The sequence below is a fragment of the Microtus oregoni genome, unplaced genomic scaffold, assembly GCF_018167655.1.
Source record: "Microtus oregoni isolate MIOR12 unplaced genomic scaffold, Mior012 000038F_ref0000394, whole genome shotgun sequence".
NCBI lineage: Eukaryota > Metazoa > Chordata > Mammalia > Rodentia > Cricetidae > Microtus > Microtus oregoni.
Window position 1 is genome coordinate 10,837,648 of NW_024543097.1, and position 259,853 is coordinate 11,097,500.

The window sequence follows — 259,853 nt, forward strand, 5'->3', positions numbered from 1 at the left end:
TTTGTTTGACTATGTTCATAGCAGCATTATTTGTAACAGCCAGAACATGGAAACAACCTCAACCAATGAATGACATCTTGAAACTTGCGTGCAAAAGGATGGAACTAGAAAACACCATCCTGAGTGAGGTAACCCAGACCCAAACAGATGAATATGGTATGTACTCACTATGTATGTATGTAAATAAGTGGATACTAGCTATACACAAAGGATATTGAGCCTATATTTCATAATCCTAGTGAAGTTAAGTAACAAGGTGAACCCTAAGAAAAACATATATAGATCCACCTGGGAAGGGGAAATAGACAAGATCACCTGACAAAATTGGGAACATCGGGGAAGAGGGGAGAATGGAAGAAGGAAAGGGAAGAGGAAAGTAGAAGGGGAGGGGTGAGGAGAACTTGAGGGAATAGGATAGTCTAGATGGAGGAAGGTCAGAGATGAGAGCAAGGAAAGAGATATTTTGATTGAGGGAGCCATTATGGGACTAGTATAAAACCTTGGCTCTAGAGAAATTCCCAGGAATTCAAAAGGATGACCTTAGCTAAGACTCTAAGCAACAGAGGAGAGGGTGCCCAAACTGGCCTTGCCCTGTAGACAAACTGATGAATATTTTAAATATCACCATAGAATCTTTATCCAGCAATTGATGGAAATAGAGGCAATCACCTGTATCAGAGCACTGAACTGAGCTTCCAAAGTCCAGTTAAAGAATGGGAGGAGTAAGAATATGAGCAAAGAGATCAAGACCATGATGGGGATACCCACTGAAACAGTCTACCTGAGCTAATGGGAGCTCACCAACTCCAGCCATACTGGGAAGGAACAAGAAGCTAAATAAGAAGGTGAACCCAATGACAAACATATAGTTATCCTCCTGGATATTGGGAGTAGACAAGATTGCCGGGCAAAAAATTGGGATCTTGGGGGTGGGGTGGGATAGGGGTAAGGGGAGATGGGGAGAGAAAAGTAAGAAGGGGAGGATGGGGGGTACTTGGGGGAATGGGATGGTTGGTATACAGGAAGGGTGGATATGGGAGCAGGGAAGTATATATCTTAATTATGGCTCCCTTAGGGTTGGCAAGAGTCTTGAACCTAGAGGGGCTCCCAAGTGCCCAGGGAAATGTCCCCCAGTTAGTTCTTTGGGCAGCTAAGTATAGGGAACCTGAAATGGCCCTATCCTATAGCCATACTGATGAATATCTTGCATATCACCATAGAACCTTCATCTGGCAATGGATGGAGATAGAGACAGAGACCCACATTGGAGCACTGGAATGAGCTCCCAAGGTCCCAATGAAGAGCAGAAGGAGGGAGAACATGAGCAAGGAAGTCAGGACCACGAGGGGTGCACCCACCCACTGAGACAGTGGGGCTGATCTCTTGGGAGCTCACCAAGCCCAGCTGGACTGGGGCTGAAAAGGCATGGGATAAAACCGGACTCTCTGAACATGGCGGACAATGAGGGCTGATGAAAAGCCAAGGACAATGGCACTGGGTTTTGATCCTATTGCATGTACAGGCTTTGTGGGAGCCTAGCCAGTTTGGACGCTCACATTCCTAGACCTGGATGGAGGGGGGAGGACCTTGGACTTTCCACAAGGCAGGGATCCCTGACTGCTCTTAGGACTGGAGAGGGAGGAGGAGAGGAGTGGGGGAAGGGGGAGAGGAGGGGCAGGAGGAGGGGAAGGGAAAAAAAAAAGAATAGGACCAAACTAGTCCCTCTGAATGTCCTTGATAGTTGCATGGCTGGGGCAGACTGAGGGACCACTGACAGTAGCACCAGAATTTATCCCTACTGCTTATGCTCGCTTTTTGGGAACCCATTCTCTTTGGATGGATACCTTGCTCAGCCTGGATACTGTACAGAGGTCCTTTGACCTTCCACAAAGCAATGTGCTTTACCCTCTCTGAGGAGTGGATGGGGATGGGGTGGGAGGGTGTGTGGAGGGATTGGGAGGAGGGGAGGAAGTGAGAACTTGTCTTTGAGACAAACGTAAACTAGATCCTAATGCCTGGTGGGAACTGAGAGACCAAAGTAAAATGACCATTCTGTTGTGATCCATCTTTCCAGTTCTCTTGCTCATGTTCTCCATCAGACCTCACCTCCTTGATGTGGAGTCCCCTCTGTGTGCTGTGATTACCATTAATGAAAAAAGAAACTGCCTTGGCCTGTTGATAGGACAGAACTTAGGTCAGCGGGGAGGACTGGACTGAATGCTGGGAGAAAGAAGGGCAGAGTCAAAAGATGCCAGGATCTACTGCAGGAGATAGATATGCTGAAACTTTACTGGTAAGCCACCACCTCATGGTGATATAAATATGAAGAGAAATGGGTTAAATTAGTATGTAATAATTAGCCAATAAGAAGTCAGAGCTAATGGGCCAAGTATAGATTTAATTAGAACTGTTTCTATGTGATTATTTCAGGGCTAAGCAAGCTGGGCGGCCGGGAACAAACAAGAGGCCTTTTCCTACACTACTTTGTCCTGAAGGAATGGACTACGGCCCTTCATTGTTTCATCAATGGTGGAACCACCATTCAGCTGCTTGTTGTCTTACATCATGACCAAAAGCAACTAAGGGAGGAAAGGGTTTACTTAGCTTGTGAATCCCAACCAAAACCTACCACTGAGGAAAGTCATGGTAAGAACTCAAGTAGGAGAAGAGGCAATCACCTTGGGGGAAAATAACGGACATGTTCTCCATGGCTTGCTCAGCTTACATTGTCATATGACTCAGGACCACTGACGAGAGCTGGCACTGCCCAGGGTGGGCTGCAAGGGCCTCATCAACGATGAAGAAAGCGGCCCATGGACATGCCCACAAGACAAAGAGACGAAGGTAATTTCTTAGTTGAGTTTCCTCTTCCCTGTGACTCATTTGTGTCAAGTTGACAGAAACCAACGAGTACTCCTGCCCTCTCTCAGTCTACTTCCTTCCTGTTCTGCAGACGGAGAAGTGACAGTGGATCTAAGAAGTTGGTGGCTCCAGCATCAAGTTGTACTTATTATCCAGTGTCTCTCTCAGCAACATCTTCCCTGGTGGGACCGGACTCAATTCCTCTGGAGTTTTTCCAAATCTACTTTTTGTGCCCTCCCCTACCCTCTGTAAGCCCTCCTATGTCTTAACCTAAAGTGATTTTTCTGTCCTTTATTTCTTCTCTTTAAGTGCACCTTGGATTCCCAGACCTGAACCTGCTTCTGGGCACTATGGCAGGCTCTAGGTTTGCTTAAGAGGCAGATAGCTGGGCACGCTCTGAGGGTCTTTCTGGAAGAGGTGTCCCTGAGTTAGTAAGACCCATCCTGGGGGTGATGTGTGAGATGATTCAAAGCATTGCCAGCTTTGAAACTGAGAAAACAACGGGGGGGGGGGGGGCATCAACATTCAGTCCGGGATTCCTGACTGTGGACACAACGCTACCAGTTGCTCCCACTCCTTGGCCCTGCTTTCCCTACCATGAACTACTGTGCTGTTCTGATCCAGCTGCCCTCACTCCCCCTGACTGACAGAGGAACTTCCTTGTGGTCTGTAATTGACAAGGATGTTTTTGTTCTTTCTGGCCGGTGGGTCTCCACAGAAGCAGTAGAGGGTATAAAAGGTTTTGGCTGAGGCAAAATAAAGGTTGCTGTTCTTCCACCTGCAAAGAAGTTTCCATGTCTCAATCCCAGCACTCCCTGCCAGTCTCGGCAAGGGCACTGTGCCATCAACGTCTGAGCCAGAATATACTTAGATGAGAATATACTTCTCATCTAAGTGAGAAGAAAAGTGAGTTCCAGAAGTCCCCACCAAAGCTGAAGTCGTTACTCTCGCCCTTCTTCCTTTCCCTTTTCCAGGTCACAAAGGGATCCCCAGTGCCTCTCCGACTGTGTGAAGAATCTCACCCTTTGAGACCACTCAGTTTTCCACTGACTTCCCTCCCTCCCCATCTTTTACTGTGTGAAGAATCTCACCCTTTGAGACCACTCAGTTTTCCACTGACTTCCCTCCCTCCTCCTCTCTTCACTGTCCCTGAGGCAAGTCTGCTGAATACCCTGACTTAGTTCCACATTTGAGGTGGATAAAGGAAGGTGTTCACATCTTGAGCTGAATTCCCTCCTGGACTGCAGTGTCCGTGTGATTGCCTGCACGCATGCTTGAGTGTCTCCCAGGCACTAATGCCCTAGAGAGGGAGGCAGCTGGCCCACTAGAGAACTGGACAGCTGGTTAGTGCTTTCCTCTTTCTGCCCTCAAATGTCTAATATTCAGGTATGAAGTGTGGAATAGGATCATTTTAGAAACGGGGAAGACCCAAGGCTAGGCAGGCAGCAAGACTCAACAGCAAAGCGTCCCTCTTCAATGAGCTATTTACTCCAGCCACGGATGCAGTGCTGAGAAGTCATGACCCTCTGATGTCACAGGAGCCCTGAGAAGCCCATTAGTCCCACCTGTGCACTCTTGGCCACAGCCCTCGGAGGGGCTGCAGAGCTCAGCAGAGGTGGAAGGATGGGCTGGAGATCCAGCTCAGTCAGTGAGGACAATGGCAGTGTCCGCTGTTTGTGTCCCGGGGAAGCATCAGGATGAGGACTAGTAGACAGAGGCTGGTTTCTCCAAGACATTGCAGATCATGATAAAAGGTTTGGGGGTGTGTGTGTGTGTGTGTGTGTGTATGTATATGCATGAGTGTTTCTTAGCCTATGTCCACTCAGTGGGGCCCAGGCATCTGTGAACATGGTAGATGTACAAAGAGGCTGAGAGCATCCTAGAGTCCTCCCTCTGGCTCCTTGCAATAAAGACAACTGCGGGGGGGCAGCCCAAGCAATTGACATGAGGCAATGAATAGGCAAGGTAAGAATTTAGTAAGGTCATTGGAGGTCAGGAGACTCTCGAAGACTGACTGGCTGAAAGTCAGGGTGCTTCTTTATTTATACAGAACTTTATTTCTATAGAACTCAGCAGTTCCAAAATAACAGATCATATCATTTCTGTCCCAGGACATATGTTTAACTTTGTCTTGTGTAGCATGATTAAAAACCCTGAGACAGATAATGGGGTTCAACCTGAAGACCAGAAAAGCAAAAACAGTCAGACACTGGCCCTTACCTCTATACCTCAGTGGGAAATGGTGGTCCTGCCTTCCTGGAATCATCAGAATGAGACTGTGTGAGAGGCGTCTCCTCCCATCTTAGATTTCTCTCTAGGGCTGGGATAAAGGCGTGCACCACTACCACCCAATTTCTATGACAAACTAGCATGGCTACTGGGATTAATGGTGTCATCGCTGCCTGGTCTGTAAGGCTGACCAGTGTGGTTGTTTTACTCTCTGATCTTCAGGCAAGCTTTATTTATTAAAATGCAAATGAAATGTCACCACGGTCCTGCATGTCTGAGGTCATATGATTAGTCATCGTTAATAAACTGTGAAGAACAGAGGTACCGTTTACAGTCACTTTCCCTCACCAACCCTGTAACGCAGCTTCTAGGCCATTCTTGCTGTTTCAAGGTTGCTAGACACAAAGAAAGTCTCCAGCAGCCCTGCAGATTGTCATGTCCCAAGCAGTGCATTATTAACCCTGAATGGTCAGAGTGACAGTTGTCTATAGGCCCAAGAAAAATCCTCAGGCCAAAGGTGCTGAAGAAATTACTCAATTTCTGACATAATACAGTGTTTACATTTTTATGATTATAGAACTTATCTATATGTCTAATCCTGATATTCTTCTGTTTCTACAAGCCAATCCCAGATTTCTTAGGAAAGAAACCAGGAAATCCAATCCTACTCACAATTTGTACAGAGGGAAAGCTACAAATAAGTCTAACCATGGAGAGGAAAACAGCATAGATAAAGAATTGTAGAACCTGAAGAACACTCTGGAAAGACCTCTTGAGCATGTGACTCTAGTGCTGGAAGTGATCAGCTGATAAAACTCAATCTGCACTCCGACTCCAGCCACGTTCTTCACAGACCGAGGGAGAAAATCTTCTTACATATGGAAAGAACCGGAGTAGTCCTAAAGCAGAAAACCGTCCTGCCATGTAGGGATATCTTACTTGTCTTTTAATAAATGAAGTTTGCCTGAAGATCAGAAAAGCAAAGCAGCCAAGCCACTAGAGACCTATTACCTCTATCAAGACTCAGACAAACAAAAGGTGATACAGTCCTCAGAGTGACTGTAGACTGAAGTGCTCCTGTCTCCTCCTGCCTTATAGACCTATCTCCACCCAGCCACGTCACTCTTGGCTCCACCTCCCTAGTGCTGGGATTAAAGGCTCTGAGTTCTATTTCCCTTTTTAGACAGATTCAATCTTGTGTAGCCCAGGGGTGGCCTTGAGTCCTGGGATTAAAGATGTGTGCCACCACTCCTTGGCCTCTAGTGACTTAGCTCTGCACTCAGATCTTGAGGAAAGCTTTATTTATTAAAACACAAAGTATCACTATACTGTCAGGAGTGTTGGCACAGGCCATTCATCCCAGTACTTGGGAGGCAGAGCAGGTGGCGCATCCTTGAATTTGAGGACAGCCTGGTCTACGGAATGAGTTTCATGACAATCAGAGCTTTACATTGACACCCTGCATCAAATTAGAGAGAGAGAGAGAGAGAGAGAGAGAGAGAGAAAGAGGAGCAGAGGAAGAGGTGAAGAATGAAGGAAGAAGGAAGAGGAAGAGGACTAGGAGGAGGAAAAGGAAGAAATAGAGGAGAAGGAGCAGGTAGCAGGAGTCACCTAAATCTATATAAAGTTGGTGGTGTGAATCTGTGGGAAAGGAACAGCTTGGTCAACAAATGGAGATCAGCATGGAGGAGACTGAAAGCCGTCTCACCCCACACAGGATCATTCCAGATAAAGCCACAAGGATGCGAGCTGAAGTGCTACAGAGTCAGAGCACACTGTACCACACAATGTAGGAAATAACCCCAGGGATTCACAAGCAGGTTTATGGGAAACTAAAAGCTTCCGTACAACAAGGGGAAAGTGACCACACTAAAGGGTCACCTGTTGAACAGGCAAAACACAAATCCAGAAAGTTGTCAGCTCTGGAGCTGGTTGACACTCCCAATGTATGGAAAGCTGGAAATGGCACAGCAGAGACCACTTCATCTAACCCATGAAGAGAGCAGTGAACTGAGGAGATGGTCCTCAGAGGAAGAGACACAAACCTAAACAAGTGTTCGCCATACTCCCCATCCGTGATAGGGAATAAAGAGTGTTTGCAAGTCACCTCTCACCCCGGTCACAATGGCTAGTACCGAGGAAACCGAGGCCGACAGGTGCTGGGCAAGGTGTGGAGAATCATGGATGCTTACACACTGCTAGTGGGAACTGAACCTGGGGCAGCCTCTGTGACTGCCAGCAGGAAGTTCCTCATAACAACTAAAATAGGACGCCGTCTAACCCAGCAATATACGGCAGGGACGTTTACACAGCCAGGTTTATTGTTGAACTATTCACAATAGCTGTTCCCAATGGCTCAGAAAAGGAACCAGCCAGGATGTCGGATGTCTACCAACACATGAATGGGGACAAGAAATCAGGAACATAACACATCGGTACCTGCAGAGGACAATGAGATACGCAGGAAGAGATCATTATGTTAAAGTGAACTAAATAAACCAGACTCAGAGACAAATATCAGGTTTTCTCCAATAAGCAGAAGCTAGATGTGGTTTATGTATACTGTGCACTTTTCTATGTGAGTGTCGTGTGTGTGTGTGTGTGTATGCGTGTGCGTGTGTGTGTATGTGTGTGTATGTGTGTGTGTGTGCGCGTGAGTGTGCGTGAGTGTGTGTGTGTGTGCGTGTGTGTGTGTATGTGTGTGTCTATCCTTAGGACAAGAAAACAAGAGTGGGCCAGTGTAGGAGAGGAAGAAAAGAAGAGATGTTTTGGAAAAGAAGCAGGAGGCACAGTATTAATAAATAAGACATAAACGAGTAAATACTTGGGGATGGAAGGAAACCCACACAGACAGGTCAGGAACAGTGTACGGAACAGGCAGAAGAGGGCAGAAAGAGCGAACGTAATGGTGCCTGCGAAGGTATACACACATGCACAGACACTACTTTAATGAAGCATTTTTTTTAAAATTGGCTTGAAAAAAAGAACCTAAACTGTAATACTCTATTTAAAAATATCTTTATGGTTAAAAAGAGAACAAGGATATAAACAGGATGGTCGCCCAAGCCTGAGTGCATATTTTACATCCCAAGATTTTTTTTTTTACAACCCGAGATCCCAACTAGAAAATATTTGGGGGGGGGGGGTCACATGTGTGATCCCTATAGTAGAGTGAGCGTGCGAGATGCAACGGCCTGCAAGCTCGCAGGCCAGACAGACTGAGATACGCAGCCCCAAAAGAATCAATAGACTTGGCTCAACAAGGAAGGGGAGAACTTACTTCCAAATGTTTCCTCTGACCACCACATGTGTGCCTTGGGATATGTCCAGAGTGTCACGTCCCTCACAGCTTGGATCCTGTGCTGGTGAGGGGATGGACAGACACACAGACACATAAACAGGAAGCTGGGATCAGTCGGGTTGTCTAACGAGGCCTCTGAATACTGCGATCCTCAGGCTGTTTGTTAGGTGCAGCACACAGGGAGGCCAGCTAGACTGGGTCGGAGCGCTCTGTGCACGAGCAGACTCAGGCTGTCACACCCCAGATGAGGACACTACAGTCACTAGACTGCACACACTGGTCAAGCTCTCATAAACAATCATGCTTGACTTCTGAGAGAAGATTAGCCATTCCTCTTGAGCTTGGCACATATGGATGATGGCTTTGCCCGTTTATGATGAGACAGTTGGTCTCTGAGTCCTAAAAGGCCCATGACCGTGTCAAAATACACAAATCCTCAGGCCTTGACTCATTCAAGGCTTCCTTGCTCCTTACATAAAAGCAGGATGGGGACCATCTCACTAACAGAAGGGAGTAGCAGTCAGGGTCGGTCTCGGCCTCCAGCCATCTCTAACAGGCAGGTCACTGTTGTCAACTTCTCTCTGACCTGTGCCAGACAGAGCACAGTCTCCACACAGTCCACCGCTGAGCCCCAGCCGGCACCCCTCCAGGTCCTCAGTTCTGCTGCAGATAGGTCAGGCCAGCTCCCCAGCAGCTGCCAGCTGCTTCCTGACACTTAGGCATTCTACCTGGACACTTCTGGGGTCCCTTCCCCTGGATCTAGCATTGATCCTTCTGTTTCTGTGGTGCTGTATGTGACAGTCACTTGTCAACTTTACACAGCGGGAGGCATCTGAAAAGAGAGGATCTCAACTGAGAGAGCGCCTCCATCAGATTGCCTGTGGGGAAGTGTGGGGGCATTTTCTTTATTAATGAATGAGAAGAGAGCGCCTCCATCAGATTGCCTGTGGGCAAGTGTGGGGGCATTTTCTTTATTAATGAATGAGATACAAGGATGGTAGCATAGGGTAAAGGGGCCAAGGAAAGAACACCCTGACCCTGAATTGACTCCAAGTCCCAGACTTGAATCAAGAGGGAAAAAAAGACAAACAAAAATCACCAACCCTGAGCACAAAATCCCTGAACTTCAAGATCAGGCCACAGAAACACTCCAATCCCAGGTCACCCTGGAAAACCCTGCTCTCACCCCCAGGAAAACCTGCATTGATGCTGCCTTCTCTTTAGTTTTCTGCTTCTTCTCCCCACAGCAGGGGCAGCCTCCCTCCTGGCTTTTTCCCTCCCAATAGTCAATCGGTAGTGTGTGACATAGGTGATTTCTTGGCTCCTGAGCCAGGATAGCTTTCCACCTGAGCTGTAACAGTTACAGGTAGCCCTCTGCGGGTTGTGACAGCAGTGGGCAGGATGCCCTGGGCAGTATAGAGCTGGCTCAGAAGGCCTGTGAAAACAAGACTGTCAGGAACTCTCCTCTACAGCCTCCATGTCATTTCCTGCCTCCAGGTTCCCGCCCTGCTTGAGCTCCTGCCTTGACTTCTCTTCCTGATGGTAAAGTGTAGCAATATTTTGTATCTGTTTTTAACAAATGAAGCTTCCTGAAGATCAGAGTAGAAAGCTAATCCACTAGAGACCAAGTGGTGGTGGCTCACACCTTTAATCTCAGTACTTGGGAGACCCACGCCTTTAATCCCAGCACTACAGAGGCAGAGACAGGAAGGGATATGGCTGGACAGAGAGAGCTATATATAAGGAGTGGGGAGATGAGAGCGCACAGCAGTCTGAGGTTTGGTGGAGACAGATGCAGTCTAAGGACAGGATCACCCCACCTTCTGAGCATAAGGACTCTCTAGTGGTTGGCCGCTTTGCTTCCCTGATCCTCAGCATTAATCCCTGTATCTGGCTCTGGGTTTTTATTATTAAGGCCTATTAGAATTCGTGTTACAGTAAATGATTAGGATGTGTGAAACCTTCTCCATCCCAAGTTGCTTTTGGTGGTGATGTGTGTCACATCGATACAAAGTAACCTAGGACAGACGTGTACTTTGTCCATTGGTCCTGCTCAGGAGCAGGCAATGCTTTGGTGTCAGAGAATGAGGATGAAACAGAGGCTGAGAGACACGCCCCTTTTGAGAAAGGTGGTTGGTAGCTAGAACTTTGGGGGATGGGAAGGCCCTAACTGCCACAAACTGGGGTTTAACTTACATTACGTAGCTGGCTTCTGGAGATGTAGTCCTCAGATAGGGGGCCTGTATCATCTGCTCACCACGTTTTATTTTGTTTTTTTTTTAGACGAGGTCTCAAGTCAAGGTTTCTCTGTGTATCCCTGGATGTCCTAGAACTTGCTCTGTACACCGGGACTCCAATTTAGAGATACACCTGTCTCTGCCTCTGAAGTGCTGGGATTCAAGGTGTATACAAACATCACCAGGCTTCCTCATGGGGTTTCTACGAGCTCAAAACACAAACCAACTGTCTCCAGCCATCAGGGGCACATGAGAAACAGCCGAAGGGAAGCAGGCTCTGTGTTCAAAGGAAACACTGTTTCAGATGGGCAGGAGTAAAACATTCAGACATTCTGCACAGCAGGGTGGTGGTCTCCTCAAACAGGCTCTCCTAAGATGTTCAGAGCAGCTGCCTGTGGGCTTCATGTGGCCCTGGCATCTTAAGAAGACGGCATGGTGACTCAACACTGTGGTTCTGAGGGAGTTGAGTAGGGACACAGGCAAGTTTGGACTCTTCCAGCTGTAGGTGGAGTCGAGGCAGAAAGAAGAGTCGGTGCCCCAGGCCTCAGCCTATTTCTCTCCCTAGCTGGACAGTCAAGAGGCAGGAAGGACAGAGGCTGCAGTTGACCTGCCCATTGTTCATTTCACCATAGTGGTTGAAAGTCACCGGTGATGCCCTTGGGGAGGGTTAAGAAGGTGATCTGTAGAAACAGATCTGGGAGTCATCTGTCCTCTTCCATAAGGCTGTCTGCAAAGCTGAATCAGGAGGCTAGAGACATGCCTGTCCCATATTGTTATTTAAAATGGAACTGCTGTTCTCCTCAAAGCACATGGATCCTCAAAGCCAAAATGTTCTTAAAGTAGAGGCTGCCATCCAGACACTAAAGAAGATCATACCACAGAGTGATATGTGGAGGGCAGGATGGGCACCATGCCCGCATTAATCTCAGCCTGGGCCACATCTCCATGGGGTAGGACCCCAGCCTTGCCTTTTTATCTACTGTTACCACATCCCACAATGTCCTCGGGAATGACGCACACAGATACCGAGACATAGACACCCTGTGGTCTCCTCCATGTCCCTCTACACTATGCTCGACCGCAAGGCTCTGCTCACTGAAGGGGGTAGCTCAACTCATCCAGACACCTCAGAGCCCTCCTGATAGCTCCTGCTTTCCCCAGATCTAAGCCCTCCCAACCATCCCCTGGCCACATCTGGCATTGCTCTTCTGAAAATGGAATTCACTGCTCCCCAGCTTCTCTATCTCACTCCATCTTCTCCAGGAATCCCCTAATAGCTTCCAGCCACATGCAGTGTCCCCAGGGAACGGCTCCCGCCATCACTTCTGCCTGGGTGTGCACCAATGGTGACTACTTACAAGGAAGTCCCTGTCACACTCTGCGCGCTCATCCCTCTTTGTCTCTCCTCAGAAGGCTGAAAATAACAGCACACCATACTTGACAAACGCCTGAGAGCAGGACCCCACCATGGCGTCGATGGGGCTCAGGGAATCCTAGCTCCCGTAGTGCAGCTGATTGAAGAAGGAACAGCTAAAACTGTCCTGGAGAGGGAGCCTGGCTCTCCAAATCATGACTCTTCTACTATCCAGTAGATGGAGTCAGCCTCTCCTACAACCTCTAGTTTTTTTTTTGTATTTTTTTTTTTTGGTTTTTTTTTTTTTTTGAAAAGTGGTCCCTTTAAATAGAGGCCATTGCGCCTGAAGCAAGAAGGCAACAAGAAAGCAATGAGCTGGGATGGCCAACTTGGGTTCATCGTATGTTCAAAACCACAAATTTCTCTCTCTCGCTTTCTCCCTCTCCCTCTCTCTCCTAGAAGGATAATGTACCTAGAATGTCCCCAACTTCTCTTGGTCACAAGCCTAGTCTCCAGAGTCACACATTTCATTTTTCCTTTATCCTGTAGGAGAATGTTGTTTGCCTTTATGTCTCTAGAGATCAATGCTCGGTTTCATGCCTAGGCACGTACTTCGCCAGACCACCGCCTCCAATAGTACACAGCAAAGGGACACTCTGCTAAGCTCTTCTTCGCTTTCCGGATTCTTTACCTTCGTGGGATCACACTCCCTTTCTTCAACTGAGCTTTGCTTCTCTTTATCTACTGGGACATCCCAGTGACGATGTTGGAGTGATGTAGTCCTTTTGTTAAATCCTTGGGGGTCCAACTGCTCTGGAAAGACCCTTGAGGAATTCTGAAGTTAGTCTTCATATATAACTGGGAACCTAAGATTTGGAAAAAAAAAAAAGTTATCAAGGCCTGTCCTTCAGAATGGCCTCTCTAGAGCTGTGGAGTGTCAAGCTGTCCAGCATGGGCAGGCTAATAGGACTGTCATAGGCACCCACAGGGATAATACCCAGGTCAAGCTGTCCAGCATGGGTAGGCTGGTAGGACCGCTATGGGAACCCACAGGGATGATACCCAGGTCAAGCTGTCCAGCATGGGTAGGCTGGTAGGACTGCTATAGGAACCCACAGGGATGATACCCAGGTCAAGGGTTATTGTATAGTTGAGGACATGAGCACAGTGAGATGCGTTCCTGGGGACTCTTTAAGACTGGGTTCAGGCTGAGCCCCCAGTTGTGCAAGGGAGAGAACATGCAGGAAACTGGGGTCACACTCTGAAGATAAGGACAGGGACCCCTGCCCTGAAATGCTGTCGGTCAGCTCTGGAGGGACAGGTGGGGGGGATGGACAACATGGAGTAAATGGGCTCAGTCTGGGGGTGCTGAGCGCTTGGACCTCTGTGTTGTAATACAGACACAGGTATTCGGACATACCACATAGGCTTTTATATTAAAGAGTAATATATAATTATTTATCTGGCATCCTCCACCTGCAGCCTTCAAGAGGAGGCAGAGCAAGCATTCTGACCAGGAACTTACATATTAAGGAGTTGAGGTTCCATGAAGTGACTTGACAGAGATCACGTAAAAAATGAGGTTTCTGGGTCTCTTTGTTCCTCAGAAGACTGGCCCCTTTGATCAGCTGCATCAATTACTCTCCATTTGCATTTTCCTAGGACCCTGGTAGTGTACACCCGGCTCTACACTTTGTCTCCAGACAACTATCTATGACCCTGGTGTTCTGGAGTGCATCTAACAGGATGCTCAGATTCTGTAAGGAAATCAAGGCGTTCGGCCGTAGTTTCCATCAGCTATGACAAGTGGATGACAATCCTACAACTTAAGCTTGGGAACAGGCTTCAATATCTGTAATTTTCTCTTTCAAGAGTCCGATTTTTTGAGACAGGGATGACTAGAGATGGCTTGAGAAGCAGGCGAGAGGCTGCAACCCCACTATAGCTGCTGTTTTGAGAGTCCCTGTTCATTGGTCATAAGGCCAATCAGCACCCAGGATAAGAAAGGAGAAATCCAGATCTCCTATATGTAAGGATCAAATCTACACAGTGGTTTCCCTGAACTCCATGAAGTGAATATGTATGGCAAAAGCCTAAAGTTCCTCCCTCCAACCATCACTGCCTCCCCTGGAGGAGAGTAACTCCATGCCCAAGAGAACCCAGGTCACCTCCTCTCACTTTCTGAGCATTCACGCTTAAAGTGCCCTTTAATTCACCCTGGAAGCAAGCCCTTAGACCACATATTTGACAGGTTCAGGCTAGAGAGTGGCCAAAAGTTCCCCATGCTATGTATCTTTCTGCCATTGTTCTCCCTGGTCCCAAGAATGAAAGATTGTAAACGCGGCTTTGATAAAATCCCCTAATGACTTTGTCTCTTTGTAGGACACATGATCAAAATGTACCTCAACCTCAAAAGGTCAGAAATGTTTTGGGAGACTCAGGATCCAGCTATAAAGGCCACTAAACACTGTTCTAGCTGTAATTTCTAAATGTAATTTCTAAATCTGTCTGTCTCTTTGATTCTATGAAGCAGAAGCTAGCGGACACTAGTACTTTCATAAGAAGGGGGACAGGTCTCTGTAGGCTATAGCCCACTGTGATTGGTCCATTTCCTGCTCTGACCTCACAAACTGCCACTGTGATGGGAGAAAGCATGTCCTGTATATAAGGAGGAGAAAGCATGTCCTGTATATAAGGCTGTAGGGCAGACTGCATTTCCGTCTCTAGAGACCGGAGAGGTGATCTCAATGCCTGTGGGACTCCTTACTAGCTACCTACTCGAATAGCTGTTGGTTTGAGGCTTCCCCACAGCCTATGTGCAGAGAAGCACAGTGTCCCTGTAGCCTTATGTCCCTCCTCCTCCAAAAGAAGAATCTTAAGAGTCAATAAAAGGTTTTTTATAATATTGGTTGAGGTGCATTTGGTTCTGTAAAACTGGCCTATCAGGAGGATAACTTTATGTTTTTCTTTGGGATCACCTTCTTATTTAGCTTCTCTAGGATCTCATATTATAGGCTCAATGTCCTTTATGGCTAGAATCCACTTATGAGTGAGTACATACCATTTCATCTTTTTTGGTCTGGGTTACCTCACTCAGGCTACTGTTTTCTATTTCCATCCATTTGCATGCAAAATTCAAGATGTCATTGTTTTTTACCGCTGAGTAATACTCTAATGTGTATATGTTCCACACTTTCTTTATCCATTCTTCCGTTGAGGGGCATCTAGGTTGTTTCCGGGTTCTGGCTATTACAAATAATGCTGCTATGAACAGAATTGAACAAATACTTTTGTTGTATAATACGGCCTCTCTTGGGTATATTCCCAAGAGTGGTATTGCTGGGTCCTGGGGTAGGTTGATCCCGAATTTCCTGAGAAACCGCCACACTGATTTCCAAAGTGGTTGCACAAGTTTGCATTCCCACCAGCAATGGATGAGTGTACCCCTTACTCCACATCCTCTCCAGCAAAGGCTATCATTGGTGTTTTTGATTTTAGCCATTCTGACAGGTGTAAGATGGTATCTCAAAGTTGTTTTGATTTGCATTTCCCTGATCACTAAGGAGGTTGAGCATGACCTTAAGTGTCTTTTGGCCATTTGAACTTCTTCTGTTGAAAATTCTCTGTTCAGATCAGTGCCCCATTTTTTAATTGGGTTAATTAGCATTTTACAGTCTAGTTTCTTGAGTTCTTTATATATTTTGGAAATCAAACCTTTATCTGTTGTGGGGTTGGTGAAGATCTTCTCCCAGTCAGTAGGTTGCCTTTTTGTATTGGAAGGAGACAAGATTGCCAGGCAGAAACTGGAAACTTGGGGATGGGGATGGGGTGGGCATAAGGGGAAATGGGGAGAAAAAAGTGAGAAGGGGAGGATGGGGAGAGCTTGGGGGAATGGGATGGTTGGGAGGGAGGCAGGGTGGATATGGGAGTAGGGAAATATATATATCTTAATTCAGGGAGCCATTTTAGGGTCGGAGAGACTTGACTCTAGATGTGTTCCCAGGTGTCCATGGAGATGTCCCCAGCTAGATCCTTGGGCAGCTGAGGAGAGAGAGCCTGAAATGGCCCTATCCTATAGCCAAACTGATGAATATCTTGCATATCACCATAGAAACTTCATCTGGCGATGGATGAAGCTAGAGACAGAGACCCACATTGGAACACTGGACTGAGCTCCTAAGGTCCAAATGAGGAGCAGAAGAAGGGAGAACATGAGCAAGGAAGTTAGGACCGCGAGGGGTGCGCCCACCCACTGAGACGGTGGGGCTGATCTAATGGGAGGTCACCAAAGCCAGCTGGATGATGGAGCATGTGATCAAACCGGACTCCCTGAACGTGGCTGACAAGGAGGGCTGACTGACAGTGCCAAGGACAATGGCACTGGGTTTTGATCCTACTGCATGTACTGGCTTTGTGTGAGCCTAGTCTGTTTGGATGCTCACCTTCCTAGACCTGGATGGAGGGGGGAGGACCTTGGACTTCCCACAAGGCAGGGAACCCTGATAGCTCTTTGGGCTGATGACCAGAAAACTTAACCAGTCTGGGCTTTGCTTTCCATCCCCCAGTTGATCTCTACAGCTTAGAGATGGGCAGAGGAGGTGAACAGAGGTGAAAGGCCTGTTCCAAGACAAGAAGGAAGGGCAGGGAAGTCCACTACCTGGGCTCCAGGGGTGTATTCCCAGCCAGGGATGTGGGAGTGGGAGCCCAGACGCAGGCTCTGTGCCAGGCCCCCAGCATTCTTATTTAATTACAGAACTTGTCCATCAAGGTTACCTGTTCCAACTGATAATTGAAGATGGCAGGCTGCAGGAGGAAAAGGCACAAAAATCACTTGGACAGAGTGTGTCAGTCATCAAGCACTGCCAAGAATGACCTTGACATTGTTGCTCCAAACCTGAGGTCCCAAAACAGCCTGCTAGATACAGAGGGCAATGTGCAGCTCATAGCCTCCAGGTGTAGAGCTGGCACTATGTTGCAGTGTACTGTGTGACCAAGACCTTCAATGTCCCGGAAAATATTAGAGTACCCCAGGTCCAGTACTAACAACAGACTGGAGAAGTTATTGTACCCAAATCTAGCTAATTCAATCAGTAGGTTTACGGGGGCTCCTTGCAGAAGTATGGGTGTAGAATCACATACAGAAGAGGTGACTCATGGGTAGCTGCATCTCTCGATGCCTGTCCCAACACTGTGACCACCTAGCTCAATGACCTCCATCCCAAAAAATTAGCCTGAAAAGCCAGTACAAAGGTCCTATTAACCACTGGCCAAGGTGCATTGGGCTCTGTGAAACTGGCCTATCATCGCCTCACAGGCAGCACGCACGGTGGCCATAGAAGTTGAAGACAACAGAGAAAAGCACCTTCAGACAGCGACACTCAAAATACTAGAGCATCCTAACATCATTTGCCTTCTCAAGGTTCTAGTAAAATAAATACATTCTCATTTTATAACATAATATGCCCAGGGAAGAAACTAGGTCCAAGTTTTAATGAAGGATGGACAGGCTAAAGGAAGAAAGGTCGCAGAAAATATCCGGGCAGCAAAAGTGTCAGCCATCAAGTACTGCCATGACCATGACGTCATCCGTCGAGACCTGAAGCCCCAAAACATCCTACTAGATGCAGATGGCAATGTGAAGCTGGTAGACTTTGGTCTTGCCACCAGGTGTAGAGCTGGCACTGCGCTGCAAGGGTGCTGTGGGACCAAGAGTTACAGCCCCAGAACTGGTACTGAGAGAAGGCTACTATGGGAAGAAGGCAGCTGTGCGGAGTCTGGGAGGTTGTTCTATTTTATCACCACCGGGCACTACCCCTTCAGAGGAAGCACCCTGAACGAGTCCAAGAGGAATATCATCATCAGTGGGACCTATGACATCCCTGCTCACGTCTTGGGGCAACCTGAAAACCTAATTCACCAAATGCTCACAGTTGCCTCAGACAGGAGGCCCTCCATTGAAGACCTTCAGCAACATCTATGGGACATGAAATATGAAGAAAACATCCCAAGTGACACCAACCCAGATTCTAGCCTTCTGGACATCCTCTCTGGCCTTGGGTTTAATGCAAATGCCATCTTGGGATCCCTGTAAAAGAGAAAATATGATGAAATGGTGGGGACATACCTTATCATCAAAAAGCAGATTTTCAAGAGACTAGATGTTGGCTCTACCACCTCAGCCAAGCCTGTGCACCTTGACCATATGTCCCCATCTCCACTACATCCTATATCTCTGGTCTTCCCCAAAAAACAAAGAACCAGCGAGCCCACCTTTGGCCTGATTCACACCCAGCCCTCACAACAGCACCTGCCTGATGTCCTGACACTATCAGGACAGAAGATGGTGAGAAGTTCCTCCAAGCCTCTAGGTTGTCCCCAGAAGAAGAGCCCCACTTATAGCTATACCCCCCCCATCCAGAGCTGTGGCTGCCCCATGTGTCTGCAATAGCATGGTAGAAGAGGAATTTCTCTGTCAGCAAACTGGGAGCTCGGGTAACTTCTTCCCTATAGAGATAAGGAGAAGGAGAGACAGATATGCAGTGATAGGAGAAACAGCCTGGAGAAATCCCCTACAAAGGTCGGGGAATCAGTGTGAGGAGTTTGATAGCCTGTAGGTACAGTGTTGTCTGTCTGTCTGTCATGGAAACCTGCTTTGCACCCAAGTGAGGAGCAGTGGAGGCAGCTGAGCTCCCTGCAGCAGGGTCTGGGGAGTTTTAGAGCAAAATTTAACCCTTTAGCTTCCAGGAGTCATAGTAAAGAAAGCCTTTTGGAGATTGTGGCAGAAACATCATTGGTCCTTGCTACATTCTCAGGGGGTCTTGTTAAATGATTCGTTAGAAGTAACAAGGAAGGCAAATTAGGCTTGTAGTGTTTCACTGCCTCTCTGTTAGACCCCAAGTAAAAGAGCAGCAGCCTCTTTTGTCTCTGTTTGACTTTCAGTTATATCCTCAAGGTAAAGTTTTCTATGCCTAATGTATCAGTATCATCTATGGAACTGCTAATCTGAACAATTGCCCATTGCATTGTAGCTTTGTTTGACCTCTAGTAAGAGAGAAAATTACATAAAGTGAACATTTTAGGAGGGTTAAGGGGGGAAATCATTCATCCTTAACAGAGCATTTATGTCCTTCAAACCAGTAGCTTTCTACTGGTGAGGACTCTGAAAAGTTGCCCATACTGGAAGTGTCCCTGGGATGCTTCCAGAAGAGACCTCTCTAGGGTACTCTCTGAGGGGGTTTATTCAATCCTACTCACCAGTTCAACGAGGGGGTCAGTGTCCTCGGGGTATGAAGGACCCTTGGTGAGATCTTAATTGTAAGGCTGATGCTTTAGGGTCTCCTGATCATCCCTCAAAGGAGGTCTCCTGTTCCTTCAGCGAGATTTCCTGATTGGTACCTCTGGGAAGCTTCGTCTTTTGGGACAGTTCCAAACGAGTGACACCTCTTTCTCCGGGGGTGTTTTTATGCCTGCTTCTTTTGAATCCTGACTACCGAGTTCAAGGCGACAGGTAATGGGGTCCCTAAAAGTTCAGCTTCTAGAGACCCCTCTTAGGATTTTTTTTAAAGATTTATTTATTATACAGTGTTCTGCCTGTATGTATGCCTGCGACCAGAAGAAGACACCAGATGTCATTATAATGGTTGTGAGCCACCATGTTGTTGCTAGGAATTGAACTGGACCTCTGGAAGAGCAGCCAGTGCTCTTAACCTCTGAGCCATCTCTCCAGGAACCCCCTCAGGATTTAAAAGAAGGTCTCTACAATAAGTGAAAGGGAACTAGAGCGGGAGCCTTAAAGTTCTAGCCTGTAAGGCTTCCGTTCAGGGTTCAATTAAAGGTCCCAGAACTGAGGTCTTTAATCCATTTGGACTTGAGTTTTGTGCATGGGGGTAGATATGGATCTATTTGTATTCTTCTACATGTTGACATCCAGTTATGCCAGCACCATTTTTTGAAGATGCTTTCTTTTTTCCATTGTATAATTTTAGCTTCTTTGTCAAAAATGAGAAGTGTTCGTAGGTGTGTGGACTGATAGCCACTTCTTTGATTCGATTACATTGGTAAACTTGTCTGTTTTTAATGACAATACCAGGCTGTTTTCATTACTGGAGCTCTATAATAGAGCTTGATGTCAGGGATGGTGATGCCTACAGAAGTTCCTTTATTGTACAGGAATGTTATGGCTACCCTGGGTTTTTGTTTTTCCATGTGAAGTTGATTATTGTTCTTTCAAGGTCTGTGAAGAATTGTGTTGGGATTTGTAGAAGGAGTGGTGGGCTGCGTTCCTGCCACCCCAGCTACCGGCCGCCTGGCTAGCTTATGCCCCGAAATAATTACACACAAATTGTATTCTTTTAAACACTACTTGGCCCATTAGCTCTAGTCTCTTACTGGCTAACTCTCACATCTTGCTTAACCCATATTTAGTAATCTGTGTAGCACCACAAAGTGGTGTCTTACCAGATAGATTCTAGTGTACGTCCATCTTGGGCTGGAGCTTCATCATGTCTGCCCTGGAAAGGAGAAGCATGGCGTCTGCCTAACTTCCCTTCTTCCCAACATTCTGTTCTGTCTACTCCACCCACCTAATTTTCTGACCTATCAGACCAAGCAGTTTTCTTTATTGATTAATCAATGAAACAACAGATTGACAAATGACCTTCCCACATCAGGGATTTTTATGGGTATTGCATTGAATCTATAGATTGCTTTTGGTAGGACTGCCATTTTTACTATGTTGATCCTATCTATCCAGGAGCATGGGAGATCTTTCCATTTTTCTGCTATATTCTTCAATTTCTTTCTTCAAAGACTTAGAAGTTCTTGTTAAATAGATCTTTCATTTCTTTGGATAGTGTTACCCAGAGATATATTATGTTATCTGTGGCTACTGTGAAAGGTGATGTTTCTCTGATTTCCCTCTCAGCTTCTTTATCATTTGTATATAGGAGGGCTACTGATTTTTTTTAGTTGATTTTGTATCCTGCCACATTACTGAAGGTATTTATCATCTGTAGAAATTCCCTGGTAGAGTTTTTGGGGTCATTTATGTATACTATCAAATCATCTGCAAATAGCGCAAGTTTGACTTCTTCCTTTCCAATTTGGATCCCCTTGATCTCCTTTTGCTGTCTTATTGCTCTAGCCAGAACTTCAAGAACTATGTTGAATACATATGGAAAGTTAGGACAGCCTTGTCTTTCCTGTTCCTGACTTTAGTGGAATCACTTTGAGTTTCTCTCCATTTAATTTGATGTTGGCTGTTGGCTTACTGTGTATCGCCTTTAATATGTTTAGATACGTTCCTTGTATCCCTGCTGTCTCCATATGCATTTCCCTAGGACCTTGGTAGTGTACACCCGGCTCTACACTTTGTCTCCAGACAACTATCTATGACCTTGGTGTTCTGGAGTGCATCTAACAGGATGCTCAGATTCTGTAATGAAATCAAGGTGTTCAGCCGTTGTTTCCATCAGCTATGACAAGTGGATGACTGTTGCGGGAGGTCCTTCTGCTCCTCCAGCCTATAGCTGCTGAGATACCAGCCCATTGGGGCGTGGTCTCTCTCCCTTTAAAAACAGTGGCTACTTCCCTTCTCACTCCTTTTCGCTTCCTGCTCTGTTTCCGGTGACTAGACTGCTTCCTGATTGCACAGAGGGCTGTTGTCTGGGACGGTTATCTGTAAATTTTTTCCCCTTTAAATAAATATCACCCTATTAATCATAATTCCAAACTGCTGTGGCATTGTTTGCGATTTACGCCTTCAGATGACAATCCTACAACTTAAGCTTGGGAACAGGTCACTTCAAAATCTGTAATTTTCTCTTTAAATCTGTAATTTTCTCTTTTGGGAGTCTGACGTCTTTGGCCAGAGGATTCCTTGCGAGGACATGGCGAGCTGGCTTTGAAGAGTCAGACACTGCATTCTTCCCTCTGTCAGGCTTCTTCTGAGGATCGATGGGCTTTGTGCCCGGCCCGTTTCCCTTCCTTGATGTGTCCTGGGCTTCAGTTCCTCAGCTATTGCTCAGGGACTAGAGGAAAATGCATTTGCAGTGAGTACTCATCAGATAATAGAGAGTGGGGTCCTAGTGAGGCCTCTTCCAGCTCTGCAGGGGCTGTTGCTTTCTGGGTCCTCCTATGATGGGGACTTCTTTCTAGCTGCACTTAAGTGCATGCTGAAAGCCTGTCCTTGTGACAAAATCTGCCCCTGCCTCCCTACAGAAGGCCTGTCTCCAAACACCATCAAACAGGGGGGAAGGCCTTGCCATCAATCTGGGAAGATACCAGTGTGCATTTATTTTGAGCTGCAGGCAACAAAAGAATCATGGAAGGCATGCCTTCATCCCCCTCCCTGCCTCTTCTGGGCTCCTTTCAGTGTGGAAGCAGTTTGCAAAATCAGGGTGCTGCCCCAGGTGGCAAGGGCATTGCTTCTGAGAGTTTGCTGAATCTCATGCAAAGGAAAGGCACAGCTGAACATGGGGGGAACTGGGCACTACCGGTGGAGGTGGATGGCTCTAGGTCTTGGGACAATAGAAGAAGACAAAAAGCATGGAGACACTTCTCTCCCCTGTGACCTGTCCTCAAACAGGTGCTTACCTGAGAGCAGATGCCCTAAAGGCCAAGGGCAGGATACTGACTCTTGGTTTCTGTAGAAAAGTAGAAGGGGTGGAAGGTATATGCCCAGGGTCCTGATCTTTACAGAGGTATTTCAGACAAGCCCAAGGTACTGGACACCCTTTCAGGGTGAGAAATATCCCCATGTTTTTTTTTTCTCAGAATCTCTCTTCTGCACTGAGGCACAGATCATATTCATGTCATGTCCAAGGGCAGAGAGCACAGCGCTAAGTTGCTGTGGCCTGAGCAAATCTCACTTGGAATAGTCTGTGGACTTTGCTCACATTTAGTGAACCATAGGAGTTTCTGAGTATCTTGTAGTGGGTGACCTCTGTGGTACAACTGCCAAAAGTTGATGCATGAGGGGTTTTAGCTGCCCAGAGGCATGACCTGGAATTTTGTATGTCCCTATTAGGATGCATTGCAGTCTGTGAATGCTGTTCCTTAAGCAGGGGTGGTGTTAAGTGCTCAAAACTCAGAAAGCATCCTGCTCAAATTCTACCCATTATTTTCATCATACCTTTTCTGAGAAAGGGTTTGGGAGCATTGAAGAGCTCAGTCCATGTCCAACTCTACCCTTAGAATTGAGACCAATGGCAATGACCTTGACATTGCTGTCTGCGTCCAAGTGGGTGGTTTCAACTTTGTTTTCTTGCAGCATTTGATCGCTGTTATGATCTGTTCAGATTGTTTCTTGGCCTCTTCTTCCAGCAGAAATCATGATTCCTCCCCAGCACATTCAGTTATTAATTAAAAACAGATGTCTTCATGATATGGAGCAAGCAGGTTGCATTCAAATGTTGTGACCTTTGGAAAACGGGCGTTTCTGACAAAAACAAAAACAAAAACAAAAAACATAGCACAGAAACTTCTCTGTGCTTTCTAAGATAAGATTTGTGTGCCTGCTGGGTCCCTTGCGAGGCCAGAAGAGGCTAATTTTACAGGGTCAAGCCCACACAACCTTAGTAAGAAGCAACAACTACTTTCTCCTGAAGCTCTTTTTCTGAAGGGGCTGGCCTAGAAGTGAGGCAGAGCTCCTGCCTTGTTCCTCTCCTGACAGGTCCTGGGAAAATCTCAATCCAACAACTGGAAATGAAACCAACATAGGTACACATGAGTTCCTTAGGTTGCAAAAAAAAATAAAAACAGCTTCTTAGAGTATGGGGACAAAACTCAAACCCAGAGCACAGACTTATATACATGCTCACAACTGCTCCCTGTGAACAAGAAACAGTTCCCACACTGCTCACCTTAACCCACAGTGACTGTCACCTCTTTTGCCCTCAATAATTTTTTCTGTTCTTGTGGTAATGCTAAGGATGTCTGAAGTGATTGAAGGAGAACAGTTCCCATAGTCTCCTGTGTCATTACTTGGTCCTCAGTTCATGGAACTCTTTGGGAAGGATTAGGAGGTGTGGCCTTGTTTGAGCAGGTGTGTCACTAGGAGTGAGTTTGGCAGTTTCAAAAGCCCATACATTTCCCAGTGATTGCCTCTCTGCCTCCTACTTGTGGGTCAAAGTGCGCTCTTAGCTGTTCCTACCATCATGGACACTAATTCCATAAACTATAAAACTTAATTAAACTCTCTCCTTTACAAGTTTCTTGCCTTCTCATGGTCTCTTATTACAGCAAGAGAAAAGTAATGAGGGCACCATAGTAGCTTCTGCCTCAATGAATCAAAGAGGCCGACATTTCCTTATTCATGAATCTAAGCCAGTATGATGCTTCAGTGGCCTTTGCACTTGAGGATTGTTGTATCCAGCTGCTCTCACTCCCCCTGACTGACAGCAGAACTTCCTTGTGGTCTGTAATTGACAAGGATGTTTATGTTCTTTCTGGCCGGTGGGTCTCCACAGAAAGAGACGAGGTATAAAAGGTTGTTGCTGGGCAAAATAAAGGTTGCTGTTCTTCCACCTGAAAAGAAGCCTCCGTGTCTCAATCCCGGCACCCCCTGCCAATCTCAGCTATCCAGGTTGCACTGGCTGCAGCAAGGATCTCAGATCATTTCAGGCTTTTAGGACGGAGGCTCTCAGAGGGAGGAGCCATAAATCGTCCTACCGAGCTAGGATGCCTATGACCCACAACAACGGCCAGTAGGTCAGAGAGCTCCAGAAATGCAACTTTTCTGAGCTAAAGCCAGTGCTGGGACAGGCATCGTGATGCAGCTGCCATGAGTCACCCCTTCTTGTAAGTCACTCCACACCCACACTTCTGCAAGGAGCTCCAATTGTCTGAATGAGCTGGACTTGGGTAGAATCATTTCTTCAGTCTGCTGTTAATACCGGATCTGGGTACACTGATATTTTTCATGTATCTCCAAGGAAGGCATCTGAACGCACATTTAAGTAAGGCAGGGGGCATCAGTCCTGCCTCATGGTTTCTCCCATTGGCCACTGCCTGACTGCGTCATTGGCAGATGACTTCACTTAGTAAGCACTCAAATTTTTACTCTAATTTATTTATTTATTTATTTATTTTGGTTTTTCGAGACAGGGTTTCTCTGTGGTTTTGGAGCCTGTCCTGGAACTAGCTCTTGTAGACCAGGCTGGTCTTGAACTCACAGAGATCCGCCTGCCTCTGCCTCCCAAATGCTGGGATTAAAGGCATGCGCCACCACCGCCCGGCTTTACTCTAATTTAAAATGACCCATGAGGGCTGGAGAGATGGCCCAGCGGTTAAGAGCACTGACTGTTCTTCCAGAGGTCCTGAGTTCAATTCCCAGCAACCACATTGTGGCTCAAAACCATCTGTAATGAGATCTGGCGCCCTCTTCTGGCCTGCAGGCATACAGGGAGGCAGACTGTTGTATACATAATAAATAAAATAAAAACTCTGGTGAGTTTTCTTCCCAGGCCCCTGGGGAACAAGCCTGAACAAACTCTGTTTAGGAGAGAGGCTGTGCCCTCAGATTCCCCATCCCAAGGCTCCTCCTACTTTTTCACTTATGCCATGTGTTCAGGTTGGTATTGGGGCCAATTCTGACAGAGTTCCACACCCAGGACTTCTTCAACCCTGATCAGAAAGGTAGGAGAGGGGAAGTTATCTATCCCACCATCCACCTCTCCAGGGATGGCTGTCCAGGCTGTCACTAGTGTGGTTGAGCTCAGTGGCCAGCATCCCCCAATGTGTCACTTCACGTTCCTACGAGTGGACTGGCCTGGGGCAGACTCTCAGAGCACAGCTACTAGTCACCATTGGACCAATCAGGGTTGAACACATCCTGAAGGGTAGCACCAGGCCTTGCTGCTAGAAGATGGCCCCATGCCTTTGTCTACCCCATGGCGCTCTCACGCTCTGTGAACCTGCCGACCTGTTGAGCAGCACCAGAAAGGGGCCTGAGGATTAAGAAAGAGATAAAAGACGGAAGATAGAAATTGTGGTTGGAATGTAAAATAAATAAATTTAATAAAAAAAATAAATGTTTCTGCTTTGATTGCTTTAGGGATGTATCTCTTCTTCGGGGATAAGCTGTAGATAAGACACTGTCCCCACCTCTTTTATGCAGGAAAACACAGGCTTACTGATGAGAACTTTAGATCTCACACTTGGCCATCTTCCTGTGTTATGCCCATGTCACAAGACCCCAAATGAGACCAGCAAGGACTTGGTTTCCAATGTAAACACAAGGGTCTTTATTGACAAGCTCGAGCCTGATCTGCAGCCCAACACTCCAACACAGCAGATGGAAAGAATATGGCCCCAAATTCAGGGAAGGGTAAGTTTTTAAGGGGGAACAACCACAGCAGGGAGTTCCAAGTCTTGGGCATTTCAGGATTGGGTCAGGGGGTATGGGGCCAGGTGATTTTTAAAATCATTGGTCAGGCTATTGCCCGAAACCACAAACACCGACAGGATGTCTGCAAGAACATCCAGACCTTGTAAAGCTGATTGCCCTGTCTTCTGATTGGCTGTGTCTAGGGGGTCGGTGCTTAATTTTTGCTGCCACTGCACATTTCATGGTTTTTTTCTGGAACTGAATTCAACCCCTGGTTACCAGCTCTCTAAAGATGGAGGCCCTTTTTCAAAATGGAGTCTGTGAGGCCAAGTCAGTTTTCTTAGGTCCCCACACCTCTACCCATTCTGCCTCAGATCTGATTACGAGTGAGGAATGAAAGCACAGAGATGGGGAGGACAAGGCGAGGATGCTGATTAGGGGCAGCTCTGTATTCACAGCAGGTCAGGCAAGCGGTCTCTAGAATGGAATCTGCCTCACAGGTGGAGTTAGGGCACTTTAGTAGTCAGTGAACAACAGAGGCATGATTAGGCTTGGTTGTCATAAACACCACAAGTGGGGCAGGGGGAGGGAAAGAATAGGTGGTTTTGTCAGGATCATTCTGAAGTTGAGGGACCTGGTGTTTCCCCTCATATTGAGTAGGAGAGATATGAGCATCAAACAGCAAGCCCTAGAGCTAAGGAATTTGGAGGAGTGGAGCTTTAGACGAGGGAGGTAGGAAGAGGCAGTGGAGGGAGAGTCTAAGCTGTGATCAGCTCACAGATGTCTCTACCAAGAGCAGCAATGAAATCCCTACAGAAGGATTTCCCAAAATAAAAGGATTCTTCTCCATTTTGAAAGCTAAGTTCCCTCATGGCCTCACTGTCCTGTGGTTCCTAAATGTGCCTCTCACAAAAAAATAGAGTTAAAAGTTTAGGAGCGGGGGCTGGAGAGATGGCTCAGAGGTTAAGAGCACTGCCTGATCTTCCAAAGGTCCTGAGTTGGGGGCTGGAGAGATGGCTCAGTGGTTAAGAGCATTGCTTGCTCTTCCAAAGGTCCTGAGTTCAATTCCCAGCAACCACATGGTGGCTCACAACCATCTGGAATGAGGTCTGGTGCCCTCTTCTGGCCTGCAGACATGCACACAGACAGAATATTGTAAACATAATAAATAAATATTTAAAATAAATTAAAACCAAAGGTCCTGAGTTCAATTCCCAGCACCCACATGGCCAGCACCCACATGGTGGCTCACAACCATCTATAATGAGATCTGGTGCCCTCTTATGGCCTGCAGTCATACATGCAGGCAGAACACTGTATACACAATAAATAATTTAAAAAAAAAAAAGTTGGGAGTGGAGAGGAAAGGAGAGGGAATGAAGGGAAAGAAAGAGAAGGAAGAGGGAAAGGAGGGAAACTGGAGATAGAGATGAGGTGGGTTAGAGTTCGTTTCTTGCATTCAACCCTCTTTACTTATTCCTATCTGTAACTGATAACTGATAACAATTTTACGGAAAACAGTGGTTGTGATGTATGAAAATAGTCGTTAGCATTACAGAACTGACCCCTTTAACCCATTTCTGAAGAGAAGCCTCCATCTCCGGCCCTGACATCTAACGCTGGAATTTCTACGTGCACTGAAGCTCCCCACAGCAGCATCTCGGGATAGGTGAGTTCTTTCTCTCGGACAGCTCATATCTAAGCAGAGAGTGCTGAAGGTTCAGGACTGCTAGAAACTGTGGAGACACTAAAGAAAGGAGCAGTTTTGGTTCTCTCCAGCCTCAAGCAGGGGACAGCGACTAGTGATCTTTCTTAAACAGAGAGGCAATATTAATCAGGTTTTTACTTGAGATTTAGAACTGAGGAACTTGAGGAATTTTCCTTGGCAGTGGGAACTGAAACTAAAAGGAAGCAAGTTGGTGAAGAGGCCATTCAAGTTTAAGATTTGGGTAAACAACAACAAAAGAAACGTGCAGCAAAGTGAAGATGGTGGCTCCGTGTGTCATCTGAGCAGAATTCCTGGGTCCAGTTCTCAGCAGCCCGTGTGCCTGGTTTTCCCAGATTGCAGCGTTCTTCACCTCCAGCTGCTTCATTCCACAGAGCTGCCGTTTTGGTATTGCTAGTTCTCTTGTACCTAGGTGAGCTTGATTAAAGGAGAGCTCTATGGACCTGGGCTAAACTGTGGTGGCCCACAAATGACTCGGTTTCCATCTGGAGTCTATTCTGACTTCTAAGTCAATTGAGTTCAAGCTTGCTTGTTTCAGTCTCCTTGAGAGCTGTGAGGAAGCTCCGATTAAGCCCATGAGAAAGAACACAAAATCTACTAAGACACTGGCTGATGAATGCCAGCTGAAGGCACATCCAGGTAGGAAAAAAAAACAAAACTGCTAGCTGCTAGCAGGACTCACGTGGTAGACAGTGAGCCTGTTTGCACTTTCTTCTCGGGACAGTACAGAGAGGTGCCGGTCTTTTGTTCTGCCTTCTGCCCTTAAGCAAGTTCAGAAATAACTCTGGCCCTTTGGTATTGGTGGACAGACCTCCCATATCTATTCTGTTTTTTATCTGCCATTTTCTTAGCCTTGCACCCCCCCCCCCCCCCCACACACACACACCTCCAGGCACCCAGGATGATTCATTGGATGTTGCGGGAGGTCCTTCCACTCCTCCAGCCAATAGCCGCTGAGATACCAGCCCATTGGGGCATGGTCTCTCTCTTTAAAAAAGCGCCACTTCCCTCCACGCTCTCTCTTACTTCCTGCTCCGCTTCCTGCGACTAGACTCCCTTCCTGATTGTGCAGAGGGCTGTAAGTTTTTTCCCCTTTAAATAAATAACCATTCTATTAATCATAATTCCAAACTCTGTGGGATTGTTTGTGATTTACGCCTTCGCCTTCAATTGGAGCAGGCTCCGACATTAAATCCATGGTTTTCTTCTTGGAGTAACTAATGTTTCCACTCCTTACCACCCCCAATGGCTTAAAACCCCCAATGGCTTTCTGTCGGAGATCAAGCTCAGGGAGCTGTGTCCCCAGCCAGCAGTTATTTAACTTCTGTAGCATCAGTGTCCAATACCTAATGCTAAGGCAGTTTTAGTGACAGATTAATTAAAAAAGACAATAAAAACAACTCATATTGTCTTTTGCTTAGCTTGTTTCTAGCCAGCTTTTCTAACTAAAATTATCCTGTTTCTCTTTGCTTCTGGACTTTTTATCTTTCTTTATTCTATATATCTTCTTTTCTTTCTTACTCTATGGTTGGCTGTGCGGCTGGCCTCTGGAATACTCTTATTCTTGTCTTTTTCTCGTTCCTCCTTCTCTTGAGCCTAGATTTCTCCTCCTATTTTTTCTCTCTGCATGCCAGTCCTGCCTATCCTTTCTCCTGCCTAGCTTTTGGCCATTCAGCTTTTTATTAGACATCAGGTGTTTTAGGCAAGCAAAGTAACCCAGTTTTACAGAGCTACACGAATGCAACATAAAAGAATGCAACACATCTTTGCATCACTGAACTCCATAGCATAAATAAATGTAACACATCTTTAATATTCCACAGCACTGTAAAATGTTTAATGCATGGCAATATTCACAGTTTATTGGTTGCTTCCCACCCCTTCTTTTTATTTTAATGTTTTTCAATTACCCATCTCCTCACCATTAAACTTCCCTAGTTTGCTATGTAGGAATTAGAGAACTTAAAGATTCCGGGGAATACCTAATCTCTGCACACAGGTATCGCTAAAATCCAATCTGACACTCCCTTATCCTCCCATCCTAAAGAAATGGGAAAAAGTTCTACTGCTAAGTACTTAGACAGAAGGTTCCCTCTTTTACAGCACCCAGTCCTAATCAGAATACTTCTTAAGAGATGTTGAGTCTGAGATGTGGGCCCCCAGAGAAGCTGTGTTCCAGTTGGGCTTTTTGTACAGGAAGAAAGGTAAAAAGTTGGTGAGAGATGCCCTGTGTACAGGGAGGAGGGAGATGGTGAGAGATGCCCTGTGCACAGGGAGGAGGGAGATGGTGAGAGATGCCCTGTGTACAGGGAGGGAGGGAGATAATGAGAGATGCCCTGTGCACAGGGAGGGAGGAGGGAAATGGTGAGAGATGCCCTGTGTATAGGGAGAGAGGGAGATGGGGAGAAATGCCCTGTGTACAGGGAGGGAGGAGGGAGATAGTGAGAGATGCCCTGTGTACAGGGAGGAGGGAGATGGTGAGAGATGCCCTGTGTACAGGGAGGAGGGAGATGGTGAGAGATGCCCTGTGTACAGGGAGGAGGGAGATGGTGAGGTGCCCTGTGTACAGGGAGGAGGGAGATGGTGAGAGGTGCCCTTTGTTCAAATGCTCTTCTCTGAGATAATCTAGACCTTACCCCAAAGTGCAGACTAGAAAATTGGTTTCCAGCTATGACTGGCTCAGCAATGGAGGGATCCACCAAGGACTGGGAAGAAATCCCTAAGTAAAGAATCCCCCATATTAAGAGTTTTCCCAATTTTGATAGCTAAGATTCTTAAATGAGCACCCCCAAAACGACCATCCTCCTGGAAACCTTGGCTACTTCACAAAGAATGTTTTTCCTCAGATTGACACCGGGGTCCCAGATACAGGTTCAATTTTTCCTGTCTCTCACTTCACGCAAAGCCAAATGGATTTAGGAAGCATCACTGACAGCCATGACCAGTTAGGGCCAAACATTTAAATCTATGACCCAATTGTATATTCTGACCAACAAAGACATGATGTTAACTGCGGACAAGCAACCCCTAGGCAGGACAGGGCCCTCCTTATTCACTCCAGCACAAACAGCCCTGAGAGGCTCCTGAGCAAGTGGACCACTAAGCTCCAGTAGTCTGTAGAGGGCCGAGTGGCTGAACAACTGTCCCTCATCTTGCCTCACCCCTTTCCACGGTCAGGGGTTGTGTGTACCATGTGCCAGGTCCATTGTCTACCTGCGCCGCCCCTAGGGTACTTTGCTTGCTTTTGTTAGGACTGAGAAAACGGCGACTCACAATAATAAAGAATAGTAACTACCCAGGTGAAGAGTGCCCTTTATTTAGTAAGGGAAGGGTGGCCTTGCCAGATGCAGATGGCTCAGCAGACCGTGAGCTGTCCTCCTGACCCGGTTGTCTCGGCAATGAGAAAGAATGTCTGAGGGAGTAGAACATTTTTTTCTGGATTCAAAAAAGAGGTGAGTTGGGGTAACTACTACAGAGCGAGGGATGGTGTTTATATTTCTCCACAGCCAAAAATGCTCTGGTGACGGAGGGGCTCGAAACGTAGTCACAGCAAGAGTCTAGTGGTCCTAGCGTTGCTCCTGAGGCCATGGTAGGTGTGGAATTGGTGGCTGAAGAGAAGAGGTCTCCTTGGCTTGAGGAAGGAGCAGCAGCTAAGCAAGAGAGATCCACCTCCTCCCGGAGCCACAGTCAACACAGCCTGAATGTGGAAGCCCTGCAGACAGCAGGGCCCGGAATAGGGACGTCTGTGGCTGAAACTGGAGCCAAACGCCAAGAACAACTCACTGTCCCTAAAAAGGATGAAGGCAGGGTGGCCCTCGCCTCATAAAAGGGCAGAGAGCAGCTGCTTGCACAGCCTCCTGAAGCCAGACAAAAAACTGAAGCTGAGTCAGGCGCCATGGGAAGAACCAGTCTCAGGGAATGTGGCGCCTGACAATGAGGTTCTGGGCCATGTTCCTTCAGGGTGAATTTGATTTGTCCTGGTGGCTTTTCTGTGTAAGTCACAACACTGGAATCCACTGCCTCTGAAAGGTTGGTGTGGACTTCACAGGTTGCGTCTGCTTTTGACCATCTCGGGTGAAACACAAAGGTCAGGTCAGGTCAAGGAGGGAGAATAGAAGAGGAGCCTATACCAGTCGGAGAAGTGATTTCTCCCGATGAAACTGCAGGGAGAAAAAGACCATGAGAAGCTCATTTCAGGCTGGGAGGTCTGGGGCACAGGGAACAAAGCTAACCTTCCGCATAGCAGCAAAGGCAGGGCCAAAGGTGGCTTTGACCTCCACACGGTCTCGTATCCAGGCTGGCAGCTTCGCCAGGACAGAAGGGCGGGCATACCGGTGATCCAGGAGCACAATACTGGCGAAGTCTCTCTGGTGCCTAATGGCCCTGCCTGGGTAGACACAAAGATTAGGACTCTCTTGTTTTTCAAGACAGGATTTCTCTGTGTAACAGCTCTGGCTGCCTGGAACTCGCTTCGTAGTCCAGGCTGGCCTCGAACTCACAGAGATCCATCCACCTGCCTCTGCTTCATGAGTGCTGGGATTAGAGGCATGTGCCACCACTGCCCAGCCAGGTTGGGGCTCCTGAGTTAACTTGCCTACCAATACTGCATGTCCATTGGGATCGCCTCCCTCATTTGCTCCTCAAATGGACACTAAGCAGTAGAATCCCTCCTTCCTTGACCCATCCATCTGCCCTAGCAGCAGCCCCAGACTTACCTATGGACTGGTTTACAGCCTTCATACACAGATTCTCCACCAGCACCTTCCCTGGGGGTGCCTGACCTTGTGTCCTAGGCTAAGAAGAAAAAAAGAAAAAGAAAATGGAAGATCAGAATCATCTACTTTTGCCTGCCTGGTACACAGGCTTTGGAGCAAGGCCAGGTTTCAAAGGTCTTAGCCAACAACTTGTGCCGCAGGATATTTATAGAGAAGATGGGGGGGCCAGAGGTGTACTCCAAAGCCTCTAAGGAGGAACAAAACATCTACACCATGCGCTGTCACAATGCAGGTCCTTGCCATCCAGTCCTCGGGGTTTCTACGCCACTTCCTCCTTGCCCCTTCCTTTCACCGTCTGAAACACGGCGGATACTCACAATGATCTGATCCAAGTAGGCCATCTTCTCTTGCAGCTCTGCAGACTTAATGTTGGGGTATGGCATCCCCACCATCACCACACACCTGTAGTGGGTGACATGGCCCATGGCGTAAGTGACAAACAATCATGGATGGGGACACCACATGAGATCAGCTAACTGCTATTTTGAACCAATTGTGTTCAAAGTCATGGCTGCCCACTTCTCTGTTCTACTAAGCCAGATGGAGAGGGCTTTCACACACCCACAGCCTGCACACCCCAAGCAGGCCACACGGGTACCGACCCTACGGTGTGACTCGGCGGGAAGGGCCCAGGGCCCTCAGCCCCAGCAGACAAGAGGACAGCACACCTACCGGCCCAGGTCATCAGAGAAGTTGATCCCTTCACTCATCTTCCCTCCAACCACAGAGAGGAGCAAAGCTCCTGTCAGATGGCCTCCTTCCTGACTGCAGCACTGTGAGGGGAGAGCCACACCAGTGCTGCTGAGCCAGACCTGGGAGCCTCCCTCACATCTGTCCCCAGCTGTCAGGCACAGAGGGCTTCTGGATCCAGCCCCACTTCCTCTCACCGAGATGCACTTGGAATACGCCATCAGCACCTGCTCCACCTGGCTTGCTTTCTTGGGCTCTTGGAAAATCTAAAGGAAGAAGGCCACACAGCAAAAGGCTTCAAAAGACTGAAGCTTGAGCCTCAGTCTGGGTTTTGAAGCCTGAGGATGGAATATGTAATCAAGTTTTGGGGAATCCCCATGGCCATTGTCCCAGGTCTAGACTTGGTAGATTTTAGAAGCTATGAGAATCTGGACCATGCCAAGTCCACAAGATTAAGGAATCCTAGGAAGAGCGACGGGTAGCAATGTCCTCATAAACAGGCTACGGGGCACTCACCTTTTTCTTGACAGACAAACGTGCCAGCAGGCCAGTCTTGTCCCAGTGAGCATGCACCTGGCGCAGGTACTCATAGGAAGGGAAGAAGCATACCACTCCTCCAGGGACCACGTTGCACAAGTTACAGAGGATGCGGCCCGTCTCCTCCATCTGCAGAAGGCAGACAAAGAGCTGGCTAGGAACAGGTGCCATGGGCACACCCAAGCAGCTCCCCTTCTACAGTGTGGAATGCCCTACTTACTCTTACCAGACCATGCCCAGCTGGGGATTCTGGTGACTGCGTGCCGTTATGACACATCCCATCGCTGGCACCCCAGGATTGAACTAGACTTTTGGTATGCCACTGTGCTCTCCCTAAGTTCCAGTGCCATGAGGGCACTGTCCAGAACGAATTAACATTGAGATGCTACAGGAACTGTGCCCAAGAAAAGCATCCTTCCCGCTGTAAAGGCAAGGAGCAAGAACCCCCCAAAATGGTCAGCCTTCTTCCATCCTACATTAATGGGATGCTGGGAGCTCTTTAGAAAACATTTAGTAGTCTAAGGAGAGGAAGGCAACCAAGGTCTTCCTTGATAAATATCTAAAACAATGAATCTGCTCGTGCCATATATGACCATCTGCCCCAATGCCAGCGCTGAAGAATTCTCTCCTTGATCACACACACCAGAGAGGATGGGACCGTGGGCTGGCACTAACCATCTGAGGCAGCTCTCTTCTCTGGTAGGTGAATTCCAGCTGTTGGTTAGAGGGCCCACTGCATATAATAAGGGGCAAGATGTTGTCTGGAGGGATCACGTGACCTGGCGATACCAAAAGAGGGCTGAAAACCAGTGTCCAGGTAGGGCAGTTTCTCAGATCACTTCCCCTACTAGAAACAGAAATCTGAAATGCACGCGGCTTCTCTCTGCGCTGACATACCCAACGCCAGCGACGTGCTGAGGAGAGTACGCTGGTGAGCAAACCCACTAAGGGTAACTAAATCAAGACCTCAGAGTTTCTTGGCCAGTTCTACCCTCCCCACGGTTCCTCACCACAGGAGAACTCCACCACCCGGTCAGCTTCCACTCCAGAACATGCCAGCAGCTGCTCCCGAAAGTCAGACACCTGCAACCAAAACATCAGGGCCTTGTGACCTCAGAGCTTGGGGGGCCATGTAAGGGAAGTCTGGGATAGGTGGTAACAAGTAGAGGAAGCTCAAAGAAAGGCCGATGGCCTTCAGCTGAAACAACCAGTAACGGCATCCACTGTTGACAGAAAACTCAAAAAGAACAGCAAAGGAAGTTGGCACATTTGACTCCAGGCCCTTTCTATGCATCAAAATCAACAGTGTACAATACTAACTATAATATACAAAGAAATCAAAAAAAAAAAATGAAACAAGAAATCAAACAACCCGGTCAGGAAATGGACCGATAAAATGAAGAGCTCTCAAAACCGGAAAAAGGAATGGCCAAAAATGTATGAATAACATGTCTAAACTTACTAGCTACCAGAGAAATAAAAACCAAAACGGCATTAAGATTCCTACCTTATCCTAACCGAGTGACAGTCAAGAAAACAGAACACTCAAGACTTAGGGATCCTCAGGAAAAAGTGAAAGGGAAGAATGACCATTCCCAGAGGTGGGAGACAGCATCAGGAAAACTGCTTCAGGACACAACAGGACAGGTTAAATATGTCACCGTGATTGTGACAGATTGAGACCGGGGCAAGCCCAAGCCAGGCAGAATCACAGCATGGAGATGGGGATGTAGGGACAAAATCCTACCACTAACTGAGGAACGACTGGCCTTTGACAGATGCCGGGAGAGGGAAGGTCAGGTCTCTTTAGTGATGTGACTCCCTAGTCCGCCAACCACACACCAAGGCAGGACTTACTACCAAGACTAACTGCTAGTGCAAAATGGACTTGATGGAACCGAATAGAAGCCCCGGATATCAATCCACACATCTTCTTTGATAAAGAAGCAAAAAAAATCAAATGGAAAAAAAAGAAAGCATACTTAACAAATGGTGCTGGTGTAACTGGATATCAACATGTAGAAGAATGAAAATAGACCCCTATCTATCACCATGCACAAAACTCAAGTCCAAATGGATCAAAGACCTCAACATAAAGCCAGCCACACTGAACCTTACAGAAGAGAAGGTGGGAAGTACACTTGAACGCATTGGCACAGGGAACAACTTCCTAAATAGAACCCCAGCAGCACAGACACTGAGAGAAACAATTAATAAATGGGACCTCCTAAAACTGAAAAGCTTCTGTAAAGAACACGGTAAACAAGACAAAATGACAGTCTACAGAATGAGAAAAGATCTTCACCAACCCCACATCAGACAGAGGACTGATCTCCAAAATATACAAAGAACTCAAGAAATTGGACACCAAATGCAAATCAAAACAACTCTGAGATTCCATCTTACACCTGTAAGAATGGCCAAAATAAAAAACACTGATGACAACTTATGCTGGAGAGTTTGTGGGGAATGGGAACACTTCTGCATTGCTGGTGGGAATGCAAACTAGTACAACCCCTTTGGATGTCAATGTGGTGATTTCTCAGAAAATTAGGAAACAACCTTCCTCAAGACCCAGCAATACCACTTTTGGGTATATATCCAAAGGATATTCAATTGTGCCACAAGGACATGTGCTCAACTTGTTCATAGCAGCTTTGTTTGTCATAGCCTGAACCTGGAAACAACCTAAATGCCCCTCAACCTAAGAATGGATAAGGAAAATGTGGTACATTTACATAATGGAGTACTATACAGCAGAAAAAAATAACATCTTGAATTTTGCAGGCAAATGGATGGAGCTAGAAAACGTCATTTTGAGTGAGATAATCCAGACCCAGAAAAACAAATTTCATATGTACTCATTCATAGGGGCTTTTAAACATAAAGCAAAGAAAGCAGCCTACAAATCACAATCTCAGAGAACCTAGACAACAATGAGGACCCTAAGAGAGACATACGTGGATCTAATCTACATAGGAAGTAGAAAAAGACAAGATCTCCTGAGTAAACTGGGATCATGGGGACCTTGAGAGAGGGCTGAAGGGGAGTGGGGAGGAAAAGAGGAGAGTGGAGAAAAATATATAGCTCAATAAAATCAATAAAAAAATTAAAAATCGGGGGGGGGGAAGATATGTGATTAAGAGCCCTCAATGCTCTTGCACAGGACCTGGGTTTGGCTCCAGTACCCACTTGGTGACTAACAACAGTCTGTCACTCTAGTCAAGATAATTCTTTAAGACTACACAGTATGAGTTGGGCATGGTGGTGCATGCCTTTAATCTCAGATCTTGAGAAGCAGAAATATGTGAATTTCTGTGAATTTGAGGCCAGTCTAATCTACAATATAAATGCAAAATGTAGAGACCCTGTCCCAAAACAAACAAACACAAAGACTACATTTCTCTCTCCCTCCCTCTCTCTCTCTCTCTCTCACACACACACAATAGAACAACAATGACCATGTATCACATTAATACAAATGTACAAATCTGTACACACACCGCAAACCAAAAACAAAACAAACGCCTATGTGGGCTTGGAATGTGCCTTGACTGATGGTTCTGAGGTCCATCAGCAGGAATACAGGGAAAACAAAACAGAAAGGCCATTCGAGTAGGCAGCCAAGGCAGGGACCTGTGCTTAGGAGTCCAGCGGTCTAAACCCCGAATGTGCACAGGATGAAAGATACAAACGATCCTTAGATTCGCTGTCTGCACGGATCACAGAACTGTGAAAACCAGGCACAACGGGAAAATGGTCTAAGTAAATCAAAGCAGGCGTTGTGTTAGAAGAATATGGTGAAATGTGAAATTTCCTATGTGGTGTGAGCAGAATACAGTGAAATGTGGCATTATCTACGTGGTTAGAATATGGTGAAATGTGGCATTATCTACGTGGTTAGAATATGGTGAAATGTGGCATTATCTACGTGGTTAGAATATGGTGAAATGTGGCATTATCTATGTGGTTAGATTGAGACAGGATAGAAGATGCTAGAACAAATATTTGCTAACAAGGATGATATTAACATTTTATTGCAGAGAGAAAAAGTAAATTATACCACTAATGTAGAAATGTGGTTTTAAAAAAACATACGTACATATGCAAAATGTATGTATGTACATACATATGCTCCATATACTAGCATGAATCTTTCATTGGTAGAATTCTGACATCTACAGCTTGTCTTTAATTTCTGTAATAGAACTATGTAACTTATCTAAAAACATACATGCAGCGACTTTCTAAGAGGTGCTGGTACAGGAGGGGAAAGAGAGGGAGGTACCTAAGCGAGAGTCTGGGACCACAGGGGGCTTGTTCTCAGAGAAGCCTGCTTCTGGGGCTGCAGACGGCCAAGAGCCAGAGTGCTACTGCCCCACCAGGCCAGGGCAGCGGCACTAGTGGGCACTGCTGGGTCTCTTTAGAGCTCCAGGGGACAGAAGAGAGCTGACAAGTGTCTGGGTGCCTTACCGGTTGCATGGTGCCGCCTGCAATGACCACTGCTCGGCATTCCTTCACCACCTGGGCAAAGTGCACAGCTGGATTCAAGAGCAAGAATTTGAGGCTGCTTTGACCAACATTGCCTGAAAGACAGACAGACAAAAAGAAAAGAGAGGAGTGAATCAGGCATAGGAAACCCCAGCTGATCCACGGAGGCCAGTGAGTTAGCACTTTCCTTTAAGAAACAACTCATTTGTCTTGCCATCAGTACTAGGCCCCTTTGCCACAAGCAGTCGATTACCTTGCCGGTTCAGGATAACCCTGCCATCCTGGTTGGCAGTGGTGAGAGCTGCCAGAAAGGCCTCAATGTGCATCAGAGGGGAGGCAGGCCGAGGGGCTGTGGCCTGGTCCTCCTCCAGGGAGTCTGCAGACAAGGGAAGGATAGGGGGAAAAGGCCTTCCTTAGGTCAAGTCTATGTTGTTTCCAAGGGCCTGTGCCTGGCTCTTCTCTCTCACCCTCCTAACTCACCCTCGGTAGGCCCTGACTGCAGGCTCTTCAGGAAGTGCTGGAAGCCATCCAGACTGCGGTTCTCCTGAGAGGCTGAGACAGATGGAAGAACAACCCCAAAGCGTTCTGTGAAGCCAAACAGCTACGTGTGGAGAGAGCAGGAGGACACACAGAATGAGAAGCAGCCCTGGATGAGACACCAAGCCAGTCTGCAGTCCACTTCCTCCCAAGCCAGAAATCACTCCACACTATGGGCAGTAGAATCAGAGGCCTTGAGTTCCCAGGACAGCAGAGTAAGGCAGGCAGGGGTACTCGGGCTCCTTGCCAGGACAACGGGAAAGGTACCTTCCTGCTGATCATGCTCTTCTCCAAATACCGCTGCACCTGCAAAACCAGCACGAGCCCGTGAGAAGGAAGCAAACTGTGGTCTGAACTTTGAAGACATGGCCACGCCACACCACTAAGGGAAGGTGGCTCACTGGCACCTCAGAGGAGCCAAAACACCACAAGAAATCTTACTGGTCTGCTTCCTGAGGTCACTGTTCTACTTCCCATAAAAACTCAGGGTTCCTCCCAACCCTAGCCTCCTCACAATATCTCCACTGCTCTCGTGGCTCTAAGGGTATTCAGAATAAAATCTGAAGGGTGGGAAGGTTGGCTCAGCCAGTAGGAGCACTGGTTGCTCTTCCAGAAGACCTGGAACCTACATGATGGCTCATAGCCATCTGTATTATCAGTTATGGTGGATCTGATGCCTTCTCATGACCTCCTTGGGCACCATGGAGGCACACATGTGGTACACAGACATACATGCAGGCAAAACACCCACACGTATAAAATAAAAAATAAACAACTTCAAAAAGAAGACAACAACTGTATGCTGTTTCCTTCTTCCAAATGCAGAGTGGGCCTTAAAGAAACAAGAGGTAATTTAAAAACAATCCTAAGGGCTGTGAAGATGGCTCACAAGCTTGCCGCATAACCATGAAACCCTAAGCTGGAAGACTCAGAGAACACATAAAAGCCAGAGACAACAAAGTGAGTGTCTATAATCTCAGTGTTCTTACGGAGAAATGGGACACAAAGACAAAAGACACCCCAGAAGTCTGTGAGTCAGCTTGCCTGGCATCCCCAGTGGAAAAACAATCAAGAGACATGCCTCAAACAGGGTAGAGAGCAAGGACCAACAAGGGAAATTGTTCTCTAATATCCCTCCCCGTCCCCTCACACACACACACACGGTGGCACATGCACACCTAAATTCAAAACATGAGTGTGTGCATATACACATGGCACACACATAAAAAGGCAAATCTTTAAAAAAAAAAATCCAATCCTTTGTACAAAAGCAAGAAGGAGAGATCTGGGCCCGTCCCAGGGAAAGCCAAGATGTAGTTTCCCTGCTCTGTTCAGTTTGTAGATGTTGATGTCTCAGCTCAGGTCACAGTGGGAATTAGAAAAATTGCTACAGAGACCAGCATCTGGTTAGACTGCTTCTGTCAGCCTCCAAAGGGAAAAGGGAAAGGCCTGAGGCAAGCTGGAGAAAGAAGCCTGCAGCAAGGGTCATAGCTGTGGAAGCTGCAATAACTCAAGAACAGGGGCAAATCAACTGTTGAGATTTGAACACAAAGGAGAAAGGTACCAAAGACGATTGACAGGATCACAGTAGTGACAATGACCAAGGCGTTAGTCTAAGGACAGATGATGTGAAAATGGAAGGCAGCCGGGAGGTGGTGGTGCGCCTTCAATCCCAGGCAGAAGCACGCAGATCTCTGAGTCAGTTTGAGTTTCAGGACAGTCAAGGCTACAGAGAGAAACCCTGTCTTGAAGAAAAACAAACAAACAAACAAACAAACAGACAGACAAACTGTCTTTGAGGGCTGGAGAGAGGGCTCAGAGGTTAAAAGTACTGGCTGCTGTTCCAGAGGTCCTGACTTCCAATTTCCAGCAACCACATGGTGTAGTAAGATCTGGTGCCCTCTTCTGGCATGCAGGTAGACATGCAGGCAGAACACTATATACATAATAAATACACCTTAAAAAATAAAAGAAAGAAAAAGAAAATGAAAGACAAGCAGGGAGAGAATCGGATCTAGGATGGGTCAAGCTGGATTTGAACATTGGCCCCCATCCATCCATTCTTGGTTCACTGGTGTGTAGCTTGGGCCAGCCATCCTCCAGAGCAACTATTCTAAGCCAGGTTCTTAAATGGCCATAGTATGTCCAGGCATTATGCTCAGAACAAGAAGACAGCATCCACTGGGTGTGGGTGGCCACAGCCTTTAATCCCAGCACTAGGGAGGCAGAGGAGGCGGTTCTCTGTGAGTTCGAGGCCAGCCTGGTCTACAAGAGCTAGGTCCAGGATGGGCTTCAAAGCTACACAGAAACTCTTCTGTATCAAAAAAGCCAACAAACAAACAAACAAAAACAGTCTCATCCCTGGAGGCAGTAGTACTTAATTTAGACACACAAGGTTACGGTCTAGTGACACAGCTACCTAACACCCGAGGGAACACCAGATAGCAAATGCAACAGAAGCAAAGGTCTGGGACTGCCACCCAGCCAAGGTTCCAGCAGGAAAACAGTGGTCAGGCAGGCCCAGCCATGTTCTCACCCTGCCCACCTCAAACATTATACCACGGACTATATTCTGAAAACAATTCCCTGGAGAAAACTAGCAGAACAGAGGTGGAAAGGGACGAACAGTACCTGGAGGCTGGGTTTGTGCCTAGGAGTGCAAAGAATAGCAACAACCTCGCATGCCAAATTCTACAACTCCCAACCCAAGTGAAGCCCATTTGACTGTTGCTGTCCAGCTTGAAGACCTGGTAACTGCCTATTCCTGATTTTGGTCCTTGGACGATAGACTATTCAATGACAATGATTTGCATTTTATTTCTTCCATGTTTATTTTTGATTATGTGCTAGAGTGAGAACACAAGGCCTTATCATTACAGGCAAGTGCTCATCAGCTGTGCTCCACCCCTACCTCTCCAACAGCTGTGCTCCACCCCTACCTCACCTTCCCAGCCTTAAGTAAACCAGAAGGTGCTTAAATCAGAATAGACCTTTACCTTGAACAGGTTGATGTTGTCTATCTGGCTCTGAAAGAGAAAGTCGTTGATGCTCTTCAGCTCAGAGCCTGCAAGCAAACAAAGGACCCTGGTTTTGCACCTTTCCGAGTCCCTGGCTCAGACCCAGAGGTCTGAGTGGTTCAGATCACCCCCCCCCCCCACTCGGCAGCAAACTCCTCACCTGTCTGGGGCAGGCTCTGTGTACTAGGATTTTGTTTAATGTTACCTAAAAAGAGGGAATTCCAATCAGTCACGGTAGTAGTTCTCTGCTTAACTACAAGGAACATTCACGTTTCAAGAGACGTTTGTTTGGGACGTTGACAGCAGACAAAGAACACACTATGAGGACAGGCAGTTCCAGGAGCCTTGCAGATGGGACTCACACACTTTCAAATGGAACCCAAGGCCAGGCAGGGGACAGGATCAAAGCAGTCTCCCCACTGTCACTCTGAGCAGGGCAAGGAAAAAAAAAAAAAAACAAAACGGGCTCTTCCAGAAGACAGGGAGCGGTGACACAGGCAGAGAAGGAAGCAGACAGTACTAACACAGGACAAGATCTCTCCAGAAAAGTCTCCATGGCTTTCTGACCCTACAGAAGCCTTTAAAAGCATTGCCCTATAATGAAACAGTCCCAGCCCAGAACAGCCCAAGAATCCTGGATACCACAGTCAGCAGCCCTCCAGTCTCATGAGCCACAGGCAAGTACCGCCCTGAGCTTTAGTTCTTCCTCTGTGACAGAGGCTTAAAGTTCCTAGGATTCTATCCACACAGGGGCAAACAGGACTGCCTGTGTGCCAGCGCTGGTATACCATGTGGCTGAAACTATGCCACACAATACGTTTTGCTTTACACTGTATGATCAGCATAACCATACAATCAGAATTCTTAAAGTAAAACGTGGAGAAATAAATAAACTGGGGCCTAAAGTGATAACAATGAAAACGCTAGTGAGGTCAAACATCTCAGTGAAGCTAGAGAGGACATCCCAAACCAAAGATGAGACAGAGCTTAAGACACCCAAGGGTCTTGACTGGCAGTCAAGAAACAAGACCAGCACAACCTGGAGATGGGGGTGAGCCAGGGATGACAGTCCTACCTCCCAAAACAGCCACAAACTTCTCCAGCAAGTACAGAATCTGTTTGATGTACATTAGGTTCTTGGCCTTCAAACGCTTCCTGAGGAAGTAACGACAGCGTTAGCACAGGATTCTGCAGCAGCGTCTTTCCGCCAAATGCCATGGGGCCTTTCTGCCTAGGCCTGACACACTGGGCTGGGAGCTACAAACCCTCCAGCAGATAAAAAGGCTAAGACCAAGGCTTTCAGAGCCTGCTGCTCTGTCCCCAAAAGCCTAGGATGTGGACATACACCAGGACAGATCAATTCAACCTACTCCTCTAAGATCTGGGCACTACAGTAGCCTCCATTTGGGTTCTGGAGACCAGAGACTGAGCATGGCCACATCTCCTTCCTCGGGCTAGTGTCTTACCTGTATCTTTCCATGTACTGGAGCAACTGGGAATGGGCCTGGCAGAGCTGGGGAGAAAACAGAATAGCATGAAGGCATCCCAGGATATGGTTAGGAAGATCTCTGTAGAGAGACATTAGTCTGTGACTAGGAAATGCCAGCCAGGACACCATCAAGGTGATGAGCAACTGGACAGAAACAGACAAGGGCAAAGCATGGAGACACTATGGGCTGATGACCACTGAGAGGGCAAGGGAAGAGGCCAAAGCCTAAGGTCCTAAATATCACATATCACAGGGGAACTGGGTTGGGGGATGACTTCACTCCATGAAGAGGGAAATTCAAACAGGTGGCGGGTATCACATAGGTTTCATGATCAAATCCTGCCTCACCTCAGTTTGTGCAGTGGGTACAACACATGATTTTGCCCTCTATGAGTCCCAAGGTTCCAAAGCTAAAACGGGGAGCTACTACCCCAAAAGAAAAATGTGAGGCACACAGAACCCTTTTCGATGCTTGCCACATAACAAATGACAATAAATAGGGGCCTGCAGAGACCCTGGGCATCCCTCCAATAAAGACCCCCAAAGCAGTATCAAAATGATAAGATGCAATCCTGTGAGGCTTGTGGGGCTCCTGGTCCCTGCCACCACCATCCTACTGACAGAGAACTAGTTAGCAGTATCCTGGAAGAAGGGCAGCTGAAGATAAAAGATGCCACTCTGTTCAAGCTAGGTACCAAGAGCCTCACACTTGCCAATGAACAAGAAAAGACAGGGTTTCGGTTTTGCCAAGCCCCACATCCAGAGGAATTCCTGGCCCAGGCGTTTAAAGGAATGACCTATGTCACTGCCCAGGATGGAAAAGGCTAGCCCACCTGGGAACCATTGACCTCTGTGCTGTAGATGCTGGTGATGGTGTCGATCAGGTTGTGTGCCTCGTCAATGATGACCACTTGGCCTTGCAGTTTGATTCCTGCAGCCTGTCGGGTGGCTGCATGCAACAGCATTGGGTAGGGTAGCACCACTAGCTGTAGGGAAAGATTACTGTCAGACACTAAAACAACTCACCTGTCTTGCACATGGCAGAAGGCTAATCCTGCAGTAAATGATCCAGGTCACTGAAGTCCTAATTCTTACTTGATGTGGGATTTCCCTCTGTATGCTGTGAATATGTTTTATTATTACTGGTTACTAAAGAAGCTACTTTGGCCTATGGCAGGGCAGAATATAGCCAGGTGGGGAATCTAAACAGAGATATAGAGAGTAGGCAGAGTCAGAGACATGCCATGAAGCTACCAAAGGAGAAAGGTGCCAGAACTTTATCCGGTAGACTACAGCCTCATGGCGATACACAGATTAATAGAAATAGGTTAATTTAAGATATAAGAGCCAGATAGGAACACACCTAAGTCGTTTGCCAAGCAGTGTTGTAATTATTACAGCTTCTGTGTGATTATTCGGATCTGGGAGGCCCGGAAACAAATGAGCAGTCTCCGCTTACACTTAGTCCAACCTTGCACGGGGTATACAAGCCAGAAAGCACAGCTCGGTGTTCTGCCTGCTCCTACAGACCTTCCTGCAGATGTTCTATGTGGAACGTCAGCTGTGAGGAACTAAACTTGGAGCTGATCATCTGGAAGGGTGAGGGGTGGAGTCCTTGGGGGTGAACCTCACCTAAGACCCCAAGAGAGCCCTCAGACTCCAAACTTCTTCAACATACTGAGCACCAGAATGCAACATTAGCCTATGGTCCTGGGGCTGCTACTTCCCAGCTCTGTGACCCTGGCAAAGTCTAATTGATGTGACCCTTGGTTTTTCATCAGCTAAGTGAATCTGACAACTGCCAGTTAAAGGTGAATATAAAATCAAATCTGTGGATCTATGTTGCTGGGAAGGTTCTTCCACTTAAAAGACAACAAATAAGCGAGGGAGACTGCTCAGTTGGTAAAGTCTTCTCCTTGAAGCCACAAACCCATGGGGAAAAGCCAGGGGTGGTGGTGCCACTTGAGATCCCAGCAGCAGGGAGGCAAGGACAGCCTCACTTACCCACTAGCCTTGCCATACCCAACGTTGCTCTCTGGCCTGCACACAGGCATGTGTACATACACATGCACCCACCAAACACACACACAAAGATACTGATAATATGGAAACTCAGAAAACTGGGAACACAAGGCCCAGGTGCCAATATGGGTACCATACTTAACGCAGACAAGAGAAAAACCATCTTTCTGTGCCCGTATTCTCATGGAGAGAACAGGGCTATTCCACTGGGCTGTTACACAGGAAAAGAAGGTGAAAACTGCTTACACATGTCAAGAACACAACAATTTCATGTCTTCATACTTAATGGTGGCAGCACTCACTCACTGAGACATCTGTAGACACCAGTTTGTCTATGAGTACCCACACAGAGTAGGGACATCCATGAGTGAGCACTGCACTGGGTATGAGCATCCACACAGAACAGGGCTGTCTGCACTGGGTGTGAGCACCCACACAGAGCAGGGATGTCTGTACTGGGTGTGAGTACCCACAAAGAGCAGGGATGTTCGCAGAGGGTTTGAGCACCCACACAGAACAGGGCTGTCTGTACTGGGTGTGAGCACCCACACAGAACAGGGGTATCTGTACTGGATGTGAGCATCCACACACAATAGGGCTGTCTGTACTGGGTGTGAGTACCCACACAGAGCAGGGATGTCTGTACTGGGTGTGAGCATCCACACAGAACAGGGCTGTCTGTACTGAGTGTGAGCACCCACATAGAGCAGGGATGTCTGTACTGGGTGTGAGCACCCACACAGAACAGGGGTATCTGTACTGGATGTGAGCATCCACACACAATAGGGCTGTCTGTACTGGGTGTGAGTACCCACACAGAGCAGGGATGTCTGTACTGAGTGTGAGCATCCACACAGAACAGGGCTGTCTGTACTGGGTGTGAGTACCCACACAGAACAGGGATGTCTGTACTGGGTGTGAGCACCCGCATAGAGCAGGAACGTCCATGAGTGAGCACTTTGCTGTAAACGTGATCACTGAGAACTGCTCTCTTCTGAAATCCACTTAAGTCTCCCAGATGACACAGATCTCCCTATGAGTGACACATTTCAGGGAAGGAGGGAGAGCATCAAATAGCGAACCGCAGGAAACTATCAGGAAATAAATAAATAAGTAAACAGTTCTTCCTCTGTGTATAAAGGTAAGGCAGGTCTAATCAGGACAGTATTGCCATATGCAGACAGATGGGTATGTCTGCAGTCCACCTGCAAAGCCATTTGGTGAGGTTCACGTCCTGCCCTCCTAGCTGCTGAGAGCTCAGTAACACCAACTGGTCTCTAGCCCAAGCTACCAAGGATTCCTGGCCTCTTCAGACTCTACGCTCTGGGTAAGATAATGTTGTGTCGTGAGTGTGCGATGCTGCACGGTTGTCAGCTAACCTATGTAGGGACATCCTCACCTACAAAAGAGGAATGAGAAGCTGGGCGATGGTGGTGCACACCTTCTATCCCAGCATTCAGGAAGCAGAGGCAGGGAGTTCGAGATCAGCCTGGTCTACAAGAGCTAGTTCCAAGACAACTATGGTTGTTAAAAAGAGAAACCATGTCTTGAAAAACAAAACAAAAAATCCCTTGTTTTGTAAGCCCCAGTTAGTACAAGGAGTACTTCCCATTTCTCCGGCACACTCACCTGGGCTGCAGGGATGGCCAAGCGGCTTCCGTAATAGGGGCAGGCCCGTGCCTCCTTCCCAAGGGCCACAAGCTGCTCCATGTCCTTCACCTCCAGAAGAATCTCGTCCCGGAGAAGCTGCATCTGCTCATGGTTGTGGAAGGGGCAAGAGGTATGAATTTTCCGTCTCTTTCTCTTTGGCTTGTCTTCCACAGCTCCATTCTTCTCTGTGGTGGGATAGTTGAAAGGAAGCAAGGACAGGAAGGAACTCTGGGTCAGAATTGGTGCAGTGACATTCGAACATGTTCCCTTGCTGCTGACTGTGGACTCAGCAGAACACTCTGGAATTTGTCTTTTTATTGGCCATAAAGAGATGACACAAACATCTCTGAGCCAGGTCCCTGACCCTGACCCAGAAGGCATAAACACTCTTGCCCAAGGAAGGGGCCTGAGGAAGGAACTAGGGCCTGCTTGGCCATTATTTCTGGGTAACACAGGCTTCATCACCATGGCCCTGTTACAATCCCACCACATTGCTGCCACTTCCACTCTGCCCCACGCAGCCCACGCTCCCGTGCGCACCGTGTTTGCTTCTCTGCATGTCCACACAGCGGTCATTCATAAGTTGCACAGAACCCAGGCTTTTCACATCTTCATTCACACAAAGATTCTACAAGGCAGGGGAGAAGAGAGAAAACGACGGCCTTCAGGCACACTGGGCTAAACCTCGGCCACCAAGCACCCCTCAGTCAACCCTAGATATTGTCTCATCTTGACCTGCTTCCCCTCCTTTACAGAATGGACCATTAATACACATGTGACCACTGAATTGCTCTCCCACCTTCCTGGATGAAAGAAACTTGCTTGTGCCCAAGGTATAGCAACATAAAACTCGCCACCTTTTGAGACTGGAGCTGCCTTCAAACGTGCCACCCAACTGTGCTCTGTACCGTCAGTGCTGACTTATTTACTCTTAGTTTGGGGGGCGGGGGGTGCTTTGCCTGCATGTATGTCTGTGCACCATGTGCGTGTCTGATCCCCAAGGAGGCTAGAAGAGAGTATACGATCCCCTGGAACTAGAGTTACAGATGGTTGTTAGCTGCCATAGAGATGCTAGAAATTGAGCCTGGGTCCTCTGGAAGCGCAACAGGGCTCTTACCCACTGACCCCTCTCTTATATTTGCTTTTTGAAGCTTGCTTCTTTGCAGTTAGAGTCCTGGCCCCAGTTAGATTAGAGAGGTTGGAGGGAGGGGCTATTTGGTTGGTTGGTTTTGAGTTTTGGTTTTTCTTTTTTTGTTTTCTTGAGACAGGGTTTCACTGTGTAGCCCTGGCTGTCCTGGAACTCACTCTGTAGACCAGGCTGGCCTCAAACTCATAGCAATCCGCCTGCCTCTACCTCCTAAGTGCTGGGAGTAAAGGCATATGTCACCACCACCCAGCTTTTTTGTTTTTTTGAGACAGGGTCTCACTATGTAGCTCTGGCTGTCCTAGAATTCACTATGTAGATCAGGCTGGCCTCAAACTCAGATATTTGCCTGCTTCTGCCTCCCCATGTGCTGGGATTAAAGGCGTGTGCCACCACCGTGCCTGAATTTTTTTAATGTACTGATTTTCTGTTTCTTTCCCATTCAAAGGGTGAGGTTTCTGTGGAGTTTTTCAGGAAACAGTTTATTGAATAAAATATACTGTCCTTTGTTGTGGTCTCTGGACCTGGATGCGAGAAACATGACCAACAGTACGTTTTTTAATTTCTATTTTTTGAGATTATAATTACATTGTTTCTCCCCTTTCCTTTCCTCCCTGCAAACACTCCTTGATCTCTTCCAAATTCATGGCCTCTTTTTTCGTTAACTGATATTACACCCATATATGTATATGTACAGGCAAATATATTCTTAAATATGGCCTTCTCAGTCCATAATTATGTTTTAGGGCTGACCATTTGATCTTGGATAACCAATGGTGTGCTCTTTCCTGGGAAAGACTGTTTCTCCGCTCTCAGCGTTCCTTAGTTCAGCTCGACATCTTTGATACTGACTACGGATGGGTGTCCTTTAATGAGCAGAAATGGTGCTGACTAAAAGATTCAGGAAGGACCCAGGTGGCTTCTCCTGCGCCTTCTAAAGAATAAGGCCAGCAAGGGAGCAGAGTTCCCATGCCCACCTTGCCTTCACTCCACCAGTTTCCTATGCCTAGGCCCAGAGACAAGGCAGAAGAAGGAATCTGCCTGGGCTGGCCCTGCCCACTTTGCTTACCTGCCGAGAGCCAAGAGAGACTAGCCGGGTTTCCTTGCCAAAAGGGCTCTTCCGTACTTCCTGTATAAACTGGGCCAGCTGTGAGTGTGTCCGACTGCAGTAATAAATCTGATAAAGAGGAAAGCAAGGGGATTCAAAGGTGGGGTGGGTTATAGGTCACAGTGGCCTGAGATCCTACGGGAAGATGTGCAGTGGTTACACGTGCACTCTTCCGGGCTGACGGCATGCACTCCAGTTCAGGTCAGGCACCGCCTGAGGAGGGCCTGTCAGTGCTCTAGGGGTCCAAGCAGCTCCTAGGACTCAACTCTCTCAACATACACTTGACCTCGAGTCCTACCACAAAATAGGAGCTGAGGACCCTAGGAGAGTGGGTTTGGATCCTCACCCCTGTGGAGAACAGGGGTGCACATTCTGGCTGCTCGAGGATTCAGCCGCGTGAGAGAGAAGTGCAGGGAAGGACACCAACTTTCAACAGAAGAAACACAGCTTAGATGGAACCATGTCTTTTAAAACGGAGAGGTGTCATGCCACACATAGCTCATGACACCCCACGAATGTGAAACACAAGCAGGAAGAGAAACACGCCACCAGAGTCCAAGAATAAGGAGGGCACACTTGCTTGCTCCTCCCTTGCCCTCACCACTGCCCACTGCAGAAGGGAACTCTGTGAGTCCCTGGCCCACAGTGGCCGCTCCTTCCAAGGCTTCCCCTCAGAGCCTAGCTAGTCAAGGGAGCAACAAGAAGCAACGATCTACATTTGGGAAGCACACACCTCAGAGCCGAAACTGCTAGAACCAAGAGTCCAGGACCTAGAAACTCCCCTTTCCCCGCTCTAGAAGCATCCAAGGAGTCGGCAGCTTAGCTCACCTTGGTTATATGTTCTTCCTCCAAGTCATCCTCATCCTCGTCCACTCTAAGAGAGAGACAAATATGGAGATCAGTTTTCATGGTACACTCGGGACAGCTAGATACCTAAACGCACTGTAATGTGCTCTGGGCGCTCACTGACAAGCAGGAGGGTGGTGGCCCTTTACTCAGACGTCAGCAGAGCTGAGGGGCAAGCCCTGAAGACAACACAGACGCGTCCCAGGGAACTGCCGAGACCTGCTCTCAGGACACCCCACACAAGCACGGCCGCCACTGCTGCTCAGGTCTGTGAAACCTAGAAAATACAGGTGAACGGAGGCCGGGACCTGGAGGCTCCCTCTGTACCCAGAGGCCACTCCTCTGTCACCTCAGGGCCTTTAACTATTACCTCTCTCCAGCATAAACACTGAAGCCTCTTCCCTGTCCTCCTGAGTGTAGCTGGGGCTTTGCCGTGCCCCACCACCGATTATAGCGACACCCCATCTTTTTGTTTGTTTGTTTGTTTGTTTTGTTTTTCGAGACAGGGTTTCGCTATGTAGCTCTGGCTATCTTGTAGACCAGGCTGGCCTTGAACTCACAGAGATCCACTGGTCTCTGCCTCCCAAGTGCTGGGATTGAAGCCATGCACCACCACCGCCCGGTCTGACACCCCATCTCAAAGTGATTTTCTCCTACTATGCCTCCTGTCATGTACACAAGCCAAGAACCACTATCAGGCCCTCTCATTGGGTGCTTCAGATTATCTCCGGCCTGACACTCTGGTCTGAGGGCAGAGCTGCCCAGCAGGGCTGGAGACGGACATGCAGCAGTGGTCTCACCTGCTGGCTCTTCTCTCCTCATCACTCTCGTATTCTGCCAGAACCAGCTCCTCCTCCCCACACTCCAGCTGCTCCAGCTGTTCCGGTCCTGTCCCTATGGTGGCCAACATCTCCCTGCTGAGGCGCAGGAGAGTCTCGGTCTCCTCCTCTTCCTGTTTCTGGGGAAGAGCGGATACAGAAAGAAGCCTCAGTCCTGGAGCTCCCAGCTGACTCCCTAAAAGGGCTGGCCATGGGCACTGCTGTCACCAAGGGCAGAGCGCCCACATCCATCTCATAGCATGAGCCTCCCTACCTAACTCAAGAATTCCTCTCCCCGACTTGGATACTCCACCACTTAAGATCCCTAGCTGTTGGCTGAGGAAAAGGGGCCAACGGAGCAAGGAGTGTAGTCCGCCACTCGGGTCTCTCACTTCAGTCCCAGGCAGCGTCCAGCTGTCTCACGCGCCACAGGCCTCCAGATGCTCACCATGCGCTTGGCTGCAAATCTGAGCCGTCCATCCTGACAGACCTGCTGCAGACGCTCTTCCCGTTTCCTCCTCTTTGCCTGCTCCTCCTAAAGGACAAGGACACAGCAGAAAGACTACTGCAGGAGGGGCACCCCAGGCCTTTCTTGGCAAGGAGTCTACTGAGGGGCTTCCTGCCCTTGCCACACACCCTGCCTCCATCTCTGCAGGTCTGGTCCCGCGGCTCAGTGCAAAGGGGCTGCATCCTCTCCTTCTCTAGGGCGATAGCCATGCCGGTTCACAGAAGGGCTGAGAGGCCCCAACACAAAGAATATGGCATTCCTCAATCTTGAAGTAAGTTGAAAATAATCAATGGCGCTTGTTTCCCTGATCACGTCCCTTTCTCAGCCCCCTCAAATCTCACCTTCAGCCTCTCCACCAGGTCCCTTTCTTCTTTCTTCTGAACAAATTCGGTGATCCAATCGGGTTCTCCAGCAGGCCTTGGGGTGCCAGAGGACTCTTGGCAAGATGAGGAAGACATGAGCGAGTTCTTCCCATCACACGTGGGGCCAGACCCAGGTGCAAGGAGACGAGCCTCTGCTTGTAATCTCTTCTCTTCAAAGTCACGGAGCCAGGAGAGGGCCCCACAAATGAGACTTAAGGACTTGCCCTGCAAGAAGAAGAATGACCTTAAACAAGGCCAGACACAAAGCTCCCCAGACGGACAGCCTTCCCCATGTAATAATAAGAAGCTGCAGTTCTAAGCATGAGGATGCTCTAAGACCATCTAGCAAGGAAGGCAGTTAGTAACACAGTCCACAGAAACAGGAAAGGGGGTGTAAAGCCTGGCCCATGAAGCAAGAATGAGACAGGGGGTTGGTGGCTCATGCCTTTAATCCCAGTACTCGGGAGGCAGAGGCAGAAGGATCTCTGGGAGTTCGAGGCAAGCCTGGTCTACAAGAGCTAGTTCCGGGACAGGCACCAAAGCTACAGAGAAACCCTGTCTCAAAAAAAAAAAAGAAGAAGCAAGAATGAGCAGCTTTTAAACCACATCGCTCTACCTTCCAAAAGAATTCTAGTGTTTTCTCCACTTACAAATACTGCAAGTTAATATAACTAAACAATGGTGGGAAAAATACATTACTAGCCAAGAAATACAAAGCATGAAATCCCAAATTCTTGCCAAGAGGACATCTGACTCTATGCTTTAAAGGCGACTGAAGTCCAGACACAACATAATCAGTCACATGAGTTCCTGCTGTTGAGACAACTGCTGTCCAAAACACTCTTCTTGACGATGCTCACAGTTTCCATGGTCCCTTTCACAGGCTGGCATGCACACCCTGTGCTTAATTCCTAACTCTGGTGTCTCAGGATGTGAACTTACCTGGAAACATCACAGTGGGTCCAATTAGTGGACATGAGGCTCTTACGTAGGTCCTAATTCTTACAAGGACTGGGAACCTTATGAAAAAGGGACATTTATCATGATTGGGAAACCCACAGAAACAGCTGACTCGAACTAGTGGGGAGCTCACTGACTCCAGACTGAGAGCTGGGAACCTACATAAGACCAAACTAGGCCCTCTGAATGTGGGTGACAGTTGTGTGGCTTGGGCAGTTTGTGGGGCTACTAGCAGTGGAACCAGTATTTATTCTAAGAGTATGAACTGGCCTTTTGGAGCCCATTCCCTAATGGGGGATACCTTGCTCAGCCTAGATACAGGGGGAAGAGTCTTGCTCCTGTGACAGACTTTGTTGACTCCCCATGGGAGACCTCACCCTCTCTGAGGAGTAGATGGGAGCTAGGGTTAGGGGAGGAAGGGGGAGCAAGAGAACAGGAGGGAGAGAGAACTGGGATTGGTATTAAAATAAGATTGTTTTACCTAGACCTGGAAGGAGCGGGGAGGACCTTGGACTGCCCACAGGGCAGAGAACCCTGACTGCTCTTTGGACTGGAGAGGGAGGGGGGAAGGGAGGGGGGCATAGGGAGTGAGGGGAGGAGGAGGGAAAAGGGAGGTGGGGAGGAGGCGGAAATTTTTAATTAAAAAAATTTTAATAAAAAAAAAAGAGACATTTAGTTGGACACATACATAGAAGAAAAACACCACGAAGAAACACAGGAAGAAGATGGCACCACACGTCAAGGAGTGGGCCTGGTTATCCTTCCCACATAGCCTTCAGAATGAGCCAAAGTAGCTAATATGTTGACTCCAGACTCTGAAACTCGAGCATGTAAGATACTGGATTTCTGCCATGCACCCAATCTGCAGTGCTCTAGACTATGAGTCCCCAGGAAAAGGACACAGTTCTAGAAAGGAAACCCCGGACTGCTGCTCCTAAGATCCATGTGAATCTTTAGAGCTAACCTCCTGTCTACTGAATCCTCTGCCTGCCTAGTCCAGGGCGGCTCAGAGTCTCCAGACCAGGGTTCTAAACCTACCTGCCCTGGGAGGTACCATAAGTTAAGACACAGACTCCTCGCCTGCAATCCTGGATTAGACCATGATCATGTTACTAGTTCTGGGACTCTGAGCTGACTCTCAAAGCTCATTTCCATATATATGCAAAAAACGGGACAGATAAGAGTAAGACCCACTCACGGAGCCCATACAAGCCTTAGGCTAATTCGCAGGAGCCAAAAAAAAAAAAAAACCTGGCGGTAAAGTAAGAAATTGGGTACGTGCTACTGTCAAGTCATGATGGAATATCATTATCTGAGTTTGCAATTTTTATGGTCTTATTACAATAGCTAACCCTGTGGGACTTTAGTTGCCTTTGGCGTTTGTGTTAGAGTGCTTGCTATTAATGTTAAACGATAACTTGAGGCATACCCTTAGAAGCTGCTGTTTAGTGGAGGCTGTGCAGGGGCTCCGTCCCTGGGCCACTGTTGCAGGCTGCTCCCACTCACCCTATAGAGCAGCGGTTCTCAACCTCCCTAATGCTGCGACCCTTTAATACAGTTCCTCATGTGTAGTGACCCCCCCACACACCATAAATTATTTTTGTTGCTACTTCAAAACTGTAATTTGGCTATTGTTATGAACCATAATGTAAATATCTGATATGTGGGATAGCAGGTAGGTTACCCCTGTGAAAGGATCATTCTTACTCCCCAAAGGGATCGCAAGCCACAGGCTGGGAACCACTGGTATCCCAGGAGACATACTTTCTCTCCCAGAATCCTGGGTGTCAGTTTCTGGAGATGCAATTTTCCTCATATAGGGGCAGGGATCATTCACTGTCTTTTACTTGTTCATTCAGGAAATCCCTATGAAGAGCCTCCTGGAGGTCAACCTTGCCAGGCTCCACTGATGGCAGGCATGCAGTGAACAAGGACCAGAGGTTCCTATATCTGGGAGGCTGAAGCTTAGAGTCTGAGAGTCTTCAGACCAAAATACACCGCTCACTATCCCATAGTCCTCACTATGCAAGGTAATACACCAAAGTACTGGAAAGAAGCTGGGGACCACAGCCCTATTCAGTCTCAACAGCCCACCTCAGATACATCCCTCACGCAATCTGGGTCAGGAAGGAAAACACAGGGCTCCTTGGTTGCCTCCCAACGACACTCAGTAACCTATATTCTACACTCTAAAACAGCATGCTGAACCTGGGGGAAAGTCACACCCGTGTTTATGTCCCTCAACATCCAGGCTGCAGTGTGCCAGAGAAATCTCAAAAGCACTGATGCTACGGCTTGCATTGCAATTTTAAAGTCTCGGCTGCCGTTAGCCTGGTTTTTCTCAGCCCGTGGTGCTGTGCTCAATGGTTTAATAGAGGAAGTGACCGTTATGCGTTAAGATAAACTGACGACACCTGTGCCCAGTTTCTTCTCAAGGAAGGCAATGTCTGCACAGGAGAAATGTCAAGGTAAGTAAGGCGACCTCCACGTTGTCTTAGTGACACTCCCTCATCCCTCACACTCACCGTGCCAGTTGGACTCTCAAATATCCCAATCTTGCCAGCCTCCAAAACCTTGTAGAGCTCCGCCATGAAGTCCTTCTGGATAGGATAGGGAGGGAAGGGAAAGGGGAAATGGACGCCACCCACATCCTGGTTTTCATCAGCCATCGCCCTAGAGTTAAAAAAATAAAATATGAGAAATCTACAGCTTTCTATAGACCCATAAAGCAGCTTGAAATCTACAAAGCCCAAAGCACAGTTTTCCCACTTGTCACAGAATTTCCTTCTTGGGTTCTATATTTTCTGGCAAGTAGAGACCACATTCTGTCCATTTATACACATACATGATCTACCAGGACCATACACTCCATCTGGTGACGCTGGTCAAAATTACTATTGGAAGGTCCAGTCCAGGAAAGCTCTAAGATGAGCCTCTGGCACTGCTGCCGGAGGCCCTTCCAAAACCTTCACAAAAGCAGAACATTTCCGCACCAAGGTGAAGGTCGTTGGGGTCGCAGGTGGCCCTTGTGATTCCTTCACCAAGGCCTCTACACCAGGCGCTCGATGCCGCAGGGGCCTCACCTGCTCCTGGGATGAAGGCCCATAAACCTACGGATTTCCCACAGGATGACCAGGCTTCTTCAGACACAGTACTAGTTCACACCCACAGCCTCCTGCATCTGACAGTGCAGGGCTGCTTGTCCTCCTCCTACCCTACTGCCACACAAGCAGCGCTATCCACTGGTCATCTTTTTCAGGCCTCAAGACCTAAGAGCTTCCTGGGACTCCGCGGTAGAAAGCTTCCTAGCAGTTAATGGGAGCCTCAGGGAGATGATCCAGACCTAACTCCCCTAAAAAAAACAGCTGTTTGGTTCCAGTCCGGAAGAACGCTTTTCACAGTCACTAGTCTCTGACCAGAATGGCTCCCCAATACCAAGGCCCTAGCATTCCTCTTCCCCTGCCAGGCCAAGGGCTCTCAGTTCCATCTCCTCTTCTGAAACTGTTCTTCTCAACCATCTCTTTGCCATCCGGAGGTCACACTCATCCACACCCCTCTTCTTGAGAGTTAACTGAACAGGTCCATCCTTTCTAAGTCCAAACAGTAATAACCCCAAGACCCAGTTTATTATTAATAAATTGAAAACCTTTCTTTTTCTAGACTGTCCTAAATGGCAGTGATGGTGCCAATCCACTTACGAGGAAAAAGTAGTTGCCAATGTGTTCTTCCAGTTATAGTTAGGGGTAGAAAAATGACTACCCAAGTGGAGAAATGTCCAGAACAAAACAACAAAAACTAAAATCCAAATAACAAAGATAATTCAATAATAAAAAGAGCTATGTAACTGAAAAACCATTAAAAGCATGAAGGGAGGGAGAAAAAAGTAATCAACAGGGGCTGGAGAGATGGCTCAGAAGTTAAAAGAGCTTGCTGCTCTTCCAGAGGACCCAGGTTCAATCAATTCCCAGCACTCACATAGCAGCTCACACCTGACTCTGAACTCCAGTTCCAGGGCTCCAGATGTACACGCAGGCACAATAGCCATACACATAAAATGATAAAAATAAAAAGGTTTTAAAAAGGCCTTTAATCCCAGCACTTGGGAGGCAGAGTCAGGCGGATCTCTGTGAGTTCGAGACCAGCCTGATCTACAAGAGCTAGTTCCAGGACAGGCTCCAAAACCACAGAGAAACCCTGCCTCGGAAAAAAAAAAAAAAAAGTAACAAAAAAATAATATAAAAAGGTAACCAACAAACTTTGAGCATTTGGCATGTGTTAAACACTCTGCAGCCCCCCCCCCCTTTTCTTATTATCTCTGTCTATCACTAACATCATAACAGAACATGGCTGCTGGATGTTGATGTTAAATAACTGCTGGCTGGGAGCACAGCTCACTAGCAGCCCTGAGCTTGATCTTCAACAGAAAGCTGTTGGGAGTGTTAAGGAGGGAAATTATTAGTTACTCCAAGAAGAAAATCATGGGTTTAACCCAGGTCCAAAGAGCTCTGCTTCGGTCAAGATCACCTAGGTACAAGATAACCAGCAAGACTAAATAAAAAGGCGATTCCCTGGAATGAAGTAGCCGGAGGTGAAGAACGCTATCTGGGAAAACCAGGCACACGGGCCGCTTGCTGGCAGACAGGAACTCCCTGCATACGAAAACTGCAAACTAGCCAGGATTTCAGGACAGGGCAGAAACCATGACCTTAGTATTTACTCCCACGTTTATGCTACTTCCATTACCAATGTGGTAGATTTACATCCCATCTTCCTTCCTGAATCCTAAAGCCCGGCAGTACAGCATAGCACGTAACAACTGCCAAACTGAATCTCAGGTTAACAATTATCAATAAGCCTGTGTCTTCATGTTTAACAGGGGCAGTAATGGTGCACCCCTAACGTTCACTAGATAAAATAATTCCCTAGGAAATCGCTTAATACAGCTTTCCTAAATTTTAGCACTCAACACGCTACGCACATTCAACTGAAGGCGCCGGCCGGGCTGCCCTCGCATTGGTTCTTTGCCTGTCAATCACGCTCTGTCTCCACCCCCCCCCAAACTTCCGGCCGCTCCGCGCGCTCCGTGCATTCCACCCCCTAGCTCTCTCGGGCAGCCTCCTCGGTTTGCGTCTCCGCTCTAGCCTCCCTTCTCGCTTCGCTTCCTACGCAGCCAAACTCACCCTCTACCGCAGAACGGTCTCGCTGAAGCGAGCAAGCAACGCTTGTCTTGCTGCGGGGGTTGAATCGCTGCTCCACCGGGGCGTCCGCCCGCAGGAAAACCGGCCACGCCCCTGCGCCAACTGCGCCAATGCGCCTGCGCACTTCAGAACACCGGCGGGCTGGGAGCTTCTAAATCGCCTCAATTTGGAGTGCAGTGAGTGTAAGTGCGAGTCTTGATTGAGCCTTGATCTGGCCTTGGAAGTTAGGTTTTTGGTTTTACAGATTATCGTTTTTAAATAAGACTTTTCTGGAACAATATTAAACGTTAAAAACATTATCAAATAACAGATGTACACCAAGTTTTAACTAAGAGGCTTTTTTGGTCTAGTCCTTCATGCATAGATTTATGAATTCTTCCTCCTTAACGTAGATATTGAATCTGTTATACAGTAATGGAGGTGCAAATTTGTACTTCGGTGAATTAATTAAAGGTGAGGAATGCAGAATAAAAAATTGGCAGGCCCTGAGGAGCAGTCAGTCTGTCGAGATTTGGTTTTCTGACACTAGTTACAAAAGCACAGGAGGCATAGCAATCAGTCCTTACTGACCTCTCTGTTTATTGCATAAAGGACACTGGGCATGACCCATTTTCAGAGGCTGCAGCAAGAAATCCTAACCACAACCTCAAGCTTGGGGCCCTTCTCCCTCTCATTCCCAGGAAACACAAGGATGATTCGTTTTCTGCCCTTTAGTGGCCGTTGTTATAAGGAGCTGGGCAATTGCTGGACTTAATCCTTGGTGGGGTCTGCTAGCCTTTAAAAAACTTTGCTGGTTTTGTTATCACCTAAACACAGGCATCCAAGGCTCAAGACAAACTGTGCAGTAGCTGACCTTTGTGGGGGCCAGCCATGATAAGTTAAGTATGGACGAGTCAACCAAAGGAAGTTCATTATTTCCTATCATTGTCACCTGCCAGAGTAGAACTCGGCCCTCCATAAATTTAATGAAAGGCCCGAGTCCCAGTAGTTTACCCTGAAGCAATACCTGGTAGCAGAAAAAAACCACATACTGAGATGACCCGACCACCGCCCAGGGACGCCATTCAAAGGAAATGCCTGACATTCCAACCGCTGTAGATAGATAGGATCACCTGCCCGAGTACCTCACCAGGACACCCCTCGACAAATGTCAGTCAATCAGGGGTCCTGAACCTCAGAGACCCTCTCACCCCCACCTTTACTACTATAAAAACCCAGTTCTAAGCCGGGCTCTGTGAGTTCGAGACCAGCCTGGTCTAGGAGAGCTAGTTCCAGGACAGGCTCCAAAATCACAGAGAAACCCTGTCTCGAAAAACCAAAAAAAAAAAAAAACCAGTTCTAATTGAGCTTGGGGCTCTCCGGTTATTCCAATATGTTGGACATGCGGCAAGACCGAGTTTGCAAACTTGATTAAGATAAAGGCTCTTTGTTTTTTTTTTGGTTTTTCGAGACAGGGTTTCTCTGTGATTTTGGAGCCAGGCTGGTCTCGAACTCACAGAGATCCGCCTGCCTCTGCCTCCCGAGTGCTGGGATTAAAGGCGTGCGCCACCACCGCCCGGCTAAGGCTCTTTGTTTTTACAGCCGGACTCGGTTTCCTTGTTGGCTTTTGCGGGGACTTCGCGGATTTGGTCATAACACCTTCATGGATGGACTGCAGACTTTCTTGGTGACCTCATATCCATCTCCTTGCCTGTGGGATGGGCTGGGGAGAGTGCAAGGCTTTTTAGAAGTTGTTCTCACAGTTTAGTCTGTTAGAAACAGCTGCGTTAGGATCAAGAATGTGTAAACAGGTGTCAATGTCTTTCTTAGGGAAAGGGAGGTTTCATAGGAATGAGAACCGGACAGGCTTACGCCGGCTTTGTCTTCTCAGACCTCAGTCCTTCCTCTGCTCTAACTGTCCCGTGTCTGAAACCCCTCTAGTGTTCAGGACCTTGCTGTCCTTTTCAACCCTAAAATCTGTTCACACTGCATCCACAGGCTTCGCCGTCGTTCATTTTACACACGCGTCTGGCAGCTAGGATTGGTGACTAAACACAATAATCCAGCTGTCAGGAGGGGATGGTGGGAGAGTTGTCACACCTTCTTGGCTATGATTTAGATGGATAGTATCCCCCAAGGCCTGATGTGGTGAGGAACATATGGCAAGGACTATGAGGAGGCTTCACAATGCATGCTCTTGGGGGAAATGGCACCCACAGGCCCCCTACTCTCTGCAGCCTGGCTCTCTGTTTACTTCTGAGCCCATCAAGAACCTCTCTCACTCAGTCTTCTGAAGGTACAGCTGCTTGCCCAAAACCCTCAGCCTGGGAAGGTATGAATGGTAGATAAGCCACCATCTTTACCTTGCAGCAAAGCCACGAGGCTGTTGCCAGTTATGACTCTCCTAGCCTTGACCTGTTGCCTTGACCCCTCTTCACTGTCGCAGATGAAACTCCAGCCTAGAAGGGCTGCTGGGGTTGTCAAGCCTAAGACCTTGCAGCCCGGAGCTGGGACACTGATGCTCTCATCCACAGCTTTCCTTTCTAAACCCAGGAGTTCTCAGGCCATTCAGTCCCATCACTAGGGGGTCCTTTTCTCCACAGAATGCTTAGTGTGCCGGCAGCTGCGTGGACCGAGCCAGCTGTAGGCTAAAGGGACACAGGAGCTAGATGATAAAAGCATAAATCCCATTTCTCCACCTAGGTTCTCTGCAGCATCCTTGTAGTGAAAGCTCTGCCCTCAAGAGGGCTTCCTTGCCCATCCTTTTTCTGACTTCTGAGACCTGAAGGAGATTCTCTCCAGATTTGTCAGAGGGTAGCCATGTGACCACAGTCCCTGAATTTCCTTTGGATTTTGTTCCAGGTGTAGGATGTTTGACAGAGCGGGACTCACAATTCTAGTCATGCAACCTGTTCCTCACTTTCTGGTCTGTGCCTGCTCTAGGCCTCCTGTAGCATCTTGGTAGCAATTCTTCCCTTCATGGGCCCGACTCCAGTCTTACCTACAAGGAGTAAGAGTGAAGATTGTGCCGGGCGGTGGTGGCGCACGCCTTTAATCCCAGCACTCGGGAGGCAGAGGCAGGCGGATCTCTGTGAGTTCGAGACCAGCCTGGTCTACAAGAGCTAGTTCCAGGACAGGCTCCAAAGCCACAGAGAAACCCTGTCTCAAAAAAAAAAAACCAAAAAAAAAAAAAAAAGAGTGAAGATTGTGTCTGACCCCAGCTTCTGGCTGCCTTTGTGCAATGGCGTGAGCTGTTCTTTTTTTTTTTTTTTTTAATTATTTATTTATTTATTATGTACACAGTGTTCTGCCAGCATGTATCCCTGCAGCCCAGAAGAGGGCACCAGATCTCCTTACGGATGGGTGTGAGCCACCATGTGGTTGCTGGGAATTGAACTCAGGACCTCTGGAAGAGCAGCCAGTGCTCTTAACCTCTGGGCCATCTCTCCAGCCCCTGCGTGAGCTGTTCTTTTGTCAGTTGACATTCAATAAACACAGTGATGAGCCAGGCCCTCAGTCGGTGCTGGATCCCAGGATAGTTAGGCTGATGGTCAAGCTGCCCCCCAAGGAGCTGGAACGCTGGCAGAGTCCAGGATAATCTGGAAGACAAAGGTGGCGAGTTAGGTCCACATGAAAACAGTTAAGCAGAGTAATGGACCTGAGAGGATGCAAGGTAGTAATACAGGGAGTGAGAGGAGGCTGTCTTGTGTGAGGGTCACAGCTGGGCAGAGCCTGGGGGAAAAGAAGGGATGAGACAGAGGGCCTTGAGGGCAGCCACGTGACTCGCTGCCAGCATGAATGACCTGGACATGCCTTCTGGTAATAATACATTGTTTAATACATTGTTTTGTTTTTTTTTTGGTTTTTTTTTTTGAAGAGGTTTTTTTTCTTTTTTTTATTAATTTTTTTTTATTGAGAAAAGGAAAAAAAAAGTATCCGCCTCCTCCCAACCTCCCATTTCCCTCCCCCTCCTCCCACCCTTCTCCCCCTCCCCCCAAACTCCTCTCCCCCTCCCTCTCCAGTCCAAAGAGCAGTCAGGGTTCCCTGCCTGTGGAAAGTCCTAGGTCCGCCCCCCTCTGTCCATGTCTAGGAAGGTGAACATCCAAACTGGCTAGGCTCCCACAAAGCCAGTACATGAAGTAGGATCAAAACCCCGTGCCAATGTCCCTGGTTTCTCATCAGTCCTCATTGTTCGCCATGTTCAGAGAGTCCGGTTTTATCCCATGCTTTTTCAGTCACAGTCCAGCTGGCCTTGGTGAGCTCCCATTAGATCATCCCCATTGTCTCAGTGGGTGGGTGCACCCCTCGTGGTCCTGACTTCCTTGCTCATCTTCTCCCTCCTTCCGCTCCTCATTGGGACCTTGGGAGCTCAGTCCAGTGCTCCAATGTGGGTCTCTGTCTCTATCTCCATCCATCACCAGATGAAGGTTCTATGGTGATATGCAAGATATTCATCAGTATTGTTATAGGATAGGGTCATTTCAGGTTCCCTATCCTCAGCTGCCCAAGGGACTATCTGGGGGCATCACCCTGGGCTCCTGGGAGCCACTCTATGGTCAAGTCTCTTGCCAACCCTAAGGTGGATCCCTTAACTAAGAATTGTATTTCCATGCTCCCCTGTCCACCTTCCTTTATCCCAATCCTCCTGTTTCCCCAAGTTCCCCCCTCCTTCCCTTCTCACTTTTCTCTCCCCATCTCCCCTTACCCTCATCCCACCCCACCCCCAAGATCCCAATTTTCTCCCCGGCTATTTTGTCTACTTCCCATAGCCAAGAGAATAACTATATGTTTTTCCTTGGGTTCACCTTCTTATTTAGCTTCTTTAGGTTCACCAATTGTAGTCATGGGCACCAGTGGAAATTGCATGCAGTTCTCACTTCCCATTAAGTAGTATTCTGATAACTTCCTTAGCTTCCAGGCCCTAGGGCAGTGGTGGCAGGCTGATCCTGGCTGACCTGCTGCAGTGCCCCAACCCTGTGCTCTGGTGATGGAGGGAGAGACAGCAGCCAGAGATCATCCAGGCTGGAGCACAGCGGCTCAGCCCCGGGAATCAGAAGTCATGCTTCATTTGTGGGGTTCTAATGTCCTTGATGTGTGCTTCTAGGAATTTCAGAGCCTGCGTGATTCCAGGAAGCAGCTGTCACTTGTGCCACCCTTTGGGAGCTAAGCTGTGCCTCATCCAGCATCTGAAGTCGCTGCCGCTCCCACCGGGACACTCTGTCACCTTAAGAAACCCCTGTCGCTGTCTCGGATCTTTCTTTCCCTCTCAGAATAAGAACTGATTGGGCAGGTGGGATGTGCACCCCTATTCCTCTCAGCTATGACCTGCTGTCACTGGTGTTCTTGGTAGATGTTTCCAGTTGGGATTCTGGCCCTCAGAATCGTGACAAGTAACAAGGACACTGGGTTTTGATCCTACTGCACGTACTGGCTTTGTAGGAGCCTAGGCAGTTTGGATGCTCACCTGGAAGGAGGTGGGAGGTCCTTGGACTTCCCACAAGGCAGGGAACCCGGACTGCTCTTCGGGCTGATGAGGGAGGGGGACTTGATTGGGGGAGGGGGAGGGATATGGGAGGCGGTGGAGGGGAGGAGGCAGAAATCTGAAAGAAAGAAAGAAAGAAAGAAAGAAAGAAAAATTTAAAAGAAAAAAAAAGAATCGTGACAAGTGACTGAGAGAGGCTTCCAGGACGGAGCTGGAGCCACAGTCACACCGTTGTGCATCACGGTCCTTCCTTCTTCACGGCTGCTGAGGACACCTGTGCTGGCTAATTTTCTGTGTCAACCTGACACAGGCTAGCGTCATCAGAGGAAGGAGGAAATGCCTCCATGAGATCCAGCCGTAAGGCATTTTCTCAATTAGTGGTCCATGGTGGGAAGAATCCAGCCTGTGTGGGTAGTGCCTTCCCTGGACTGCTGGTCCTGTGAAAGCAGACTGAATAAGCCAAGGGAAGCAAGCCAGTAAGCAGCACCCCTCCGTGACCTCCGCATCATGGATCCTGCATCCTGCCTCCAGGATTCTGCCCTATTTGAGTTCCTGTCCTGACTTCCTCCAATGATGAACAGTGACACAGAAGTTTAAGTCAAATAAACCCTTTCCTCCACAGCGCACTTTTGGTCATGGTGTTTTGTTGCAGCAATAGAAACCTAGACAACCCCCTAGGCAGGTTGCTGTGTCTGTGAGGGCCCACACAATGTGTGTAACCACTCCGTGTTGTCGTTGTCACTGCTACTGCTGCCCACACAGAAAATCTTATACCAAGTGTTTGAAATTCTGGAGCTCTCCCACCCGTTTCTGTATTTTGGATCTCAGAGAGAAAAGTGTCTAGAGGCCGCATGGGAGGGCAGGTGAGGGAGATGGTAAGGTCGTGTGGGTCCACCCACCATTTGCTTAGCTCTCCCTCCTTCCCTCTCTCTCCCTCCCCTCTTTCCCAGCTGAAGTAGGCAGTGGCTCTGGGAAAGAATAGAGACTCCAGCTGTGCTGATAGAGACTGAGGGATCCCTCTGCGGCTTGTCCATGCAGAGACCTTTCAGATCCCTCTGAGGGGATCCTTTTCCTCTTCATTTGTAGGGCTCGGGTCTACTCTTGTTCCTGGGGTTCATCTTGAGGACAGTTTCTGGTCAGCTAACTAAAGCATTCTGTTTGTTCCTGTGCTCACCCTGTCCCGCCTGGTGATTAGCTGTAGGGCATTGACTCCATCGTTGGTATGGTAATTTCCCACCTGCCTGGGCAGAAATCCTTGTGCAGCAGCTAGGTATATAAGGATTTCCCCAAGGTTGAATAAACGGCATTCAGCTGATCTCCTTACAAATGACCCAGGTCTCTTTGTGTGTTCTTTCAATCCCCAGGCCCTTGCCCAACTCGCTTACAGTACAGTGGCGCACGAACTGTACCAAGGGTGTAACACAAAATCGGGTGTAACATTCATTCTTTGAATGTTAGTGGTTGGAAAAACTCTCTCCCCTGCCCACTCCATCACTCATATTTCAGTTAGCGCCACTACTTATCAATGAATTCATTTGCCTCCCCTTTGTTTAGGTTCTGGGTTTCTTCATTGTTTTCTTTAGCCGTAGAGGATGTTTACCAAGCTACACTGTGACCCCAAGAACGAACTGTATGTACAGAGTAGCTGGACTTCCCTGAAGCCTAGAGCTAGCACGACACAAGACACAATCTGCTCTGCTCCTCTCACCACCCTTGGCCACACAGTTCTCGTGCACTTGATGGGTTTCTTTTTAAGCATTTATTTGCTTATTTTTATGCATATGAAAGCCTGCTTACAATTCAGAGGTTCAGTCCGTTATCATTGTGGGACATGGCAGTGTGCAGGCAGACATAGTGCAGGAAAGGGAGCTAAGAGTTCTATATCTTGCACAGGCAACAGGAAGTGGTCTGTCTCCCTGGGTGTGGCTTGAGCATATTTGAGACTTCAGAGCCCACCTCCACAGGGACACACTTCCTCCAATAAGGCCATACCTACTCCAGCAAAGCCACACCTCCTAATAGTGTCATTCACTTTGGGGACCATTTTCTTTCAAACCACCACACAGATAAAATCTTTGCCTGCTGTATTAGACTATTAAAACTATGGCTAACAGTTTACTTTAGTACCAATCTTCGTTGTGAACTTCTTACATCAGATGACAACAGATGCAAGAGTGCTTTACCAAGGAAACCGCACTACTCATTATGGGATGGTGGTTCTGGACTTTTGGTGGTGGTGTCCTGCCATCCTCTGTTAAAAAAAAAAAAAAAGGTTGAGATAGATAGATAGATAGATAGAAAGAATGTTAACTCTTATGTGTTTTAGATAGCCCATTTAAGAGATATGCAAGTACACCTAAAGGAGTGAAAATAAAAATAACTAGTTCACAGCCAGGCATGGTGGCCTATGCCTTTAATCCCAGCACTTGGGAGATGAGGCAGGCAGATCTGTTAATTTGAGGCCAGCAAGGTTTACACAGTGAGACCCTGTCCTAAAAACCACACAACACAACCAACAACAGAGGAGGACTGCTGGTGGGCCTGGCCATCAGGGAGCCGTGAGTAGCCCTGCAGCCAGACCCTGCTTTGAGAACAGTGCCATCCGGAGTGCCTCCTAGGACTCCTCGAGCTTGTCAACTGGGATGCTTTAGCTTCTGACTCCTTCACCCACTTCCAGGCCCCGTGAACTGCGTTACTGTCTCCCTAAAGTTTGATTGTGTCAAGTTCCAACCACAGGCTTCAAAACCTGGGTACCCCACCCCTTCAAGACAGGGTTTCTCTGTCTGTCATGAAACTCAAGAGCTGTCCGCCTCTGCCTCCCGAGAGCTGGGATTAAAGGTGTGTGCCACCACTGCCTGGTGAAAACCCAGCCTCTTAAGCACTCCCAAGACACAGTCTCCTGAGATGTCCTCTTTTTGGGAAGCATTGCCTTGTCCCTACAGATATTCTCAAGACAAACCACTCTCCCTGGAGGTCTCGTTGGGATTCTGCACTCTCACCGATGCAGCCCCTGTGTGTTTTGTTTTCCCATTTCTCAGTCTTGCCAGCTCTCTGGACTTTCACAGTATCAAGAAAACAAAAGAGGGGGAGCAGGTGATGATGAGAAAATCCGAATAGAGGGGTGGAAATAAGAATGCCTTCAGAGGCCATGGAAGCCAGGCAGCGTACAGTGCCGGGCTTGCCCAGATGGACAGCTCCCCTCCAGTGCTGCAGTCTGGCTGGAGGCCATCCAAGAAGCCACGTGGCTAACACAGACCAGAATAATGGGCTAATATAAGATGTAAGAAAGAGTTAATAAGAAGCCTGAGCTAAGAGGCCAATCAGTTTATGATTAAGGTAGACCTCTGTGTGTTTATTTGGGAATAAATGGCTTTGGGACCTGGTTGGACTGAAAACTCGGTCAACAGGACCTGCTCCTCTCTGTGCTCTGAGGGAAGATGGCCAAAGGGATTAAGGTCTGATGACTTGGGCCTGGTAGACAGTGCCCTCTTTGCTGGGGCTGAGGACCCATACAGCAGAGAAGTGGGCAGCCATGACTTGCTGAGGATTTGGTTCCATGACACGGACTGGGTCTCTGAGCTGAAGAACACCCTTTTCAGGTGGTAGGAGCAGGACGGTGAGAGGGAAAGAGCCAGAGGGTCTATAAAACGTGGCAGGGAACACCAGCTGATGATGCCATGAAGGCCTGACTACATGTGCCATTGGATCCTGTGTCCCTCCACAAGTATGTGCTGACACCGGACCTAAGAGAAGATACTTTACTACTCAGACCCTTTGAAGTACCTCCAGCATTTCTGAGAACAGGGGAGAGGAGCCGGGGACCATCCTCACAAGAATGAAGATATTCTCAGAACCTATGCGCCCTCCCTTTGGCTATCAGACTGTTGAGCTGACGTACCTCCAGGAAGTGGAATTTCCCTTAGGATCTCATATGAGGAGAAGGGAAAGGCTGAGGCTCCAGTGCTAGGCAGAAGGGAGCCTGGCTCCCTACTGCTGACTTGTCATGATGGGCTGGACCACATCTGACCGTACCTCTTACCTTTTGTTTAAACCAAAACCTAGCGTTAGGACTCCAAAGATGGCCTTGGCAGCAGCAGAGGGTACAGTCAGACCTCTTCGTTCTTCCCAGTGGAGTCACACTGAACAAATCCTCCTTTTCTACTTTGCATTATGGTTTCTTTAACAACCCTATTCAAGGAAGGCGGCTAGGGCCTTGTCTATTAATGACCCTTGCAACAAGCTGTTGTCACCTGTAGGCCAGAGTGTCACCCACGGGCCAGGAGTGGCAAGGCCCTGCTTTGACCGTAACTAGTCCCTGGCCTCCATCCACTCGCTCTTCTCTATGACTTCATCTCTAACACATGCCACTGGGCTGGGTCCATGAAATCTGTACAGATTTCATGACCAAGATACCAGGACAGGCAAGAACAGACCAGCCATCTTGTGTGTCCTCCCTAGACTAGAACTCCAGGTCAGGCCCCCATCAGGGAAGGCACTGGTGGAGAATCTGAGTATCAAGGTTGTCGTCAAGCTAGAGGCCAGCTGGGGGCTGACAGACAGCTCGAGGATGAGGGTGGTACCTGCCATATTTCCCACGCGAGGACAGAGGAGGGGAAATTACCTGCTGGCCACCACTGTGAGGTCGATGTAGCTCAGCCCCACCTTCAGTGATGACCCCAGTAGGACTAGCAGGCACCAGAGAGGCCGTGGGCATGTGTCTACCCTCCTGTCCTGCCAGAGCTCCCATCTGGTTTCCACACCCAGTGGAAGTGAAAACCACCTTTGGTCTCGTCTTCACTGCTGTGTAGAAGGTTCAGTCTGTCTTCCCCTCCCACAAAGCCTCCTTCGTAACTTTCCTACGTGTTTGGTTTCATCCAGAGAGCTCCAGCTCTTCTGACCGCATGTGGCATACCTGAGTAGTCCCCTCATGGCCTGTACACCAAAGAGCTACCAGGAGCAAATGTCAATCAGCTTGAGAACTGTAAGCCCTGCCTGCCTAGCCCAAGGCAGCTCAGCCTCCAAGACCTGTTTGTCCCACTTCTGCTGGCCTTGACGGGGGCATCTGTGGAATAAGGGGCCTCTGCCTTCGGACGTGAGGCTACCCTGTCTACCCAGCTTCTATCCTGAGTGATGTGAGGCGTCCTTGATCTTCGATTCTCTCATCTGCACCACAGGAATCAACATTTTCAGGGCACTTGTGTCCACACAAACCTCATACCAGTTTCTTTTTTTTTTTTTTAGATTTTCAAGACAGGGTTTCTCGGTAGCTTTTGGTTCCTGTCCTGAAACTAGCTCTTATAGACCAGGCTGACCTCGAACTCACAGAGCTCCGCCTGCCTCTGCCTCCCAAGTGCTGGGATTAAAGGCATGCGCCCCACTGCCCGGCTCTCACACCCGTTTCTAACTATAGCCCTATCCCTCCCGTGCTCTCCGTCCTTCACAGGACTCTCTGGTTTGCCTCTAAGTTCTCCCTATGGCCTGTAGCACCTCCTGTCCCCAGTCTCCTCAGCAAACACCAAGTCACTTTTCCAGTAGAAAAATATCCCCCTGCAATAGCTGCTCTAATCTCCATTTGCCATGATCCCAGAGGAAGAGCTCAGTTCTCCCAGCCATCCTGCACTGTGCCTCAGAACATCTGGGAAGGACAGGTCACACTCCAAGAAGCTGTCGGCAGCCAGCATGGCTACCTTTCATTTATTTATTAAAAGGGCACTGTTGGCTTGGGTTCAGGTCTAGTTACTTTCTTTATTCCACCACGTTGCTGTGGCACTCTTCAGTGGAGGATCAAGCAAAGGAGGGAAGCAGCAGACGGCTCACAGAGCCCCTACTCCATGAAGAGAAATTGGGCACCAACCCAGAACACTTGTATAATCCGCTGGACCTCCTCGGGCAACAAGACCTGAGAAGCCCCAGCTGGCCAAGGAGTCCCTCCTGGCTGTTCCTGCTGAATGTGCAAGAAGGCTCAAAGCGCTCTTAGGACTCCCAGTCATCATCATCCTCGTCTCCTGCGGGCTGCTGGGGGGGTGGCATCGGTGGGATGGAGTCTGACATCCGGGTGAAGGCTCCCCCAGGCCCCTCACTGGTTCCGGTGCCAGGTCCTTTTCCAGAAATACCTGGGAAGGAGAAGTGATATGTGAGAGAAAGAGAGAGAGAGAGAGAGAGAGAGAGAGAGAGAGAGAGAGAGACAGACAGACAGTGGGGGACCACTTCACCGCCTCCGAAGAGAGAGAGAGAGAGAGAGAGAGAGAGAGAGAGAGAGAGACAGACAGACAGTGGGGGACCACTTCACCGCCTCCGAAGATAAAGACACACAAGATGACTACCTTTGCGCCTCATGACGAGCTTGTTAAAGAGGTCTGACATCAAGTCCCCACCTTGACTCGTGGCTCTCACTGCAATGGGAGAGCAGCAGGTGAGGGAAGAAGAGACCAAGTACAATACTGCCAGGGACATTCACATGATGGCTTCACTTGGCCCCTGAAGCACTCCTACACCCGCTCTCCTGCCATATGCTAGTCACACATGATGTGCCCATGGCCCAGTCCTGCCTTAATGTTTCAATTCTCAGTACCACTGTGTAGGTAAGGACATGGGCTCAGAGAGGCCAGGCTATTGGCACACAGTTCTCTGTACCCTTGTATGGGTAGGAAATGGGCTCAGAGAGGCCAGCTATTGGCATACAGTTCTCTGTACCCCTGTATGGGTAGGAAATGGGCTCAGAGAGGCCAGCTATTGGCATACAGTTCTCTGTACCCCTGTATGGGTAGGAAATGGGCTCAGAGAGGCCAGCTATTGGCATACAGTTCTCTGTACCCCTGTATGGGTAGGAAATGGGCTCAGAGAGGCCAGCTATTGGCATACAGTTCTCTGTACCCCTGTATGGGTAAGGACACGGACTCAGAGAGGCCAGGCTATTGGCATACAGTTCTCTGTACCCCTGCATGGGTAAGAAATGGGCTCAGAGAGGCCAGGCTATTGGCATACAGTTCTCTGTACTCCTGCATGGGTAGGAAATGGGCTCAGAGAGGCCAGCTATTGGCACACAGTTCTCTGTACCCCTGTATGGGTAGGAAATGGGCTCAGAGAGGCCAGCTATTGGCACACAGTTCTCTGTACCCCTGTATGGGTAGGAAATGGGCTCAGAGAGGCCAGCTATTGGCACACAGTTCTCTGTACCCCTGTATGGGTAGGAAATGGGCTCAGAGAGGCCAGCTATTGGCACACAGTTCTCTGTACCCCTGTATGGGTAGGAAATGGGCTCAGAGAGGCCAGCTATTGGCATACAGTTCTCTGTACCCCTGTATGGGTAAGGACACGGACTCAGAGAGGCCAGGCTATTGGCACACAGTTCTCTGTACCCCTGTATGGGTAGGAAATGGGCTCAGAGAGGCCAGCTATTGGCACACAGTTCTCTGTACCCCTGTATGGGTAGGAAATGGGCTCAGAGAGGCCAGCTATTGGCACACAGTTCTCTGTACCCCTGTATGGGTAGGAAATGGGCTCAGAGAGGCCAGCTATTGGCACACAGTTCTCTGTACCCCTGTATGGGTAGGAAATGGGCTCAGAGAGGCCAGCTATTGGCACACAGTTCTCTGTACTCCTGCATGGGTAGGAAATGGGCTCAGAGAGGCCAGCTATTGGCACACAGTTCTCTGTACCCCTGTATGGGTAGGAAATGGGCTCAGAGAGGCCAGCTATTGGCACACAGTTCTCTGTACCCCTGTATGGGTAGGAAATGGGCTCAGAGAGGCCAGCTATTGGCACACAGTTCTCTGTACCCCTGTATGGGTAGGAAATGGGCTCAGAGAGGCCAGCTATTGGCATACAGTTCTCTGTACCCCTGTATGGGTAGGAAATGGGCTCAGAGAGGCCAGCTATTGGCACACAGTTCTCTGTACTCCTACATGGGTAGGAAATGGGCTCAGAGAGGCCAGCTATTGGCACACAGTTCTCTGTACCCCTGTATGGGTAGGAAATGGGCTCAGAGAGGCCAGCTATTGGCACACAGTTCTCTGTACCCCTGTATGGGTAGGAAATGGGCTCAGAGAGGCCAGCTATTGGCACACAGTTCTCTGTACCCCTGTATGGGTAGGAAATGGGCTCAGAGAGGCCAGCTATTGGCACACAGTTCTCTGTACCCCTGTATGGGTAGGAAATGGGCTCAGAGAGGCCAGCTATTGGCACACAGTTCTCTGTACTCCTGCATGGGTAGGAAATGGGCTCAGAGAGGCCAGCTATTGGCACACAGTTCTCTGTACCCCTGTATGGGTAGGAAATGGGCTCAGAGAGGCCAGCTATTGGCACACAGTTCTCTGTACCCCTGTATGGGTAGGAAATGGGCTCAGAGAGGCCAGCTATTGGCACACAGTTCTCTGTACCCCTGTATGGGTAAGGACACGGACTCAGAGAGGCCAGGCTATTGGCACACAGTTCTCTGTACCCCTGTATGGGTAGGAAATGGGCTCAGAGAGGCCAGCTATTGGCACACAGTTCTCTGTACCCCTGTATGGGTAGGAAATGGGCTCAGAGAGGCCAGCTATTGGCACACAGTTCTCTGTACCCCTGTATGGGTAAGGACACGGACTCAGAGAGGCCAGGCTATTGGCATATAGTCACAAAGCAGGTCAGAAGAAGATCCATGATGCAAACCCAGGACTCCTGACACTTTCCACACAGGTTAACAAGGATGCCACTAGCAAGAATTCTTGGCAGACATAAGCCTTGTCCTCAGGATGGAAAGGATGAGTCCTGTCTCATCTCAGAGGACTCCAAGCTGCTGCATGTTTCCTTGGACAAAGCCTGTCAAAGGTTCCACTTTCTCATGGTGTCAGCTGGGAGAGCCCAAGACAGGAAAGCTTCCGCCAGGGGACCCATGGCCCAGTCCAGAGGGTAGCAGGGTCGCCACAAGGGACTTTCTGCTGGCTGACAGGGAGCCTAGCTGCTGCAACAGATCCTTGGTCCCCTCACCTTGCTCCTGTTCCTTCTGTTTCTTCTTCTCCAGTTTGCGTTCCTTGACACTGCGCAGCTTGGCCTTGCCAATGCCCCCAGCTTGGCGGATGGACTCAAGCAGAGTGGCCCGGCCACTGGAGGGATCAACCACCTCCTTAGGGGCTCCTTGAACAGAGGCTGTAAGGAGAAGGGTGAAGGGTTGCTCAGCATTGCAGGATGGGGAAAGCTGCCCAGCCTGAGGCAGGAGATGATCTCAGGATCCTAGCAAATGCAGGGGCCTGTCACCCACAGGGAAGCCAGCTGTAAGGCTGTGGCTTCTGGGATGATGCACAGTGTGGTCTTGAATTTCTGCAGATAAGGAGCTGAGGGGCCTCGTGTCTAGGCATCTCCTCCCTCTCCACCCCCTATTTTGATGACACCCTGCAGTAACAGACCCTTTGGATCTGGTGTGCTGAGCACCACACGCCAAAAAAAGGATTTCCTACCCCCTGAGGTGGTTGGAGACACAATGGAAAGCTCAAATCTGGAAAGTTCAAGTTTGTTAATAGATCCTTTCCCTCTGGCTTAACTAGAAACAGGGCTCAACACCTTCCCAAGGCTTCCTCTGCCCTGAAAGTCAGAACTCCACAGCTCTGTAGAGCACAAAAACCACTACATCAGCCTTGGGAGACTAGGTATCCATATGAGGATGCTCTACAGATCACAGCACTAGGGACACGTGACCTACAGAGAAGTCTTCGGGGATCCCGGCATGAAAACCTATTAATGAGGGCTGGCCACATGGGCCCCATCGGCACTGCCCCTACCTGAGTGGCCCACGCTGCTGCTAGTGTCTTCTTCCCTGGCAACCTGGCCAGGTGCAGTTGCCACTTCAGGGAACACTGGCGGCTGGGGGGTACTGACCACCACTGAGGGAGCTGGGGGAGGTGGCGGTGGCGGTGGCGGCGGCGGCGGTGCTGCCAGCAGCACCCCATTCTCCAGTTCTGTAAGGAAAGTGAAAATGCATGAAGTTCCTGACCTGTGGGAAGTCCAAGGACCACCCACCTCCATCCAGGTCTAGTAAGGTGAGCATCCAAACTGCCTAGGCTCCCCCAAGGCCAGTATGTGCAGTAGGATCAAAAACCCATTGCCATTGTTCTTGAGTTCTCAGTAGTCCTCATTGTCCGCTATGTTCAGCAAGTCCGGTTTTATCCCATGCTTGAGGGAGGGGGACTTGATGGGGGAGGGGGAGGGAAATGGGAGGCGGTGGCGGGGAGGAGGCAGAAATCTTTAATAAATAAATAAATTAAATAATTAAAAAAAATGCATGAAGACCTGGGCAAGGAGCCAGCATGGCCTTTATGGTTCCATTCCATCCCAGGGCCCAGCTCACCTGGCTGGAAAGGTTCAGCTACCTCCGTGTGGAAGGTGGGCAGTTCTGGAATGGCACCAGGAGCAGAGGGGGCAATGCCAGGGCCCAAGTCCGCACTGTACATGAGGTCATCTGCGATGCCAGGCAAGTCGGGTAGGTAGGACGGCACATCGATCTCAGGAACTTGGCCCAGGTCTGGCACATAGAAGTAGTTTTCCGGAGCCTGCAGGGTCAGGTGGTACGGGAGAGTGATAGCTCTGCCAGAGCACACGGCCCACACTGTAAGCGCGGGATGGGCAGCACAGGTGGACCCAGCCTCCCTGACCCGCGCTGGCAGGGCTTGCCTGCCCAAGCACTCCACCCCACCTGCTGCTCCAGCTGCTCTCTCTTGCTGATAGACAGAGGGGCATCAAACAACTTCTCCTCTTCTGTGCCCAGCATCGTGTGTGTTTTTGTTACTGCGCCAGCCAGAGGGTCCAGGAAAACATACTTCTTATACCTGTGGAGTGGGCTAGGGTCAGGAGGCCATCACCTTACCTGGGACCAGGAAGGTCCCTGACCATCCTTCCCCACTGCGTTTATCCCTTTGGATCCCCAAGTCTTAGGAGCGAAATCAACCTCATCATTCCTGAGAACTGTACCAGACTCAGGCCCCTGGAGCTACCTAAGCAGTCTCCCTTTCTCCCTCCCGTCTTCCCGCTGGCTATATCCCGCCTTACAGGTTTTCTGTGGTGTTGAAAAGCAGCAGAGAGCTGATAGAACTGATGTTGCTGGGAAGACCCCCAAGTCCCTCCTCAGCTTCATCCTCAGGCTCCGACTTGGTGTTCACACACACAGGAAAGTATTTCAGCTTCTCCTGGGGCAGGATCAGAGTAGATGGAATTTCAGTATCAGGTGTGTGGACCCAGCACCATCCCAACCAGAATCCTTCTAGGAGACTGAAATCTGTGGTCAACCTTCAGGCCCTGCCTCCCAGCAGCCATGGGTGACATGCCGGTATGTGGCATACAGACCTGCAGGGCCCGCTCATCCAGTGGGCGGTGCTTGCTCTGGATCCTGTAACGGGGTCTTCTCTGCAGATCAGGGTCAAGGGCACCGGTAAAGATGGAGTCATATTCCTGCAGCCGCTCTGGCGCTGGGTACTTGGCACTAGAGAAAACCTGCAGATACAGGGACTACTCTGGGGCCCAGATATTCGAGATAGCCCAGTAATCATAAGCAGGCACTAAGAATGGGTTGACCCACGGACAGGAGGAAAGTGAGGTGTGGCTAAACAGCAGGGGTACCAGAGGATCAAGGTACCAGCAACAGAACACAGGAGTCATGGCTTGCCTACCTTGATGGCCTTCTTGCTGCCCTTGATCTTCTCTATCTTAGCCTGGGCCAGGGAGACCCTCTCCCTAATGGTCTGCAGTTGGCGGCGACTCAGTTCTACTCGCTGGGAGATCCTGCCAAAGAAGGAAAATATAGAGATTGGTGGCTACTTCAAGTAGTGTAGCCTCTGTCCACCTGTGCCAGCAGCAGAGATGAGTCTTGCCAAGTCCTGGGCTTAAGCGCTCAACATAGTACAACCTGCCTGTTGGGGTGGTCTTGGTGCTATTCACCTGACCTCTGTGTGCCCCTATTATTCAGCCCAAGGGGTTGGGCACCAGGCATGCTCACAGTGCATCACATGTAACACAAGGTGTGGACAAGCAGGTAGGAGTCAAAGTTCATCTCAGATCACTAATGACCAAAGACAGGACCTGGGTATTCAACAAAACCTAGGGCCTTTGCAAGGAATTGATAATTACTGCCCACTGTATTCTTTAAATAAACCCTGGATGAAGATTCACTGTTGCCCAAGACTGTTCTAGATCAGTGCGGAGACTCATACAACCCGTTGTCTCTCCAGCTTTGCTGGGGCTTGGCTGTGTCCCTCCAAAGACCCAGGATGAAGGCTTGCCGGCCTCCTGTGGGTTCAGTTCTAGAGACATGACTCATTGGTTAAGAGCACTGGCTGTTCTTCCAGACGGCCTGAGCTCAATTCCTGGAACCCACATGGTGGCTCACAACCATCTGTAACTGGAGTCCCACGGGATCTGATGCCCTCTTCTGGAGCCAAGTAAGAATGTCCTCGAAGGAAATATGAGAATCCCAGCCTCTGCCTGCTTTTTCACTTTCTGGACTCCGTGGCATCAGTGACCCCCTTACCTCACACTGCCACCAGGAGGCACAGTAATACCAATAAGTGGTCTGGCCAACAACCCAACTGAAACCCCCAGCTATGAGCCCCAATAAGCCTGATCCCCTTCAAGCTGATAGTCTCGGGCACTTCGTCACGGTGACAGGAAACTGACAAACACAAATTCAATACCGCCGAAGACTGCGAAGGCCCTGTTCACATTCTAGCTTCTCCTTGCTCCTGTTACAGAAGACTCCTTCCCAGCCCGTCCCTTAGGGTTGCCACTCACTCTTTCCTTAGGGAATGTCAATCCTCTCTCTGGCCGATCTGTTTGCCTCTCAGGCTCTACTATAAAATGTTACTTCTCACACATTCTCACACACCTGATGGGGGAGAGTCTTCTGTCTTGTGTTAATTTCATTGGTTAAATAAAGAGACTGCCTTGGCCCTTTAATAGGACATAAAATTAGGTAGGCGGAGTAAACAGAACAGAATGCTGGGAGAAAGAAGCTGAGTCAAGGAGTCGCCATGATTCTCCCATTCCAGACAGACGTAGGTTAAGATCTTCCCTGGTAAGCCACCTCGTGGGCTACATAGATTATTAGAAATGGATTAGATTAATATGTAAGAGCTAGCCAATAAGAGGCTGGAACTAATGGGCCAGGCAGTGTTTAAAAGAATACAGTTTCTGTGTAATTATTTCGGGGCATAAGCTAGCCATGTGGGCGGCTGGGTGCCGGGGACGCAGCCCCGCTGCTCCTATTACAACACACACCCCTTCCCAATCCCTCTAGAGAGAACCTCATTCTACCCCCAGAGATAGACACTCCCCCCATCTGCAGCACACTTCCTGGGTTAACCCTGTCTTTGTCATCTGTAGAAGTCTCTTTGGCTTTAAAAACAATAATAATAATAAAAAATTTGTGTTCTCTCTCTCTCTGTGTGTGTGTGTGTGTGTGTGTGTGTGTGTGTGTGTGGTCTGCACGCACGGGGGATGGCATAGCATGTTCCCTGGGGTGTGTGTAGGGGTCAGATGACGACCTTTGGGAATCAGTTCTCGCCTTCTCCCATGTGGGTCCCAAGGATGAGGCGCTGATCACCAGGCTTGGTGCAAGTGCCTTAACCCACTTACTACCTTGTCCTCCCCACTCCCCGGAGCCTCCTATCTGAGAGAGAGAGGTAACCAGGCTTGATGACACACACCTCTAATCCCAACACAGGGAAGCTGAAAACAGAAGGATCAGACGCTTAAGGTCATCCTCCAGTACAGAGCAAGTTCAGGGACCGACTGGGTCAAAGACACCCTATCCCTGCCCCCACCCTCCCCTAAAAAGGAGGAAGGATAGCATGACCTCCTCATAGAATATCCCCAGGGTTAAAGGAATTCATGCAGCTAGAGCGATGACGGGTACCCATAAGCAGGGATGCTTAGCACAACCGTAGTGAGCTACCCACGCAATCGCTTTCATGCGGCACAAGTGTTTCAGCCAATGAAGGACCACAGACGTGAAGGTGTGCCCAGAACATCACAATAGGGCAGAAAACCTCCCCTCCCACAACTTACTGAGGGGAACGCTGTCATGATGCAACACATTAATCTGGGGTTTGAGGACATGCTGGTGAGAACAAACCTTGTTTGGCCAGCAGCACAGAGCACAGCATATACGGTTACACACGATATAACAGACTTGGTGATGATGATAAATGAGATACACTGGCTTATGTCTTTACTGTAGTATAATTGTTATTGCTACTTTAGAGTGTATTGATCTACTTAAAGAAGTCTGCTGCTACTGGCTCCTGCTCGCAGCAGGTCCACCATCTCAATTTTGCTGTGTTCATTGATAACATCAAGAGACCACCTGCAGTGGATGACCAAGCCATCTGCATCCGTGTAGCAAACTATCTTGTCCGTACCATGGCAAACCATCTAGTGACCCACTCCGCAGTACATAGCTGGAGTTAAGGCAGGCCTAACAGCGTTTAGGTTTGTCATCCCAGAGTTCATGCTCTAGAGGGGACACTGACATACTCAGTGCCACAGCTAGACCTAAGTACAGGCTCCTATGCACCCAAACACTGAGTCAGTGCAGGCTGACCGCAGGAGTCAGTGAAGGAAGAGGTCTGGTGGGAAGAACACTGAGGCCCCGTAACAGCCCATGGAGCCACGGGAAAACTAAGGGGCTACATTAGACACCAAACAGGTGGTGAGGTCTTAGGGACTCGTAAGGTTTCCAAGCTGGACGTGTCCCTCTCTCCCTTTCTACACTGGGAATTACTTGGATCACTGAAGAGGTTGTCTGCAGAAGGCACATTCCTAGGGCTGCAGAGAATCATGCTTAGGAAAGAGGAGAGCCTCTATTGGTCAGCTGGGCAGCAGGTCCCACCTGCTGAAGATGTCTCCAGAGATGTTCTGTAACTGTTGCAGGGCATCCGCCACTTGCTGGATCGCCTCCTCTCTTCGCAGGTCTGGCTGGATCAGGGGCACTGCATACGGCTGACCCGCCAAGGAGTGCTGAGTCTTCACGGGGGTCATGGCGCCTGTGGGTAGGAACCAACACATCAACAGCATAGCCCGACAGTCACACTGTCTACCAGCCACAAGACAGGGTGGTCGTGTCATATGCTGTAATCCTAGCACGTGGGAGGCAGAGGCAGGAACTGCTGTTCAAGGCCATCTTCTGACACATAGAAAGTTCAAGACTAGCCTGGGCTACATGAGACACTATTGGGGGGGGGGCGGGTATCACGCAAAGGAGCCGATTTCTGCACAGCTTTACTGTGTGTGAGTATCATGGGAGGCAGAGCAAGAACCCTGCAGGCCTACATAAGGAGACTGAAGGCAATGGCAGGAATTCAAAACCGGCAGAGACTAAAAGTGGAACGTACTGTGCCCTTACTCCCAGGGTACTCAGTACCCTGCTAAGCGCCCTATTTAACACAGCAGCCATTCAATTTAACCCCCCAAGCTTAGAACACCACAACCCTGGCTGCAGAGCACAAAAGAGGCAGGAAACAAAGGATGGATGGGGGCACCCAAATGACTGCGGAGTCGTCTCCAGACCAAAAAAAATGCAGAGAACGGAACACTTGGATGGTGTGGCCCGCGTGGCGACTACCCCTGCTTGACAAAACTCCAGCATTCCGACAAAGCGGATCAAGCTCTCCACCACTTTGATTTCCGGTTGTAATGATTTTCACTATGTGTAATAGGGGCTTCTTTACGCCTTTTCCTTTGAGAATTTTATGTGAGCTTTGGTGAGGATGAGAATATGTACAATGGAAGCTTCTTTAAACAAAACAATTCTTGGGTAAAATCCTGCCTTCGTGGAACCACAGAGCATGATAACTCTGCTTATTCCCCACACAGGACTCCTCATTGTGCTGTTCCCCCACCCCCGACACCCGTCCCATTACACCGTGAAGAGAGAAGTTAAAGACTTACTACCTAGGCATACCCGGTCCCATGGATGAAAACCACACAGTCTAGAGAAACAGTGGATCCAGAGCCACAGTCTGAGGCCATTTAGGGCAAGAGTTCAATTAATGAGTACAGACTGGTGCCCACAATTAGTGGCTTACTGGATGAATGGCAAGATCTGGTACGCCACATGGGAGCAGCAGATTCCAGTCAAGAAGTTAGACTGACTGGATCCCCCTCTGCCATATACGGGAACATACACGGAAGGACTCAGAATGCTATGGTATAATGGAAAAGGAGTAAGATGTCAGGACCTTCTCCTTTGGGACCTTATGAGGGGGACAAGCCATATTATAAGACTAAGGCACAAAGGAATACAATTAGGAAACAGTTCAATGCTTGTGCTAACACGGTACAAACACTGCATCACGCCCCTTGAAGAGTGAAAATTGCTCTTACGGGTTTGTTTCTCAGGACTGAAACTGTGCAGTGAGACTGTACCTGGTGGGATTATTGACCTTGGAAGACAACAGGCATTTAGATTCTTGCTAAACTTACTACTTTTTGTTTGTTTGGTTGGCTTTGGGTTTTGGTTGTTTTTCGTTTTTGTTTTTTTGTTTTTTTGTTTTTGTTTTTGTTTGTTTTCGAGACAAAGTTTCTCTGTAGCTTTGGAGCCTATCCTGGAACTAGCTCTTGTAGACCAGACTGGCTTCAAACTCACAGATCCACCTGCCTCTGCCTCCCATGTACTGGGATTAAAAGCGTGCGCCACCACCAGGATAAAGTTATTGTTTTTTGCTTCAAGAAAGATGCTATAAAGAGGCTGATGACAACTTTCATCCTGGAATCATTAAGTCTGCTTTCAACATTGCTTGTAGTTAAACTATCATGCAATTATAGAGTATAAAAGGTGTAGACTATTTTCAATAAATAGGCAGCCATTTTGATTCACCCTCAGATCATGTCAGTCCCCTTCCCTTGCCTATGCTACACCACCTCTTTCGGACTTGAACCCCGCTGGAGCTGGACTCCCCAACATGGGTATCTGAGGAACTCAGGTGTCCCTGAGACAGATCTGGCAGTGCCTAATGCCTCTGAGAAGAGGGATATCCAGGCTTTGCTCATCCAGGCCAGAACCAGGGGGTGCAAGACATGCAAATGCAGGAAAATAAACCTCCAAACCACAGGACCAGAACGCTCTATTTATAGGGCTAAATTAACGCTGCTCCCTAGTGCCACTAAAGCAGCAATTGCACTATAAACAGCACTGATCTGATGGGCAAGAGATGTACCATACAGAATTGATATTAAGGCACCAGGCTCTTATAATTAAGGGCTTCAAACCCAGATTTCCCTAGGCACCACCCTGGAGTCCTTTGGGTTAAGTATGACAGGAAGGACCAAAGTCTTTATTGGGACCTTAAAAGAGCTGTGGGACCACTTATAAAATGTTTGTCATTCTTAATATGATCCTTTGCATTCTTAAACTAAGAACTGGCCCTGCTCTCAATTGCTAGTCCCGGTAATAAAAATCTAGGGATGACCCCCTACTATATCCTAGCAACGTCTCCACCAAGCTAATACCTACCTATTCTTGGTTCCTTCCGCTGACTTCCTGAGCTCTCGCTTCCATGCTGCTGGCTCTCTCCTTCCTCCTTTGGGTCAAGACTTGTCCAGATCTGAGACGGTCCTTCCACTCTTTAGCTTTTTCTTGGCATGGGTTCCTCTCTCCTATTCCAGTGACCAGGACAGTCTCAGCTTCCCGCATGGAAGCCTTGAGCCACTAACCAAGCCAGTGTGGCCCCTCATTCTGCACATGTGCTTACCATGTCACTAAGACGGAGACATCCGCTCCACAACCATCCAGGGACCTAACCCTGTGAGTCTAGACTCTTTCGAAGGTGTCTCCTCACCTCTTCCACTGTTCCTGAAACAAACTTGCTAGCCATGCTGACCTAAATCAAACCTGAGCGCTTCCACTGTAAAATCAGGAGGGAAAAAGAGTAAGTTCTTCCTGTCATTTTTTTTTCCTTTTTTTCCCCACAGAGATCCGCCTACCTCTGCCTCCCAATTGCTGGGATTAAAGGCATTCACCACCACCACCCAGCTTCCTGTCATTTCTTAAGCCGAACTCCTCTGCAACTGGATGTGTGAGTGTCTGTGTATACGTCCTCAAGGGTAGGACAAACACAAATCCTCTAAATAAGGAAGCAGCAGGTCTACTAGAGAGCTATGATAGTGAACATGGTGGTTTACTCTCAAGATCTTGTCTGTATATGCTGGTTAGCTACTAAGTGGAGTGCCCGATCACAACACAGATGGGTAAGATACAAAATCAGACTGGCACACAGACAGACAGACACAAGAACAACCGAATCCCCTGCGTTGAGAGTGTTGTGGCCTTCTACTCCACTAGGAAAGAGCCAAGACTAACTTCAAATTTAGATGAAGTGAATTTACTCTGATTGAAGGAAGGGCAGCCTTAGAGCCAAATAACATGCCGTGCCCAAGGAAGGGTTTACAAAGGCAGACGTCAATGGTGGATATTACGATAGCTTATAGAATCCATGGCTGGCATAAAAATTGTTCCGTTCCCCCCAGTTGCGTTTCTTTCTCCCTGTACAGTTATAAAAAGATCACTCCATCCCGGTCCCACAGTGATAAGCAGAAGCAAGGGGTTAAATAGCAAGTTTACATAAGCAGAAAGAAAGCGGTTAAATACCTCAAGGCAGGAACACCATTATCTTATCCTTACATCACCTACAGGCCGTGAGGGTCTCACAGGCATCCCAGGGCAAAGGTCAATGGCCCTTATGGGATGCCTGGTATCATATTAAGTTTCTTTAGCCATCACAGGGGAGTTGTGTGTAAATGATTACAGAGATCTGGGCCCTCTGCGGGAAGTGTCCTTAACTGACTGGGATAGAGCAGGCAATACCACTGCCATCGAGTTAGGGCTGGCTGTCACGACCCCACAAGAGGTCTAATCTGGGCTGTGCATGCGGCTTTCTGAGGAACACTGTGGGTTAAGGATGCCCGAAAACTTCCTCCATGCTACCTGCGGCTCTCCGTGAAGCGTAAAGAACAGCTGGAGTTGGAGCAAAGACGAGCAGCAGGATGGTAAATGGGGTCTCGTGGTTTCCCTGTAAGAATCCTTGGAGGAGCAGCAAGAAAAAGAACAATAAACAGAAGCAAGTGTGGAAGAACACTGAGTTCTGAAGGGAGGAGTTTAGACTCCAGCCAGGCATGAACCCGAGACCTGCGCTGTCCAGTGAGGTGACAGAGGGAGCACGCAGATGGGGAACGCCACACAACCAAAGGCTTAAGAGTAAAGTGTCGCATTCATATCTTATATTGGTTATATGCTGAAACTGTCTCATTTTAGATCGAGTGGGTTAAATTAAAATATACTGTTAACTTCGCACAATCATTTCCACTGTCAAAATCACGTATGCAGTTGGCAGAACCTAGTTTCCTTCCTTATCCTTTTCCTCCATGTCCTATGCTTCTAAAGAATTAATTCTCCGGCTGGCAAGACAGCTCAGCAGACAAGGGCAGTTGTTGCCACCTGCTAGTCTGAGCTGGGTCCCTGGGACCTACAAGGCAGATGGAGAGAAGCCACTCCCAAAAGTCACCCTCTGACCTTCATATACTCAACAAGACACACGTATCCATAAAACAAACACATTCGTACATACATGATAATTAAAGAAACTTTTTGTTTTTGTGAGACAGGGTTTCTGTATAGCTTTGGAGCCTGTCCTGGAACTTGTTCTGTAGATCAGGCTGGCCTCGAACTCACAGAGATCTACCTGTCTCTGCCTCCTGAGTGCTGAGATTAAAGGTGTGCGCCACCACGGCCTGGCCAAATTTTTTTTTTTTTTAGTTTTTCGAGACAGGGTTTCTCTGTAGCTTTGGAGCCTGTCCTGGCACTAGCTCTTGTAGACCAGGCTGGCCTAGAACTCACAGAGATCCGCCTGCCTCTGCCTCCCGAGTGCTGGGATTAAAGGCGTGCACCACCACCGCCCGGCAAAAATATTTTTATAAAAAGTCTCTGTTACTCTTTTTAGGAAAGGCATATCCTAGAATGGGGCTCTGGTATAAGAAACAAAATAACCATATTGTCATTTAATTGTTCTCTCTTGTGGCTCTTTATTCAACTTCTCTCAGGAGTAAATATGCCGCGTCACCACTAACACTAACTACTACTTGTAACTATCCTCATCACTAGCTAAGACCTACATACCTTAAAGCTATTCTGCCAGCCGACCTCACTTCAACAATGGCCTTCTATCACTCTTCATGTCTGTGAATTTATCAGGACTCACAATTTTAATTTGATTTTCAACAATAAAATGCTTAGCTTGTGCTCAAGCCAGATATGAATCAATTATCCCATTCAGTATGTTCTGTCACTTTTATACATGCAATTGAAAACTCTTTTAAGAGTTCACATTTATTTTAGTCCCAATTGTCAGACAGCTTATCCTGAAACCCTGCGCTACGCCCCCTTAGTGGTCCTGATGTTAAGGGAAAAATGAGATTCCGCTCTGAGCCCCAGTGGTCAGTCATCGTTGCAACTGTTGATCTTCACTCTGGAATTAAATATTGCTATCTATTTTTACAAAGAGGTTGGGAAAGTCTGGGGTGTCGTGTGTACAGAACACTATCCTCCAAGCCCCAAAGCCGTCATCTTCACCGGGGGCAACTGTTGTTACTTCCAAAGTGAAGTTCAAGATAGGCCTGTCGACTTTTGTCATTCTCATGGGGGTGGAGGATAAGGTGTTCTGCCCTTCCCTCCTGCATCTCCTGGCCCGATATATACAATTCTTTCCGAATGACACACCATCTAGTAGTCTCAGTGTACACACTGGGAAGCTAACTGAGGGGCTTATCCTCCATGCAGAATGACGTTCTGGTGATTCCGCTGCGCTGGGGTCCTCACGTTCTGTAAATAAACCTAACCAACTCGATAGTTCCCAAAGTGGGCTTCTTGGATGGAGCTGTACTTTGGTTGGTCCCTGGGGCCCTGTAAGGAGGAGACAGATGTCTGTTTGCGCCCCCACCCACAAGGGGAAGTTTCTAAATCATCATCTAGAATGGATTGAAGGCCACCTTCTTAGTGGGGAAAAATAATTAATAGCTGAAAAGATAGCGATGTCGCTGAAATATAAAAGCAATTTACCAGAAGTCGTCTTTACGTGAGTTTTTTTCTGAGACATAGAAATTCCTCCCTCCCCGCAAGTGGCTGCTGCAGTTCTGTCTTGGGCTCCAAAAATTCCAGCTTACTCATTTTCACTTTTTATGCATCCCATGAACACATAAACAACCCACAATGATGGTGTTTCTTTTGCACCTAGCCATGCTGATTAACAGTTGTTTTATATTAAATTGACAAGAGACCGCACCCCACCCACCCCCACCCCACCCCTTTTTTTTTAAAGCATGAATGGCCTGTTTCTAATGGCCGGCGCTTGGCGTCCGGTAAATAAACACTGGACTGACCCAGAAACACCAACACCCACCATGCACGTGTCTCCCGTGCAATTCGTAATTTCGGAAGTGCCCAGCACCCTGGTGCACATCGTCCTCCCCCACCCTGTGACCTGGAAACTCCAGGCAGTCACGGGACCTCTTCCCTGCAGCCCCAGCTTCCCCCGGAAGCCCTCACCCGACTCCCAGGGTCCCCCGCAAGGTTGCTGTCCGCACCTGCCCGGCTCACACGCCCGACCCAAGGCAGCGTCTTCACCTGCGCGCCACCGCCGGGGCTGCCCCGCAAACCCGCACCGCTGGTTTCCGTGCCCCCTTCCGCGCCGTCCGCATCCCCGGGTCCTAGCGCCCGCCTGCACAGCTCTCGGACTTCCGGCTCTCTGGAATGCGGTCTGCCCGGGCCCAGACCAGAAAGCCGCCCTACTCTGTGTCTTGGCCCAGATCTTTGAGCCCCGGATCTCTTCTGTTTCCAACTCTAAGAAGCCGACTCCCTACATGTGCCCTATCACCGGACATCAAGAGGAAGTCCCTCAAACGTCCCCTCTTCTCTAGTCATCTCTGCTTAATAAATCTTTTAGAAGATCCTGCTTTTCTTATGTTTACCTCTGGTAAAGGCCCTTAGTTCCCAACTCTCTTTTTAAAATTCCATATAGAACGAACACATATGGTATGATCTGACATGGAGTAGTCAAATTCTTCATGGAAACAGACTGTAGTGACTCACAGCCACACTCCTGTGGCGGGGGGGGGGGGGGGGGGGGCGGGGAAGAAGTCTCTTAACTGGATAGAACTGGACGCCACCTGCTTTGGAGATGCAAATTGAGAAGGGTGTGGTATGCCTTTGTGGGGGGACAGCTAAAAATCTGGGCGTTAAAACTGTAAAGGCGAACTCTCCCTTTAGGCCTGTGCTCCTCTTCTCCAGCAGGAGGCGCTCCTTCCCCTGTAAGGAACAGCTGGTTCCCCTGTGGAGGAAGAACTAGTCCTCACATTACAATCCCAGACCTGCAATACAAACTCATCAAAACCTACCCCAGCATAAGTGACCGCCCGCAAACGCTGGGAACCCTGACACATCGCACAGCCTGCCCGCAGCTCAACAGGCAGGAAGTATCTAAATGACTCGGTTGCTCTAAACTGAGTCCGGGCAGCTCAGCCGGTTTGTTTCTTCCAGGCAGCTGGTCTAGACTCGTACTATTCTTTGCAGCTCAGACTGTGGTAATGCAGCTGTCCATGAGTCATTTCCACCCCTGTAAGTAGCCCTCACCCCCTTCTCGTGTTAGTAACCCCAATAAAACTCATTGGTTCACCAAGTTGGACTTTGATGGTATTCCTACTTTGGTCGGTCGTGGGCTCCCTCTCTGGGGTGAGTAGGCTTGGCTTGTGTTGCGTCTCCCCAGGAAAAGTCTTGTCACACAACAGCAACTTGTCCCCCTGCGGAGACCTGAACCCCCTGTGCCATGGTGACATCACACCTTGGAGCATTGGGGTCCCAAGGGCAGAAAGAGGCAGGAACACCACCAGGTTAGGAATAAGCAAGAAGACCTAGACAGAGGATTACAGTTAGATAAAAAGATCTTTCTAGATATGGGATGCTTCCAGCAGGGCATGGGTTTGATGAAACGTAGAGAACAAAGACGCCTCTTTGGGGTCCAGCTCAGACTAAAGCAGGGAAGGTAGTCATGGGAACATGTGGCTGGGAATCGAGGCTCACATCAGCCCATCGCAGAGCAGGTGTGTGGGGACTAGAGGCCTGAGCCATAGACCTAGCTGGAGTGAGGGTCGGCAGGCTGGGACATGTACCAGACCCTCTTAGCATCTTTAATCCTCTCTTACTGGGACACTGGCTAAGATTTAGTCTGGGACAGCCGTTTCTTATCGGGGCGGGGGGCACGGGGACCTAACTACTGTTTCTGCTTTGCACCTAAACCTTCTTGAGTTTCTAGAGAAATGATTCTCAACCTGCGAGTTGCATATCAAAATAATCTGCATATCAGATATTTACCTTATGAATCGTAATAGTGGCAAAGTTATGATTATTAAGTAACAAAAATAATTTTAAAGTTAGGGTCATCGCAACAGAGGAACTGTACTTAAGGGTCGCAGCATTAGGAAGGTTGAGAACCACTGCCCTAGGGTGAAGGCTGCCTGAGCCTTGACTGACTGTTTCCCTGTCGTATACTTCGGGTGGGTTTCTCTTGTCTTGGCTGTTTGTCTTTCTGTGTTTCTTGGCTGCATTCCGCTCATGTGTGCCTGGCTATTCCCCCTGCCAGCTTAGGATTCTGTACCCTTGCATTCTTTCCGGGGCACAGGTCTCAGGTTTGTGATCTTTAGATCAGGGTCAGCAGAGATTCAGACCCAGGCTTTAGCCTCTTGCTGCACAGGTGTGAGGAAGAGTGACAGGGGTGGCTGGGGACGAGTAAGTTCTGATTCTGGGGAAAAGTCACCTCCCTTGGTTCAGGATCTTGGCTGGTCTCCAGTTCCTCGCCCCTTACCACGCACTGGACCAGGTGGAGTATCTGTGCCAGGTCTCTGCATGACAGTTTCGGAATTGGGGCTCGTGGTGTCTGGGAGGGACAGCCGCAGGAGCTGCTGTGCTGGACCGGGCTAGCAAACAGGCATTGGCAGAACAGCGCCCTTTTATGTGTTGGCAGACTGGGTGCCCGGGAGGTGGGCAAGCAGCATGGTTGAGGTGCTTGTCAGTCGACAGTGCCCTTACTGGAATTTTCCTTGCTGTGGGCAAGACCTCGGCACAGTTCAGGGGAGCAATTAGGGGCCCAGAGGCTACACAGCAGTCAGCTCACAGGGCAAGCTGCAGGCTCAGGGAGCAGTCTTCAGGATGCTGGAGACCTCTCCCTGCAGGCAGACAGCTCCTGGCTGGGCTCTTCAGCTAATGCCAGATGGAGGGGACATCACTCAGTGCCGTGCTTGCATTATCTCATCTGCCAGTTACTGAGGCTGGAGAGGGGCCAATGGGGAGGGGTCTCCGGGCCCTCGTCTGCTTCGTTGCCACAGTTCCTTGCCTCTAAGCCTGCTTGCCTGCCAGTCATGCTCAAATATTCAAGCATACCTTCACATCTCAAACTGAAGGTTTGAACGCGGTTATACCAGTAGTTTTCCTAACCTGGAAAAAGATTCCCAGAGTCCAGGTTAGAGACAGGCTTAACACGAGGTCTCTTCTTCCTCTTTAAAAACAAAAACAAAGGGATTTTTAAAAAGAAAATAATTTTTAATTTTACGTATGTGGGTATTATACCTAAATGTATGTTTATATATTACCTGCATGCCTGGTGCCTGGAGAGGCCAGGAGAGGGAACCAGATTCCTGGAACTGGAGTTAAGGATAGCTGTGAGCTCTCCTGTGGGTGCAGAGAATGCAACTGTTGTCCTCTAGTATTAGAAGCTGGTCCACAGTTACAATGGCAAGCATGGGGGAAGGAAGAGGTTAGGGATATAGGAGAGAGAACTAGGGCTAGAAGTACCACTGTTTCCCAAGATCAGTTGCTAGGTGAAGGTCCATACGCTGAGGAACAAATGCAGGTTGACTATGATGATACCACCTTGGCACTGTGTGGTAGAGCAGCTTTAAGTACTTGGGACAAGGTAAAAGAAACAGGAAAAAGGTCTGAACTGCGTACTGACATTTTACAAGGCTCAAGAGATTAGCTTCAGCTATAAGTAGAGTATCAGATCCAGAAGTCAGACGAATATTAATAGACTCTTTGGCTTTTGAAATGTGGATTGGAATGCAAAGGGGATGATTAAGCCTTTAAAGGCAAGATCGGCATCCATGGAGGAATAGATTAGAAACATGGCTGATATTGGAACTCACAATAGAAGAAATATCTAAAACTTTTAAGAAATCAAAATGTCAGATGTTTTGTATTAAGCAGGGGGATTCCTTTGAAAGGGGATTGTAGGTAAGGCATTCCTAGGAACAATGTTTTTTCTACAGATAATCCAAACAGAAGCCCCCAACCTTCTCGAGAATGCAGAAGGTGTGGCAAAGGCCAGCATTGGACTAATGAATGCAGATCAACTAGGGACAAACAAGGTAACCCCTTGTTGGGAAATGCCATAGAGGAGCTTCTTGCAGGCTCTGACATCAAATTCAGGTCAGCAGAGAAACTCATCTGCAGTACAATTAAGCAGCACTGCTCTGGAAACAGCCATTAATAACAAGATATTAAAATCAGAGCAGTTTTAGTAGATAAAACAGAAAAAGTATATGCACCATAGCATTGATACATATTCAGGATTTCAATGGGCAACTGCTTTAAGTTCTGAACGCTGATTCTATAATTACACTTTTATTAGAAGTTATGGCTATATTGGGAATACCTTTACAAATTAAAACTGACAATACTCTAGAATATGTCTCTGGTAAAATGAAACAGTTTTTACATACTACAACATAATCCTACCACAGAATCCTACAGGACAAGCAGTTATAGAAAGATCCAATTGTACTTTAAAAGATATGCTCAATAAACAGAAAAAGGCAATAAAGACCACTAGAGATAATACATAATGCTTTATTAACTCTTTTTTGTTTGTTTGTTTTGGTCTTTTGAGACAGGGTTTCTCTGTGAAACAGTCCTGGCTGTCCTGAAAGTTATGCTGTAGACCAGGCTGGCTTCAAACTCACAGAGATGCACCTGTCAATGCCTCCCAAGTGCTGGGATTAAAGGCATGTGCCTCCAGCACCTGGTTAATTTTTTTAAAATGTTGATGAGCAAAAAACAACAACTGCCAAGAGGCATTGGATTGTAGGGGTAAAACTGCTGAATTAAAGCATCCTGTATATTTTAAGGATGTCTTATCTTCAGAATGGAAGTCAGAAAATGTGTTGTATTGGGGGAGAGGATATGCCTTTGTCTCCACAGGAAAAGAAAAGTTATGGATTCCTTCAAAATTAATGAAGATCAGATCTGACTGGGGAGACCTCCTGAAAATCTGTACTACAGACATGAAGGAAGAAACAAAGAAAAAACTGCAAGACAGGTGACATATATGCTGATCGCTCTACATGGGAGCAACCCTGAGATTGGATGAGACACGATAAATCTTGTTGGCTACAGAGTCCTCATGACAGTTTGGTCATATAGTCCAAACGGGCATATAAAGTTGACAGGTACCTCTTATCTGCTCAAACATAGAACAGAAAATAATCTGTAGCTGTTTGTGCACACTTCACATTCCATACGTGTGTCAATGAAGATATGTATACTACCTTTGAAAGTTTGTTGTTTTCAGAACAAAAGGATAAGACATCAATAAGACAAGTAGTCCAGGTGATCCAGCCTCACAGAATGCTTCCTTTGCTGTTTCCTCAAAAATTTGCATCCAGGACAACCTCAAAATGGCTAGCTGAGATGGTCTAGCCTCAGACTACTCCAGCCATCACTTCAGCTAAGCCTTGCAATTTCCCATCACACCAAGACTGAACAACATCTAACTCTCCCAGGACTTGACCATCATCCCAATTTTCTCAGGGTCCCTTATAGATGGCATTGCCCCCAGACAATAGGAAGCAATTTTCAGAACACAAATCCCACATTCCGAAGAGGTGGGGTGAGTAGTTTTTGGTCATTCAATGGGTTATGTATGTATGCTGTCATTTGGGAGGGTTGGTTGCAAGTTGTTATTGGTCATTGTCAGGGAGAAGACTAAACAAAGGAAATTAGATTAAGGGATTTCTTTCTTTTTCTTTCCACTATCCTTTTTTCCTCTCCTATCTAGTGTTGTAAAAGAAGGGATGGGGACGGGGCTGGAGAGATGGCTCAGAGGTTAAGAGCACTGCCTGCTCTTCCAAAAGTCCTGAGTTCAATTCCCAGCAACCACATGGTGGCTCACAACCATCTGTAATGGGGTCTGGTGCCCTCTTCTGGCCTGCAGGCATACACACAGACAGAATATTGTATACATAATAAATAAATAAATATTAAAAAAAAGAAGGGATGGGGACGAAAAGAGAAGTGGATAAAGGAATGATAGGAAAAAAGAAGATTATTGAATCTACTTTTAAACTAAAAAGCAACTACTAGTCTCAAATATTTTACATTGGGATAGATTTTTGTATATTGATACAAATTTAAGGTTATTTTTATTACGATATACTGTATATATTTTTCTGTTCTTGTTTAAGGTATTGTACCAATGCAACTTTATCCCCAGGGAAAGGTGAGTGTGCTATCTGCACATTCCCATAGCCCATGACACAGGATGCTCATTAGGCAGCCCCACAATGCAGGACTATCAGACGCAATAGGGAGTCGAGTCAAACACGAACTGTAACATTAGGTTGGGTGCCATTCTGTAACATGAGGGCCTGCTTGTTGGGGTTTCTATCCTGCCTGGTTCTCGCAGCCCTTCAGCCCCAAAGAAATAACACAATAAATAACTTATAAAGTGATTGGCCCATTAGCTCTGGCTTCTTGTTAACTCTTGCTTGTAACTTATATTAACCCATTGTTCTTATCTATGTTAGCCACATGGCTCAGTACCTTTTTCAGTGAGACAGATCATATTCTGCTTCTTCGGAGATCTGGGCAGGACTTGGAAAAGAGCTTCCTTCTTCCCAGAATTCTCCTGTTCTCATTGCTCCGCCTCTAATTCCTGTCTGGTTGACCTGCCTATACTTCCTGCCTGGCCAATCAGTGTGTATTTAAAACATGATTGGCAGAATACAGACAATTCTACTACCCCAACAAACTCAGTTAATTACTGTGAGCATCAGCTTATATAGCTTAAGTGACATAGTGTGATGTGGGGTATCTCCATCCAATGAGAGACAGCCAAACCCTCCCTCTGAATGGAGGGGCATCTACCTAATTTCTGCTGTTTCATCCTCACTCAAACTTGAGCCAGGCTTTTTTCTGTCCTATAGGCCTTGAGGTACAGGCCTTGAGGTAATTTTGGCCCAACACAACTCATTTAAAAATGTAAAGTTATAGTCCTTGAAAGCTACTATTAGAAACTGTTTAGGATAATTAAGATACCAATCAAACTTATAAGGGTATAGATGTAGACAGAAATAAGCTTTACTTAGCCTCATGTATGTTTGCAAGGTTAAACATATATTTTTGATAGATGGTCTTCAAACATGCCAGAGATCTATATAATATGGCATTTATGATGTTTTAATAACTTTAGGCTTATCATGACAGTGAGATGTATCTACTCCTAGCAGCACCAAAGATGGAAGCATCTACTTTAAAGAAAATAAGTCATTGAAGAACCTCCATATAGAGTTTGTGTTAAATGTGGCAGACCTAGCCATTGGGCAAGAAACTGCCTTTGCCTCAGCTGCTGACAGTATGCTGTCCAAATTGGACAAGCAGGATACAAAAGAAGTCAACTGCCAAACTTTACCAAGACAAGGTAGATTGGTCCTTCAACCAAGACAGAGGTCTGTTGGATAATCTGGTCCTGTAGGCTGAAGATGGAAGGTCTAATGTTGCAGAGGAACCTTGGGTGGTTATCCAGGCAGCCAGCTGTCTCTGTCATTTCTATAGTTTCGGAAGCTGCTTGCTCTGCACTTCCTGTTTACTGAGGTACTATTTTATCTTTTCAGGTATCTGATGGGGTTGAAGATTGGTATAGTCTTACAATTTTCTTTGCTACCAAATTCAGAAAAGAAACTCACAAAACAGATGTAAAGTTTGTAAAGGTTGAGAGACAAAAGCTTAAGATGTTTATCTAGGAAAATATTTTAAGGTCTAAAAAGGTATTTTTAGGTTGAAAACACAAGTTATGAAAGAAAATCACTAAGGTACAAAGCTTTGGACTCACCAACATAGGATAGATAATAGAATATTTTCTCTGAAATTGCCAAATACAAATGGACTGGACATTGTGGAATAATTCTTACCTGATAATTGTTCTCATTGTATATAGTTTATTGGTGTTAGAGAAAGAGCCTTTTATTGGATTAAAAGGGGCTTTAATCTATGTGAAGATGTGATATAGAGATGAATACTTTGCATTGGTATGGATCTGGGTCTACTGATACAAATTTAAGGTCAATTTTGTTATATGTGTATTTCTGTTCTTAAGGTATTGTGTTTACACAGCTCATTTAAAAATGTAATGTAGGGGCTGGAGAGATGGCTCAGTGGTTAAGAGCATTGCCTGCTCTTCCAAAGGTCCTGAGTTCAATTCCCAGCAACCACATGGTGGCTCACAACCATCCGTAATGGGGTCTGGTGCCCTCTTCTGGCCTGCAGGCACACACACAGACAGAACACTCTATACATAATAAATAAATAAAATATTTTTAAAAATGTAATGTATAATTAAGAAATACTGGTTAATAGTCATTTATAATAGTCAAGCTTATAGTCATGTTAATTAGGTTTTCAAGATGTACAGAGATATTTCAGTTGGATAGCTAATCTTCAAACCTTTCAAAGACCTATGGAATATGGCATTTAAAATGTTTAAGAACTTAGGACTTTTCATGACAGTGAGACACATCTGCTCCTGGCAGCATCAATTACTTCAAGAGAAAGATGGGCATCAAAGAGGTTCCTTATGGAGTTTGTTAGCCATTTGGGCAAGAAACTGTTCTTGCCCCAACTGCTTGATGAACTGGACATACAGGACCCACAGAGAAATGACTGCTGAACTTGCCTAAAGATGAGACGGTCCTTCGGGGTTCCTGCTTCATGAAAAGAGTCCTCCAAGCCGGGCGATGGTGGCGCACGCCTTTAATCCCAGCACTCGGGAGGCAGAGGTAGGCGGATCTCTGTGAGTTCGAGACCAGCCTGGTCTACAGAGCTAGTTCCAGGACAGGCTCCAAAGCCACAGAGAAACCCTGTCTCGAAAAACCAAAAAAAAAAAAAAAAAAAAGAGTCCTCCAGACATTCTGCAGAATACAGAAAAAAGTGACTGATAAACTGCCAATATAGGTGGAACTGTCTTTGAAATTACCTGCTTCATGGAAAAGTCTGCTGGATACTATGAGCCTGTAGGCTGAAGATGGACAGCCCAACAGTACAAAACTTTGGGTGACTGTCTAGGCAGTGAAAAGTCTCTGTAAATTCTGGAGTTTTGGAATTTGTTTACAATGCACTTCCTGTTTACTTAGGTAATATTACATCCTTCTAGAGTCTTTGATGGAGTTGAAGAATATGTAGTTATAATAGTTTTCCTTAGTTATGATAAAAGATAAAGTAGATATAAATATTGTAAGTGTAATTCTTGCTTGATACCTGTTTTGTTATATGTAATTTTATTATGTTAAAGTTAAAACCTTTTTTATTTAAACAGAAAAGGGGATGTGATATGGGATTGTACTCTGTATGCTGTGAATACCATTGGTTAATATAGAAACTGCCTTAGGACTGTGCAGGGCAGAATAGAGGGAGGTAGGCAAGGAAAACTAAACTGAATGCTGGGAGAAAGAAGGTGAAGTCGAGAGAAGCCATGGAGCGTCTGCCATAGAGAAACATGCCGAAACTTTGCCGGTAAACCACAGCCATGTGGCAATACACAGATTAATGGAGATGGGTTAAGTTAAGATATGAGTTAACCAGAAATACGCTTAAGCTATTGGCCAAACAACATTGCAAATAATATAGTTTCTGTGTGGTTATTTCAGGTCTGAACAGCCAGGAACAAACAAGAGGCCTCCTACAACAAAGATGTGTCTTTGTTCTTCCTCACCTGCCTAAGGCACTTTCTGATTGGTTTAATAAAGAGCTAAACAGCCAATAGCTAAGCAGGAGAGGTTAGGCGGGGCTTTTGGGGAGAGTGATTGAGAGAGAGAGAGAGAAGAGAGAAACTGGGGGGCGGGGTCAAAGGTGGAGGGATTTGGAGCCAGATGTGGAGGAAGTAAGACTTATGGTGCTGCAGAGAGGTGATGAGCCATGTGGCAGAATGTGATTTAATATAAACGGGTTAATTTAGGTTTTAAGAGGTAGTTGGGAATAAGCCTAAGCTAAGGCCAAGCTTTTTATAATTAATAAAAAGTCTCCATGTCTTTATTTAGAAGTTGGCAGTCCAGGGTACTGGAGAGATGGCTCAGTGGTTAAGAGCACTGGCTGCTCTTCCAAAGGTCTTGAGTTCAATTCCCAGCAACCACATAGTGGCTCACAATCATTTATAATGAGGTCTGGTGCCCTCTTTAGGCCTGTAGGCATTCATGCAGGCAGAATACTGTATAAATAAATAAATCTTAAAAAAAGAAAAGAAGTTGGCAGTCCAAAGAAAGATTGCCTATAAAAATGACAATATTTGCCGGGCGATGGTGGCGCACGCCTTTAATCCCAGCACTCGGGAGGCAGAGGTAGGCGGATCTCTGTGAGTTCGAGACCAGCCTGGTCTACAGAGCTAGTTCCAGGACAGGCTCCAAAGCCACAGAGAAACCCTGTCTCGAAAAACAAAAAAAAAAAAAAAAAAAAAAAATGACAATATTTAAGACAAAGGGTTTCTTCACAGTGAACTAGGACATTAAGGGCTTTGGCTCCTGAACCTTTACTTTAGAGTATAAAATGATAGCCTAGCTGGGATTGACTTTGGAATGCTAAGAAGTGGGAGTTAGATTGATGACTATTGATGTTGCATGGTAAATCTTTCTGAACAAGTATTCTTTGTGCTTTTGTGTTCCTTAGACATTTTCCATAATGAAACAGGTGGAGGGCAAATCACTGCCTTCTTGATGTTTGTTTTCTCATCTCTGAAAATTCTTGTATTGATCTCTTCAGTAGCAGCTATGATAAACACCATGCTATTTCAGCTGTAGATATTTTAGATAGGGTCTGTGTGATCCTCAACCTTCAGAGTGCTCCGCTAACAAGTGCCCACCACCTTGGGCTTTTAGCTTATCCTTGACTCTTCCCTTCACTGTTTTCTTGTGTGTCTCATGTGCTCATCCCTGTCCTGCTATAATAAAATTGTGAACAGTTTTTGGAATTTTGACTACAGTATGAAGATTATGAAAGGTTAACCCTCATGAGTTAAAAAAAAAAAATAACATCCACTGCAACCTGTGGGAATCACAATCTACAAATTATTTCATTCAGCATTCCCAACTAATGATACCAAAAGCCTTGGTTCCCATTACATTATCTTCAGTATTTGCTATTTCCAAATTTGCTTTGGTACCTTTTGTTTGTTTTTCGAGACAGAGTTTCACTGTGTACCCCTGGCTATACTGGAACTCACTGTGTAGACCAGGTTGGCCTTGAACTCAGAGATCCACCTGCCTCTGACTCCCTGAGTGCTGGGATTAAAGGCGTGTGCCACCACTGCCTGGCTTGCTTCAATGCCTCTCTCTAAAAGAAAAATATAATCTGGCTCCCAGTGTTGATTTATCGTGTGTGTGTGTGTGTGTGTGTGTGTGCGCGCGCACACGTGCAAATCACAAACATCCAAAATTGTCATCATTATTAGTAGTAGTTTGGTCTTTTCAGAGTCTCATGTAACTCACATTGGTCTCAAATTCACTGTAGCTAAATTTGATCTTCATGACCTTCATGCCACCACCTCCCAAGTACCATTCACCACCAAACATACTTTACCTAACACTTACTCATACGTAATTCTTTTTTATTTATTTTATATCCCAACTAGTTTCCCCTCCTCTCTTCTCCTCTCCTCTCCCTCCCACTCCTTCACACTCCTCCATCCACTCCTGTTTCCATTCAGGCCTCCCATGGGCCAACAAAGCATGACCTATCAAGTTGTGGTAAGAATGAGGAATGGATTCTCATGCCAGCCAAAGCATTAGAGACAGCCCCTGCTCCCACTGTTAGGAGTCTCACAAGTAGACCAAGCTACACAACTGTCATATATATGTAGAATGCCTAGGTTGGACCCCATAGGATAATTCTTACTACAAATAAAATCAGATCATGTTAAAAATTCAAAGAAACATACCAAATTGATAATATTAAGGCTGCATGGATTTTTGAAATACAGTCTCATTATAGTTTATTAGGGGTTCCCTGACCTCCTAGTCCAGATTGGTCATTGAGGTACCTCAACAATATGCCTGCCTCCACTTTTCCTGCATTTGTCACCGGATTACAACCTCCATGAGTAAAGAATTTCCCATTCTCTTTGAGTTAGCCTCTTGTACTATATTTAGCATACGAAAGGCAATCAATAAATCTTTTAGCTGAATAAAAATCTTTTGTGTAGTGGAAATAGCTTGCCTACCCAGTCTCTGGCTGGAAGATGATGATTATATGTCTATCAGTGAAAGTGTTTTTTGTTTCGAGTAACAGGAGACTTCACTAAAGTAGATTAAGCAATGTCAGGTTGACTGTCTCACATGAAAACCACTTGAGTTCCAGAGGTTCTGATGCCCTCTTCTGATCCAGTCATGCACATGGCACACAGGAAGAACACTCATACACATAAATCTCTCTCTCTCTTTTTTTTTTTTTTTTTGATTTTTCGAGACAGGGTTTCTCCGTAGCTTTTGGTTCCTGTCCTGGAACTAGCTCTTGTAGACCAGGCTGGCCTCGAACTCACAGAGATCCACCTGCCTCTGCCTCCTGAGTGCTGGGATTAAAGGCGTGCGCCACCACCGCCCAGCTCATAAATCTCTTTTTTAATTTTTTTTTTATTTTTCAAAATAGGATTTGTGTGTGTGTGTGTGTGTAACAGCTCTGGTTGTCCTGGAACTCAATCTATCTTTGAATTCAAAAGAGATCTGCCTGCCACTGTCTCCTGAGTGCTGGGATTAAAAGTGGGCACCACTACCGTCCGGCTAATCTAAATTTTTTAAAGGCATTTCTGGCAAGGTGGCTGAGCAGGTAAGGATACCTGAACCAAACACCTTTTGTATTTTTCTTTTTCCTGTATTTCTAATTTTTTTTTTTGAGAAGGCACAGAAAACCACGATGGCTATTAAGAATTAAATATGAAACCGAGCGGTGGTGGCACACGACCTTAGTACCAGCACTAGGGAGGCAGAGGCAGGTGGATCTTTGTGAGTTCGAGGACAGCAGAGTGAGTTCCAGGACAGCCAGGGATACACTGGGAAATCCCGTCTCGAGAAAAACTTAAAACAAGGAATTAAATATGAAATACCAGAATGATAGTAATCATACTCGGTATCAAGCCAATCTCAGTTAAGTAATTTATCCTTTCATTTTCTGTTCCTATTTTAAACCATTTAATCCAGCACTATATAGGTTCCAAATACCCTGTGTTATGGTATCTCCCAATCTTATGTGCTTGCTCTTTTTGTATTACTTTACTCTCTCCTTAAAGACGCCACTTTATTATTTTCAAACTACTTTTTTCGTGACTGTCTATACCCGTTTCCTTTCTTTCTTCAGCACCTAAGCACAGTTTCAAGAATACTCAGACCCGTTCAGAGGTTTTCTCCGTCTCGACCTGGCTTTCTGCGCGCCTGCAGCGGTTCTTTGACCGGGTTCTCCAAGCCTTAAAGGGTCAGGCACTCGCCGCGTCCGACCCCAGAGGAAGGGGCAGCCGTGGGCAAGGGGCACTCCGAAACCTGCCAGAGAGAATGGAGTTGTTAGTCCGGAACTTTTTCCAGCTTTCTCAGGCCCTAGGCTTGGATTTACACACTATATCGGTCAACGTCCTCCCCTACACGCAGCTGCTCCACTTCCCCGGCCTTTTAGAGGTTGGACTTCCGGGTCTGCCCACCGGTCCCAGAAGTCTCCGCGCGCCCATACTTCCGGAGTCGGGCACTGTTCCGGACACCCGGGTCGCGAGGCCCGGGTGCGTGAGCGCGCGCGCCGTGCGTCCTTGGCCCGGGAGCGCGCGCGCCGGGCCGCCAGTCCCGTTCGTCGGCAATCAGCCGGGATTGGAGAACTTTGTGGCCCGCCATGTTCTCCTTGGCGCTGCGGGCCAGGGCGGCTGGCCTCACCGCTCTGTGGGTAAGGGGCTCGGGGTGAACCCGGACACTGTCTCCACCGTGGCCCGCTCTTCATGCTTCCCTTAGCTTTGGTCCCGGGAGACCCCAGGGCGCTGGACGGGCCAGCTGGCGGCGGCAGGGTCGCCGCGGCCTTCGTCCTCGGAGCGGCTGGGATGCTCAGCTGCTGTGGCTGCGGCGGTTTTGGGCCGTCCCTATGGGGCAGGGGAATTGATCCCTAACTTAGTCAAGGTCAGGAAGGCGGTTGTCATTTGAAGCTGGCCCTGCGTGGATCCCAGCAGCGAAGAAAGGGGCTGCTTATCTATCAGGCTTAGTGGCTACTCTGCAACAGAATTAAAAAAGCATGCTGGAGAAAATGCTGATGTGCTTGGTGAAGGCTTGCTGAGTTCCTTCAGGCCTAGATAAAGATGACCAGTGTTCCATTTACTGCAGTTTTTCATTCATTATAGGACGTACTCCGTAGAAAATCGTAGTAATTAACCGTGGAAGAATAGTACTGTGAACAACGGCACTGACTAAAAAGTTGCAGTTTTATGGTCATTTGAATTTCAGGTACATCTTATATAGGCAAAGGAATTGAATTGCCAAGTTTGGAACACTGAAGTAAACCGAAAAATGCAGATTCCGGAGCCTGTGAGATAGCTCAGCGTGAAAGGAGCTTGCCTCCAGGCTTGAGAACTCAAGTTCAGTGCCTTGTACCCGTTTACGGGGAGAAGAGAACCACTCCGACAAGTAGTACTTTTGACCTTCACAGGCAGGACTCGGGCACACAGTCAATAAACGTGGATGGCTTCTGTCAATAACTACAGGACAATCAGAGGAAAGAAAGAGGTTTATTTGGTTGGGTTTTATTTTTCAAGGCAGTCAAATAAAAATTAAGTCAGTTCTCAACAAAAGGTTAGTATATGTTTGTATAGAATCCATTCTGAGCTTTAGAATTAGACGTGCGTTGTGGAGGGTAGCATCACCCATGACCTTTTGTAGTTATGTGACCTAGAGCAGTTAATCTTTGCTTCTGAAGCTCTGAACTGGGGCTATCCCACTGAGTCTGTCAGTAATCATTTGAACTCTTCTGTGGGTAATGTAGTGCTAGTTTCAGGTAACAGTGTGGATTGGATTATAGTGCTGTTGTTTTTTCCTGTCGCTATTTGTGACAGGGTTTCTCTGTCCTGGAACTTGCTCTGGAGACCAGGCTGGCCTGGAACTCAGAGATCTACTTGCCTCTGCCTCTGGAGTGCTAGGATTAAAGGCATGAGTCACCCCATGGGGCTGGATTATAATATACCCTTCCCCCCCTTTTAAAGTGAGACCCTTTTAGGTCTCACCATGCTGCCCTGGCTGGCCTGGAGCCTGCTAAGTGTGCCCTACTGGCTTTGAACTTTTGGTGGTCCTCCTGCCTTACCTTCTGAGTGCTGAGATTACAAATGTGAGCTCATGCCCTGCTGATGTATATATAATAATGATAGGTGATGTTTGGTGGCTCTTTTCCTGGGTGTTAAATAGCTGCATTTTACATCTTATTTTTGAGGGTGGTGCACTGTTTTCAGCAGTGCAAATTAGAAACAGAATTCCTGTTCTTGGGTTATTTCATGTAAGAACATCAATGAGTACATATGAGTGTGGTTGGTCACTACTGAAATTTCAGCGCTCAGAGGCAGGAGGATCAGAATCTAGGTTATGTTCAGTTACATAGTAAGTTCAAGGTTAGCCTGAGCTATATAAATTCTTGTCTATAAAATATGCCCAACTCAGATCCAAACCCCCTAAAAATAGCGAAAGGTAAACAAGGTAATATAGTATAGTATAGTCAGTGAAAGGTTTTGCAGTAGAGGCTAAGGCTCTGCTCTGTGGAGATGACTGTATAGGAATGACTGTAGAATAGGTCTGATTGAAGTCAGAAGCTGGAACTTCGCATAGGTAAGAGAGTCTCTTGCTGCAAACCCAGATGAAAGATGATGAGAGGGAGACTGTCTACCAAGAAGGGCAAGAAAAGTTCCATGGATAGCTTTTGTTTATCTTATCTATACAAGGTAACAGGAGGTATAAGTTTCTCCAGCCCTGGCTGGCCAGCCTCAAACTTACAAGATCCACCCAGGTCTGCCTCCCAGGTGCTGAGATTAAAAGTGGCCTAGCACAACACCTGACCTGAAAAGAAGTTAAATAGGAAAAAAAAGGGGGAAACCGTAATTTAAAGTAATATGTTTTTGTAATTAAAAAAATAGTACAGTTTCAGTGAGTTCAATTTATTATGTGGTCAATATAAAAATAATGGGATATTGGGTACAGAAAATAATCTTGAAATATGAATTACCTATATTATCATTTTCATATCCGTATCTTCAGACCAGGTGTACACACATAAACTGTGTGTGTGATAGAGAGAGTGAGTGTGAGTGTGTGAGGGGCACATTGTATGTAGGAATAGGAGAGCCCATGCTCGCACATTCCAGAGGAAGATGTCAGTTGTCTAATGCTGTTTCTCTTTGTTTTATTGCCTTGAGACCAGGCCTCTCGGTGAACCTGAGGCTCTTGGCCATGTTGTCGGACTGTAGAACTCTTGGGGTTCTTTGTCTCTTGCCCAGCAAAGCTAGGTTTGCAAGCATGTGTACTCGTGCCCATTTTTATGTGAGTTCTGGGGAATTTAACTCAGGTTAAATTTTTGCACAGGAAATAGTTTTACCCATCTCTCCAGCCCAAACTTTAATATATTTTAACAAAATGTAGAAGGAATTAATCATGGTTTTGTAATTTTCCCCCATAATTTCCATATATATATTTTTGGATGGGGTTGAGGACAGGGTCTCATGTAACCCAGGTAACCCTTAAGCTTTCTCTACAGCCAGTGATGGCTTTGAACTCTTCATTCTCTTGCCTCCTTCACCTTCCGAGTGCTGGGATTACAGGTCTGTGCTACCATTCTTTTTTTTTTTTTTGGTTTTTCGAGACAGGGTTTGGAGCCTGTCCTGGAACTAGCTCTGTAGACCAGGCTGGTCTCGAACTCACAGAGATCCACCTGCCTCTGCCTCCCGAGTGCTGGGAGTGCTACCATTCTTATTTTCTGTTTGCCTTTTTTTTTTTTAAGATAAAAATCTTTTCATTGCCAGGCAGTGGTGGTACATGCTTTTAATCCCAGCACTTGGGAGGGAGAGGCAGGTGAATCTCTGTGAGTTCAAGGACAGTCTGGTCTACAGAGTGAGTTCCAGTACAGCTAGTGCTGTTATACAGAGAAACCTTGTCTTTAAAAGAAAAACCAAGCAAACAAACAAAAAAACTTTTAATTGTGTGTGTGTGTGAGTTTGAGTTTGTACATGCACTGTTGTCCTTGGAGCTGAAGCCACAAGTGGTTGTCAGCCATCTGACATAAGATATTCAGGTCCTCTTTAAGAGCACTAAGTCCCTCTACTCACCAGCCTTTCTGGCCCTTGTTTGGGTTTTGAGTCAGGCTCTCACAGAATTCACTCGTTAGTCCTGGCTGACTCTAGCATACAGCATTTCTAGTTCAGCCTCCCAGGTACTTAATACATTTAAATCGGCTTATTAGTATGCATTTCTATACTGTCATTGTTTCCTTATTTGTGTGCATGTCTGTATGTTTGTGGACATGTGCCATGTTGGATGTAGAGCCTTTACTAGCTGAGTAATCTTGCTGGCTCCACTGAATGCTAGATAGCCTTGTCTTGGTAGATGTTATATACCTTGTATGACTAGGCCCCTTTACTCTTCACAAATAGTGGGATATCAGAATGAATTTACCAAAAATCAAAATAGGAGTAAGGTCTAATTAAGAAAATTCTTTTTTCCTTTTTTTTAATTATTTATTTATTATGTATACAATATTCTGTCTGTGTGTATGCCTGCAGGCCAGAAGAGGGCACCAGACCTCATTACAGATGGTTGTGAGACACCATGTGGTTGCTGGGAATTGAACTCAGGACCTTTGGAAGAGCAGGCAATGCTCTTAACCTCTGAGCCATCTCTCCAGCCCCAGAAAATTCTTTTCTTGAGAGAAACTTTGAGCATATCCATTTTCTTTATTTTACATCATGTGTCTGTGGCTAGGCAGGTGCAAGCAAGGGCAAGTGCCTTCTGAGTAGGAAGTGGATCTAGGCTCTTGAGCCTGAACTACAGGCAGTCGTGGGTTGTCTGATGTGGGTACTGCAGTCAGAGTCTCCGGAAGAGAACCAAGTGTTCCATCTCTCTAGTCTCCTTATCCCATCCCATTTTCCAAAGAAAGCACCTGTTTGTTAGAGTTGCCCGTGTTCACTGTCTGCCAGGTCTCGTCTTTGACCATACAAATGGCTGTAAGCACAGAAGTTGGTGTGAGCTGAGACCGAGACGTACAGCTCAGAGTAGGTCTCTCATTTTCACCTGGGTGACGGCCCACAGTTCCCTGGAATGCTGACACCTTACAGCTCAGTACAGTTCCAATTAAGGCTGTCAATTTTGAGATATTGGGTTTTTGCTGTCATCCTCACACCTTCCCCTAAGTGAATAATTTTGAATTATATCCTGGACATCGTGAATGTATAAGTTACACAGGCACTTCATTCTAATTTACTTCTTTAAGGAATGCCCATAGACCAAATACTGGTTTTATTCTTTAGCAGGGCTGCTTAGAGTCTTTCAGTTACACAGAGGTCTGTTAGAGAGCTGAGTAGTTTCTATACAGAACATGGTGCTTCTCCATTTTGGCACTTCCTTTCCTGGGATTTCCCACTTGTCTGTGCCTGAGGTTATCCAGTTCCTTTGGTTGGTCAAGTCATTTAAGACTGTTCCCTCTGCTTATGCGTAGCACAGGGTGGGCTAGGGTTGTCTTCAGGGTGAAACAAAAAGACTAAAGCATTGGTGTCTGCCTGGTTTTGGTTGGATGTTTGTTAATATCTTTTTTTTTTGTTTGTTTGTTTTATTGATATTTATTGAGCTCTATATTTTTCTCTGCTCCCCTCCCTGCCTCTCCTCTCCCCTCTTCAGTCCTCCCCCAAGGTCCCCATGCTCCCAATTTACTCAGGAGATCTTGTCTTTTTCTACTTTCTATTTCCCATGTAGATTAGATCTATGTAAGTCTCTCTTATTGTCCACATTGTTGTCTAAGTTCTCTGGGATTGTGGTTTGTAGGCTGGCTTTCTTTGCTTTATGTTTAAAAACCACCTATGAGTGAGTATATGTGATAATTGTCTTTCTGTGTCTGGGTTACCTCACTCAAAATAATGTTTTCTAGCTCCATTTTCCTGCAAAATTCAAGATGTTGTTATTTTTTTCTGCTGTATAGTACTCCATTGTGTAAATGTACCACATTTTCCTTATCCATTCTTCGGTCAAGGGCCATTTAGGTTGTTTCCAGGTTCTGGCTATGACAAACAAAGCTGCTATGAACATAGTTGAGCACATGCCCTTGTGGCACAATTGAGCATCCTTTGGATATATACCCAAAAGTGGTATTACTGGGTCTTGAGGAAGGTTGTTTCCTAATTTTCTGAGAAATCACCACATTGACATCCAAAGGAGTTGTACTAGTTTGCATTCCCACCAGCAATGCAGAAGTGTTCCCTTTTCCCCACAACCTCTCCAGCATAAGTTGTCATCAGTATTTTTGATTTTGGCCATTCTTACAGGTGTGGAATCTCAGAGTTGTTTTGATTTGCATTTTTTTAAAAGATTTATTTATTTATTTATTATATATATAGTATTTTGCCTACATATATCCTATAGGCCAGTAGAGGGCATCAGATCTCATTACAGATGATTGTAAGCCACCATGTGGTTGCTGGGAATTGAACTCAGGACCTCTGGAAGAGCAGTCAGTGCTTTTAACCTCTGAGCCACCTCTCCAGCCCTTGATTTGCATTTCTCTGATGACTAAGGATGTTGAACATTTCCTTAAGTGTCTTTCAGCCATTTTAGATTCCTCTGTTGAGAATTCTCTGTTTAGGGGTCTGTACTCTATTTTTTTTTTTTTTTTTTGGATTATGTGATCTTTTGGTGTCCAATTTCTTGAGTTCTTTGTATATTTTGGAGATCAGACCTCTGTCTGATGTGGGGTTAGTGAAGATCTTTTCCCATTCTGTAGGCTGTCATTTTGTCTTGTTGACCATGTCCTTTGCTTTACAGAAGCTTTTCAGTTTCAGGAGGTCCCATTTATTAATAGTTTCTCTCAGTGTCTGTGCTGCTGGGGTTATATTTAGGAAGTGGTTCCCTGTGCCAATGCATTCAAGTGTACTTCCCACTTTCTCTTCTATAAGGTTCAATGTGGCTGGCTTTATGTTGAGGTCTTTGATCCATTTGGATTTGAGTTTTGGGCATGGCGATAGATAGGGGTCTATTTTCATTCTTCTACATGTTGATATCCAGTTATGCCAGCACCATTTGTGAAATATGCTTTCTTTTTTTCATTTGATATTTTTTGCTTCTTTGTCAAAAATCAGGTGGTCGAAGATGTGTGGATTGATATCTGGGTCTTCTATTCGGTTCCATTGGTTCTCCTGTCTGTTCTTTTTTTTTTTAAAATATTTATTGATTTATTATGTATACAATATTCTGTGTGTATGCGTGAAGGCCAGAAGAGTGCACCAGACCTCATCACAGATGGTTGTGAGCCACCATGTGGTTGCTGGGAATTGAACTCAGGACCTTTGGAAGAGCAGGCAATGCTCTTAACCTCTGAGCCATCTCTCCAGCCCCCTCCTGTCTGTTCTTATGCCAATACCAGGCTGTTTCCAGTACTGTAGCTCTGTAGTAGAGTTTGAAGTCAGGGATTGTGATGCCTCCAGAAGTTCTTTTATTGTACAGGATTGTCTTGGCTATCTTGGTTTTTTTTTCTTTGCTTTTTAATATGATGTTGAGTACTATTCTTTCTAGGTCTTTGAAGAATTTTTGCCGGGATTTTGATGGGCATTGCGTTGAATCTGTTGTTTCTTAATATCTTCACCAATTTTTTTCTTGTAAATTTATAGTTACTACCTGGAAGTTTGGCTTGGTAGTATCTACGTAGCTGTTCTAGAAATATGCCACCTTCAATGGTAACTCTTTCTTTCCAGTTGTTTAAGTTTTGTGAAAACTTTGTTTGTAGGCAGGGTCTCACTTTGTAGCCCAGGCTGGCTTTAGACTTCAGCAGTCTTCTTGTAATTCTCAAGTGTTGGGATTACAGGTATGAGTCACCATGCCTGGTTTACATTAGAGATTTTTTGTTTGTTTGTTTGAGATGTGTCTCTCTATGTAGTCCTGGCGTGCCTATCATGTTGGAGATATTTAAACTTAACTTTGCGAAATTACAGCAGACCGAAAGAAGTTTTACCTTTTACACTGGGCATGTTGTGCATGGCTTTAATACCAAAGGCAGGGGTATCTCAGTGAGTTTGAGGTCAGCCTGGTCTACATAGCAAGTTCAGGATAGCCAGGACTACTTAGTGACCCTGCTTCAAAAAACAAGCAAGAAAAAAAACCCAAGAAAATTTATCTTAAATTGTATGTGTTTGAAAACCCTAAATCACAGATTCTTCTCAGTTTATGGGTTTACATACACTCCTACTTTTTAAGTTGAAGATTTAATGATAACCTTACCTGTTGAACAGAATAGCTTGGCAACATAGTATCCTGTAAAGTAGAGTGGGTCACCCTTTTATTTGTTTGGTGTGTGTGTGTGTTTAAATTTTCCTCTCTGAAATCGTTCAGGGAAATTATTATATATGATGAGGAACCAAACTGAATAAGTGCTATAGGTATAGGAGGGTGTGCCAGTTCTTTTTCCCAGAGGCTGTTATGAGGATGACTTAACACCGTCATGACGAGTGGGAAGTATAAAGTGCAATAGTGATGTAAGTTTAAGGAGTGAGGTGCATGGTAGGATGGAGAAGAGATAAGAGGATGGAAGATGAGGTTGGAAAGGGTCCAAAGGCCTTTTCTATAGCACACACAGGATTCAGACTTCATTCACTTTGTAACAGCAGGTTTAGATTGATCCCAGTGCTACCCCCTTCAGCCCTCGCCCATTAGAATCTTAGTGAGAACCTCTAGAGATGTGGAAAAGCGTGAGACAAAGTCAGGGAACCATGCCCTTGATAGTAATCTGGGGTGGGGAGAGAACTGGAATAGAAGCAGGGCCAGGAAATGTAGTAGCAGAAATAGCAATGAAAGTAATTCAGGTAGAATATGTAAGACTTGGTGATTAGTAAGTGAGAGGGAAAGTGCCCTGAGATATTTTCTTGGATCCTGGCCTTCAGATGTTCTGTAAAGACTAATGTTAATGCATGTGCTGGTCTTTGCCTATAATCCTGGTGCTTGGGAGACCGAGGTAGGAGCCTAGAAAGTTTAGGCCAGCCTTTGCTATAGTGAGACTCAATCTGAAAACAACAACATAAAAGACTAATGTTGAATTACCATGACTGTTTTCTTATATCCTTGTTTAATTGAGGCAGCACATACGGGTACATATTTGTAGAAGTACTATACAAATTATTTCTGGTAGAGAAGCAACTGGGATTAAACACCAGAATTATAGTTATAATGATGAATGAAAAAAATTTTGGTGTTTTTTTTTTTCTTCCCCAAAACAGGGTTTCTCTGTAGTTTATTTTGGAGCCTGTACCGGAACTAGCTCTTGTAGACCAGGCTGGCCTCAAACTCACAGAGATCCATCTGCCTATGCCTCCCGAGTGCTGGGATTAAAGGCATGTGCCACCACCGCCCAGTTTGCCCTCTCCACTTTTAAATGTGAATGTCTGCTGTGGACATGCTGTTTTCTTGCTTGAGCTAGTATTACCAGAGTATTTAGAATCAAAACTTGGGCTCTGGAAACCATAACAAGCTAGGTGAAGCCCTGTCTTCAGTCCAATTAAATAGTAAAAAGCAGAGAAAGATGCGTTCAAGTGTGACCACGTTGAGAAGAGGAACAAATAAGAGTCCAGTGAAACCTTTTCCCTTAAGTCACTTTCGGGGTATTGGTCTGAGGTGTGGGTTAAATAAGGGCACGAGGGATGTATAACTAAGCAGTTTTATCCAAACGTGATCGTGCCCATCACTGACAGATCTCTTGTCCAGCCTCCAGATCTGTCCTGCAAGGTCCTGTGACTAGTTGTTAGAATGGAAGACAGGTTTCTCCTCTGGGTTGCACCAATACTTCAGTCTCTCCCCTTCCCAGCATGAAATTCCTGGGGAAACTAATTCTTTTGAGGGTCCATTGTTTTATTAGACTGATAGCAAGGGGGGGGGGCAGCATATGTGTCTCTAAGATGTCATCTCTCCTGTCAGGGCAGTTATACTGGCAGCAAGGAGGGTATCAATAACAAGTTAGCAGCTATTTTTTTTTAAGATTTATTTATTTATTTAGTATCCTGCCTGTAGGCCAGAAGAGGGCACCAGATCTCATTATAGGTGGTTGTGAGCCACCATGTGGTTACTGGGACTTGAACTCAGGACCTCTGGAAGAGCAGTCAGTGCTCTAAACCGCTGAGCCATCTCTCCAGCCCCAAGTTAGCAGCTATTAATATGTTTAGCATTCATCAGCCCTCACACAGTTGTTTGTAGGGTAAAGAAGCTAAGGGTTTTGAAATGGTATTGCAAAAAAATCTATGCAAAGAGCCTAAAGAAATAGTCAGTACAAATATAAGGAACCACTGAGTGGCTAACAAGCCATTAACTTCTGGTTATGCTCAGAGGAGTTGGACAGAGCGAGGTAAATCTATCTTACCTAGCCAGCTTTGGGCAGCTATGAGTTTGTCCCAACACGGAATAATAAATTCACTTAAAATGTGAAATTTTTGTGCTGTAATTTGGTCAGATTTTTAAAAAATAATTTTTATGTTCATTGGTGTTTTACCTGCATGTATGTCTGTATGAGGGTGTCAGAAGCCCTGGAACTGGAGTTGCAGACAGGTGTGAGCTGCCATGTGGGTGTTGGGAATTACTGGAAGGGTAGGACTGGGGGGGAGGCTGTGGCCAGGATGAATTAATAGATTAATTAATTAATTAATAGATGAATTAAGGAAAAAATGAAGAAAAAAAGAAGAGAGAGCACAACAAACCAAGCCATCACTTTTACATAAGCCCCTCCACTCTGGTGCACTCGTCCCAGCTTTCTAATTGTTCTATTGGAGTCAGTTTAATATAACCCTTCCTCTAGGATGCCTCTCTCACACACAAACCATCTGCCAAATCTACCAAACATTTTGGCATTGCAGCAGAGTGTTGGATATTGTCATCAAGAGTTCACTCAAGAACCACCTGATCAGAGTCTGGAGCAATAGCTAAGTGGCTGAGAGCACTGGCTGCTTCTCCAGAGAACCAAAATCCCCTCCTCTAAGCCTCCCCATCCCTTCCTCTTCTGTCTCCATTCAGGAAAGGATAGGTCTCCCATGAATATCAATAAAATATGGCATATCAAATTGCAGTAAGACTAAAACCCTCCCCCTTTATTAAGGCTGGGCAAGGCAACCCAGGATGAGGAGTACGGTCCCAAAAGCCAGTAAAAGAATTGGAGACAGTCCCTGTTCCCATTATTAGGAGTCCAATAAGAGGACTAAGCTCCTCAACTGTAACATATATGCAGAGTGCCAAGGTCAGTCCCATGCAGATCCCTGGTTGTCTGTTCAGTCTCTGGGAGCCCCCATGAGCCCACTTTAGTTGATTATGTGTCTTCCCGTGGTGTCCTTGACCTCTCTGGCTCCTACACTCCTTTCTTCTTCTGGGCAGGATTCCCAAACTTCATCTAATATTTGGCTGTGAGTCTCTACATCTGTCTCCATTAGTTGCTGGATGATGCTTCTCTGATGATAATTGGGCCAGATCACCAATCTGATCATGAGAGTTGGGAAGTTTGCGCTTTTTATCCACTATTGCTAGGAAGCTAAGCTGGGGTCCTCCCTATAGACTCCTGGGAGATTCCCCTGCGCTAGGCTTCCACCCACCTGAAAACCCCTCCCTCTACCAGCAGTCTCCCTCAGCACTCTATCCCTCCGTGCTCCCCCCCCCCCAACTGATCACTTATGTTCCTGACCCCACCTGCCTTCAGTCCACTCACAAAATCTCTTAAATCTCATCTTCCCAGGGAGATCTGGGTGTCCCCCATGAGCCCCCCTTGTTACCTAGTTCTCTCTGGATCTGTGGATTATTTGTGCTCTCCTTTCTGTGTGCCTTGAATGAAAGATGGCATAGTGTGTCGGACATGCTCATAAGTGGTAATACATAATTAGCATGAATAACTCAGGAACAGAAGTTCCTCATGATAGCACCAGCGCTACTCCTTTCCACTTCCTTTAAGTAAAAGAGAAATTTATATATTAACTTCAGCAGAGAGGAAGTAGATCGTTTTCAGCTATATAAAACATAATTTTATCAGAATAATTCACAGCCTAATTACAATATAAAAACCTGTTACTTGCAAATGCAAGAAACACTAATTTGTTTTGACAATGGCTCTTTGTTACAGTTATAAACAAAAGACAATTATCTGTCATGCTTTAAAAATTTACCTTACATCTTTCAGTTACTGTTTTATCGTGTGTCTGCTAAGTAGATAACAATGCTTTAACATATTAGGAAGTTTTTTCAGAGTAATACCACAATCTTAAAACAGCCCAATAAAAAGACACCCATTAGAAAGACAGACAGAGAGAGAGAGAGAGAGAGCTCTTGCTTTTAATCCCAGCACTCGGGGTCTCTGTGAGTTCAATGTCAGTCTGATCTGCATAGTGAGTTCCAAGACAGCCAGGGCTTTCTAGAGAGATCCTGTCTCAAAACAAACAAACAAAACCCTTAAGTTTTACAAATATTAAATGAGGGGCTGGAGAGGTAGTTCAGTGGTTAAGAGCACTGGCTGCTCTTGCAGAGGATGGGAATTACATTCCCAGCACCCACATGGTGGCTCACAACCATCTGTAACTCTAATTCTAGGGGATCTGACACTCTCTTGTCTTCCATAGGTACCAGTCTTGTACATACTACACAGACATACATGCAGGCAAAACACTTAATATGCATGAAATTTAAATAATAAAGTGTGAGATTGAGAGGTGGCTCAGCAGTTAAGAGCCCTTAGTGCCCTGAGGACCAGTATTTGGATCCCAGTACACATTGTGTAGCTCTCAGCTCCCTGTCATGCCAGATCTTCTGTTCTTCATGGGCTCCTGCACGTATACACATGCACACACACAATAATGCTAGATCCCCTTCTGATCTTCATGGTTACCTGCACTCACACAACCCCTTATCCCCCTTGAGATCAGGTCTTTGTATATAGGCCTAGATTCATAGCATCCTCCTATGAACCTTCCTAGTGCTAGGGTTGTAGGCGGGGCACTATCACCCTTGCTACTGTAATGTTCTTTAAAAGTGAATTCCCCAAAGTATTACTATGTTAAAAATGTAAATTCTTTGAGGTTTTTCATAAATCATACTAGTTTGCTTCCCTAAAAGGCTTGTATGAGTGTTTGCCTAATGCATTAGTAAGCCCATTTCTCCCATGCTCTCAACAAAATGGAATGTTATGTTTAAAAAAAAAAAAGCCCAAGCCAAAACCTTTTCCTAATTTAAGCTGGTGATATTTTAAATGGCATGCTTTTAATTGCTAGTAACTTTTTTAAAATTAATTTTCCTCATTTACTTAATGCATTTATGATCTCTTCTTGGTGTTATCCTTTTATCATTAGAAGTGTGTAAGACTTAGTAGTCATCAGCATAGTCAGTAGATGATGCCAGAAGGAAAAGATACATAAAGGAAAGAACAGAGGAGTCAGAACTGAGCCCCCAAGACAGTGACTTTCAAGTAGTAGTTAACCTGATGTCAGTGGGATGAGTGTCAAGGCTCAGGATGTGAAAAGGGTAATCAGATACTTCCCTACTTCAAAATGAATCATTTCTTACACTATTATGCAATGATTGTTTTCTTAGCGTTTACTTAGGTAATTGTTATTCAGTTTTTTTCAGTTGTTATTCAGTTGTTTTTATATTTCCCTGTGTCCTCAGCTAGAGTGACAGCAATGGCTGACTTCTAGTTTAGTCTCAGTTTCCTTTATGGGGTGTTTTTTTCCTTCTCTGTGTAGCTCTGACTGGCTATTTGTGGGTCACAGAATTCAGAAATGGTAGGATTTAGAATAACAGTTTAATTGTTTAGCATGGGACGTCAGCAGTACAGGAGAGGAACAAGAGGACAAAATCTAACAGAATCGTTCCTGAGCAGTTGCACCTTATAAGTCTACAAGCATTAGAGACAGTGAGGTGTGGGACTGGAGTTGTAGAAGTAGTTGAGTAAGAACTGAAAAGGCTGCCATATTGGTACCACAGCCTATAATCAATCTAGTACCAGGGAGGCTGAGGAAAGAGAAAAAAATTAAAGGCCAGCCTAGGCTACACAGGGAGACCCTATTAAAAAAATGTTTAGAGGATTTTTTTTTTTTTGTGTATTTACCATATTTACTATTAGGGCCAGGCTTGATAGTGCACACTTTTAATTCCCACTTGGGAGGCAGAGGCAAGTAGATCTCTGTAAGGTCAGCCTGGTCTACAGAGCTAGTTCCAAGGCAACAGGACTACGCAGTGAGACCCTGTCTTAGAACAAACAAAACTTTACCATCTTGTCGATTCAGCCAAAGGGAAAGAAAGACAGCCAGTTAATTCTCAGTGTTGCATGCCAGCCTAGAGGAGCATAGTTTGAACAGGATAGCTGTGTTCAGCTCTGGTTTGAGTTTTGATCAGTTCTTGCACTGACTCCACAAGTGAGCTAATAATGTGCCAAGCCATTTCTTGAGCCTTTTTAAGGAGACGGGCACGGGTACAAACCTCCCAAGATGATTCCTGAAATAACTTGATTCCTTTGCTTTAAGTTATGACTCTTCAAGTAGTTCATAAAAATTTTCTTAAAATTTGTAAGTAAGTTTTCTTAAATTTTTTTTAACTTCAGGGAAGACATACAAGGAATTTGCATAAGACAGCTGTGCAAAACGGGGCCGGAGGAGCCTTATTTGTGGTAAGTAATCAAAATTCCTCATAATGGAAAGACTTGGAAATTAGAGTGAGTCTACTGTAATATCTTAAATTGTGGGGTATGTTACCACTCTTGTGGCCTAGAGTGTGCAGGATTGAATGCAAAAGCTTTAAATCTCTGTTTTAATTTTGTGTGTGACTAAGAGCATGCATATGCACTGTGTCCATGCAGAAGCCGGAGAAGGTTAGAAGATACTGTTAGATCCTTAGGAACTGGTGTTATGGGCAGCTTGAGCCGCCGTGTGGGTGCTGGAAACCAAGTCTGAGTCCTAAAAACTGCTCATATCAAGATAAATAGACACAGCACCTAAAGCTTTCTGATTTGTACACCAAAACTGAGGTGCTTATAAAGACCACCTAGAGTTAAATATATGAAGCCAAAAACATGGAGGCCGACTGCTCAGTAAAGTAATCTGTTTATTACGTAGGAATGCCGTGGCTATATTACTATTTCAAACAAATACTCCTTAGGAATTTCTCAAGTTACAACCTTGTTCCCTTCAGCCAGCCAACATGACTGACTTTTAAGACCATGGAGTCTGACCAGCAAGTTAGGTGGTCATAGTAACTTTACTAAACAATAACCCAAATTCTTATTCCTAGATTCTCTTTGGTTACCAGGTGTTAGTTTCTATTTGAGATGGTCAGCTGGAACCAAACATCATTTTTCAAGCTATATTTAAATCCCTACAATGGCCAATATATGCCAAAAACACAAGTATTAAGTAAGGTTTTGGTGTTTTGGGTGGGAGAAAAAGCTCAGAGGTTAAGAGCACTTGCTATTTGTGTTGCTGGCTGTCCCAGAACTTGGTATATAGAGGAGGTTGGCCTTGAACTCACAGAGATTTCTGTAGGTTTTTTTTTTCTTTCTATTTTTGGTTTTTTGAGAAAGGGTTTCTTTGTGGTACAGGTACCCTTAGAGACCAGAAGGGAACTGGAGTTAGGAGTTATAAGTTGCCAAGTATGGCTGCTAGGAACTGAACTTCAACCCTCTGCATTAGCAGCAGGCTTTTCTAACCTCTAAGCCATCTCTCCAGCCTATATGTACAATTTTGTGTCTTAATTACATAGGGCTGCCAGTTTGTACTTGATAGCCCATTCCTAGTGAAGCTGGATAGCTATTTTTTGGGATTTATTAATCTTTATTAATCTTGTTTTTATTTGTGTGTGTGTTTAGCATAGAGATACTCCTGAGAATAACCCAGATACTCCATTTGATTTCACACCAGAAAACTATAAGGTATGATTAAGTAAACAATATAGGTGATTTATCAAGTACTCACTTGTTTTCATCGGTGTAAAAGGCATTTTCCTTTTACAGAGGATAGAGGCAATAGTGAAAAACTACCCAGAAGGGCATAAAGCAGCAGCTGTTCTTCCAGTCCTGGATCTAGCCCAAAGGCAGAATGGATGGTTGCCCATATCTGCTATGAACAAGGTACTGAATTCAGTTTTGCCTTAGCAAACAGGAAAGGTTGTGTGTAATAACTTCTTTATATAGAAATTATCATGGTAATCATTAATATCAGAGTTTAGGAGTTTTGGGCCCTTTAGTCTCTTTCCCTCTCTCACACAGGATGGATGGATAGACAGACAGACAGATATAACCTCCTTAGTGTTTTGTTTTTCTTTTTTTTTTTTGTCAGTTCCCTTAATAAAGTTTTCATTCTTGCAGGAAAACAGGCATCAGTGTGAAAGAGGTTTCTGTCTGCCCTGCCATCATCTTGTGTCCTCCGTTCTCCCTCTCCCAACCTTTGAAGGGAAATGATCTTAATGAAAAAAATCTCAAATGTGTATAATTTAGTATAAAGGCATTTTCAAAATTAATGCAATGTTTTAACACTAAAATTACAGTGTGTGGGGGTATGAATATCCCTTACTAAATGTCATCTCTTAATATTTTGACATCTTTGTTGTAGTCTTTAACGAAAGTCTGTATGTAATATATGGTATGTATGACATTTCTCACTTCAGAACTGCCATTCAGCTCACTTCAGCCTATGAATAAACTGTAAGATTCATCCTCTCTTCTTCTGAGACAGGGTCTGTCTGACACACCAGCCCAGGCTAGTTTTTTTGTTGTTTTGGTTTTGTTTTTTGAGACAGGGTTTCTCTGTAGCTTTGGAGCCTGTCCTGGAACTCACTTTGTAGACCAGGCTAGTCTAAAATTCAAATATCCACCTGCCTTTGCCTCGTGAGTGCTGGGATTAAAGGTGTGCATCACCACCATTGCCCAGTTTAGCTCATACTAGTCTTTCTTTCTTTTTTTTTGTTTTTGTTTTTGTTTTTTCTCTGTGTAGCAGCCCTAACTATCCTGGAACTAGCTCTTGTAGACCAGGTGGCCTCAAATGCACAGAGATCCGCCTGCCTCTACCTCCCGAGTGCTGGGATTAAAGACGTGCACCACTACTGCCTGAGAAACCCAGTTTTCATACCTCAGTTCCCAAGCACTAAGATTAGAGATGTGAAGATTAATTGCTTTCAAACAGTTTCAGCAATAATCTAGATTTTAGTTTACATATAGCCTGTTAATACAGCAATTACATTCATGTGACAATATAACAGTTAATTTATAAAGTGCTGTATAAATCCAACTAATTGTATTTTCTTCTTGACCAGCTGTCATAGATATTCTATTGTAGCTCGCTCACTCTCATCTTTATTTTCTTTTTTTTTAATTTATTTATTTATTATGTATGCAATATTCTGTCTGTGTGTATGCCTGCAGGCCAGAAGAGGAGAAGAGGGCACCAGACCCCATTACAGATGATTGTGAGCCATCATGTGGTTGCTGGGAATTGAACTCAGGACCCCTGGAAGAACAGACAATGCTCTTATCCTCTGAGCCATCTCTCCAGCCCTCATCTTTATTTTCTAAACTTTATTTTGTTTAATTATTAAGGTAGAATCACAAAAAGGAACAAAAGACAAAGGCTATCATCCTTATTCAGAGACTAGGAATAGACTTTATCTAATAACCACCAATGCAAATTTTAGGTTGTGTTGATTTTTTGTTTGCTTCATACACTTTCCTAATACTGGAATAATGTTACAAAGCTTTATTTAACTAAATGTTATCCTTAGTAAAGACAATTGGTTAATTTTTTCAGAAACCTTGATGTAAAATGGAGATGTAGCTGAAAGAGCATTTGCCTATCAACTCCAAAACCCTGGGTTTAATCTCAAGCACTAAGAAAGAAGGAAAAAGCAAAAATAGTATGACATATAGTGCTTGTGAAAAGTGTTTTATTTGAAATTATACCTCTTTTTAAACTCTTTAAAAATATTTTAAGCCAGGCCGTTGTGGCTCATGCCATCAATCACAGCACTCAGGAGGCAGAGGCAGGTGGATCTCTGGAGTTTGAGGTCAGCCTGGTCTACAGAGTGAGTTTCAAGACAGCCAGGGCTACACAGAGAAACCCTGTCTTGAGAAATCAAAATATATATATATTTCGCATGTGATGTATATATGGACACATGTAAGCCACAGCATGTGTGGAGGTCAGAGGACAGTTCTATAGAGCTAGTTCTGCAAGTTCAGTCCTGATTCAGTCTCTATGAGAGTTCCAGAGATCAAACTCAGGTCATCAGTCCTCTGTGGTAAGTAAGCAAGGTCTTTTATTTGCTGAACCATTTTGCCAGCCCATTTTTTTTTTTCAAAAAATGTTTTTAATAATGAGAAATCTCTCCTATGTCTTGTTGATAGTAAGCCTCCAGGAGAAGACAGAACAAGGGACAGTGTAAGAGCACTTAGGAATACTGTGGTGCTATTCAGAGTTGGGTACATTACACTTCAGGTAGTAAACATTGTAACCATCTTCTTTAATGTCTTAATATTTTAGGTGGCAGAAGTTTTACAAGTACCTCCAATGAGAGTATATGAAGTAGCAACTTTTTATACAATGTATAATCGAAAGCCAGTTGGAAAGTACCACATTCAGGTCTGCACTACTACACCTTGTATGCTTCGAGATTCTGACAGCATATTGGAGACCCTTCAAAGAAAGCTTGGTATGGGATACTTCATTTCTTTTGTTAACAGTACCAAGATCAGCCCAGGGTGTGGTTACATAAAACCTTAATGCCCAGCACTTGAGAGGCAGAGACAAGCAGATCTACAAAGTGAGTTCCAAGACAGACAAAACTACGTAGAGAAGCCTTGTTTTGAAATACCTTCCCCACCTCTCCATTCCCCCCTCCCCCCAAAAAAAACCCCAACAACACCAAGATGGTCTAACAGGCTATGGTGGTGCACACCTATAATCTTAGCACTCAGGATGTTGAGACAGGATTGTTGAGCTCTTCTAGGTCAGTCTAGGCTATATAGTGAGCTCTGGGTTAGCTTGGGCTATACATTCAGAACCAAGACCAGTAGTTCCTTTCTGTCTATACTCCCTGCCTCCCAGATCAAATTGTCTTTCTAGATCTGACATTTTCCACCTAAAATTTTCAACTTCAATTTATCTTATTTGGTTTGTACTTTCTTGATACTTAAAAAAAAAACCATTTGTTTTTATTTCTAGTTTGTATTTTTTTTTGATTTTCGGCTTCAAGTCTAAGCTTTTAATCTATGTTAACCATTAAGTGTGTTTATAAGGCTTCTAGGAAAGTTGTCTTTCATATGTCAGCATTTGTCACAAAACAAAGACTGTTCATGGCCTGGAGAGATGGCTCAGCTTAATGTACTGCTTTTCGGAGGACCCCAGTTCAGTTCCTACCTAGCATCTGTATATCAGGTAGCTCACAACCATCTCTTGGGGTATCTGCACTTACATGTGTGAGTATGCATATACATACACAAGTTAAAATGATTATAATTTTAAGATGTTCATGTACTTTTCCAGAGAAGCAACGGAGTAAGTAGCAATAAGGGAAGTTTTAAATAGGTCTAAATAGAGCATACTTATAAAATAATTGGCCATTTTCCATACAAAATTGCCATTGTTGCTTTTTTAACTTTGTGAAGTTAAAGTATCTTCCTGTACTGAAGAAACAGGACTTCACACTAGAGGCGAGCACTTTCAACACTGACTTGCCTTGCATCCTCAGCCCTCCCCCCCTTTTTCAATTTGTTTGAGATAGGATCTTACTGAGTTGACCAAGCTGTTCCTGCTTGTAGTCCTCAGTCTTTCAAGTAGCAGATCTTTGTCATCACTTGTGGCTTTTTTTTTCTCTTCGAGTCCTTGCATGCCACAGACGCATTTAGGTGATGTTTAAACATATAAGGCAGGAAGCTCGAGTTGGCCCCAAACCCAGCTCTAAGGCTTAGATTCTGATAGCTGCTTGGTATGTAGTATGTAGCATGACTAATAAAAACGCAGACACAGACATCGGGGTTCAACCTGAGGACCAGAAAAGCAAAGCACCAACCACTAGAGATCTTTTACCTCTACCAAGTCTTCAGACCAAAAGGGCAAGATCCTGTCTCCATGAATCCTCAGGCTCCACTCCAGTGAGCTCCTCCCCTTTATACTCCTCTCCATCTAGCCATATTGCTCCTGTCTCCAAACACTGGGGTTAAAGGTGTGAGCCACCACCACCTGGACCTGTTTCTGGATCAGTCTTGTGTAGCCCAAGGTAGCCTTGAACTCCCAGAGATCTATCTGCCTCTGTCTCATGAATCCTGGGATCAAAGGTGTGCGCCACCACTCCCTGACCTCTAGTAGCTTAACTTTGCATTCTGACCTTAAGCTTTATTTATTGAAATACAAATAAAATATCACTATAATATTAGTTATGTCAGGTTTTATATCCTTTCTTATTTAGCACATAAAGGTAATATATCTGTGCTTACATTGTGAGGTATGGCTGGACTTTTTGTAAAGCACAGTGTTCACATCGTTTTGCTATTACAGATGGAGTTACCCTAGTATTTTCACATGTATACATTGAATGCTCTTCATGTTGTGTATTAAGATTGTATATAAGAAAAATTGCCGCCGGGCGGTGGTGGCACACGCCTTTAATCCCAGCACTCGGGAGGCAGAGGCAGCCGGATCTCTGTGAGTTTGAAGCCAGGCTGGTCCACAAGAGCTAGTTCCAGGACAGGCTCCAAAGCTACAGAGAAACCCTGTCTCAAAAAACCAAAAAAAAAAAAAAAGAAAGAAAAAAAAATTGCCAAGTCATACTTGTCTTATTTTACCAATGTCTTCCCTTGAGTGTATGAGTATTCCTTAATAATCTTTGATCCTCAGTTTTCTGACTCTTTGCTAATCTCATGGTATAACTGTATTATTAGCAGTCCAATTATTTGCTTTTTTTAAATGACTTTATTTTTATGTTAAATAATGTGTTTGTGCAGTACCCACAGTGGCCAGAAGGCCTGAGACTGGAGTTAGAGGTTGTGAACCACTTGTGGGTGCTGGGAACCAAACCCAGGTCCCCTGCAAGGGCTGCCAATGCTCTAACTAGCAATTTCTCCAGCTCCTATTTACTTGCTTGTTTTGAAACTTGAGGGCAATTTTATTACTTTAAAAGGAAAACCCCAAAGCAGGCATGGAGGTAAGCCCTGTGGCAAACCAGCAGCAAGGTGGTAGGGAAGTAGTTCAGTCTCAGCACAATGTGAATGAAAACTGAGTAAGCCCTGCTCTCCAGGCTTTTATTGACTATAAAGGAACAAGCCTACTTAAGAAAGCATGGCACAGTAGATTTTATGTTTTTATTTATTTTGAGATGGAATCTTGCTATATAGTCCAGGCTGGCCTTGAACTTGAGATCTGTCTTGCTTTCCAAGTGCTGATTTATATTTTGCTTGGTTCTTTTCATTTTTTTACAGAAATTTAATGCACATCAATATTTTTATATACCTCTGTAACATATTGTTGCTATGCCATTTTTCTTAAACCATACTGTTTTTAAGCTATAATCTATTTCTTACAGTGATCATTTACATTTTTAGGAATAAAGGTTGGAGAGACTACACCTGACAAACTCTTCACTCTTATCGAAGTGGAGTGTTTAGGGGCCTGTGTAAACGCACCAATGGTTCAAATAAATGACAACTACTATGTGAGTATCCAACTTCACTTAAGCTAATATTCTAGAATATCCTATTTAAAATACTTTATTTTATGCCCATGCGTGTTAGTTCTTGAGTTACTCATTTAGAAGAAACTATTTATGGAAGTATCTAGAAGGTTTTAAAAGATTTATCTTTAAACATTTTGCACTTTTCTCCAGGATTTGATAAACTTGAGTTTTAAATTATGATGAATTTCTACATGTAGTAGAAACCAAGATGTAATAACAACACTTTAGGGCTTTACTTAGATAATATTGTCTATTGATATCATTATTTGCAGAAGAAATTATACATATAAATAAAGCACCTCAAACCTTTTTCTCTGCAGATACTTCCTCTCATAATTTAGTGTGGATCCTTCTTATAGATGTTTAAAGCTTTTTCTGTATAGTCTATATCTGTAGTAATATGTGATATTTGCTTACGTTTTTAAAATGTGTAACATTTAAAATGTTTTTAAATGTATAACATACCTCTATTACATTTTTAAGAAATTTATTTTTTTTATTTTATGTGCATTAGTGTTTTGCAGTGGATGACAGGTCCCCTAGAATAGGAGTTACAGACAGTTACGAGCTGCCGTGTAGGTGCTAGGAGTTGAACCTCGGTCCTCTGGTGGAGCAGACAGTGGTTCTTAACCACGGAGCCATCTCTGCAGCCCCCCCCCCCCCCCGTACTACTTTATACCTCAGAGATTTTGTGTTTATCTCTTTAACTTTGACCTGTAAGTTATCTGGCAGTGTTCTTAACATCCAAATATGTGCCGTTTTCTAGTTAGCATTTTAAAATTACTTGCTGTCCCAATTATATCATGGTTTATCATTATAGTATTTTGTTGGTTTATATTTCTTTTGTTTTCAGACAAGGTTTCTTCTCTATGTAGCCTTGGCTGTTTTGCATCTCTCTCTGTAGATCAGGTTGGCCTTGACTCTAGAGTTTCACCTGCCTCTGCCTCCTGAGTGCCAGGATTAAAGGCACAGGACACCACCATCCAGCTTATTTCTTAGAAATTAGTTCATAGAGATTCCTTGAGGCCTTTGTTGAAGAATGGATTTACCTTAATTGTCTTGCTCGCAGAGATGTTAAAGGTATCTCCAAAGCTGATCTCTTTACAGCTTTTGCTTCATTCATTCTGCAATGCCAAAGTTTCAAGACTAGACATTTTCTTTGCAGGACAATGTACTTTCTAGGTTATCCTTATATCAAATGTACAGCCTTCTTTGGATCTTAACTTTGTGTGGTTAGGTTTGTGGTTATGAAGACTTTTTGTGCTGGACTGGGGTCTTGTCTATTGCTCTTCTGGTTATTGAAAACTTGGAGACAAATGTATTTGGTGTTTTCTTGCTGATTTTTTTGTTGAGTTTGGCCTGTTATGTATTCCTCAAATAGAAATTAGACAGGGCTTTGTATGAAGTATGAATCTTGATACAGTAGCCTACAGGCATTTTTTTTTTTTTCAGTTAGTAGTTAGAGCTTTTGATTCAGGCCTCTGCTTATCAGTTAAAACTATTGGTGATAATTATTCATTGTACTGTAATGTTTCTTCCAGGATTTGTAATTATTCTCTTGTTCCTTGGCACTTTTCTACTTGATGTTTTTTTATTGTCTTAGTCACTGTTCTTATTGCTATGAAGAAATACCATGACCAAGGCAACTCTTATAAAAAAGAAAGCATTTAATTGGGGCCTTGCTTGGTTTCAGAGGTTTAATCCATTATCATGACAGGAAGCTTGGCAGCAGGCATTGTGCTGGGGAAGTAGTTGAGAGCTACATCCTGATCCACCGGCAGCTCTATGAGGGCTGACACTGAGCTTGGCATGAGCTTTGAAATCACAAAGCCCACCTCCAATGACACACTTCCTTCATCAAGGCCATCTCCCAATCCCTTCAAAAAATGCCACTCCCTGGTTACTAAGCATTCAAATATATGGGGTTTCGGGGAGGTGCTGTTCTTATTCAAACCACTTAAGTAATCCTCAAAACAAGTTCAGATTGAGTTATCAGTAAAGGAACTTGAGAGAGGCAGAGAGTGGTGAGGCCAGAACTCAAATGCAGAGGTATCACTTGGGTAGGAGTCCGCTTATTTGTTCCCAGGTGCTCAGCTCCAAAATAATTACACAGAAACCATATTATTTGCAGTACTGTTTGGCCAATAGCTTAAGCGTATTTCTGGCTAACTCATATCTTAAATTAACCCATCATCATTAATTTGTGTATTGACACAAGGCTGTGGCTTACTGGGTAAAATTCCGGCATCTGTTCTGGTGGGGCTACATGGCTTCTCCTGATTCCACCTTCTTTTTCCCAGCCTTCAGTTTAGTTCCTCCCCCACCCCAGCTAAGTTCTGCCTTGCTATAGGCCAAAGCAGTTCTTTACTCATTAACCAATAAACGCAACACACAGAAAGACCTGCCATACTACACTTGAAATAAATGTAGTTTTGACTCTTTGGCTAAAGCCCTTGATATGTATTACATTATATATTAAAGTTATTCAGTTGTAGCTATCTTGGTAAATAAATGAATTAATTTTAAGGATTTACAGATTTTTTTTTTTTTTTTTTTTTGGTTTTTCGAGACAGGGTTTCTCTGTGGCTTTGGAGCCTGTCCTGGAACTAGCTCTGTAGACCAGGCTGGTCTTGAACTCACAGAGATCTGCCTGCCTCTGCCTCCCGAGTGCTGGGATGAAAGGCGTGCGCCACCACTGCCCGGCTCAGATTTTTTTTATAGTAGTAATTCATTAATGGCTTCAATTTTTCTATAGGAGGACCTAACACCCAAGGATATCGAAGAGATTATTGATGAACTCAGAGCTGGGAAAGTTCCAAAACCTGGGCCAAGGTATACTCTTACTTATCTATAATAAACTCTGACAGCATGATTTACACTGTAGTAATCATAACCTTAATTTTTAAGAATTTTATTCTCATAAATGTTGACTGGAAATTTACATATCTAAAGTTGTCACCTGGGCAAGATAAACTTTTTCTTAAAAATCTGTAAGATCAGGCTGGGGAGATGGGTCAGTGTTGGTAATGTTCTTTCCATGTAAGCGTAAGGATAGGTGTTAGAATCCTAGAACACATATGAAAGCTGAGTGGGAATGGTGGTCAGGCTACAATCCCTGCTGGGAGGAGGAGTCAGGGAATCCCTAGCAAGGTGACTGGCCAGCATGGCTACAACAGAGCTGAGAGTTGAGCAGGAGACATTGGCTCTACATGTGAGGTAGAGAGTAATAGAGGTAGACAGCTAACGCTGACCTCGAGCCTCCAGGTACACATACATTTCACACACGTATGGAAAAGAATCTTATAAAATAATCTGATCTACCAGAACATTTATACTGAAAGAGAATCATATGCAAATAGAAGTCTGTTGCTTAAAAGTTCATATTACTAGAAGATTGATCTGAAGTTAGCTTCCTTCATATTTCCACCTAAAGATCCAGTTTTCCCTTTCAATCAATACAGGATAATTTAAAATATTTTTAAGATTATTATGTTTATGTATAGTGTGTACATGGAGGTCAGAGGATAACTTTGTGGAGTTGGTTCTCTCCTTACACTTGTACAAGAGTTCCAGGTTTTGAATTTGTGTTGCTCACCATTTGCAGCAATCACTTTTTTCTACTAAGCCATGTCACAGACCCCAATACAAAGTAAGCATTATTACTGGTTTTTTCTCTTAGTACAAATCGTTTAAATACCTTTTCCAAAAAATAATGGTTAGTTTTCTTGAAATAACAATCTTGTATTCTTCCTATCTTTTTTGTCGTATTGAATATCACAGGATCTTTAATTGGTTCTTCTAATATGATATAGTTTGATTTCTCAACTAATTATGTACAGCCATATGCCACATAATGATATTTAATCAGCAATAGACGACATATAGTACCAAAAAATTACAATAAAGCTGAAAAGTTCCTTTTATATTATTGGCAGGGTCTTACTTTGTTGCCCTGGCTGGCATGGAACTCTAACTATATAGACCAGGTTAGCCTTGAACTCACAGAGGTCTATCTGCCTCTGCTTCAGAGTGCTGAGATTAAAGGTGTGTACCACCATACCTGGTCAGAGTTCTTTTTTAAGAAAATAATGTGTAAATGTTAATCACTAATAATCATTACTTGCTTTTCTTTTCAGGAGTGGGCGTTTCTGTTGTGAGCCAGCTGGAGGCCTTACCTCTTTGACTGAACCACCCAAAGGACCTGGCTTTGGTGTGCAAGCAGGCCTTTAACTTATACTCAGCTGTAAAAACTGTCACTGGAGAAATAAAATATTAGCCTATCTGCAAATGCTTCATACTGTTTGTTTCTCTCCACTGTACGGCTCGGCAATAAGCTAGCAACTTGCATCTGTTAAGTATTATGTCAAAACAACAAAACATCACCTTAGTCTACCTGTAAAGACTCTTATTATTATAATCAAGTTACTCTAGTGTCACCATTTTAAATTGCAAGTCATTTCTATCAGTATTAGGTTATGATGAAATAAAAGTTCTCCAAATTTCAAACATGTTTTTTTTTTCCCATCTCTAGATGTGGCCAAGTTTTATGTTAACATTTTCTTTTTATAAGCCTTATCAGTATTTTCATTAAACATTTAAATATTTAAGCATACAGTCATTACCATATTTCTAACTTGTAAACCTCACTGTTAGTAATAGGGGTAAGAGGGTTTTCTCCAAAAGCATTTTATTTATGTTTGTGCTGAAACAGGTTCCCGTTCTGTAGCCCTGGTTGTATGTAGACCACTGCCTCCCAAGTTTAGGATTACAGTAAAAGCATTATTAGTAGGAAGAAAAGTTAAGCCAATTTGATGTTATCTTTGATTATAACCTATTTATTTATTTATTTAGATACAGGCTCTCCCTCTGTAGACCGGGCTGGCCCCGTCCCCTGAGTGCCAGGACTAAAGGTGTGCACCCGCCACCACACCTGGCCTTTTATCTGTATTTTGTCGTTGTTGTTTTGAGGTGGGGTTTCACCGCTTTTTGCTATATTCTTAACAGTGAAAGCACACAATAATTAACTGATGGAGTTAGTGTGATGCATTTTAGAAATTGGTGAATATGAACATGTTTGTATGAATAAAATTCTTACATTCAATTAAAAAATGACGTAATAATACAGTATTTGGGAAAAGTCAGAAAGAAATAGCTTAATTATTTAATTAATGGAATAATCAGATCGCTTCAGGATTTATCAGTCAGTGGCCTTACAGGTGCCTCATTAGAGGCAATCAGGAGGCAGAAGCAGGTTAGAGGTCAGCCTGGTCTATGTAGCCAAGTTCACCCTAGAGTCTATTGACCTAAAAGCAACTTTTTGTTTCTTGTCATCCATATCCAAGTTAAATGTTACATTCCAATAGCAGCCAAGTGCTTTCCTACTTACTGTTCATACTGATTATTATTATTTTTTAATATGTGAGAGTGACTCCTGCAGACACGGGACGGGTTTGGAAAGAAAATCTTACTTTTTTTTTTTGATGCAGGTTTATGATTCTGACAAGTCCCAAAGTCATGTCAGAATATCCAGCTTGTGACAGTCTTAAACTTCTCATTAAGGTACTAACGGACACTGAAGGAGGCCACAGTTAACGATGAGGGAGAGGATGGTTTCCTGTGGAGTTGTAATTTGGGTGGTTAAGGCACAACGGTTGCAGGCTAACCGCTATAGATAAAAGCCTTCAGAGGAAGTCTGAATACAAGCAGCTAGTGAGATGGTAAAATTTCCTCACACACCCCATGAGACACAGGGTCACACGTGGGCAAATTTATTGAAATTTCTGTCCAGAAAGGTCACAGGATCGATCGTGTGGCTAGGAGCGGACGTAATGCAGCGTTCATTGCTACCAGTGATCATAACGGTGCTTTTTTTTAATTTATTTATTATGTATATAATGTTCTGGGCACCAGATCTCATTATAGATGGGTGTGAGCCATCATGTGGTTGCTGGGAATTGAACTCAGGACCTCCGGAACAGCAGTTTTCTTAACCTCTGAGACATCTTTCCAGCATAACGGTGCTTTGGGGACTGGGTGCGACCGGCCGGGAAGCAGCTGTCTGCACGCACTGCGGCTCGGACGCCAACGCGGACCCGCCCCACACCGCCGAGATGCCCTCCCGCCGGCGCGACCACCGCTAGCAAACCCGTCCCGGTCTCCAGTCGATCTGCGGCCCCAACTCAAACCCAGCAAAACTAGGTGCGTTCCCTTCGCCGAGCGCCGGCACCGACGTCGCCTTGCACGCGGCTCCCACCGCTCCGCGGGCGCGGCTGGCCCGGGAGGCCCAGGACTTCCGGCCCCCTCCGCCCGGTTCCGTTCCGCACGAACGCAAGCCACCACCGCCGCCGCCGTGCTCGCCGAACCTCCGGAGAGTCAGGGACGGGCGCGTCGGGGGCGGGGCACAGCGGTCACGCCGCCCGTCTCGTGCCTGCAGGAGTCACGTGCCCGCCGGGGTCACGTGCTCGCGCCGCAGCCAATCGCAGAGAACGCTGTCCAGGAGCAAGGAGGCTGTGGTGAGAGACCGACCAAGACCGGAGATGTTTTCAAGCCTGGCCCCGGCGGCATTAGGGGTTGTTGCAGCGGCGGAGACACCGGCAGCGGCGGCCACCCGGAGGCCCTCGATCAGGGGCTGAACCCTTCTGCGTCCGCCGAGCCTCGGGTCCGTGCGGGCCAGGGGGGCGTGGCGACCAGAGGGGAGGAAGGAGGGCGCGGTTTCGAGTCTGTCCCGGGCACCAGGGAGGAGACCCTCAGTTCTGTGCCCCGTCTCCTCCCCGGAGTCAGGTAGGGGGTTGCGCCTCCGCCAGCCGCACCCAGCCGCCACGCGCCGCCCGGCCCGGTCCGGCCCCAGCCCGCGGCGCGGCGCGGCTGTCCGGACCGTGACAGGCCGTTGGTGGCCGCCCCGCCCGGCATCCTGACGGGTCGAGGCGCAGGTGGGGCTGCGGCTGGGCGACGCTCGGGCGGCGGCTAGCGCGAGCGCCTTGGCCGCGGCTTACCGGAACATGGCGCGGCCGGGAGGGCGCCGCCAGCGCACCGGGACGGGCGGCATCGCGGGGGCGCGCCCTGCTGCCGCGCGCTCCCGGTGCCAGGCGCGCTGCGTGCGCGGATGTCGGTCGGAGACACGGTGCGGGCCGGGGCGTAGGAGGCGCGGTGGGTCCCGGGAGAGGTGCGTGAAAGCGAAAGAGCTGCGGCTGGTGTTGTCAGTTCTTTCTTAAATGCCTGTGCGACCTGCCCTTGCCGGCGCTGGGCGATTAGGTCTGAGTTTGTGCCAGTTCCGGTTGGGATGATGTTCGGCGACCCTTAGAGCACGTTGGAATCTTAGATCTGATTTTGAAGAGTTATATGGGGTGACGCATCCTTCAGGATCCAAAGCGTTGAATAAACGGTTGTCGAAAGAGGTCACCGAAACCCAGCTGACAGCTGTTTTAATAATCACAGTGAGAATCGTTGAGGATGGAAGTGGACAGAATTGCACTAGTTGAACACGTAGGGAACATTTGAAGCAGTGTGTTGTAGGTACTGTAATTTCCGCTGGACACCTTGTAGATCCAGCAATCGATGACGCTTTGGGATTATCACTAATTCTGTGGTTGAGATGAACCCTGCATTCTCAGTTATGTGTTTCTTCTTGTTTTAAAATGGTCTGAGTCGATTATGAAGGAAGACGAACTCTTCATGTACTCATTAAAAACATATGCTTAAGTCGGCCGTTAAAAATCTTGGTTACTGATCTTTTTCAATTTCGTCAGTCTTTACACAAAGGCTTTCCTGGAGATTAACTCAGAACTGGCAATATGTGCTCTGTTGGTGTCCAGTTTAAACCACTGCGTTAGAATCGCCGACGTAAGGATGAAGATGTTCTGTTACCCTTTAAGAACATTTCAGTACAACATTTAATATTTTAATACATTTGTTTACGTCTGTAGGTATGGGTGCAGAGGTTACAGGAGTTACAGAGGTTCCTAGAGTTGGTTCTCTTTTTCTACTGTGTGGGTCCTAGAGCTCCAATTCAGGCCCTTGTTTTGGTTTTAGGTAGCTTTTACACTCTGAGCTATCTTGACTCCCTACTGTGAACTTTTTGATAGGGCTTTCATTTGGGTTAAAAGCAAAAATATATAAAAATTCGAAAAGCTTCTCCCGGACTTGATAGAGTGAGAAAGGCTTGACACTTAAGAAACCTTTATGCTTGATAGAAGCACTCATCAAATTTCTGATGCTCAAGAGGGGCGGTGGTGGCGCAAGCCTTTAATCCCAGCACTGGGGAGGCAGAGGCATAAATCTCTGTGAGTTCGAGGCCAGCCTGGTTTACAGAGCGAGTTTCAGGACATCCAGATCATTACACAGAGAAACCATGTCTCAAAAACAAACAAACAAGCAAACAAAAAACTCAACAACAACAAAAAAATCTAAGGCTCTACATGACAGCTCAACTCAGGACAAACAGTTGTTCAACGAGGTGTTCTGTTTTGGAGAAAGGAAACCAGAGAGTTAAGTGTATATTCATTTGTAGAAGATTTAAAGCTGGAGAAGTAGAAAGAAGATGGATCAGCTGCTGCTGCCTTAAAACAAAGTCAATGTTTCTTTGAACTTTAAAATTGTTCCTATGCAGCGTATTTTATTTTTGTTTAATCAAATAACAGAGGGTCTTACTGGCGGGGGAGTTGGAGGTCTTTCTCAATTTCTTACAGTTTCTGTATTTTAAAGTTGTTAACATAGTTTATGGACTAAGCAGAGTTGGAACAGTGGGAATCTCTGGGTATGCATCCTATGAAGTCTGTTTGAGGAGGAGTTAAGAGAACAATAGTGAAAGAGCCCAGTGGCTAAAAATGTACAAAACTTTTTTTTTTTTTTTTTTTTTTTTCGAGACAGGGTTTCTCTGTAGCTTTGGTGCCTGTCCTGGAACTAGCTCTTGTAGACCAGGCTGGCCTCGAACTCCCAGAGATCCGCCTGCCTCTGCCTCCCGAGTGCTGGGATTAAAGGCGTGCGCCACCACTGCCCAGCGGTTTTTGTTTTTTTTTTTTTTTTGGAGTACAAAACATTTTGTAAAAAAAAAAAAGTATTGTTTTTTTTTTGTTTTGTTTTGTTTTGATTTTCAAGACAGGAATTCTCTGTGTAGTTTTGGTTGTCCTGAAACTCACTCTGTAGAGCAGGCTGGCCTTGAATTTACAGAGATCAGCCTGCCTCTGCCTCCCAAATGCTGGGATTAAATCCTGCACTACCACTGCCTGGCTTTTGTATTGGTTTTTTATTTATTTATTTTTTAAATATTTATTTATTTATTTATTTATTTATTTATTTATTTATTTATTTATTATGTATACAATAGTCTGCCTGCAGGCCAGAAGAGGGCACCAGACCCCATTACAGATGGTTGTGAGCCACCATGTGGTTGCTGGGAATTGAACTCAGGACCTTTGGAAGAGCAGGCAATGCTCTTAACCGCTGAGCCATCTCTCCAGCCCCCCAGTTAATTTTTCTTAAAAAAATTTTTTTGAGACAGGGTCTCTCCCAGATTGGCTTTAAATTCAGAATGTCGTTGAGGGATCCTCTTGTTTACTATACCTTTTTTTTTTTTTTTGGCAAGCTCTCAACTGAGTTACATCTCAGCTCCTGTTCCACCACCCCCTTTTAAAAATGTATATTATTTTTTAAATATATTTTGTTTTTATTTTGTGTACATTTATGTTTTGCCTGTGTGTCAGTGTAAGGGCATCAGAAGCCCTGGAACTGGAGTTACAGATGGGTGTGAGCCTCATTGTGGGTGCTAGGAATTGAACCCAGGTCTCTAGAAGAGCAGTTAGTGCTCCTAACCACTGAACCATCTCTCCAGCTCCTTAAAGGTGTCGGTGTAGGCATGTACGGGAGTGCAAGGTGTCGACAGAGGAATTGACCCTCTGGTACTGGGGTTACAGGTGGTTATGAGCCATCTGATGAGGGTGCTGGGACCCCTCATCCACGCAATACTCAACCCCTTTTTAATGTTTTGTTTCCTGAGTGGGTCCTCTTAAATTGACTAGACATACTTTTCATCTTTCTTGTGTTAGCCTCCCAAGTACTTCAGATTATAGGCTTGTCCTACCAGTTCTAGTTTTCTTGAAGAATATTAATTTCAGTCTGAAAAGAGAACGGTTAATGAGATTAGTCATCTCTGTCATTGTAGGAAGTTTAACTCCTCCAGCATATAGATTTAAGAACTTTGGAGTAGCATCAATTAGGTAGAACCTCCCTTACACTTACAGTGGGACGCTTCAGGATTGTCTTTCTGACGGGGAATTTATTGCTAACTTAACATGTATTTGTTATACCCATGTCATGTACAGGGCATATTTGAAGAATTAGTCTTAGGACTAGAAGTGAATTCACATTTTCTAGTCCATGTCCTTCATTTTTTTTTTTTGATTTTTCGAGACAGGGTTTCTCCGTAGCTTTTGGTTCCTGTCCTGGAACTAGCTCTTGTAGACCAGGCTGGCCTCGAACTCACAGAGATCCGCCTGCCTCTGCCTCCCGAGTGCTGGGATTAAAGGCGTGCGCCACCACCGCCCGGCCATGTCCTTCATTTTTCAAATGAAAAAGTAAAAGCTTGGTAAGAAGGTACATGACTTAGAGTTGTCTATATAACCTTAGTGATTTGTCTAGAAGTTTCTTGCTGTGAGATGCTAATGTGTCCTTTATTTAGGAGTAGCTTTATGATGTAGAAGAAAAAAAGACCGTGAACTATAACTGAGAAAGTATAGATTTAGGTTCTTTTTGTCACTTTTATTTTTTCTGACAAATCCTGTAACATTCAGAACTTTGTATTCTTCACTTACCAAAAATAATTTCCTGGGGTTGTAGAGTGCCTGCTTGGAATGTGTGAGGCCCTGTTCAGTCAGCACCATCACTAGCACTAATATTATTGTTATTATTATTTTTATTCATAATTTCCACAGTTGTTGGGTAGAACAAACGAGAGCACACCAGGAATTACATTATACACTGGGAACTTTTATACAGATGATGCTACTTTTACAGAAAATGTAGTTCTCGAGCATAACAAGATGCTTCACTTTAGTTCCTAGACTTTTGCTTAGCCCCAGCTTTGTTATTTTCTGCACCTGCTATTTTGGGGATTATAATTCCTTGTAGATACATTTTTCCCCAATCCCTACTTAGTCCTAATCTTGGTAAAGAGGCTTATGAACACTAAACATTGCTTTATCCCTCCGATTTCTCTTGGAGAATATAAAGTACAGCGTTTGAAAACATTCTTGTTATACACTCATGCATGCATAATTTGTTTCCTTAGCAGGCAATGGCTTTTTAAAAGCAATAGTGAACGTATTGGTGAGAATTTGTCTTTCTGGTTTCCAGATATGGCTGAGCCAGAAATAAATTTTCTTTATAAATTTGATTTTTAATAGCTCATATATATTCTGAAATATATAAAAAATGCTGTGGTGGCTCATGCCTGTAATCCCAGTGCTTAGGAGGCTGAGGTAAAAGACTCGCCCCAAATTCTAAGCCAACCTAGCCACAACATGAGTTAAAGGTCAGCAGCCTAGGTTAGAGTGAGACCTTGCATAAATATATAGAATATGTCATAGCTTTGTCCTTCCTTCCTTCCTTCCTTCCTTCCTTCCTTCCTTTTTTTAAATCTTTTTTGAGACAGGGTAGTCTTATGTAGCCCTGGGATACCTGGAAGTCTCTATGTAGACCAGGCTGTCCTTGAACTCACAGAGATCCATCTGCCTCTGCCTCTCTAGTGTTGTATTTATTTTTTATTTAAAGTGCACATTTTTCTAGTGTTTTCATTTGATATTGAAAATCAGCAAATTGTTACAATGTTGCTTAGATTATCAGAGTATTTTTAACTTTGAACACACAAAATATTGATTATCAGCCATTCATGCCTTTAATCCCAGCAGGGAGGCAGAGTCGGGGATATCCATGAGTTGGAGGCCAGCCTGGTCTAGAGTGAGTTCCAGGATGACCACATTGTTTGAGTGCTTTGTGGGAGTCTTGTTCAAGGTTTAGTCAACATTTCATAAGCCTATAAAACAGTGTTCTAACATGGCAAATTAAGCTGATGCTGTGGATAGTTATGAGATATTAGGTGTTCACAAGCTAAGTAGTAACAGCTCTGTGTGTGTTAGCCATTTCTCTCTGGTCCCTCTTTAATGAAAAGTGGTTAGCTGTTTCTAAAGAACTCTAAGGTAATATTTATTAAATCTCATAGTCCATGAAAAATGAGTGAAGAGCAGTTGTTCTTCCAACTGGGCAGCCAGAGAGGAAAATGAGAATAAGTATTTTATAAGAATACTGGAAAATAAGCCAGTAAGGTTTTTGCAAGATGCATGTGTGGGTTGTTCTCTATTTCTCCCACCCCCTTTCATTGTTGGAGGTAGATCTCATGGCCTCAGACTTGCTGGTCAAGCACTGTACTGTATCTCTGAGCTCCATATCCAGCCCAAGATAAGGAGCTTGTCACCAAGAACTTGAGTTGGTTCTTCAACCCCACGTGGCAGGAGGAGAGAACTGGTTCTTGAAAGCTGTCTTCTGACTCCATGTGCATACTGTGGCACATGTGTGTCCCCAAAATAAATGTCGAAGAAGTGAGATGCACTAATCCCAGACCATAGTGACTAAAGGAGAAAAAGAGCATACTGAACGCATGTAGCTCTTTATAAACGTCTAGAGCCAGCGAAGGGAAATTTGAGTTTGTCCAGGTTAGAAAATAGTGTCCAAGAAGAAGTTTCCAGATTTCTTACTAGCGAGGCCTTCCAGAAGTCTGCCAAATTAAAAATTTTAATTTTAGTCCCTAGAAAGTTTAATTGAAACATAGGACTTAAGTATACAAGGTAAATTATGAAGTAAATTATAGTGTAGAAGTTATTTTTTTTAAATTCTTAGAATATAAAAGTTGTTTTGTCTGCTGGAGAGGTTGCCCAGGGTTTAAGAGCACTTCCAGTTTTTTCCAGAGGACCTGAGTTCAGTTTCCAACATCCACATCAAGTGAGTTACAACCATATGTAACTTCAGCTCCAGGGTAGCCAGCACCACACACACACACACACACACACACACTCCTCTTAACAGTATTTTCCATATCCAGACCCCCTAACAGTTGTCTGTTGTACTGAAGTTGGTTACAAATATGTAGTAGTTTGTCTTTTAGAATATCATTATGTATTTGAACTACAATTGGAATAATTACCACAAATACTAGCAGTAAATACTTTTAACTATTGAAATTTACAAGTGTATGTCATAGTTTTTCAGATTATTTTCCCTGCAGGGAATTTGCCCTCATTCTGTGTCCAATTTTCATTGTATTTATTTATTTATTTATGGTCTTTTGAGATAGGATCCTGCCATGTAGTCCAGGCTGAGCTGGAACTCACTTTGTTGACGGATAACCCCTGAATTTGTGATCTGGATAACAGGATTGTACCACCAAAACTAGCTTCTACCTTCTAATGGAGAACAAAAACCATATGTGATTCTCTTTTCTGCCTAGAGTAGCTATATTGACTCAGGATAAAAGAAGGCCTTAAAAGTTACAGGGATTTGCTGTTAGCCTTGTTTACTAGTGAACTCCAGGCTAGCCTAGGCTACATAGTGAGACATAGTCTCCTTCCCCAAACAAACAAAAAAGTTACAGTGGTTTGAGTTTACAAAGTACATTTTACATCTGAGTTCTTTGATTTTCACAACTATTTGTGAGCCATAAAGATTTGTCAGCTAACTTCATGGATCATGGATGGAATCTAGGTTAAAATTGCTGAGAGTCAGCTTAAACTGCTTTGAAATTCACTTGTGAGTGAGAAATGTGAATAAACCTAAAAGAATAACAAAGAAAGACAAGTATTTTAAATAGCTGAGGTGATTGATCATCAGTAGGGATTATTTAATCTTCAGAAGTTATTCCCATCTTCCAGGACGTATAAAACACATCACAGATGAAATAATATGCTATTTAACATGCAGTTGAATAGGACAAAAAATAGCTTTTTACTGAGTTTCTGTTTTTCTTCATGTTATGAAAGGTAAACAAGAAGTTTCTTGGTAGCATCTCGGCTTACTCATTCTGTCCTTTGTTGTGAAGAAGGAAACTCTGTGGCTCTTCATTCTCCTGGCGTCTGTGCTCTTGCTCTATAGATGGCTATTCAAAATAAATAATACTTATATGGGGATTTACATAAACTCACATTTGTGTTAAAATTATATTATCACTTTTATTCTAATATTTAAAAAATACTTTTTTTTTTTTTTTTTTATTTTCATGTGGTACCTGTGTGGTGGTCAGAGAACAGCGGATGGGACTCAGTTCCTGTAGATCCAGGCATGTAGCTCAGATCCTCAGGCCTGACAGCAAGTGCCTTACCCAGTGGTCTACCCCACTGGCCCTTCACTGTACTTCTTCTTCTTCTTTTTTTTTAATGTATACAATATTCTGTCTGCATGTATGTCTGCATGCCAGAAGAGGGCACCAGACCCCATTACAGATGGTTGTGAGCTACCATGTGGTTGCCAGGAATCGAACTCAGAACCTTTGGAAGAGCAGGCAATGCTCTTAACCTCTGAGCCATCTCTCCAGCCCCTTTCATTGTACTTCTTAAGGCTTTACTCTGTGTTGTTGTAGAATGTATTTGTCTCTAGCTATATGAATTTGGATATTAGCTAATATATGGAAAATAGTATTTATATTTATGAATTAACCCTTCATATCCTTTAGACATTTTTTTCTCTTTGTTCCTTATTCAGATTTTTAGGAGTTATAAGAATTAAGCAAATAATACTCTAACATGTATATTGCAGTTTTTATATTACTGAGTTAACTAGTGCTACTGTTAGATCAGAAAACTATGTAGTAGGAAATATTTTAGTTGTTCTTTAACCCCTTCTTCTCCTGTCTTCTCCTGGTGAACATTATTAGATTTTCACAACTTTTATCTTAAAATTCTTTTCCTTTGGAATCATGGCTTTTACAGCCCTTTTAAAAGCCTCAGAAGAAACTTGGAATTGAATCATTCCACTTTTACTATCCCAGTTATGACTCTGGTAGTTGTTTGTGTTAGTTGCTGTATGACTTCATATAGAATGTTCTTACTGTGTAGCCCAGGCTGGCCTGAACTTGTGACAATATTTCTGTCCCTAGGACCTGGAATTAGCAGTGTGAGGCACTAGATTGAACTCCTACCTATTGCTTTTATATACTCATGTTGTCAGAAAGTAGAGTGGGGTGGGAGGGCGAAGGTGCGAGAATTGTGTTTGGAATGTAAAATGAATAAGAACTTAAAATAAAATAAAATGGTTATTTTATATTTTTATATTATTATTATTACTATTATTAATGAAGATAGGGTCTCATTGTATAGTAGCCCTAGTTGACCTGGAACTTGCTGTGTAGACCAGACTAGAACTCACAGAGATCTACCTGCCTTTGTTTTCTGAGTACTGTGATTATGGGAATGCCCAGTCATGCCTAACTTATTTTTTTTATTTATTTGTTTATTTTTGTTTTTTCAAGACAGGGTTTCTCTATGTAACAGTCCTGGCTGTTCTGGAACTCTTTTTGTAGACCAGGCTGTCTTGAATTCACTGAAATCTGCCTGTCTCTGCCTCCCAAGTACTGGAATTAAAGGTGTGCACCACCACCGCCCCACCTTTATTTTTTTAATTATTTTATTTTATGTTTATTAGTGTTTTACCTGCTTGCATATCTGTGTACCAAGTACCCACAGAGGTTAAAAGAGGGCATATGTGGCAGTCAGCAGGTTGTTAAGGGCAACAACTGATTGATTCAGCTATTTTTTCAGTTCATTCCATTCAAGGTAGCAAGTGAAGTCATGCTTGGCAAATAAACAGTATAAGCAGTTCTCTAAGTAAGTAAATCACTAAATAGATCAATAAACCAGCATCTAATAATGAGTATATATATATTTTTTTACTTCATTCCCTCCTTCTACCTTCACAACTCCTCATGAATCTATCTTGAAGAAATGGGTAGGTACTCCTGACTTAGTATCTTCTACCTTCACAACTCCTCATGAATCTGTCGTGAAGAAATGGGTTGGTACTCCTGACTTAGTATCTTCTACCTTCACAACTCCTCATGAATCTATCTTGAAGAAATGGGTTGGTACTCCTGACTTAGTATCTTCTACCTTCACAACTCCTCATGGATCTATCGTGAAGAAATGGGTTGGTACTCCTGACTTAGTATCTTCTACCTTCACAACTCCTCATGAATCTATCGTGAAGAAATGGGTTGGTACTCCTGACTTAGTATCTTCTACCTTCACAACTCCTCATGAATCTATCGTGAAGAAATGGGTTGGTACTCCTGATTTAGTATCTGTATCGTGCTCCATTGGCTCTCTGTTGTCTCTCGCCCCTTAATCCTCTCTAACAACTTTGGCATTTTCTTGTACCATTCCTGACTGATTGCATAAAAACAATATTTAAAGCCTTGCACACGCCCTCCCCCCCTTTTTTGGTGGTAATCAAGTCTGATCAGTCCTCTGGTTTTGGAGGATTGTTGCTCTCTAGGTGATTCTGAAGAGTAACTGTTTTCCTGAACGACAGGTAAGTTTTTTTGATCTGAGTAGAGAGCTTGTGTTGAACTTGTTGGTGGATGCTGTTGCAGTGGTATCTGTGGTCCTGGGCCCTATCAGAGTCGTTCCTAACAGGACTGATAAAAGAGTACAGGAGTTTTTGTATTTCTTGACTCTAAAGGATGTAAATGTTGTTGAACCTCACTTCCTGGGTGCACATCTATGTTGGGGCCCAAGAATACAAGTTTGCAGCTGTCTTCTGAGGCAAGTGAACTGTGCCCCATTAGCAGCTATTGCTCTTTTAACTAGTCTGGTACAGTCCTTTTAATTTTTTTTTAAAATGAGATAGGGTCTCTCTGTGTAGCCCTGATTGTCCTGGAACTCGCTCTGTAGACCAGGATAGCATTAAACTTAGAGATCTGCCTTCTTCTGCCGAGTGCCAGGATGAAAAGTATGTGCCACCATTTTACAGCTTTAATTTTTGTACATTGGTTTTTCCTGTGACCTGAACACTAGGTGGCCCAGTTAAGCACACCCCTTTTGTGTTGGTTATTCAGTCTGCTCCAGTATAAATAACCCGGCTTGCAGGTAAACACATCCTGCAATCCTGACCTGGGTTAAGGAGCTCGTGGCTGGCATTTATTAAAGCCAGCATTTTGAGACATGGCTTTCTCACATGAATAACTTCTCTATGGCCAGTCTCCATATTATTCCTTTTTTCCTTTAAGACCCATTACAACCTTAACCACTTTGTCCCTCTGTGGGAGCTTCCTTTCAGGTCCCTTTTGTGGCAGAGTCCACACAACCAGTATTTAAGACTACTAGGTTCCCCCATAATTTTTTTTTGGGGGGGGGAGGAGATGTCCTCTAGCAACTCATCCATACGCTGTCACTATCTGGGGCCATCTCCAAAGAGAATCATAATTTGTTTTCCAGTATAGGCAGTTCCCACACAGCAAGATGAACTTTGAGGGACATTCCATGGCTCGCTTGTTTCCAAGTATCCCCTGAAGGAGAAAAGGATGAACCCCTCTGTGGGGCAGTTAGTTATATTGGTGGGTGTCGAGGAATTGAAGTTGCCCTGGAACAGATTGCTCTTCAGATGAATTTGTATGCAGGGGTACTAACTCGAGTGTACTTGGGAGGACACCAGGAGGTAGAGTAGGAGCTGAACCATTGTTCCCATTCTGAGGTAACTTTTGAGATGGTCAGTGTAGAGGCTGGTTGAGTCTGGGACTCTCGTGGTTGACTCCTGGCTTGGGTCCACAGCAGCATTGGTGTAGGTGCTGTGTAGCCTACAACTGCTGGTGACACCTGCAACTTTAAGAACTGAGGGAGTGGTGAGGATTGGGCAATTTTTCATGCATATCAGCCAAATCTTTCAAGAGCTGCTAGAGGCAGGTGTGTCCATACTCTCAGAAGTCCCCTGAGTCCCTTGGGAGCAGTGGAGGTGGACAGCCAGACATGACCTTGAAAGAGGAATTACTGCATCCACCCTAAACACTATAAGTGGCAGAATTTCTGGCCAAGGGAGCCTGTGTCTTGGCAGTGTGTGGCCACTGCTATTTTAAAGGTTCGATTCATTCTCACAACTCGGCCTGATGATTGGGGGCAGTCCCCTGAGTGCAGCGTTCACACTGATCTTCTGTGCAGGTAGGAAAAGCTTCCACCCACACTGCAAAGTACACACGGTAAACAGCAAATCTCAGTACCTTTGCTGGGTTGACTGTCAGGAAAGTCCACTTCTAGATGCTCTTTTCTGTCAGTGTGGGAACCTCGGGTCCCTCCCTGGATTGTTCCAAGTATGCTATAGACATGCTTTGCTGGCTTGTTGGGTCAGTGTTGGCAGCCTCAGAACCATCAAATACCTTTGGAACAATTCTTACAGGGCAGTTTTTCTAGATGGGTTGCTTCCCGAGCTTGTTGAACTAGGCTGGGAGCTGTCATCTCTGGAATTAATTTTCTTATCTGAGGTAATTGGCCGGTCTTGATTTTTAGTAGCTCTTTGATCAGTTGTTCTTTTCCTTTCTTCCGGCTTCTGTGAATGAACTCTGGTAGCACCTGAGTGTAAACATACCTTTTAGGATGGGGGTAATGGAGGGGTCTGTGGGGTCACCTTCACAGAGGGCAGTCCCGTCTGCCAGTTGGTTTCTCCAACTCACTTGACCTTGACTCTTATGTCAGTGTGATGGTGTGCCACTGTCACAGCCGTGGGCCCAGACAGCTTCTTGGAGCCAGAAGATATTTGTCTCTGTTTTTAATTTCTTTGCCCTCTGAGGTAAGTAGTCCCTTTCTTGATGTCTTGCTGCTTTGAGTCTCTTGATGTGAGGAGCTGTTCCCCCTGTTGTTGGCTTCAGCTTCCATCAGTGAAAGGTTCCATGTCTGAATTGGAAAGTGTCTTGTCCTTTAAGTCTAGCAGTGAGGAGAAAAATCACTTAAAAATTTTCTGCAGTCATCGAGGGGCTTTTCCTCCTAACAGAGCTAACATCTTCTTGGATGAGGGGAGGGCCTGGGAAATCCCTTAGTGCTAGGGCAGATACCATTGGACAGATGAGATCAGGTGGTCTTGAGCTTTTGGCACTATGTGGTGGTGCTGGCAGTTGGAGCCAGTAGGGAGGCAGCATCATGGGTTTCCTTCTGGGGAAGATAATGGGAGTGTTTTCTTGGTGTTTTCAGACTTAACAGTCTTTATGGAACTGTGTAAGTCTCGTATCAGGATTGTGCAGACCCTGTGACCAGAAAAGTTCCCTAACCAGGAGTTGGGGGATTTTGTATGTACCTAACCCAGTGGAGTGGAGAGGACCAACTTCTCATTCAAGCAGGTACTTGCCTAGCTGGCAACCTCACAGGGACTTAAGACATCTTACCTTAGGGCCACATGTCATGCTTAGTTACCTCCTATTACAGGGATCAAGTGCCCATTCAGGTGAAAAGACTTCAGAGGAACCATAGGTTGGATCCTATCAGATCCCATAGGTCTGGGGCCATGGGACCATTGCAGGCATTCACACATTCATTTTAAATTCCTAGTCTATTTCTGTAGAGACCAGTACCAATGCGTTAGTATCTCTTTGAGGTTCTTCTTTGGAGACTGTGCCACATCAGTATTCCATCCAGGCCATGGATGCAATCTCCTGTGGGGTGATTTAAGCCTACCGGTATGGTTCTTTCTTTCCAGAAGTTTTTACCTGGTATGGACATCAGCCTAGTCCAACTGATGGTAGACTAGGAGGCCCAAATTCCTGGGCCTCCTGGTCCCTTGGCACTGAGTGCACAAACTTCCAAGTTCCAGAGACCTTCGATGGACTGAGACCAGAAAGTGGTAGTCTTTCTCATACAACGATGATAATGGTGAGGACATCTCACTTGGGTCTCCAGAAATGTTTGGGAGTTTTCTAGAACAAGCACTCCAACACCACTGAGAGGGGAGAGAGGTGTCACTGTGGTCTGAGACCTTTCAAGAACCTTTCATTGGTTTTGGAGTATATAGACAGAAGTTTCTGTCCCACCCAATCCTGCAGCCACTCAGTTCCAAAGAAACACACAGAGGCTTACATTAATTATAAGCAATTTGGCCTATTAGCTCAGGCTTATTATCAACTAGCTCTTAAAATTTAAATTAACCCTTAATTCTTGTCTGTGTTTAGCTAGTAGCTTGGTGCCTTTTCTCTGCAGCGTTGTTACTTTGCTTCCTCTGCTTCTGACTGGTGACTGACTGACTGCCTTTCCTTTCCCCATGATTCTCTTAATCTGGTTGCCCCACCTATACTTCCTGCCTGGCTACTGGCCAGTCAGTATTTTATTAAACTAATACGAGTGACAAATCTTTAAGGTAATACTAAGCATTATCCCACAGCAGGAATGCTTAGTCCAGAAAGATATCTGCACTACCACTGTACCCATCACCACACAGCAGCTACTTTACCTACTGAGCCATCTCCCCAGCCCCAACTTTTAGGCTGCTGAAAGCTTTGTTTCCTTGGGAAGGTAACTTACAGAATGGGGGGATGTTTCATGTAATTTGCTTGTACTTACCCCCTTTGTTCTCCCTGTCTCGTACCCTACATGTTCCACTTCTTCTTTCAGGCCTATCATATTTTAAAATATAGATTCCACATATGAAAGAAAGCATGCAGGATTTGCCTCTGAGTCTGGGTTATTTTCCTTAACATGATGATATCCAGTTCCGTTTATTTACCTGTGACTGACGTAATTTCAGTCTTTAATGACTGAATAAGATTATTACATATAGTTATATAATCAATAAAACAATTATATTTGCTATGTTTTCTTTATCAGTTGATTCCATAATATGACTTGTAAATGGAGGTATCTCCATTGTATGCTGGTCTAGATGAATTCAGGTTTATACCTACGAGTCGTGGTAGGTCGTTTTATAGCCCTAGCTGGCCTGGAGTTCACTATGTACAACAGACTAGCATTGAATTGGGAATGATTTTTTTTTCTACCCCTGTCTTCTGAAGGTTGGGATTACAGGTGTTACCTGTATACCTGTGGTAGCTCTAAGTTGTTTTTTTTTTTTTTGGTTTTTTTTCGAGACAGGGTTTCTCTGTAGCTCCCAGAGATCCGCCTGCCTCTGCCTCCCGAGTGCTGGGATTAAAGGCGTGCACCACCACCGCCCGGCGCTAAGTTGTCTTTTTAACTGGCCCTAAGGATGACCTTAAATGTCTGATCCTCCTATATCTACCTGCTACATACTGGGATTATAGGCATGTGCTGCTTTGCTCTGTTCCTTCAGTTCTGGGGACTGGACACCAGACTTCATAAATAGTAGGCCAGTACTCTTCCAGCTTTGCTGTAGTCTCCAATCTTTCTTTTAGATCTTTTGGTACTGATTTCCATAGTATCTGTGCTTACATTTCTACCAATAATACATAAAGATTCCTCTCTACTTTTTCTAAAAAGACCTTATACTGCAGTCTGTTTGATTTATATGCCTTCTCCCATTATCTGTCATTTTTAAAGTATAATTGTTATCAAAGCTAAAGAATACACTTGTTTTTTTACAATTTTATTTTATTTGTTGTTATTATGTGCCCGATGTATGTGTGCTTGTATGTCTGCATGTATGTAGATATACATGCTACAGTATAATATCTAGGCCAGAACACAGCTTTATTGAGTCAGTTCGCTCCTTCTATCTTTACATAGGCCCTAGGGTTCTAACTTAAGTACCAGGTTTTTCAAGGCCAAGTCCTTTACCCACTGACCTATCTTGCTGGCACAAGATAGGTTTATTTTCAAAGAATTGAGTTAAAGTGGCGTTAAGTTTTATTTAGGAATAAACTGTGAGCAGTATTTAGAATGTCACAAGGATTATTCATAAGTAGTATGGTATGTGAAAAGTATGGCCTGTAATAATATGCTTTGGTGGAGGATGGGAACAGGGTAAATGAATAGGCCTGAAAAGACAGTTCAGTGGTCAGGAGGAGCACTTGCTCCTGCAGAGGACCTGGGTTCATTCCCAGCTCTCACATGACTGCTAACAACAATCCTACAGGCTCTGATAACTTCTTCTGGTCTCTGCACAAGACTGCTGCACAGATATACCTGCAGGCAAGACAGTCATACACCTAAAAATAAATACTCTTAGAGTTGGGCATGGTGTTGCATACCTTTTTGAAACATTCAGAAGGCCAAGGCTGGCAGATCCCTGCGAGTTCAAGTCTAGTCTGGTCTACTTAGCAAGTTCTAGATCAGCCACGTCTACACAGTAAGATCCTGCCCCAAATAAGTAAATAAATAAAATATATTTTTTAAAACAATTGAAATCTCTTTAAGTAATTTAAATGATACACAAATAGCATAATGAATGAAAGGATTAATATTTTAAATTCAGTTAAAGCTGTATCTACACATCCTAGATGTATTCTTACTGCCATTTCTGCATGTATTTCCTCAACAGTTTGTTTTTTCTCCTAGCTCTCTGTGAGTCTCTTTTTAAAAAAAAGTATATCCCAAGTGTGATTTCTGTAATGAAGCCCTGACCTTTTCCCTTTTGATTCTGTTGCACATTGTATGTAGCACGGAAGAGTGTCTGCCTAGAAAATTGTTAAGATTGCAAACATGACTGAGAAGTTTATTTAAAAAAAAAACCTTTTTTCATTTATTTGTTTATTATGTCAGCCAGTTAGTTTCACTGTGTATCCCTGCGTAGGTAGCCTGTACTTGGTATGTAGACAGACTGACTTTAAACTCAAGAGATCTACCTGCTTCTGTCTTCAGAGTGCTGGGATTTACTTTGAATTTTACCTGAAGTTTTACTTGTATTCTGCTTTGTTTGCAGAACAGATTTGATAAACTTAGGTTGAAAGTCTAACAAGCAATCATTTTAAGCATGCTAGTCTGGTAGCATTATGTAGCAGGGGTCTGTGAGGCAGTAGAGAATTGCTAACACATTTGGATTGATTTTTTTTCTCTTTGTTACTCTGTGTTAGTGGTATTTTACCTTCAGGAGCTTACTAGTTTGTAAAAAGAGAAAGGGTGTTGTAAAGTTGTTTTTAGAATTTTCAGGGTTTCACCTGACCTTTTGGAGTCTCTAAGCTTTTCCCACTGTCAATGGAGGTTACTGTAGTTGATACTAGATGCTTTGAGCATTGGTAATTTTTCTTTAGCTTCCATTGCCAAGAATGGAGGAGAAGGTACCATTTTCTCTTGAGCTGTTGCAGCTCTCTACTGGCTTGTGGAGGTTGCAAAGATTTTTAGAACTCTTTAGGGCAAAAGAAGCTTGGTTAACTCCATTCATTTTAGCAAGTCATGCCAACCCTCTTGATTGCAAACTAGTATTTTTTTTTCTTTTGAGACAGAGTTTCTCTGTGTAACACTGGCCATCCTTGAACTCATTTTGTAGACAAGGCTGGCCTAAAACTCTCAGAGATCCACCTGCCTCTGCCCAAATGCGGGGACTAAAAGTATCCGACTAAAAGTATCCACCACCACACCTGACCCTTGACATTTCTAGGAGATGCACTCTGGCAGCAAACTTCCTGTTCCTTTGGGTATTACAGTCTTTCCCTTTCTTCTACAGCGATCTCTTATCCTAAGGTGCAGGAATTGGGACTAGGCATCACATATATCTTGTTCTACATTTTGATTGATTGTGGTTTTCTATAGTGGTTTTAGCCTGTTTCAAACAGATGTTTCTTTGCTGAGGCATGAGAACTTCATTTGTGTGTAGCTGAAAGGGTAAATATTTAGAATGTAGTTAACTGGTTAGATTAAGACTTACGACTTCAGTTGCTCTGGGTAGTTGGCTAAGGTTTTAAGTACTGGGCATGGCTTCCTTCTTGTTGAGGAGACTTAAGTCCAATTAGAAAACTATTGGCTGGTGGTCTGGGCTGTGCCCCTCACCAATACACTAGTACTGGCTTTGACTTTTCTTTAAACAGTGGTGTGCATGTGTAGGAAATGACAAACAAGTACATCAGATCATATGAGGAGGTGCTCCTCAACTGCATGACGGTCAGATGGCCGTTTATCAGCACCATATTTATTTGTATTTTCTCAGCAGATATTAAGGTACAACTATGGTTTCTCAGTGGTCTTTAAAAGCCAGGAGTTCTTACGTGGCCCAGTTGTGAAGCCATGTCTAGTTGTGTGGAGTCAGTGTCGTCACTGGCTCATGCTGTCACGTGCGTGCGTTTGTCTCTGCTGCTTGACCTCATGGGACTCACCCTCTACTTCAATTGCCCTAAACACAGCCCCTCCCAAGCACCGCTCTTCACCAGCGGCAGAGCTATCTGTTCGGGACGCCTCACTCACACAAGATCTGCCTTGGGAAAGTTAATATATTTTAAATTATTTTAAAAGAAAAAAAAACTATTGTTTTCTGCCAAGGTATGCATGTCATCTTTGCACCTGTATAGTTACTACATCATGCTGGTACTGGTCTGTAGGCATCATTTTGGGGTAGGAATAGTAGTTTGCTCTCTCCCTTGACATAGCATCTTCTGGTGATGTAGGAGTGTCTTCTATCTATCTATTGATTTCCTTGGTTAATTAATAAACTGCTTGGTCTGATAGGTCAGAACATAGGTGGGTGGAGTAGGCAGAACAGAATGCTGGGAGAAAGAAGCAGAGTCAGGCAGACGCCATGGAGCCAGCCGCCAGGTCAGACATGCTGAATCTTTCCCGGTAAGCCACCACCTCATGGTGCTACACAGATTATTAGAAATGGGTTAATCAGGATGTGAGAGTTAGCCAATAGGAGGCTAGAACTAACGGGACAGGCAGTGTTTAAATGAAAACAGTTTGTGTGTTGTTATTTCGGGGCATAAGCTAGCCAGGCGGCTGGGAGCTGGGCGGCAGGAAGCTGCTCGCCTCATCACTACAGAGTGGTGCCCAACATGATGGACTAAATCCACTTAAAAACCTGACTCAGCAGCCATAGCAGGAAAAAAGCTGTGTTAAATTGGTTAATTCTAACTACCTGTCAATCATGCTCATCACTTGGCACCCAACTTGGGACTCTTAATCCCAGGGTCGTGGGTTCGAGCCCCACATTGGGCGCCAAGTATGGGCATGGTCGACCAGTAGTTAGAATTAACCAGACCAGCTCAAAAACAATGAATATAATTTAATAATTGGAAATGGAGAAACTCACACGACCGGGGTTTAGCAAGCACCATGTGCAACTGAGAGAGGCAAAACAAGGGGAGGGCACCTGGATTCCCAGGTCCTTCTTCCCTGGCCCCAGGTGGCCACACCCTAGCCAAATGTGATTGGCTGCGCTTCCCCATTATTCTGGTACCATGAGAAGTAGTCCTCAGGGACAAGGCTTTTAGATCAGATCCAGCTTAGGTCTTCTGTGTCCTGTGTCCAAAGTGTGTGATACGTTCAACAAAAGGAACTTCGCTCTGAAGAACAGTAGGAGTAGCCTATAATGTTTTTGGAATCCCTTATATAACCTTGACCAACAATTCAAAACTCATGCCTCCTGTTGGGGTTTTTACTATGGCTCTTGGGGCTGGGGGGGGTGGTATTACCAGCCCAGATGGAAAATTTTCAGTTAAAATTTATGTATGTATGTATGTATATATATATATACACACACACACACACACACACACACACACACACACACAAATGTCTATCTTTAAAAATATGCATATGTTTTTGTCAGTGTGGAGAAGTGCACATGAACATAGATGCCCACAGAGTCCAGTGACAATGGATCCTGCTGGAGGTGGAGGTTTTCATGGTTGTGAGTTGCTTGGCAATGGATACTCAGGTTCTCCGAAAGAGTGGTATTGCTCTTAACCATGGAGCCTCTCTATGGCTTCTTGCTTACTTCTATTAGAATATAAGTACAGTGGATAAATGCTAATTGCTTCTTTAAATTATTTTCAATTTTTAAAAATTTTATTGCTAGAACTAGAAGTTCAGCTGTCACTGTAGCCTACTTGTTTTTGTTTACTCCCTTGCACTCTGGTAGTTTTACTTTTATCTTTCTGTTGGCTAGCCTATTGGTTGTTTCCTTTGCTATACAGGTTTTTAATATTATGCAATCTCATTTATTAACTTTTATTTTTTTGAGATATTATTTTCAGAAAGATTTTGTGTCTGCCATTATCTTCTTGGTCTTTTTGAGATAGAGTCTGACTCTTTAGCCTTGGCTGACCTGAATTTGCTATGTAGACCAGAATGGCCTTGGAGAGATCCCTGCCTATTTCTTCTTCCTAAGTGCTGCTAGGATTAAAGGTGTGCACCACCATGCCCAGCTTGTGCCTGTACTTGATGAATTTGCTCTGAAAGTTTGTTTCAAGTCTTACTTAATGGGTCTTCAGCCCATTTTGAACTGGTGTATGGTAGAATGACAGGTAGGAATCTGGTTTCATTTCTCTATATGTAGTTACGTCCATATTTCTGAGGACTGTTGTTGAAGAGGTTGTTTGTTTTTGTCTTTTCGACACCTTTGTTGAAATCAAGTGGCTGTAGCTGCTTGGGTTGTTGGTTTGTTTGCCTTCTGTTCTATATCTATCCTATCTTGTTAAGTATAAAGTCTTGGACCTAATTTACTGTCTGTCATAACTTGTTTTCTGCATCTGGTAAACAAGGAAAACCATAACTATCTAGTCTACAATTCCTTTGGAGATCCAAGAAGGAAATACTATTAACTGAGTAAGCAGGGAGTGAAAGCAAGCAACTTCAAAAAAAAAAAAAAGTGAATAACGACAGAAACAGTTGGCTACCTGGACAGTCAGATACTCCAAAGTTCCTCTACAATTTTGGAGTATCCATCTTCGGCCTACAGGCCTAGCATATCCGATATTTCCTGTAAAGCAGGATAGTCTGAAGGTCTGTCCCTCTCTGTCTTGACAATGTTTGGCAGTCACTTTCTTTTGTGTACTGCTTGTCCAATTAGGATGGCATACTGTCAGCAGGCCCAAACGTTCCTGTAACTCCAGCTTCAGGACACCTCTGGCCTCAACAAGCACTTGAGTGCACATAAACACATATAGATACACACATAGTACATATAGTGATCGATGCCCCTTATCATGTGGATCTTCTGACATGAGACAGGTTTTGCATTTCACTTTAAGAAGCAAGCTTGGGTTTAGAGGAGAGCCACACTCCAGCTCCAAAGCCAGTTTTAATCTTTAATTGGACTGTGACTACAAAAAGACCATTTGCATTATGTGTCTGTAGAGAACAACATAAACAAACATTTGGAAAGATTATGAAATTTTACCCTATTGGAAATGTGATATACCAATAGGCCAATTTTCTTCTTTTCCTGAGACATTTTTTTTTCTGGATTATTTGTCCCTCTTTTTCAGGTGTCTTATTTGTCCACTGGTCTTCAGATTCCTTAGCTGGATGCTGTTATTCTCCTGAAAACCCAGAAACAAAACACTTTCCCAACCCTAATTTTGGGGAGATTTTCTTTTGGCAGGTTATTATCTGATCAAATGAAAAGCATTTGTTACTTTTAAAGGTTAGTTCAGATTAAAAGGTCATGATGTTTGATGAATTATCATCTCTTCTAATTAAGAGGTGTCTCTTGTTCAAATTGAATCTTTGTCAGTTTGGGTGGTATCCATAGCTTTTCTTCACCTGTCGAAACTAAAGCAAAACTCCTTCCCCAATGTTAACACATGTCCTGGTTTTCATTCTGAGGTCAGGACATCTTTCAAGTATATCAACTGGTTTAACTTTGTAGTTTTTTCTACTATCTACCCAGTGTCTCTTCGCAGCTGCTGTTCCTTTCTCACTAGCATTTAGAAAATTCAAAGTTCATAAAGCATTATGTAGTCTATTTCTGGGAGTATTTATCATCCCTTTCTGTTTATGTAACATATCCTTTAGAGTATGATTTGATCTCTCTATAACTGCTAGGCATGTAGGATTGTGTGGCATACCTGTACTGTAATATGCTTTGTATTATAATAGACAAAAAACTGTTTCATTTTCTTAGAGACATGTGCCAAAGCATTGATGCCTACTTATAATAAGTCTCAGCCTACTAAAAGATATAAATGGAAGATTCTCCCACAGGGAATGTTAAATAGCCCCACTATGTACCAGTATTTTCTAAGTCAGCCATTAGAAATAATATGTAAGCAATTTCCTGAATCTATAGTTTATCATTACATGGACGACATTTTGCTATCTGATTCAAATGTAGATACTTTAGAAAGAATATTGAAGAAGTAAAGAAAATTTTGTCATGTTGGAAATTACAAATTCCTCCTGAAAAAAAAAATTCAAAAAGGAGATTCTGTTAATTATTTAGGCTGTCAAATATCTTTACAAAAAAGTAACCTCAGAAGGTGCAAATTCGGAGAGATGAATTGCAGACTTCCAAAGATTGCTAGGAGACATTTCCCAGCTATAGCCCATTACTGGAATAAAACCTGATGAATTGATTCATAAAAAAAAAAAAAACCTTAGATGCTGACAAGGACTTAAATAATCCCAGGGAATTATCATCTGAACCTGAGAGAGAATTGACTTTGATTGAAGATCACATTTCCAAGAGGGTAAAATTTCATAATCTCCCCATATGTTTGTTTATGTTGTTCTCTACAGACACATAATGCAAATGGTCTTTTTGTAGTCACAGTCCAATTAAAGATTAAAACTGGCTTTGGAGCTGGAGTGTGGCTCTCCTCTAAACCCAAGCTTGCTTCTTAAAGTGAAATGCAAAACCTCTGTCTCATGTCAGAAGATCCACATGATAAGGGGCATCGATCACTATATGTACTATGTGTGTATCTATATGTGTTTATGTGCACTCAAGTGCTTGTTGAGGCCATAGGTGTCCTGAAGCTGGAGTTACAGGAACGTTTGAGCCACTCAACATGGTGCTAGGAACTGACTTTAAGTCCTCCATCAGAACAGTGTGTGCTCTTAACCTCTGACTCACTTGACATCCCTCATTATTTATTACTGCTCCATTCTCACTGCTTGTTACGGGTCTCTTTAAAATTACCTTATCTTCCTTTTATTTTAGTAAGTCATGTATTTAGATATTTTCTATTTCTTTTAGAATTTTCAATTTTGTGGAATATACATTTCTGAGATATGTCATAAAGATTTTTAAATTTCTTGATATGTATCGTAATGGCTTCCTCATTAATCTTACTAAATTGAATCTTTATTTAAAATGATATATTACTTTTTATTTTATGTCCTGGAATGCACTGTATAGACCAGGCTGGCCTCAGACTTACAGAGATTCACCTGCCTTTGTCTGCTGGATAAGATTAAAGGCATGTACCATCATGGTTGGCACTTTCTGGTTTCTTTTCTCTTACTTTGTTTTTTCAAGATAGGGTTTCTCTGTGTAGCCCTGGCTGACCTGTAACTCTCTATGTAGACCAGAGTGGCCTCGAACTCACAGAGATCCACCTGCCTCTGCCTTCCAAGTGCTGGGATTAAAGGTGTGTGCCACCATGCCCAGCTCCAGTATGCTTTATTAATGTAGGTCCGTACAGATAAAAACTTTCCTCTTAGGATTACTTTTTTTTGTATCTCATCATTTTTGATATGTTTTGTTTTTATTTACATTCAGTTTTAGAAATTTAAAAAATTCTTTTTGATTATTTTCAGTCACCCATTCATCATTTAATATTATTCAGTCTCCATGTGTTTGTATATGTTCTATTGTCTATCTTGCTATTAGGACAATTTTATTTTGTTGTGACCAGATGTAATAAACAGAATTATTTCACTTTTCTTTTATTTCTTAAGACATTCTTGGTGTTCTAATATGTGATCTTTATTTAGAGAAAGTTTTGAGGGCTGTAAAGAGGAATATGTATTATGCAGTGTTTGGATGAATTAATTTAATGACTCATGGTGGAGGTCAGAAGACGTGACTTGTGGCAATCACTTACTTCCTAACTCCAAACTCAGGTTATCAGGCCAAGGGTGAAATATTCTGTTCATGTCTGTTAAATCCATTTGGTTTACGATGTAATTTTATCCAAATGTTTCTTTTGTTCATTTTTTGCTGGGATGATCTGTTAATTGTTTCAAGTCATGCATTGAAGTCAGCTATTGTAACTGTGCTGGGTTAGTTTGACCTTAATATTTGCTTTATGAATTGAGTACACATGTGTTTGATGCTTAGATTTGTAATGTTCATGTCAGTGCAGAAAACACATGTCTCACCTAAAGAGAATAAGAGATAGTATTTTATTTAATTATTTTATTATTGTTGTTATTTTATTACTTAAATACCAATCCAAATTTCCCACTCCCCTCTCACTCTCTCCACAGACCCTCCCAGCCATCCCCCAATCTTTTTTTTTTTTTTTCGAGACAGGGTTTCTCTGTGGCTTTGGAGCCTGTCCTAGAAGTAGTTCTGTAGACCAGGCTGGTCTTGAACTCACAGAGATCTGCCTGCCTCTGCCTCCCGAGTACTGGGATTAAAGGCATGTGCCACCATCGCCCAGCTTACCCCCCAATCTTAAGAGAGGGCCATGTACCTCGCCCTGTGGAAAGTCCAAGGCCCTCCCTACTTCAGCTGTACCACTCTTGGGAATATACACAAGAGATGCCCAATCATACTACAAAAGCATTTGTTCACCTATGTTCACAGCAGCAGTATTTGTAATAGCCACGACCTGGAAACAACTTAGATGTCTCTCAACTGAAGAATGGATAAAGAAAGTGTGGCACATCTACACATTAGAGTACTACTCAGCAGTAAAAAAAACAATGGTATCTTGAATTTTGCATGCAAATGGTTGGAATTAGAAAACACTATCCTGAGTGAGGTAACCCATACACCAAAAAAACGAATATGGTATGTACTCACTCATAAGTGGATACTAGGCATAAACAAAGGACATCGAGCCTATAGTTCATGATCCTAGAGAAACTAAGTAATAAGGTGAACCCAAATAAAAACATATATAGACCCTCCTGGAAATTGGAAACAGACAAAAATTTGGGAGCATGGGGACAGAGGGTAGAAGAAAGGGGAAAAGGGGGGCGTTGAGAACTTGAGGGAATGGGATAGTCAAAATGGAGAAAGGACAGATACAGGAGCAAGGAAAGAGATATCTTGATTGAGGGAGCCATTAGGGAGGTAGCAAGAAACCTGGCTCTAGAATAATGCCCAAGAACCCACAGGGATGACCTCAGCTAAGACACTAAGCAATAGAGGAGAAAGTGTCTGAACTGGCCTTACCCTGTAGTCAGACTGATGATTATTTTAAATATCACCATAGAACCTTTGTCCAACAACAGATGGGAATAGAGGCAGTGACACACATCAGAACTCTGGAGTGAGCTCCTAAGATCCAGTTGAAGAGTGGAAGGAGTGAGAGTATGAGCAAGGAATCCAAGACCACGAGGGGTTCATCCACTGAGACAGTTTGCTTGAGCTCACCAACTCCAACTGGACTGGGAGTCAACTCTGAAGGGGGTTGACAGTTGGGGCAGACTGAGGGGCCACTGATAGTGACACTGGAATTTGTCTCTACAGCATGTACTGGCTTCTTGGGATCCTATTCTCTTCGGATGTAAGCCTTGCTCAAGAGAGTTTTATTCTGGAACCATTTTGACTGACCATGATCCAGAAATACAGATTTAGGTTACCCCAAATTCCATGTTCCAACATGGAAGCAGTTTCATGAAGTTTTATAGGCTAAATAAAGTCATAAATCCAGGCAAGTTGAAAATACATTTATAAGTATGTCAAAGAGATGGTTACTGCAGGATGGAGGAAGCTTTTTTTATAAGCCTTATGTGTTATATGATGACATAAGATCTTAGCTTTTGGGTTTGTCGAAGGTGCAGTCTGTCGATTTCATAAATTTCGAAAGGTTTTTATTGTCACATAACAGGATGCTAGTTCTGACAGAGAGATGGGTAAGGAATGGCTGATCAGGGGGTCAAAGCTAGCCCAAAGTAAGATTACCAGCCTGTGAGCCTATAACATTGCTACCTCTCCACTGTTTTATCAGTCTGGCTTTGCAGACACAGTTGTTTTCCAGGAGTGTTCGCTCACAGCCTTGATGGATTGCTCCATTAATAGAATAAAGTGATCTTCTTTATCATTGTTATTAGCTCTGGGTTGAAGCCTCTATTTTGTCAAACGTTAGAATAGTAGCACATGTCATTGCTCCATGTACTTGAAATACCTTTCACTTAAACTCCTTTTCTACTGAGTCATGTTTCTTAGAAGAAACAAATTAGAAAGATTGTCCTTTAAGCCTTTCTGCTCTACTGCTTGTTGACTGGAGCATTAAGATAATGAGCTACCTACCCATCAGGTCTTTCCTGCCCCGGAACTTGAGGCAAAATCAACCCTTCTCCTCTTTGGAAAACAACTAAGAAATGAACCTTTTGTATTTTGTGTAACTACTGCCAAGTTTGGATTAGGACTTTCATTTATTGATTGTTACATTTTTAAAATTTAAAAATATTTATTTATTGTGTGTATGTATATGGGTGTGTGCATGCCACACAATTCACATGTGGAGGTCTGAGAATAATTTCTGGGACTTGGTTCTCTCAACCTGTGTGTGGGTTGTTAGGTTCAGTGACAAGCACCTTCTCTTGCAGGCTTAACCAATATTGCATTTCTTCGTGTTTCTTTTCTTGCCTTTTATTGGGTTATTTGTATATTTTGAACTACTCACTTATATTTTAGACTGCTTTTTATATCTTTTTGTATAGTTTGGTGATTACTCTAATGATTATGATTTACATTAAATCTGTAACTATTTTAAATGTTAAATTTTTTTTAAATGTATCACGATTTTCATTATGTCTTTCTAAGTTTTCTAAGTAAAGGTCTTCTAAGATATAAAATAATGTGTAAACTTTCTGACACACATTCCATCTAGTATAAGATTTTTTGCCCTGAAATCGTTTTTCAAAAAATACTTGTAGCTCTGTGGTGGTGGCATCCATCTTTAATCCCAGCACGTGGTTGGCAGAGGAAGGCAGATCTCTGTGAGTATAAGGCCAGCCTGGTCTATAGAGGGAGATTTCCAGGACAGCCAGGACTAAACAGGGAAGCACTGTCTTGAAAAACAAAAGCAAAAATAACAGCAACAAAGCCTCATGACACTCTTTTAGGTCATTAATAACTTACCTTGATTCATCCACAAAGGAGATAATGTTTTGTCCTCATAGTCTCACTAGGGTGATGTTTGTTATTAAGCAACTTAGTTCTGATTTGAATTGAATGTTTATATTTTTCTGTGACTTGTGATTCTAGCTCCCTAAGCATTACTCATGGCCAGCACTGAGGAAAGTATTTTAAAATGCTTCTGTTTATATGTTAATACTCTGAGCAGTTGAATGCACCAAGACTCACTCAACTTTTTATGTGTAATGCTGAAACACCCATGGAAAGTTTATTTCCTCTGTAAAAGGAAAGATTTGAAATCTGATGATTTTTGTAGGTGACTTTTTTGTTGTTGTTTTGATTTGATGTGGTTGAGTTGACTGTGACTACAACTTACATCCCCAACCAGTTGTTATTGACATTTTAAAAAATCGTCTGTGTGTGTGTGTGCGCGCGTGGATACATGCGTACATACCATAGTATGCATGTAGAGGCCAGAGGGCAGTTTATGGAAGTAGCTCTATCTATGAGTTCCAGGCTTTGAGTTCAGGTTATCAGGCTTTAATAATTGCCAAGCCATCTAACCAGTCCAATTGACAGTGTTTCTTTTCTCTTTTCTTTTTCTTTTTTTGTTTTTTGAAACAGGATTTCTTTGTGTTACAGTCCTGACTGTCCTTTGTCACTTTGTAGACCCGGCTGGTCTCCAACTCACTGAGATCTTCCTGTCTCTGCCTCCCAAATACTGGGATTAAAGGCATGTGCCACCACCACCCAGCAGTATTTTTTGTTTAAATACTTTGTTTTAATTATCTAGTTTTTAATTATTTAATTTCTGTTTTTATGGTTTTTATGATGGTTACTCTAGTGATTGTGATTTACATTGGGCCAGGAACTAACTATATTTTAATTAGGTTCTATGCACATCCATTTTACTATGGTTTTTGTTAGTTCAGTTCGTTCAAGTTATTTTTTTTTACCCTTTCCTCCTTCTCAAAACCAAATGAAGTTTCAAACACCAACAGGACATTTGGAGTGTATAGCCAACTCTACTAATACTACCAAAGTGTCTGAAGTTCAGTAGTTCACATAGGCACCAAAATGGCAGGTCACTTAAAACATGTGATACTCACTGGAAACTTATTGCATGAAGGAGTTGAAAGTAAGCTTGTCAGTCATTGTATTTCTCAATGCCCTTCTTGACCAGGAACCTTAATCTAGTCTACTACTATGCAGTAAAGTTTTTCCATGAGAATATAAATGTATACCTATACTGTATAATATAATAGCTACTGTAGTTTTTGTTTACTTTTTATTCATTTAAATAGCTACATGTGGCTCTTAGATCATCAGAGAACAAAAACAGGTTTAGATTCTTTAGCTTTCTCTTTTATATGTGAAACTTTCTTAGAATTTTTGCTGCGTCTTTCAGCTCCCAAGTCTGTCATAAGTGTAAGCTTCTGAGAGGGTCCTCGCTGGTCACAGCAGGAGAGAGAAGGTTGGGAGAAAACGGTGTATAAAATGACTGTGGGAGCCCAGCACAAGCCAGTGAGCAAATAGCTTGCTAAAGTTACAAGGCAGCTGAGTGTTCAGTGAAGGGAAGAAACTACTCCACAGATTTTATGCAGGTAGAGTTTAATGTAGGAAGATAGGTATACATGACTGATGACACCTACCATGGTTTGCTTGAGTCTGAAGAGAAGCCTGTTTGAAGCTCCCGCATCCACATCATGTTGGAATGAGAAACTTTTGCCACTGCTTTCCACTGCTGCTGCTGAAGGTGGTAGTTCAGAGATGGTGCAATTTACGTCATTCTCCTTCCTGACTTTGGCAAGCCAAAGAGACTTAAACAAGGGAACTTTATTAAAAACACAAATTGATAAATGAAAATGTAGGATATCTTTTTTTGAAAAAATATAGAAACTGAGAAAACTAAATTGTATTAACTGTGACACAAACATTGAGTATATTGTATTGTATTCTTATAAAAATAATGCTTGTATATTTGTTCTTTGCAGATCCAGGATGAGAAGACTGATACAAGAAGCAGCTAGCTGAACAGCTATAAAATGCCCAAATCTGGGTTCACAAAACCAGTTCAGAGTGAAAATTCTGACAGTGACAGCAATATGGTAGAGAGACCATATGGAAGAAAGGTACCAGGCAGCTAGACTTCCTTTACTCTTTGAAACCTGGATAAAAGATTCCCAATGTAGTATTTTTAGTAATTACTCAGAAAAATGTAACATGGATATTAAATGTGTGGGTATATGCACATGTGAATGCAGGTACCCTTGGAGCCAAGGAGTGGCAGTCCAGTCTCCTGGAGCTGAAGGTACCAGCAGTTATGAGCCAACCAGTGTGGGCGCTAGGAACCAAACCCAGGTCCTCACCAAGAGCAGTGCCTGCCCTTAGCCACTAGACCATCTCTCCAGCCCTAGAATTTCTCTAAAAAGGAACTCTCTTTGCACTGTCTGGGTTAATCATGTTTTGCTAAAACATGATTTTTTAAAAAAAGATTTAAATTTTTTTATTTATGTAAATGTATGCCACATGTGTCTGCGTGTCCTTGGAGGCCAGAAAAGGGTGCCAGGTAGCCTGGAGTTGGAAGTACAGGCAATTACAAGTGGTCACATGTCAGTTTTAGGAATTAAACTTGAGTCTTCTGGAAGCGCAGTAGTACATGCTTGTTAACTGCTGAGCTGTTATTCCAGCCCCAGAATGTTATTTTCTAATGACATTGAATTTGATTTGACAATTTTAAGATTTTTATATTTCCTCAATCTGTAATTTTTTGTCTTGGACTTTTTTAAATATTAGATTTCTTTATTTTAGACCTGGGTTGGATAGATTGTAATTTTATTTTTATGTTTACTGTATTGTTTGTATAGAACAGGCAATACCTGTTCCTTGAATTATCTTGTTAAAGTTCTTATAAAATCATGAAAGGGTACCATTTTTTTCTTCTGTTGCCGTTTCTGTTTGTTATCACAGCATATAGATGTGGAGGTCAGAGGACAATGTGTGGAATCAGTTCTCTTCTTCTACCATTGTCCTAGGGGTCACGCTCAGGTCACCAGCCTCAGTCCTAAGCTCATTTACTGCTGAACAGTCTTGTCAGCCCCATACACCTTTGTAAACAAACCTTTGACAGGACGTTTTGTTTTGTTTTTCAAGACAGGATTTCTCTGTGTATCTCTGGTTGTCTTGAAACTTGCTTTGTTACCAGGCTGGCCTTGAATTCATAGAGATCCTCCTGTCTTTGCCTCTCGAGTGCTAGGATTAAAGATGTGCGCCACAACTGCACCTCTGTGGTCAAGATATATTCAGATTTTCTTTTCTTTTCATTACCCTTTTTTTGTTACTTTTTTTTCCCTGGAAACAGAGTCTTTATGTTGAAACACGCATGTAGACCAAACTGGCCTGGAACTCAGAAATCCACCTGCCAAGTACTAGGATTAAAGGCATATGCCACTTTGTATGCTCAGTTTCATTACTCCATTTTAGTGATGCATATTTTCTAGAAAAATTATAATATACATATACATATATATAGACTTTAAGGTTTTTATTTATGTAAATTAGAAATAATTGTCTTTTTAATTTTATTATTCTCTTGACTAACATTTAAGCTCAGTTCCAGTGATTATCATTTTCTCGTCTCTCTTTCTGGCTTTTCTCCTCTCCCCTCTCCTCTCTTTACCTCCCCTCCCCTCCTCTCTCCTCCCCGCCTTCTTCTCCTTCCCTTCCTTTCTCTTCTTTATATGTAATACATTTAGATTATATTTAGGTATTTGATTTTGTTATATTCAAGCTATCTTAGTGTTATTTAAATTTTCTGTTGTTATGAAATAACCTTGGGAAAATGTTAAAATTAAGCCAGGTTGGTGATTCACACCTATAATCTTGGTTTTGGGGAAGCTGCAGTAGGAGGGTTACTGTGAGTTTGAGTCCAGCCTGGGCTACCTAGTGAGATCTTGTCTCAAAAAAGTAAAGGGTTGAGGGATGCCTTAGTTAGAATTACTGTTGATATCATGAAACATGATCAAAATAAACTTGGGAAGAAAAGGGTCATAATTCACTCACAGTTTTATAACAGTTTGTTATCAAAAACCCTGGGGGCAGGAACTCACACAGGGCAGGAAGCTGGAGGCAAGAGCTGATGTAAAGGCCATGGAGAAGTGCTGCTTACTGACTTGCTCATCATGGCTTGTTGAGCCTGCTTCCTTATAGAAGCCCAGGGATTTCACCACCCTCAATGGGCTGGACCCTTCCCCATCAATCAATAATCAAGAAAATGCCCTACAGCTGGATCTTATGGAGACATTTTCTCAATTGAGGTTCCCTCCTTTTAGGTAATTGTAGCTTTTGTTAAGTTGACATAAAACTAACCAGCACAAAGGAGATTTAATTGTTGAAGCTCTGTTTTAAGTCATTGATAACATTATATTTTTATATTTTAAAAATTCCTTTACAGAGTATTTGAGAAAACGTATAGTCGGTGTGTGTATATGCATGTGTGAGCGTACACACACGCGCGCATATGCAGTGCCCATGTAGGTCAGAAGAGGACATTGAATACCAGGAAATGGAGATACAGAGATGTGAGCTGCCATGTGGAGCTGGGAACTGATCCCAGGTGCTCTGCAAGAACAACAAGTGCTCTTGATTTCTGTGCCGTCAGTCCAGCCCAAATAATAAAGAGAATTTAATTTAAAATTTCATATTGTTTAGCTAATATTGATATAATTTTATCTTTTTTTACACTAGAGTAAAGACAAGATTGCGTCTTACAGCAAAACGTCAAAAATTGACCGAAGTGATATGGGCAAGGAAATGAAAGAGAAATCATCTATGAAACGTAAACTGCCTTTTGCCATTAGCCCATCAAGAAATGAAGAGCGAGATTCCGACACAGGTAGAATAATTTATTTTCTGATAAACTCACCACATTCTTAACTTTGGTTTCTTTTTACTTTTCTGTGCACCACTCCTCTTGACATTTCTACTCATAAAGACTGAGTATTTCAGACTGCTCATGGGGGCAGAAGTATTTCTGTTTATCATCCAAACTATGGTTTCTAATAGATTTAAAAAAACAATGTCTATATTCTTTACTCTGAATATTTATAATAAATCTCTTAGCATGTTCAGAACTTAGTTTTAGGGATTCATTTCACTAATGAAAATTGTTCAGTAAGATAAACATTATTAATATTTTGTATATATGAGAAAAAGGTGTTGCATTTTTTATTGCCTTTTGGACACAGCAAAAAAGTTTAGGCATTTTTGATTTACAAAAAAGGAGAAATATGTAGTACCTCCCAAATGAGGCTAACTGCTTAATTCATACTTATTTTATTTCTCAAAACTCCAACATGTCAGGGGTCACCAGATGTACATAAGGGTGCTAGCTACCAAGCCTGTTACCTAGATTCAATCCCTGGGACCTACATGGTGGAAGGAGAGAACTGACTCTCCAGATATATGTGCCATGGAGTGCATGGTGGATGTCTTAGTTGGCGTTCTGTTGCTGTGAAGAGACACTATGACCACAGCAACTTTTATAAAAGAAAACATTTAATTGGAGCTTGCTTAGTTTTAGAGGTTTAGTCCAAGCATGGAAGCACACAGGCAGCCATGGTGCTGGAGAAGTAGCTAAGAGTTCTGCAGCTGGGTCCTCAGGCAGCAGGAAGAGAGAGACTCTGGGCTTATAATGGACTTTTTATAGCCTCAAAGCCCACCCCCAGTAACACACTTCCTTTAACAAGGCCACACCTCCTAATCCTTTCAAGTAGTGCCACTCCCCTGTGACCAAGTGTTCAAATCTATGAGCCTGTGTAGCCATTTTCATTCAGACCACTACAGGGGTCATGGGCACTCGTGCATGCATGCAGATGTTTGTGATTGTGTGTGTGTGTGTGTGTGTGTGTACATGTGTAGAAGTGCTTGTGGAGGCCAGATGTCATTGTTAAGTGTCTTCTTCAGTTGTTTTCCAACTAATTTTTTTTTTTAAGCTTGAGGGCAATTTTACTAATGTTTGAAAGAATGTCTCCTCCAGCTGGCCACTCCAGCAGGACAGGCAAGCTATGATCTCAGCAGACGGTGGGAGGAGGAAATTTTGGTATTTGATCAGTGTTATTACCTGACAAGATAATTTGGCTTCTGTGTAAATTCTGTTTTTCATTTTCATAAGTACAATTTTTCTTCCACATTACCAACTTCAGAGAATTATGACCTTGAAAAGTGATGTAGTGTGATTCACTTTGTGACATAGTAATTAAATGTGACAGAATGAATCAATGGTAGGTAAGGATTTATTTGTGTGGGTTTTTGTCTGTATGTATCTCTGTACCACATGTGTTTGATACCTATTGAAGAGTGCATCAGATAGAGCAGAACTGAAGACAGTTGTGAGCCACCCTGTAAGTGATGACAATTGAAACTAATTCTTGGTCAGGCGGTGGTGGCACACATCTTTAATCCCAGCACTGGGGAGGCAGAGGCAGATGGATCTCTGAGAGTTCTAGGCCAACCTGGTCTACAAAGGTAGCCCCAGGACAGCCAGGGCTACACAGAGAAACCCTACCACAAAAAACCAAAAGGGGGAAGAAAAAAGAAAGAAAACAAGTCCTCTGGGAGAACAGCTAGTGCTCTTAACTGCTGAACCCTCTCTTCATCCTAGCTAAGGATTTTGTGATTTAATGCAATGAGAACACTAGACATAGTCGAGAGTTGATTCAACTCAGCAATGTAAGATGAAACTAGATTCCTCTTAGTCTTTCTTTTCTACCCCCTTTAGCTCTTTTTCCTTAAACATTTTCCCCTTAGAGTTAGTTGAATGCTCAACTTCTTGTCAAAAGGGAGCACTAGAGTGTATTTCTTCCCATGAGACTTGGTCCTTTATTAATGAAATGACCTCCTTAGAAACTGCAACTTCTAGTCAGGCGTGATGGTACCTGCCTTTAATATCACAGCACCTGGAAAGCATAGATGAGCAGATCTCTCTGTGTTTCAGGCCAACCTGGGATACATAGAGGACTCTGTCTCAAAAAACCAAGAAACTTTAAATCTGCTGCTATTGATTAGTATCCTGAACTTGCATGAGAATACTGAAAGCCAAAACCTGATGGTGTTTGTCACTTTGATCATGATTTGGGTATTCCTAATATGAAAGGGAACACAAATATAGGGCAGATGACTTTTATAATGTTTTCACTGTTTATAAAGTGTAATAAACTGATGAAATTTTGTACCTTTAATAATTACTAAAAATTGTTTATCTATTTTGAAATAGGGTCTTATTATATATTCCTGGCCAGCCCGGAACTCACAGAGATCCACTTTGCCTCTTCTTCCTGGTTGTTGAGATTAATGGCATAAGCCACTATGCCTGGCATTATTAAAAGTTTCTAATAAATCTAATAAGTATCCACTACCAATTCTACAATTATACTAACTTTTTTTTAAGTCTCATGCCATCCAAGGGAAAGTCATAACACCATATGTCGAAGTACTAGACAGCTGTCTTTGATGCCCTGTATGAGGCTCTTTCTTGACTGCTAAACTAAAAGCCTACAGTTGTTTGATGAGGAGTAGTGTCATCAAGACTGTCTTTGTAGACTGTGGTTTTTTTTTTATATCCTGAATCACTCCTTTATTAAAAGGGGGCCTTCTGATTCTTCATGTTTCTCCAAGATAATACCTAGCCAAGAAGCCTCCAGCAGCTTACAGATGTCCCAAACTCAAATAGCATTTGAAAGGACGTGGTTTTACTTATGATAGTCCTAATATTCTATAGAGATGAACTAGTAGTGCTTATCATTTCAGTTTGCATAAGTATCTAGAAATATCATACATATGATATATAATTGTGTGTGTATATATGTATATGTATATATAGTCTCCTCTTGGTAAACATCATTTGTTTGGCACTGTTGTGTTTTCTCTTGACATTTAAGGCAGTGTGATTCAAGAAAATTCAAAGAGGCACAGTCTGGTCCCAAAGTCTATGATCCCAAAGTTGTAGACTATGTTAAATTTTGTGAATGAAGCCTTCTCTGTCAGCCAGCCATAGAAATTCACCTTTCCTGAGGTTGTGGATGTTACTAAAGGGCTTACCTTAAAGTGACTCAAGCAATGTGGAGAGAATAACATGTTTTACAAGATGTGTGTGTGTATGTGTGTCTGTGTGTGTGTGTTAGTGTCTCTGTGTGTGTGTGTATGTGACATGAAAGCAAGAGAACTATTTTGGGAGAAGAAAGGGGAACAAAAAGGGTAAGGGGAGAGAGATGAGGCATCACAATTTCCTTTATCTACAGAATATAGATTTAAATACAGACATGTTTCTATGACATAGAAGTAGTAGAGGGAAGAACATGGGGTCATGGCGAACAAATAAAGGGAGGGCCAGTGGAATATTATGGGAGTGTGAACATTAGCAAAACATAAATTACTTGGGAGGGAGTGGCAGAGGCAGATGAATCTGAGTTAAGAGGCCAGCCTGGTCTATATAGTGAGTCCCAGACCATCCAAGGCTATGTGGTGAGACCTTGTCTCAAAAATCATTAAATACGTCAGTGAAGCCAAGTAGTCTATGGAAGTCATTTAAAACCTGGCTTATTTTTATGTGAAATGTTGGATTTTTTAAATGTAATTCTTACGTAGTTTGTGTAATACATGTTCATCGAAAGTCTTGTCAAGTTGCTTTACATCTGGTTAAAGGTTATTTTATTAATGATCCCCTTTTCTTGAACAAGCCTTCTAATTACTAAACAGAAAAGTTTAAAGTTCTCATATATTGTAGTCTGTGATTGTTTTCTAATTTGTTTTTCCCCAACATTTGATTAGTCATACTTAAGTTGTTAATTCTGTGTGTAACAATTATTCTGGAAAGGTACATATGTGTCAATAAACCGAGGCTGTGACTATAAGAATAGTAAGTTGTGAGTTAAATGTCTTACTTTTTAAAAGTATAGGCAGCTCTGTTTGTATCATCAGAGTTCTCGATAGCTGTCTTAAATTGGTAGAAGTCCATATTCTAAGCCTAGATGATAGTTTTGGATGATCTCTGTCTTCATTAGTAAATGCGGCAGTAATTCCTATGACTGGAAATGAGTACAATCTGTGAACAGTCTGTGGTCTAGGATGATACTGAGATCCTAGATGTTCTTTTGACTTGGGAGTAATTTTGGCCGTCATAGAAAATAAGTTTGATTCATCTTACTCAAAGACAAATTCTAAACAGAATTTGGTGATAAGAACATTGTCTCTCATATTGACAGAATTAAAAAAATAGCATCAAAAGAGCTATACTTAAACAACATCACAGTGTTATTGGTTTACATTTCTGAACTTTAAGGTACTCTGATTAGAAAACTGAAATGTTACATGTTGGACAAACCTGTATTTTAAATGTCATTTGTTGTTCCTAAATACTATTTTGAGGTAAAGCCAGTGATACATCATTGCCTAATTAACTGATGGTCTTTTAAAAATATTGTTACATTGAATTCTGCATTTCCCTTGGTATGCTTTTTTTCTTTTCTCCTCTCTCTTTTCATTCTGTAGATTCAGACCCAGGACATACAAGTGAAAATTGGGGGGAGAGACTTATATCTTCTTACAGGACATACTCAGGTAATTAGATTATCAGGTGTTCCTGTTTAGCCAGTGGATTTTGTCATGTTTATTTGAGTAGTGTACTATAAGTGACTTGTTTTCAAAACAGTTTATAGATATCTTTGCTAAATTAAATGAATTTATATGAATCCACCAAAAATTTTCAGCTTTAGAGTCTTTCCTAAGAGAGGATGCCGAGGCTCCTGGTCTGCCTTGTTGTAAATCCTTCCCAAGTGTACTCGTGTGATAAACGGCATTAGCGTCCTTGTTTAGTCAGGTGATTTCTTCTTTTAAAATAGATATTTAAAAAATAGTATTCACTGAATTCTGTGGTGTTTATTGATTTTTGCTTTACATGCAGAATTTAACCATAAGTGTATTAAAATATGGGGTCACCTAGACAAATGCCCCCCTCATTAACTGTGTTAGAACTTCTCTAGTTAGTTACAGCTTCAGTTGTTTGGGATTCATAATTACTCTAAATAAAAAATATAGGAGAGAAACTCCCTCATTCTAAAATAAAGAATAAAACTAATTGTTTTTGAAATAAGGCCTCTTTGTGTAGCTCTGGCTAGCCTAGAACTCTTTGTAGATCAGGCTGGCCTCAAACTCACAGAGATCTGCCTGGTTCTGCCTCCTGAGTGCTGGGATTATAAAGCATGCTCCATCATGGCAAGCAAGACTAGTTATTTTTGACTGATCTTTTCTTTCTTCTTAAAATTAGACTGACATTCATCTTTGAACTTACCAAAATGAAAATCTTGTATAGCCTTTGGGAATTTCTTTCTAATTTTTAGCATATGACACTTAGCTATAGAAATTGAACACAAACCTACAGTTTCTATATGTATTTTGTTTATCTTACAAATTTGGGGAACTCTCTAGAGGTGGGGAAGAACTAATTTCATCCTTAAAGTTACCTGAAATCATTAAGGTGATAAGTTCCTTGTGGCTGTGTTTGCTGTGGCATCAGTGTGCCTTTCTAAAGCTGAGCACCAAGGCTGACCCAGGCCTGATGAAGTAGACCATGGTCTGCCTGCCACTGCTGACGAAGGCACAGTCACCTGCTCATAGCGTTTTTAGTACCTGGGCTTAATGGCAGTGCCCCTCTCCCCCAGGATGCAATAGTCATACTACAAATGTGATGAGTAAGTTATGCTCACCTGCTCCCATTGTCTTACTTGGAAACTACTTCACTGGGAAATACTTTATTCCTTAATTTTTGAGACACTAATAGGTTTATGAGCCAAGTTTTCCAAGAAAAAGTTTTGTCCCTTCTCTGCGGTAACTTTACACTTAATTGAAAAGTGACAATGTTGAGTGTTGTGTTTATTCTGACCGGAAAAGGAAAAAGCACTGATCTTTTAGAATGTGAGAGAGGCATCTCTGTTCCTGAAGCTCTGAATGCTAAGAAAGGACAGAAAGATTGATTTGATGGAAAGAGCATTTTAGTTTTTATTTTGATTAGTATTAGGTAAATTTCTTATAGAGTTTTCCTTAAAAGTCTTGAAATAGAATTTCAGTTCTGTGGCAGACAGCGCTAAATGATGGTATTTGGTTGTACCTGTGTTTAAAGTTTTGACTCGTTATAACAAATGAGTATATGTTTTAGTTACTGAGAAATGGAGCACTTGACTGGAGATACAACTCCGTGGTTGAACTCTTACACAGCATGTGTGAATTTCTTAGATTTGGTCTCCAGCTACCCCACCTTCAAAAACAAACAAGCAACCATGAGAACTGTCTAGCTCCTTTTCAGAGAAACAGTTGCCATCACTGTCTACTTAACGCCCAGTCAGACGAGGCTTTCGGAGTGTAGATCCCACATAGTCCTGTGATGATTTCTAAGTTTACAAACTGTAGATATGTGGCTGCATACTTTAGACCCAAACACTCAGTAGATAGAAGTCAAAAAGTTTGCAAGTTGGAGAGTGCTAGATTGTACAATGAATCCTGTGTTATTTTGGGATATATAGTTTGGTCCTGTCTCCAAAACAACAACCACCAAAACCACACAAAAAAATTAAAAATAATAAATTTGAAATATAAACTTTAGAATATAGTAGTCTGATATTTAACTATTTAAAAATTTAATGTAATTGTCTCAAATTTAGCTATACCAGCCACAGTTCAGTTCACTTTCTTTTCCTAGTTCATGTAAAATGTAAATTTTTTGAAGATGATTATGGTAACTCAAAGAAAAAAACTAGTTTATATTGAATGCAAGTGTAAAATTTTTGTTTTAATATTTGGAATACATCCAATTTGTCTTTTTCCGAAGTACTTACATATTTGATCATTTGATATAATCAAGTATATACACTTTAGAGTGTCATCCTTTTTGTGTGTGTAGTGGGGGAAGAGGCAAAGTCTTACTATGTAACTTTAGCTGATTTAGAACTATGAAGATCTGGCTGGCCTTTAACTCAGAAATCTACCTGTCACTGCCTTCCCAGTGCTGGGATTAAAAGCATGCACCATCATATTCAGCATGGAGTGTCTATATATTTTTTAATTATATTAAAATGCACAGTTTTGCAAGTAATAAGCAATGCATCTAGGTGTGGTAATCCACACCTATAATCCCAGCACTCCAGAGGCAAGGGCGGGCAGCCAGTCTGTCACAGGTTTAAGGTCAGCCTAAGCTACAAAGCAGAAACCTGTCTCAGAAACCACAAGAGGAAAGTACTGGTAGGGTTCTACTCTTGTTGCCAGGTTGTATTTCTTTTCTTAGAAACATTTTTCAACATTCTCTTAAATTTTTTGTATATTAGATTAAATTAAATATTTTGATTCTAGGAGAGAAATATATTCACTGTATTTAAATATTGTTATCAGTTGAAAAGCCATTCGAAACAACAGTAGTTGTTCCTCCCTAAACATTAGAAAACAAAGATCTATAGAGAATCATTAAGACAAAGTGTCTGTATTTCAGGGGAGAAAAGTGTTCTCCAAAGATATCTTTAAGGCTTTGTAATAACTTTAGTGATAGGTTAAATATTGTGCTAGATTGGATTTTTGTGAAATCAGTTCATTACTGGTGATAGTATAAGAAAGATGAAAATGAAAGATAGATATATTAATGAGGTTGTTTTTGTTTTTGTTTGTTTTTAGTAAGTCTTGAAACATTTGGTTTGTTTGGACAAAATAAGCCATTCAACATTTGGACATAGTAGCAGTTCACAGAATGATTTGAATCATTTGTGAGCAACAATGTTTAAAATATTAAGACCTCATTTTTCTAGATCATTCCAATACCAGTTTTTTCTAATTAACTGGAGAAGGTACACTGAACCAATCATTAACTTCTTGTGTCTATAGATAATATTAGATTTTAATTGATTTTTTTTGAAACTTACAAGATTTACTATTATTTAATTTCTGCTAATTTCAAATTTTATTAATTATTTTTGTAGCTTCTTTTTTCAAGTACCTCTAAACCTGAATTTTAAATTCCAGAAATAGGTAATAATTAGACCTTTGATTCACTTTTTCCTGGTATCTGAATTAATTCAGGTGAATTCCTAAAAGAAAAAAGACATCTGTATCTCGTACCCGTACCATCCAGTGCAGCCTGAGCTCATTCCACGTAACTGGGAGTACTTTGTGTTCCTGGAAGGATTTCTGAACAGTTAAAACGGACTTCTGTGGTAGATTGGATCTCTTTGAGAAGGACTTTGGAAATTTCTGGCTCTTTGCAGGATATGTTTTAACTCCTAACGACACAGAATCTTTAGTTGTTCATATTTAACTTTGATTGCTATCATTCCATGTTCAGCTTTCCAGTCACTGCAGGGAAATGATTTGGTGGCTTTTCTTCAGTAATTGTTCTTTTTGTTGAGACTTGTCTTAAATGCTTAGCCTCTTGCAAGATTGTACAAGTAATTGGTAGAATTAGGACGATAATTGTAAGGCTCATTGGTATTTAGGCTTAGCAATAATGCTAGATACTGTGTGAAAGAGAATTTTACACTTGGCTTTTTGTCCACAGATTCAACTGATTACAGATAAAAATACTGAGAAAAAAAAACTATAGAATTTTTTGTCATTATTCCCTAAACAATGCAGAATAACAATTATTTCATAGCCATAATATAACATCTCATGTTATAAGTAATTTAGACATAATTCAAAGCGTATGAGAGGAGTCACATGGGTTATATACAAATCCTGAATTTTATCTTAGAGAGTTGAGCAATTGCAGGTTTTATTACCCATAGTACTAGAAACAGTCCTTAGAGATAGCAAGAAACAACTCTACTAAGGACTATTTGAATTGTTGTTGAAGATTTTACACTTTAATAGAACAAACAGTCAAAATTAAAATGTTCCTAGTAGTAAATTTTTAACAGAATCAAGAATATATTTTTCTAGAACTTTCAGGAAAATATTGCTTATATAAGTCTAGCAGTTTTGTCTGGCTACCTCTAGTATACACACATTGTCCATATGCACACATAGCATTTACCAAAGAAGTTGTCTTGAATATTTATATTTGTTTCCAATTCTTACATATTTATTAATCGTTACAGAAAAAGAAGGTCCAGAAAAGAAGAAAACAAAAAAAGAAGCTGGAAGTAAGAAATCCACCCCAGTTAGCATTCTTTTTGGTTACCCACTCTCGGAACGAAAGCAGATGGCACTTCTAATGCAGATGACAGCAAGGGACAATAGTCCAGGTGATTGACATTTATAGTAATTGAGTTAATGTGTCTTAGTTGACCTAGAGTCTGGGTAACTTTCTTTAACAATTCTTTTCTACTAATTTGAGTTCTTATCCTTTATTGAATTTAATCAGCACTATTCATATCAGTTTTTAATTTTCTTGTTGTTTTTATGACATTTCATTATTGTATCCTTCAGTGGGATTACAAGGTCTGTAAGAGCAGGATTTCTTTATACTTACTGGGCATTAATTAAATAGTTACTAAATAAAACAAGGGATTTGAAATTGAATAATCAGCTTGAAAAATTTGCAAGTGGGATTCTATTTTATTTTTTGAATAGGGCTTACTTTAAAATTTAAGGATTTTTTAGAAAATTATTTATTTTTAAAAAAGAGAAATTTTTATGTGCATTGGTGTTTTGCCTGCATGTATGTCTCTGAAGATGTCTCATTGGAGTTACAGACAGTTGTGAGCTACCATGTGGGTTTTGGGACTTGAACCCGGGTCTTCTGGAAGAGAAGCCATTATTACTCTTAACCTCTGAGCCCAGAAAATTATTTATTTTTTTATGAGTCTGTACATGCCTTTGTATGTGTGTGTGACTGACCATTTGTGTGCACCACATGCATACAGCAGCCAGTGGGGATTAGAAAAGGGTGTCAGGCTGGGTAGTGGGGATACACACCTTTTATCCCAGCATCAGGAGGCAGAGGCCAGCTTGGTCTACAGAATGAGTTCTGGGACAGCCAGGGAAACCCTGTCTTGAAAAACCAAAAAAAAAAAAAAAGCAGGTGTCAGATCCTCTGGAACCTGAGTTACAGACTGTTGGGAGCAGCAAGTGTGTGCTGGGATCTGAACCCAGGTCCTGTGCAGGAGCACCCGGTGCTCTTAGCCACTGAGCTATCTCTCCAGCACTAGTTTATAAAAAATAAAATTTGCTGTTTTGATTACTCCCATTGTTTCTTTTTTTTTTTAAAAAAACCTTTATCTCTCCCATTTGAGGCTATGTGTTCGCTAATATAGGTATTTGAACGTTTATTTACCTATTATGTGTATATATGCACATGCATGTGTATACATGGTCAGAGGACAGCTTATGGGAATTGGTTTTCTCCTGACATGTAGAAGCTAGGGATTGAACTCAGATTGCTAGACTTGGTGGCAAGCACTTTTATTCTCTGAGACAACTCATTGTCCCAGCATTCATTATTTCTATCCTAACTTGGTAAAGATTGGACAAACAAAAGATGTGCTAAAACATTTTTATAGCTCTCTGAAAAGGAAAGTTTTTCTCATCCTTGATGCTTATCCCCACCCACTATAGCTAGCTTTTCACTATTGGGGAGTCTCATTCCTATACTCAGGGATTTTTCTGGGCATAAACACGCAGATCTTGTCTTGGCTGTGTATGCCAAGTGAGTTAGTTAACTGCCAAGTCACACCTTCAGCCTTTCAGTTTGAAATAGGTCTCACTAAGTTGTCCTTGCTGACTGACCTTGAACTTCATAGCCAAGACAGACCTTTGGTAATTTTCCTGCCTCAGCAATCTGTTGAGTGTCTGTAATTACAGGTCTATACCACTAGACCAAGTCAGAGATGTATCTTTTGTTGTTGCTGCTCGTGTGGGTGTTTGCTTTTTTTAAAATATAAATATGATTATACTACATTAATCTACAACTGGTTCTTTTCATTTAAGGATAGTTGCTAGTCAACTTTATTAGAATGTGTAAAACTAGAGTGGAAAGCTTTTGAAGTTACAAGTTGTTAGCTATCATCAACATGTGCTTAGAGTTTTGGGTTGACAACTTTACCCATTGATAGATCCTTTAGTTTATAAGAAAGTCAACAAGCCATTTTCTTAAATAATTTAACTGTCATGATTATAAAATCTATTCAGCACATTTTTTTGAGTTCCAGTGTGTAGCAGGATGTCTTGTAAGTAGTTTGATGCTGAATAAAGTAGAGTTCTTACTCTTGAGGAGTCTATGTTTTAGAAATAGCCAAATGGAAACATTGTTGGTAAGACACTGTACTTAAAATTCCCAAAGCAAACCTTTGATTTTCTGTTTCAGAAAGGATGCTGATGCTATAGAGCTCTAGCTGTGTTTTCTTGCAAGACAGTGAAAAATTACATTTCATAGATTTTTTTTCTCTTCTTAGAGCAGGTGTTTAAGTACTTGTATGTTTTCAAAAGTAATTGCTTAAGAACCCATTTTTTTTTCACCCAGTGGTTATAAAATTGGTAGGGTGAGGGTAGAGGCCTTTGGCTTTTGATGTACAGGCTAAATCAAGAATAAAAAGATGTGAATTGGCCTGGAAAGATGGCCTAGTGGTTGAGAGTACTTGGCTCACAACCACTTGTAACTCCAGCTCCAGGGCCTGATGCTTCTGGAATCCAAGGGTACTTGGAATCATGCACAAGCCTCCCCTTCACCACAGTTTAAAATAATAAAAGTGTTAAAAAAAAGATGTGAATAATAGCATAGCATAATTTTGACACATCTTTTTCTAACTGCTTTTGTTTCCTACAGAGCTTTGACTTATTTCTCATAGTTAAATAATCTGTGAATTGAATAGTGCCTTATATCAGGAAAGAACGCTAGTGTTTTTAGTCAGGGCTGTGAATGCCAGCCTCCAGCGTATTTTCATCTTGATTTTAATATTCTACAGCATGCCCAGAAAAAAAAATCATTGTATTCCATCAAATTATTCATTAAGGAAACGTACATGTATTTGATATTCCATTATCATTTTAGACCTTATTTTATGAATTGGAAGAAAGGAAAAGCATTTCTCACATTGGCTTGTTACCATCATATTTGACTTGTTTTTTTTTTTCTTTTTCTTTTCTTTACTTTTGTTTTTTAACAAGGGTGTAGCCCTGGCAGTCCCAGAACTTGCTCTGTAGCCTAGGCTGGCTTCTCCTGCCTCTGCCTCCCAAGTACTGGGATTAAAGGCCCCACTGCCTGGCAATTTTTAGATTATTAGGTTAAGACAGTATTCCCTGTGTTCTAAGAAATAGTTATGTTATTATTAAGGACTTTGCAAGAATGCAAAAATCACTTAGAACTGCTTTTCCCTTTGTATCTTCCTGTTTTGAGATTGTACTTTAATTACAACATTTCTCCCTTCCCTTTCCTCCCTCCAGACCCTCCTATATACCCTACCTGCTGTTCTTCAAAGTCATGGGCTCTTTCTTCAGCAGTTAATGCATAGCATATGAATATATGTTTTAATATATACATATGTATGTATGTATGTACTCCAAAATATACCCATCGAGTCTATATAATGTTACCTGTATATGTTTTCATGGCTAACTCTTTTTCACTGAATAACCGATTTATGTGCCTGGGGAAGGCCATCTCTTCTGCTTCCAGCTTTACCCAGTCACCTCTAGTTCTTTGTATAGGGTTGATACCTTGTGTGCTGATCTCCTTCCAGTTGGGAATGTTCGTTGGTATTCTCGTTTGCACACAGATGTGTATAGCTTCCCATGTCAGGAAACACAGTCTCACAGCAAATCCCTGACTAGACTTTCAGAATCATTCTGCCCCCACACTTCCTGGGCCTTGGTATGGGTGTATTTTGTAGATATATCCATTGGGACTGGGCTCCCCAACTCAACTTTGATAGATCATGGTTTCTTTCTTCTTCTCCATCTGTTGCAAAGAAAAATTTCCTTGATAAAAGTTAGAAACTATACTTATCTGTAAGCATAAGGACAAATATATATAGATTGTTATCAGGAGTTATGCTGGTTTACTAAATTAGTGGTTATAGATTCTTCTCCAGTAACCATGGTTTCACTAGTACTAATTAGTTAGCTAGGTTTCCAGTACCAGCTGTGGCTTCCTTCTTGTTATATGGATCTTTAAGTCCAATTAGATAGCAGTTGGTTACCTCCAAGGTATGTATTCCACTGCTGCACCCAGAGAGTTACTGTGCCATGCAGGTGGTTAATGTGGTTCACAGGTGATTGGGAACTTTTGTGAATTGTCTTCTTTATTACAGATTCCACACCAAGTCATCCATCACAAGCAACACCAACCCAGAAGAAGACGCCCAGTTCTTCATCTCGACAAAAAGATAAAATTAATAAAAGAAATGAACGTGGTGAAACGCCTTTACACATGGCTGCTATTCGAGGAGATGTGAAACAAGTCAAAGAATTAATAAGTTTAGGGGCAAATGTGAATGTGAAAGATTTTGCAGGTGAGACCTTAGTAATTCTGATACCCAGGAACTAAAATTGAAACATCCTGGCTATAATGTTAAAAGTGTATTTTATTCAAAGCTTGAAGTATATATAAAACTTTGATCTTTATTACATTTCCTTGTCAACAATTACTCAGATTTTTATGTATACAAATTACTGCTGTGTAATTATATAAATTAGTTTCTATTTTAGGTAATTTGAGCATATAATATTTTAATATGGTTAATTCACATAATTGTTTCAAGAATGCTTACTAACTTGAACACGAGGATCATAAGAGAGTGGTAATTATCTTTTCTTTTTTAAAAAATATACTTAATATCAATGATGAATTTGGGAAAGTGGGCCATGTGCCACAGCACGCACGTGTAGTCAGTTTCCTCTGCTTTCCAGCGTTGCTCAGTCTTCTCGCCAGCCTTGGTTGGTTTTAATTATGCAGGTCGCATAACTCTTATTACTCTTAAGAATGCAAGCAGTCAGGGCTGGAGAGATAGCTCAGTGGTTAAAATCACTGACTTCTCTTCCAGAAGACCAAAGGTCAAGTCCCAGTACCCACATGGTAGCTCACAACTGTCTGTAATTCCAGTTCCAGGGGACCGACCATACACCCATGATAAAACACCAGTGCACATAAAGTAAAAATAAATAAATTTAAAAAAGAATGCAGGCAGTCAGAGCATGTAAAAATAATGAAACTCCTTAATTGCACATATCTCACTTCTGTGCCTTTGGCTACAGTCAGATGTAACTTCACATATTATTCTCTTTTTGCCTTCCCCTACACTTTTCTCTTCCACAAAATTATTAGCTACTTGGAAAAATATCCTTTCAGTTTATTTTTATGATCACACATAAATATTAACATTACACAATTATACATAGTCTTTAGAAAGCATGAAATAATTCTGTGTCTATAATTCTGCAATTTACCTATAATGTTTGGCTTGTGTGTGTCTGTTTCATTTTTAATAGCTTCAGATTTTATAGTGTGCCCTTCTTTGTTTCTTTGTTTGTTTTGCTTTGTTTGAGACAGGGTTTTTCTATGTAGCCATGGCTGTTCTTGAGTATGCTATGTAGACTAGGAGGCCTCAGTCTCACAGATGTGCATGTGCCTCTGCCTTCTGAATTAAAGGTATGTGCCACCATGCCTGGCTTTTCTTAAGCAGTACTGTAGTGAACACTCTTAGAAATGTATTTGTACATAGTCATGAAGTATTTTAGTCGAATTGAAATTACTTATATTAAAGGAAATGCATATTATATATTATTTTAAATAATGGCAGCTTATCTACCAAAAATTATGTATCCATCAGTTTATATCTTCAAGTGTATATGAAAGCCAAGCAAAATGTCATACAGCTGTAAATCCCAGCAATTAAGGATGCCAAGGAAGGAAGATTGCAAATGTGAGGCTAGTCTTGGCTGCATAGAGATTTTAAAGTCAGACCCGCTCTCAACAACAGAAAAGTACATGAAGTAGCCCTTTCTTCACATCTTCATTAGAAATGGGTATATTATCACACGTATCCAGCACTTTGGAGGTGGAGGTAGAAGAACTTCTGAAGAAGAGGAGATAGGGAGGGAGGGAGGGAGAACTACAGAGAAGAGGGAAAGGAGAAAAGGAGGGAATGGCACACTGGTCCATTCCAGGGGAATGATACTTTTTATTATCTACCCATATCATACTTTACTATTCATCTAAAATTTCACATTTACAAATTTATTTTAAAACAATCTGAGACATGTATAAAAATCAAGTAAGGGATAATGTTGAAGCATTTTTTTTTCTAAATTAAAAACTAGCAGTCAGCCACTTCCCCAGGATGGGAACTTGTAAAAATAAATAACAGTTTATCCAGTCAGTTGAGTACTGTGTCCTGCCCAGGTATATAGTTTGTACCTGTAGCTCCAGTGCTCAGGAGGACCCTGAGATGACTGAAGCCTTCCTGGGCTGCTGAGGGAGATGAAATCTGGAAAGAATCAAAGCAACAGTATGTTCTAGAAAAACGTAGCAATAAAAGGAAACACCACAGAGCCAGGTAGTAGTAGTGTACACCTTTAATCCCATCACCCAGGAGACAGGCAAGTAGATCTCTGTGAGTTTGAGGCCAGCTGGTCAACAGAGTAAGTTCCAGGACAGCCAGAAGAGAAAACCTGTCTTGAACCCGCCCCCCCCCCAAAAAAAAGACCAATAAAAAAAAAACCACCAACAACAAAAAGCCACCACTTGAGAGAAAGGATTAAACGTCTATTGCAAGCTTTCTTGTCAGACTGTCTTTGGACCACTAGCCTGCAAATAATGATGCAAGCACTTACTATTAACAATGAAAGCTTGGCCTTAGCTTATGCTTTTCTCTAACTAACTCTTATAACTTAATTAACCCTTTTTTTTTGTGTAAATCTATGTTCTGCCATGTGGCTTAGTTACCTCTTCTTAGTACGGCATATCCAACTCATTCTGAGTCTGCTGATATAATCCAACCTAGATTCCTCCTCCTAGTTTCTCTCTCTCTGCCTGGAAGTCCTGCCTGTTCTCTCCTGCCTAGCTGTGGTCATTTAGTTAGCTCTTTATTAAACCAATCAGAAGGTGCCTGAGGCAGAGACACATCTCTACAGTGTAAAGAAATATTCCTCACTCTATGAATCTGCCATATAGATTTTTTAAGGCTCACATATATTTATATAATTAAATATTAGAATTATTTTGAATGTATAATTTTTAATTCTACTTTATGCTGACATCATATTGTTAATTTGATTGGTAAGACAGAATTAGCTACATTTATTTTTATTTTTTAGCCTATGTGTGTGGTCTACTTGTGTTTGTGTCTGTTGTGTACAGATGTGTAGAGGCTAGAATTGACTTCAGATGTCTTGAATTGCTCTTAACACTATTTATTTAAGACAGTCTCTTACAGAACCTGGAGCTTATTGATTTTTCTAGCTGTCTGGCCAATGAGATTCAGAGATTCATTTGTTTCTATGCACTTAGGTCCTGGGTGTTGGGGTGATTTTCATGCGGATGCTGGGGATCTGAACTGATGCTTACTTTCTAACTCTTAAAAAGATATTAGCTAAGCCGGGCGATGGTGGCACACGCCTTTAATCCCAGCACTCGGGAGGCAGAGGCAGGCGGATCTCTGTGAGTTCGAGACCAGCCTGGTCTACAGAGCTAGTTCCAAGACAGGCTCCAAAGCCACAGAGAAACCCTGTCTCAAAAAACCAAAAAAAAAAAAAATTAGCTAAAAGATGGATAATATAAAAATGTTGAAAGTCACAAATAAAAGAAAATATTCCTCAACAAATATTCATTCTTGTTTATGAATATGGGGAAGCTAGTAAGAATTACATGAGATTTTAAATATTTTTATAATTGAGTGATAGGATTATTATAGAATTACAGTGCTGTTTGTGTTTTTTAATGTTTTCTAGTATTTGATTAGTGAACATGTTTAATTATGAAAACAAAGTGACAGATCTATTTTTCTTAAAAGCAGTATTAAGTCTAGAAAAGATATGAGCATAATAGAGCGTAAAACACAAAGGTTTTTAACTGATTCTTACCAAAGTTAACTCATTTTACCTCTTTTAAAAATATTTTTATAGTTTTGATGATTATGAATTAAACCAAATTAAAACTGAATAAAATTAGTATTTTATATAATAATTTAGTTGCATTGAAACAGATATTTCCTCAAATAAACCTTCTGCAAAATTGATGATGTTCTTGATTATTTTAAATAGTTTCTTCCTCTTTCCCTTTTCTTTCCATATCATGTTCAATTTAGAATTGATATGCAATATATAGATATGAATATAAAAAGCATATGTTTTGAACTCTTGATAATTTATATTCTTACTTTAGGTTGGACACCTTTGCATGAAGCGTGCAATGTTGGATATTATGATGTCGCTAAAATACTTATAGCAGCGGGAGCAGATGTTAATACACAAGGCTTAGATGATGACACCCCCCTCCATGATTCTGCCAGCAGTGGGCATAGAGATGTGAGTATGGAGAAGAAGTCACTGGGGTGTGTTCTCACAGAACAAAGGCTACCAGGAGTAATTGAGTACACTTCTCAGTGTCTGATTGTGAATTTCATTCATTGTTTGATCACCTTATCCTTTTTTCTTTTCTTTTTTTTTCTATTTTTTAACTTCTTATTTGTACATAATTTGATTTAGTATTATTTTTTTTTCATAAAATAAGCCATGTTCAGCCAGGCATAGTGGTGCACACCTTTAGTCCTAGCACTTGAGGGCAGAGACTGGTAGATCTTTTTGAGTTTGAGGTCATCCTGGTTTCCATAGTGAGTAGACTAAAGAGGGTCACAGAGTGAAACTCAAAGAACTCCCCCAAATAAATAAAATGGGATTTAATAGATAATAAGTTAAACAATTTGGTAAACATTTTCTTCTATCAGATAAATACTTTTTAATACTTTCTTTAAATACATTTAATATTTTGGTCTGTCAGATAACTAGATGGAGTAGGGTTGGGACACACACAGCAAAAGTAGTGCTGTGTTACTCGTCTTTTTTTTTTTTATTGCGAAAAGAAGAAAAAAAACATAAACAAAAAACAAGTTTCCACCTCCTCCCAGCCTCCCATTTCCCTTCCCCTCCTCCCACCCTTCTCCCCCTCCTCCCACCCTTCTCCCCCTCCCCCCACTCCTCTCCCCCTCCCTCTCGCTACTCGTCTTTTTTTTTTGTTTTTTTTTATTGCGAAAAGAAGAAAAAAAAACATAAACAAAAAACAAGTTTCCACCTCCTCCCAGCCTCCCATTTCCCTTCCCCTCCTCCCACCCTTCTCCCCCTCCTCCCACCCTTCTCCCCCTCCCCCCACTCCTCTCCCCCTCCCTCTCCAGTCCACAGAGCAGTCCGGGTTCCCTGCCCTGTGTTAAGTCCTAGGTCCTCTCCGTCCATATCTAGGAAGGTGAACATCCAAACTGGCTAGGCTCCCACAAAGCCAGCACATTAAGTAGGATCAAAACCCCCTGCCATTGTCCTTGGTGTCTCATCAGCCCTCATTGTTCGCCATGTTCAGAGAGTCCGGTTTTATCCCATGCTTTTTCGGTCACAGTCCAGCTGGCCTTGGTGAGCTCCCCGTAGATCAGCTCCTCTGTCTCAGTGGGTGGATGCACGCCTCGTGGTCCCGAATTCTTTGCTCATGTTCTCCCTCCTTCTGCTCCTCCTTGGGACCTTGGGAGCTCAGTCCAGTGCTCCTGTGTGGGTCACTGTCTCGATCTCTATCCATCACCAGATGAAGAGTCTATGATGATATGCAAGATATTCGTCAGTATTGCTCTAGGATAGGGTCATTTCAGGTTCCCAATCCTCAGCTGCCCAAGGAACTAACTGGGAACCTCATCTTGGGCACTAGGGAGCCCCTCTAGGGTCAAGTTGCTTGCCCACCCTAAAGTGGCTCCCTTAACTAAGAATTGTGGTTCCGTGCTCTCCTATCCACCTTTCCTTTATCCCTATTCTCCCGTTTCCCAGGTCCCCCCTCCTTCCCTTCTACCTTTTCTCTCCCCATCTCCCCTTACCCCCATCCCACCCCCCCCCCCAAGATCCCAATTTCTCCCCGGAAATTTGGTCTACTTCCCTTAGCGAAAAGGACAACTATATGTTTTTCCTTCGGTTCACCTTCTTCCTTAGCTTCTTTAGGTTCACCTATTGTAGACTCCGTGGTCCTTATTTATGGCTAGAAACCAATTATGAGTGAGTACATCCCATATTCATCTTTTTGGGTCTGGGACACCTCACTCAGGATAGTGTTTTCTATTTCCATCCATTTGCATGCAAAATTCGAGAACTCATTGTTTTTTACCGCAGCGTAGTACTCTAGCGTGTATATATTCCATACTTTGTTCATCCATTCTTCCATTGAAGGGCATCTAGGTTGTTTCCAGGTTCTGGCTATTACAAATAATACTGCTATGAACATAGTTGAACAAATGCTTTTGTCATTTGATAGAGCATCTCTTGGGTATATTCCCAAGAGTGGTATTGCTGGGTCCAGGGGTAAGTTGATCCCGAATTTCCTGAGAAACCGAAACACTGACTTCCACAGTGGTTGCACAAGATTGCATTCCCACCAGCAATGGATGAGGGTACCCGTTCTTCCACAGCCTCTCCAGCAAAGGTTATCCTTGGTGTTTTTGAGTTTAGCCATTCTGACAGGTGTAAGATGATATCTCAAAGTTGTTTTGATTTGCATTTCCCTGATTGCTAAGGAAGTTGAGCACGACCTTAAGTGTCTTTTAGCCATTTGAACTTCTTCTGTTGAGAATTCTCTGTTCAGTTCAGTGCCCCATTTTTTAATTGGGTTAATTAGCATTTTAAAGTCTAGTTTCTTGAGTTCTCTATATATTTTGGAGATCAGACCTTTGTCTGTTGCGGGGTTGGTGAAGATCTTCTCCCAGTCAGTAGGTTGCCTTTGTGTCTTAGTGACAGTGTCCTTTGCTTTACAGAAGCTTCTCAGTTTAAGTAGGTCCCATTTATTCAATGTTGCCCTTAATGTCTGTGCTTCTGGGGTTATACATAGGAAGCGATCTCCTGTGCCCATCTGTTGTAGGGTATTTCCCACTTTCTCTTCTGTCAGGTTCAGTGTGTTCGGACTGATATTGAGGTCTTTAATCCATTTGGACTTGAGTTTTGTGCACGGTGAGAGATATGGGTCTATTTTCATTCTTCTACAGGTTGACATCCAGTTGTGCCAGCACCATTTGTTGAAGATGCTTTCTTTCTTCCATTGCATACTTTTAGCTCCTTTATCGAAAATGAGGTGTTCATAGGTTTGTGGGATAAAATCCGGGTCTTCTATACGATTCCATTGGTCGACTTCTCTGTTTTTATGCCAGTACCACACTGTTTTAATTACTGTAGCTCTGTAATAGAGTTTGAAGTCAGGGATGGTAATGCCTCCAGAAGATCCTTTATTGTATAGGATTGTTTTGGCTATCCTGGGTTTTTTGTTTTTCCATATAAAGTTGATTATTGTCTTCTCCAGATCTGTGAAGAATTTTGATGGGATCTTGATGGGGATTGCATTGAATCTATAAATTGCCTTTGGTAGAATTGCCATTTTTACTATGTTGATCCTCCCAATCCAAGAGCAAGGGAGGTCCATCCATTTTTTGGTATCCTCTTCAATTTCTTTCTTCAATGCCTTAAAGTTCTTGTCAAATAGATCTTTCACTTCCTTGGTTAGATTTACCCCCAGATATTTTATGCTGTTTGTGGCTATCGTGAATGGTGAAGCTTCTCTGATTTCCCTCTCTGCTTCCCTATCCTTTGTGTATAAGAGGGCAACTGATTTTTTGGAGTTGATCTTGTATCCTGCCACATTACTAAAGCTGTTTATCAGCTGTATAAGTTCTTTGGTGGAGTTTTGGGGGTCGCTTATGTACACTATCATATCATCTGCAAATAACGAAAGTTTAACTTCTTCCTTTCCAATTCGAATCCCCTTGATCCCATTATGTTGTCTTATTGCTATTGCTAGAACTTCAAGCACTATATTGAAGAGGTATGGTGAGAGTGGACAGCCTTGCCGTGTTCCTGAGTTAAGCGGGATGGCTTTGAGTTTCTCTCCGTTTAATTTGATGTTAGCTGTCGGCTTGCTGTATATAGCTTTTATTATATTTAGGTATGACCCTTGTATCCCTAATCTCTCCAAGACTTTTAACATAAATGGATGTTGAATTTTGTCAAATGCTTTTTCAGCATCTAATGAAATGATCATATTGTTTTTTTCTTTCAGTTTATTTATATGCTGGATTACATTGATAGATTTTCGTATGTTGAACCAGCCCTGCATCTGAGGAATGAAGCCTACTTGATCATAATGGATAATTTTTCGGATGTGTTCTTGGATTCGATTTGCCAGTATTTTGTTGAGGATTTTTGCGTCGATATTCATGAGTGAGATTGGCCTGTAGTTCTCTTTCCTGGTTGAGTCTTTGATTGGTTTTGGTATCAGAGTAATTGTGGCTTCATAAAAGGAATTTGGTAATGACCCTTCTGATTCTGTATTGTGGAATACATTAAGGAGTATAGGTATTAGGTCTTCTTGGAAGTTCTGGTAGAATTCTGCATTGAAACCATCTGGTCCTGGGCTTTTTTTGGTAGGGAGGTTTTTGATAACAGCTTCTAATTCTTCGCGACTTACAGGTCTGTTTAGATTGTTCACCTGGTCCTGGTTTAGTTTTGGTAAATGGTATTTATCTAAAAAAGTGTCCATTTCTTTTACATTTTCCAGTTTTGTGGCATATAGGCTTTTGTAGTAAGATCTAATGACTCTCTGAATTTCCTCTGTGTCTGTGGTTATGTCCCCCTTTTCATTTCTGATCTTATTAATTTGCGTGTTCTCTCTCTTTCGTTTGATTAGTTTGGATAGGGGTTTATCTATCTTGTTGATTTTCTCCAGGAACCAGCTTTTTGTTTCATTGATTCTTTGGATTGTTTTCTGTGTTTCTATTTTGTTGATTTCAGCCCTCAATTTGATTATTTCCAGTCTTCTACTCCTCCTAGGTGAGTCTGCTTCTTTTTTTTCTAGAGCTTTCAAGTGGGCTGTTAAGTCTCCAATATGTGCTTTCTCTGTTTTCTTTAGGTGGGCACTTAGTGCTATGAACTTTCCTCTCAGGACTGCTTTCATAGTGTCCCATAAGTTCGAGTATGTTGTTTCTTTATTTTCATTGAATTCAAGGAAGACTTTAATTTCTTTCTTTATTTCTTCCTTAATCCAGGTATGGTTCAGTAGATGACTGTTCAGTTTCCATGAGTTTGTAGGCTTTCTGGGGGTAGCATTGTTGTTGAATTCTAACTTTAATCCATGGTGATCTGATAAGACACAGGTGGTTACTAATATTTTTTTGTAACTGTGTAAGTTCGCTTTGTTACCAAGTATGTGGTCAATTTTCGAGAAGGTTCCATGAGCTGCAGAGAAGAAGGTATATTCTTTCCTCTTTGGGTGGAATAATCTATAGATGTCTGTTAAGTCCATTTGCTTCATTACCTCCATTAATTCTCTAATTTCTCTGTTAGGTTTCTGTCTGATTGACCTGTCCATTGGTGAGAGAGGAGTGTTGAAGTCTCCTGCTATTAGTGTGTGCGGTTTGATGGCTGCCTTGAGTTTTAGTAATGTTTCTTTTACGTACATGGGTGCTTTTATATTAGGGGCATAGATATTCAGGATTGAGACTTCTTCCTGATGAATTGTTCCTGTTATGAGTATAAAATGTCCCTCTCCATCTCTTCTGATTGATTTAAGTTTGAAGTCAACTTTGTTAGAAATTAGTATGGCCACACCTGCTTGTTTCTTAGGTCCATTTGCTTGATAAGCCTTTTCCCAGCCCTTTACTCTGAGTAGGTGCCTGTCTTTGTGGTTGAGGTGTGTTTCTTGTAGACAGCAGAATGTTGGATCCTGTTTTCTTATCCAATCTCTTAGCCTGTGCCTTTTTATAGGTGAGTTGAGCCCATTGATATTAAGTGATATTAATGACCAGTGGTTGTTAACTCCGTTCACTTTTTAAGTAGTAGGGTTTGTGTGTTTTCCTTCTTTGATTTGCGCTGGTGAAGAGTCTCTAGATGTCTGAGTTATTGTGGTCATTGTTGGACTCCTTGGTTAGTGATTTTCCTTCTATTATTTTCTGTAAGGCTGGATTTGTAGCTACGTATTGTTTAAATTTGTTTTTATCCTGGAAAATTTTGTTTTCTCCATTTATAGTGAATGAAAGTTTGGCTGGATATAGTAGTCTGGGCTTGCATCCGTGGTCTCTTAGTTTTTGGAGAACATCTATCCAGGACCTTCTGGCTTTCATGGTTTCCATAGAGAAGTCAGGTGTAAGTCTGATAGGTTTACCTTTATAAGTAACTTGGCCTTTTTCCTTTGCGGCTCTTAATATTCTTTCTTTATTCTGTATATTTTGTGTTTTGATTATTATATGGCGAGGGGATGTTTTCTTTTGATCCAGCCTATTTGGTGTTCTGTATGCTTCTTGAACCTTCATAGGTACATCTGTCTTCAGGTTGGGAAAGTTTTCTTCTATAATTTTATTAAGTATATTTTCTGTACCGTTGAGCTGCACTTCTTCTCCTTCTTCTACTCCAATTATTCTTAGGTTTGGTCTTTTTATTGTGTCCCATATTTCCTGAATGTTTTGTGATGAGAGTTTGTTGGACTTGCTGTTTTCTTTGATCAGAGTGTTTATTTTCTCTATGTTATCCTCAGAATCTGAGATTCTTTCTTCTATCTCTTGTATTCTGCTGGTTATACTTGATTCTGTAGTCTCTATTCGTTTACCTAGATTTTCCATGTCCAGCCGGCCCTCTGTTTGTGTTTTCTTCTTTGCCTCCATTTCAGTTTTCAAGTCATGAACTGTTTCCTTTATCTGCTTGATTGTTTTTCCTTGGTTTCCTAGGGTATCATTCACTGATTTACTCAATTCCTCGAACTTTCTATTATACTTCTCATCCATTTCTATAAGGGCGTTTTTTATATGCTGTTTAAGGGTGTCAATCACTTTCATGAAGTCAGTTTTTTCTACTTCTTCTTGATTAAGGTGTTCATGTCCCCCTGTTGTGGAGTCACTGGCTTCTGGTGGTTTCGTGTTGTTTTTCAGATTGTTGGGAGAATTCCTGCATTGGCGTCTGCCCATCTCTTCCTCCCAATACTCCCCTTTGGATCTTCTTTTATAGGATCAGGTCTTCTTGCCCACTGATGTACCTTCCCAGTGATGTCACTCCCCAGAGATATTTCTCCACAATGATGTTTCACTCGGTGCCCAGAACGAAACTCCACGCTGCTTGGTTAGCTCGCGAACAAAGGGCCCACCCTGCTCGCTGCGGGCAGGCTATGGGAACAAAGGAGCTACCGGCCACCCCTTTGTCCTCCATCCTCCCGGTTCAGATTCGGTCCCAGCGCCCTAGCAGGCTGGGCAGGGAGGCGCTATGCCCCAAAGGAGGGAGGGAGACAGGGGGTGTGGGGATCTGGATGTAAGCTGAGTGGGATAGGAAGAGAGAGGGGGTTTGGGCAGTATAGCCCCTGTAGGATGGCCAGGAAGTGTGGGCGGGCTGAGGTATGATCCCAGCTGCCGCAGCACTCACTCACCACAATGATGTTTCACTCGGTGCCCAGATCGAAACTCTGCGCTGCTTGGTTAGCTCGCAAACAAAGGGCCCACCCCGCTTGCTGCGGGCAGGCTATGGGAACAAAGGAGCTACCGGCCACCTCTATGTCCTCCCGGTTCAGATTCGGTCCCAGCGCCCTAGCAGGCTGGGCAGGGAGGCGCTATGCCCCAAAGGAGGGAGGGAGACAGGGGGTGTGGGGATCTGGATGTAAGCTGAGTGGGATAGCTCGTTACTCGTCTTTTTAAAAGTGTTTACAACTGACAAAAGATGAGTTCACTTTTGCTCTTAATGAAATAAGTTAGCCTCTCTTGTGAGTATCCATCTCCTCATAATACTTTTAAAAAGAGGTTTCTTCTTATTTTATTTTATTTAAAAGCTTTTTTAGTCAGGCAGTGGTGGCTCATGCGTTTAATCCCAGCATTCAGAAGGCAAAGGCAGATTTCTTTGAGTTCAAGACCAGCCAGGGCTACACACACAGAGAAACCCTGTATGGGGGTAGAGGGAGCTTTTAAAAAATATGTCTGGGTATTTTTGGTATTTTGCCTGTGTCTGTATACTATGTGTGTGCAGTGCCTGTGGGGGCCACAAGAGGGCATTTCAGCCCCTGGAACTGAATTGTCAGATGATTGTTGCCTTGTTGGTGTTGGAACCCAACCCAGATTGTCTGTGTGTCGAGGGCTTTTAATTGCTGCATTGTCTCTCCAGCCCTTAAAATTATACCTTTTAAAAGGGAATATTAAGAAGGAATAGAAGACACTGTACATGCAAGCAAACCTTGAAATTGAAAATGTTAATGAAAACTTCAGGGAGGAAAACTCTCAAGTTCCTTTTGTATTGCTGTACTTTATATATACAAAAATAATTTCTAGAAATGAAAAGTGCTGTTTTCTTCATTATTTTCTGTAAGATATTTTCCCATTTTTCTCATTAAAGACATTGTAATGTTGGCTGGTAAGATGGCTCAGTGAGTACACACACTGCATGAGTGAAATTATACCTCATGACTAAGACATATTTCTGTGACCCTGAGTTTCTAAATATGCTCATAGCTGCACAGTATTTACAAAAGTTGACATTTGAGCTCCTATACTTTAAGTATTCAATAATGTTTGCAGCCCTTCTAGAAGGGCCCTGCTGTGCTCTGTTGAAGACTGAGAGTTTAAAAATATACATACATGTATATTTCATTTGCATGCATATGAACACCATGTGTGTACAGGAACCTGCAAAGACAGAACGTGGTATACACATGTGGATAAGTTGTAAGCTACCGTTTTGGTGCTGGGAGCTGAACCCAGGTCCTCTCCAAGAGCAATAAGAGTTCTGAACCATTTCTTTAACTTTCACAGTTTAAGAAGTTTTGAGTACTGTTTTCTCCTTGCTCTTCTATTTGTGCTTAAGAAGGAAGAAAAGAAAAGCTGCTAAACATTTGTAACATGGAGGTCCTGCTTGTTGTTGGGGTTTCTGTCCCGCCCGATACCCCTCAACTATTTATCCCCAAAGAAAATCACACATAGGTCTCCATAAATTATAAGCTGATTGACCCATTAGCTCTAGCCTCTCAGTGGCTAACTCTCACATCTTGATTAACCCATTTTTCTGATCCATGTTAGCCATGTGGCTCAGTACCTTTTTCAGTGAGGCAGATCACATCCTGCTGCTTCTGTGGTCTGGGCAGGAGTGGGAGGAATCAACTTTCTCCTTCCCAGAATTCTCCTGTTCTCATTACATCATTTCTACTTCCTGTCTGGTTTTCCCGCCTATATTTCCTGCCTGGCCGATCAGCTTTTATTTATAACATGATTGACAGATTACAGACAATTCTTCCACACCAAACATTCTTATCCCTATATATCTGTATCATGTCCTATGAACTAAAGCTAAGAAATAAGAAAGTATTTTTCCATTCAGTAAAAATCATGTCTTCAAGGAGCATGTAAAACATTCTAAGGAGGGGGAAGTTGAAAAGAGCAGATCTATGAACAGGCCTAAGTGGTGAGGGTTGACGAATGTTGACATAGCTTACCAGTAATCTAATCAGTGCCCTGCCATTCGCAAGTGCATTGTGCCTTATTTACACATCTTTATGCTGCTTTATTCCTAGTTCTATTTTGGTAGCTATTACTATTTATTTAATTATTTATTTTTAAGACGGGCTTTCTTTATGTAGCCCTGACTGTCCTGGGCCTCACTCTGTAGACCAGGCTGGCCTTAAACTCACAGAGATCTGCCTGCCTGTCTCTGCCTCCCAACCAAGTACTGGAATGAAAGGTAGCTGCCACCACCACCACTCAACTTTATTTATTATTTTTTGGCTTATAATTTTTCTTTACCTTCTCATTTGTTGCCTGTTGTATTTTAAGCAATTTAAAGTTCATGTAACTTACTATTAATTAGAGTGTTTGTGTATGAGGTATCTGTAAAATGTTGGTTGTTTATGTTGGAAATTTTGTGGCATGTTTTTCATGCCCTTTACTTACATTGATTGCTTCCTGATGATCATAGAAACCTTTCAACAGGATCAAGAGTCTTTGTTTCCAGACCCTCTACATACCCCCGACTATCCTGGAACTCTCTATGTGGGACCAGGCTGTGAAACCATCCTCCACCTCCCCTAACCCATCTCTTCAGTTCCACTCCCCCCATTTAAAATTTAAGGAGAACATTTCTTTATAGATGATGAGGTCATCAGGTGGAGTGAGCTTAATGAAAGTAGTGAAGAAGGAGGAGGAGGATAATTTTTGAGTAGATACTAAAAGTCATGGATGTAGAATAGATGAAATAGCATTCAAATGAATATTGTGTTATCAAGACAGTGGCCGGAGAGATGGCTCAGCAGCTAAGACCACATACAGCTCTTCTGGTTGCCTGATTGAGTTCCCAGCACTCATATGACAGCTCACGACCCTGCGTCACTCCAGCCACTCCCAGGGAATTTGATGCCCTCTTCTGACCTCTTTGGGCACCAGGCAAGCAAATGGTACACAGACGAATGTAAACAAAACACTCATACACATAAAAGAAGAGGAAGAATAGAATGGTTTGAAATAAACGGCGGGACTAAATATTCCTACTGTTTAATGTTGCAGATAGTGAAACTGTTGCTTCGTCATGGTGGGAATCCATTTCAAGCTAATAAACATGGAGAGCGTCCAGTGGATGTAGCAGAGACAGAGGAGCTGGAGTTGCTGCTAAAAAGAGAGGTGCCTTTGTCTGGTGATGATGAAAGTTACACAGGTTTGTGTCTTTCTTGTTTTGACACAGTGTTTTGCTATTTAGCCCAGGCCAGCCTCAAACTTGAAATCTTCCTGTCCCATTCTACTGAGTGCTGGGATTACAGGTGTGTACCACCAAGCCCAGCTACAGTTTCAGCTCATGTGTATTCAGTCATGGTAATTTATAAAACATTCTGCACTGGTGTGTAGTACATAAAATGAGCATCTTAAAATAATGCTAGCTAGTTATTCAATGCTTATGTAATTGGCTGTGGTGATGTAGTTACTAACCTTTGTGTGCTGTATACAGCTTATGTGAATGCAGTCATAATACCATTCTTACCCTCTTTGTATTATTACTATGTAAGTTGCTGAACTAACCTTTTATTGCATCTAGTCTTACTGCAGAACATCTTGCCATGCATACCTCTCAACACTGCTGTTGTCATTCTCTCCCCCCCCCCATTTGGTATTATGTTGCTATTAACAATATATTTTAGCTTTTCTCAAGATTCTTGAGATAAGTCATCTTCACAATTTGTGCCTTTGTAAATTAGGTGATTGAGCCCTAATAAGAAATTTCTTTACAAATATAACTTTTATTTATTATTACTTGTTTTTTGTTTTGTTTGTCTGAGCAGGGTCTTACTTTGTGTATCTGGCTGACCTTGACCTCAGCGCTCTGCTCATCTCTGCCTCTTGAGTGCTAGGATTAAAGGCATCCACCACCATACCTGACTGCAAACTTAATTTCTAAAAACAGCAATCCAAAATAATTTTTGAGCTGGGGATAGGACCTACGGCCCTGTGCTTGTTAGGTAGCCCCTAGCCCCTCAGAGGAACATGTTACAAAATACTTGGCATATACTTAAGAGTTTAAAAAAATACAGTTTGTGGATTTTATGGAAAAAAAGTTTCCCATGTTGAAGGAAGTTTTCTGGGTTTAAATTGGATATTTCAGCCAAAACTCAATTAAAGAAAAAAGAAGTATGACAAATGACAATGCCTTGATAAATTCTCAATTCTTACAAGAAAACATGTGACTTTTACATTAAATTATATACAAGGGGTTAAATACCAAGGTGTAATTTTAGCCATTTACAGGAAGTAACAGTTTGAAAATAGTTTTAAGAAGGAAGTTTTATCTCTTACGTAATAGTTATTGTTCATGTGGAAGACTGACTATAAGAACGCACCTTCTGAGTATGGAATTGGTTGTCTTGGACAGAGGTAGTTGTACATGTACTCCATTGGCCAAGAAGTGCTGCCAGATTGTGGATAAGGTAATAAATGAGCCAAGGAATAAAGACCGCAGTGATCACTAACTACATAGCTATCTCAAAATGACTTGAAACTCATCAGTTGATTATAGAAGAGGTTATGATTACAATTTAAACATCAAACAAAAACTAAAACATTTGTGAAGAAGAGATGACAGCAGTAAGTGTAGTTAATTCAACAAGGAAGGGTACATTATGGGCTGGAGTGATGACTTATTGCATAAGAGCCACTGGCTGCTCTTACAGAACCTGGTTCTGTACCCAGCACCTCCCAACCAACTGTAATTCTAGTTCTAGGAGATCCAGCATCCTATTAGGGCTTCTATTGGCAGCAGGTACACATGGTGTACTTAAGTACATTTAGGTAAACACTCATACATAAAAGTAAGTGAATCAATTTTTTTTAAAAGGAGGATAGATTTAGTTATAAAATACATTTAAAAAATATACAATGTATTGTAAACATATTCACCTCAGTTCCTTAGGAATCTATCCCTCACTGTGTTACTACTCCTCCCAACTTCATAACCTTGCTTTATTTTTTAAAATAATTGACCGAGTCCAATTTGTGCTGCACAGGTATAGAGGCACATTTACTAATGGACATGTACTGATGCACACAACCTGGAGCTTGGGTGACCATAGGGCCACATCCATAATGAAAACTAACTCTTTTGTGGTCAGTTTTTTTCATTTCTCTTTAAGATTTATTTATTTCCTTTATGTATGAGTACTCTACCTTCATGTATACTTTTATGCCAGAAGAGGGCATTAGATCACATTATAGATGGTTGTAGCCACTATGTGGTTGCTGGGAATTGAACTCAGGACCTCTGGAATAGCAGCCAGTGCTCTTAATCACTGAGCCTTCTCTCTAGCCCCATGTTTAGTTTTTGTAATAATAGACAAACGTCCTTCCATATATACTATGTAACAGAATAGAAGTGGGTTTGTATTTACTCTATTAAGAATTTTAAAATAAGGGCTGGAGAGATGGCTCAGTGATTAAGAGCATTGGCTACACTTGTAAAGGACTCAGGTTCAATTCCCAGAAACCACATGGCAGCTCACAACTGTTTGTAATTCCAGTTCCAGGGGATCTGAAACCCATACACAGGCATATATGCAGGCAGAACACCAATGTACATAAAAATAAATAAATAAATCATTAAAAAATTTTAAAATAAGAAAAAATGTCTTCTGATCTGCTTGAATAAATAAACTATAAAGGATAATAGATTAAAAATTATACCTAAAGTATTTATTAATTTAAGATATATATATATACTCAATTACATATATACTACTGTAAAATAATGCTGTTTGAATAGAGGTTTTGGTAGATTGTGTCTCAGTGGGTTAAGTGCTTGTTACTTCTATAGACCTAAGTCTGGATCTCTATCTTCTACAGAAAATGCCAGGAAAGTGATATGGAGTGGGTGTAATCCTAGTGTGTGGGAGGAGTCAGAGAGGGAACTCTGAAGTAGACTGCCTAGCTAGAGTAGACAAATTGTCAAACCAGAATACAAGATGGGGAGTATTGAAGGAAGACATTCAACATCAACCCCTAGCACGAATATACATGCACATCATCATACAGATACACCCCATACATGTGCATACTGTATGAAGACATATCGTGTGAAGACACGCACACACACAAAAACAAATAAAAAAATGAGCTGTTTGGATTTTTTATTGTTGTTCTCATATGAAACTGTTTTAAAAATGGCTCAGCACATGGGTAAAGGTGCCTCCTGCCAAGCCTGCAACCTGATTTTAATTCCTGGAACCCACATGGTGAAAGGAGAGAAGCAACCTCCAAAAGTTAGCCTCTCACCTCTGTACATGCACTGTGGCAGTCACATAACCACATCCCTACACATAAACGTTGATTTCATCAGAAGGGTTGAAGAGCTGACCTAGCCATTAAAGGCTCACAGTCAAAGCATCGGTCTTCACGGTGCTAGAAATCAAGCTTAGGCTCTAGTGCACACAAGGAGGTCTGGCTGAGCACACCTCCAGCCTGTACTCACATAGGTTTGACACTGATATTTATCACCACCACAGTCACCTGTTAGTATCTAAATGTTGTCTGGCTTTCATTGACAGTATTAAGTATATCACACTCAGAAACCTTTGTGGGGGATCATTACCGCCCATTGCCGCTTGTCTTCTTTGTAAGCTAGCCTCTTATGATATGTTTTTAAAATTCTCATTTTTTTTTTATTTAGGACAGAGTATTATGTAGCCTGACCAGACCTCAAACTCACTATATAGTCAGAATTTGTGATGTTGCACTCATGGTCCTCTTTCCTCCACCTTCCAAGTACTGTGACTGCAGGTATATGCCGCCATACCTGGTTGTATTGGAGAACAAGCCCCCAGGCCTGTGAGAGTAAGCAAGCACTCTGCTAATTGAGTATACATCCTTAGCCCCCAAATTCTCAACATTTCATTATGAAAACTACTCAAGTGTATTAATTTTCAAGGAATTGTACATAGTAAGTACATATTTATTTATGTTTACAGCAAGTATTATACATAATAAATACCCTATACTCATCAACTATATGTCCCAATTGTTAACTTTTACTGTATTTCCTTTACATTGCCATATTATCATCCATTGCTTTATCTAGCCTGGGCTGACCTGGAACTCACTGTGTAGACCAAACTGATCTCAAACTCAGATATTCTCCTGCCTGTGCCTCCCACGTGCTAGGATTAAAGGTGTGCATTTCTATGTCCAGGGCACATCTTGTATTTTGACAGTTCATAATAAGATGCAGACAGCCCAGAATACTTGAGCATACATTTTGTTAACTGAAGTTTAACATTCGTTTATGATTTCTCTTGTTAATAATTGTGTTGGGAAATACATACATATATCATTTTTTGAGTTTTGAGAAATGGCTAGACCTATATAATCATAAATAGAGGAGGAAGAACAACTCATTAATATGCCAGAGAAATTGAGGGGTTTCTTGACTGGGTAACCCAAATGAACATCATCGAAGTAAGAAGAGATGCACAGCATGAGCCTCCAGATGTGAGTGCAGATGCACAGCGTGAGCCTCCAGCCGTGAGTGCAGATGCACAGCGTGAGCCTCCAGATGTGAGTGCAGATGCACAGCGTGAGCCTCCAGATGTGAGTGCAGATGCACAGCATGAGCCTCCAGATAAGTGTAGATTATCACCATCTGCACTTGGTATCATGAAGAATGTTCAGTGTTTTTTAAAATAAAGCCAATTTAATGTCATAAAGACTAAGAATTGACAGTATATGGGGCTAAATAGATGGCTCAGTGGTTAAGAGCACTGGCTGCTCTTGTAGAGAACCCAGGTTCAATTTCCAGCACCCACATGGCCTCTCACAGAAGTCTGTAATTCCAGTTCCAGGGGAGCTGATACCCTCACCTAGTTTCTGAGAGCACTGTGCCCCCCCCCAACTGCCCTCTCTCACAGACATACTTAAAAGTGCATAAAATTATTTTTAAAAAGGAATTGACAGTGTTAAAAGAGGCCAGCAAAAATAGCAGAACTATTTTAAAATTCGAAAGACATAATTAAAAAGTAGCACCTGTTCTAGGCTAGAACCTCTACTGAAGGAGAAAAGTGAATGTGGAGAGCATCACTAGATCATATAACAACTAATCTGTGTGATAGGGATGCGGCTGGCGACAGTGAGGCATGTAAGGAGAATTTTTATTTTTTTCACACACACACACACACACACACACACACACACACACACACACACAGGGTATGCATGGGAGTCAATGTCTACAGATGCCAGAAGGGGTTCTGATCCCTAGGAGCTGAAATTACAGACAGTTGTGAAGTGCCCAACATGGCTGCTGGGAAGCAAACTTTAGTACTCTGCAAGAATAGTATGTGCATTTAATGGCTAAGCTGTTTCTCCAGCATGAGTTTTTAAATCTTGAGAGCTATTCTTTTTTGGTTTTTCAAGACAGGTTTCTCTGTGTAGCCTCGAGTGTCCTGGAACTCGTACTGTAAACCAGGCTGGCCTCAAACTCAGAGTTTCTCCTGCCTCTGCCTCCCAAGTGCTGGAATTAAAGGCGTGCTCTACCACCGTCCGCTAAATAGGTTCTTTTTATTATTTTTAAAATTAGGTTTTCAAGACAGGGTTTCACTCTGTAACCTTGGCTGTCCTGGAACTCATTCTGTAGACCAGCCTGTAGAGAGTTTCACCTTCCTCTGCGTCTTTATTTTATTTTATTTTTTTAAACATCATTGTGTTTACAGTTGCACCTTTTTTTAAAAAAAACTTTATTTAACTTATTTCATGTGCATTGGTATAACGATGACAGATTCTCTGAAACTGGAGTTACAGACAGCTGCGAGCTGCCATGTGGGTGCTGGGAATTGAACCTGGGTCCTCTGGAAGAATAGTCAGTGCTCTTAACCACTGAGCTATCTCGCCAGTCCCCTTCCTCTGCCTCTTAGTGCTACGATTAAAGGTATGCACCACCACAACCCAGCTGAGATCTATTCTTAAGAAATACTGAAGTATTTATGAATAAAGGATTCTAGTGTCTGAAATTACTCTAACCTATACTTCAAGTATAAAAGTAGATGGATAGATAACAAAAAATAGTGGGTGTGAAGCAGGGGTGTACAATATTAATCATAGGCAAATCTAGTTAAAAGATACATAGTATTTAGTAATTTCAATTTTTTAAACTTTTGGACTTGGTAATTATTTTCAAGTAAAATTTAAAATATTTACCAATACAGGGTGAAAGATGGCTCTGTGGCTAAGAGCACATACTATTCTTGCAGAGGATCTGAGTTCAGTTCCCAGCACCCATGTCAGGTGGCTCAGAACGCCAGTAACTCCAGCTCCAGAGAGGATCCGATGCCTCTGGCCTCCGCAGGCACCTGCACTCTCATACACAGACATACACTATAAAAATGTCCTTGCTCTAGTAAAAGCAATGAGTAATACAGTTAGAATAATTGCTGGCTCCCATGTGGTCTAAGAGAACGGTCATTCCTTGGCAGAGCATGCACATAAGATGAGTCTGGAACACTGTTTCTCTTCAGAGTTAGTTATTAAAGACTAGTGCAAGGTCTTGTTAAAAGACCTCAAGAGACTATTTGAAGTAGTTCCCACTGGCCAACAGTGACATAATGTCTTGTTTAATAAGATTAATTGCAAAGTTTGAGAACTCATATATTTAAATCCATGGGTTTATAAGGATAATTTTAAACATTAATGTGTATTAATCAGAGATTGCTAAAGAACCAGTTTATTTTTTTTTAATTAACCAAGTAAACAGAAAAAATCATTATCTTGCCTAATCTATAGGCATCCTAAAACTAGGAAACTTCTCTTCTTTGTATTAAGAAGTATCTTTAGTCTCTGGAGAGATGGCTCAGAGGTTAAGAGCATTGACTGTTCTTCCAGAGGTCCTAAGTTCAATTCCCAGCAACCACATGGTGTCTCAAAACCATCTGTAATGAGATCTGGCGCCCTCTTCTGGCATGCAGGCATACATAATAATAAATCTTTACTACATAATAGTAAATCTTTAAAAAAAGAAAAGAAATATCTTTAGAAAATGAACCCAGGTTAAATACATGAGTTGTTAATATAGCTAACCATTGAACATCAGCAATTACTACCATTAAATAAAAAGCAAGAATAAAAATGCCTCATGTTTCTGATAAAAGAACTCTGTCAAAGGGAACAGATTTTCCTGTCTTTGGTTCTCAGGACCGAGCTGCACTCTAAGAGGAATGTGTTGAACTGCAGCAGGAGTGTACAGTCGGCAAGACCAAGGTTGTAGAGACCTAAGCAGCTTTTGTTCTACGCAGACTCACTTGTGTGGAAAAGAAAAGGGAGAACCTGTACCCACCCCTGAAATAGCTTGAAATGCACATTGAACTTCAGAGAAAATAAGCAACATTAAAAATTTACACATGGCATACATGGGTGATTTGCTCTCCAGGAGAAGTTTACATAAAACTCAGTCAAATAGCACTTGTAAGATTCAGGATGCTGATAAACTAATTTTTTAGACATTTACTTATTCATTATATGTAGAGGGGAAACAGGGCATGTGTGCCATGCCATGAATGTGGAGGTCAGAAGACACTTTCAGAAGTAGGTTCTTTTCCACCATGTGGGTTCCAGGGATTACACTCCAGTTGTAACACTGGTTAGTAAGCCCTTCTTATGGATGAGGTGTGTGTGTGTGTGTGTGTGTGTGTGTGTGTACGTGTATGCATGCATATGTGTATATAACATAATACTAATTCTTAAGATGAGGGGTGTTATATAGTTATATACTACATAATAGGTATTACATAATTTTTGCAAAAGGAATAAGCAGTTGCAACAGTTTTCCAGTACTTCACAGACTAGTTAATTATAGGAGGAAAGTGGAGGTGAAAAAGAGGAAATATAACAGTAATATTTACAATATTACTAATATTATATTATTGCTATTATAATATTGTTATAAAAAATAAAGAGGAAATATAACATTAGTAAAATGATGGTATCTATCAGTATTTGAAAGAAGTAATATTAAAGGAGCTAAACTATAGGTAAAATTTATAAAAGTGGCAACTTTTATCTCTTTGCTGTGTAGTAGGAAATGTAAATTTAATATGTAAAGTACTTAGATACTGCTCAGTAAGCAGAGACTGACCCTGGGAGAGTATATCAAGATTCTCTCTCACATGAGTTCAAGGACTGTGTATGTAGGTGACTTAGTCCACTGTACTAGCTGGGACTGTGAAACCCGCTAGCAGACAGGCTTTTTTCCAGATCTTCAACTGCTTTTTAGGAAAAAGTTACCTTACCTTCTTCCTGCACCATGAACTGCCACTTGGATTACTTTATGTCAGGGTGCCATGCACTGATAAAAAAAAAAAAGTTAACAACCCTTCAGGGTTGCCTGGAGGTATAAGAGAGCAGTCAGCTTAAGTGAGCACAATTTAACCCCACTAAATAAAGGAACTAGAGGAAAATCTAAGTTCAGCATCAAAAATGGTCAGTTAGAAAAATTCTGATGCTCTACAGATAGTCTTAGAAATGGCATGTGCTTCTAGCATGCAAGAGGACAGGAAACTTACTAGTTCCAGGTCCAGCCTGGACCACAGGGCAAGACAGGTCTAGAAATCAAAGTTTGGGGTCAGGACTGTGGCTTAGTTGGTAAATTGTTACCTATTCCTAGCATGTATGAGGCTTTAAGTTCAGTCTCCAGTAAAATACAGACACCTCAACAAATGCAATATTTGTAGAAGAAGCTAACAAGACGTGGTAATTCAGTAAGTAAGTGAATGAAACCATTTAATTGTTATTTTAGAAAATAAAGTAAAGCAAATAAATAAATGAATAAAAATAATTAAATGAATGAATAAATAAATAAAAGTAAAGTAATAGATCCAGTGAACCTAAAGAACTTGAAAACTAAATTTATATAAATTTAAAATACCTGGACAAGTATAACTTAACCTGTGAGACAAACAAGAAACAGAGAACTGCAAGTGTTTAAAAACCTAGCAGCTGAGCATGGTAGTGCATGCTTTTAATTCTAGCACTTGAGGCAGAGGCAGGAGGGCAGATCTCCATGATGAGTTCAAGGCCAGCCAGGGCTACATGGTGAGACCCTGACTCAAGAAAGGGGGAAGAAAGAAGACTCAAAAACCATAGTGGTTCATACTTTCCTCGCCTTGGAAGAATAAATCAAATAAAGTGGTTACCTAACAAAAGAATGGAATTTAAAAGGCAGGGAAGTAGCCAGGCAGTGGTGGCACATGCCTTGTATCCCAGCATTCAGGGAAGCAGAGGCAGGTGGATCTCTGTGAGTTCAAGGCCAGCTTGGCCTACGTAGTTCTAGAACAGCGAAACCCTGTCTCAACCCTTCCCCCCCAAAATGGCAGGAAGTAAGTGAATTATTGCTTTGCTTCTGAATGTCTGTCAACTGTTTAACATAGTACAAGAGACCTTAATTTAGAAATGAATTCTAAAGTATTTGTGGATGAGGTGATAGGGGCAAGGTATGTCTTAAGTGCTATAGATATATAGTGAATGCAGGTGTGAGATATGTAGAAACTAATTGTTAGGAAGCAGAATAGCTCTAGGTTATACTTTTGTGTCATTTGAATTTTACTACACAAAGATTTTTTTAAATTTTTAAATTTTATTCATTACTTATGAGAGAGAGCATGAATATGAAAATGTGTGTGTGTTCATGTCTTATGGAGGTCATAGGACAACTTGCTAGAGTTCTCTCCTTCAGCCATGTGGGTCCAGGGATTTACTCAAGCCATCAGGTTTGGTGGCATGTGCCATTAGTGTTAGTAGCTGAGTCATCTTATTGGCCCAACTTCACAAAAATATTCTTAAAATATTTAAACCTTTTTTTTTGGTTAGGCACACTCCTGGGAATACTAAAAGTGCTATTGCCAGGGTTTCTGTCCTGCCCAGTTCCTGCAATCATTAAGTCCCAAAGAAATCACACAGAGGTCTACATTAATTATAAACTGATTGGCCCATTAGCTCAGGCTTCTTATTAACTCTTATATAGCCCATTATTCTTGTCTGTGTTAGCGATGTGGCTCAGTACCTTATTCAGCAGGGCAGTCACATCTTGCTTCTTCTGTGATCAGGTCAGGACTACAGAGGAATGGGCTTCCTTCTTCCCAGAATTCTCCTGTTCTCATTGATCCACCTCTACTTCCTGTCTGGTTGTCCCGCCTATACTTCCTGCCTGGCTACTTACCAATCAGAATTTATTTAAAATTTAATTGACAGAATACAGACCATTCTTCCACACCAGAGTGCCTATTACAATACTCTTTTTAAATATTTATTTATTTATTTATTATGTATACAATACTCTATCTGTGTGTATGCTGCAGGCCAGAAGAGGGCACCAGATCCCATTACAGATGGTTGTGAGCCACCATGTGGTTGCTGGGAATTGAACTCAGAACCTTTGGAAGAGCAGCCAGTGCTCTTAATCTCTGAGCCATCTCTCCAGCCCCTACAATACTCTTTTTAATGGCAAAAAAAAAATTATTAGATTTTTTTGGAAATAATACCAATCCAGATTCCCACTTCCTCTTCTCCCAGTCCCTCCACACACCCTTCTACCCCAACCCCTCAAATCTAAGAGAGGGCAAGGCACCTTGCTCTGTGGAAAGTCCAAGCCCCTCCCCACTACATCTAGGCTGAGCAAGGTATACATCCAAAGAGAATAGGATCCCAAATAGCCAGTACATGCAGCAGAGACAAATCCCAGTGCCACTGGCAAAAATTTTTAAAATATGCAAGCATCACTAGGAGATTGATTAAAAACTCAAATATGTTGATGGTGTGCTTTGAGTTGCAGCTGCTTGGAAAGATTTTCATCTGTATTGGGTTGGAAAAGTTAAGATGAATAATCATATCTTGTAGCTAATTTTTATAATGTGACCAACCAACATTATTTGGTGTTTTGTTTGGTTTGGTTTAGTTGGTTTGATTTTGCAGTGCTGGGTATTAAACCTAGACCTTCACACATGTTAGGGAAGTACTTCATTCCTGAACTACATCCCTAGTCATGAGTATTGCTTTTAAACCTGTGTGTATGCTTATCTATGTACATAAAACATTTCTGTGTGAAATATTACAAGGAGTCAGAATCTGGAAAGGTATTACAATAGAGTGCTCATGAAGCTATACTGAAGTATAGAGCTAGAAGCTGCAGAAGTAGCCCTGGATTATTTTTTTAAAAATTATATATATGGGTGTTTTGTCTGCATGCGTGTTTGTGTATTGCATGTATGAATACTACTTGTGCACTTGGTGCCCAAAGAAGCCAGAGGTAGCGTTGGATCCCCTTGGGCTGGAGTTCCAGACTGGAGTTACAGGTTGTGAGCCTCGATTTGGGTGCTGGGAATTAAGCACAAGTCCTCTGGAAAAGTAGCCAGTGCTCTAATGAACGAGCCACCCCTCCAGACCCTTATTAATTTTTAGTAGTCTGTTGTTTTCACACCTGAACTTCAAGTATAATATAGACTAACTACTTTCCATGGAACCTGTTTTAAGTAAAATTACAAATGGATCTTCACTGCTAGATCCTTTAGAAGTAGTTTAGGTATTTTCTGTTCAAACTGGAAGTTGAAAATGCTTGTTTACTTTTCTAATGTCTTGATGTCTGGGGCATAATTCCCTTTGACTTTCTACCACCATCTTAGACTGCTTTATTCCAAGTTTGTTTATAGACATTTATGTTCTTTTCCTTGATTTATGTATGGTCTTCTCAAATATTTCACTTATGGACCCTTTTCTCTTAACAGTCTACCAGATGAGTTCAGCACACGTCATAATTTTAAACTGCCACTTACATACTAAGAACCTCCAAACACATCTTTCAATCCCAGACTTTTCTCTAAAACTTCAAAAACTTAGTTTAGTTGCGGCTGGATATTGCCACTTCTATTCCCTCAGTGAAACCTCAGAAATCAACACACACAAATGAAACTTACTTGCCTCGTTTGTACCACTATGGTTTTTCCTTTCTTAACGACGACATCACTCAGCTGTACTTGGAAGCCACCCTAACTACAGTTTCTTCCTTTTCCTTCCATTTAAGTTTATCTTACCACTATTTCTGAACACCTTCTATGTGTTAGGCATTGTTTAAGCACTGGTTAAGAAAAGAGGTAATAATATAATAGTTCCAATATTTCCAGTCATTTTTTACATTCAAACCATTTGCAAATCTCTACCTAAAAGCTGGAGGTCTTTTATACATCCTTCCTGCTGTATGGAATCAGGATTTATCAGTTAAAATTTATTATTTTTCATGAAAAAGTAGAAAAAAAATTTTTTAGGTAGAACGTTTTATATTCAATGTTTTAGTATTGCTATGAACTCTAATTTTGATTCTTCAAGAAGCTACAGCTTTATAAAGCAGCTTGTGTTAAAAAATCTTATGTAGAACAAAGTGCTGTGAAAAATTTTTCAGATAAAAGCATTTTGTTTGAACTTACATGTTTTAATTAGAGTAGGACAAATCTTCTAAAACCTTTTGTATTTTTCACTAGTACTATTTCCTGTGTTCATCAGCTATGTATTGATTTTTCAGAATATTTATTTTCCACATGGTGAATGTGCCTGAATTATTGCTTGATCAAAGTGCCTCAAGGAATGATGCAAAAATTGTCAGTAAGTATCGTAACAAAGATTTTGGAGTTGCTGAAGACTGATGAAAATAACCCAAATTTTATTCTTTAATTTACATGAGGTCCTTATTAAACTTAACATTATCAATCTTCAACCAATCAAAATCCAGAAAGCATTATTTAATGAAGAATTAGTTTAACTGCCCATAGATGTTTGTGTGTGAAAGTCCCACAGCATCATTATCCCTCAGAGGTGCTGTCCATGTGACAGATACACTGGAAAAAATTAGAAGATAACCGAGCCTGGCAATTTCACACCTTAAATAAACTTGGAGTAACAGTGTCATATATGTAGCATTTCAGATGCATTTTATTCCCCAAAATATTGTGTTTTGTATCAGTTCTGCTCAAAGTAGCTGTCCAATAAACACTGCTGTTGATACCATACCAGCTCCACCAATCCCCAAGATAAGGGACCTGTGCCAGAATGTCTTTGAATGTACTGCTTTTTTTTTGTCACTAGAGAAAATGCTGTGAAGAAATGTCAGCTGATAAAAACAGTATCTATTTAGTGGTATAATTGTGTAATTAATTTATTTCCATTTTGGTGCAGTATCCTATTTTCTAATGAACAGTATCATCAGTAGACTGGCTCAGGGAATGAATTACTGCAGTTTGAGTAGCAGTTTTATAGCATGCCCAGATATGTATGATACTACTGCAGGAGTACATGTCCTGATTATTTGGATACAGGGGTGTGATATAAATTTGCTTAATTTTTTAGTTGTTTGTCCCCTTATCCTGAATGTACCTTTTCTGTTTGTTTTGTTTTGTTTTTTCTAGATAGGGTCTTCTTGCTGGCTTTGAATTTGCAATGTAGACCAGGCTGGCCCTGAACTCATAGAAATCTACCTGCCTCTGCCTCCCAATACTGGGATTAAAGGTGTGTGCCACCACTCCTGGCCTGTTTCCTAGTCTTACTCAATGTTAGCTTAAGTGCAAAAATCATTTCTCCCTGTTCAAAATCCTACCTAATAGTAGTACTTACTACATATAATTTTCTTGTTGTCATGCTAAGAATTCGGTCATACCCAGCCAGACCTTGCTCATGAATTATAATTTTAGTAATGGGGAAATGTGAAATGTGTCACATAGTGCCCGCCCCCCATTCTCTCCAAGACTCACTAGTTATCTAAGTAGAGATTTTGTTAAATGAGCCTTTTCATTTAAGGAGTTCCCAGTGAACACATTTTGAAATGCCTGTCATTGTTAAAAGAGCTGTTAAAAGACATTGTTAAAAGACACTTTTCCATGTCTTCCTCTGCTGGTAATCTGGCCTTTTTACAGTAGCTACTGTAGAGATCTATCATCTGTCTATTTCAGCTTACCCAGAGACATGCTCTGTCCTCGTGAATGCTTTTAGAGTCTTCTGCAAGATGATGAGCCCTTTGAATGGAGACCAATGCATTGTTTCCCCTAGTGTTTACTGGGTGCATTGGTGTCATGAACTACACAAAATGTCCTGTATTTTGAATCATTTCTCAGTATTAAAATAGTACATTTTAATATTCTGCCAAAAATATTGCCATAATTTATGAGACTATTTTCCTTAGTTTTTTCATTTTAGTGGCTATGAAAAAATTGGTGTATACCTGTGGGTTAATAGCAGTTAATCAAGAGTTCAAAATAAGCCGATATTTGTCAGAATTTACCAGAATTTTATATGAAATGGGTTATGTGACATTAACATCTTAACACAGTAGAAGCATGATCATAGGAAATCTCAAAGCAGAGTTAGGAATATAAGAGCCGTAGAAAGTTCTTGATGGGATTTTCAGAGTGTCCAGATATTAAGTAGATCAACATATTTGATCATTAGCATTCAAACTTGATACACATCATATTTTTTAGAATAAAGGCATTTGGGATCTGGAGAATGACTCAGCAATTAAGAGTTCTGGCTGTCTTCCAGAGGACCTAAACTTGTTTCCTAGCACCCAAATGGAGGCTCAAAACCCTCTCTAGCTCCAATTCCAGGTTATCCAGTGTCACTTTCTGGCCTCCTTGGGCACGCCCAGGTGCACACACGTGCTTCACAGATATATATATAGGCAATGTCACAGCAGACACATAAAATAACATTTAAAAATTTAAAGAAAAGCATTTTCTTACTGCTATACTAGAGTAAAAGATTTTCTAACATGTGAAGTTTAAATGTAAATAGTATTTTTGTTCCTTTCCAAGTAGCATGTTGTAATAACTTCAGATATTGAAGACATAGAATGAGTTAGACCTCTTGTAGAAGATGAAATCCGTGAGGCAGTGGTGGTGCACGGCTTTAATCTCAGAACTTGGAAGGCAGAGGCAGGTGGATCTCTGTGAGTTTGAGGCCAGCCTTTTTGGATTTTCAAGACAGGATTTCTCTGTGTAGCCCTTGCTGTCCTGGACCTTACTCTGTAGACCAGGCTGGTACCTCCTGAGTGCTGGAATTAAAGGAGTGCACCACCACTGCCCAGTGGTGAAATAATTGTTAATGGAAACTACGAAGTTTTTTTGTTTGGTTTTGGTTTTTCGAGACAGGGTTTCTCTGTAACTCTGGAGCCTGTCCTCGAACTAGCTCTTGTAGACCAGCCTGGCCTTGAACTCACAGAGATTTACCTGCCTCTGTCTCCCAAATGCTGAGATTAAAGACATGCACCACCACTGCCCATCAGTGGAATGGAAATATATACAAAGTTTTAAGACAACAAAGAGGGGTGAATGCCTAAATTACCTAATGTTCCAAAAATTTTATTCTTTAGTACTAGATGAATAACATGTTAGTAGTTACCAATTACATAATGAAACCCCATTTCAAAAAAAGAAAAAAACGGCATGTTTTCGGGCTTGTGAAACGGTTCAGCAGTAAAGACTGTGACAGCCTGAGTTCAGTCTCTAAAGCCCACAAGGTTTCGGAAGGAGCGAGCTAATTCTCTCAAGTTGTCCTCAGACCTCCAGAAGCATGCTACAGCGTGTTCATGTGTGCCCCTCCAGAAACATGCTACAGCGTGTTTACATGTGCCCCTCCAGAAGCATGCTGCAGCCTGTACATCTGTGCCCCTCCAGAAGCATGCTACAGCGTGTTTACATGTGCCCCTCCAGAAGCATGCTACAGCCTGTACATCTGTGCCCCTCCAGAAGCATGCTACAGCCTGTACATCTGTGCCCCTCCAGAAGCATGCTACAGCGTGTTTACGTGTGCCCCTCCAGAAGCATGCTGCAGCCTGTACATCTGTGCCCCTCCAGAAGCATGCTACAGCGTGTTTACGTGTGCCCCTCCAGAAGCATGCTACAGCGTGTTTACGTGTGCCCCTCCAGAAGCATGCTGCAGCGCTTTCATGTGTGCCCCTCCAGAAGCATGCTGCAGCGTGTTTACTTGTGCCCCTCCAGAAGCATGCTGCAGCGTGTTTACGTGTGCCCCTCCAGAAGCATGCTGCAGCGCTTTCATGTGTGCCCCTCCAAAAAAGTGTTGCAACGTGTTTATGTGTGCCCTTCCAGTAATTTAGTTGCTTATTCCAAAAGAGAAACTTAAAAAACATGTTTTATATCTTTAATTTGCTTATACATAAATGAGAAATTCCAGTTAGTATAGTGTAAGTCCTTTAAGTGAGTCTGTCACATAATTGTAGTGGTGAACTATTACTGAATATTTAAAATTAAAACTCTAAATAAGCACACCTTTGAGCAGAACCCTTAAAAAGGCCATTAACTTAAAAATATTGATTATATCTACATGCATTTAAATAAGCTCAGGTTAATCAATTTCATCTCATACAAAGAAAATGGCTTTCTAGTCATGGTAAAAGGACCTCCATGTAATGTATGTATTCATAATGGAATATCTGACCCTGGGTGATTTTTGTCAGTTTCCTTTAGTGACATCAAAATTTTTGTAGTGATACTTGTTTTACTTTCAGTTAAAAAAAACAACCCACCATTTTTACAGAATCAGTTTCTATGTTACATTTTTGACAGAAAGGAGTTGGGTGATGACTAATTCAGAAATATGCAGAGTGCTACAGTCCTTGGTTGTATTTACGATAGGAACAGATGCTGTACTTGATCTTCACCATAAACCCAGGAAGCAGTTTATTCCTAATGTAGATTTTGCTTTTAAGCATAGTTTTCTCAGCTGTTGATCATGTCTTTTTCCTTCTGTTTCATCCTGAAACCCACAATGGTAATTTCCTTAGCAGAACCTGTTACTGCAGGAAGAAAGCAAGTTACATCTGATAAGCATATTTCTAAATACACATGACTTATTTTCTCATAATAGTAATCAAACACTTAATATTCATTTTGGAGAATTGAAGTTTAGAAATTTAAAATTTAAAAGGAACTACATGAAGCGATGTTGTTGGGTTTCTGGGGTGATTGTGTAGAATACACGAAGCTTGAGTTGAATTCTTAGCACTGTATAAAGCAGTTGTGGTGTATACCTGTAGTCCCAGCATTCAAGAGGAGGATACAGAAGGAAAAATAGGAGGCTAGCCTGGAATACACAGCATTATTAGGGAGAGACAGAGAGAGAAACGGAGAGACCTACTTTCTGTTTCTAAGCTATAGTTCTCAGGGGATGTAAAAGATACCAAGATTTGTTTTCTAAAATGTAGCTTATGTTTTTCTATTGCTTGATTCCTTGTCAAGGTAGCATAAACAAACATAAACATATATGACTCTTCATATATGATTTTAGTTAGTACAGAACAAAGGAACCACTTAAAATAGACATAGAACAGGTCTTCTTCTGTTGTGAGACACTGTTTCCTAGGAGGTGCCAGAGAGTCTCAAACTCAGCCAGATTGCAGGGAGTAGTCTCAGCTAGAAGACACAAATTAGAGATATTCCCAGGTTCTGCTAAGAGCTCTCTCACTTAGGGGAAAATGTTTATTCAGCAAATGGTTTTTTCCTTTATCATTGTGAAAAGAAATCCAGAGATTTGAGGAAAATCATCTGGGTATATAGCATGATTAATAAAAACCCAGAGACAGATATTGGTGTTCAACCTGAAGACCAAAAAAGCAAAGGAGCCAGCTACTGGCCAGACTGGGGTAGAGGTCAGGGCCAGTGCTAGGATTATAGATGTGCTTATAACTCATTTATTTATTTATTCATTCGTTCATTCATTCATTCATTCATTCTCTCATCCCTATCCTTCCTTCCCTTCCTCTTTTCCCGTCTTTATTTTCTGACTGATTTTTTTTAGAGAAGTCTTGCCTTGTAGCCCAGGCTAACCTTTAACTTGTCAAGAATCAACAACAACAATAATAATTATTATTATATTTAATTATGTAATTAATTATGTATTGTTATAATTAATTATATATAATTATTATTAATAATAAGCAATAATCCTCTGCCTTAATTCCCTGAGTGCTAAAATTGAATGTGTAGACAACCACAACTTGTTTGGGATTATTCATGGGAAAAAAAGATAGTTAAAACATACAGAACTAGTCAAGCATGTTATAATCTTAAGGATAGAACAAGAAAACATAAAGATTAAGATTAAAATTTTCATGAAAATTTCTAGAATGATAGCAATGATTTGGCATGTATCAGAGCAAAATATTGGAGTTTTTGTGAAAAATGTTATCAAGAACTTGTATTTTAGAGCTAGAGAGATGGCTCAGTGGTTAAGACTGTGCACTGCTCTTCCAAAGGACCTAAGTTCAGTTTCTAGCATCCACAACAGGCAGCTCACAACTGCCTGTCGGATCCAATACCTCTGGCACCTGGAGGTACCTGCATATACCCACATGCAGACACACATATACATGTAATTTAAAGTAAATATTAATAAAGGCGTGGTATGTCAGTTGTGATGATTGGTAGTCCTAGCTCTTGGGAGGCTGAGCAGCAGAGGGTCAGACGGTTTAAGGCCAATCTGGGTTTCATAGTGAGACTGTCTCAACAAAACAAGGCGTCCTCACTAATGGACTTAAACTGAACTGTTTACTTCATCATACTGTCAGTGATGAGAAGACATCTTCTACTGATGAACAAGAGATAAAGACAAAACTGCAGGAATGTCTCAGGCTAGATGTGCAGAAAGCTGTAAGTTTATCGGCTTTCTGGAATGACAGAATAAGTCAGTAATTTAGAAGGACAGACCTGAAATTTAGAAATTTACTCGAGTTTTTCTGATTTCACTAAATGGAAATAAAACCAAATGTAATACTTTAAAATAAGTTATGAAAATTATTCAAGTTATAAATGTTCTCTTAGAGCCAGGCAGTGGTGGCGTAGGCCTTAGGAGGCAGAGACAGGCAGATCTTTTGTGAGTTTGAGGCCAGCCTGGTGTATAAGAGCTAGTTCCTGGACAGGCTCCAAAGCTACAGAGAAACCCTGTCTCGGGGGAAAAAAAAGTTCTCTTAGGCACTAACATTAGTTTGGAATTTTGTTCTCTTAATTTACCCATCTCTGTGTTCTTCATCATAAACTATTTTGCTTTTATTAAAAGGACAACAAGTATTTTAAAGTGAATGAAACACCTCAATTACTGAAGTATAGCTTAGGACATTTAAAAAGAAGATTTATTTATTTTATTTTATGTCTGTGTGCACGAGTGCGTGTATGTGCACCATGTAACACGGTGGCCAGTAAGGGTCATCTGATACCCTGGAAGTAGAGTTTTAAGCATTTGTAAACCACCCAATGTTGGGGTTGGGAACCTAAGTCAGGTCCTCTGCAAGGATCAGTAAGTGTTGTTACTGTAAGCTGTCTTCTGCAGCCCCAAGCTTAGGACTTTTTTAATATATGAGGTCATTTCCAGAAGGCTTACAAACACCATACCAAATGTAAAGATTTTTTTTTCTTGGAAGTATACCTAATGTCAATAAAATCCTAATAGATAAATATTTATCATGAGAAGACTATGAAAGGCAGGATTGCGAGGCATAGGACGAATTGGGGTGAGATGGGAGAAAGAAGCAGCTTCACAGACTTGGTGATGGAGGGCTTGACATTGGGAATAACTCAAACTTGTCTCTTCCTGCCCCTTTTGAGAGCAGCTGTATTAACCACACAGCTCTCTCAGACTATCTAGATATAAACTCTGCTTCCTTATTACCTATGCTCAGATTCCACATCTCTCCAGGAGGTGCTGGGGAAGGTGAGTTAGTCAGTACAGGAATACGCGTTCAGAAAACTAACTCACAGAATGTCACAGCCATACTTTATGTGATATGGTAGCATTACAATATTTTAATTATAATTACTATTACAAGGTCAAAATTACAATTCACCTACCCAATCACTAGTTTTTAGTAACTTGAGCTAGTCAAGGTCTGACTTTCTTACATAGTCATGATGAGTTATTCATCAATTTTATGTAATATTTAGGTATTTATACCCACATTCCTTGCTTTTTAGATGTATTATAGCTGTATCAGTTTTGGAAAATTCATAGTTAAATGATACGGATGTCAGCATGTGACTAAGTACTAATTTAGTAATGTCTACTTGATTTAATCACATATATTACAAAATGAGCAGTGACTGAACTCTGATCATGTTCAAATCTGACACATTCTGTTCTCGACTCTTGGTTGTACTGCTGCTGAGCCTACTTTAAGTAACTTAAAATCTATAGTGAAGGACTGGGCTAACAGGCTAGTGCGTAAGTACTTCCTTTGCAGTTATGAGAACATGAGTTTGATTTCCAGCACTCACTTAAAAAAAAAAAACAAACTCCAGCCTGTACAGGTAGGCACATGTATGTGTGTAATCTTTAATCTCGGTGTTGGGGAAACAGAGGATCCTGGGGAGGGGGCTGTTGGCTGACCAGTACAGTCGAGTCAGCTCCAGGTTCAATAAGAGACCTTATCTCAGGAAATAAGGTGGCCGGGCTGGAAAGAAGGCCTAGCTGTTGAGAACACTGGCTCTTTTTCCAGAGGACTCAGTTTGATTGCCAGCACCCATAGGGCTGCTTACAGCCATCTATGATGCCAGTTCCAGGGTATCTGATGCCCTCTCTGTCTTCTGTAGCACTACATGCACACCATACACAAACATTCTTGCAGGCAAAACACTCATCATTTAAAATAAACAAATACACATTTTAAAATATATGAGTATTTTGTCTGCATGTATGTCTTTGTGCCACCTGCATGCCTTGGAGGCTAGATGAAGGCATCAGTCCACTGGAATTGGAGTTACAGAAAATTACAAACCACCATGTGGGTGCTGGAGATCAAACCTAGTTACTCTGGAAAAGCAAGCTAGTGTTCTTAACCATTGAGCCATCTCTTCAGACACCCCTTCCCCCACCAATTTTTGGGGGGGGGGGATTTTTCGAGACAGGGTTTCTCCGTAGCTTTTTTTTTTGGTTCCTGTCCTGGAACTAGCTCTTGTAGACCAGGCTCCCCACCAATTTTTTAATTAAAAAAATAGGTGTTGAGCATTATAGACACTTTGATGTTGATCACTGACATATAGACCTACAGACAAAACAGTCCTTATTGGAAGACTACACATTTTTAAGGTGTATTCTCATGGATACTATAGATTACAATATAGATTTGCATGTTACCTGGGTCTTTGAATTTTCCCAGAATTTGTTTTACTGCATCTTCATGATTGCAGTTAAGTTTACAAGTATTTTATCTCAAATTCAAAATTGCTCTGCTTCCCTACAGAGAGTGATTTCAGTGTTGAAGAAAATTTGTTGAAAGAGATTTTACAAGAGGGTTTTAGTTGGAATTGAGCAGGAAATAACATTAACATTAATGTGGGTTTTTTTTTCCCAATTGAAAACAACTTTCTCATGCGTGAGGTGAATGTTGAACTTTGAGAATAAATTACTAGCATTTATTTTGTACCTTAATTCTCTGTGTGTAGTATTAAAATAATTTACATGCTTATTTTTGCCCGAAATTTCCTTTTTAAAATTACTTTGAGCCGGGTAGTGGTGGTGCATTGTAGTAATATGGGCAGCGGGGCTGCGTCCCCAGCACCCCGGCTGCCTGGCTAGCTTATGCCTGAAATAACAACACACAAACTGTATTCATTTAATCACTGCTTGGCCCATTTCTATCTAGCCTCTTCTAGGCTAATTCTCACATATTAATTTAGCCCATTTCTAATCATCTGTGTAGCGCCCCTAGGTGCGCTTACCGGGAAGATTCTAGCCTATGTCCATCCTGGGTCGGAGCTTCATCGCGTGCGTCTGCCTGGGAGCTGGGAGCATGGCGTCTCTCTGAGGCGTCTGCTCCCGAGAGGAGAGCTGTGGAGTCTGAGCTCACTTCCTCTTCCTCCCAGCGTTCTATTCTGTTTACTCCTCCCACCTATCTTCTAACCAATGAGGGCCAAGCAGTTTCTTTTTATTTAACCAATGACCTTCCTCCATCAGTGCATACCTTTAATCCCTGCACTTGGAAGGCAGAGGCAGGCACACGGATCTCTGTGAGTTCGAGGCAAGCCTGGTCTACAAGAGCTAGTTCTAGGACAGGCTCCAATGCTACAGAAAAAGCCCTGTCTTGAAAAACAAAACATGCATAATGATAGATATGGGTCTATTTTCATTCTTCTACATGTTGATATCCAATTATGCCAGCACCATTTGTGAAATATGCTTTCCTTTTTCCATTTGATATTTTTTGCTTCTTTGTCAAAAATCAGGTGGTCGAAGATGTGTGGATTGATATCTGGGTCTTCTATTTGGTTCCATTGGTCCTCCTGTCTGTTCTTATGCCAATACCAGGCTGTTTTCAGTACTGTAACTCTGTAGTAGAGTTTGAAGTCAGGGATTGTGATGCCTCCAGAAGTTCCTTTATTGTACAGGATTGTTTTGGCTTTCCTAGGTTTTTTGCTTTTCCATATAAAGTTGAGTACCGTTTTTTCAAGGTCTGTGAAAAATTTTGCTGGGATTTAGATGGGCATTGCATTGAATTTGTAGATTGCTTTTGGTAAGATTGCCATTTTTCCTTTGTTAATTCTGCCTACTCAAGAGCTTGGGAAATCTTTCCACTTTCTGGTGTCTTCTTCAATTTCTTTCTTCAAAGATTTAACATTCTTGTCATACAAAGTCTTCCACTTGTTCGGTTAGAGTTACTCTGAGATATTTTATGCTATTTGTGGCTATTGTGAAGGGTGTTGATTCTCTTATTTCTTCCCCAGTCTTTTTATCATCTGTGTACAGAAGGGCTACTGATTTTTTTTTTACTTAATCTTGTATCCTGCTACATTACTGAAAGTGTTTATGAGTTATAGAAGTTCCTTGGTAGAAGTTTTGGAATCACTTATGTAAACTATCATATCATCAGCAAACAGTGAAAGTTTGACTTCTTTTCTGATTTGTATCCCCTTGATCTTCTCCTGGTCTGTATGTATGTATATATGTATTTATTTATTTATTTATTTTGGGTTGTTTTTTTTTTTTTTTGGTTTTTTGAGACAGGGTTTCTCTGTGGCTTTGGTTTTTTTTTTTTTTTGAGACAGGGTTTCTCTGTGGTTTTGGAGCCTGTCTTGGAACTAGCTCTTGTAGACCAGGCTGGTCTCGAACTCACAGAGATCCGCCTGCCTCTGCCTCCCAAGTGCTGGGATTAAAGGCGTGCACCACCACTGCCCCTGGGATTAAAGGCGTGCACCACCACTGCCCGGCTCCCCTTGATCTTCTTTTGGTGTCTTATTGCTCTAGCTAGGACCTCAAGAACTATATTGAATAGATATGGAGAGAATGGGCAACCTTGTCTTGTTCCTGATTTCAGTGGGATCCCTGGGAGTTTTTCTCCATTTAATTTGATGTTTGTTGTTGGCTTGCTGTATATTGCCTTAATTATGTTTAGGTATATTCCTTGTATCCATGCTCTCTCCAAGATCTTTATCATGAAGGGATGTTGTATTTTGTCAAAAGCTTTTTCGGCATCTAATGAGATGATCATATTGTTTTTATTTTTCAGTTTGTTTATATGGTGGATTACGTTGACAGATTTTCATATGTTGAATCATCCCTGCGTCTCTGTTATGAAGCCAACTTGATCATGGTGGATGATGGTTCTGATGTGTTCTTGGATTCAATTTGTCAGTATTTTATTTAGTATTTTTGCATCAATGTTCATGAGTGAGATTGGTCTGTAATTCTCTTTCTTAGTAATGTCTTTCTGTGGTTTAGATATCAGGATAATTGTAGCCTCATAAAAAGAGTTTGGCAGTGTTCCTTCTGTTTCTATTTTGTGGAATAATTTGAGGAGTATTGGTATTAGTTCTTCTTTGAAAGTTTTGTAGAATTCTGAGCTGAAACAATGGCCAAGATAAAAAACACTGATGACAACTTATACTGGAGAGGTTGTGGGGGAAAGGGAACACTCCTGCATTGCTGGTGGGAATGCAAGTTGGTACAACACCTTTGGATGTCAGTGTGGTGATTTCTCAGAAAATTAGAAAACAACCTTCCTCAAGACCCAGTAATGTCGGGCGGTGGTGGCGCACACCTTTAATCCCAGCACTCGGGAGGCAGAGGCAGGCGGATCTCTGTGAGTTCAAGGCCAGCCTGGTCTAAAAGAGCTAGTTCCAGGACAGGAACCAAAAAAGCTACAGAGAAACCCTGTCTCGAGCCCCCCCCCCAAAAAAAGACCCAGTAATACCACTTTTGGGTATATATCAAAAAGGCGTTCAATCGTGCCACAAAGACATGTGATCAACTATGTTCATAGCAGCGTTGTTTGTCATAGCCAGAACCTGGAAACCACCTAAATGGCCCTCGACCGAAGAATGGATAAGGAATATGTGGTACATTTACACAATGGAGTACTACACAGCAGAAAAAAATAATGACATCTTGAATTTTGCAGGAAAATGGATGGTGCTAGAAAACATTATTTTGAGTGAGGTAACCAGACACAGAAAGAATTATCACATGTGCTCACTCATAAATGGTTTTTAAGCATAAAGCAAAGAAAAGCAGCCTACAAACCACAATCCCAGAGAACTTAGACAACAATGAGGACACTAAGAGAGTCTTACATAGATCTGATTTACGTGGGAAGTAGAAAGTAGAAAAAGACAAGATCTCCTGAGTAAATTGGGAGCATTGAGACCTTGGGAAAGGGTTGAAAAGGGGGAAGGGAAAGGCAGGGAGGTGAGCAGGGAAAAATGTAGAGCCCAATAAAAATTTTGAAAAAAAAAAGAAAGGAAAACAACAACGACAAAAGTTATTATTTTGTATGTGTCTGAGTGTTTTGCCTGCATACATGCCTATGCCCCATATGCATGTTTGGTACCACTGGAGGCCTGAAGAGGGCACCATATCATCTGGAACTGGAATGACAGATGGGTATAAGACACCACGTGGGTGCTGGGAGTTGAACCTAGGTTTTCTGGAAGACTGGTCACTGCATTTAACCACTGAGTCATCTCTCCAACCCTTTGCCCATAATTTTAAAATACGCACTGCCACAATTTATTTTAATATTTATTTATTATGAAAGAGGTATACATATATCATGGCATATTTGTAGAGATCAGAGAACAACTTATACTAATTGATTTTTCCCCTTTTATCATGGCACAAACTTAAGTCAGCCTTCTTGGTGGCAGTGATTTTACCCTCTGAGCCAACTCTCCAACTCCTGCCATTTAAAATTTTTATGTCTTGGTGCAGTTTTTAAATTTATAATTTGTAAATTTATTCAGTATTAATCATCTACTACATGCTAAGTACAGAATTCTATTATGAAGTTATAGGCTATTATAAATGTCTTATAAACATACAAAATGTTCTTAAACATTTTACTTATTTTTAGCTTTTAAACTTTTATTTTGTGTATGTGTGCATGTTTGATTATTTGTATGTGCACCAAAGTTCATGCACATGCTCATGGGGGCCAGAAGAGTGTGATGCATCCCCTGGAGCTTGAGTTAGAGAGCTGTGAGCTGTGAGCTGCCATGTGGGTGCCCAGAAATTAACCCAGGTTCTATAGAAGAGCATCTATAGATGCTCTCCAGCTCTGTTATATGCTTTTATATGTATATAGGAGGTTATTTACTGTGTGAGCTTGCACATGTGCTTAAGGATTCTTTAGAATATACAATGCACATCAGAGATATTGTGGAACAGATACCACTCCATCTACCCATTGCCTCTTCTTGAAAACGAACAGTTCCCATTCTAGATAATTGGTATTAACACCTTTAAGAATGGTGCCAACCATATGTTAGGAGATGAATGGGAGTTAATATCACTCCTAAACCACTCAGTAAACTTAGAAAGTAAGTACTAATGCAAGGATTTTGTGAGGACAAATTACCTTTCTTCCTCTGAGCAGATAGCTCTAATATATATTTATCTATGTATATTCGTACATGTGTGTACTGCTTCCTGTATATGAATCTTGATTCTGCATTTAATCATGAATCTAAAATATTTCCTAGTAACAAGTTTATGGAAAATAATGAATAAGTAATTAAAATCTACAGAAGTATGCCTGGACATTGTAGGGAAAGAAAATAGCATGCTATTGTGGCTAATAGACATAGCAAGAAGGAATGAAAGGTGAGAGTTTATAGAATACACTGAAGTCAGAAAAGGCATGCTTGTTTCTTAGTGTGTAGTTGTGAGCAGATTTTCAATGGCTCTGCTTGCTTCTCCTTTCATTGGTATAGTAAGAGTTGTTCCAAAGGTCAGAAGTTTGCTTAACAAAGAAAGGGCATCTGCGAGGTGGTGGCACACACCTTTAATCCCAGCACTTGGGAGACAGAGGCAGAGGCAGGTAGATCTTCTTGAGTTAAAGGCCAGCCTGGTCTACAGAGTGAGTTCCAGGACAGCCAGGACTGTTACACAGAGAAAACCTATCTCAAAAAAAAAAAAAAAAAAAGGGTAGTAGTAAATTGTGAACATAATGGTTCAGACTTTGAAGAAAATTTTCTTGCCATCCTTGAGGTTATTTTATCCTAAAATGGGAAACTCTAAGATGAGAAGATATGCATTATGGTCTATAATTCTGACCATAATGTAGCTTCATCTAGGCAAGACTTTGGGCTGAGTAAGATAGGAAATAGAGAAAGGATGGCTTTAAGCATAGCCTGCTGACCAAAACTTCAATGTTGAAATTGAAACTTGAAGATTTGAGGGTTGCAAATGAATCATAGGGTTTTTAATTACAATTAATATTGTGTGTATGAATGTGGACACATGTGCCACAGCACGTCTGTAGAGGTCACAGGACATTCTGGGAACTGGTCCTCTCCCTCTACATCCAGAGATTAAGGGTCCCTTGTCAGGCTTTGTCTGCAGCCGCCTTTACACAGAGCACCTCCCTGGCCTAATGTAAGGAGGTTTACATTGAGTAACAGGATTCATTGCTGCACCAGAAATAGACAGTGGTGGCTTCAAGCCAATAGTTGTGGAAGCAAAAATAGTGAATTAACTCTTTTTAGTCCTGATTTTTAAGGCAGCAGAAAAGAACACAGGAAGTTGATCCATTTAAATTTCCGAGGAAAGATGAGAGAGTGACTGCGGATTCTATTAAGTACATCATTACTCTTACATGATATTGACAGAATAATTGTTTCTAGTGTGTAATACACAAGGCAGTCTGCTCAAAAGTCCAATATTTGTTGACTTTCTTACTAGACACTTAAAGTGTAATCATTTTGTTTAATACGAATCCAAAAGTATATCAAAACCTTTTAGCTTGTTGTTTTATATTTTTATATTATATTTTATATTGTTATTTTTATATTAGATTTTTGAGGAAAGAACTTAATATATACCTTCATCTCTCAATTTGTCACATCTGTTCTGGTTGCTTGACCATTTTTATAGCATTCAAGAAAACATGCAGTTGGGTGTGGTGGCATATGCCTTTAATCCTAGGACGCAGAGGCAGGCTAGTCTCTTGAGTTGAAGGCCAGCCTGGTCTATAGAGTGAGTTCCAGGACAACCAGGGCTACATAAATACTGTCTTGAAAAACCAAAGAAAAATAAAAGGTGCAATTTATGGAGAGCTCAGTAGACAGGCCCAAAGCTTATAAGAGAACTTAGATACACTTAACCATTCTTTAAATGTCTCTAGTCTTGTTTTCAGTTTTCACTCAGACTACCTTGAACTATGCAAGAACAACTCTGAAATATATTTAAGAGTATTAGCTAAAAATAAAATGCAGAATTTTTTTCATGGTCAGGAAAGATATAATAACATTTTAAATATTTGACAGTTGCATGGTTCTTGTTTTTCTATTATTAGAAATAAAATATTGAAGACACGTTGAGTTAAAAACTTTACAAGAATTTTTTTGTCAGAAACAATTTATTAAAATCTATTTTAATTTTTTGCCCGGCAATCTTGTCTACTTCCCATAACCAGAAGGATAGCTATATGTTTTGCTTTGGGTTCACCTTCTTATTTAGCTTCTTTAGGATATCAAGTTATAGACTCACTGACCTTTATTTATGGCTAGAACCCAATTATGAGTGAGTACATCCCATGTTCATCTTTTTGGGTCTGGGTTACCTCACTCAGGATAGTGTTTTCTATTTCCATCCATTTGTATGCAAAATTCGAGAAGTCATTGTTTTTTACCGCAGAGTAGTACTCTAATATGTATATATTCCACACTTTCTTCATCCATTCTTCCATTAAAGGACATTTAGGTTGTTTCCAGGTTCTGGCTATTACAAATAATGCTGCTATGAACATAGTTGAACAAATGCCCTTGTCATATGAATGGGCATCTCTTGGGTATATTCCCAAGAGTGGCATTGCTGGGTCCAGGGGTAGGTTGATCCAAATTTCCTGAGAAACCGCCACACTGCTTTCCAAAGTGGTTGCACAAGTTTGCATTCCCACCAGCAATGGATGAGGGTACCCCTTTCTCCACAACCTCTCCTGCAAAGGCTATCATTGGTGTTTTTGATTTTAGCCATTCTGACAGGTGTAAGATGATATCTCAAAGTTGTTTTGATTTGCATTTCCCTGATCGCTAAGGAGGTTGAGCATGACCTTAAATGTCTTTTGGCCATTTGAACTTCTTCTGTTGAGAATTCTTTGTTCAGATCAGTGCCCCATTTTTTAATTGGGTTAATTAAGAAGGGAGAACATGAGCAAGGAAGTCTGGATCGTGAGGGGTGCACCCACCCACTGAGACAGAGGGAGTGATCTATTGGGAGCTCACCAAGGCCAGCTGGACTGGAACTCAAAAAGCATGGGATAAAACCAGACTCTGTGAATATGGCGGACAATGAGGGCTGCTGAGAAGCCAAGGACAATGGCACTGGGTTTTGATCCTACTTCATGTTCTGGCTTTGTGGGAGCCTAGCCAGTTTGGATGCTCACCTTCCTAGACCTGGATGGAGGGGGGAGGACTTTGGACTTTTTACAGGGCAGGGAACCCTGACTGCTCTTCAGACTGGAGAGGGAGGGGGAGAGGAGTGGGAGGGGGGGGAATGGGAGGCAGGGAGGAGGCAGAATTTTTTTTTCAATTAAAAAAAATAAAAAATTAAAAAAAGATAAAATCTATTTTAAATACAGATTCAAATTTGATGATTAAGGAGACTCTAAATACTAAAAAAGTTTGAAACAAAATGACAAAATAACTTAGTATAATGATAACCAATGGCATTTAAACAGTTTTTATTTAAAATTTTTTCATATACAAAAACACCAGATGGTGGTAGCACACGCCTTTAATCCCAACACTTTGGGAGGTAGAGGCAGGCAGATCTCTTTGAGTTTGAGGCCAGCCTGATCTGCAGAGCTAGTTCCAGGACAGCCAGGGCTACACCGAGAAACCCTGTCTCAAAAAACAAAACAACCAAATTTTTTTCACAGAATATATTTTGTGTGTTTTTTCCTTCTGGAACTTTACCCAGGTCTTCCTCACTTCCCTATCAACTCAGCTTCGTGTTCTCTCCCCTTCAAAACAAAGAAAGATCCAATAAGATAAAATTTCCAGAACGAAACAAAAAGGGCACAACAACAACTATTGAGTCCATTTTGTATTGGCCAACTATCCTTGGGCATGTTACCCTGGAATGTGGTTGATATACCCTTTGGTGCTGTGTTGGAGGACACTTGTTTTTCTTTTGCCAGAGGACATGAGTTACAAATAGATTCTTGGTTTAGGGGTGGCACTTTGTCTGGCTTGAACCTGTGCAGACCCTATGCATGCTGCCACAGCCCCTATGAGTTCATGTGTGCCCCAGTCCTGTTGTCTCTGGAAGACAGTTTTCATTTCCTCTGATCTTAAAGTCTTTCTGCTCTTGAGCATAGATCCTTGAGCCTTAAAGGAATGGGTTTAATGAAGATGTCCCATTTAGCAGTAAGTGCTCCAGAGTTGCTAACTCTGCACAATGTTCAGTTGTTGGTCTCTGATTCCCATCTACTGGGAGAAGCTTCTCTGAGGAAGGTTAAGTTAGGCACTGATCTATGGGTATTGGCAGAATTGTAGTAGTAGGTTTTCCCCTAGGCCCATGACCCATCTAGTCTCAGGTTCTTAGCTTCTTTCGCAATGGTCGATATAAGTTCTTTCTCATGGTGTGGGCCTTAAATCCAATTAAAAAGGAGTCGGTTACCCTTACATTTGTGCCACTATTGCACCAGTATATCTTGCAGGCTGGTGGTTATTGTAGGTCTCGTGATTTGTAGCTAGGTGACACTGACGACTGCCTTCCACCTCTGGTGGTGTACAGACTACCTTCTAGCACCATGAATGCTAGCTAGTCAGTAGGAACTGAGCTTCTAATTGAGCACCAGCTCAACTTCTTCATGTTTGATGACTTAGGTAAGTGTTGTCTACCTCAGTAGAGCCTTTCCATCTGATTATGTGTGGAGAGCAACTAATAACCTTGACAGCAACCTGTGATGTGTGTGTGTGGGGGTCATCATAGGACCCTAACCATGGCCATTTTGACAATAGGAATTTGAGGATTTGGAGATTTTAGATGGTTTACTTAAAATAGCGAATATATGCCTAAAACAACAACAACACAAAAATGGAAGATCCTTTTGAAGTGATTCTTTCACTGGTATCCAGGACCAGGTAATCTTGTCCTCAGTATAGTGAATTCAAAATTAAGTCTGCTTAAGGGAGGGAAGATTTTGTTACCTTGGTCTACACACATTCTACTCACACAGTAACACCATAAGGGAAGCGGTCTTGGCTCAGGACCCCAGATAAGGCCAAGAAATATGAGTGGAATATTCCTGATAAGTGTGTGACTCAGAGTTCAGAACCAGATGGATTCATGGAAATATTTCATTATCATATGGATATTAGTTAATATCAGGCTAAATTCTTTACATTGGAATTTATAGGGTTTTTCAGAATAATATGCATATTAAAAATGTGAGGAAACAAAGACCTGTTTGCATTGAAAGATATTGGTTTAGTATGTGAATCAGGCTCGTAAATGACAATTCTTACAGCTCTTAAGTACTGCATGTATATATGGTAACTCCCCCAGTGCGTATATTCCAAGCTGCTCATAAACATACGATGTCAGTACATGAATAAGATCATATAAAAATAATTAATAATATATTACTATGGTAGGCATAGGACCAGAAGAAATTATGTCATATCTGACATTAAAAAGATGTAACATACACAAAAAATAAGCTCATGAGTCTTCATAAAAACCCGCATTACCTTTTCGCGTCTGTTGATGAACTGAGCACAGCCTTCTGGTGACAGCAGTAATGACATAGCTGTGCTAGAGACCTGAAAATAAGAAGAGCTTTTAGAGAATCATGTTCATCCAGCCACAGTTTCTTTTTTAAAATAATTTATTTAATTTTATGTGCATTCGTGTGAAGGTGTCAGATCCCCAGGAACTTGAGTTACGAGACAGTCGTGTGCTGCCATATGGATGTTGGGAATTGAACTTGGGTACTCTAGAAGAACAACCAGTGTTCTTAACCACTGAGCCATCTCTCCAGCTCCCCAACCTCAGTTTCTTACAGATACCATTTTGGTATGTTCCCCTGTCTTCTTCTATACTCACATATTTACACATTTTTATTGCAAAGAATAGTGTATGCCACTTTTTCTCTACATTATTAAATTTGTCTGTACTATCAGATACTTGAAAATACCTGAATGTTCCTTCAGTAAAGTAATCATATGAAATGTTTGTATATTAAGTGTAATAAATTTATTACAGTGATAATAATGAAGGACTGGAAAAATGGCTCAGTGGGTAAAATGCTTGCTGCACTCAGGGCCCCTATAAAAGCTGTGCATGGCAGTTTACAGCTGTAACTGCAGTTCTGAGTTGAGGGGTGAGACAGGAGGGACTGGGAGCTTGCAAGGCAGCCAGTCTAGCCTGAAGGGTGAGCCCCAGAGTTAGTGTGACACTGCCTCCAAAAAAGGGGGGTGGGGAGTAGAGAAAAGATTGAGAAAGACATCCTAGTGTCTGTGTCTGGCCTCTGTACACACCCACTCAGGCAGCGACAGTCCACATATGTGAACACACATATATGACACAAACACAAACAAGGATGTGCTGAGCAATGTGTAGCTCAGCAGTAGAATGTTTGGCGTATCTGTGACCCTGTTTGATAAATTACATTACAATCAAATTTCAAAAGAAAGTGTCTACTATCTTTAAATGAAAAAAAATGACATACTCTAGGTTCTGTGATTTTGCTGCTTATTTTATGTAATATTGCTAATCCCTACTTGAAATTCTTACTCTCTGTGACTTCATTTCTTCTCCGAGAAAGCCAGCATCGTGAGTGTTACTGTGGAAGTGGTGTTCCCTCAACAGCTACCATGCTGTATGATGTGTGGAGCTCAGGCAGTCTTTGCTGCTGGAGGCAGGAGCTGTGTTCTTTTCATCATGCTTCCCCAACACTCCATGCCTGTGTATAGAACATTTTCCTGGGGATTTAAGGGACAAAAGTTATTTCCAGTGAAACTAATAGTACAGTGAGAAACTAAGTAGAAGTCATAAAGAAATGAAGTTTTTGAAAACTGCAAGGGGAGGGAAATCGTTGGGTTGAAAATATAAACAAGGGGGATGGAGAGATGACTGGACAGTTAAGAACACTGACTGCACATCTAGAGAACCCAGGTTCAATTCCCAGTCCCCACATGGCAGCCCACTGTCTTTGACTTCTAGTTCCAGAAGATCTGACACCCTCATATCAGACATATGTGAAGGCAAAACACAAATGTATATAAAAAATAAAATTAAAAAAAACTTTTTAAAAAAGAAGAAAATATAAACAGTTACACTGGAGGAGGAGTTAGAAGAAATCATGAGTTCCAGTCCATCATGGGCTACAATGAAACCCTCTCTTAAATGTTAAAAATAGGAACTGGAGAGATGTGGTTAAGAGCACTGGTTAATCCCAGTATTCGGGAGGCAGAGACAGGCAGATCTCTGCGTTTGAGGCCAGCCTGGTCTACAGAGTGAGTTCTATGACAGCCAGGGCTACACAGAAAAAATAAAAATATAAAAGCCAAGCAAGACACTGTGCTTATTGCTCTAAAAAGAAAAATACAGTGAAATAGATTCTACCAAGGCTTTCATTGTATTTCTACAACAGGTTGGCTAATTTTGTTTTGTTTTTGAGACAAGGTCTCACTGTGTAACCTTGGCTGGTATAGCAGGCTGGCATGGAACTGACAAAGTGGAGATCCACTTGTCTTTGCCTTTACTAAAGGAGGCAAATGGGTCATGTCAAGTCTAGCAAACGTGACACTCCTCTCACTCAGGGAGAGATGCTGCCGCAAACACTGTGAAGAGTGGTAGAGAGAAGCACCTGACACCTTCCTGGGCCTGCATGTGGGTGGGCGCCTGTGCTCACAGTGTGGACCTGGGGGACTTGGGTTTGGTTTTATTGGGTAGGGGGTTGCTTTGTTTTTAGATGGGTCTTCCTAGGTAGCAAGACTGATTTTTCTCCATTTCCAAAGTATGGGATTACAGGCGTGAGCTAAAAACTACTGACTAAAAACTTCATTTTGATTTAAAAAGCTATGTTGAAGTTCATTCTGCCAAGGCTTTGTTTGTATTTATACAACAGCGTGGCTGTAATTTGGTTTGGTTTTTGAGACAGGGTCACAGTATGGCCTTGGCTGACCAAAAACTCACTGTAGTAGACCAGGCTGGCCTGGAACTCACAGAGATTCGTCTACTTCTGCCTCCCAAGTGTTGGGATTAAAGACGTGAACCACCATGCCTGGTACTTAGCTATACTTTAATAAAATATTTGTATATTGAATAATACATAGAAAATGAAACTATTTCTCTCAGTGTTCTAGGTCTAAACTATAGAGTAAAAATACTTAAGGAACAGAGTAGTGCTTTTTGTGAATTACATATCTATTACAATCTTGACTATGTAGTTGGAGTCTTATTTAATTTTTTTCTTATTTTCTCTACTAAATAGCCATGTTTCTAGTATAGTTAAAGGTTGACAGAAGTTTCTGTCCTGCCTGGCCTACAGCCGTTCAGTCCCAAAGAAACACACAGAGGTTTATATTAATTATAAACTGGTTGGCCTATTAGCTCAGGCTTTCTTATTAACTAACTCTTGTATCGTACATTAATCCATTATTCTTATTCTTGTCTATGTTAGCCACATGGTTTGGTACCTTTTATCAGCAAGGCATTTTCATCTGGCTTCCTCTGTGTCTGAGTCACAACTGCAAGACCGAGCCTTTTCCCAGAATTCTCCTGTTCTGGTCATACCACCTATACTTCCTGCCTGGCTACTGGGCAATCAGCATTTTATTCAACCAGTACAACTGACAAATCTTTAAGGGTATAAGACCATTGTCCGACAGCTGTTAAAGCCTTCCCATCATTTAAATTATTGGTCTTTATGGCAAGCATAAAGTTCTGCTAATATATATTTTGAAAAATAAAACAAAATCTTTTTAATTTAGTGGTTCTTAATCTTTTTTAGGGGGAAGAATCAAAGAGCCTTACCTAAGCCATTCTCTTACCAGCACAAAAATGTACATATATATATAATTTGGAATATTTTTTACAGTAGATGTTTCCCCTGAATCCAGGTGCCTCTGCTATATGTTCTCCCTCTGTATGTGTGTATATGTTCATGTCATACATTTTAATAGACATACTGTGTTTAACATGTGCTTTTAAAGAAAGTCAAGAATCTCATCATGGAGGGGCATTCTGTAAAATTGTTCTACAAAACTAGTAGAACTTTTACATGTTTGTCTTGTTTACATGCTTAAGGTAGTTTTATCGGAATTGTCTGATGTATTTATAAGCTATATTTTTCTTTTCTTATTCTAGATTCAGAAGAGGCTCATTCTGTAAATCCTTCTAGTGTTGATGAAAATATCGACTCAGAAACAGAGAAAGACTCTTTCATCTGTGAAAGTAAAGTTCTCCCAAGTAAAGCCCCACTCCCGTCTGCTCTTGATGAGTATGAGTTCAAAGACGATGATGAAGAAGAGATAAGTAAAATGATCGATGACAGGCATATTCTTAGGAAAGAACAACGAAAAGACAATGAATCTGAAGCCGAAAAGAGTGGTTTGTTTGCAAAGCAGGAAAAAACCTTTTATTCTAAATCATTTAAAACTAAAAAGCAGAAGCCATCTAGAGTTCTGTATTCTAGTACTGAAAGTTCTGATGAAGACGTTCTTCAGAACAAAAAGATTTCTACTTCATGTTCTGTCCCTGAAACATCAAATTCTGATATGCAAGCCAAGAAAGAATATGAATATAAACAGAAAGGCAAAGTTAAAAGAAAATTGAAAAATCAGAATAAAAACAAAGAGAACCAAGAACTTAAACAAGAAAAAGAGGGGAAAGAAAACACCAGAATAACAAACTTAACTGTTAATACTGCACTGGATTGTTCAGAGAAAACCAGAGAGGAAGGCAATTTTAGGAAATCTTTTAGTCCAAAAGATGAAACTTCATTACACTTATTCCATATTTCCACTGGTAAATCCCCCAAACATTCTTGTGGCTTAAGTGAAAAGCAGTCAACACCGCTAAAGCAAGAACAAACGAGAGCATGCGTATCTCCAGGGAGCTCCGAACTGTCCTTACAGCCTGATCTGGCTCGGTATGAGAGTACAGAAACTGAGTTCTTGCCAGAAAGTTCAAATGTAAAATCTTACAAGCATAAGGAAAAAAACAAACATCAGAAAGATTTCCACCTAGAATTTGGTGAAAAGCCAAATGCCAAATTAAAAGATGAGGATCATAATCCAGCATTTGAAAACTCGGAGTGCACGCTGAAAAAGATGGATAAGGAAGGCAAAACACTAAAAAAACACAAACTGAAACATAAAGAGAGGGAGAAAGAAAAGCACAAAAAAGAAGTTGAAGGTGAAAAGGAAAAATACAAAAATAAAGATAATGCTAAAGAGCTGCAGAGGAGCATTGAATTTGACAGAGAATTTTGGAAAGAGAATTTTTTTAAAAGCGATGAAACTGAGGATCTCTTTTTAAATATGGAACATGAGTCCTTAACAGAAAAAAAATCAAAACTGGAAAAAAACATGAAAGATGACAAATTAACTAAGGAAAAACATGTCTCAAAAGAGAGGAACTTTAAAGAAGAACGGGAAAAGACTAAAAAGGAAAATGAAAAATTCCTTAGGGAAGAAAAGCTAAAGGAAGAAAGAGAGAGCGTATCTACAGAGAAAGAAGCGGAGTGTAGTTCTGTGGGTGCGAGTATAAACCAGGAATCTGTAGGACCACATTCAGTGGAAAAGGAAATGGACATTGAAAAACAAGAAAAGCATACAAAAGAAAGGGAAAAATCGGACAGACGATTTCCAACTAGGGAAAAAGAGGGTGACAAGACTGAAAGAAAATTTTCTGAAAAAGAAAAGAAGATGAAACATGAACATAAGTCAGACAAAGAGAAACTGGATTTTAGTGAATGTGCTGACAGAATAAAAGAAAAAGACAAGCTGTGTCCACATCAGATAGAAAGGTGTCAGAAAGAAGGGGAGAAGATGAAAAACATGATTAAAAAAACTGATGACAGAGAGAGGAACAGAGAAAAAACAGACAGAAAGCATGACAAAGAAAAACCTGAAAAAGACAGGTGTTTAGCAGAAAGCAAAGAAAAGCACTTGGAGAAAAAAAAGTCTGATAATAGTGAATATATTAAGTCAGAAAAGGTCAGAAGTAAAGACAGGGAAGGAGAGAAGAAGGAAAAATTTAGAGATAAAGAAAGTATGAATATATCTAACTCCAGGCATTTACAAGAAGAGAAAAGGTCAAGTATAGGAGACAGTAGTAGTAAAATCCAGCATGAGAAAACTATGTCCCTTAAGGAAAAGGCAAGGGATGAACCTTTGAAAACTCCAGATGGAAAAGAGAAAGATAAAAAAGATATAGACAGATACAAAGAACGAGACAAACGTAAAGACAAAATCCAACTGAATCCTTTACTCAAACTAAAGTCTGAAACAGATAAGCCTAAACCTAAATCATTACCAGTCTCAAAAGACGGCCGACCTAAAGAGAAGAGGTTAGTGAACGATGATCTCATGCAGACGAGTTTTGAACGAATGCTCAGCCTTAAAGACCTAGAAATAGAACAGTGGCACAAAAAACATAAGGAAAAAATTAAGCAAAAAGAAAAAGAACGATTAAGAAATCGTACTTGTTTAGAACTTAAAGTAAAAGATAAAGAAAAAACAAAGCATATACCCACTGAATCAAAAAATAAAGAATTTACCAGGTCAAGAAGTTCAGAATTGACTGATGTTTATAATAAGGAGAAACATTCTAAAGATGTTGGAAGTAATAGATCACAGTCTGTTGACACCAAAAATATACTGAGTTTAGGTAAGTCAGCCTTTATTTCAGAGAACAGCTCAAACCGCTCTCCTAGGTCAGAAAGCGAGAGACTGGGTCTTAGCTCGAGGTCTGTTTCCATGATTTCTGTTGCTAGTTCAGAAGATTCTTGCCACACAGTGACAACCCCACGGCCTCTTGTTGAATATGACTCTGACTTTATGTTAGAGGGCTCAGAATCTCAGTTGTCTTTTTCCCAGTCACCTTTTTTGCCAAATGCCAAATCTCCAGCCCTTTATGAAAGGGAGCTGGAGAGCCTTACTGACCTGCCGGAACGACTTAAGCCACCATGTACAAACAGACTTCCAGTGTGCCATCTCAGGTCATCTTCTGTGGAAGATGTTAAACTAATAACTAATGAAGTAAGGGCTGCTGTAGAAATCAGAAGATGTAGCATGCCCTCAGTCATCTGTGAACCCACAAAACATTTCCAGATAGCAGAAGAAAGCAACCAAGGCAGCTTAGCTGTGCCAAGAGAGACTTGTCCTTCTCCCAAACCTGAAGTATCTCCAATGCCAGAAAGAGGCCTTTCGCATTTGTCTGACTTAAACCCCAACTTTACAGGCTCTCCAACTAGGACTATAAACAGCAGGTATATTTCAACTGATATAAATGTAATCAAGAGTGCTGGTGTTGTAGGTACTTTAATGGACAGTCCAATGCACTTGGAACCATCTAATCAGGTTGGAGTAATCCAAAATAAATCATGGGAGATGCCTGTTGATAAGCTGGAGTCTTTAAGCACCAATGAATTTATATGCCCAGATTCTGGTACAGCTGATCAAGATTCCTCTGCTCAGAGTTTCTGTAATTCAGAAAACAAAATGTTAAGAGAACAAAGTACTGACTGTTTATCCCTGCACCAGACTGAACTACCAGGAAACTCGTGTGCTCAGGATCCAGCATCTTTTCTGTCTTCACCGCAACCATGCTCTTTTTCCAACCAGTCACAGTCAGATGCTGAGTGTGCTTCTAAACCTGTGTCTTTGTCGTATGCTGCCAATCAAGAACCAGGTATTTTACAACAGAAAAATGCAGCTCATATGATTAGCTCTGTAATAGATAACGATAGTAACTTTACAAAGGATGTGGAAAATACGTTTGTCCTAGCAGACATTCAGAAGACGAATTCTTTTGTACCAGTTTACTCTGAAAGCACTATTCAAGAAACACTCCCAGCCTTTGAGAAGGCAAATACTTTGCTTGTATTGCCATCAGAAAAGGACTTCAGTGGAAGTGATGCTGCTTCTCAGATCAATACACATTATGCATTTAGCAAACTTACTTACAAGTCTTCCAGTAGCCATGATGTTGAGAAGAGCACAGATGATGCTCACGTTGTCTCACATGAAAAAGAAAGCAAACTACAAAGTTTAGTCTTAACTCAGTTGAGGAAATGTGATTCTGATTTGTATGAAATGAATGCAGGGATGCCGAAAGGAAACCTAAATGAACAGGATAATCCAAAGCATGGTCCTGATAGTGAAAAGTATTTGCTTTCCATTGAAGATGAAGAATCTCAGCAGAGCACTTTATCAGGTGTGGAAAGCCATTCACAGCAGTCAGCCCAACCAGAGATGCACAAATATGACCAACTCATTAAAGGAGAATTAGAAGAAAGTGCAGAAGACGATAAAACTGAAAACCAAATCCCCCAAAGAATGACTAGAAACAAATCAAGCACAATGGTAAATCAAAGCAAGCAGATTCTTGCTGGCTGTACACTTTTGCCAGAAAAAGACAGTGATTCCTCGCCCAGGGCAAGAATAAGGCTCACTGAAGATGATGATCCTCAGATTCACCATCCACGGAAAAGGAAAGTGTCACGGGTCCCTCAGCCTGTGCAAGTGAGTCCCTCTTTACTACAAGCAAAGGAGAAAACGCAGCAGTCTCTAGCAGCCATCGTAGATTCTCTGAAACTAGATGAGATTCAACCATACAGTTCTGAGAGAGCAAATCCATATTTTGAATATTTGCACATAAGGAAAAAAATCGAAGAAAAACGGAAGCTATTATGTAGCGTTATTCCTCAAGCTCCTCAGTATTATGATGAATATGTAACATTTAATGGATCATATCTCCTGGATGGAAACCCCTTAAGCAAGATTTGTATTCCTACAGTAAGTAAATTGTCACTTGATACATATCTGCAATACTCCTGGGGGTATAGCTCAGTGGTAGTATACTTGTCTCGCGTACGTAAGACCTTGGCTCAGTCTTCAGTACTGGGGAGGAAATTGTACATATGCAAACTGCATACATAATTTGAAGTTTTCTAGTAGTTGATATTTTGAAAGTAAAAAGACCTGATAGATTAATTTTATAAGTGTTAAGTTAGTATATCCAATGTGTTACTTCAATATATAATCAAAATACAGTTATTTGAGGTATTTTACTTCTTTTTTCCACCGAGTCTTTGAAGTTTGATGTATCCACATGTATTATCATATATGTCCACCCTTACTGACAATACATCACTAAGTAGCTTGCTTATCCGGTTTCACATTCTAACTTTTCCTCACCTGCCCATCCTTTGTTTTAAAGGAGACATGTTTTGATTTCTTTGATGATGAATGCCCCTGCATGGACTTGATCCCATTATTTTGTCTTCTCTAGAACCTTCCTCTATTAAATACTCCTCACTAGTATTTTTTTTCCGGTCTCCTTTCTTGATGGCCTATGTTTGTCCATTCAGAATAAATATGGGATTAGAGACAGGAAAAGAATCTCCCTTGACTTTGCCAGCTCATCAACCGTATACTGTCTGTCACCTTCACTGCCGTGCTTGTGCGCACTGATCTCTGTGTGACAGCTTTCCAACCTGATCTATTTATTCTTGAGCCGTTACGGCATAGCAGGGATCACCACTGAGCTTTTTGTAAGGTTCACTGGATTATATTTGTTTTATTTGGTATGATTTAACGCCATAACCACCTTGCTTTTATTAAGTTCTTCTGTCATGAGCTTAAGTACTTGTTTATTCTTCTGGTTTCTCTGCCTTATTGTCTGATTGTTGGGGGAGTCATTTCCCAGCCACCCAGACTCCTGAAATAATCACACAGAAATCTGTATGAATTGCAGTACTATTTGGCCAATAGCTTAAGTGTATTTCTGGCTAACTCTTATATCTTAACCCATTTCTATTCATTTGTGTATTGTCATGTGACTGTGGCTTACTGGCAAGGTTCCAGCTGAAACGTCTGTCTCCTGCAGGCGGCTACATGGCTGCTTCTCTTTTCTTTGCCTTCTTTCTTCCAACATTCAGTTCAGTTTTCCCGCCTAGCTCTATTCTGCTAAACCATTGGCTGAAAGCAGCGTCTTTATTCATTAACCAATAAAAAACAACACATATACAGAAGGACTTCCCACACCAGCTGATTTTTCTGTCCTGTCAACTAAAATAAGCACTAATTGTGTTGATTGACCCCTCTGTCTTCCCATTTTCTGTATTGCCACTATGATGTGATGACCTAATTACCACTTGAGATAATCATATACATAAATATTGCATATTTTAATTCATTATGAAATATTAATTCAAATATTCAAATTTTTAAAATATTAATTATGTTACATATACAAACAGCAAGTATATGCTAAGCATTGTGCTAGGAACTAGATATTGGAAATGAACAAGATAGACTTCCTAAATTGCTGTCATAGTTCCCATGTTTCCTCAGTCCAGCTTTATGGTGGTCTGGGTTTCATTATAAAACATATCTGTCGTTGGGGTATGGTGGTGCACACTACAAATCCCAAAATGGGGGAGACAAAGGAGGCAGATCTCCCTGAGTTCAAAGCCAGTCTGGTCTACTTGGAGAGTACAGCCAGCCAGACTAGATAGTGGAACCCTGTCTTTAAAAGAAAAAAAATCTGTTGTTGTGGCTATGAGGCTAAACATTTTGAGTGATTCTCAATTTTCTGTAGGGTAAATCTCAATTTCTTATTGTTGCATACAAAGTCCTTTCTTCCAATACTTTACTAGGCTTGGTCTTAGTAACTGCCCCTAGTGTACAAGAGGGTACACTGGAACCCCCTAACATAGGGACTCTTTGGCAGCGTGCCTTTACATGTTCTATCTTTTAATCTGGTGTCTTTGAAATGGATGAGGACAGATACTAAACATTAGCTGAGAAGTGATGCTGGTGCATTTAACATCTTTACAGATCAATAGATAAGTAACAAACGGTAAATTTGTTATTGATACAGTCTTTCAGCAAAATCCATTATTAATAACTAAAAAATTCAGCTAATAATTTTTGTTTGTTGCCCAATTTTTATTTCCTCTTAAAAAGTAAAACATTTTAACTGAAATTATGTAAGCTTGAACTATAACATAAAGAACACGTTCTGGGGGACTGGAGAGATGGCTCAGCAGTTAAGAACATTGCCTGCTCTTCCAAAGGTCCTGAGTTCAATTCCCAGCAACCACATGGTAATGAGGTCTGGTGCCCTCTTCTGGTCTGCAGGCATACACACAGACAGAATATTGTATACATAATAAATAAATAAATATTTTTTTTTTAAAAAGAATGTGTTCTGTTAGAATTTGTAAGTTGGTTAGTTCTTAAACTCTGACACCTCACTCCTGAGAAATGGTATAGTACAAGTCTGATTCCCGTGATGGAATGCAGAGAGACTTCATTAAATTAGAATTGTTTCAAATAGTTCTTTAAGAGAGACAGATGATAGAAATTGGATGGTAGATAGAAATTGGTTATAGTATGGATTTTTGCCTTTAATGAGAATTATTAAAGCAATGGAGTACAAAGCTGTGTAGTGAAACGAGTGCCCACAGTCACAAATTAGATACCTAAGTTTGACTTCACACTAGTAGTTTTGTGTAGTTTTAAGTGGTTAACTCCACTTCTCTTCTGATTATCTTTCTCCCTCCACTCTTTCTCCACCATTCATCTGTGTACGTAGCTCTTCCTTCAGAATGCTCACATACTGTCCTCTCAAAGAACCGGCAGCCCCGGTTTTAACTGAGTGGTCTTCCTCTGTGTTCTTTGAGACAACTGCATACCTACAAGAGATGGTAGTATTAAAACAATAGCACAAACCTCATTTCTTTAAACTTAAAACAACTCACAGACACAAAAAATTAATGTGTTTTTACAATTAGAGGCCTGAACAGTTACCCCAAATAAGCTGTTGCCTTATAGATGTCCACACTGTTCTGTTGAGACCTTGTGATGATGTCTTATACGTGTTTGGCTCCTCAGAATTCCTGCGTGCTAGTTAGAAATACAAAGTCTTTACAAATCTAGCTTTGATTTTTTTTTTTTTTTGGAAAGAACTTTTCTCAATGTTCTCTTGTGATCATTGTAGCACCACCATAGGAATTTGATGTCCTGTCTTCTAATGGAGTCAACAGACTATAACATGTTAGGAGATAACTAACTTACCTTTCCCTAGTAGGCCAGTAGTAGTCATAACAAGGATATGAAAAGGAAAACACAGATACCTTAAGTAGAGAGAATATTCAGGGTCAAAGATTGTTGCCAGACTGGCCTATCTACATTAATAGTAAATTGCCAACTTCCTCTAGAATTAATCAGAAAGCATAATCCATTGTAATTCCAAGTTAGAAATGAACTGATAACTTTTGAATGATTACACACAAAGTTATGTGGGATATTGTATATAATTAAGAAAGTTCGGACCGCAGAGATGGCTTAGTGGTTAAGAGCACTGACTGCTTTTCCAGAGGTCCTGAGTTCAATCCCCAGCAACCATGTGGTGGCTCACAACCACCTATAATGAGATCTGATGCCCTTGACTGGCCTACAGGCAGGATACTGTATGTATGTATGTATGTATGTATGTATGTATGTATAAATAAATAAATAGAAAGTTTATTACATAGTTTTGTCTACTTTTTCATGAGAGAGTTCATTAACACCGAGGTTTTTTCTGTTTTATTCTTATCAAGTCTACAAAGAGGCTTTGCCTATTAAACTGAAGCACTGCTGTTGTCTCAAAGTTTTCGTACCAGCTTTTTTGTTTCTGTGACCCTCATCTCTTCCTGTCTGGGAGCACTAACTGATGCTCTAAAATAGCTCTGCAGTAATTAACTTTTTAGTCCTAATGATTTGCTCTTTGAAATTTTGCAGTGGCCTAAATATCAAAAAATCTAAACATAATGGAATGTCCTGCTAGGTTTTAGACAATTGGAACTGACTGAAAAGTCTTACTCAGTTGTATAATGGCTTTTCATCAGAAGGACTTGCTGTGCCAAATAAGCTGACAGTATTTAGTTTGCCTCAAAGATTCTGCGTTTCAGTTCAGCATTTTCTGAATCCATTGCTTTAGGCAGAGATCATGTTAGTGGGGGCATGTGGCAGAGACTCATCACTTCATGGCATCCAGGAAAGGGAACTGGAGGATACTCCACCTCCATTCCCAGGTCTCTTTTTATAGTCCTGCCACCTTTCAGTAGTTTATTCAGATTTTGTTTCAAACAGACTGGAGTTTGGTTGAAATGTTGATTAGGGCAGAGTCCTCATAACCTAATTGTCTTAGAAAGCTTCTATTGTCAAGTTAATCAACCTGGGAAGAAGGAACCCCAAATGAAGAGTCTCCTCCCTCAGATTGGCTTGTGGGCATATTGGGCTTTTCTTGATTGGTAATTGATGGAGGAGGGTTCAGCCCACTCAGTGGTATCCTCCTTAGTCATGTGGACCTTGCCTGTATAAGAAAAATAGCTAAGCAAGCCAGTAAGCAGCATGCATCCATTGGTTTCTGCTTCTAGCTCCTGTCTTGAGTTCTTGCCTTGGCTTCCCTCAGGGAACTGTAACCCATACACCAAATAAACCCTTCCCTCCCTAGGTTGCTTTTGGTCAGTGTTTTGTCACAGCAAAAGAGAAGAAAACTAAAACAGTTGCTTCTATGCATATCTGATTGACACTTACAAGTATTCCTTACTAATCCTCTAGGATTCTTAGTCTAATCAAATTGACAAGATTATCCATCACAGACTGTATTGTTTAATTCATGAAATGTCAGGTTTTAAGTTACACACTGAAAGTTTAATTGTAGATAAAAAACTTAATAGTTTCTATGTGCTTTCTAATTAGATTACACCACCACCTTCGCTGTCAGATCCACTTAAAGAGCTCTTTCGGCAACAGGAAGTAGTAAGAATGAAACTGCGTTTGCAACATAGTATCGAACGGGTAAGGCGCCCTCATATATAAATGTATATAAAAATGACCTATAACTTTTCATTGGTGGGTATCACCCATTTACTACCCTTTGGGGAAATGCTGTGATTTTCTTCTCGTATGCTCATCTAATTGAAGGGAGAGTTTTACACCTGTCTTAGGATAGTTGCTTCCTTATTACAACTCATGCTGAAGTATGTTTTTATATCTAGAATCTCTGTGATACATCATTTGTTAAATTTGTAGTATTCAAATAGTCAGTTTCTAGTAGAACATTTAGACTTCTAAGTTTTTGAGTGCTTTTGGCCATACCAGTTACTTCAAGGCTAATGGGAGAGGCTATATCTACTCATCTTTTTGGTATGCCTTAGTATCTAATTTTCAGTAGTTTGTTTGGTTTGGTTTTTTGAGATAGGGTTGCTCTGTGTTTCCCTGGTTTTCCTGGAACTCACTGTGTATACCAGACTGATCTAGAACTCATAGAGATCCGCCAGCCTCTGCCTCCTGAATGCTGGGATTAAAAGTGTGCACTGCCACTGCCTGGCTGGTAGTTAGTCTTGACATGAAAGAATTTAAAAAAAAAAAAAGGCAAACTGGTGCTGGAGGGATGGTCCAGTAGTTAAGAAAATTATTGCTATTCTTTTAGATCACAAGGGTTCAAATCCAAATATCCATATATTGGCTCACAACTATCTAACTCTTGTTCTGGAGGATCCAAAGCCACCTTCTAGTTTTCCACAGGCACCAGACACACATGTGGTACACATACATAATATGCAGGCAAAACATTTACATAAAATTAACCCTATTGCTAGAAATCATGGAAGTCATTTTACATGGATTTACAAAGTATATCCCCTCAAGCCAGATGTGGTGGCACATGCCTTTAATTCCAGCCCTCCAGAGGGAAACAGGCAGGTGGATCTTTGTGAGTTTGAAGCCAGCCTGATCTACATAGGAAGATCCAAAACAGCCAGATCTACAGAGGGACCGTATCTCAAAAGAAAACATAAATATATCCATATCCCCTTAAGCTTGTGGTAAAGTTATATGGCCTCTAAAAGATGTAAGCTATATTTCACAGAAATATGCAAATGCTTGTGTTTGATTTATATGCAGTGGGTTCCCCGTGGCAGAGGCTCTTAACCTTTTTTATACTTTGAGCCAATTAGGGAACTTGTAACGAGTTCTTAGACTATGTTTTTAAGTGAGTAAAGTTCATGTGATTGCAAAGAGAAGCAAGAAGGGAGAGCAAAGCACTGACACAGGCTGAACCCGGTGACAGTGTCTTGTACATCCTTCTTCCTGCACAGAGGAAGCCGAGTATCCGTGCTCCCGGCCTGTCCTCACAAGGCACTGTTTCCTGGTCATTCTTGCTAGCACAGGTCTCAGAGCTGTTCTTGTTGACACTGAAGGTAATAGTTTATGGTGACCAAGTAATAGAAGCCTGTAGCAGACTCAGGATGGGTTGCAATCTACAAATGGACATCTGTGGTTCCATCTGCTAAATACAAAGATTAATAAGACTCAGGCCATCCATAACTGGAAGTTTGGGACACTTAACTCATTAAAGAGGAGTGTGTTTGTTTCTATAAATAATATCATTGTAAAAATTAAGCTTCAGCTGGAGAGGTGGCTCAGCAGTTAAGAGCACTCCCTGCTCTTCCAGAGGACCTGGGTTTGATTTTCAACACACATATTGAAGCTCACAATCACCTGTAACTGCAATTTCAAGAGACCCAGTGCCTCTTCTGGCTTCTGTAAGCACAGGCACGCGGGTGTAGTACACAAACACACTGTGTATGAGGGCAAATACTCACACACAGAAAAATAAAATTCTGAAAGAGAAAGAGAGAGCAGACATCACAAGGAAATGCAAACATCTGTTAAGATGACTATAATAAATAGCATAATACACCAAGAAATGCATAAGGAAATTGGAATCATACATTATTGGTCAGGATGTAAAAATGATATCAGCCGCTTTCCCGCTGCTCTTCTGAAGAGGCAGGCTGGTCCTTGTCTCTTCCTCTTTCTTTCTGTATTTCTCTTTCCTCTTCCTTACCCCATTCCTTTATCTCAATAAAACTCCCACATTAAAAAAAAAAATGGTATCAGCCGCTACTGCGACAGTCTGGCTGTTCCTCGACAGTTAAAAGACTTACGACCCAGCAGCTTCACTCCTAGTTATTACCTCATAAAAAATAAAAACACATGTCCAGGACAGACAGAAACTTAAGTATAAATACTCAGAACAGATTTTCATAGTAACCCCAAAGAAAGCAAAGCATTATCTCAGACCTGTTATAGCACTCTGTCTGGACCTGAGAGTTAAAGAGTCATAAGGCAGACCAACAAAATGCTTATACATTACGATTGTAAGTTTTACTTAACAGGAAGTCCTTATGAGGAAATGAAGATCCAAAGAAGTGGTAAAATCCTGATGCTTTTATGTTAGGTTAAACAGAGAAACCTAAGAAAGCAAAGGGAAGATAAAGGTTATTTCAGAAGGGTTCTCTTGACTTTACCTCCCTGCTTCTGGTGGTAAGAATGTTCCTTTGTGCTGGGTGGTGGTGGTGCACTCAGGGGGCAGAGGCAGATGGAACTCTGAGTTCAGGGCCAGCCTGGTCTACAGAAAAAGTTCCAGGGCAGCCAGGGCTCCACAGACCTTCTCTCAGCCCTCCCCTCCGCCTGTTCCTTTCCTCCTGGTGTGTAGAGGACATATTGTACTTGGGAGCTTCATTTCCTCAGAGTGCCCTTGTCCTAGTTGTTTTTAAATGACTTCAGCTCAGGATAATCATTATGCCAAATTAGCATAGTCTGTCACCCTTCAAATTCAAGTGATCAATTAATGAATGGCATACATAAAATATGTCTTCAGTAGAATATGATTTGTCAATAGCAAAGAGATAGATATCTACACTACAGTTTGGTGAGCCTTGAAAATATAAGACACTAAGGAAAGTCGGTCACAAAAGACCACATAGTGTATGATTTTATTTACAAATAAGTGAATTTGCAAAACAAGTAAACTCCTAGGGACAAAAGGTAGATTACTAATAGCCAGAAGATATAAAAAAGAAGAATACTGCTAATAATATGAGATTTCTTTCTGGTTTGATGAAAATGTTCTGGAGTAAAATGTGGATTTATTTATTATTTTTATTGTATGTCTGAGGGCGTTGCTGGCATGTATGTCTGTGCATCACGTGCATGCCTGATGTCTGGAGATTAGAAGAGTGTGTTCAGTCCCCTGAAACTGGACAGTTGTGAGCCTACATGTGGTTGCTGAGAACTAAACCCAAGTCCTCTACAAGATCAGCCAGAGCTCTTAACCACTGAGCAATCTCTCCAGCCTCATCCATACACTTTAAAAAAGTATTTTAAGAAAGAAATTGCCAATTTTGGAGAGGGAAGATTTTTTTTTTTAGAACCCCTAGGAATTTTTAAATTTCTCAAGCCTCTTGCTTGAGAAATGGTACTCCGATTAAGATTGTTTAGTGTAGGGGCTGGAGAGATGGCTCAGAGGTTAAGAGCATTGCCTCCTCTTCCAAAGGTCCTGAGTTCAATTCCCAGCAACCACATGGTGGCTCACAACCATCTGTAATGGGGTCTGCTGCCCTCTTCTGGCCTGCAGGCATACACACAAACAGAGTATTGTATACATAATAAATAAAGAAATATTTAAAAAAAAAAGATTGTTTAGTGTAGCTGAAGTGACTATCTAATTTCACAAATAACTTTATAAATATTTTTAATTACTCTGTGTTCAATTAGGAAAAACTTATTGTATCCAATGAACAAGAAGTTCTGCGAGTTCATTACAGAGCTGCGAGAACACTGGCAAATCAAACGCTGCCGTTTAGTGCTTGCACGGTCTTACTGGACGCGGAAGTGTACAATGTGCCCTTGGACTCACAGGTAAGGCTCTAGCTGATACATAGTGCTTTCAAGAACTATAACATGCCGGTTTTTAGATCTGCCTTTGTAGAAGAAACTTGGATTAAAGTCAAAGAAGAAATGCAATTCTCAAAAGTATTCCTGGAGCAGCCGGTCCTCTATATTGTGGGTTGTTATAAAACCAGTCATCCATCAGGGCATGGGTGCACAGGCCTCATCCCAGGACTTAAGAGGCTGCAAACTCTATTTGCTTAACCAAAATGAAGGGTTAAAAAGATGACTCAATAGGTAAAGTGCTTACCTTGCAAGTCTGAGGCTCTGAGTTTGAATCCCTGGAACCCAGATAAAACCTGACACGGTAGCACATGTCTAGGCTCCTGGTGCTTCAGCAAGACGAGCACACGCACATCAGCTCACAGAGACTTTGTCTCAACTGAGTCTGATCAGCAGAGACCCAATTCCTACAAGTTGTCTGCTGACCTTCACACACACCCTGTGGCATGCTGAGGAATGCCTAGCCTCTGATGGGTTAAAAAAAAAAAAGTTTCAGCCTGTTATGGTATATTCTTGGGCAAGAGGGTCACATTTGAGGCTAAGCTAGACTACATAACACTAGCTAGTCTTAAAAACACAAGAGAAAAGATTGTATATTTTTATTAGTACGTTTTATTTATCGTGCATGTGCACACCTGCATGCCACCGTATGTGTGTGAAGGTCAGAGTCAACTTGTAGGAGTTGTCCGTTCCCACCATGGGTCCTATGGCCTTAACTGGGGCTCAGTCACTTGACTTAGTTTACCCAAGAATTTAAAAAATAAGTGAATTCCTCAGGAAGCTCAAAATGATCTCAGAATCAGAGGTGAGACAAAACTGGGCCAGTCTCTCTAATAGTTAGAGGACTAAAAGTCCCGGACATCTTCTGGAAGGTGGATGCTTTCAGATTAAGATGAAAAAGTTACTGCTTTTGGTGCTGTTCACTTTCCTTAGGTAGCCACCCAACTTTCTCTAATCTCTCCTAAAAATAAATAATATAAGTCATTAATGGAAAGGGGATTTTGGTAATAATTCTGTTATACCTTGCCCTGAATCTTCCTAATGAACCAGAACACCAGATTTTAAGTTAAAATGTTAAGTTTGATGAAATACCAGGATTCGAGGCTGATTCTCTTGACAAGGATGCTCATCCGTAACAGTTTTTAGTTGTAAGAGCTGAGTCCAGAAAGCCTGTTTACTGATGGCTTTCGGTAGGTTGTTGTAGCAGATTTACTCTCAGATGGCCTCTGAAGAACCTCTGCTTTGGTAGGGTTAGTTCATCTTTTAGCTTACCCTTTTCACAAGAAACTTGTAATATTAAGCAATAAGATTTAAAGTGGCCAAACTGTCCTTGAGACCACGGAGGAAATGCAGTTGATGGGAATATGAGTTGGTGAATATGAGGCTAACATTAATGTTGACAGATGTTAATCTTGACCATGTTTGTAGAACGCCAGTCATATGACTACTTTGTGTGTGCACAAACATTGAGCCACTTTTTATTCTTTTTTTCTGTTGTTTTGTTTTGTTTTTTGTTGTTTGTTTTCTTTTTTTCTGTTTCTCTGTAGCTTTGGAACCTTTCTTTGCACTAGCTCTTGTAGACCAAGCTAGTATTTCACTCACAGAGATTCGTCTGCCTCTGCCTTGTGAGTGCTGGAATTAAAGGCGTGTGCCACCACCTCCCAGCCACTTTTATTTCTTAAAATATACTTGAGAGGTGCTCTTCAATATATGCCATAGGAAACTGAAAGTGTAAAATTAGTTCAAAGTCACACAAAAAGGTACAGAGCTGAAATTTAAATAAATCTTCATTTCAAAACTGATACTGAGAATTTTTTTACTTTAATTTTGTGTGTACATGATGCATATTTGGGCACTCAGCATGTGTGTATGGAGGTCAAAGGACAAAGGTGGAGTTGGTTCTCATTGTCTCTTTTGTGTGAATCAGGAAGGCTTGTATGGCAAGTGCCTTTACCCTTGAGCCATCTCACAGGCCTGATTTTAAGAACCCTTAAAAAAGATCCATCCTGGAAGAAATACTACCGCTGACGGCAGGTGTCTCCCACATGATCTCTTCTTCCTCTGTATGATAAACTTTAACAAAGATATAGCAGGCACAGCACTCCCTATACCATGCCTTTACTTCATAACAAACATTGCATCTTCAGGATTCTGTGAGTGCCCTTTCTATTTGGTATGGAAAGAACAGCTTTATTATGTTTTCCCTTTAGAAATACATTCCTGTCAGTAAAATTGAAGCATTCATAATAAATGGGATATTATAAGTTTTTTTTAAAGAAAGCATTGTACTACATGTAACATTCTTTTTTAGTCTGATGACAGTAAAACTTCTGTGAGAGATCGATTTAACGCAAGACAGTTCATGTCCTGGCTACAAGATGTGGATGACAAGTTTGACAAGCTAAAGGTGGGTGTGTTTACATGGCATGTGTTTACATGATGTGTGTTTACATGACGTGTGTTTACATGGCATGTGTTTACATGACGTGTGTTTGCATGACGTGTGTTTATATGACGTGTGTTTACATGACAAGCTAAAGGTGGGTGTGTTTACATGGCATGTGTTTACATGATGTGTGTTTACATGACGTGTGTTTATATGACATGTGTTTACATGACGTGTGTTTACATGACAAGCTAAAGGTGGGTGTGTTTACATGGCGTGTGTTTACATGACATGTGTTTACATGACGTGTGTTTATATGACGTGTGTTTATATGACGTGTGTTTACATGGCGTGTGTTTACATGACGTGTGTTTGCATGACGTGTGTTTACATGACAGTTCGCATGACGTGTGTTTACATGACAAACTAAAGGTGGGTGTGTTTACATGACAAGCTAAAGGTGGGTGTGTTCACATGACGTGTGTTTACATGACGTGTGTTTACATGACATGTGTGTGTTTACATGACGTGTGTGTGTTTACATGACAGTGTTTACATGACGTGTGTTTACATGACATGTGTTTACATGACAGTTTGCATGACATGTGTTTACATGACAAGCTAAAGGTGGGTGTGTTTACATGACATGTGTTTACATGACGTGTGTTTACATGGCAGTTGTCTTTGTTCGCGTGTGTCCCAGACTGGCTTTGACCTTGAGTGGGAGTTCAGCTCCGAGTCCGGGATTATAGGCGTGCAGCACCATACCAGTTGTTTGTCTGTGGAGGTCGCCCTCAAGTGTTTGCCCTGCCAGTGCTCTACCAGCTGAGCTGCTCCCTTTAAACAGATGAAATGGGCGCTTACCTTGGGGCCGCAGCAGCGCTAGGCAGTTCAGAGCACTCACTGCTCTTACAGGGACCGGCACCCTCTAGTAGCTCACATGATCTGAAGCTCCAGGTGTCCAGTGCCCTCTTTTACCTTCTTGCCTCTCCAGGCACACATACATATATGTGGTACACATACATATGTGCAGACAAAACACCCATACACAGTAAATTAGTTAATGTTTCCCTGTCCTTAGAAGTCACCACTAGTGAGAAATAATTAGAAAAGAAACATTGCTTAATTATGAATATTCACTGTGAACCACAGCTAGAAAATAGGAAATAAAATCTACAAGCCCATTTTAAGAACTAATGTAATAGAGCTGGAGAGATGGCTCAGTGGCAGAGTGCATACTGTTTTTGGAGAGGACTTAAATTCAGTTCCCACTTCCTATACAGTTGACTCACAACCACCTGAAGTCCAGTTTCGGGGGATCTGATGCCTCTAGGCACCTTTACTCACTTGCACATACCCATCCAGAGACACCTATCCATAATTAAAAATAAATCTTTTAGAAAAAGACTACTAGGCTGGTGAGCTGTCTCAGCGATAAAGAGCACTGGCCGCTCTTCGAGAAGACCCAGGTTCAATTTCCAGTACCCACATGGCAGCTCACACCTGTCTATGACTCAAGTTCCAGTGGATCTGATTCCCTCACACAGATATACATACAGGCCAGTTGCCAACACACATAAAAATTAAATGAATAGATAAAGATTACTTCAAAAAAAAAAGAACTGAACTACTTGATATAAAGAATCAAAGCAGCACAGAAACAGTATTTTGTGTTTCTTTGTACTCGTCATCCAATATACCTGTCTGGTTGTAGCTCTCACATAAGAACAAAATGGTAAACAAGTGTGCATAGTGGTGCACATTTATAACCCTAGCTGTGTGGAATACTGAGGCAGGAAGGTGTCTACAAGTTTGAAGCCAGCCTGGACTACATACAAGATTCTGTTCTACTCCTCTCCACCCCTCACCAAATTGACTTGAAAATTTACAGCATTTCTGTATAGATTTTACAATTCTTTCAGAAATTCAAAATCTTTTAATTTTAAAAAATATTAGCAAGCCCAAATTAAAAAGATAACAATGAAGCAAGAGACCAAGAAGTGGGGCACGCTGGTGTGACAGGACAGAGGAGGCTTATGGTGTGAACTGTTTCTCACCGTTATGTATCTGTCTTGCTCCTCACAAAACTGGATGAGATTCCTACAGGAGAACCGGGGGCTTTTGTGAGGGACACACTGGTCAGGATCAGTCATCAAGAAGCGCTGGTTCTTCATTCACTGCAGAAGCCTGTTTCCCCAGAACAACAACCAGTGCCTCTGAATAGGAGTTCTGAGGTTGTAAATGTCTGTTTTAATACTCAACTATGAAATACCTGTGAATGTTTATAAATATGTTTAATATTCAAATATATTTGAAACAGCAAATGTAACAGATAAATCAATTCCTCTCTTCTTTTAAATAGACCTGTCTTTTAATGAGGCAGCAACACGAAGCTGCAGCTTTAAATGCCGTCCAGAGACTAGAATGGCAGCTCAAACTTCAGGAACTCGATCCCGCCACCTATAAGTCGATCAGTATTTATGAGATCCAGGAATTTTATGTTCCCCTTGTTGATGTTAATGATGATTTTGAATTGACTCCTATATAGCATTTGGTACTTGTGTTGGTATCGCTTTAAACTAATGATATGTGTTATACTGTGGAATACTGCCTTTTAAGAAAAACCTGAAAATACGCCTTTACACTTGTTAGTGACATTAACTAAAGTTGGTTATGTAGTGAGCACTGTCATTTTATAAAAATAAAGAAAAATATTTTGGATCTTAGGTCCAAATACAGTTTCTAATAGAAAACTATTATTTATATTGATCAAAGGTAACTATTGCATTAGAACATGTTGGCAAACTGAGTAGATCTTTAAAAGGTTGAGAAAATCTGTTAACAGCGCTGGAAGTTGTTAGCACTCCAAGTAACAAGATAGTCAACCACAAGCACTCAGATCTCTTGCTGGCGTCATTAAAAGTACGTGAGTAAATGCAAAGATCCAGTTCCTACCAAACAGTTTCTAATGTGGAAGAAAATCTCGGCACAAAATTCTTCAGTTTATTTTATCTGTAAATTAATTGTACAGTTTTCTTTTTTGAAAGTTTTAATATTGTCTTCCTTTTTAATAACTTATTTTATACATATTGTACATCTTGTAATTAATGGTCAGTGTATACAAGGGACTGGCCCTCAAAGCGTGTACAAAGAGCTGACTGTAAAACTGTTTGTTCTGTTGGACCAAAGCTGTAGCTTTTAGAGTGTAGTAGGAGTGTGCTCAGATAGCGAACTTTAAATAGGGCATGCATGTGTTGAGTTAGCTTGCGTCCATCCCATACTCTCAAGATGGTGGCTTAGTTGTGTCGCATGCTTTCTGTAATCTAACTTTCTGTGACTGACGCCTGAGACAGTGTGAGACTTCTCATCCCAGTTTCCTGCAAGAGAACCGGGGACTTTCTGTGTGGGACACACTGGTCAGAATTAGTCATCAAAGAAGCGCTGGTTCTTCAACTCACTGGAGAAGCCTGTTTCCCCCAGAACAACAACCAATACCTTGGAATGGAAGTTCTGAAATTGTAAATGTCTATTTTAATACTCAACTATGAAAGAACCTGTGAATATATGTAAATATGTTTAATAAATTTTATTGGTCATGTTAAATCATTGTAACCTTTCTTATATTGCTTAAATTTAATCTTTTAAGCTTAATAGCCTTTGCACTTTTAAAATAAAAGTTGAATGCTCAAATCAAACTAAAATACTTAGTAGTCAAAATAAGTAAAAGACTTAGGAATATTCCAGTCCCTGAAATGTTCATAAAGATTTTATTACTATGTTGTATTTTTCCTTGTATCAAGATGCAAAATGTGTAATTTGCAAATTTTCATAATTGAAATATGATTTGGTATGCTTTTATAGTAAAATAATGAGCAATATCCGTAGAACAGTTTACCCTATGACATGATGTAGACTAGATATTCAGGAAAACTTCAGATAAAACCTGCTGCTGAGCTTGTGAAGCATTTGGACAGGAAAATTAGATTAATCTAAAATCATAAGTAAATAGGATAAACATTTATGAACCCTGCTACAATACTGTCTTGAATTATAACGTAATACTGGATATTTCCTATTTTGATAAGGAAAGGTTTAAAAAAATATGAATTAAATGGCTTAAATTCAGCTCACAAGTTGGAAATCCCAGCTAGAAAAAGAAATTATTTGGTTTTTCTGTGCAAAGGTTCATATTAAGCTTAGGGATTTTTGAATTTTTACATCAATTTATATTTTCACTCTTACTGTACTGGCATGCGCAATAAAGCAGCACATGTGAAGAATACGCAGTGCGAGGAGTTGATGAGGTTGGGTGTCATTTCCCTTAGAAATTTAGATGAATGACTTTGGCCTTCTCATTCCGTCAATGGGGCCAGAAGGCAGGGTAGACATTGAAGCACTGTTCTTTGCTGAAGTTACGCTTCTTAAGGCTGGGAACATTGGAAAGTAATTTATAAAAGCAATACTTTTTAATACAAAAACAACTTAATGCAAACTTTGTTTATTCTTTATCCTAGGAAGGAAATTTGATGAGCTCGTGTGGCAAATTAAAAAATGAAATAGGATTATTAAACGTTCAAGAGAGAGCAAGAGAAGAGTAGATCTGTAGAGCGTTTTTTCTGGTGGTTCATCTTGGGGGGAAGGTACCAGAAGTGATACTGACCAAACAGAACAAGCTGTTGGGGGAGGAGGGGAGAGCTTCATTTAAGCAGGGTCCGGCAGGTGCAGTCCTCAGCCCAGCTTTCCAGTCCGTCCCCCCCCCCCACACACACACACACAGTGCTCACTCTTTCACGGTAGCTCAAACAGCTGGAGCCTCTGCTACGATTCCGCTACTACTCACTTCCTCTGTAGGCCGTCAGGATAGCTAAGTTACTGCACTTCGTAGTATATGTGTGAGTTAGTACATAGTTAGGACTTGATGTTAGAGACTTTCTGAAGGTCTAAAATACTAGAGGAAAAAAAAAATCTCAGAATGGAGTATATGCCTAAGAATATTTGGGTTCTCAAAAGAAAAATAAGGATGCTGAATTTAATCAGTGATTCTTTTTAAACTATTCAAACATCATGAACAAGATATTCAATTGTACCTAAGGATTTGTATTTAAGTCTTGTTCTAAATCATATCTGTTTAATAAATGACTAGTTAATATTTGTGCATGTTATTTAATAAAGAGTTATATTTTTATAGAAAAATAAGAGTGAAATGTGTGCTAAGTGTTTTTTACTTATGTTCTACTCCTGTATAATTAAGTGGAACACCAGTGTTTACTTGGGCCTCCAGCAAGATTGCAGAAACGCTCATCTTGTGAAAACAATCCCATTCAAGTCAACTGAGTAAGGAGAGGTCTCCCAAATGAACTGCGCAGTTCCCAAAGCCCCGTGCACCTCATCCGAGTGGCACTTGGCTTTCTAGAGGTCCAGAATGCAGCGCAGGGTGAAACAGTTCCCTTTCTTTTTCAGAAGGTCAGCAATGTCTGCAACTCTACCTCTATCTACCGTTCTCGCGTGTAAACTCCCCCAATTTTACACCAAGGCTGTTGACTAGTTAAGGGAAACATTTCACCATTCAAAAAAAAACAGAACTCTTTCTCACCAGGCAGATGGTTCATACCTGCAATTCCAGCATTCAGGAGACTGAGAGTTCAGTGCCAGAATGGACCATCACGAGACCCTGTCTCAAAACAAAATAAAATAAGTAAATGCTTCAAACAAGGGAAGAAGTCAAAAATAATAATCTTTGGGGATGTGTGTGAAGTTTAATGGTTAAAATTTCATTGTTTTGCTTTGCTTTTGAGACAGGGTCTCGGTACCCTTGGCTGGCCTGGTACTTGCTATGTAGACCATGCTAACCTCAAACTCAGAAATCTGTCTCCCAACTGTGAGGATTAAAGGTGTGTGCCACCGTGCCAGCTTAAAGTTTCTTTTAATTCATTATCTTGGTGGCTTCTTGGTAGTCTTGTTTGTATTTAAGAGGGAGTTTAAAGTCACCAGAATCTGTTCAGTCATGAAAACTAGCGTTCATAAACTCAGCCATACAAAGTAAACCGTTCCATTAACTCAAGCTGCTCTAACTGTAGAAGTTTAAGGATTAGCACAAAAGTAGCAGGTACAGCTGGAAGACTGGCCAGGTTTCTCTTGCAAGTAAACCGATACAGTATGGGCAGTAACGTAATTTTTGATCATGAGACATACTTTTGTCAGGAAAAAGTGATATTTTTTTTCCCTAAAGACAGGCAGTCTTTGCTCACATTGGGAATCAGTGTTATTACATTGCAAACCTAAGAAAGCACATTTGTCTCATTTATTTAAATACATTTCTTAAAAGCGGTTGCTCTATCCAGATCTTCAACTAGTACCAGAGAAAGGCTCTATGCAGCCAATCCCTCACTTTTTAAAATGATGTTACATACCTAGGACAGGTTCACAGGTTAATAGTCACCACACATCCATCTTTACGTTCGTCAAAAAATGCTTATGATTTAGATCGAACTTTTTAAACAATCCAGACCTAAGTAAGCAGCCTGATAGCTCCTTGTCACAAGTACCCAAACCAACACAAAAGGTCATCGCCCCAGAAAGTCCTCAGTCCATGCTGTCTCCCCAACCCGTGGGCTGCCTGCCTTCACTCCGTGTTGGTCCTACCTAGTCTCAAGCTTCGTGGAAGTGAACTCATGTACCATATACCTTGTGTCTGCCTTCCTTCATAAGCAGATTTTGGAATTCATATGTGTTTCGTATATCAGTAACTAGTAGTAATTTTTAACGAGTAGTGTAATTGTACAAATGTGTTCTCTTGTACTTAGTGTTTGGATTGTTTACAGTTGGGGTATTGTGAATAAAACCTATGGACATGGAAACCTTAACTGTGAATCTGCTTTTTTTTTTTTTATTTCTCCCGGGTGTTTACTGTCACAGCTTAGGTTCGTGTTTGTCGGTATTAGAAAATGACAGTTCTCCAAAATGAACGCACTATTTATACCACTACAGTCCTGTATGAAAGATGAGTTGCTCTGAAGCCTCTCTGATTCAGTGGGTCTAGCATCCATGATGCCCTGGGTTTACCGGACGGGTAGGGAATGGGACTAGTGACACTGTTTTAGCCAATTCAGTGAAAGACTGGAGCCTTGTGTAGTATTAACTTGTGCTTTCGGTGTGTATTCCTCCAGCAGCAGCTAACGAGGTTGAGCTTGTTGAAGCTATTTGTGCATACCATTTTGGCCTGGGGGGAGGGGTTGTAGTTTGGTTTGGTTTTGAGACAAGGTCTCATGTAGCCCTGCCTGTCCTGTAGGCCAGGTTGATGTCGAACTCATAGAGATCCGCCTGCCTCTGTTTCCTAAGTGCTGGGATTAAAGGTGTACTCCACCACACCTAATCTCATTTCGTTTTTAAATCCTCAAGCATTTTTCTCGTTTCTTTCTGAGCTGTCTTTTGATTTACTGGTGGCCTTTTCTGTGTTAGACATAATATTCCTTTGTCAGATATGGGCTCTGTGGGTGTTTTTATCCAGTATATAGTTTGCCATCCCTGTTTTTATAGTGACTAGTTCCCTTATTCCTCCTCCACATTGACGTTCTTTCTGTGGCCTCATCAGCACTGTAGGCTGAGCTTTGGTCGGCCTTCTGTGACATCCGTATCACCTACCACCACACATGCGCTTGTGGTGCTGATTTTCTGGAGAGGTGTGAGCATCAGTGAAAACAGCTGGAAGCCATGCTGTGACCCAAAGCTGATGATCATGTCCGTGTTCCAGGCCTGGAGGACAGGCTTCCTAGGGCTTTTTCGGGGGTGGGGGTTGTTCCTCTAACATGTGATTTTTCTCACAGTCACTTCCTGATCACTCAAAGGATACCAGTTCAGGGATGTAGATCGACACGTTTCGCTATGTAACATCAAAAGTTCACATTTGAAGCCGGTGACACGGCCCTGCAGGTAAGGTGCCTGCCATCTTACCTGGCCACCTGAGTTCAATTCCTGGACCGCACGTGGTGGAAAGAGAGACTAGGCTCCCACTGGTTGTTGTCTGGCTTCCGTGGGTGTGCCGTGGCGCTCTAAAGCCTGCACATAAATCTACATACACATGGCACTGTCAGTGCAAAACAGCTTTTCCCCCGAAGGAGAGAAGTCTCCAGGCATGACTGACTCTGGCCTGGGAGTGTGGACTCAGGTGCCCAAATGGCTTGTTTTGCTGAAGAAGTGGTTTACATGGACTCCTTACAGTCACAGGACATAAGGTCATAAGTCAGTACATTCACCCAACACACCCAACATGTTACAATTCACCCAACATGTTACATGCCATCTACAAAGATCTCACTTGAGACTGTACAGTTGAGGTTATTGAGTTTTGTTCTATTTACTCACAAAAAGATACTTTAAAATTTTAAAGTAATTTTACAATTCTTGTTTGAGTCCAACCCGTAGGCATACTGTCCTAGAGTGTGTATCATCTATCTGCCAAAGAACCAAGATGTAACTGCAGTTAGCTTGAAATTCATCCAAGGATCCAGAGGATCATTTTATTCAGTGTACAGCCAAAGTGTCTAATGTTTTCCTCTATTTTGACAAGTAAAACATTAAAGAAGTGGAGATTTGAGAGTTGGGATGTGGAAATAATATTGTCTACATGGATGTGTATGTCAGAAGAGGGCACCAGGTCTCCTGGAAGTGAAGTTACAGATGACACAAACTGCCGTGTGCGCTGGAAATTGAGCCAGAGTCCTCTGGAAAAGCAGTTCTTAGCCCCTGACGCTGGCTTTTTGTTTTAAACTGAGAGCTTGGCAGCGGAAACTTGAAGAAGACAGTTGGGCTTGGCTGCCTTTGTGTGAGACTGGGGGCGGGGCAGTTTAAACCCCACTTTCCCTGGCGACCACCTCAAGGCCCCAGCTGGAGACTAGCAGGGTCCACATCTTGAGACCTGCTGGCCTAGATTGGTGCTTCTGCAAAATACTAGCTCAGAATGGCTTCAAGCCTACAAAGAGCTGCTGTGGGGATATGTGACGAGAGAAGGGGAGAAAGAAGCTGCTTTTGTGGTGCCGGTATTGGTTTGGGCAAGATGAAAATTAACCATCTACATAATCAACAGCAAACCTCTCCCCCCCCCCCCCCCCATGCTCGCCCACACATAGCACATGGCTTCAAGAGGCTGGAAGTTTACATTGTTAATACTGTAAACAGTGGACATGCTTTCGTAAAGCCCTTTCCAGACAGTTGTGACTGTTAGGAAACTTCTACAGAAAGCTTAAGCCCCATCCCAAGGATACCATCACTTCTCTAGTAACCATTAGAGATCCACAGTGATTCTATTAACTACACTGTGACGGTCAGCTAGCCTGCCCTGCACAAACTACGTAGCACAGTGAGAACCTTAGGGCCCCTTTCCTATACCTTGTGCTTCTGAGGTCTCGGCAAGAAGATATACCCAGTGAGCCCTCATGTGTCCCCTCACATCCTTGAACAAGTCCCTAGCCACCCACCCTCTCACATTCAAGCCGTTACAGAGCCCATACAGCTCCAGTCCTAGGTTTCTGAGCTTGTGAGCACCAGAGAGTGGCCAGCAGGCTGCTTTTTTTGAAGGGTGTGGACATACTCTGGATGTCTGTCTAAGGGAAACTGCCCTAGAGAGAGGCTGAGTTTGTGAGGGTGTCTTGCATGGAGTTGGCAGCCAGATCACTTTTAACACCAGTCTTCTCAAGAACACTAGTGTTAGCCCAGCTTCACAACTGAAAAGTGGCGGAGGCAGCCTGGCTGGAAAGCGTATGACAAGAGCCGTAACTGACCCCGTCCCCAGTGCAGTCATCGGAGTTCCAGTTCTGAGAGAAAGGCTTTTCGGGTGATGTTTCCAATGCTACTGTGGCATCAAATTACCACATCTCAAGTTAGCGCTAACAAGCGACTGCAATCTAGCAACTTAAAAGAACACCCGGTTTGGCACAGTTTGGCACCTGCGCCTCAGAGATCATGAGTCTCAAACAAAGGCGTGAGCTTCAGCTTGCAGACCCTGTGGAGACTCCATTCCTAAGGTCATTGTTGTGTAAGAACTCAGTTCCTTGTGTTACAGGGCTGAGGCCACCTTACCTGACTGGCTGTCAGCCAGTAGCTACTCTAACCTCTGAAGGTCACCCTCACCGATGCTGTGAGGTGCCTTCCACCTACAGGCCACGAGTGATCTCCAGATCTTTCTCACACATTGAATTTGGTTCCTGCCATTGATAACATTGATAAATTCTGGATTCAGATTTGAGAGACTTTTATGGTTAAGTCAGGCACCTCCAAGCCTCCAGTAATCTCACCATAACCTAATGGTAGCTGAAGACAACAGAAGGGGTGGGAACAAAGGGATAAGAAGAAAGAGGGACAGGGATGGAGAGGATGAGGGAGAATGGATAAAAGTTCTTGCAAAAAGAAAAACAAAAGTAGATTGTGTCTACAAAGGGAGACCCTGTCTCCAAACAAACAATTAGTCATACCACATTGACGTAGAATAAGGCAGAAAAGACCAATTACTAGATTTACTCAAAGCGCTGCTTATCCAGCTCCTCGCCAAGCATGACGTCATTCGCTACCTGGAACAGAATGACCTAGAAAAACAGCTGAAACGATCGGTTGTTTCCTCTAACAACCTGACTACAAAAGCTTACACCTGTTAACTCTAACTTGTACCTTAAGAACAAAAGCCAGTTGCTACATACGCTTCTTTACACTCTCACTTGCCTGACCACTCTACCGAGTGCTCTTAGCGTCTAAAATGAGAGCGCAGACTGGACTGGCCTCAGTTCACCAGGGACAGCTCCTCCCTTCCACTCCTGCGGTCAGCGCACTTATCCTAGAGAGAGCTGCAGCATCATAGAGTGAACAGCAACAACATGTCTGAATTTCAACAGCTTAAGACCTTTCAGGCTATAATCTGTACATAGTGAAATTAAATTTAAAAAACAAGTAAAAAAAATTACTAGAGAACCAGTGACTGAGAGTCAATGAATTATATTTTAAAATAGTGTGTGGTTAAAGAAAATTAGCAAAACCCAAACGAGTCTTTGAAAAAAACTAATTCAGTTTATAAAACCCCACTAAGAAAAATTATGGGCAAGATTACAGATTTTAAGATTAAAATTGGAAAATCTCTACAGATTTTTGGTTGTTTGTTTGGTTGGTTAGTTGGTTGGTTTTGAAGCAGGGTCTCTATGTAACCCTGACTGTCCTGGAACTTGCTAAGTAGAACAGGCTGGACTGGAACTTGGAGTGCCAACTCTAATTGATTTTAATAATAAAATGCTGGAGTCAGATATTAGGGGGCAAAATCTGAAAGATCAGGGAAGTAAACCAGCCAGCTTTTGAAGTTCTCACCTCTACTGAATCCTCAGTCCTCTCTCTTCCCAGCCATATAACTTCCTGTCCTCCACCTCCCTAGTGTTGGGATTAAAGGTGTGTGCCACCATTGCTTGACCTCTATGGTTAACGAGTGGCTAGCTCCACCCTCTGATCTTTAGGCAAGCTTTATTTGTTAGAGCACAAACTAAATATCACTGCAGGAACTCATAGAGATACTCCTGCCTCTATGCTGAGATCAAGGCATGCACCGCCATGCCTAGCAAATATTTTATGTAGTATGGATATTTTGTCTGCATGAACATCTGTGCACCCACCCATGGGCCTGGTGGCCACAGAAGCCAGAAGAGGGCTCAGGGTCTCCTGGGACTGGAGCTGCAGATGGTTGAGACTGTCATGTGAGTGCTGGGAACTGAACCAAGCCCTCTGGGAGAGCAGTTAGATCTGGAAACTGCTGAGCCATTTCTCCAGATTTTTTAATGTACATTTTTTAAAAAGCATTTCCTAAGTGAGTGCTGTATTTGCATTATTTCCACCCTCCCTACAATTCCTTTCTTCACATACACTTCTAAATTACTAAATTATTTCAATAGCATCCATTAATTAGATGTAATAGATTTTACTATGACATTTTCATACATGAATATAATATGGTTCCGTCATACGCACACACACTCGTTACCCTCTCTTGTCCCCAGTCCACCACTGCGTATTCCTTTCCTTTTCCCAACTAGCTTCTCTACTTTCATGGCTGTGACCTTTCTGACTGTGTGTATCCCTGTGAGTTTCATTAGGATTATTTATGGGAGTATGGGACTCTTAATCAGTGGCTACACAATTGAAGATGGTTCTCCCTCTCCCCATCACTTGTTAACTGGGTAACAAGGGAGGAGTGAGGTAGCAGACTTTTTCTTTTGGGTTACCGACCTGTTCTCAAATCATGACACTGAGATGTTGGTGAACTTTTCATTCCCATCCACCAGTTCCCAAATAATCAATGTAGAATCTCAATATTAATTATAAATGCTTGGCCAATAGCTCAGGCTTGTTTCTAGCTAGCTTATTTGAATTAACCCATATTTCTTATCTGGGTTTTGCCCGGTGGCTTGGTACCTTTTCTCAGTACAGCATGTTACTTCTCCCTGCATCTGCTCGAGACTCCCACATCTGCCAATGACTCTGCCCTTCTTCCTCCCAGTAACCTCTGTTTGGCTCTCCTGCCTAACCTTATCCTGTTCGGTTATTGGCCAGTCAGCTTCTTTATTAAACTAATCATAGCCACATGTATTCCACACCAATTAATATTTCACACCAGATTTATTTTTAGTTATGAATGCTTGGCCTAGTTTAGGCTCATTTCTGGCTAGCTCTTTTAACTTAAATTAACCTGTTTCTCTTTATCTACCTTTTGCTTCAAGACTTTTTACCTTTCTTTCCTTCTCTATATCTTATTTTCACTGCTTCTCATGTCTGGCTGATGGCTGCCTGGCTTCTTACCCCAGGTGTCCCTCTGTATCTCCTTCGTTCTCTCCTCCTCCTTCTTCTCATTCCTTTTTCGACCCTAGATTTCTCCTCTTATTTATTCTGTCTGCCAGCTCCACCTATCCTTTTGCATGCCTAACTATTGCCATTCAGCTCTTTATTAGACCAATCAGGTGCCTTAGACAGGCAAGGTGAAACAGATGCAGCACATATTTACATAATTAAGCATATATATCCTTACATCGTTAATACATCATAAGCAAAGGCAACACACCTTTACACAGTTGAAGTAATATCCTGCAATATAAACAAATGTAACATATCTTTACATGGATATTCCACAAGAACTAATAGCCAAAAAATGTATAGGATTTATGACTAATGAAATTGTCTGGGGTGGGTTTTTTTTAATTGATTTTTATTGAGCACTACATTTTTCTCTGCTCCCCTCCCTGACTTTTCCCTCCCCTTCAACCCTCCCCAAAGGTTCCCATGCTCCCGATTTACTCAGGAGATCTTGTCTTTTTCTTCCCATGTAGATTAGATCTATGTATGTCTCTCTTAGTGTCCGCATTGTTGTCTATGTTCTCTGGGATTGTGATTTGTAGGCTGGCTTTCTTTGCTTTATTATTTGAAAGGTAAGCTGGGTATTACTTGACCAGAGACTCAGGAATACTTAACTTATTTAAATTCTGTACTTTTCTTTGGCATCGGCCCTATAACCAGGTTGTTGTTTTCCTGTTCCTGCTTCATTTTTAATTAGCTTACGTTGTTTTCCAAATTTGGGCAAGATCCATACATCTCTTTGTGGAGATACTAGTTTAATTAAACACTTGAACATCCATCTTGCACCAGACATGGGGCTATGGAGAGCATGAATGGTCAGGTTCCCAGCATAGGATGCACGCCCGTGCTTTAACTCCACTCTGTGTTGTGACTTAGGATTTTAGATACAGATAAAAACAGAGACCACTCACTGTAGACTTGAGGACAGAGCCTTACTCGGGTTCAGTCCAGAGAACTGACTGTAAGGCCAGACCCCAATTCGTAGTGGAAAAGGCTGAGAGACAGTATGGTGAATGCTTAAGAATCAAGTTAGAGCCAGCCGGCCTCTTGTTTTACCACAGAGTGTTGATGTTTTTGTTGGAGGCCTGAGCACATCCTCCTTCTTCTGGTTTCTCCATGGCTATTTGCTTGTAGCTGTCTCCTTGATATCCTTGTCTCTGCACCATTAGTCTGGCCTCCTCCACATCGAGCCCTCAGTGAGTGAGTGCTCGGTGAACATATCCACACTGGGACCTCACTACCACTGCTGTCTTGGCCACAAGCTCTCGGGCATTCCTCACTCCCCTTTCTCAGCCACCCTTTGCAGGAGTTGGGCTGCATGGCCCCTGGATGCTCTCTTGGATTCTTCCAGGGTTGGAAGCTCTCTGGGGAGTGACTGGATAGTGTTTTGGGAGACCCTTCCTGACCCTTCCACTGATGCAGGCTGGCTGTATTAGTGCTGTTATTATTGGAGACTCATCAAAGCCACTCCTCTTCTTCCTGGTTCAAATTCAGCTGGATCCATTGTCTGCTGTTACCCTGCTGCATCTGCTTCAAAGCCAAACAATTTACGCTCATGCTCCTGGCGTTAAATGTCAGAGATTGCATTTCCGTAACCAGCTCCCAGGCGAAATATCAGAAGGTTCATCCACCGGGCTGATTCACAACCCCAGGGTCATATAACGCCCATCACAAAGGCAAAAGAAGATGAATCAGTGCAGCTGCCCTCAGGGCTTTGTCTCCAGTGGAATTCATTCCACTGCCTTGCCTTCAGTTTGTTTTTTTTTTTCCCTCCTCATGTAGGCCTGGCTTTAAAAGAACAATTTGTGGGGCTGAGATGATCCAGTTTTTAAAGCCACTTTCTGTGCAAGCGAGAGGACCCACATTCAGGTCACCAGAACCCATCCTTTACCGGTTGGCACAGTGGCCTGCCTGTAATTCCAGTCCCAGAAGGCACAGAAAAGGGAGCCTTCCCCGCCTCCAGCAAGCTGCCTAGGAAAATGAGCTGTAATAATGAGGGATTTCTGGGCTTCACCGAGAGAGCCTTAAGAGGCTAAAGTGAAGGGTTGGGATGGAGCTTAGTGGTAGAGCGCTTGCCTAGCAAGCCCAAGGCTCTGGGTTGGTCCTCAGTTCAGGCAGGGTGGGGGGTGAGGACAAAATAATAAGAGATAAAGATGGAAGAGTGATCGAGAAAGATTTCAGATCTGGCCTTTGGGCCTCCACGTGCACACAGAAACACGTGACCTCACCCACATGTAACCACACATGGACACATGCATATACATGAAAAGATGAAAAAGAAAAGAAAAAAAAAACTTGCAATGAGCTAAGGAATGGGACATTCAGCAAGTTGATACCTCAAGGCTGGAGAAGTGGACAATCTGAGCCTCATTATTTTGGCCTGTCATAGAATGCCCCAGGGCTTGTGTGTTATGACTCTCTCTATTGGAGATGTTTTCTCCTCTTTCTCAGCAGTCTTTACCCTAGAGACTTCCTCATCACTCTGTCTTCTACCTTTGAAAGACCCTCAGAGAGGAACTTTCCTCTCTGATGAAGACCCCAGAACCAGGACACTCCAAGACCAGGCCACAGGATGCAATTAGCAAGAGGTTTATTGAGTAAACACAGGTACCTGCAGGCGGCAAAGTCTTTCGGAGGACTTGCACGCCTGCAGACTGGGGGGAGGTCTTTTTATAGGGAAGAGCAAAAAGCAAGTTTACAGAAGCAAAAGCGTGGTTATCGGTCTATCGGAATGAGGCGGGGGCATGAATGGTTTTCTCTCTCAGCATGGATGCCTGGCCTATCTTATAGATATCCTGTTTTGCAGTCAACCTGCTTTGTTGATGTCCTATCTTATTGACATCCTGCCTTGCAGTCTTCCTATCTCATAGACATCCTGCTCTCTCAAGCACATGGGATGTTCTTACGAGAGCAGGCTGGCTGCTGATCCGGAGAATTTTTTTTAAAGCCAACAGGACGTTCCCCCGGGAGCATGCTAGCTGCGGGTTTTGAGGAGGGGGTCTGTAGGGTCTTTCACCTTCATTCTGGAACTCCTTCTGAAACTCACCCCCTTATGTGGTATTCAGTGTCACTGACACCCCTACATTTTAATCACTAATCCGAACTTCTGTCTGAGTGCCAGACTTCATGTCTGACCACTCAGTGTGGTTTCCACGTGGATACCTCATAGCAGTTATAGACTGGAGAGGTACCTCACCCCATACTCTGCTGAGCCCATTCATCCCTCTTCCTCCTCAGTTCACACAAGTGGCCAGAAGATGAGGCAGGTGCTTGTGTGCTGGGCAGTTGACATGATCTCTTTCAGTACTAAGCATTCTCTTACCAAATACATGTGCAGTGGAAGAACGCTCTTATATCCTGTAAAGATTTTTTTACTTGTATTGGTTTAATAAATGCCAATTGGCCAGTATCCAAGCAGGAAATATAGGTAGAGTGATCCAACTAGGAGAATTGGAAAGAGGGAACTGGGAAGAGGAAAGGCTCACTCTGCAGTCACCAGCCAGATGCAGAGGAGGCAAGATGAGAAAGCCTTACTGAGTAAGATACCAAGCCACGTGGCTAAACATAGATAAGTATTATGGGTTAATTTAAGTTGTAAGAGCTAGCTAATAATAAGCCTGAGCTAATAGACCAACCAGTTTACGATTAATATAAGACTCTGTTTTGTTGGGACTGAACAGCTGTGGGACTGAGTGGGACAGAAACTTATGTCTGTATACATGTTTTTTAATCTCCATTTCATAGATGAAGGCACCTGAGCATTAGATTATCTATCCAGATTTACAGGTTTAGCAATAATCAATGACTAACTCAGTGACTGGTACATAAAGATCCTCCCTCCACCTGTCATATTTCTGTTAAATCATTTGATATATCTCCCCACCCCACCCCCCAAGTTACCAGAATTGTTGGTATCAAGTCCTGAACGCTGGCAGCCCTAACAAGCTAGCCCTGGCCATCTGTCCTCCAAACACTAGTTAAAGAGTCAGAAAAGCAGCCGGGCAGTGGTGGCGCACACCTTTAATCCCAGCACTCGGGAGGCAGAGGCAGGCAGATCTCTGTGAGTTCGAGACCAGCCTGGTCTACAAGAGCTAGTTCCAGGACAGGCTCCAAAACCACAGAGAAACCCTGTCTCGAAAAACCAAAAAAAAAAAAAAAAAAAAAAAAGAGTCAGAAAAGCATGAAAGGCAGAGAAAAGAGATGACCATGCGCTAAGAAGAGACACACAATGAGGCCTATGACCCAGGTCCATCTCTGTCCTGACATAAGGCACCAGGCATAGTGGTGCACATCTTTTTTTTTTAATATTTATTTATTTATTATGTATACAATATTCTGTCTGTGTGTATGTCTGCAGGCCAGAAGAGGGCACCAGCCCTCATTACAGATGGTTGTAAGCCACCATGTGGTTGCTGGGAATTGAACTCAGGACCTTTGGAAGAGCAGGCAATGCTCTTAACCACTGAGCCATCTCTCCAGCCCCCTAGTGGTGCACATCTTTAATCCCAGAATTTGGGAGGCAGTGGTAGGCCTTTTCTACTTAGCAAGTTCTAGGACAGCCAGAATTACTTAATGGAATTCTGACTTGAAAAAACAGTAATCAAAGAAAACCTCCAAAGGCATACCGTCAACAACTCTTCTGCACCTGGAGCTTCAGTGAGCTCCAGGAATCCTCCTGTCTCCACCTCTTCCCCAGGCTGGATTTCAAACATCAACTGCTGTGCCTGGCTTTTACATGAACACTACGGATCTGAACCCAGGTCCTCATGTTTGTGTGGCAGGCACTCTACATACTGGGCCATCTCTTCAACCCCCATTTTTTTTAAAGCCTATACTTACTATACAAAAATGAAATAACAACACGAGCCACTTCTTAGCTAATAAGCTATTTCTATTCTTCTCAGTAAATCGCCTGTTTCCATTCTGCCACCGTCTGGTAAATCAAGGAGAGTAGAAACCATTCTTCCTATGTTGAGGGTTTGACACTAGGCCATTGTTCCCGAAGTGAGAGGGCCATGTGGGCTCCAATCAACGTTTCTGGAATATTGCTGGAAAAGCAATTCCCTAGGTTGCGGTAAAGAACTAAATGGAATAGTAGATTGTCTTTATTTATGTTCTATTGGTGGTATAAACCCCATCTTCCTAAAGTACAAGCTGAAATGACCGATCGAGCCAGCATTTCTGGAACTCCCTTTCCATCTGAGACTTCAGGTTGGTCTCCTTCCTAGACCTAGAGATCTTCCCGACCAGAATTCATGGTTGCCTTCTCTCTATTTTGACTTAAGGGCATAGCCAGGCACTTAAAGGATTCAGAAACTTTTCATGAGTTACTGACTGAAGTACGGGACAGATCCTTATCCAATAATCCCAAGTCAAACACGTGTTTAAAATGAACCTCGCCTCTTATGTCAAACGTCAGCTCTGTTCCACTCATCTGTCTGTGCCTCATTCCTTACATCCATTAAGAGGAAGAAGACAGCGCTCTCTTAGAAGTGGTTGCTAAAACGCACATCTGCTGGAGCCAGAGGCGAGCGGTCCAACAGGTGGCAGCCGACCAGAAGGCTCGCGGGCGGGGTCCAGGCTCCGTGCCAGGCCAAGTGCACACACCTGGGGGCGTGGTCTAGAGGGCGTGGCCAGCCGAGCTCCGGGGGGCGTGGCCAGCGAGCCGGCGCGGGCGGACGGGCAGGCGGGGAGAGGCCAGGGGGCGGGCGGGCCTGTGTGTTGGCGGCGCCGAAGCTCGCGGGAGCGGCTTGGGAGCTCGGCCGCCGGGAGGAGGCCGCGGCCACGGTGAGCACAGGCGGGTTCGCGAGCGAGCGGGAGGGCGGCTCGGAGGCCAGGCCGCGGCACTTGGCGAGGGAGCGGGTGCCGGGAGGCCCGAGCGGCGGGGACAAAGGGCCGCGGTGCTTGCCGCCTCCGGGATCCCCGGGTCCGGGCGCCGGTGCTCGACGCCCCTCCCTCCGAGGAACGCCGGGGTCTCCTGACTCCCGGGGGGACGGCGAGCGGACGCTTGGGGAAGCCGGAGATGTCTGTGGGTCCCCGCGGTCGGTGGCTGCGGGGGCGCAGCAGCTGCGGGCAAGTTGCCCACAGACACGACTGGTCGGCGCGGGGAGCGAACGAGAAAATTGGATTACTAACGGTCTCCTGCGGAATGTTTTGTGCCAGCGGTCAGGAGCGCCCAGGACTTTCTGTTTCAAAACTGAGTTTTACAAAGCCCCGAGTGGAGCGCCGTCTCTTCCTTTTCTGACCAGCAGGGTCCACCTCTTAACCCTCCTTCCCTGTGCCAGAATTGTAGTTTATTGTTTGGAGGGGATTTATTTTTATTATATTTTTAAAAAATGTATGTGCCTATCTGTGTGTGTATGCACATTTCCGTCCTGGTGCTGCTCGGGGCCAGAAGAGGGCGTTGGATCTCCCGGAGCTGGGCTTACAGGCAGTTGTGAGTGCTGCCAGATATGAATGCTGGGAACCGAACTCAGACCCTTTACAAGAGCAGCCAGTGGTCTTATTTTTATCTTTACTTTTAATTTATTTGATTTGGAAGTAAAACTGGCCTGCAAATCATTATCCTTCTGCCATGTTTGCCAAATACGGGGGCTACAGGCATGTCTGACCAGATCCAGCTAATATTTATTTTCATTGATTTTATTGTGGATTTGTGTTTTAGCCTTAAATTATATCTTGTAAGTTTTTATTTTATGACTATTAGTGTGCGCATGTGTTGCACACCTGTGCACCTGTGCCATGGTATGTCAAAGGACAACTTTGGAGGGCGGCAGCTCTCTCCATTAGGAGTTTGAGGAATAGAATTGACCAGCCAAATGCTTTTACCCACCTAACAGACTTGCCAGCCCCAAATTATAACCCCTGTGAAAATTTGTGTTGGTTCCCTCCCCCTTTATTTTCTGTTTGTACTATAATACCTTAGTAATGGAGGACTCTATGGTACCAACAGAAAGAATATTTTCACGCTTACCCACAATTCTTAATGCAATTAATAATTTATTGGCATTTGTTATTGGTACATTTATTTGAATGGTTGTGGCTTCCACTCCCCTCTCTCTCTCCCCCCCTCTTTCTCTTTCTCTCTCTCTCTGAAGTATTTACTGACAAAATGAGATAATCATTAGGATAATTTTCATTTGCAGTTTTGTTTTGATACTATCATTTTAAAAATTGGAGCAGAAGTTATAGTTTGTGGTGGAAACACACACAGTGAGGCCCTAAGTTCTACCTCCAGCAGCACCTATATACACATACACAGAGACTTTAAAATGCATTAAAATAATACAGTATTGATATTTTTGAAGATGTATTTTTGTTATTTTCAATTATGTGTATGTGTGTGCAGGTGCCCTAGGAGGTCAGAGGCTTCAGCTCCTCTCCCCCTGGAGCTGAAGTTCAGGTGATTGTGAGCTACCTCAGATGGGCCCTGGGAACTACGTACTCTTGACTGCTGAGCCATCCCTCTAGCCCTGAGTTCAGTTCCCAGCACCCACATCCCAGCCACACAGCCTCTTAAGTCCAGCTCCGGGATACAACGCTGTCTTCTGGCCTCCAGCAGCACCAGAACCGAAGTGTGCATGCACACACAGACATGCACATAATGTTTTAATAGTTCTTATATGAGTTTAAATACTGGGATTGGATTTGACCAAAGTCTGAAGTTGAGATTTGAGTAGTAGCGGTGCAGTTGGCACTGCTTGCAGATTGCTGGGCGCTAGCCATGTTCACTGTAATTTTTTATCATGCCTGTAGTAGTAGTATTCTAGGTTTCTTTAAGGATGGCCACCCAAGCCTGAAGTTTTGAATATTTAAGTAATCTTTGAGAATGATCTTCAAATGATTCCTCAACGTTTTTGACACAAGCAATTAATTCTAGGCTTATGTTGGGATTTTTTTTTCTTCTTGTTTGATTTTGTGACCTACCACTTGCCTTTGAGTTAAAGTTTTTGTGTGTTTGGTTTTGTTTTTAGCTTCCTGGCAGTTACTGAGGGGCTTCTTTGAAGAACCATGAAGTCACACTATGTTGTGCTAACCCTAGCCTCCCTGGTGTTCCTGACGAGCCTCCCTGTGTCACAGAGCTGTAACAAAGCTCTCTGTGCTAGCGATGTGAGCAAGTGCCTCATTCAGGTAGGATAAAAGGTGCTTTTGTTGATATTGAAACATACTGTGAACAGGTAGACACTGTGGAATAAGTCAAAGTCAGAGTATATGGTCTGAACTTTGGGCCAGGGCCAGAAGTGCTGAACTTTAGATTTTTATCTCTATGGCTCTCTTCCATCCGACCGAGGTTGGGTTTAATAAGTTCGATTTAGAATGTGCTATTCTGCTGTGTAAGCTGCTGTACATGTTGAGCACGCTAGTCTCTATAATCTAGCGTGCATGGCGGTGTCTTAATAACTATATTTAGAAAACTTTTAGCCTATCAATTAATAGACAAATTATTACATGTACTGTATTATTTTTTGGTTGCTGTGTAACAGATGATATCAAAACCTAGCAACCTCAGGCAAAAGTGCATCACCTCCTGAAGCTTCTGAGGTCGCGGGTCTGGGAAGCAGTGCGGCTGGGAGGTTCTGGGTCAGGCTTGCTCACAAGGTTGCGGGCTGGGATTATCGAATCTCCTTCCAGGTATTTGAAAATTAGCCTTTCCAATCGAAGCCCGGTGATCAGTGTAGTTACCTCCCGTTGTCCTGAGGCACAAGTGACAGGAAGCCACTTTTGGTGAGGTTCGTGTAGCTAGGAAACAGCTGTGGGATTTGGTCTGTTTTTGTCTCCAGCGCCCATGACTTTTTCACTCAGCATACTGGCTACCATTCTCCATGCCGCTGTGATAGTTAGTGATGGATTACATGGCTTCTCCTCCCATCCCATCACCAGTCTTTCCTTTGGGGTGCCTGTCTTTTGTAGCCTCCTCTGGAGGTGCTGGCTGTGGCCTCGGAAATGTAATAGCTATGCACACAGGTTGAATATTCCTTATGTGAAATGTTTACACTCAAAAATGTTTCATATTTGAATTTTTTTAGATTTTAAAGTTTGTGTGTGTGTGTGTGTGTGTGTGTGTGTGTGGTGTGTTCAGGTACCTTGGTAATGGGACACAATCTAAAGACAAAATAGGTTTATATTTCATGTATTGAGGGTGATCTTGAGCAGTATTTTTAGCGTTTCTGTCAGATGTGGAATTTTCCACTTGTGATGTCATGCTAGTGGTCAGTACATTTTAGAGTCTGGAGCCTTTCAGGTTGCACATTAAGGATGAGAGCCACACAGTCTGTATTAGCTTTCCCTGTAGAGCGTGAGTCAGCTGACTTTGGCTGTAATTCTCACTTGAAAACACCATCTTAAGTTTTTATAGAGCAAAGGTCGTTTGTGCCTATTCCTGATATTTTCTTCCTTTTAGTTAGTAATTGGAACTTTAGGTATATTAATCACATACTCTGATAGAATCTTTACTTTGCCTTTTAAATCAAAACATTTAACTAGAGAAAATTGTTATTAGCTGACTTTAACTTTTTTATGTCTTCCTTCATATATGTATGTGTATATATGTGTGTGTGTGTGTGTATGTGTGTTGTAGGTGAACATGTGTGTGGTGTATGTAAGTGTATGTGTATTATAAGTACACATGTGAGTATATATGTGTTGTAGGTGCACATGTGTGTGGTGTGTGTATGTGTGTTGTAGGTGCACATGTATGCATTTGTCCTTGTTTGTGTGGACGTATAGCATGAATTCTAATTGGTCTTAATAAATAAAACCCAGAGTCAGATATTGGGGTGAAAGCTGAAGGATCAGGGAAGCAGTGCCATCAGCCACTAGAGAGACCCTTAACCTCTACCGACGCTCAGGCGGAAGGGGTGATCCTGTCCTCAGAATGCATCCTCAGACTGTGTCTTCAGACTGCACTGAGCTCCTGTCTCCTTCTGCCTTATATTCCTCTCTCCACCCAGTCATTTCACTCCTGTTTCTACCTCCCTAGTGCTGGGATTAAAGGCCTGTGATTCCCAAGTGCTCGGATCACCTTTTGTGAGCTCTGTTTCTCTTTTAGACAGATTCAATCTTGTGTAGCCCAATGTGACCTTGAACTAACAGGGATCCCTCTGCTTCTGTCTCTTGATTCTGGGATTAAAGGTGTGTGCCACCACTCCTGGCCTCTAGTGGCTTTTCTCTACACTCTTTTTCAGGCAAGTTTTATTTGTTAAAGCACTAACAAAATACCACTCCACGGAGGCTAGAGGAGGATGTCAGGCATCTGTCACTCTCTGCCTTGTTCCATTGAGACAGGGTCTTTTACTGAACCTGGAGCTAGGCTAGTGGCTACCAAGCCGCAGGGAGCTGTCTCACAGCCCAGGTTATTCTGAGCATGTTTTGAAGTATGTACAGAGAGAGGAACAATGAACCATTCATCCACAGTTAGAATGGTTGCTGTCATTATTTTGT

At 42.8% G+C, this 259,853-nt stretch overlaps 5 protein-coding genes across 19 annotated transcripts in view; 3 read left to right on the forward strand and 2 right to left on the reverse strand.

Annotated features, from left to right (window-relative positions):
- Positions 1-31,313: 31,313 nt before the first annotated feature.
- On the reverse strand, positions 31,314-58,362 carry Ddx11 (DEAD/H-box helicase 11). 3 transcript variants are annotated; one of them, XM_041631853.1, is made up of 27 exons: positions 58,170-58,362; positions 55,515-55,662; positions 52,009-52,254; positions 51,608-51,694; positions 51,142-51,299; positions 50,324-50,369; positions 49,457-49,564; positions 47,784-47,871; positions 47,223-47,428; positions 44,405-44,557; positions 43,549-43,595; positions 43,158-43,237; positions 42,243-42,287; positions 42,062-42,129; positions 39,333-39,371; positions 39,009-39,129; positions 38,782-38,904; positions 38,511-38,623; positions 35,048-35,120; positions 34,713-34,816; positions 34,017-34,166; positions 33,698-33,766; positions 33,483-33,583; positions 33,128-33,212; positions 32,751-32,829; positions 32,268-32,422; positions 31,314-32,195 (listed from the first exon to the last, which is right to left on the reverse strand). In XM_041631853.1, exons 2-27 carry the CDS (start codon positions 55,656-55,658, stop codon positions 32,160-32,162), a joined length of 2,724 nt encoding a protein of 907 aa, XP_041487787.1. In that variant the 5' UTR covers positions 55,659-55,662; positions 58,170-58,362; the 3' UTR covers positions 31,314-32,159. The 3 variants fall into 3 exon arrangements, 2 of the variants coding, with proteins under 2 accessions (XP_041487787.1, XP_041487788.1); XR_005972314.1 differs by lacking the exons at positions 31,314-32,195; positions 33,483-33,583 and having other exon boundaries at positions 32,368-32,422; positions 58,170-58,284; XM_041631854.1 differs by lacking the exons at positions 51,608-51,694; positions 52,009-52,254; positions 55,515-55,662; positions 58,170-58,362 and adding an exon at positions 51,434-51,570.
- A 10,946-nt stretch (positions 58,363-69,308) lies between these two features.
- Washc1 (WASH complex subunit 1) lies at positions 69,309-85,371 on the reverse strand. 6 transcript variants are annotated; one of them, XM_041631866.1, is made up of 12 exons: positions 85,243-85,332; positions 81,122-81,264; positions 78,500-78,653; positions 75,285-75,396; positions 74,962-75,108; positions 74,668-74,804; positions 74,315-74,447; positions 73,970-74,171; positions 73,404-73,580; positions 72,616-72,774; positions 69,972-70,040; positions 69,309-69,761 (listed from the first exon to the last, which is right to left on the reverse strand). In XM_041631866.1, the coding sequence occupies exons 3-12, from the start codon at positions 78,646-78,648 to the stop codon at positions 69,622-69,624; spliced, it is 1,425 nt and encodes a 474-aa protein (XP_041487800.1). In that variant the 5' UTR covers positions 78,649-78,653; positions 81,122-81,264; positions 85,243-85,332; the 3' UTR covers positions 69,309-69,621. The 6 variants fall into 6 exon arrangements, with proteins under 6 accessions (XP_041487800.1, XP_041487802.1, XP_041487798.1 ...); XM_041631868.1 differs by lacking the exon at positions 85,243-85,332 and adding an exon at positions 85,205-85,225; XM_041631864.1 differs by lacking the exon at positions 85,243-85,332 and adding an exon at positions 81,360-81,509.
- Positions 85,372-98,730: 13,359 nt separating this feature from the next.
- On the forward strand, positions 98,731-124,165 carry Ndufv2 (NADH:ubiquinone oxidoreductase core subunit V2). Its single transcript, XM_041632010.1, has 8 exons — positions 98,731-98,881; positions 112,766-112,831; positions 114,026-114,088; positions 114,170-114,286; positions 116,691-116,859; positions 119,747-119,856; positions 122,633-122,709; positions 124,014-124,165. Exons 1-8 carry the CDS (start codon positions 98,831-98,833, stop codon positions 124,105-124,107), a joined length of 747 nt encoding a protein of 248 aa, XP_041487944.1. The 5' UTR covers positions 98,731-98,830; the 3' UTR covers positions 124,108-124,165.
- A 2,238-nt stretch (positions 124,166-126,403) lies between these two features.
- Positions 126,404-243,403, forward strand: Ankrd12 (ankyrin repeat domain 12). Of its 6 annotated transcripts, none has more exons than XM_041631918.1 (13): positions 126,404-126,535; positions 154,980-155,117; positions 157,732-157,879; positions 162,532-162,600; positions 167,115-167,261; positions 171,264-171,464; positions 175,334-175,476; positions 185,694-185,841; positions 220,500-225,154; positions 230,114-230,212; positions 233,978-234,121; positions 236,466-236,561; positions 238,903-243,403. In XM_041631918.1, exons 2-13 carry the CDS (start codon positions 155,031-155,033, stop codon positions 239,086-239,088), a joined length of 6,123 nt encoding a protein of 2,040 aa, XP_041487852.1. In that variant the 5' UTR covers positions 126,404-126,535; positions 154,980-155,030; the 3' UTR covers positions 239,089-243,403. The 6 variants fall into 6 exon arrangements, with proteins under 6 accessions (XP_041487852.1, XP_041487856.1, XP_041487851.1 ...); XM_041631917.1 differs by having other exon boundaries at positions 126,525-126,657; XM_041631919.1 differs by lacking the exon at positions 126,404-126,535 and adding an exon at positions 126,918-127,039.
- An 11,665-nt stretch (positions 243,404-255,068) lies between these two features.
- Positions 255,069-259,853, forward strand: part of Twsg1 (twisted gastrulation BMP signaling modulator 1) — a 42,029-nt gene continuing 37,244 nt past the window's right edge. For all 3 annotated transcript variants that reach the window (XR_005972316.1, XR_005972315.1, XM_041631862.1), the window contains exons 1-2: positions 255,069-255,200; positions 257,387-257,543. Coding sequence is in view for 1 of the 3 variants with exons in the window: in XM_041631862.1 (XP_041487796.1) it covers positions 257,424-257,543 (120 nt within the window). In the remaining 2 variants the exon portion in view is untranslated. The remainder of the gene's footprint in view (positions 255,201-257,386; positions 257,544-259,853) is intronic.

What these genes read in the sequence shown, in the direction of transcription:
- Ddx11 (XM_041631853.1), bottom strand. Translation starts at nt 55,658, where the DNA reads ATGGCTGATGAAAACCAGGATGTGGGTGGCGTCCATTTCCCCTTTCCC. An exon ending in GAGGAGAGAAGAGCCAGCAG is followed by an intron (nt 50,370 to 51,141) that starts GTGAGACCACTG and finishes TCTCTCTCTTAG; the next exon opens with AGTGGACGAGGATGAGGATG. An exon ending in ACAGAGCCTGCCCCAGACAG is followed by an intron (nt 42,130 to 42,242) that starts GTGAGGAGTTTG and finishes GTTTGCTTGCAG; the next exon opens with GCTCTGAGCTGAAGAGCATC.
- Washc1 (XM_041631863.1), bottom strand. Translation starts at nt 79,725, where the DNA reads ATGTGGCGTACCAGATCTTGCCATTCATCCA. An exon ending in CAGATCTTGCCATTCATCCA is followed by an intron (nt 78,654 to 79,694) that starts GTAAGCCACTAA and finishes TCCTACCCACAG; the next exon opens with GCGCCATGACCCCCGTGAAG. An exon ending in ACAGAAGGAACAGGAGCAAG is followed by an intron (nt 70,041 to 72,615) that starts GTGAGGGGACCA and finishes CTCCCATTGCAG; the next exon opens with TGAGAGCCACGAGTCAAGGT.
- Ndufv2 (XM_041632010.1), top strand. Translation starts at nt 98,831, where the DNA reads ATGTTCTCCTTGGCGCTGCGGGCCAGGGCGGCTGGCCTCACCGCTCTG. An exon ending in CCGGAGGAGCCTTATTTGTG is followed by an intron (nt 112,832 to 114,025) that starts GTAAGTAATCAA and finishes GTGTGTGTTTAG; the next exon opens with CATAGAGATACTCCTGAGAA. An exon ending in TCACACCAGAAAACTATAAG is followed by an intron (nt 114,089 to 114,169) that starts GTATGATTAAGT and finishes TTCCTTTTACAG; the next exon opens with AGGATAGAGGCAATAGTGAA.
- Ankrd12 (XM_041631918.1), top strand. Translation starts at nt 155,031, where the DNA reads ATGCCCAAATCTGGGTTCACAAAACCAGTTCAGAGTGAAAATTCTGAC. An exon ending in TTCTTACAGGACATACTCAG is followed by an intron (nt 162,601 to 167,114) that starts GTAATTAGATTA and finishes TAATCGTTACAG; the next exon opens with AAAAAGAAGGTCCAGAAAAG. An exon ending in TGCAACATAGTATCGAACGG is followed by an intron (nt 230,213 to 233,977) that starts GTAAGGCGCCCT and finishes GTGTTCAATTAG; the next exon opens with GAAAAACTTATTGTATCCAA.